General features: G+C 61.9%; 8 protein-coding genes and 1 long non-coding RNA gene across 23 annotated transcripts in view; 3 read left to right on the top strand and 6 right to left on the bottom strand.

The window, feature by feature from the left end:
• The window catches only part of LRRC47 (leucine rich repeat containing 47), a 12934-nt gene extending 3057 nt beyond the window's left edge, over positions 1 to 9877 (top strand). Inside the window, exons 2-8 of one of the 4 annotated variants that reach the window (XM_036859380.1) lie at positions 5241 to 5699; positions 6378 to 6494; positions 7120 to 7235; positions 7685 to 7875; positions 7916 to 7923; positions 8069 to 8158; positions 8311 to 9877. In XM_036859380.1, coding sequence (XP_036715275.1) covers positions 5241 to 5699; positions 6378 to 6494; positions 7120 to 7235; positions 7685 to 7875; positions 7916 to 7923; positions 8069 to 8158; positions 8311 to 8559 — 1230 coding nt within the window. In that variant the 3' untranslated portion in view covers positions 8560 to 9877. Of the gene's footprint in view, positions 1 to 5240; positions 5700 to 6377; positions 6495 to 7013; positions 7236 to 7684; positions 7876 to 7915; positions 7924 to 8068; positions 8159 to 8310 lie in introns of those variants that run through there. The other 3 variants (XR_005020824.1, XM_036859388.1, XM_036859399.1) reach the window with 3 other exon arrangements.
• LOC118898824 lies at positions 8908 to 10937 on the bottom strand. Its single transcript, XR_005020832.1, has 2 exons — positions 9871 to 10937; positions 8908 to 9557 (listed from the first exon to the last, which is right to left on the bottom strand). It is a non-coding gene; the product is annotated as an uncharacterized LOC118898824 (long non-coding RNA).
• Positions 10938 to 11647: 710 nt separating this feature from the next.
• On the bottom strand, positions 11648 to 15792 carry SMIM1 (small integral membrane protein 1 (Vel blood group)). Of its 2 annotated transcripts, none has more exons than XM_036859424.1 (4): positions 15730 to 15792; positions 15386 to 15435; positions 13441 to 13568; positions 11648 to 13130 (listed from the first exon to the last, which is right to left on the bottom strand). In XM_036859424.1, the coding sequence occupies exons 3-4, from the start codon at positions 13548 to 13550 to the stop codon at positions 13004 to 13006; spliced, it is 237 nt and encodes a 78-aa protein (XP_036715319.1). In that variant the 5' UTR covers positions 13551 to 13568; positions 15386 to 15435; positions 15730 to 15792; the 3' UTR covers positions 11648 to 13003. The 2 variants fall into 2 exon arrangements, with proteins under 2 accessions (XP_036715319.1, XP_036715311.1); XM_036859416.1 differs by having other exon boundaries at positions 11649 to 13130; positions 15308 to 15435.
• Positions 15793 to 17044: 1252 nt separating this feature from the next.
• CCDC27 (coiled-coil domain containing 27) lies at positions 17045 to 30948 on the bottom strand. The gene is made up of 13 exons (XM_036872502.1): positions 30763 to 30948; positions 30094 to 30226; positions 29475 to 29618; positions 28978 to 29088; positions 28244 to 28401; positions 25639 to 25791; positions 24814 to 24909; positions 24165 to 24570; positions 23804 to 23934; positions 21294 to 21371; positions 20838 to 21050; positions 18695 to 18799; positions 17045 to 17170 (listed from the first exon to the last, which is right to left on the bottom strand). The coding sequence occupies exons 1-13, from the start codon at positions 30946 to 30948 to the stop codon at positions 17045 to 17047; spliced, it is 2040 nt and encodes a 679-aa protein (XP_036728397.1).
• A 9409-nt stretch (positions 30949 to 40357) lies between these two features.
• Positions 40358 to 100408, bottom strand: TP73 (tumor protein p73). The gene is made up of 15 exons (XM_036830292.1): positions 100315 to 100408; positions 88713 to 88810; positions 88208 to 88328; positions 62096 to 62341; positions 50202 to 50388; positions 49730 to 49845; positions 48091 to 48200; positions 47618 to 47760; positions 47178 to 47266; positions 46187 to 46308; positions 45595 to 45743; positions 45184 to 45322; positions 44734 to 44827; positions 42391 to 43413; positions 40358 to 41310 (listed from the first exon to the last, which is right to left on the bottom strand). The coding sequence occupies exons 2-14, from the start codon at positions 88778 to 88780 to the stop codon at positions 43075 to 43077; spliced, it is 1923 nt and encodes a 640-aa protein (XP_036686187.1). The 5' UTR covers positions 88781 to 88810; positions 100315 to 100408; the 3' UTR covers positions 40358 to 41310; positions 42391 to 43074.
• Positions 100409 to 113706: 13298 nt separating this feature from the next.
• On the top strand, positions 113707 to 131436 carry WRAP73 (WD repeat containing, antisense to TP73). 3 transcript variants are annotated; one of them, XM_036852792.1, is made up of 12 exons: positions 113707 to 113839; positions 117173 to 117325; positions 117839 to 117955; positions 124299 to 124371; positions 125641 to 125744; positions 126456 to 126542; positions 126839 to 126973; positions 127058 to 127135; positions 128214 to 128319; positions 128918 to 129043; positions 129437 to 129628; positions 130841 to 131436. In XM_036852792.1, the coding sequence occupies exons 1-12, from the start codon at positions 113771 to 113773 to the stop codon at positions 130951 to 130953; spliced, it is 1353 nt and encodes a 450-aa protein (XP_036708687.1). In that variant the 5' UTR covers positions 113707 to 113770; the 3' UTR covers positions 130954 to 131436. The 3 variants fall into 3 exon arrangements, with proteins under 3 accessions (XP_036708687.1, XP_036708678.1, XP_036708697.1); XM_036852783.1 differs by lacking the exon at positions 130841 to 131436 and adding an exon at positions 129863 to 130223; XM_036852802.1 differs by lacking the exons at positions 117173 to 117325; positions 130841 to 131436 and adding an exon at positions 129863 to 130223 and having other exon boundaries at positions 113722 to 113839.
• Positions 131437 to 131589: 153 nt separating this feature from the next.
• Positions 131590 to 134938, bottom strand: TPRG1L (tumor protein p63 regulated 1 like). 2 transcript variants are annotated; one of them, XM_036852815.1, is made up of 5 exons: positions 134572 to 134938; positions 134376 to 134470; positions 134123 to 134299; positions 133141 to 133294; positions 131590 to 132135 (listed from the first exon to the last, which is right to left on the bottom strand). In XM_036852815.1, exons 1-5 carry the CDS (start codon positions 134782 to 134784, stop codon positions 131941 to 131943), a joined length of 834 nt encoding a protein of 277 aa, XP_036708710.1. In that variant the 5' UTR covers positions 134785 to 134938; the 3' UTR covers positions 131590 to 131940. The 2 variants fall into 2 exon arrangements, with proteins under 2 accessions (XP_036708710.1, XP_036708721.1); XM_036852826.1 differs by having other exon boundaries at positions 134376 to 134467; positions 134572 to 134930.
• Positions 134939 to 145205: 10267 nt separating this feature from the next.
• MEGF6 (multiple EGF like domains 6) lies at positions 145206 to 243823 on the top strand. 2 transcript variants are annotated; one of them, XM_036852758.1, is made up of 37 exons: positions 145206 to 145531; positions 150566 to 150700; positions 156249 to 156358; positions 167095 to 167199; positions 212003 to 212125; positions 220862 to 220987; positions 221897 to 222019; positions 223538 to 223660; positions 224010 to 224147; positions 225449 to 225568; positions 225892 to 226014; positions 226542 to 226715; positions 227080 to 227211; positions 227964 to 228092; positions 229726 to 229854; positions 230506 to 230640; positions 230717 to 230851; positions 233249 to 233374; positions 234115 to 234246; positions 234380 to 234508; positions 234636 to 234767; positions 235313 to 235441; positions 235531 to 235659; positions 235847 to 235975; positions 236348 to 236476; positions 236781 to 236909; positions 237107 to 237235; positions 237318 to 237446; positions 237837 to 237965; positions 238467 to 238595; positions 239591 to 239719; positions 240000 to 240128; positions 240363 to 240491; positions 240578 to 240706; positions 241314 to 241442; positions 242819 to 242866; positions 243193 to 243823. In XM_036852758.1, exons 1-37 carry the CDS (start codon positions 145413 to 145415, stop codon positions 243249 to 243251), a joined length of 4611 nt encoding a protein of 1536 aa, XP_036708653.1. In that variant the 5' UTR covers positions 145206 to 145412; the 3' UTR covers positions 243252 to 243823. The 2 variants fall into 2 exon arrangements, with proteins under 2 accessions (XP_036708653.1, XP_036708664.1); XM_036852769.1 differs by lacking the exons at positions 145206 to 145531; positions 150566 to 150700; positions 156249 to 156358; positions 167095 to 167199 and adding an exon at positions 204806 to 205050.
• Positions 243824 to 250238: 6415 nt separating this feature from the next.
• Positions 250239 to 271163, bottom strand: ARHGEF16 (Rho guanine nucleotide exchange factor 16). 7 transcript variants are annotated; one of them, XM_036845710.1, is made up of 15 exons: positions 266396 to 266445; positions 263842 to 264445; positions 261988 to 262030; positions 260711 to 260880; positions 259028 to 259084; positions 258411 to 258571; positions 257113 to 257265; positions 256808 to 256937; positions 255924 to 255998; positions 255499 to 255591; positions 253480 to 253631; positions 253110 to 253298; positions 252158 to 252231; positions 251477 to 251578; positions 250239 to 250919 (listed from the first exon to the last, which is right to left on the bottom strand). In XM_036845710.1, the coding sequence occupies exons 1-15, from the start codon at positions 266425 to 266427 to the stop codon at positions 250780 to 250782; spliced, it is 2175 nt and encodes a 724-aa protein (XP_036701605.1). In that variant the 5' UTR covers positions 266428 to 266445; the 3' UTR covers positions 250239 to 250779. The 7 variants fall into 7 exon arrangements, with proteins under 7 accessions (XP_036701605.1, XP_036701700.1, XP_036701761.1 ...); XM_036845805.1 differs by lacking the exon at positions 266396 to 266445 and adding an exon at positions 271083 to 271163 and having other exon boundaries at positions 250243 to 250919; positions 261988 to 262033; XM_036845866.1 differs by lacking the exon at positions 266396 to 266445 and adding an exon at positions 270508 to 270586 and having other exon boundaries at positions 250243 to 250919; positions 261988 to 262033.
• Between the last annotated feature and the right edge of the window lie 732 nt (positions 271164 to 271895).

Genomic DNA, 271895 nt, shown 5'->3' with positions numbered 1-271895 from the left:
CTGAGTACAGGTCTTTTACCTTCTTAGGTAGGTTTATTTCTGGGTGTTTTATTCTTTTTGTTGCAATGGTGAATGGGATTGTTTTCTTAATTTCTCTTTCTGATCTTTCACTGTTAGTGTATAGGAATGCAAGAGATTTCTGTGCATTAATTTTGTATTCTGCAACTTTACCAAATTCATTGATGGGCTCTAGTAGTTTTCTGGTGGCATCTTTAGGATTATCTATGTATAGTATCATGTCATCTGCAACAGTGACAGTTTTACTTCTTCTTTTCCAATTTGTATTCTTTTTATTTCTTTTTCTCCTCTGATTGCCATAGCTAGGACTTCCAAAACTATGTTGAATAATAGTGGCGAGAGTGGACATCCTTGTCTTGTTCCTGATCTTAGAGGAAATACTTTCAGTTGTTCACCATTGAGAATGATGTTTGCTGTGGGTTTGTCATATATGGCCTTTATGATGTTGAGGTAGGTTCCCAATGCAGACTTTTTTAAAACAATAAAACGTGTGTGCAGTTTAGCAACTGACCTATTTGCAGCGGGAATTACTCTTAAGTTGTTGCCAACTCATTTTACAAATGTCTTTATGTCAGGATGTATCTGTGTGCGTGTGTATGTGTGTGTGTTTATAGTTAAGAGAAACAGGAGGCCACCCTGCAGAGTGACACGTGCTAACTGGCATTTCCGGGAAGAAGCTGTGGGGGACGATTCCTGGGATGCTGGTCCCAGGGCTGTAGCTTCCCTTCAGGGCTGTGGTGTGACACATGATATAACCCCTTTCTACTCCATCACCCATCTCATACGTCTCTTGGTTTCCCAGAAGGTAGATGTACCAAATGTGTAGCTTAACATAGCATCGTGTGAGTGTACAGTTTTTATATTTTTCTTCAAATCTATAATGTTTTAGCAGTATTCAAGTTTTGGTTTTGTTTTGTTTTGTTAACGTTCTGTAGTACCTCTGGGTGCCCGCCCAGTAAAGTAGCCTTTATTGTGTCCAGAGCACCCTCATTCAGGTGAAAGAGAACGTCTTGCTTGCTCAACCCCCCCTCGGCCGGTCCATCCTGTTCCCCATTTTAGACTTCCGTCGATCTCTTTCACATGAAGAGACCTGTTTCTTGGAGAGTGTCATGTAAGAGCTACTTGGAATCCCTTTTGGACTTAGATGTCCTTTGGGGGCCTTTTCTAAACCGATGCCTTCACGAGGGATGGCTGCTAGAGCTGGGTGAAGCAGCGTCGCTCCACACCCTGGCGCTCCGAGGACAGAGGTGTTCTCTGTCCTTCCTGTGCAGTGGGGGGACAGCGGAGTCGGACAGCCGCACTCGGAACCAGAAAGTGTGGGTTCAGCTCAGTGTCTTGTGGCGGCGCCCTGGGCTCCTGCCTGTCTCCTCCCCTCTGAGGATGACCACGGTGCCATGAAGAAAGCGCGGTGATGGCACTGGTGCGGGTCCTCTGTGGCCGCATCACCGCGCCAGGGCTGTGGCTTAACACGGCGGTCGTTTTATTTGCTCACGGTCCTCCACTGTGGGCCAACCCAGCTGGACAGTTGCTGCCTTGCCGTTGATCACTTGTGTGGCTGCGGTCAGCTGCCGTGGGCTCAGGGCCAGGCTCAGCGGGCGTGGCTGGCGTGGCTGACTCCTCTCTCCACGTCATCTTGGGACGTCTTCCGCCGCCCCCGGGTAGTCCGACCTCTCACATGGCGGCTCAGGGCTCCTTAGAGCACAAGGGCAGGAGCTGCCAGGCCTTCCTGAGGTGCAGACCTGGACCTAGCAGCCCGCCACCTCCACTGCATCCTGCTGATTCAGTAAGTAGAGCTCAGTCCAGAGTTGTGGGAGATGCCACACAAGGAGGTGAATACTTGGAGGCGTGGTTCTGTAGGGGCCACCAAGGTGACAGCACACAGGCCCCTGCTTGTCCCACTCACCTCCCAGTCGGGAGACAGCAAATGAGAGCTCCTTGGTGCCCACTCCCCTGGGAGCCGTGAAGGTCGGACCCTCATCCCCACTGCAGCTGCCGGGGACGAGGAAGCTGAAGGGAGAGCTGTCCTTTCCCTCCCCACTTAACTCTGCCTGGAGAGCCGGCTTCATCACTGTCCTGACCTCGGACCCACTCAGCTGGGCTTCTCCCCACTGGGGTTCTGATACCCATTGGGCTCAGCCGCAGGGCTGTGGTGCTCCAAGGATGCCCTCATTGTAAGTGACAGTTAGCCAGACCCATGGCACTGCCACCGGGGACTGCTGGAGGGACGGGCAGGCCAGATGTGCCCCCAGATCTATGAACTGTTCCGGGACAGCACGTTCATCAGCTGAAGGGCCACGGCACTCAGGGTTTCTCCCAGCCCTGCCAGGAGTTGTGCCCACTCATGTTGTCTGGTGTCGCTCATTTATGGGACTTCTCCCGTAATCACGTTTCACAGAGAAGTGGAACTTTGACCATGAAACCTTTGTCCAGTGATGAAAAACTGAAGTTAAAAAAAAATCATTCCATCTTTTCATTTTCTCATTTGCTGTTGGAGATGGTGGGTTCAGGTCCCCTCACCTGGAACAGGGGGTCCTTCCACACCCCCAGGGGTAGAGTGTGTGTCTGTAGGGTCTCACAACCAGGGATTCTGGGTCCCTTCCCCGCAGCTCGGCCCAGCAGTCAAGTCACAGTCTAGGGTCAGAGGCTGGCCCTGCCTGGCCGGTGTCACTATTGTGTTACCTACAGGGGGGAGTGCCTGGGTGCCTTCTGGGCAGGCGCCTGGGGGCCCCTCCACGGGCACTCAGTTCACTTCATCTCCCTTCGGCGATTGTGGGTTTCCCGCCCCCGCCCCCTGCCCTGCGCAGTTTTACACCATCCAGACATCACTTCAGCTGCAGGCTCTCCCTCCGGCACGCACGCTCCGGCCGTGAAACCCGTGGACTCCACTCCCCATCGACCTGCGGCTCTGCGTGCCTGGCGCCGGGTGGTGTGTCCTGCTGTGGGGGCCGCTTTGAACTCGTCGGTGGTCTCCCCGCCTCTGCTGGACATGGCACCCCCAGAGCCCTGTCAGCTGCCTGCCCTGCTCCCCGTTTGTCTCCTGCAGGGCCCCAGGGCAGGTCCTGGGCTGCTGTCTGTGGCACTGGCTGCTGCCACTGCCCTTTGCTCCAAAATGCCCAGTGTTTGGTGATTGTTGCCCCTGAAAGACCCGCGCCCCAGTGCCCCTGCCCCTGTCCTCCGTGGAGACCACCTCACCAGGCTGCTGGCCTGACGCTGCTCTGGTCGGGGCTGGGGGCCACCCTCCCCCACGCTTGCCGGCCCTTCCTCTGCTGCTCTTTGTGGGTCTCTTCCTCATGGAGGCACAGACCTTCCACCCGCGGCGGCTGTGTTTTCACGCTGGAGTGAGAGTTGCCAGTGGAGTTCAAGCTGTTGAGACCCCAAGCTGGGTGTGCAGGTCCAAACCTGACCTTGAAATGCCAGCCCTTGTCTGCTGTTCACAGCCTGCCGGTGGGCGGGGACCCGGTTCTTCTGGCCCAGGCCAGGCTGAGTGTGCACACAGGGATACCTGGTCTAGGTGGCCCCGGCCCGTCCTCCCGTCCAGGTGCGTTCTGACACCTGGGCGTGTCCTGGGGGAGCAGCTCCGCAGCCCTGGGCTCGGCACTGGCTGTTGCTGACGCTGCCAGTTAGCAGTGAGTGAGGAGGCCAGCGGACCCCAGGCTGGGGCACAGGGGGCACCGCCGAGTCCTGTGCACGGGTGGGTGTGTGTGTGCGTGAGCATGGGGGGGGCAGGACACAGAGAAGCCTGGAAGGGCCACGTTGCAGCCCATCTACCCGCCTGTCCAGTCTCGCCTGAGAGCAGGGAGAGGCCTGGAGAGGCACCAAACGGTGACGTCCGGTTAACCCACAGCCCGCGTGACCCCTGAGTGCTTGGTCCCCAGTGGTGACTGGAGACCGTGTCAGGCTCACCTTCTCTTTCTCCATTTCTGGGTCAACTGCAGGATCAAAGTCTGCTCTGCAGTTGCTCCCTCCCTCCCGAGCCCCCGGTCCTGCCGTGCGGAGGCTCCTCTGTCACCCTCTGTCGGGCACTCACACCCCTCCTCCACCCTGGTTCTTCCGGCCTCGCAGCAGCCGGAGTTTCCTTCATAACCGGGGTCTGTGAAGCTCCCTGAAAACCACCCTCTGTGCCAGCCACAGCAGACAGCATCTTGTGGATAGTCAGAGCCCCTGCCCCCCTTCCCAGCTGGCGACAAATCCGCCACCCGCTGTGGCCCAGCTGTGGTCATTCGGGGCCGTGGTGTCCCCGTCAGGACCAGGGCTCCTCGCTGGCCACGCTGGTGTGGGCGCTGCTCCCTGGGTGCGAGGAGGGGCCTGCCCGAGCGCTCCCGGATCTGCAGCCCCTTGGGAGGCCCCTGCCGCCCGTCACTGCCTTGCTGTCCAAATGCCAGTCCCCTGTGCTTACTCCCACCAAACCAGGTGATAGGGTTTCTCCCCAGGCCCCGTGTCAGGTCCAAGCGAAGCCGAGCGGGGCCCATCCAGAGCTTCCCACGGGCCCTGGAGGAGAACGAGGAAGAAGCCCTTTACTTACAGGGCTGTGTGCCGCCTGGGCCTCCTGGGAGGGGCCCTGTCCTCCTTACCACCAGCTGAGTCCCTCCCCCGGCACAGGACCCTGCCTTCTGCCCACCACGTGAGGTGGCCACTTGGCCCGTTTCCACCGCGTCAGCGACACTGATGGCAGCCTCAGTAGTAGTCATAGAAGGTTCCTTTTCACGGGCCGCAGGGTTTCACCAACCTCCTTACGGCGCAGAAGCAGTAGCCCCCGCTCCCTCCTCCTGTGTCCCAGCATTGACGCTGAGTCGCTGTCTGTCGCACACGCAGGATAGAGAGCATCGTGCTGTGTTACTCTTGCTCTGTTCTTGCTTTTCGGCTCATTTAATTAAAGACATCTCAGCGCTACTTTGTGGGGAACCTATTTCTCATGTAAAGTCCTTATGTGTTTATAACCAGACATTCCCCGCGTTCCTCGTTGTCTTTTTTCCCCTCTAACCTAACCATCGATGGGAAATTCTGCCGTGGTTGTTACTACGGGCACACGGTGGTCAGGCAGCACAAGCAAGACCAGCACTTCACAGAGGCGACTGGCAGTCCACTGACGCCTCCCCTCCGAGGAGCCCCGGTCACTGCATCCGTGCTGGGCGCTGGGCTGGGGGAGAGGCGTGGGGCTGAGGCGGGGCAGGCGGCAGGAGGGCGGGTCCCGGCGGTCTCATGCGTCCCGGTCTCCCTCGCAGACGCTGGACCTGTCCAACAACCAGCTGAGTGAGATCCCAGCAGAGCTGGCCAACTGCCCCAAGCTCAAGGACATCAACTTCCGGGGGAACAGGTTGCGGGACAAGCGCCTGGAGAAGATGGTCAGCGGCTGCCAGACCAGGTCCATCCTGGAGTACCTGCGCGCCGGGGGCCGCGGGGGCGGCCGGGGCCGGGGCAAGGCCGAGGGCCCCGACAGGGAGGAGGCGCGGAGGAAGCGGCGGGAGCGGAGGAAGAGGGAGTGCGGCGAGGCCGAGGAGGCGTGGGTGGACGAGGCCAGCCGGCTGCTGCTGCGGGTGCTGCACGTGGCCGAGAACCCGGCCCCGCTGACGGTCACGGTGAGCCCCGGGGTCGGGGACGTGCGGCCCTTCATCGTGGGCGCCGTCGTGCGGGGCATGGACCTGCAGCCTGGGAACGCGCTCAAGCGGTTCCTCTCCTCCCAGGTGGGTGCCCGCGGCCGCGATGGGGGCGGGGAGGGCGGGCCGTGGGCGGGGCGACCCGGCCCCCGTGGGGTGGGGAGGGGACCCGGCGCAGTCAGCGTCCCTGAGTCTCTGCTGTGCGCGTGGGTTTCTGACTTCCGCAATAGGTGCCATGTTCAGTCTCATATGAGAGAGTGTTGAAATCGTTAGCTCTTGCCATCGTGTTCTCGGGTGACTTGTTTAGTTTTTGTGAGGTTTCAGCTAGACAGACTTAGAGTTCATTGTTCTTCTGTGAAGTCTGCCCAGCCATTAGAGCAAAAAGCACATCCTTGCACGTGGGCAACCCCGAGCATGGCCTGCGGGGCTGAGGCCGTACGTACGGGGAGGAAGCCGAGCCGGGAACTCAGAACTCGAAGATCAGTGTTTTGGAGGAAAAGCTTGCTGGGGTTGTTTTTAAGTCACACTTCTGTCTATTCACTCATAAATTTTAGCTCGAGATGGGTTCTTTGAAGTCTCAAGCATTGCACCGTAGAGTTAGGGCGAGAAGAAATTCTGCTGATAAGCAGATACCAGCTTTCCAGCGGAGGTTCCACGAAATAAATACTTGGCTGGGGAGGCTGCTCCGGGGGGCCTGGGGTGGCGGGGGGCTTGCCCTCCAGCCTTGGACACTGAGCTCTGCCTGCCCTTGAACTTGTGTTGCAGACAAAGCTGCACGAGGACCTTTGTGAGAAGAGGACGGCGGCCACCATCGCAACCCACGACCTCAGAGCCATCCGGGGGCCCCTGCTGTATGCCGCCCGCCCCCCGCAAGACCTCAGGGTGAGGCCACACATCCCAGTGTTTGCAGTTTGAGTGTTCCTTGTGTGTTTTTCAAAAAATACACGTGCAGGTGGTTGAGTCAGAGCATTTTGGGTAGAATCTGACCCTGTTCTGCTCCCAGCAGGAACATAAAATAAAACAGGTTGTGTTGACAGTTACTTTCAAAAGTAAACACATCAAAGGAGGTGGTGATTTGAAAGTGGTTTCCTTCACCTGCTCACTAACTTTTAACCAGAAATTGTGGTTTATATCCCAGTTGCAAACCCCCTGATCTGGGGTTGACCACAGTGTGAGTTCTGTCAAGGCCCCGCTCCTGGTCTCTCGGGTTCTGCGTGAGGCACCTCGGGCCCCAGGCGGAGGGTTCCCAGGGGACTGGCTCCAGCCGCTGGCCCCATCTCTTCCCTCGGCCTCCTCAGAGCCACAGGCGTGGAACCCCGGCTGTGCACTAGGCGGGTTTCAGATTCAGCCCCCCGGGTGACCTCTGCAGGCACAGTATATCTGCACGTGACGTGGGGGCAGCCTCTGTCCTCAGCCCGATGGACGTCCGCCTGGAGGACTGTCAGCTCTCAGAAGCCTCCCGCTGGGACCCCCAGCGACAGGCCAACGTGCGGTGTCCACCCCGTAGATCGTCCCCTTGGGGCGCCGGGAAGCCAAGGCCAAGGACCTGGTACGGCAGCTGCAGCTGGAGGCCGAGGAGCACAGGAAGCAGAAGAGGAGGCAGAATGTGTCGGGCCTGCACAGGTGGGGCCCCTTCACCAGCCTGTGCCGAGGCGGGCGCTCGCGAAGCTGCCCCAACTCGAGAGGCCGTCCAGGTTTCGTTCACTCTCCTCTCGGGTTCTTACGTGGCGGGGGGGGAAGGATCCACCGTGGCCCCGTGTCGCAGGGCTTCAGAGAAGCAGGTGCCAGGAGTGCAGGCTTTGTGTTGTCTCAGGGGGGCCCTCGGCATGTCCACCAGGTGCCCAGGGAGAGCGCGCCATGGATAAGGGGACAGCCGGGCCTGCTGCGCTTGATCCGGGTCAGGCTCGGCTGGCTCGGGCACCGAGGAGGCCCTGCGAACACCTCCTCTGAATTGGCTCGTGTCACGTGCCCTTGACCTGACACCTACTGTGTCCAGAGAACTGCGATTCGTCCACTCAGCTTTAGGCGTGTTTCCACAGCTGTGCCTGTTACCAGTATTTCTTCCCACCCAGGTACCTTCACCTGCTGGACGGGAAGGAGCATTACCCGTGCCTCGTGGATGCAAACGGCGACGTGATTTCTTTCCCACCCATAACAAACAGCGAGAAGACGAAGGTGGGCGGTGTCTGCCAGCGTCTGGCACCTTTGAGACCGCGTCATGTGTCACGTTCATGCGTGTGGCTGCGTGTGCTCACTCCCGCGTGTGGCTGCGTGTGCTCACTGCCGCGTGTGCCGCGCGTGCCGCGCCCCGGTGTGTGTCCCCCCTCGGGAGGGCGACAGTCCGGATTTGTGTGACACCGTCTTACAGGGTTTTCTGCAGATTAGACCTTGCAGTTGCTGGTCTCTGCTTGTGATACCTTGATTCTTTCCTGAAATCTTTCTGATTTCTGTTTAAGATTAAGAAAACCACTTGTGACCTGTTTCTGGAAGTGACGAGCGCCGCCAGCCTGCAGATCTGCAAGGACATTATGGACGCCCTCATCCTGGTGAGCGTCCTGCCCGCCCATCCTGCCCACCGAGGCTCTGGCCCCGCGGGACAGATGGCACGTCCACTGCCCTTTGCCATATGGGTGACGGCAGCCTGTCTTCCCTGGGTTGCCCCTAATCTCTCGGTTAAAAAGACATTTTTCATTTGCAGAAAATGGCAGAAATCAACAAATACACTTTGGAAAATAAAGACGAAGGTTCCCTCTCCGACCACGAAGTCGATGCCATTCCTGGACAAGTCTCGGATCCCAGGGCGACTACCGGTGCTGAACAGGCTGGGAGCGCCCCGCTGGTGGTGGAGCAGGTCCGGGTGGTGGATGAGGAGGGGCACCTGAAGGTGGTGTATCCGTCCAAGACGGACCTGGACCTCGCCGCCGCCCACGTGACCGTGCTCCGCTGACGGCCGGGCCACTGCCTCAGGCTCCCAGGGAGGCACTGCCCGCCGCACCAGCTCTGCAGGGCTTCCGTGTGGTGATATTAAATTATTCCTTCACCTCGGTAGTTTTTAAGATATGTGCATTCTTTGTTCAGTTTTCCAGTCGGTTCTGTCGTAGGGGGTGCCACGTTGACATGCAGTTAAGTCATTTCACCTTTACAGCACCAAATTGACTCTGCCGGTGCTTTCTATGAAATCACTTGAATATTGGAACTAACTGCTCAAAGGGTTCTGAAATCATGTAGCCACACAGCAACTCACTGTATTCACAGGGGGAAAGGACACTATAGTTGGTGTGAATATTTAGTTCTAAGTTGAGAAGCTGAACAACATGCATTTTACTGAGCTGCACAGTTATTTTTCTACGACACAATAGCTTTTTAAAGTCCTACGATTCCAGCACTGCAGCTTAGAAATGTGGGATGTCATGGTTTCCAGTTGTTGTAAACCGTACTCTTTTTATAAAAACATTTTTTTAACGTGACCTTAGAATTGGCAAAATCATTTTTCTTACTGCTGCGGTAGGATGCTTTGGGGATGGGAGGCAGGGCATCCGGCAGCAACGGCCCAACCCGCCTGCTGCACTGGCCGGACTTGGGGAGGGCGGGGGCGTCAGTCGTCTGTAAAGCAGCACCAGGGCCGTGAGGTGTCACACCTGCGTCTGGAGGTCAGTGCGCAGGTTTCCCACTGCAAAACAGGCTTCCACGCTCAGACAGGACGGTCAGCCGTCGTCACCTTGCTCCAGGACGGGGGTGGCAGTGACTGGAGGAGGCGTGGGGCGCTCGATGCCAGGAGTCACGGAGCATGTGCCGGACGAGGGGGTCTCAGCATCTGGCATTCTAGGTGTTTCCAGCTCTGGGTCGGCAGTTCACCGACCTCACTGCTCCAGGAGCGGCCAGCACAGGAAAAACTGACCCGCCAGCTTTTTCTTGTTGAGTGACGCGTGTTCCGTGGTCTTTGACCTGCAAAGGACAGTTTGTGTTTTGTCACAACGACAGGCGGTTGGCAGGCACGTGCGAGAGCCCCCCCTGGACCCAGGCACGTAGCCGTCAGAACCAGACCCGTGTGAGGCCCAGACCCCACATGCTGGGCCTTCCGTACGGCCACGTGGGTTCCCCAGAGCCCGGCCAGCCCTCCTCGAAGGACATGGCGGGGCTGCCTTGACACGTGACCCAGCTCTCTGGTCACTGCCAGGACTGCCCTTCGTCGGCCCTGGGGCAGCCGTGCTTAACCGCGCTGAAGTGGACACCAGGTGACGGTGTTCCCCAAACCTACCTGACATCTGTGTGCATCGGTGGCTCCGGGTTGTCACTTCATGACCCTCGGGCCATCAAGGCTGCAGACGCTGTGGCTGACGTGGGTGTGGGTGTCACGGCGAAGCCCTGCTGGGAGCTCCGGGTTGGGGCCGCAGCTGAGCTGCCCTCTTGGCATCAGGCTATGGCTTCAGCGGCTGCGTGGCACCAGGTCTGGGGCCTCCTTGATGTTGGGGAAGCCGCCGGCCCTGCTGCTCTTCTCTGGTGCGGTTTGATTCCGTGTGAGGTTTGGAAACGTATTCAACTTACAGCAGAAAACCCCTGACGTTTCTTTTTCTTTGTCAGCCCGACCCTCTAATAAAAACATTTAGAAAGAACATCTCGGCTCCTTGCCCGTGAGTCCTTCCTGGGATTTCTGGAGGTGTGTGTTGGAAGTGTCTGTGGGGAAACTGAGGACCTGGGACCCTCTTGCCAGCAAAGAGCGAGAGGCAGTTATCTAATGTCACTCGGGCCTGGCCCAGAGAAGCTGCTGCCCTTGACCCCTGGGTCCTGGGCACCTGCTCCTGCAGCATCACCAGGTGGACGCCACCCCGGGGCTTTCCCGAAGGAGTCAAGTTCCTGGGACCCGCCTCCAGCAGACCACCCCAATCCTGAACCTCCTGTGGGAGGGGAGGCCAAGGGTCCTGTCCCGTCCTCTCCCAACCCTCCCAGGGCTGTCGGGACGCCACCTCCACCCCGGCCACTCGGGTCCAGCTGGGGCCCCGGGGCACATCTCTCTGAGGTGGGCCGCGTGGAGGAGCGTGCCCCTGCCTGTGGCCCCCCCACCTCCGTGGGCCAGGCATCCAGTGCCAGGAGAGCCCGGGGCAGGGGTGCTGCGCATCCCCCAGGCTCTGGGCCGGTGCGCCCAGCTCTCCATGCTGAGACCTGCTGGGCCGTGGGGCACACAGGACACGGCCAGCCAGACCCAGGCCAGACCCCAGCACCGTCCACGGCCGCCCGTAAGGTTCCCCCCGACCCTGGGGAGCAGGCCTCGTGAGGACCCTGGGCGTCACCCAGCGGTGCTGGACCGAGCCGGACAGGCTCCGAGGTCACTTCCTCTCCCCCGGCTCCCGCTGCTGGCTGCCCCTCCTTGCCCCGTCCCACCTCCCTGCCTTGCCCCAGGCCAGTCACATCTACCTGTCCATCGCAGGCCTGCCCCTGCCCAGGGTCTACTCGGGGAATGCGGCCCTGGAGCCAAAGAGGCCTCAGAGGGAGTGGGGGGCAGGGGCAGCGGGGGCCCCTCCCTCCTGTCCCGCGCCCTCGCCCCGCTCCTGGCCGAGGCTGCACTGGGCCTCGGGGAGGGCCAGCCCTTGCACCTCCAGCGAGGACCGCCGACCGCTGCGAGCCCCCGGAGGCCACGCAGCTGAAACATGCCCGGCCAGAGGCCCCTGCCCACCTCCCCACACCCTCCACCCCAGTGCCCGTCCTGAGATGGCCAGAGGGGACTCCAGCTGGGGTGCTAGGCTGAGGCCAGACAGGTGCGGGCCAGCTGGGGCCCCCTCCCTGACTGTGGCCAAGCAGGTGGGGGCAGAGTCTCTCCGGAGACAGGTGCTGAGGCGCAGAGACCAGGGCGGCTGGGACAGACCCTCCACCGCTGCCCCTTAACCTGCTTCCCCCGCCCCCTGCCCCGCAGCAGGCCCTGCTGAAGCACCGCGGCTGGGAGACCCCAGCCCAGCAGTGGGCTCAGAGCCAGGGATGCAGGTGGTGCAGCCCCACCTCACGCCCGCCCGGCCCGGGCAGACTTGGAGTGGACCCGCTGTGCCCTAGGCCAGCCCCGTGGGGTCTCTGCCCTCCCTGCCAGCTCGGCCTCTGACACTCAGGTTTGCTATGAGCCCATAAGGATCCTGACTGTCCCTCATCTCCTGCCCTCAGTTCTGGGCAGTTGTGGGGTGAGGACCAATTCCCTAAGAAGGTGTTTCTGGCAAGGGGTGTGCAGGGCCTGAGGCGTGAGTTCACAGCAGGCGAGGGCCAAGCGAGCGGGAGCAGAGCCGGTGAGGCGCTGTCCATGGTCAGGAGAGGCAGGAACAGGTCCAGCCACATGCGGGCCCCCAGGCCTGCCCCTGTGCTCCCGTCTCCCGGCAGAGGGCCTGGCCAGGACTGGGCACATCCCAAGGCCCAGAGCCAGCGGGAGGCTCACAGGCCCTTTCCCAGGCCTCCCGGCCGCTGTCCAGACACCCTCCAGCTGGCCTCACATCGGGGGCCGTGAGTCACACCTCGCCGGGGAGACCCACGGGAGACACCGTCATCCGTGTTTTCATTCAGCAGACATTTAATGACGACCTCCGTGTGCAGGGTCTGGGCCTCCTGCAGGGCGCCGGCGGAGGGGCCGGGCTCCTGCAGGCCCCACTCCGTGGGGTGGACAGCCCCGGGGAACGTGTCCACCTTCCTGGAGGGAAGATGCAGTGGGGGGTCTGGGACAAGGGCTAAGGCCCCTCTCCCCACTCTACCCAGGAAATGACTCAGCCCCCGGGGAGGGTGGATGGACAGAGGGACACACATACACCCCCTCAGAGCCATCCTTTCACAACGGGAGTCAGAAGGGCCAGAGAGGGCAGGGGCCTGGTCAGGGCCACACAGCTCTGCACGATGCCCACCCAGGGAGGACCCCACCCTGGGGCTGCCAGGCCTGTGCCCTCGGCCTGGGGGAGAAGGGGAGCTCTCGGGGCCCTGGACTGAGGGCCTAGCCTGGGTGTACCCTGCAGCCCCAGTTCAGGCTGGGCCCGGCCTCCCAGCCACGTGGGCCCCTGGGTAGCTGTGTGTGCCAGGTGTGCACGTGTGTGTCCTTGTGTACCCGTGTCCCTGTTTGGCTGTACGCCTGTGGGTGCCTGTGACAGCTGTGCACAGTGGTGTCCCCGTGAGCTTGAGGCCAGTATGTGTGCCCCGTGTGCCCCGTGCACCCCTGAAGTCTGTGCACTGGTGGGGGAAGAGTGTCTGTGTGCACGGTGAGGGGCTGTGTACACAGAGGGGAGCCTGTGTATAGAGAGGAGGGTCTGTGTACACGGGAAGCTGTGTATACTGAGGTCCGTGTAGACCGGCGGGTCCGTGTACACGGAGGGGTTCTCGCACACGGGGTGTCCCTCCGAGCCCACGCCCCGGGCACATGTTCTGGGCAGCGTTCATTTGCACTTGTGCACGAAGTAGCCGGTGATGTAGCCCAGGATGAACACGACCCAGAAGAGGGCCACTCCACCCAGCACCTTCAAGGAGATGCCCAGCTTGCCCGAGCACAGCTTCCGGGAGACCCTAGAGTGAGAACCGCAGGCACGTGAGCCCCCAGGCGGCCCCCGGTGCGGGGGGGGCAGGGGGGGCGGCTGGGCTGGGGGAGGAGGAGGAGCGGGCCCCGGGCAGGTGGGCTGCAGAGGAGGGCAGCCCGGGCGCTCCGGACTGTAAGACAGGAGGGAGGGGAGTGGCGGAGACACCGGGGAAGGTGTGGGGCCCAGGTCTGCCGAGACCGCCTGGGGTGGGCGCCCAGTGGGCGCAGAGCAGAGGCTGGCAGGAAGGATGGGAGGGGCCTGCGTAGGGCCAGGGGGTCCCCTCCTCCCCAGCCCCTCACCTCTTACAGCCCGAGGCCTCCTCTGCGCCGGGCCCGCTGGCCACGCTGACTTCATCCCGGCTGCTGTCCTCCCACCTACTGTACTGGATGCTGCTCTCCTGGGGCTGCATCCTGGGGGCCACGGGGCTCTGGCGGGAGGGGCAGAAGGTGGGCTGAGCCTCCCAGGACACACTGTTCCAGACCCGGTGAGGCCAGGGGCAGGGCTCCGTGTGGCACTGCTTTTGGGGTGAGGGTCTGCCTGGGGGCCGTAACGGGCCAGGTGGGCTGGCTCTTTGCCCGCATCCTCTCGTCCAGCTTAGGAGGTGACCAGGATGCAGAGGGATTAGGCCACTTGTCCAGGGTCACGTGGGAGGAGGCAAGAGGGAATTCCAACAGGGAGTCTGAAAGTCTGCCAAACCCTGCCCTCAGGAATGTGAGAGGCTGCTTTTCCACCCAGCCTGCTCCCCCAGGGGCGGGGGGGGCCCTCCAGGCACAGCTGCTGCCACCCTGGAGGGCCCCTGGCTGGGGCCAGGTCACCAAGCCTGATAACTAACGGCCTTCCCTCCTCCCATTCCTGCCAGATAAGGCCCCAGAGCCGTCCCTGGAGGCTGGGCAGGAAGGGGACGGGGCAAGCGGGGCAGCCGGACTGGGGGCAGCTGGTACGGCCTGTCCAGTAGGGGGAGGAGGCCTGCCCGGCCTGCGCAGCAGCAGCAGCTGTGTCCTCTGGCCTGTCCGAGTTGCAGCCCCTCCCTCACCCACTGCTGTGCCCTGCTGGGAGTCCAGGGGCTGAGACTTTGCTCAGCTCCCGCCAGCCTGGGAAAACCTGACCTTTCATCCAGGTAATCTGGGACACAGAGGCTTAAAGTCACAGTGAGCCACTTAGCAAGAAGCCAACCCAGAAACTCAGGAAATCAGGCAGTTCTTAAACCCCCAAAATGCTTCCACGTTTGCCCTTTCCCAAATCCCAGGCCCATGGGACAAAGGAAGCGAGCTTGTCTCAAAGCCACAAAGCCTGTCCTTCCTGTGGGATCCTGTGCTCTGGGGCAGCCATGCAGGCCGGGTCTCAGGCCTGGGGAAGGCCAAGCATTTGTTGAGTGTGGGTTCTGCTTTCCCAGGGTGTGTCCAGGAAAGGGGCTAAGGGCCAACTCTGTTAGCTACCTACCTAATGTCCACCCCCTCCCTCCTGTGGCCAGAGTCCCCATCTTGTTCCAGGCAGCAGTGTGCCAGCCCAAAGTGAACAGTCATGGGCTAAGACAAGCTTAATACTCTGACCCCTGCTTTCCCATGTCACCCAGATGTGAGCAAGGTGCTGGGGTGCAGCAGGAGGTAGGAGGCTTTTGCTTTCATGAACAAAAGAACAGCCATTTCCTTCTTCCTGCCTTGAAGTGATGGCTGGAGCTGAGCAGCCACTTTGCAATCTGGATATCCTGCCACACCAGCCCAATGGTGCTGAGTCTCCAAATCCACACCAACTGCCCACCCATGAGCTTCTTGACTTGAGGAGGGTCAAGCTCAATCTGTTCAAGCCTGGGACAGTGGGTTCCTGTTATTTGCAGCAGAACAAGCTCCTGACTGATGTGGATGGTGGCCCTCAAGTAGTCCTGGTTGGAGAAAGCCACCAGAAGCTGGGGAGGTGCTGGAGCTGAGCTTCTGAGGGCTTCATTCACTTGCTTGTAATGGTCTGTCCAACCCACATGTGATGGTCACACAGTGTCACAGGACCCTGGGGCTGTGCTGCCTGGCAGGGACACCTGCTAAGCCCTGGGACCCTCAGGGGTACCACCGCCTCCTGGGAGTGTGTGGGGACAGAGAGTCCTTGGCACACAGGGGCTGCATATACATTAGACCCCTTCACCCCCAATGCAGCTCCAGGGAGCCCACAGCTTACAAGGGGAGAGTCCTGGCGCTGGGGGTCGAAGCCTCTGCGATCCAGGAAGATGGTCAGAGCCCGGCCCGTGGATCTCACCTCCTCCCAGCCTGCAGTTCGGGATCTGAGGAACCTCAGATGCCTCCAACCTTAAAGAAAGACAGAAAATAAAGAAAAGGTGAAGAGGAGCGAGCGGCGCTGCCAGGGGCAGGGAAGGGAAAGGGGCGCTGGGGCGTCCCGGGCGGCCAGCAGGAGCGGCGAAGGCAGTTAGCCTCGGGGTCTGTGGGCCCGGGACAGCCTCAACCCCGCCTGCACCCCAGCAACTCCTCTCTCCCGGGCCGGCCGCTCGCAGAGGCCGCGGCCTAGCGGGGCGGGGGACTGCCGAAACCAAGCCCACCACCTCCTTCTACTCGAGGAAACCGCACCCCGACCCCGTGTCTCACCTGGCTCGACAGCCCCCGGCCGCTCCGCGCGCCGCGGACGTGTCCCGGGCCGGAGGGGGGCGGGGCCTTAGAGGGGGTGGGGCCTGAGCGGGGGCGGAGCAGGGCTGGGGTGGGCGGGGCGAGGCGGTGGGTGATGGGGGCCGGGCAGGTAGGTCGAGGCGGGGCCTGGGCTCGATGGGCGGGGCACAAACGGGGCGGGGCCTGGGGCCGTGGGTGGGCGGCCGCCGGACTCCGGGACCGGGGGTGGGGCCTGGTGGAGGGGTGGAGGGGCGGGGCCGTTCCCGGGGGCGTGGCAGGGGCGGAGCAAGAGGGAGGTCCCCAGGCCTTCCAGGAGGTGCGTGCTGGAGGGGCGAGGGGCAGCAAGGGGCGCCGGGGCCGCAGGAGCCGCAAGGGCCGCAGAGCGCGCCTCTCTCCAGGGCCTAGACCCCTCCCCACTGTTGCAGTTTCCCCGCCGGGAACCGGGCTCGAGCGCAGAAGCGGGCTCGGTGGGGGGAGGGGGGATGGCGAGCGCGCCTGGTTAGAACCGAGACACCGGACTGTTCTCGGAGACGGCCAGTCGTCGGGGCCCCCAGCCGCCAGCCGGCCTTCCTCTCGCTCTGAGCGGCCAGAAGCCTGGGCGGGGCGGCCATGCACTGGACGCACTCAGCGAGCGGGCGCTGCGCGAAGGAAGGGCTGAAAGGATGCGTGGACAGGTGAGGGTGGAGAGCAAAGAGAAGAGGCCGAGGACTGACTAGGTTCAGCACGTGTTTGTGTGCCGGGCACAGGTCTCTGTGAACGACACTGACAAGCGTGCCTGTCCTCGCAGATCTTTCATCTCAGGAGCGATGGATGTGAACAGAAGTGCCGCAGCCCGACCCATCTTCTTCCACGGGGTCGCACCGGCAAAACAGTGCCCCAGCCGGGATCCCCTGCCAGGGGAACCGCTGGAGGTGTGTGCGGCAGAGAAGGACCTCTGTGGGGTCTGAACCGAATGCGGTGGACAGGAGCGCAGTCTCAGGCCTCCTACACCTGGGACCACCAGAGGGCACCCTGCTCAGCGTGGGGTCTTCCCAGGAAGGAGCCAGGGGTGCAGGCTGCTGTGCTGACCCCCAACGAGTGAGTTTTGAAATAGGGGGTGTCCATGTAGCCCAAGCTCCCCTGCGTGTCCTAGTGAAGGAGAAGGTGAGATGGTGGCCAAAAGCAGGTGTAATTCTGAATCTGGGCGCAAGGGTGGGGCCGTGGGGGGCTGACGGAGGGGAAGGGGGGGCACACAGGGCACACCCAGGCTGGGTCCCGGCCTCCGCTGGACTGGCTGCGCCTGGGGTCCTAGTTGGGCCTACTTGGAGGTTATCTTCTTGGACTTGCTGGGCGAGGATAAGATCTCTGACTGCTGCAGGGGGGGCACTTTGACCCCCTTCTGTTTCAACTGGTTGTAGTAGTCAGTTCTCTCTGAGATGATCCACTAGAAAAGACATGCAGCAGCGTGTGTCCAGTCCTTGCAGGCTCCTGGGACACCACCCTTCCCTCCCCGAGAAGAGCCCGCTGCCTCAGTGCTGTGCTGGTGAATATTTACAACCTGTTCTCCAGGGGAAAATAAAAAGCTCTGGTTTGTAGCATTTGTCAATTTCTGTTCTGAAAGCCCTCCCACCACGGCTGATCCAGCCACAGGGGTGAAGCCACAGAACTCGGAGCTGGGGAGAGATGCCCACCATCGGCTCCAGGTCAGCTCACCCCTGGAGTCTGCCCCAAATGCACTTCTTAGTCCTCTGGGAATTGCTGGGAGCCCAGACTCCCAGAGACCTCAGAGGCCGTCAAGTCTTAACCTCAAGTCCATTCTGTCCTGGGCGCAGGGAAGGCTGTCCCGCCCCTCCTCAGCCTCCTTCTCTCTGGCCCATTGCTGGTTTGTGTGGGGCATTGGCAAAGGAAGGGGGTTTTCCCTGGCTACTGGGTGGTGGTGATGACTCCTCCTATCCCCCTCCCCCGCCCTCCCTCCCATCCCCCATCCCTCCCATCTTCTCTCTCCTTCCCCCCTCTCTCCTTCCTCCCTCTTCCCCTCCCACAAACGACAGTAACCAGGCCCCAGGCCCCAAACAACAGAGACCTCTCCCCAGGTCCCCATGCGGAGGTCCCCTCTGCCCCGAGGACTGTGGCCACCCTAGAAGAGCACCATTAACTAGGGGCCCGCCCCACCTCACAGAGGAAAGGCACCAAGCCCCAGAGAAATGTGGGCCGGTGGCAGGTCATGGGTAGCTGCTGGGGTCTAGGGCTGTGTTGTCGAAGGAGGCTTGGGGCCCTGCACGGAGCACCTGTCTTTCAGATGCTTTCCTCCCAGAGCTGTGGGCCCCGTGATGCCTGGAAGGCAGGCACGCTGTCCCGGGTACAGAGGGAAGCTCTACGGCTCAGCGAAGTCAAGTGACCGGCCCACAGCTTTGAAGACAAGGTCCAGGAGGTGGTGACTCACTCCTGCCGCCCCAAAGCTGCACTATTTCCCCTACACCGCCCTGCCCCTCTGAGGCCTCTGCCTGTCAGTGAGGAGCTGGCATGGACTAAGGCCGGGGAGAGGGTCCGTGCCAGACTCCTGGCTCAGCAGGGATTCCAGCGGAGGCCAGGCTGAGGTGCAAAGTAGCATCCTTGGAGGAGGCTGAGCTGGGCAGAGCCTGGGGATGGGCTCCTGCTGCAGGAAAATGCCCAGGACCCAGCAGTTTGGTCCCCTCCCTACCTCACTGGGTGGGTTTGCAGCAGCTGCTGCTGGGCGCTGAATGCTGAGAGCAGCTCGGGGACATTGCTACCCGTTAGGCAGACCTAGTCCCCTCTGCCTAAGCAGAGAGAAAGGACTGTTCTGAGGTCACAGTAAAAGGGTGACACCACCAGGACAAGAATGGGGGTCCCTAGCCTCCCATCCAGGCCTCTCCCCTCTGCCCCCAGCTGCAGACCCTGGAGCTCTGGCGTGGAGACGTGGCCCCGGGGACAAGGAGGCTGGGTATACCTGCAAGGCTTCCAGGATGTCATAGTCAGAGATCTCGGTGGCCAAGGACTTGAATCCTATGGTGTTGAAGGTGGCCTGGATGATCTTGTTCCTTAGTCTTTCGAGCTGTGAGCACAGGGAAAATAACCAAGCTCGCCTTTAGCGGAGGAAGGCAGCACCCTCCACACCTGCCACCTGCTGAGGTTCTAGGGAAGGTAGACCTGGCCTCACTTTTCCTGGCTTTAGGAATTGGAATCAGGGTGGGAGAGGTCAGCGTGGTCGCCTTAGAGCTAGAAGGTGCCAGGTCACGACCTGGACCCAGGAAGCTTAACACCAAAGTGCGAAGACTTTCTACCACACCAAGTGTTTTGTTTGTTTGTTTGTTTTTAATTAAAAAAGCAAAACCTGCATGTGGTCGAAACAAAACAAAAGCTCCAAATGACCCCCAGACCTTCCCCCCTTCCCTGAAGGAGCTTCAGCCATAGTCTCCTGCTGACCCCCAGGAGACTGTCAGTGGCGCAGAAAACGTCCTGCAGACTCCGTCAGCCCCCCTTTGGTCATTGTACTCCCTCCCTTCCTCCTTTTCTAAATGACTGGGAGGCGCTCCATGCTGTGGACATCTGCAGTAACCAGGAGTTAACCAGGCGTTAACCAGGCGTTAACCAGCAGAATGGACACGGAGGCTGTCTAGTCTTTTGCTGCCATCAGCATCCTTGTGGGTGCTCAGGGCCCCAGCCCACCTCCCCAGAGGTGAGCGAATCATGCCTCCCAGTAATTTCAGAATAAACTTCTCCAATCTGCATGCCAGAAGCCCTCAGACAGTGTCCCCCAAGTCACGGTGACAAGCTCAGCCCCAGCTGCTCACCCTCAGTGTCCGGGAGCCCCCCCGATGTAGAAATGCTGAGGGAGAGCCACGCTGAGAGATGTGGCATTGCCTAACACCATGCAAGTCGGTCCACTTTGCCTCTGGGACAGGGATGCCACAAGCCCCTGGACCTTGAGGGGGCAGGGGGCTTCCTTTCCTTCTTTCCAACATGGATTAATGCCAGCTCTGTGCCAGGCACCATGCTAGATACAGGGGTGATGAGGGAAATGGGCACCCTCATCACCCTCTGTACCAGAGGTGGCTCCTGCTGGGTAAGGGATGGTAGTCACCTGGGGCAACCATCCACGGTGCCCCACACCCGGGCCTGTCTCAGGTATCACTCACCGGTCATGGCACTACTTCCTGCCAACCCCAGACTGAGCCTCAGAAACTTTCTCAACACAGTATTCTGGGCTCTGCCAAACCCACTAGAAATGGAACCATCTATACACTGTCACCCATCTAGCGATTTAGCTGGGAATGCTGCTGGATGGGAAACACAGTTTTATAAAAGATAACAGGCAAGGGGGAGGGGCTCAGTGATGCTGTCAGCTGGCCAGCAGGAGGCTGGCCCCAACAGGACGGAGAACACGGCTGGTTACAGGTGGCACTCCTGGTGGGTGGGTGGGGAAAATGTTATTTCAAAAACCTGCACGCTCGGGGCCTTTACCTTTGCTGGTTTTGGATTCTAAATCAAGTCAGATCTTCTCTGACGTGCCCCTCCTAAATCCCCTGCCCCATGCCTTTACTCACATGTAATGGGGAGCTCAGAATGGGGACCCTGCACTTCACACCCTAGCACCACATCCACGCAGCTCTGGGACCTCAGATGGACCATTTACCCTCTCTGCTGCAGGTTCCTATCTATCAGGTGAGGACACTCATGAAAGCCACATCCCAGCTTTGTTAACAGGGTTGAATGCCTTAATAAATGCTCAGAACAGCACCTGACCCACAGCAAGTGCTCTCTAAGTTATACATGGATGGCATTATTATTACTGCTTCTCTCCCACCTCAGAGCCCTTCTCCTTCCTGGCTGGCCACCCACACCCCTGGGTCCCTTTCACAGCACAACCCAAGGGGCTCCTCCATAGACAAAGCCCCGACACCCGGCGCCCTCCGGCTCCTACGTCTAAGGCTGCCACGCCCATTGCACCCTTGCCCCCTCCTCCACCAGCATTCCTGGACACAAGGGGTGGGGGGTGAGCCAGAGCACCCACGCACCGTCCCCGGGGTCGGCACTGGGCGGTGCTGGGCGGGGCCCCGGAGCAGGCCCTCAGGAGGGGGGACCCGGCGTACCCTGGACTGGGTGCTCTCCAGGGCCACGCGGACCTGCTGTTCCGCCTGCTGAATCATCTCGTTCTTGCTCTGCATCTCCTCCTGCAGCTGCTTCCGCCTCTGCAGACGGTCCTGGCTCTGGTTCACCTGGGCCTGCAGCTGGCTGACCTTGGCCTCCAACTCCGAGATGGTCTGTTCCCGCTTGACCAGTTCTTTCTCCAGCTCTGACACTTGCTGGGGGGCGGAGAGACGGAGCAGTAGTCCCACCTGCTCCCCCCTCCTTCCCCTGAAGACGGCCACCTCCCCCTGAGCTCCTCAAGTCAGCCCGGCCCCGGCCGTGGCAGGGACCCCTGCGGGTGTTTGTGCTTCTGGATTTGCTGAATGGGGTGCTGCCCAGCGGTGAGGGATCTTCCAGCTTCCTCTCCCCCCACCGTCACCATCCGGGCCTGCGGCTGCCCCCGACCACCCCGCGGGCACCTGTCGGAGGAAGAGGTTGTCCTTCTCGATCAGTCCCATCATCTCCTCGCGCTTCTTGTCTTCCCGGAGGTTGGAGAACTGCAAGGCAGATGGGGCTTCGCTCAGGGGCTGGGGGGCGAGACACCAGACAGCCCCCTCCCTGAACTCAGTAAGACGAAATCTCCGCGGTTGGTTTCTGCTGGACGGGGCGGGGAGGAGGGGCGGCACCAAACACACTTGGGAGGCTGGTTCCAGAGCCAGCAGTGGGGAGAGCTGTCAGAGCCCCTGGAAATCTCAGAAATTGGTGGTTCTGGGCTGTTCTGGACGTGGAAACCAACACGACGAGGAACGTCGTTTCAGAAACCAGGAGCCGCAGACTCATCCCTGACCGGGAGCTGCCGAGCGCCCGCCCTTTTTCCACCTGGCAGGAGACTTGATGCTGGGGGGCCACGGAGGCTCTCTGGCCTGGGAGATGCCAGGCTCACTTGGTGGAGACCCCCAGCTCCAGGTGCAGGATGTAGGGGCTGAATGTGGAGATTGCAGCCTCTGCCCGACTTGGTCCTAAAACACCGGCAGCTGGGCCTTTACTTTCCGGGAAAGGAATTCTCCCAGTTTCCCAGATTCCAGGAGAATCTGGGCAAACCAAGAGGAGAGACCCAACAACATGACCACTGAACGAACTCTCCGCTGAAACGCCCAAGATCAGCTCTCTGCCGTGAAGCACAAAATTATCACTCAAGGGCTCAGAGCTTCCAGGCAGCTCTGACCTTGGAGCAAGATTCTTGCAGGAATAACAGAAACCAAAAACAGACTTACAAAAGGAGCTTATAGGAGATAGAAATGGCACAAGAAGCCAAAACCCATAATTATCACTTACGCTCTCAGAGAGGTCAGAGACATACTGCAATCGAGAAACAAAACGAGAGTGTGCTTCCAAAAAAGCGGGGGAGGAACATTCAGAGAACGAAAGCAAGATCTTGGGAACCGTAAATGAGCAAAATTAAAGCTCAGGAGGAGGGCTGTTGCCAAAGTTAAGGAAATCTCTTAAAAGTGGGACAGAAAGACAAAGCGATGAAAGGTAGGAGGGAACAGACAGGAAGGGAAAAAGAGACCAGAAGGGGAAGTCCACTGGCCAATTGATGGGGATGCCAGAAGGAGGGTTCAGAGGAAACAGAACGAAATAAAAACTATATAAGCAAAGAAAAATTCTAGAACTGAAGGACACAAGTTTCCAGTTGGCCATTGAGCACCCAGGACAAATGAAAACAGACCCTTAATAAGTCCCAACTATGGAAGCTTCTGCACACGAGGGACAAAGGTGGGATCTTGTAACTTTCCAGAGAGAAACCAAGCACCACCAAAAACTATGTTGTAAGAAAGCACAAGAGTCAGGATGAATTTGGGCTTCCCACCAGGAACCCTGGAAGCTCGGACACGTGGAGCAATGCCTTCACACTGCTGACAGAAAGTGCTTGCCACACCGGAATTCTATTCCAACCAAATTCTATTAATGTGTAGAAGAAGGACATTTGCAGAATGTCCTTACGATGTCCCCCAAATTTTACCTTCACTCATCTTTCTCAAAAAACTACTGAAGGATGTGCTCCAGTAAAAATATGGGAGTAGGTCAAGAAAGAGAAAAGATGTGGATGGCAGCGGCTTTAAAATGTGGTTTACGGATCTTAGTACTGTTTCACAGAACTTGTGTTTCAGTCACGTGCATGTGCACCGGATAACTGTCTCAATGATGTAAATGCAGCGTCCACTCACTGACGCTGTGATGGAATAGTATGGGGAGGGGGAGGAGTTCCCGGGTTGGGGAGGCAAGCGAGGAAAGGGGGAAGCGTTAGATGATGCCAAGATGGAGAAACGTCTAGAATGGGCATTGTAAGCATGCAATTTCGAGATACGAAGAGCCAGCCCTCAAGAATCAGCTAGAAGAGTTGAAAGCGGTTGTCTTGGGGGATGGGCAAATGAGAAAGAGAAGGGTCGGACTCCTGTTTCGCATAATAAGCCTGGGGAACTGTTTGGTTCCTTAAGCTATGTAGCTTTGTGCACGAAAAACTTGCATAAAAATAAAAGCTAAAAATGCTTCAGGGAATTCCCTGGCGGTCCAGTGCCTAGGACTCCACGCATGCTTTCATTGCCGAGGGCCTGGGTTCAATCCTGCAAGCCATTCAGCGTGGCCAAAAAATAAAATAAAATTTAAAAATAAAAATGCTTCAGTGCATTGGCGATCTCCCTCAGGTCACCAATGCACTGGGCTCATTGCAGTGGCGATCTCCCTAAGGTCCGTGGGGCTCTCAACCCTGGGACCCAGGGGCCAGGAGACGCTTGAGAAATGGCCAGGAGCCCAGTGGCCCAGGAGACAGAGATGACTGCTGGGGACAGTCATCTGCTGGGGTGTGAACCCCAGCTCCGCCGCTATCAGCTCCCTAGTCAAGCGCCTCCATCAGGGGGATGGGACGGATGGCACCGGCCCCAGAGCCCCAGAGGGAGGACGCCTGTGGCGTGACAGAGGACCCCGCCACCTTGTCGGACATGGCTTGCAGCTGTTGCTTCCGGTCCCACAGCTCCTTCTGCAGCACCTCGTTCTCCGTGTTGAAGCTCTGCAGTTGCGATTCTTGGATTTCCACTTGTCGTTGTAAAGACATGATGGCTCCTGGGTGAGGCGAGAGCAAGAGGGGAGGAGAGGGGGGCTGGTCACCGCGTCGTCCCGAGGGCTCCAGGCTGAGACTCCAGGCTGAGACTCCAGGCTGAGGGCTGCAGGCTGCCACCCCGGGGCTCCAGCGCTGCCGCCACATGGTCCCAGCTGAGAGGGACACAGGGCAAAGCCGGCAGAGCTGGGTGTGCTCGCCGCTGGCCCCGCCTCATCGCCCTCCAGCATCCCACCTGTTGCCAGGGAGTGTCTGGTCCTGGTGATCTCGAGTTGGAACTGGAACTCCTGGACCAGCTGCTCGTACTCCTCCAGCTGGGCTCTCAGCTCCTCCTCAAAGGCGTCGGCCACGGAGCCAGCCCTCTTCCTGCCCGCGGCCTCCTCCTCCTGCGTCTCCTTCTCCTCATCCAGCTCCATCACACCCTCCGCCTCCTCTTCCTCCCCCTCTGCGGCCACCATCATCCCCGCCTTCTCCTCCTCCTCCTCGCCTCGCTTCTCCTGCAGAGCCCCCTTCCTGCCGGCACTGGAGCTCGGCCCCTCGTCCGCCGCCCGCTCGGCCTCCCCTTCCAGGCCCTCTTCCTCCTCGTAGCTGCCTCCTTCCAGGTCCTTGCCTCCGGCGGCCACGGCGTGCTCTCCCTGCATCTGGGGGAGGGAAGGGGATACTGGGCAGGACTGGGGGCACCCCTGTGGAAGGGGCTCGACCATTCACGGGGGCGGAGGGCACCCCCAGGGGGAGGGGCTGGGGGATTACATCTCCAGGAGCTGCCCCATCACCCCTCCCCTGCTCCCCTCAAGCGCGGCCGAGGGTCTCACCTGGGCGAGGACCACCGGGTCAGGACGGCAGGTGGGAGCCTGTGGCCTGGGCATCGCGTGGGCGGCCCACACCTGCTGCCTGTGCTCCGGCTCCTCCTCGTCTCCGGAGAAGGTTCTGAGGGTGCGCAGTCTCCCCTGCAGCTTCGGCGCGGACCCCGACGGCCACTCCTGCAAGAGGCCCGTGGGAGCCTCAGGGCTGCAACCTGCACCTTCAGCGCCCGCAGGGGCCGCGCCGCCGAGACCTGTCTTCCTGGAAGGGGGACCCACCGTCCTCCTGCCAGGGGCGCCCTGTCGGTGGGAAGGGGGCCACAGTGTGCAGATGGCAGCCCTGGGGGGCCGTATGGTTTCTGGCTCCCCCCCACAGAGCAGCCCTGGTGAGTGGCCTGGCAGTAACCAGCACGCTCGTTTGGAGGAGCTCGGCGGGGGCCGACCTCAGACGTGCCCGCAGGTCACTGCCCTGCACTGCCCGCTCACACCGGTCTGGCAGCCCCCAGGAGGCCGGGGAACGGGGGTCACGGGACGATGCTTCCATGCCTCTCCAGACTCCTGCTGCCCCCGCCCACCAGTCCCCCACCATCGGTGCCTGGGTAGCTTTTTCTGGCGGCGGCCAGAGGGTCCAGTGATGGTCGGAAGCCTCCAGTCCCCACTTCACGCGAGGACCCAGCATAAACACTGGCTGTATCCCCAGACGTGAAAGAAGTCAGCTCTCAGACTCGGCGACCGCTCCCCTGGGCCACGCAGAGCCCTACCCCGACCCGCCTCCTCCAGGGCACCCTCCAGACCTGGGGGAGGGGGGCCCACCCCGACGTTACAGGCAAGGATACGGAACCCCCGCAGCTAGAACAGGTCAGGCTAATGCAAGCCACCGCCGCCCGCGGAGCGCCTGCCTCTGCTCACCCTCATGACCTCGCTCAGCAAGGTCTCCTGGCTTTTGCTCTGCAGGAAGCATTTCAGCTGCTTTCTCAAGGCCTCCCTCTCCTCCTGGAGAGCCAGGATCTCCTCGTCTTTCTTCTGAACCTGCACCTCCAGCTCGGAGAGGTGCTGGACTTCCTTCCCCAGTGCAAACAGGCGCCGGTCCTGGGCAGAAACAGGGCAGCTCCGGGCGCGGTCAAGCCACTCAGACGCGCTTCCAGCACCGCCGGTCCCCAGCAGAGCAGCAGCTCCGGGCCCAGGAGGAGAGGCCTGCTGCCCTGGACCCCACCCGTCCCCAGCCACCTGCTGCCTAAGGGCCACCCTTGCCCGGGGATCTCCTGGCAGCCTCCCCTCCAGGCCTGGCTCCCGGTCAGCCCCCAGGTGTGACCGAGGACACCTAACGAGCACCCCCTCCGAGGGCCACCTCCAAGGGGCTTCTCAGGGCTGTGCCCACTGCCCCTCAACCATCCACTCTCAAAATCTCCATGCCCTCAATTATTCAAAACTGAAGACAAAATAAAGGTGTTTTTGGACAAACAGTAACTGGAAGAATTTGTCGCCAGCAGAGCTGAACAACTGAGAGAAATACTAAAGGGGATTCTCCAGGCAAGAGGGAGGGGGTCAGAGGCAGAATTCTGGAAGGAAAAGATAACTAGGAGTCGTCCAAATGTCTAGGAATTAAGTGATAGGCTTCCACGGAGCCCACGAGTCCAAGAAGAAGTCACAAAGGAAGTTAGAAAATATTTTAAACTGAATGATAACAAACATGTGGACACGTCAAGACGGGCAAATAAAAAGCTGTGATTAAGGACAGATTTATAGCCTTCGAATGCATCGATTAGGGGAAACAATGGAAAATCAATGATCTAAGTATCCATCTCAAGAATTCAGAAAAAGAACTGGAAATTTAACCTAAAGAACATAGCAGGAAGAGAATTTTTAAAAATCAGGGCAAGAATGGATGATATAGGGAGATGGGGTAAGGCGGGGAGAGGTGAACAGGGCAAATCGGCAACATTTTAACATTCGGGGAATCTGGAGGGTATATGGGAATTATTTATAGTATTAAGTTAAAATAGTCACGGAGAAATCCCATTTCTTCACCCAGGCCATGGTGATTTAAACACCACGTGTCCAAACCAGACGTGGTTCCCGGGAAGGGGACGCTCCTTTCCTCTGGAGCTGCAAACTTGGCAACAGCACAACCTTGCTGCTGCAGGTGTGCTACCTACCACAGCGCAGACCAGCACGGAGGTGAGGGAAAGAGGACCCTGAGGACATGTTGTGAGCCCCTGGGGACAGCCCAGCCTGCAGCCCTCCCCCGGGGAATTCCTTTTCCTAGCAGCTCTGCAAAGAGTATCCTTTTACGTATACCTGTGAGACGCTATCTAATTATAGCCTCAGGCTAGTTTCCAAAAGTGGGATTGCTTGTTCCCATGGTATCCATGCTTTTTCAATTGTGAACTCTAAAAAATAAAGAAAATCAAATTATGAAATCTATCATAAAATTAGAGGTACAGTTTCGGGAATAAAGATAAAATGAATACTCATGGGCCCACACTATCAGGGCTCATGAGTCCCCATCGTGTGCCCACCAACTACCCAGCATTTTGTGTGACATTTCCATAATTGTCACTAGAGCTTCACGAGCTTAAAACAAAAACAAAAACGTTAAAAAAAAAGACCTTGAAGCTGATTCTAAGAGAAGACTTTTAACATTGATAAGACTGGCGGAGAGAAAAAGAGAGAAGGCACAAGTTAACGATGTCAGGAACAAAAAAAACAGGCAATCTTCTGCAGAATTCTTCTCCAGACTTCGAAAGAATAATACTAAGAGACACTTGTGCACTGAGTTAGGCTCATAGATTTGAAAATTTACATGAAATGGACACATTCCTAGAAAAACACAGCTTACCAAAACTGAAAGGAGAGAAAAGGAAATCAGAATATCTTAAAAGGAATTGAATTTGTTATTTTAAAAATCAACCCTGTAAGAAATTGCCAGGCACAGGTGGCTTCAATGATGAATTCTTCAGAATTTAACAAAGCAATAACACCAACCTTATGCAAACTGTTCCAGAAAATAGAAAAAGAGGGAAAACTTTCCAACTTTTGTTGTTGTTGTTATGAGGCCAGAAAACTCTGACACCAAAAGCAAACAGGGAATGACAAGGCAGGTAAATTACGGGTCAGTCTCTCTCATAAACATTGATGAAAAAGGGATACCACAATGAATCAACCCGTAGGTAGATCTTTGCCCATCAAGCTGATTATTACTATTTTAAAGAATATATGGATGTTGAAGGTCTTGACTCACGGGGGGAGCTGTGTAAGAGTGGGTGACATCCAGGCGAGCCTAAACTGCCCCCCACAGGGATGAAGATGGGCAGGAGCTAGGCTTGTAAAACATCTGATTCGTAGAAGCCATGGGAGGGGGTCTGGATGTCAGTTCAGGCCATGTCTGGGACGTGCTTACACAGCCAACCAGATACTAGAACAAGAGCCCCCAGGGTCGGGCATCCTCTCGGGCCAGATGTGGAGCTGGGGCCCGAGGACCAGCATCCATGCCCGGGCTCCGCGCTCGGCGTACCTTCTCGTGGATGACAGAGATGTACCAAGGTACCCACTTCCTTGGGTAGCTCTGCCCTAGGACCGGGTTGCTGGGGGCCGGGCTCAACACCTGGGATCCACTCTTCTTCCGAAGGTAATTGAACTCGCAGGCACTCTTACTAAAGGGAAGCCGGCAGCCTGTCAAGAGGCGGGGGCGGGGGTGGGTGTCGGTCAGACTCTCCCCGAGCTGAGTCGCCCCGGATCTTCCGTAACATCCCCCTTTCAGGATTCCCCCTGAAACCTTTCCCTGCCCAGCTGGGCTCCTCCATCCTTGTCCATCCCCTACACCCAGCCCAGTGTGTATGAGAAGCATCAAAGCACCCTTCAAGATTCCCAGAGCCTGGGGGTCAGGACAAGAGGGGACATCCTGACTCTGCCCTGTGCACAGGGGACACTTTTGAGGACTTTCCTTGAATTCAGGCAAAGGAGACGTCTGGGGGTGGATTTCACCTCTGGATAAACAAAAGCGTTTGTCTGTAGGAACAGTGCATGTCTGTCCCTCTAATCAAGGAGGGATGCATCCCAGGGGCCTGTGTAAGGTACATAGGGCCAGGCAGGCGGTCCTAGGAAGGGAGTTCCATGGGGCATGATCGGGGTGGCTCTGCGGGGAGCAGGGGTCCCTGCAGGTGAAGGCAGAGGACCTCAGGGCTGGGGTGCCGAGGAGAGAACCCCATGGGTCACACGTGCCCCAATGCCCAGCAGGCCCGCCCTCACCGTCCACCTTCGTGTCCAAGCTCTCCTGACCAGAGAGCAGGTCCTCAGTCACCTTCCAGGTCTCAGAGCTGACGCACGTGTCCTCGGGCAGAGCGAGAGTCGTGGCTGAACCTGCAGGATGGTAAACGTGCCAACAGATGACGGCTAAGGCCGAGTCTTCCCAAGACCTCCAGGACAGAGACTAGTGTTTCTTTCCCTTTTAAATGTTGGGTAGGGTTCAAAGCGGTTTTCTCAGCGGATGCATAGGATTGGACTATGCGACTGAATCGAAACGCAGTTCTGTCCCCCTACCCACCACTGGTGTGTCCGCCTGAAGCTGACCAGGGGCAACTTAATCTCTGCAGTTTCGTGCATCCCCTCCCCTGGAGGACAGCCCCGTTCCCTCCTGTAACAGTGGCTCCTCCTCAGAGTCCTGGAGTGCTGGCTGCTCTCCGAGGCCCCGGCACTGAGAAAGGGAAGCTTAGAGCCTGGACGGGTGGGCGGGGCCCCGCTTTTGCCTGACCGCCGCCTGAGATCCACGGACAGGACCCCAGTTGCTTGCTGCAGGCACTCGGCCTCGATGTCACCACCACTAAGGAGAATGCCGTGTGTGGGGAAACGGGAGTAGCCTAGGTCCTGGAGCTGGAGGTCTGGGACGACACCTGGCCTGACCGATGCCACTCGGGTGACAGCTGGGCGCCTTAGCTGCCCTCTCGGAGCCTCTTATCCATATCAGAGAAACGTAGGCTTAGACGAGAGGCTTGCTAAGGCTCCTTTCAGGGCTTGGTCCCTAATGAGCTGCCTTTGGCCCTATGGACCTCTTTCCTGAAGCTTCCAGAATCTTCAACCTTCTCCTCCCCTGTCCCAACCCTATTGAATCTTGGTGAGTGAGACAATAGAAAAAGCAAGAGGGCTGGGAGACCAAAAATACAGGCCTTTCCTTCCTTCCCTCCCCGCTCCCACTCTGGCCTCAGCTGAGAGCCAATTTCAGAAGCAGCAGCTGTGGCCATGGCACACGTCCCCTCTGGCCACCCCCGCAGGCTGCTGTATGCCAGGACCCCGTGCGGGTCCCGGACTCCGATGGGTGGGTTGGGTGGGGGGGTGGTGCCCACGTGGGGCCCCACTGGGCACGCTCACCATAGTGGGTCATGGACGTGGACCTGGTGCTGAACTGGGGACAGCCCGGACGTGTGAGAAACTTGTGCCAAAGCTCCTCCATTTCAGACAGGAAGCCGCTGTCCTGGGGGCTGGTGTCCTTGTTGAAATCTCTCTGAGGAGCAGGAAAATGAGACCAGCAGGAGAAGAGGGACCCGGGAAGCCCCTCTCCCATCTGCTGGTGGAGCGCCAGGGCCTGGCCGTGTGTGCCGACCACCGTGGGCTGTCTCCTCCCGGAAAGCTGGCTGCTTGATGAGGGCCGTAGGGACCCTGCTTTAGAAGTTGCAGTCGGCTGAGCCCAGAGCCAAGTCCCCTTAGGAGGCCCCTGGGGAGTGGGGTGGCTCTCCAGTCTCCCCCAGCGCGTGGTACCTGCCTGAACCTTCCCGCCCGCGCTGTCTCTTCCTTATTTTCTCTCCTCCCCATTCCCTCCTTCTCAAGACTTCCCTAAGGAAGACTCAGAGCAGACACTGCATCTTCTCTCCCAGTCTCCATCCACTCCCAGAATCCACCCACTGTAATCCATCAACCAAGCCGATTTGGGATGCTCTTATCAGCCCACCACCCTCAAGGCCTTTCATCCAGTGGGAGAAGCAGGTCATCTCCTGATGACCTGCATGTGGCCAGGCCATCCTTTCTCCCAAGACTCCGTACCGTCTTCCTGTAGTAGCGGTTGATGGCCTGAGCTGACTTGCTGAGGGAGCGCTCTTTTTGGCGAAGTTTCCATTCTGGGGTCTGTTCGTCCCGGCTGGCCGCTTGCCATAGGACGACCAGGCCCTTCTCTATCCAGTTGGGCACCAGACTTTTCTTCTTGGGCGTGCTGGCTCTGATCGGTAACATCGGGAACGTGGAACAGAGGGCCAAGGTTGGCCACCTGAATGATGACGTGGACCTATCCTCCGGGTCTGGAGCAGGGTGTCGAGGGGAACACAGCCCCAGTCATGGATGTGCAGGTCCAAGCACAGGCCGGGAGAAGACCAGCTTCCCAAGCTCCACATCCTAAGGGGTCCTGGGAGCAGTCTATGACATCACAGATGTCTCCATAGAAACAGAGAAACAGCGCCTGTCATCTGTCTTAATTTTCTGCTGGGAAGGGGAACCAGAAGCTGTTTCGCTGTACACACAGAATGTTACAAGCACAGGAGAAGTGCCCCGAGGCATTAGCAGCCCATTCTTCTGTTTTCTTTTTTCCCCATCATTAGTATTTCACCTTATTTAACAATCTGACACTGTGTCAGTGGCTCTGATGTGAAAATTCAACCTTTTCAATTAAAGTCCACACTTTAGACATATTTCTTAACACCTGAATACTGTATGTACTTCTTTTTTAAAAATAGAATTGGGATAGAGGAGAGAGACTTACTGTGATTTTGCTAAATTCCCACCATCCGATTCTCAGACACGCAGGTCTCAGGCTTGCAAAGGACACAAAGAAATGGTGGTGATGTTTCCCTGCATCCAGGAAGCTACTTGAAAACTTTTCTTTTTGGCCACTTCATGTTCCTCAAGCTGCAGTTTGATGTCGAAAACATTCTCTTCAGTGAAAGCAGCCAGACACAAAAGGCCACATAGTGTGTGATTCCATTTATCTGAAATGTCCAGAATGGGCAAATCTACAGAGACAGAACACATTGATTTCCTAGGGCAGGAGGGAGGGAGGAACAGGGAGTGACTACACGTGGGTCCCGGGGTTCCTTCTGTGGGGGGGATGAAAATGTTCTGAAACTGGATAGTGGTGATGGTGGCACATCGCTGCGGATGGACTAAATGCCATTGAATTGTACATTTTAAAATGGTGATTTTTATCTCAATTTAAAATAATAACTGTAGTTTGAGCTCATATTCTTTCAGCCCATCCTTCAGGGGGAATGGAAAATGCCAGCCCCTGCAGGCAGCATGTAGAGCTGTGTTTTTAAGCAGCCTCACTTTCTTTAAGGGAACCAAGGTGCCTTCCCAGAGTCCAGTCCCCTCTGGGTCACCCCGTGGGGCCTCTACAGCTCTGCATGGCCTCCTCTCGCATAACCATTTGCTAGTCTGGCCCAGCTCAGAGTTTCAAGGGAAATCGGAGTATTGCTTTGAGTTGAGGTCTCCCGCCTCTTTCAGTGTCACCTGCTGCGGCTTTTTCTCCATTCCACTCGAGGGATGTTTCCAGGCATGCAGTTCTCAGTTCTGCATCACACAGAAGGTTGAAACTGCCATCTTGGTTTCCACTCCTGACTGTGGTCTTGAGTCTAAAAGGAAAGGGTCCCTCTTAGAATCAGAGGCTATGAGAGCCGGCAGGGGACCGTGTGCCATCCTGGAGGGACCTATATGAACAAATGTGTGAATGAGAGCGAGAGAGAGGCAACACTCCAAAGATTTTGGTGCCTCATATCCCATGTCACCAGAGATAAAGACAGTACAAGGGTAATCCTGCATCACAAAATAAATGTAAGAAAATCAAATATTGATCATTCCCAGATGGTTATATTAATGCTTTCTTTGGGACCTATTAAATTCTTTCCTAATTTCTTCTTCATCTGTTTTGATACCTCTGCAGTACTAGGGTCTCAAGTCTGTCTGTCGAGTGGTTCAGCCCTGAGTCAGAGGCAGCCTCCGATCCCACCCTGCTTCATTTGTTGGATGTAGTGTTGTACATATAGCAATTTGGTAAAGGTGATCGAGGGTCTTGGTCAGATTCTCTTTGTCTTTTTTTTTTTTTTTGGCTGCACCTTGCGGCTAGCGGCTAGCGGGATCTTAGTTCCCAGACCAAGGATCGAACCCGTGCCCCCTGCTGTGAAAGTGCCAAGTCCTAACCACTGGACTGGCAGGGAATTCCTCAGGTCCTCTTTGTCTTACTGATTTTTCCCCCATCATCTGCTGAGAAAGGGGTATTGAAATATTCCAACTATGGTGTGGAACTATTTCCCCCTTCAGTTCTGTAAATTTGTTTTATGTGTTTAAGGGATCTATTATTGGGCACATACACATTTAAGACTGTCATGTCGTCCTCATGAGTCAACTCTTTTATCTTTATGAAAGGTCTCTCTCTTTTATATTTTTGGCCTTAAAGTCTATTTTACTGATATTAACATAGTCACTCTTACCTTATTATGCTCCCATTGTATGGTATTTTTTTCCATCCATTCATTTTCAATCTACTTGTGTCATATTTAAAGTATATCTTTTATAAATAGCATATGGTTGGGTCTTGTCTTATTATTCACTCTGATAATCTCCTTTAATTGGAGTGTTCAGCCCATTAATATTTAATGTAATTATTGATGTGGTTAGATTAGGCCTACCATTTTATTATTTGTTTTCTCTTTGCCCACATGTTTCTTGTTCTCTATCCCTCTTTTTTTATTTTATGTATTTGCTGAATATTTTATAGAATTCCATTTTAATTTATCTGCTGAACATTCAGATATACCTCTTTGCATTATATCTTAGAAGTTGCTCTAGGTTTCACAATATACATCCTTACTTTTCACAATTTAGTAAAGTTAATATTGTACCACTTTATGTAAAAATATAGAAATCTTGCACCCAATTGGATCCTTAACCCTCTCCCACCATATTTTAAACTATAGTTGTCATAAGTCTTACATCTACTTATACTGTATGTCTCATAAGACAATGTTATAAATTTTCCTTCTAACAGTATTTCAAAGAAATTAAGAGGAGAAATAGTCTTTTGTATTTACATATATATTTCCCTTCAGCCTGCAAAACTTCATTGATCATTTCTTGTAACGCAGGTCTAGTGGAAACAAATCCTCTCAGTTTTCCTTCCTGTAGGTATATATTTATTTTGCCTTGATTCTTGAAGGATATTTTTGTGAACATAGAATTCTTGGTTGACAAGTGGCTTTTCTTTCAGCATATAAAGGTGTTCCGGATTCTGGTCCCTATAATTCCTATGAGGGTCCTGTGGTTATGCAAATTGTCATTCCCTTGTAAGTCATGTTTAATTTTTCTCTAGGTGGATTTCAAGATTTTTATTTTTATCTTTGGCTTCAATTTGACTCTGGTGTGTCTAGGCATGATTTTTTGTGTGTGTGTTCATTGTTTTGGATTTTGTTAACCTCTTAAATCTACAAATGTATGTTTTCTAACAAATTGAAAAGTTTTCAGTCATTATTTCTTTAAATAGTTTTTTCAGTCCCTTTCTCTCTTCTTCTTTGGAGACTCCAATTACCCATATCTTAGCTCTTTTAACATTGCCCCACAAGTCCCTGAGGTTCTGTTCACTTTTTAAAATCTTTTTTCTTCTTCTTCAGACTAGGTAATTTCTAATGACCTGTCTTCAACTTCACTTCCTCTTACCTCTCTCATCTTGAGTCTGCTATTAAACTCAGGGATTTTTAAATCCCAGTGATTTAAAAGTTTTTTTTTTTTCAGTTCTAAAGTTTCCATTTGTTTTTTTCAATATTTTCTATTTATCAGCTGAGATCTCCTATTGCCTCATTCATTATGAGAGTACTTGCCTAACCAAGCATAATTATAATAGCTGCTTTAAGTCTTTGTCTGACAATTCCAATGTCAGCGTCATCTTGAGGTTGCCCTCTGTTAATTTTTTCCCTTCAGAGTGGGTCGCATTTTCCTGGTAGAGTAATTTTAGATTGTATCCCAGACGTTGTGAATGTTAGGCTGTGGAGACTCTGAGTTCTGTTATATTCCTCTGAAGAGTGTTGATGGTTTCATTTTAGCGGTGACTCACGTGGCTAAACTAAGACTGCACGTCTGTCTTACCTGCAGTGGACAGCAGCTCCAACCTCAGGACAGATTGTTGTGTCTGTCCCAGGCAGGGGTAGTTTGAAGGGCAGCTAGAGGCTTGGGCAGTGTTTATACACAGGGTTTGAGGGTGCCCTCATCTGGCTCTCTTTCCTGGCATTCTTCCTTTGCTGTCCAATGGCCGTGCTTTCCCTGGCTCTTTCCCCTGGTTACTTCAGCCAGAGGGACCACAGAGGGGGACCTTCCTGTCAGATGTTTCACCACCCCACCCTACACTGCAGCTGTGCTTGTCCTCAGAGAAAAGCAACCAAAAGGCGAACTCACCCATGCCAGTCACTTCCTCCAAATTTTTACCTCCCTCCAAAATATTTCTGTTTTTATCCTCAGGCATGCTCAGTAGTTATATTTTGCATTTTTTACTCTAGTTTGTAGTTGTTTTCTGTGGGAGGCGTAGGAGGGTCCCTCTTACAGGCGCTCCTCCCCCCATTCTGAAACAGAGCCCCCTGGGTCCATTTGGGACATCTCTCCAGGGTCTCATAGATGAACCTCCAGCAAACCTACTGAAGAACGGGTCATGGTGCCCAACAGCAGGGAGGACCTGGTGGAAAGGCCCTCACCTAGTGTGCCCGCCTATGGGCCAGCATGAGCAGGTGCTATGGACTGAATGTCTGTGTCCTCCTAAAATTCATATGTCAAAGTCCTGACCCCCAATATGGTGGTATTGGGGGGCAGGGCCTTTGGGAAGTGATTAGGGTTAGATGAGATCATGAAGTGTGGGGCCCATGATGGGATTAGCGCCCTCAGAAGGAAAGGATGAGAGATCTCTTTCCAGCATACATGCTGAGGAAAGGCCATGTGAGGACACAGCGAGAAGGTGGCATCTTTGAGCCAGAATCCAACCAAGCTGGCACCCTCATCTCAGACTTCCAGCCTCCAGAACTGGGAGGAATAAATGTCTACTGATGAAGCCACCCCGCCAGTGGTATTTTGTTATATCAGCCCGAGCAGGCTAAGACAAGAGGGATTCTGGGAAAGTCACCAGAATGGCCAGAGCTGCTGAGATGGGAGAAGCAAGGGCTCCTGGCAGGAGGGAGAGCCTGTGGGTGTGATAGGGGGGTACCTCCATTTGAACCCAAGCAAAATGCAAGTAAATATTTAACACAACATAGATGGTGATGGAGACTCAGGTTTGCAGGAAGGAACTTTGTTCATCCGTTCAACATTACTGCCTATCAAATGGTCACCAAGCAAACACTGCACTAGGCCATGAATAGGACCCAACCACCCATCCCGCCATCCCAAGCTCACAGGGCTGTGGGGACCCAGGCAGAAACGGTTCATTGGATACAGTTTGGGAAGGACTAGCTGAGCTTTGTCTGAATACTGCTTTTCAAAACCTCATTTCCTCAAGGAAATGAGTGGCATCAAAGCATCTTCTCTTTATTTTCTTTTTTTGGACCAAATACTAGCTAAAAGATAACATTGGTGGCCAATTCTGAGTGGAGACAGATTTTTCATGTGACATCTAGGAAATAGAGTGTGTTGCCTTCATAGATGTAGAGGTAACACATCACCTGCCCAGAGCTCAGCTGGCCAGATGCACTTCTCCGGTAGATGGGCAGCGGGGGCGAGGCTGCTTGGTGTCCTCCTTGTCGTCCAGGCCCTCTGACCCGGCTCTCCAGTTCCTGCACAAGAAGGTCCGAGATGGCCATGCCCCGGGGAGGGTCCATCAGGTCACTGCCGGCAGCAGTCTGTACCCAGCAGCCTCTCCGGGTTTCCTGAGGACGTCAGGTCGGGGACCCACGCTGGGGAGCGCCCATAGCCACGCTCCGGATGCCAGGGTTGGCTCCTCCTTGTGTTCAGGTAGGATTGTTGCCGTGCATGACGTGGACATTGACGTGTCCACGTGGACATTGACGTGGACGTTGTCAGCGCGTTGCCTGGAGAATGCGCTCCAGAGACCACGCTTGCCCTGGGGAGCACCCCCTGCCCGGGTGAGAGTGCGGCTTTCCTCTCAAGGTCCTCCCACCGCCGTCTAGGCTGTAGCCCCAGCTGGCGACCCTGTACAGGATGCCACAGCCCCCGGCCCCTAATTTGAGGGGCAAGTACAGTGATGTGGGACATGATGCATAAAAACGGTTTCGGGGGGTCACGGTTGAGCCAGGCGGCCTCACTGAACCCCTCAGCCGCTCCCCAGAGGCTCTGTGAAGAGGTGTCGTGCTGGAAGCAGTTCACAGCTGTGAACTTAGAGATTCGTTCTTTCAGTAAACGTTCCTCCGGCCCCCGCTGTGAGTCAGGCCGTGTGCAGCCTCTGAGGGGGCACAGGCCCCTGTCCCGAGGGAAAGGGCAGCCGGCGGGGCACGCAGAGGCGCTGTGGGCAGCCTGGGGAGGCGGGGGGGCGGGCCTGGGATGTTCTGAAGCAGTGATAGCGCCGCTCACCCGTGGGCGGGGCCCTTCTGCTGGCCTCCTGGTGGTCACCCCAGCGACCACAGTCAGCTGGCCAGCGGCCTGCCGGCAACGGTCTCGCAATCACGTGGGTTCTCTTCTGTGTGGTCTCAGGGCAGCCCCTCCTCAGGTCTCCCCGGCAGGGTGACCCCACTCCTGACGACATCTCAGGGCCCCCAAGAGCACAAGAGTGGAAGCAGCCGGGCCTCTCAAGGCTTGGGCCCTGAGCTGGCATGGCACCGTTTCTGCAGCGTTCTGTGGGTTGCAGCAGGTCCCAGGGGAGGGGACTGCCCGAGGGTGTGAGTACCAGGAGGTGGGGACATCGGGGCCACCAGTGCAGCGGACGCACACAGTAAGAGCTGGTCAGACGTCGGAGGGAGGGCGGGAAGAAGGGCTGGATCAGGGACTGAGGCAGCGGACAGCAAGGCGCCCTGGGGGGACCGGGGTCAGCTGTGTCACCCTGAGTGGCAGGAGATGGGGCAGGGAGGGGGGCCGGAGGGGCACCTCGTGGTTGTGGTCGGGGGCCTGGCCTCTCCAGGCCCCACTGGAAACGTACGTGGTAGGTGACACCCGCGAGGCTCACCTGTGTGTGTGTTTGGGCCAGGACTGAAGGTGACGCCTTCTCCCCAGCCGGCTGGCTGACCAGGTATGAGGGAGCCGCACGTGTGGGAGACCAGAGGCCGCCTGGGCCAGCACGTCTGGGGCTCTGGCATGGGGGGCTTGTCGTGGTGTGTCGCGCTGCTGGTTCTCAAGAAGAAGTCCTGTTCTGCTTGGCCCTGAGCTATAGCCCGTCTCTCGTCCTGTTGGAGTGAAGCCCCTGAGTCGTCTGGGCTCTCGGCCTTCATCCCCCCTCCATTCTCGTGCCTCTTAGTTGTCCCGCGGCGTGTGAGATCTTAGTTCCCCAACCAGGGATCAAACCCGCATCCCCCGCATTGGAAGGCGGATTCTTTACTGCTGGACCACCAGGGAAGTCCCCAAAGTTGTTTGTTTTAAATAATCATTGGCACTGTATGTATTTTAGGTACCGTCCTATAGGTGTCCCTTTAGGGTTATGTGAATATACCCCGTTGCCTGAAGCGCCATAAAAAATGTTTTAGCTCTGAAGTCTGTAACATGATAGTTACTCCAAATTCCTGGGATTGGGTGAATTTCACGTGTCCTTGAAGAAAGTGGCTGGGGAGGGAGACCAGACGACCCCGGGGGAGGGGTGTGTCAAGTAGAGTCTGTGGGCCTCCCCGGCGCACCGACCCAGGAGGCCCGTGGCCTGATGCTGAGAGAGATGGGACTTTTGGTGACATCACCCTTTGGAGGCCGAGGGTGTTTCGTTACTGGGGTAACGGGATTGCTTAGGGCATGATGTCAGAGCCAGGAGGCAGAGGTTGGCACTGCTGCTCTGTTTGGAGCCCGGGCCTGGTGAGTGAGGGACGCCCTGCTGGCAGGGTCTGCTCCGCAGGGGGCCTGGGAAGAACGCAGGGCAGGAATTGGACCTCGTAAACTGGCGGGAGGCTGCAGCTCCCGCTCTGAGCAGCCCCTCTTCTGCGTGGTGAGCAGAGCAAGGCTGGTTCAGCGTCTGAGACCATGTGCCAGGCACCCGGAGCAGGCTGCAGGTTCCCCTGGGCCCTTGGGGCAGTTGTAGCAGTCTTTAAAAACCAAACAACATTCTTGAAGCATCTGTGAGTGTGTGCACAATATATAATGCAGCACTATTCTTAGGAAATGTGATATTGAAGAATCATTTTTTAGAAATCTTGCCTGAGTATAGCCTTTCTCTTTGGGTGCCCGTGGGGAGAGGCAATGATGCTGTTTCCTCGCGAGGGGCCGTGGCCTCCTCTGCCCCCTGGTGGCTGCTTGGGGGAGTGTTCCCAGAACCCAGTGCCTTGCAAAGTGCCAGATCTGCTCTGAACCCAGGTTATCTTTCAAAAATTACATGTCAGCCTATGGGAGATGTTTTTATATATTTGAACATAAGTGTGTATTTTAAAAGTACCCTACTGTTAAAAAAAAGGGGTTTTTTTCAACAAAGATACTAAAATCGCCTTGTGCTGAACACACTAGCACCACCATGCTCGTTGCTCAGAGGGCTTGTTTCAAGTCCCTGCTGTGATGTCTGTGGCAGTCTCTTTCTAATTAAGCTTCCCGAGCCCTTGTTCCCGTCCAGTCCTGAGGTGCTGGCATCAGGGATGCGGATTCCTGTCACCGCAGTGGGGCGGGGGCACCTCACTGTTACATGAGGTTGACGGCTCTGGGGAGAGAGCTGAGAGGTGCGGGAAGAAGGGGGCACCCAGAGCCCCACCCAGGAAGCTGGGGCCAGGGAGGTGGGCGGGGCTCCATCTCGCCTTGTCCCGCTAGGTTTCAGCCCCACGTCTAGAAAGACCCTGGCCTACCTCGAGGTTGAACGGGTTTTGAGAGCCCTCCTTTTGCTGCGACAAGTCCCCAGTCCCTTATTCACAGGTCTGACATCCAGAAACCTGAGGCCTGGAGGGACGGAAGGAGGCCCGGTGCCCTGGAGCCTGAGCTGGGCTGAACCGAGCTCCTGTTTTGCAGAAGAACATGAACTTCAACTTGAAACAGCTGGAGGACTGTGTACAGGGACGCCCGGAAGATTCCTAAAGTCGGACCCGGCCCCTGCTCTTAGGAGGCCTGAGGTGGCCTGTCCCGTGAGCTTAGCTGGCGGCGCTCGGACAGAACCGGGTGGCGGTCCTCTCGAGTCCCCGCGGGGCACACGGCTCTGAGGCGCAGGGGAGGATGGTGCCTGGGGGTGCATCACACTCACCGAAAACACGGGACAAACCCAGATGGGGCGCCCGCTGGGTGTGTGTGTTGGGGGGTGTTTGTGTCATGTGTGCTCTCGTCTTTGTATCTGATTCAATCATAAGTGTCAGTCATCGGAACGTGTGTTTTATTATGTTACAAAACCAAAAATTCCCACCAAAACAGCTAAAAAAATAACACATTTTCCCAAGATTACATTCCCAAGAGAAGGTAATAATATGGTTGGAATAGATCCAACAATACTGCTTGAAGAAGCATCGCCTTACGTTAATGACAGGGGTGGTGTTTTTTTAAACCTTAAAGCGTTAAAGCGCTTTCACCGATGAAACAGAAGCAGACGTTTGTGTCTGCAAGGCTGGCATGTCCAAGGGGACAGCGACACCGCGTTCTTGGTCCCTGCATGTTGGGGACCAGGGCCACTGAACAAGCCACCCAAACCTGGGCGGGGTGACCGCCCCCAGCAGCCAGGAGGAGCCGGTGGGGACCGGGCAGCTGTGCCCAGCCCGCCGGCGTCCATGAGGCCCGGCCCAGCCCTTTCCCGGCCGCTTCCCTCCTGCCTCTTCACACTTCACAGGTTTATCTTCTCTTGATCTTTAAGTTTTGTGCAGCCCGTCTTCGCTCCTGTTGCTGTGCGTGTTCCTGCGACCACGAGGAAGTCCCCACCGGCTCAGTTCTCACGGCCGCTCCGCCGTCAGCTCCGGGAGCAAAGGCCCAGGAGCCACGGGGGCTCATCACGCGGGCCAAGGGGGCGGGAGCCTGTGCTGGGCCCTCTGAGAGGATGCGCCTCCCCTCCCGCCGGGTTGGGGGTACGCAGCCCCCCCGGACTTAGGAGCACCCTGGGGCCCCCGTGGCCTCCCCACCAGCCGGCAGGATGAGACTGAGGGACAGCCCCGGGAGCCCCGGAGACTCAGCTGCTCCTTGGTCAGGTTCGTGGGCCCCAGGGGAGCTGGGGGAAGGGCCTGCAGCTCCCAACGGGGCACGACTTGGGGGCCCAGCGCGTGCCACTGGAGCGAGAGCCAGACACCACGGCAGCGGCTGGGACCCTGGGCTCAGAGCCAGCCCTCTGTGCTTCACTTTCCTTGTCGGAACCGCAGGAACAGTGTACTTACCCCGGGCCTTGTGCGGGTGTCAAGAGGAAATGGGACGGCCCACCGGCCGGCTCAGCACCGCCAGGGGGTGTGTCCGGGTTGCCAGGCGACCGCAGGCCCTCAGGAGCTGAGCCCCACCCCCCCAGGCGGTTGGTCTGTTCCCCGTGGCTCTCAGGCCTGGCTGCAGGGGGGTCCCCAGGGAGCGCATGGTGGGGGGAGGGGGTGTTACCCTGGACGCAGGCACCTGCCTTCGCACAAATGCTTTTATAAATAAGTAGAGCTGCTGCGCAGTGTTTACACTCGATGTCGAGGAGGAAGCCCTGGTCTGGAGGCCTCCTGCCAGCGGGTCAGGGGCAGAGCTGGCCCTGGGGCTCCGTCCCCTGCTGGCTGGTCTCTGAGCCACTTCGTACAGCTGACACCCCTCTCTCTGCCCAGTGCCCGCCTCTGAAGAGGCTGGGAACCTAACAAGGGAACTGGAACTTGAACACCAGTCTTGAGAGCTCGGCTTCTGAGTGGACCTGCGTGAGGTCCGCTGCTTCCTAACTTCCCCGGGCCGGGGGTTTGGGTGGGGTGGTTATAGCAACAGGAAAACTCCCAAAGGGCGACTAGGGCTCCGTCTGCACCGCCCCCTGGCCTGGGGGCCTTGGACAGGAGGGCCCAGACCGCAGGGCTAACCACAGGGACCCAGGCAGAGTGAGGGACAGAGATGCTACGAAAGTAGAAGGTGGCGTCTCAGCGTACACATCAGTCAGGAGTCCCTTCATCCCACCCGCCTGGGACAAGGGGGGTTGCTTCATCCCCTCTCCCACCACCCTCTGTGGTCTTGTTTCCGGCCCTGAAGTTCTCCGGCTACAGCGGCTCAGAAGGCTTCTTGCAGATGGAAATGGCCCCATCAGCTAGGGTGCTGACGCTGTCTGCCCCCAGCCCGCTGACTCCTTGGGGTGTCCCATAACGGCCTGGACCCCCTCCACCTGCCTCAGTGCTGTCCCCACGAGGACAGGAGGGCCTCTCCAGCACAGAGCCGGCCTCCCAGGGAGCAGAGTGGGGCCGTGGCTGCAGGCGGTGGGTTCTGCCCTCTACGCCTGCCTCCCATCCCGCACGTGGAAGCTAGTGACCTACCCCTGCCTGGTGTGGACCCCGCCTGGTTTGCCCCTGGGCTTCCTTAGCCCATCTTGTTTACACAGGCCTGGGAAGACGGGCATCCCGCTAGGCTGACCCAACGTGACTGTTAAGAACAAAAGTTAATAAAAAAAAGGCTCACCCACCATGTAGAAAAGGGCATCATTTTATCAAATATTGACACTTTCCAGTGGTCTGGGGAGCCTGCTGTCCGTGTCTGTCCTAAGAGGGCCACTGGAGAGAGGGGCTGCCGCCAGCGGTGTTGACACGGGTGCTGGCTGGAGGCCGCCGACCAGAAGCTTCCTTGCCTCCCCGATTCCAGTGAAACTCTGGTTTTTGTTCGGGGCAGGAAGTGGGAGGTGGCTGCAGTGGGCTTTGCACCAGCGGTCAGGTGTGCAAGGGCAGACTGACCCTCAAGACCAGCAGAGGGACGGCCTCAGGCAGAGGCGCAGTCTGGAGCCTTGACCCGAAAACAGGAGTGTTTAGGAACAAGCACCGAGCCGTGTTGCTACCCAGAGCCAGAGACATGGAAAAATACTTTTTGGCAGTCGGTCAGCAGAGCCCCCAGGAAGGCAAGGCAGGGAGGGGGAGGCCCCCAGACCCCTGGAGGATGGGTCCTGGGTGCGCACCCTCAGCGCAGCTCCGGGAGCCCCTCCTGACGGGCACCCCCCTGCCCAAGTCCCTTTCCCGGCACAGCCCAGAGGTCCTGCCTCCCAGGGCAGTTGGTGACAAAAAGGAAGCAGACATTCGGCGCGGCTCCCGGGGCTCTCTGCCCTCTGGGTCGGTAGCACCGGGTTGGGGGGCCCCGGACGTGCCGGCCCCCCCCTCAGTTGGCCTCGCTCTCCGTGAACTCCTCTTTGATGGACTGTTTGCGGGACTTGCAGTCCGGGAGGTCGAAGCCGAAGTCGGCCCACTCATCGGGCCCCGCACCCCCAGCCGGGCCCCCGCGGTTGGGGATGGTGATGGTGTGGCGCACGCGGAAGTGCACGGCCTCCATGACCCGCTGCCGCTGCAGCTCCCCCGAGCCCCCGATGGCGATGGTGGCCGCGTTGCCGCTGGAGCGGATCAGCTGCTGCGCGCCGTAGTCGTGGCTCTGCTTCAGGTCCTGGAGGCCCCTCCAGATGGTCATTCGGTGCTGGTCCGGGATCTTCAGGGCCCCCAGGTCCTGCAAGAGCAGCGCACACGGTCGCCCGTCAGAGGGCCCAGCGGCGGGCACTGCCCTCTCCCCCTCCCGCCAGGGACTTCGCCTGCCCCTGCACAGCCATCGTGGGACCACCAGGAGGGAGGCGAGGGGCCCACACCCCAAGGGCCACCTGTCCGGGCACTGGACGGTGTGGGGGGAGCAGGCAGTGCGGGTCGAAGGAGGGGCAGTGCTGGGCCCGCCCTGTGCCTGGTGGTCTGGCCGCACTGAATTCCGCCCCAGACAGGCGGCAGGAGAGCTAAGAAGTGACGTGTGGGGACAGGGGGCGCTGAGGTCACTCCTGGGCCCTGAGCACAGTCAGAGTGACAGATGGAGCTCCCCGCTCTCCGCACACCGGGACCTGGAGGGCGGGCGGGGCCCCTCCCGAGGGCAGAGCAGATCCTCAGGCTCCTGTCGCCCGTCCCTCCCCCGCCCCGCCCCGGCCAGGCAGAGCATCAGCTGGTGAGGCAGGGTTAACATGCACTGAGCTAGCCCAGTAGGGACCACCAGGGATGGGTCGAGAGGGCATTAGTGGACACACAGCAAGGCAGCCCTCTGAGCCACTGGCCCCAGCTCCCTCTGGCAAACCCGCATCTCTGCCCCGTGGCCTTGGCTGGGCACGAGCCTGGACGGGCCTCTGACCCGGAGCCGGCTGCAGAGCAGGGGCTGCGGAGGCTCCAGCCCGCTGAGCTGGAGCCCCCCCACCCCCAGGATCCGGCCAACACCTGTGTCTCCCGGGCTCTGGCTAACAGTCATTACACTCAAGGCAACACCAGGCTACGAGTGCTCGTTGCTGGGACTCTCGTTTAACCTAAAGACAAGCCCTGGCTGTGAGGTCAGGGGTCAGGATGCCAAGGGTGGGGCACTTCTACCCCGCACATCCTGGACCAGACATTCAGTTGCTGTGTGTGAACGGCAAGTAGTTTGGGCCTCAGTTTCCCCCTGTGTAAATGGCACTGAACTAGAGCAGCCCCAGGACCCTTCTGGCCTTCGCCTTCTGCACTTCTTCGTGCCTTGGAGACAGCCAGTCCCCCAAATCAAAGGCAGCCGGGCCACAGGAGACAAGACTCGAGTCCACGTGAGGGGCCCGGGCGAGTCCCGTCCAGCCGCATGAAGCCAGACGTCAGCACAGAGATGGGGCTGCTGGTGGGAAGGTTCCCCTAATTCTCCAGCCCTCCCTTACACAGGCAGGACAGGACACGGAGGCACTGCCCCAGCAAGGGGAGAGAGCTCCCGGCCCCGCGGACAGGGCCCTGCGCTGGCCTGGGGGTGGACTCCCTGCACCTGCCCTGCCGGGGCCGTTACCTCTATCGTTAGGTTCTGCAGGTGGTAAATGTTCTGTAACCCCTGGGAGGTGAAATACTCGATGCAGTTTGGACACCCCAAGCCTGTTAAAAAACTGCAGAGAGAATTGGGGAAATAAAGCAGCATTAACTTCTAAGAACCTGGCTGTGCGGCCCGTCTGGGTGGGAACTGGCCGCCCCACAGGTCGCCCCTGCCCCCCGGTGGCCACGGTGTCGGGGACGCGCTCACCGGGGCACAGCCTCCAGGGAACCCCTGGCTGTTCTGCTCTCCCTCCGAGCACCTGCTGGATGCCCACTCCCGACATCCCCCTGCCCCTGTCTGTTCTCCAGACGGCAGAGCGTACAGCACAGGCTGCGAGGGGCAGCAGGCAGAGTGCCCCCGGGCTGGGGGCCAGGCGACCACGAGCCCCCAGGGCTGAGGTTAGTGGGTTAGCGGCAGCGGCCCACGTACCTGACCAGGCTGGGGTCGGCGTGGTAGGGGGGTGGCGGGGTACAGTGGGACCCCGAGACCATGGACTGGGAGCTGGGGCCGCCGTTTATCTCGCCGTTGGCCGGCAGGGCGTGGCCGTGGTTGTTGAGTATCCCGGGGCCTGGGCGGGAGGCAGGTGGGACGGTCAGAGGGGGCCGGGCCGGGCGTCCCAGGCTGTGCGGGGGAGGCTCGTAATGCTCGGCCCCCCCCGAGACCGGGAGTGGACAGAGGAGACCGTGCGAGGCCGAGGCCGTGCCTCCTGTTCCTGGGCGGGAGCTGCTGGAGGGAGCAGCCATAGGGAACGCCGCGTGGTCCTGAGCTGGGGGCGTCTGGAGCCAGGCCCGCCCTTTGGGTCTCCCCGCCCATCCCGGCCACCCTGCCCGCGCCACTCACCCATGGGCCCCAGGTTGGGCCCGGCCGCCGAGCCGTGCAGGGGAGGCTGGCCCACCAGCTGGTTGACGGAGGGCAGCTTGTTGACAGCCCCGTGCGCTTTGTTCATGGGCGAGAGGACGGGCCCGTAGGACGGAGGCTGCAGGTGGTTCCTGCTCGGAAGGGACAGCTGGGGTCTGTAAGAAGCACCTCCACATATAAAGCCCCCCTGCTGCAGGGGCCTGGAGCCCCCGCCCCGTGCTGGGGTGTCAGAGCGCCCGCCTCCTCGCCCAGCCTCCCTGCCGGACGGTGGCCACACTCGGCCACAGGCCCGCTGGCCGGCAGGACCCGGGCAATGGGTGGGAGGGGGTGGGGGCCCCTGGAACCGGCCCTGCTCCTGGTGGGTCGGCATCCCTCCCGCCACCGCCCCTCGCCTTCACTCGGGAGACATTTGGGCTGAGAGGTCGCAGTTCAGGGAAGACCTCCCGGGGGAGGAGACGCCAAGCGCTGCCTGGTGCTGCTGGCACCGTCCCTGCTGGGTCGCCCGGCCCCATCCTTCTCCCGCGGGCAGCTGGGCAGGACGGGGCGGCCGGGGGGCGGGAGGGGCTGCGCTCACGGCCTCTGCAGGAGCTGCTGCTGCTGCCGGTACGACTCGACCAGCTGCGGGGGCACCAGCTCCATCAACTCCAGGCTCTCCTTGACCTTCATCAGGATCTCAAAGTTCTCCCGGCCCCGCACCTGAGCACGGAGAGGTGGACCCTCTGCCCAGGTGCATGTGGGCACCGCCCAGCCCCAGCCCCCCAGCACGGTGAAGCGCCTCTCCTTTCTCGGGGCTCCTCACACCGCTGCGGCCCGGGAGTCCCCCGACCCTACTTTCCTCTCCCGAGAAGCAGGTCTGGGGGAGTCTGGTGGGTGGGTCTCCTGTCCGCACAAACCACGCCCACCCCTTCCTACCCTTGAGACTTTGCCACACTGTCCGCCTCCCCCTTTCCAGAGCTCAGCACACTTGGGGTGCTGGGATGCGGGGGCGCTGGACAAATACGGGGCTTTTAGAACAAGGAACTCTTTTTCCCCTTTCCAGAGCTCAGCACACTTGGGGTGCTGGGATGCGGGGGCGCTGGACAAATACGGGGCTTTTAGAACAAGGAACTCATGTTTTTTTTTTTTTTGGATCTCATTCTTGAAAGACTCAAAAAATGATAAGCTCACGTCACGGAGACCAGTCCTAGCAGAGCAGGTGGGGTTTTATCCGAGCTGGAATGGCCGTATCACAGCACAGGCTGTAAACTCACTTTGGTGATGTGGCTGGGGCCTGCCAGGCTGTGGGAGCGTGCGATTCCTGGCGCGTGCCCTCCCCGGTTGTGGGGAGACCTGCACTGCCCCATACGCTGTATCATTGTATCTACAGCGAGACTCCTGCGCTGGGAGCTGCGTCAGGCCAGCTCTCTCTCTCTGAGAGCTGGTTCTCCCTTCTGGGCCCTGCAGCCTGCAGAGCTCGGGGTCTCAGCTCTCAGATGTGCCAGGCTGCACCTGCCACCCTGGGGGCCCCAGGTCCCCCTCCACTCCCCGCTGCCCCAGCCTGGGGTCCGCAGACACGGCACACTCACGTGAATGTAGTAGGTTTCCTCGTCCCCGTGCCGCTTCTTCTTCACGTTGGTGCTCAGGGCGGGGATAGCAGGGGGGCTCTGCTTGAAGGCTGGCAGGGGACGGGGTGGGGCAGCTTCGTGAGCAGGCAGGGAGGAGGGGCCACACGCAGGTTAGCCAAGCCGACCCCGCCACCCGGCGTGAGCCGACCTTCCCAAGGTGCCCCTTGTGGACAGGCCTGGAGACCAGCCGCCCACTCGGATGAGCAAATCGGGCGGTCACCCACACGGGACGGAGGGGATCGGGGGCGGCCACGCAGGCGGGGCTGGCTCTGTCCCCTGGACACCGGCTGGTGCGTTTCCCCCAAGCCCTGAGACAGGTCCAGCTGCGTCCTGGGGGTGGCCTGGCTCTGACGTTCCAGGGTGGCCCTCCACCCCCGCGCGCCCGCCCCGGCCCTGCTCACCGCGCTTGCTGGCAGCCCCGCTCTTGGCAGCGCTCTCGTTCAGGGCCTGCTGTTCGCGGAAGTGGTCTTCATCCGCTTTGCGGTCTCGGCCAGGACAGGCACAGATGCGGCCCTCGAAGGACCGGCGGCCCAGCACCTGTCCGCTGTCCAGGGGCACAGCCGGGACCGTGAGCTTTGGGGCCCACCGCCCCACCCACCTCGCACCCCACAGGACCGGCCTTGATGGGCCGAGGGCTCAGGGCTGAGTGCCCAGCTGCTCTGGGACGCCAGGTCCCCTGCGCCCCTCCCAAGGCAGCTCCTGCCCCAGCAGCCCCTCCCAGCACGTGGCCTGCAGGGCCCCTCCCCAGACTCGCCTCCAGGGCCTGCACCGCCCCTTGCTCATGGCCTCCCTGTCTCTCCAGCAAGCCCCCCAGCAGCACGGGCCCGAGTCCCTGCCCCGATCCCTCCCCGACCCCCGCGTCCGGCAGACTCACTCCCGTGTCTCCAGGGTGATGATGATGAGGATGGGCCGCCGGTTCATGCCCCCGACACAGCTGCTGTTGCACATGAAGTTGTACAGGATGGTGGTGAACTCTGTCCCCACCTGCCACAGGAGGGGCAGGGAGAAGCTGGGCTGTCGGCACGTGGGCCCCAGTCCGCAGGGCTGGGGGCTCCTGGGCTTCCAAGCACCTGTCCCTCGCATCTCTGGGTAGGCAAGGGGGTGCTGGGCCCTGTGGTCCTCTGCCGTCTATCCACCCATCCACCGTCCATCCCCCACCCACCCATCCACCCACCTATCCAGCCAGCCAGCCACACAGTACACTGAGCGCCATGTGCTCTGCTGGCTCTGGAACCAAGAGAGCCATGGTCTGGTTGCTCCCCTGGCACAGGCTGGGGGCTGGCCCCGGAGGCAGGGTGTGAGCAGGCACATGCACAGGCCTCTGTGGCACAGGTGTGTGTTTTGCAAACTGTGGGCTCTTCTGGGAAGTAGGGTGCATGGCACAGCTCTGGGCAGAGGGAGAGACCAGAGCCGTCCGAGTGGGCTCCCAGCACACACACTTGTTCCAGGGAGTGTGTGGAGACAGTGAGATGTGAACCCAGGACTCTTGACCCGTGGGCATCCCAGGACCACAAAACGGGCAGTTGTCACGGTCTCTCTGGGTCAGGATGATGGCTCAGGAAACCTGGCCTTTCACAAAACTGCTGGCACGTGGCAGCCGCCAGGGGGCGGGAGAGACCTGCTTTCCTGGTCCTGGAGGTGCCAGTGAGGCTCGGGGGAGGGAAGGCAGGGTGGCAACCCCTCCCCGGGCCCCGCCAATGCAAGGGCTGTTCCTAGGGAACCACAGGGGGTCCTGGGGGTCCTGAGGGACCAGGTACAGTGATGGGGCCTGGAAGGGGGAGTGCCTGGAGGACTGGGTACAACTCGGGGGGGGGGCGTGTCTCAGACCCAGGTAGAGGAAAGGTGAGGGCTCGCCGTCACCCGCCCACCCTGGGAAGCATGGCCCACAAGGTGCATTGCTGGGTCTCGGTCTCCACCTGCCATCCTGGCACCCCCATCCCACCGTCACTGGTTGGTGCCACCCCTACTTCTCTCCACCCCAGCTTTTTATCCCAGTCCGGCCCGCACATCAGCCCCAGAACCTTCTGCTGCCTTCAGGTCAAAGTCAGACCCCCAGGGTCTCTCCGCCCCCGCCCACCTCTTGCAGCAATCACCCCCAGCCTCCCCCCCACCTCCGGGCCCTGCAGCGCTGTGCCCCCGACCGCAGGTCTCTCCTCTCCCCTGCGGCCCCCCAGCTCTACCCGGGCTAACTCCTCCTGACCTCAGCCCCTCTATCCCCCAGAGCCCAGGCTGGGGCGTGGGAAACGGACGGGCAGGAAGAGGGGACGCAAGGGCCGGGCTGAGGCCCAAGGGTCAGCAGGCCCACCCCCCGCTGTAAAGCCAGGGTTGTGGATGCCTAGAGAGGGCCGGAGGGGACCTCCCCCCAGCTAGGCAGTGTAGGTGGTCAGAGCCCCACCCACAGGCAAGGGAGGGATGGACATGAGGGCGAGGGAGGATCTGCACAGCTCGGGGACACTTGGGAAGTGACCCGAGGGGTCTCTGCCCCGAAGCCCTGCCCCAGCCTGGCCCCCTACCTGCGGGGGCTCGTAGGGCACCATGACGCTCTGCCTGCCGGTGACAGGGTCGTCCACGTACTGTGAAAGGTTGTTGCCCTCCACGCGGATGAGGTGGCTGGCGGGGGCAGACTGTCCTGCCGAGAGGGGACGCCGCTTCAGAGAGGTGCCAGCCGGGGTCTGCACCCCTGTGCCGGGCGCATCGCAGCGGACTCGGGCCTCCCATTGGGACTCAGACCCGCCGGCAGCCCTCGTGCACCCGGGGCACTTGGCCCAGCAGCCCTGCCCCGCGCTCACCTGCGGGCACCGGCACCCAAGGCCCCAGGCAGAGCTGGCAGGACACGGGACTGGGGTGGGGGGGATGCTGAGCCCCCCTGTCAGCCCCTCGCATCGGACCTGCCGCCTCCAGGAAGGAGGCCCCGGGCCAGCCCTCTCCTTCCCGGCTGGGGCGCTGGCCGCTGGGCACAGGAGGGGGTGGGGCAGGGACACTCACCTTCGTTGAAGTCCCGCCCGAGCTCGTGGTTGGGGCAGCGCTTCACGACCTCGGTCACGTGCTCCGCCTTCTTGTAGATGGGCATGGCGCGGATGACAGTGCCCGGAGGCGGCGGGGTGGACACCTTGATCTGGATGGGGCACGTCTTGGCGATTTGGCAGTAAAGCTTCTTTAGCAGAGGAGAGTACTGCAGGGGGGGTGTGGGGACTGGGGTGAGGCTGGCCGTCCCAACTCCACACCCTCGCCCGCTGTGGCTCCCGCCAGGAGTCCCGGCCACCGCATGCCTGACCCTCGGCTGAACACCTCTGGGCTTCCTTCCCTCAAACAGCCTCTCCCCGGCACCCACCCATCAGTGTCTGGCTGGTGTGGGCTCAGTGAGAGCAGCTGCTCTGAGTGCCCCGTGCGGCCAGGCTGAGACGCTTATCCACCTGGATCTCACTGGTTGGAGAAGTAGGTACCATTAGGTCCATTTTATGGATGAGGACAGTAAAGGCCAGGACGGTGAGAAGGAGCTGCTGGAGAGCAGGGCTGGGACGGGGGCTGGGAGCCAGGTCCAGTGCATCAAGCCTGTGAACCTTAAGCCCCCCAGACTGTAGTAGTTTGAAGTGGGGAGGGTACAGCCTCGTGTCTCGGGTTTTAAAAGCCTGGAGTTAGGTTTTCTGTCCTCTGTACAGAGGAAACGTGCACAGGGACTCCCTGGACCATCCTCTGAGGGGCCAGCCCTTTGGCTTACTTCTGGCCACTGCGGGTGGGGGGCTTTGACCTTGAAGCCCCAGGACCCCCAGCCCAAGACCTTGACCCAGGGAGGATCAGATGACTGCCGGGCCACCTGAAGGGACCTCCAGGGCGAGCGCCCAGAGGTCCAGGTGGCCCACCCGAGGACCCAGGCCGGCTCTCACGAGTTCAAAGTGACCCTTGATGGAAGGGTCCCTTGGAAACAGGGGTGCCCACCTGTTTCCAAGCTGGCTGTCCCCCAGTGACTGGCTCCTGGGGATCCAACAGGGCTCCTCGTGGCCCCATCCCCCAGGGACAGTGGGGACATGAGGGTCTCAGAGTCCCAGGACGCTTCCTGTCCCCATGCCACGCCCCTGGGCCCCCCACAAGCCCCCAGGGACTCAGAGTTACTCCAGCCACAGGGTCCTGAAGAGCCCCCCATCGCATCCCACCATGGTTGTCAGGGAAACCGAGGCCGGAGACGGGGCTGCTGCAGACCAGAGGACGAGCAGGTCTGATCCCACCTTTGCCGAGGAAGCTGGGGCCTGACACCCTGACCCTCTGGCCAGCAAGGGACACCATGGACCCTCAGAGCCTCATACTGCCAGCAACTCCAAGTCCGGGAAAAGCAAGGGAGGCGGCGCTCAGCCTGAGCCCAGGAGCAAGGGGTCCCCGCACCTCGGAGCCCTTGGCCCTGAGCAGTGTGAGACGTCCTTCCTCTGATGAGCTGAAACCCAGCTGGAAATGCTGACCTGGGGTGGGGTCTGAGGGGGCTCGGGGACAAGCCCGAGCTGGGGTCTCCCTAGTGGTGTCCTGGGGGATTGGGACCCTGTCCAACTCCCTCAGCGATGACTTCAGGACGAGCCCCCTTAGGCCCCTATCGTGGAAGGGAATTGGATGCCCACAGGGCTTGTCGCCTCCCGGGGGCCCCATCCACCTGTGCCTGCGACCCCACTTCAGCAGGAAGGGACATCCCCCATGGGTGTAGGTGGGCCCTCAGTGGACTTGGGGCCACACAGGGGGGCAGTTCTGCTTCCCAGGGAGGTGACCACTGACCTCTTGGATCCCCACCGGTATAGATGCTGCCCCTTCACTCCCCAGAGCATAAGCTGAGCGTCCTGTCCTGAGGGCCGTGCCTAGGGCAGCAGTAGCCCAGCTCAAAGCAAACACCAGTTGCCAGTTTAGTGCCCAGCTCTCTTGTCCACCATGTGTGAGGCTTCGGGACCTGTCCCTGACCTGAGACAAGTGTGCAGTTAGTTTCCAGAGGAAACTGCCTGGTGAGTGCCATGGAGGAGCTCCAGGGGCCTACTTAGGGGACTTCCTGGAAGCGGAGGGCCCCACAGGGAATGGCGGGCCTCAGTTGGACTTCAGGGACCTGAACACAAGCAGTCATGGAGGAAGAGGCTGGGACCCCGAGAGCCATCCACTCAGCAAGCCTTTGTTGAGCGCCTAGTGTTTGCCAGGCCCTCGGCTCACTAGGGAAAATGGACAGAGCCCCTCAGCCCCCAGAAGAAACTAGACTTATAGGAGGCTCACGCCTGAATGCCACGCAGCCTCACCGGGGCCTCCTGCAGCGTTGGTGGATTCCAGAGGGTGTTTCTTCCCCTGCAGGTGTCCCACCTGCCTGCAGAGGGTCCAGCGAATGAGGTGACCAGGGCTGGGAGGGGCGTGTAGAGGACCCACAGAGAGCTGGCCTGGGCTGGGGGGTGGTCAGCAAGGGGAGAAGGCATCGGAGGCCTGGCCACTGTGTTGCAGTTCTGGCTCTGGGTTTGATAGCTGGGATGCCTTAAACCACTGGACACCTCCCCGCGTCTTGATCGCTGGCCTGTGATGTGCTACATAAAACAGCCCTGAACCTCGCCCACTGTGGAAGCGCCCGCACATGTCCCCGTGCGTCCTCGCCTCCGGTGAGGTGGCTCCTGGCCTCTGGTGTGAGCAGGGGCAGCGGGTCCAAGTCCAAGGCTGTGGGTGGGGAGGGATGGAGCCGAACGGGCCCCCAGGGGCACCAAGGCCCTGCAGTCCCCTCTCCGATGTCGACCAACCACCGCAGGCAGCCCCAAGGAGGGAATGGAGCCAACAGGGAAGGGGCCAGGCTCCAGGCGCAGCCTTGGGAGGTGCAAAGCCGCAGCCCCCGGCCCCCTCCCCAGGCTCCGTGACTGCCGCCACGTGGCTTCAGAGCCCCCGCCCCCACCAGCGCAGCCTTTCCCTCTGGCCTGCCTGCCCCAGTCCCACTGGCCACGGCCTCCGGAGCTGCGGACGCCCCGCCCCCGGGAGGAGCTGCGGGAGCTGTCCCTGGTACCACGGGCAGCGGCCGCCTGACCGCCCGCCCCGCCGAAAGCCGAAAGCCCAAAGCCGCAAGCCGCTGGGCTGGGAGCGCAGAGCTGCCTCGGGTGCCTCACCCCGGCTGGCTGGCGACGAGCGTGGGGAGAGGAGGTTCCTCCCTCTGCGTCCCTGGCCAGGCCCCCGATGGCCTTGGGTGGGCCCACTCCCCGTAGCGGTGTCCCCAGCCCAGTGCTGCCCTCAGCTGGCTGCTCACGCCGCCCTTGGGCACCCACCCGGTCAGGCCCCAGGCCCCCGGCCCGGGTTGGACCCCCGGATGCCCAGCCTGGCCCAAGTCGGGCAGCGTCTGGGGGGGGGGATGCCTGAGGTCTAACCCCACCCTGGTAGCATCAGGTGGTGACACCTGCGGCCGCTGGGCTGCAGGGCAGGAGTGAAGCCTGGGAGGGGGAGGGGGTAGGCCTGGATAGCCAAACCTGGGGTTGAGGGCAGAGTGGGACCTGGAGGGAATGAAGGAGCTCCCCCACCCCCTCCCCTAGCTCCGGGGCCTCAGGCCACCCCGGGCACGGGGCAGGGAGGAGGAGGGCTCCTGGGTCCTCATCAATTTTGTAAAAAAGGTCACGCGGAGATGCTTCTTCTCGCCCTCCCTCCCTCCTGCCTCTCCTTCCCTCCCTCCTGCCTTTCCTTCCCTAGAACCGCTAGATAGATGTGTTTCAACAGATTCCGAGCTGATAAAATCTTATTTATCTTCGGCGGTTGACACAGAGCCGTCAGGACTTGCCTGTTCGGGGATGCGTGAGTTCCTTCGTGTTTGCAGGAAATGGTTTGCCCAGACGCTGGTGTGTGCCCATCCTGCCCCCACCCGGTTCCTCTCCTGCGATCCAACCCCCCCCCCCTCCCACTCCACGATAGGCCCGGCCCAGCCTGGCTGGGAGCCTTGGCCCGGCAGGGCTGGTGCAGGGGGTGGTGGGCAGAGGGTGGCGGGCGCGGCGTGGTGGCGGCTGTTAATTTCCTCGCGCCTGCTCCCCTGCAGCTGGGTGCCCGGCACGGGCAGGTCTGGGCAGAAGGAGAGTGGAGAGGTGATAATAACTTGTCTGTCATTTTCCAGGGACGTGTAGCATCTTGCAAACCGCAAATACCGTTAACCAGCTTGGGTGAATCTGTTACAACAGATTCTGGAAGACGGGGCCTGCAGTGGGGGCTTTATTATTTTTACTGATTTTTTTATGGACCACTTTTATCTGCTTTCTGTGCGTGCGCGTGTGTGTGCATGTGAGGGAGCTCACACCCACATTTCTCTCCTCTTTTGGGTTATGGACCCTTTGAGGACCTCCCCAAGGCCACAGACCCTCACTCACCCTAGAAAAGCCCTTGTGTCTTCACTCAGCGGAAAGTGGCCAGGAGCATGGGGGGCTCTGACAGGTGTCAGGGAGGTGACCGGCCTAGGGGGGTGACCATCACCCCAGCCTGCTTCAGAGCACCCACTCTCAGAAGGCAGCGAGAGCCCACACACAAGGAAACCCACGGCCAGCAGCCCCCTTGGCTGCGGGCCTGGTGGTTGGAGGCTCCGGGGGCCCCCTGGCTCCAGGGTGGGGGCCACAGCCGGTGCCTGGCCAGCAGATAAAGGAGGCTGCTCCAGCCCCCCCTTTTCTGTCAAGATGCTGTGCGATGAGTCTCAGTCCCGACTCCAAACGGCCTTGTCGATCCACTGGCCCCCCCATGAACAGTGCGGGGAGGGGTTCTTGCACACAGGGGGTCCCATTGTTATCACTCTCACTCTGGCCCCAGCCAGAAGCTCCTTCCCAGGGCGGAAGGAGCTGCCCAGAGGCCGGCCCTGCCTTTAGCTTCAGTGACACCCTCACGGGCAGGGTGAGGTGAGCCTGGGCCTCCATCTGGTCCTTGTTCCGTAACCCAGGCACAACATCTGGCCACCCCCGGACCCTGAGGAGGGGGCGAGCAGTACGTATTCTGAGCCCCTGGGACAGGCCAGGCTTGCAGGGAGCCCCAGAACTCCCGCCAGCGGCCACCCCTCCCGCTCCCAGGGCACAAAGAGCGTCGATAGCCCAAGCACCACGCTCAGCCCCAGCCAGGTCCAAACACGGTCCCTCTGCCCACAAGCTTGACTCTGCCAGCTGGGGAGCCTGCCTGTCCTGGCCTCCTTTGAAGACCAGCGTCCCTGCTGCAGGGGCCATCCCCCAGCTGGCCTCATGGAGAGAGCCCTCTGGCAAGAACCCGGCCAGCAGGGCTGCGGGCCGTGCCCGGCACGGGGCGGCGGGGGGAGGCTGCCCACCTGCCCAGCTCTGCCCAGCACCGGGAGGGCCCCCTTGACGGCCAGGGCAAGGAGGTCCCCACTACGCTCACCCCATCCCACCTGCAGCCTTCTGAGCTGGCCTGGCCTTGTGAGCACGGTGACTGCGAGGGTGAGTGGGCACCTTCCGCTCACAGGACAGTCCGGGAGCCGCGGCCTGTGGGCCCACCATTCTGGACACGGCCACTGTCCAGTGTGGGCAATTCCTTCCCCCAGCGCCCTGCAGCTCCCGGATGGCCTGGGGCTGGACCGCCTGGGGCTGGACCAGAGGCAGGAGGCTGGGGGGATGGCGGGAGGGGAGGCCAGGCTGTGGCCGCAGCTGTAGCAGATACTCAAGGTGGCCTCTCCGGAGGGCCGTCATGTCAGCCCCGACGGGAGCCCTGAGGATGGGCCCTCCTGTCTCTGACCTTCCTGCCATGGCAGCTGCAGGTAAGTCCCCAGTTCAGGACCACAGGTAAAGCCACGCCCTCCAGCCAGGAAGCAGTGAGGGCATCGCTTCACTAAGGCAACTCCACTCCCGGCCAGCAGGAGAGGAGCCCCCGGGGACCTGCACGCCCTGGACATGTGGGGTGGTCACTTTTCAGCTTTTAGTACCGTTGGCTGCCATCAAAGTTTTCACTGGAACCTGTAAATATCCAGCGAGGCATCTGGGGCAGGGAGTGCTGGCTTCTACACATCTGACCCCGCAGCACACGGCGGCTCCCATCACATCAGCACCACCTTGGTTCATCCTCCCCGAGGCCCTGGAGGCACTGGCTGCCCGCTCACAACACGAGGACCCACGGAGGAAGGGGGCGCCTCGCCCTGGGCAGGTCTGCGATCCTGGGGGAGCCTGCCTGCAGGCCACTGCGTGTTTCCCCCAACGGCCTCTGACTGTCCACTGAACCCTGTGCATCTTTCATGGGGGCCTTCCTGCCCTAGAATGAGCTGCAGCACTCACAGCCCCGATCGAGGCCGGTGGAATTTCAGGGCCTGGGATCCATGAACTTGAGCTTGGCCTCCAAGGTTGGGATCTGAGAAAACCCCAAAGCAGATTTCCCCGACAACCAACCACAGGGACCCACCCAGCTTGGAAGCCAAGCTCCAACTCGCTCCCCCAGGGCCAAGGTCCAGGGCACTCAGGACCCCATGGCTGCAGCAGTGGTTCTAGGAGAAGCTGGGGCGAGAGCTCCCCTTCGGCCCTCATTTTCCCAGCTAGAGAGGGGGGGCTAAGGGCACCGGAGGGTGGGGCGGGAACAGGGGGCCAGGTTCGGGTGCAGGAAGAGGAGGAGGGGCGGGTCCCAGGCCCTCCTGGCCTGTAGCTACGTTTACCTCTGAGCCTGGTCAGCCCTGGAGCATTGTAATTATAAAGTGTTCTTTACAATAGAGGAATATATATAAAGGAATTTCCATCAGTCAATAAAAATCAGGCTGCGAAGGCGAACTGGGCAGACTCTGCCCGCCCAGGGGCAGCTGTCACTCACTCGCTGACAAACAGTCGTCGCAGGCTTGCTGGGCCCAGGTGCTCCCCGCCAGGGCAGGCCCTGGACCTCTGAGGGGTCAGCCCCCCTCACCACTGGTCCCCTGGGTCCTGGGGGGGGCCCCTGGACCCACCCCTCGGAGCTGAGATAAGGCTGCTCCTTTGACGCGCTCCACAGAGGGGCACAGGCTGTGCCCCCCACAAGCTGCGTGATGAAGGCCAGGGGTCAGGCTGCCGGGGCTCAGACCCCCACTCCACCCTTTGCTGACGGGCGACCTTGAGCAGGGACCTGCCCTCCCGAGCCTCAGTTTCCTTATCCGTAAAGTGAGGAGGACACGAGAGCCTACAACTTGTACCGGGGTGCTCGGGGTGGGGGGGCTACCCACGCAGGGGCCCTGCAAGGGCACTGTCCACGCCCCAACCAGACACCCTAGAATCCACGGAGCTGTGTCCAATTTGGAAACAAGCCCCAGACAAGAGAGGACTCTTGGTAAAACATCTATTGCATCATGCCCGGCCCACAGCCCCACACCTGGGAGATGGAGTCCTGTCCCTGGGGGCTCCCCTCGCCTCTCCTGCAAGAACCTCGGGGCTGGGAGTGGGGACTGCCCTGGGACCCCTCGGCGGTAGGGACTCGGGGCCCCTTTCAGGGCCCCCCAGGCTGAGTTCTGTGACCTCCAGGCGCAGGGCTCCCCCGCTGCTTGAGGGGACCCCCACCTCGGGCCGCGAGCTGGGGCACTGACCCCCCAGGACCAGCCACAGGGAGCACCCCCCCGTGGAGCTCCGCACAGGGCAAGCGTTTGCTGCAGATTCTCCCCGAGTACTCGGAGGTTCATCTCTACAATGAACACTGCTAGGACTCTTCCCTCGGCTTCAAGTACGTATAATTGCTTCTGGTGCCAGTAAAAGGTATTAATTCCACTTATGCATTCCATAAACTTTTAGGATAACGCAATTGATACCACGATCATGTTGGGACACCTCCACTATTATTTTCCTACTTGCAAACCTCCGAGGGGCTGGAAAGTTTTCTCCCGAATCCATCAGCGTTGACTCAGCCACCTTCTACCCAGGAATCCCTCGTAGAGCCTTTGCGTTTCCCAGGCCCCCTCCCACGTGTTCCTGGGGCAGGGGTGGGACGGGAGGGCATTCACATCACGTGGGCCAGCTCGCTCTCAGGACAGACGGATGGACACACACCCCGTCGGATGTGGGGGCAGCTGGAGGTCATCCAGGGGGCTGTGTTCAGGCTGGGGGGCTGGCTGGAGGCCCCCAGGGACAAGCTGTGCCCTCGCACCCGTGCGTACCCGCCCCGTCTCGCCTCACGGCAGCCTGCCCTGTGGGCCATCAGCAGTGTCACCCAGTCTGCCCGAGGCGCCCACAGATGCCCAGCTGGGCCAGGGCTCCGACCACACCAAGCCTGCCTGCTGACCTTGGAGCCCCTCCCCAAACTCCAGAACGTCAAGGACAGCCCCTTCCCTGGAGAGGCTCAGGCTGGGAGCAGGAAGGGGCCGGGCTGGGCTGGGCAGCCTCCGGACACCCTCACATCGGCTGTTCTTCCTCTCTGCTCCCTGGGACTCTTGTCGCCAGCTGTCCCCACACTGCCAACCCACGGGGGTCCCCGGGATGGGAGTGGCCATTGGGCCCAGAGGCCAACCCCGCCATGTCCCGGGGAGGGTGTGGAACAGGGACCTAGGCACCTGGCACTGCCATCCCTGTCCCGGCTCCACCCGCCCACCGGCCCAAAGAACATCAGTGCCCAAGGGTGCCGGGCCTTGCTCACAGCTGTGATCTCTCACGGCATCTGTCTCTCTCCAAAGCCCAGACGGCCCCGAAAGGAACAAGCCTCAGCCAGAACGCTCACGAGCAGAGAACGCTGGCGGGGCGCTACAGAACCTCCTGTGACACAGCGACCCCGCCGGCCAAACTGCCATCTCCTCCCGCCCCTGCTCCTGGCCACTGTCTCAGGTCCCTCCTCTGGCTGCTCAGTTACCTGCTACCCACCTCCTCCTGACTCCTGTGGGAGGGGAGGGGCTGTCAGAACCCTGGGCAGCGACCAGGAGGGGCCTGCGTGCCTGTGTGTGCAAGTACACGTGTACAGGGTCTGCACGTGGGCATGTCTGCACATGTGTCTGCATGTCTGCCTGTGTGGGCATGTCTGCACATGTGTTCGTGTTTGTGCATGCATGTACGAGCGTTGCGTGCACACACACCTGTGAGCTGAGGGCTCCAGGCCCCCCTGCCCCCAAAGAATGCAGGCGTGAGAGCTGAAGTCAAGGGACACAGGTCAAGGCAGATGAAGCACCCGGGGCCGGGGGGACTCCCAGGAGGCCTTGGCCAAGCAGAAGCCAAAGACCCCATTAACAGCTGCGGTCGCTTGCGGGCTGGTGAGGGTGTTTTTCCTGAGCAGGAGGAGGAGAGAAGGCAGCAGTCAATTTGGAACTGCACTTGAGAAAAATACGAATTATCTATCAGTTACCAGCCGGCTGGCGTAGGGGGGCCGCACATGGCACGGCGTGGAGGCCCGGAGGGCAAGCCCAGGCGGCAAGTCTGGGCAGCGCCCGCACAGCCAGGCCCCCAGAGCTGCAAGCAGGCAGGATGCCCGGTGGTCCCCGTCCTCACCATGAGCCGGCCGCCTGTCCCCCACCCCTCCCCGGGCAAGGCAGGGAGCCTGCAGGGGTGGGGTCTGCTCCCAGAGCCGAGGTGCCACGAATCTCATTATGGATGTGTGTCCCACCTCCACCCCCGCACGGAGACGGGCTGGGGAGGGCGTCTGTGGGCACGAGCAGCGGCACCTTCCTCCTCAGCTCAGCTCCAAGAGCCCTCAGCGGGGGTGCAGGTGGAGGTGCCCAGGCTGGGAGGGAGGTGTCCACTGCTCGGGCACGGGGGGAAGCGGGGCTGGGGCTTGGAGACAGAGCTGATCGGACAAATGAGCCTTCCCCTGCCCCCTGGTGTGGCCGCTGGGCTGCCTCCGTCCTGGACAACAGACCACCCCACGGGGCCACTTAGGGCCCGCACAACTGTGACCAAGCCATGAGCCCCTCCAGCCCTGAGGCCACACACCTGGCAGGGGGCGGTGGAGGCAACTGGGAGGGGGCAGCTCCCGTCCCTCCCTGAGGACCAGCTCAGACCATCCCAGGCGCTCAAAGCCCCCCAGATGCTACAGAACCCATCAGCATCCTCAAACAATGCAGAGGAAGGGAGCCAGGAACCCCCCAAGCTGCCTGCCAGGACTCCTACGGGACCAGCAACTCAGGCTCTGATGACAGAATGTCAGTGAAGGAGGGACCGGGACCCTCCCCCTTAGAAGAGAGAGAAAGGGCTTAGGGAGCAAGTCAGACTGTGGAACAGGAGCAGTAGTGAGCCTCCTGTCACTAGAGATGTGCAAGTGGAGGGATGCCTCGAGGGCCAGACCTCAAAGCAGGGGTGTGGGGAGCAGGACCCCACAGGCAATAAAGAAGCCCCCGCAGGTGCAGCTTTGGCTAAACGACCTTGTCCAGGAGGACCAGGCTCCATGGCAGCCCACCCCCACCCCCGTCGTCCAAGGAAATAATGAAGATGCCGGCACCGACTGCGCTAAGCCCATCCTGGTTAAGCCTTATCACCTCCACCAATGGAGCGATGGAGTGAGAATTCCCAGAGGAGGACATCTGGGCACCGACAGGAGCAGGTGCCCCTCTTGGTCCCCGGAAGCCCTGGAGTCAGTCTGAGCCTTGACTCAGCGATGGGTCAGCAGCTGGGGGAGCCCACGGCTCAAGCAAGAACCAGAGATAGCTGCAGGGGGCCGTCCAGGCTGCCTGCCGCTCTGCCCCACCTCTGGCCACCCCAGGAGTGTGGGAAAGCCACAGCCTGGCCAGCAGGGCAGTGGGGACAGTGGGAACCGGTTCTCAAAGCGCAGGACCTCAGTGTCACCAGTTCGGCACTCCCTCGGGGGCAGGAACCATCCACCCTGCATGGACTCCTTTGCTCCAGGGTCCTTTTCCAGGGGCCAGGAGTGAGCACGGAGCTGCTGTTCCCAGAGGAGGTGACGTGGCCCCATGGCCAGGACCGCCAGAGCCAGGCTCACTCTCCCCTCCTGGGGGCGGGCAGCAGACCTGGAGGGTCCCTGGGGCACCCTTTCCTGCCCAATGCCCTAGGCTCCGAGGCAAGCCGGCAGTGTATCCGGGGGTCTTGGTGCCCCTAACCCTTTACTCTGCCCTAGCAGGGACATCAAGCAGCGCCTTCCTCTCCCAGCCGCAGTGTGGACAGTGCAGTTCGGTGGTTGGGAGCACAGCCGCAGGAGCCAGCCACCAGGTCCCCACGCCAGTGCCCCCACTTAGCGCCTGCATAACTCGAGCAGGCGACTTCCCCTCCCCGTGCCTCGGCGTCCTGGACTCTAACACGGGACAACAGTAGACTCTGCCTCGTGGCTGCAGGCAGTTTCAAGGGTTTACACAACCTCAAAGAGCTTAGGGCAATAGCAAGTCACAGCTCTCGGGGAGCAGCCGTGGGTGTGTGGGATGTTATCAAGGTTGGCAAAATCTCGACCATCTCGACGGGGGGGGGTCAGATTGTTCCCAAGGGCACGGTGGCAGGACCTGGGGTCCGCGGCACCGTGGCTCCATCCCTGAGCCCCTGTCTCACACCCACGCTTGGAGATGACAACCCAGAGAGGGAGTGGGCAAAGCCGAAACCCGCCGACAACAGACACCTCTGGCCAGCCCTGCGCTGCCTGGAGGAGGTGGCCTCTGTGGGCCCCGGCGCCAGCCTCAGATGGCTCCAGGTGTCCGAGCTGTGAGCCTGCCGCCCACCCAGCGCAGGACTCAAGCCAGAGCCCCCACTGAGCTCAGGGATGCCGCCGGGCAGTCCTCGTGAGAAGGGTCTGCCTCCGTCTTCGCCGGGGGGAGGGGCATGCCCATCTCCTCTGGGGCCCTGTGGGAGGCTGGCCCACTCTGGCCACGCGTCTGTCCGAGGGGTGGGCACGCCCAGACTGCCCGGCCCCGAGACCCGCCTCCGGCCCGACGCGCCTCCCGGCCAGGTGGGAACCCTGGGCGGACGCGGATGTGCACGGCGGCCATCCCTGGGTGCCAAAGACGCGGGCAGCCCCTCCCCACCGTGCGCCCCACAGGTGACCGCCGGAGCCGGGGCGCCACTCACCGTCCAGGTGGCCGACTTGGCTGTGCTCGACTGCTGGAAGGTCACCTCGAAGTGGTGGGGGCCGGGGTAGTCGGCGTTGGAGGGGATGGCAGGCGCGGGCGACATGGCGTCGAAGGTGGAGCTGGGCTGCGCGTAGGGCGAATGGCTGGGCACGCGAGCGGTGTGCTCCGGGGCGTAGGGGCTGCCGGCCGAGGCCGCGCGGCTGCCCAGCTGGTCCATGGTGCTGCTCAGCAAATGCAACTGGGACTGGCAGGAAGGGGAGGAGGCAAGGGGGAGACACACAGTCAGGCTGGAGAGTGGAAGCCATCCCGTCCGGGAGGTGTCCTGTTACAGGAGCCTTAAAGGGCCAGCAGCTCAGTCATCCCAAATATTTCCTCGGGGCGGGGGGGGGGGGGCCCGGGGGCCCACCCGACAGGTCACTACTTGTGTTGGGATAAACTGACATAGTCACCTCGCCCTCCCCTCTCCATCAGCCTCCCAGTGCCTGGGCTCCTGGGGCTCCACCGAGCACACCTGGAGGGGACCGGCCTGCGGGGGCGGCTCCCAGCCCCGACTGACACCCTGGCCGCCCGGCCGCACTCCCCAGGGGCAGCACCCGGCCCAGAGAGCCACGCCTCCTGCTGTCCCACCGTTACAGCTCAAGCTGGGGAAACCCCACCCCCGGGAGCAGGGCAGAGGGCGGCCCCAGCGCGCAGGGTGGGCACACCCCAGGCTCCGGTGCAGGGGCTGCCTGCCCAAGAGGCTTTGGGAGGCCAGATGTGGCCCCTCGGTCCAGCCCTGTAGGTGGTGGGACAGAGTTGGGGGCTGAAGGACGGTGGCTGAGGCCACTTGCGAAGGGCCTCTGTACGATGACAGGCTGCCTTCATCCATCGGCATCTGAATGCCCCCCCAGTTCCCCCTGCTAGCAGGTCTGCCTGGTCCACACCCTCTGCCCACCCCAGGGCACTGGCAGCCTAGCCCCCTCTGGGGCCACACACAGAAGGAACAGGAACTCTTAGCCTCATGGTGTGGGCGGGTCCCCTGGGTCACCCTCTGTGGGGTCCGGACCAGCAGCCCCTGCCCGGAGCTTAAGGGAGGCCCTAGCGAGGAAGGGAGGGGGACGGGCACCGGCCCACGCTTCAGCGTCTTGAATCCAGGGCAGAGCAGGTCTCCCCTGGAGGGCTGGCAGGGAAGACCCACCTTCCCAGTCAGGAGGCTTCCAACAGGAGGCGGTTCGGAGGGTGACACAGTAGCTGACAGGGGCTAGACCTGCTCTAACCGCAAATGTTTAAACAGCTCCTTCTCTGTGCCAGCCAGGCTCGCAGGGAGGGCGCTACTGCCCCAGATTTGCAGATGAGGAGACTGAGGCTTGCAGTGGGGATGGTAACGCCGGGGCACCGTGAACTGGGGGGACTTGCATCTGGCGGGCAGAGGGCCTGGAGTCCCCCTAGCGGGGCGGGGGGGAGAGGCAGACCGGACAGCGGGAGAGGGGCCCCTTTGCTCTGCACCCCCTTCCGAGAGGCAAGCACTCTGTCCCCTCCTCCAGACTGAAAAACAAACGAGCTAATTCCTTGGATGGTGGGGAGAACGCCCGCCGTGGGGCGACCCCGGTGCTCAGCTCCCCCTGCACATCAAGAGGGTTGAGCTCCATAACCCAGAGCCCCCTGCAGCTCAGCACCCCGGAGGCACACCCGTGTCCAGATCACCGAGCCCCCCGGGCCCCCTCCCGACCTGGGGAGGGAAAGCCTCTCCTGAGGTCTGCCCAGCCTGGAGGAAGCTCAGCACAGGTGATGACCGAGGGGGAGGGAGGTGACGGGTGATGGGTGACAGGCAGCTGATTCTTACCAAAGCCACTGCCCCCCACCCCACCCCCAGCCCCATTCCTCCGCCCCACCGTGCCTCCCAGAGGCCAGGCAGGTGCTTCCCTCGGATGCTCCAGCCCTGACGGCCAACTGCCACCCAGTGCGGATCAGCCGCCACGCCCCACCACATGCCCTCCCCGTTGGGGACAGCCAGACTGGGCGACGCCATCAGGGTGTTGGCACAAGGCCCTGGCCGAAACTGTCATCTGACAGATCCCTTGGGTGGGTCTCAGGCTTTTCTATTTGAACCTCCAGGGCCATTCCCCCCACCCTGTAAACCTACGGCCCCAACACCAGTGGGATGGGGGACCCCTGCTGGGCAGACCCCACTTCCCCGCCCCACTAAGGCCACCTTCCCTGGTCGGCGGTCCCCCCAAAGGCCTTCCTAACTTCCTGTGCCTTCACCTGTAAGACGAAGGGGGTCCAGTGCCCACTGCCTTGCCTACCTTGCAGGTGGATAAACAAACTGCCGAGTCCGTGTGACGGAATGTTATTCCTCCACCATCAGAAAGAAACTACTGACGCTACAACCCAGAGGAAATGCAAAAACATGCCACATGAAGGCGCCGACATGAAAGCTCACACGCCATACGGTTCCCGTTTACATGAAAGTCCAGGGATGGCAAACCCACAGACAGACTGCAGATGGGGGGCGGCCAGGGCTGGGGTGGGGCTTCGGGGTGACAGCTAAGGTGCAGGGTTCCCTTATGAGGCCATGAAAATGCTCTCAAATGGACGGTGGTGATGGGTCCATATACCTGTGAATTTTTTTAACTGGAGTATAGTTGATTTACAATGCTGTGTTAGTGTCTGCTGTACAGCAAAGTGATTCAGTTATACACACACATGCATATTCTTTTTCATATTCTTTTCCATTATGGTTTATCACAGGATATTGAATATAGTTCCCTGCGCTATACAGTAGGACTTTGTTTTTTGTCCATCCTGTAAATAATAGTTTGCATCTGCTCATCCCAAACTCCCAATCCATCCCTACCCTGCACTCCCCACCTTGGCAACTCTAAGTCTGTTCTCTGAGTCTGTTTTGTGAATATGTTTTAAAAATACTGAATTGTATACTTTAAGTCGGTGAATTGTGTGGTATGCCAATTATAACTCAATAAAAACAACTGAGGGACCCGGCCAGTCCTCACCTCTCCTGGCCCGGGCCGTTGTGGGCGTGAGGGGAGCGACAGCCAACACCTCCAGAGGGCCCGGGTGGGGGCCCCACGTGCTCTCACACCCCCTTGCTCCGGGAGGGCACTGCTCTGCGTCCCCCCGGCTTACGCCTCCCCACTGGACTTCAGACCCGACAAGGACAGACCTTGTCCCATGGGTCATCAATGTACCCCCACGTGGGCACAGGAAACGTGGCCAGTGTGAACTAAGCTGCGCTGTGGACATAAGGGCACAGACTCCAAGGACTTAGTGCCAATGAAAAGAATAGAATAAAATATCTCTGGGCTTCCCTGGTGGCGCAGTGATTGAGAATCTGCCTGCCGATGCAGGGGACACGGGTTCGAGCCCTGGTCTGGGAAGATCCCACATGCCGCGGAGCAACTAGGCCCGTGAGCCACAACTACTGAGCCTGCGCGTCTGGAGCCTGTGCTCCGCAACAAGAGAGGTCGCGATAGTGAGAGGCCCGCGCACCGCGATGAAGAGTGGCCCCCGCTTGCCACAACTAGAGAAAGTCCTCGCATAGAAACGAAGACCCAACACAGCCATAAATAAATAAATAAATAAAATTTAAAAAAAAATCTCATTCACAATTTCATATTGCTCACTGCTGAAATGAGCATAGTTTGGGAAAAGCCAAATAAATCCTTGAATTATTTTCACTGTTTCTTTTCACCATTTTTAATGTGGCTACAAGAAAATGCAACGTTATACGTGTGGCTTGCATCCCATTTCTACTGGACGGCCGGCACAGGACAGGGTCCTCAATCAGTGGCCAGTGAGGGACTTGCAACTGTAATTATTGTTATTGCTATTATTATTATTAATTATTAGCACATCCTTTGGGGTTGTAGTGCGTTTCTCATTACAGAGTAGTTACTCAGGAGGGTTGCTGAATGAGAGAGCAAGTGGGCACAGGGATGGAGGGATGGAGGGATGGAGGGGGGGATGGAGGGATGGATGGAGGGAGGGGGGAGGGAGGAATGGATGGATAGACGGATGGATGATGGATGGATGGGTGGATGAATGGATGGATGGATGGAGGGAGGGAGGGAGGGAGGGAGGGGGAGGGAGGAATGGATGGGGAGGGGGAGGGAGGGAGGAATGGATGGGGAGGGGGAGGGAGGGATGGATGGATGAATGGATGGATAGATGGATGGATGATGGATGGATGGGTGGATGAATGGATGGATGGATGGAGGGAGGGCGGAGGGATGGATAGATAGATGGATGGGGCAGCAGGATGCCCCCCACCCCACCGTACAAATGCCCAGGAATGAGGACAGGATGTGAGCCTGCTTCTCCCACTTGCAGGAGGCTGAGAACCTGGTGGGTCCTGGGGGGAGGGGTCCCAGCCTGCCAACCCAAGCCCCAGAGAGCTCCTTTCTCTTCTAGGTGATGAGCATGACCCCTCTGGAGGGTCTTCCCTTTCGCTCCACCAAGGGCGGCAGGGAGACTTCCGCATCCCTAACAAGGACAGCCCAGCCTGGGGTTTCATGTCTGTCCCCCAGGCTCCATCCCCAACAGGAGGGCAGCCCAGGCCAGCGGAGCAAACAGCCCCTGCCTCCCAGTTCAGGGGAAGCAACCGTGTTCAGATTTTAACTTGTCCACATTCTTTACAGATCTGAGGCGAGTGCCAGGGAATTAGTCATTGAACCAAAAGCAGCAGGGCTGATAGGATCTCCACGCCCAGCAGCCACAAAGCAAGAGGGAGCCTGGAGGCTTCCAGCGGGCCCGGCACAGGAGTCCTAATGAGATGTGGGACGGCTGCATCCATCATCCAGCGAGGGTCCCATCTCCTCTCCTCTCGCTCCAGCCCTCCAAGGTGGCAGGCTCAGGGGCCTCCTGTGGTCTGGGGGCCTGGGAAGCCCCCCTTCTCCCCGGGAGCCTGATGACACTAGCCTTGTGCTGGGCAGATGCTGTCGGGGCAGACCGCCAGCGCTGCTCCTTCCCTCCGTCCTGCTTCCCCAGGGACACCCCTGCCCACACCCGGAGAGACAGCAGAGATGTTTGTCCCCCTGGTTTCCCTGAGGCTTTGAGCGCAGCTGGGAACCCGCAGATTAGGAAGTGTTGCATCCTCACCTTGAAAGGCCCTTCCTTCCCTACCCACAGGGAACTTTGCATTTCCTTCCCGGCCAGGCAGGGAGCTTTGCTGGGGCCACCCCCCACCCAGACCCAGCTGCTAAACAGGGGAGCCTGGACCCCAGGGGAGGCCAGCGTGGAGGCCAGTGTCATGCCCAAGGTGGCTGCACCGATGTCGGCAGGGGTAGGGGGTTCTCCAGAACCAGAGGCCCCCCCGAAGCTGAGACGAGACCCACTTGGCAACAGGGAGGAACTCAGGCAAAACCAGGACGCTTTTGGTTTGTCTGGCTTTCGGTAAGAACTCCCAAGAGAGTGGGCTGATTGGGGCACGCCTGGCCCGCGGCGGCCCGCATGTGCCTACACGCGCGTGCAGGGCTCCTGGGCCCGACCCAAGGAGGGCCGCAAGCGAGCGGGAGTCGGGAGCCAGCGGGTGGCCTCTCCCCAGCACCCCCGGAAGCACCAGGCCTGCCTCTGAGCCTCAGAGGCCCCGACGCCCCGTGCGCTGGGCTGGAGCTCTGGGAGGGGGTCTCGAGGCAGAGAGCACTTCCCTCTCAGATCACAGTGCCTCCCGCGGAGCCGGACGATGCCCTGGGGGCCCCTCTCTCCAGCCCCTCCAAGACGGTCCATCCATTTGCTCCACAAACGTGTTCTGATGCTCTCTGTCAACTTAGAGCAAGATGCTGGGCCGGGGGAGGGAGGTCAGACTGCCCTCCAGGTGCGGGCCGTCTGCAAACCCACACCGTGTGCCTGGGTTTATGTCCCAGCCTCCGCAGGGCAGCCAGGCTTGCTCCTGGGGTCAGCGTCTCTCAGGCAGGAATCCAGAGTGGCCTATTTTTGCTCCGTGTCGGGCAAGGGCGCACCTTGGGGCCCTCCAGGGGGGCCATGTGCACACGTGTGCTCACACAGAGGGCCCAGAACACACGCGGAGATGGGGCACGGGGCTTAGACCTCCAGTTGTGGCCACCCATCTGCAGAGGGAGGAGGTTGAATGGGGAGGGGCTGAGGGGGTCCCGCCCCCTGAATGGACATCCCGCTGCCAAAGCCTCCGGAGTCCCAGGGAAAGGAGGAGGCTTCCCGAGGAGCTGCGGGGAGAGGTCCAAAGGGGGCTGCCCCGGGGTCGGGATCCCGGCCCAGTTCCCGCCCACCCCCAGCCCCGCCACCATGTCCCCAGACCCCAGCCTCAGGGGCCTCTTGCCCAGTCGCTGCAGATCTGCTGCGGGCCTTCCCGCACACAGGTTAGCCCCAGACTGGATGCTCAGAAACTCTGGGCTGAATGAACCAGACCCTGGAACTCCCAAGTAGACCCCCCGAATCACACAGGCCCACTGTACCCACTCCTGAGCTGGTGCACGCTGCGGCAAAAGGCAGCTCCAGCCCATGGCAGCCCTTCCAGGAGACCCTCGTGGGAGTGACCACACTGCACCAACCAGCACCCCTCCAGTGCCCAGGGGCTGGCCACCTCCCCATGAGGGCAGGGAGGCGGCCCCCCTGCATCCTCCTCTGACCCCCACAGACTGCCATCCCAACCAGCCTTCTCCAGGACCTGGGCTCTTCCCGCTCCACCAGGTCGACCCTTTCATTGTGAGCTGGATTTTGTGGGTTTATAAGTCTCCCATTTTATGTGATTATCTATTTAGAATTTGTAAACCATCTCAAATGATCTTGGGGGATGTACCTGGGAAATAAACCGTCTTTGACAGTTTGTGTCCCATTCCCTCCTAATCTCTAGCCTCCCTGCGTCCCTGACCACCTTCAGCAAAGCTCCAGGATGCTAAGATTAGACAAGGACAGTACAGACGGGCTGTGACGTTCAGTCAGGGGACCCAGCACAGATTTACATTTAGGTACCACAAGTGCTCTCCGGAGTAAAACTTATTTTTTTTAGTGAACGTGGTAACAGAAAAACTTGTCAGAAAAATTTAAAACGACTCTGGTTATGTCCCCAAAGGTTTCAGGCTGCCTCACCCAGTGGAGGGGACTCGAAGCTAGGCCAAGCGGGGGCAGCTGGGGAACGCGGAGCTCAAACACTGACTCAGGAAGCATCTGTCTGTCCCGGCCGCAAGGACACAAAGATTCGAAAGACAGGACTTGCTCGCCTTTGGGCAGTGATAAGAGCTCCCAGGAAGCCCCAGTTTCCAGCCTCCTTTCGACACTGCAGGTCCATAGCACAGGGTCTTTGCTCGTGCTGGTCCCCCCACCCCCAATATTGTCTCTCCTACCTGTACCACCTCTCAAGGATCACCTCCTCCCTGAAGCCACCCAGGCTCTCTCCACCTGTTCTGGTGTTCGAGCACTTCCTCCACTGCTTCTCTGGGTACAGTAACATGATGACGCACACCCATGTGGGTTCGCATCCGTGCCCACCTTTCACCAACGGCTTCTGTGAGGGCCCAGCAGTTAATACACTAAGAAGCTGAGAATGGCGCCCGACACACGGAATGCACAGACGTGTCTGCTGTTGTTCCTACCGGCTCCCTCTCCCCCTACCTGCCCCCAGGTGGGCATGGATGGCCACGGTCCTGGGAGCTACCACATGGATGGCTATCGCGGAAACATTGGTTCTGGCTCCTTCTTTTCTAAGCCATAGGAAGGCCAGCTCACTCATCCTGCATTCTTCTGCATTTCTGGCAGAAATGGAGGTTTCACGCTTTTAATGTTCTTTCAAGGTGTGGTCAGAAGACCATCACTCAGGGCACCCACCCAAGGCCCTGAGGGCCCGTCTCGGAGAGGGCCCCCTGGGAGGTTTGACCTTTTCTGGCAGCTTGGGCCCATCCCCCCCCCACCCCCAGTGCTACTTAAGTTCAGCAGAGAATGATCCAGTAGGTCATAGCGCACCCTTCCCTCCACGCCCAGAAAGGATCAGGAGGGACTCAGCAAGGGACAGAAATAACAGGACAACTCGAAAGTGCAAAGGAGGCTGCCCGGCGGCGAGGGCAGGCTGGCAACCAGCGTAAACAGGGACCCAGGATGAGACACGTAATTACAGAATCCCCACCGTCCAGGGAGCAGGGTCAGGAGACAGAAACTTCTCCTCAGCACGGAAGCCCCGACCTCAGAGATGAGAGGCTCCTACTAAGCTAATTTCTCTCCATCAGAGTGTACAACCCATCCAGACACCTTCCTCCTATTCTAGCTCCTATTTCTGCATTAAGAGCCTGCTGAGTTTCCAGGACACCTGCAGCTCACACGGGCAGCTGTCCCGCAGTCCAGTCCATGGTGCCCAAAGTGTGCACCACGGCACGACTGCAGACCTTATCAGAGCCTTGAGGACAGCCGGCGTGTGAGGCGAATCTTGGAGAGAGAAGTGGCACGGAGCGCTTGCTAACCAGGAGCTCCTGTCCCCACAGGAGCCAAGCTAGCTGGCAGTGGGGGGTGAGGGGAGAGGACCTGCCTCTGGCTCTTTAAAATGGCCCCCCTTCTGGCAGAGGGCAGGCTGGAGGGGGACAGTCTGACAAAGACCTGTCCCTTCCCTGTCAGGCAGGGATGAAGTTCCGCCCTGTGGGACAGCGCCCTGGTCCTGCCTCCAGGGAGTGCTGGGGTCCCCGCCCATCCCAGGGCACCCAGCCACCACTGGCCTGTCCCAGCCCTGCCTTTTCCAAGTGGCCTGGCTGCATGGCTTGGCCACTGCCTACTCTGTTCTCGAGAGGAGGCCGGGGGACCTGGAGACAGTGGCCGAGCAGCAGAATGCTTGCCAGCTGGGTCCCAGGGCGCCCGTGCTGCCGCTGGTTTGCCCGTGGGACTGGGTTGGGGCTGAATTGCCGGATTCTAGAGAAGCCAGGAGTGTCCCTGGGGGGCACTTCCCAGGACTGCACCTGTGTCCCTGCTCCTTCCAGGAGGGGCCTGTGTGTATTTTTATTTTAATAGATGAAAGTTGGATCTTTTTTATCCCATAAAGGGTTGGGCCTTTTTATCCCTTTCTTATGAAAGGGTTGGAGAAGTTATTTTTTTGGTTTTTGCTTTTGTTTTTTTTTTGGTTGCGTTGGGTCCTTGTTGCCGCGTGCGGGCTTTCTCTAGTTGCAGCAAGCAGGGGCTGCTCTTTGTTGCGGTGCGCGGGCTTCTCATTGTGGTGGCTTCTCTTGTTGCAGAGCACGGGGCTCTAGGTGCGCGGGGTTCAGTAGTTGTGGCACACTGGCTCAGTAGTTGTGGCTCGCAGGCTCTAGAGCGCAGGCTCAGTAGCTGGGGTGCACGGGCTTAGTTGCTCCGCGGCATGTGGGATCTTCCCAGACCAGGGCTCGAACCCGTGTCCCCTGCATTGGCAGGCGGATTCTTAACCACTGTGCCACCAGGGAAGTCCCAGCCTGTGCGTTTTTAACAGAGGAGGGTCCTGTGAGCAGCAGCATTTAAGGTCCCACCAGACTGAAAGGAACTAAAGGATCAAGGTTTGTCTTTTTTAATTGGGGGGAGGGAGGCATCCCTTTTCCTCTGGCCGTAAGCCTCCAAAATAACTGTCCACGCCTTTGTGAAGCCACAGCAAATGCTCCACGGCCACCCTGGCTAAGCGCGTGCAGTATCTCACACCCTTGACCCTCAGCTCTTTCTAGAAGCTGAAGCAGGTCTCCCTGGCTGCTCTGTGCGGAGCCAGCAAGCTGGCGGCAGCTGGGCTGGGCTCCCCGCTAAGGCTCCTCTCACTCTGTGACCTCAGCCAGGCTCACAGGGATCAGGCAGGGGACCCTCGAGACCCCAGAAGGGGAGGCCCGGCCGCCGAGCTGGCCCCATCGGTGTCCTCCACGCCTTCCCTGAGACTCCTGACAACGGGGAGTGAGGATGTTTCCCAAGAAAACCCCAAGAAGCCCAAATGCAGCTCCAAGCAAAATCTACCTGTGACCTTCCCAGATGTGCAAGGTGGTGACCCACCAGCCTGAGGCTTCGCAGTTCCTCCGAACTCCCTCCCTCCCTCCTTCCCTCCAAAGCTTGCTGGGTCCCAGCAGACATGCCCACGCTGCCTACCCCTGCGCTGTCTGTTGCGCCCCACTCCCCCTGCGGCCTCAGCACCCACCCTGCATCTAGCGCTGCACCAGGGCCTGCAGAGCGCCCTCACAGCCCTGAGGGAACAGGCTCCAGGCTGCTCCCAAGGTCAGCCTCTGGGCACCGGCATTCAAGCTGCCCAAGGCCCAGTGCAAGGCCTGGCTGTGTGGTCCAGCGGGGGACCTCTTTGCAAAAATTGGAAATCTGGTAAATACAGTAAGTCCCCTACATAACGAACGAGTTCCGTTCCAAGGGCGCGTTCGTAAGTCCAATTTGTTCGTTAAGTCCAACAAAGTTAGCCTAGGTACCCAACTAACACAATGGGCTATATAGCACTGTCCTGTAATAGGTTTATAATACTTTTCACACAAATAATACATAAAAAACAAACACAAGGGACTTCCCTGGTGGCGCAGTGGATAAAACTCCACGCTCGATCCCTGGTCAGGGAACTAGATCCCACACGCATGCCGCAACGACGAGTTCACATGCCACAACTAAGGAGCTGGCAAGCCGCAACTAAGGAGCCTGCCCGCCACAACTAAGACCCGGTGCAACCAAATAAATTAATTAATTTTAAAAAATAAAAAGTTAAAAAAAAACAAACACAAAAAAATAAAGAAAACATTTTTAATCTTACAGTACAGTCCCTTGAAAAGTACAGTAGTACAGTACAACAGCTGGCATACAGGGGCTGGCGTCAAGTGAACAGGCAAGAAGAGCTACTAACTGGAGGAGAGAGAGGAGGTGGGAGATGGTAGAGGTGAAGGATCGTCAGCAATAGGAGACGGAGGGCAAGCTGCAATTTCACTCACGCCTGACGCTGATGGCACAGCTTCTGGTTCCTTGCTGGATTCAATTCCATCTACCCTCTTGAAAAAACGATCCAGTGATGTCTGGGTAGTAGCTCTTTTTTTTCTCATCCTAGATGACACGGTAGCACTGGATTGCATTCTGAACGGCTGCTGCAACCTCCACGTACTGTTCTACATTTGCATCCTGTGCCTCAAAACCTAACAGCGCCTCCTCAAATAGAGAAAATCCCCTTGCCATTTCCTGCGTCGTGAATCTCTTCGGTTCTTCAGTTACTTCTTCCTCTTGTCTCTCTTGGCGCTTCTCAACAGTACCAGCTACATCACTGCTGCTGTTACGCTTGCTTCCGGACATCCTGGGCTTGAAATAAAGATACTGTACTACTGTACTCTATTCAGTCCTGTACAGTAAAGTACACAAAAGCACAACCACTTGTAGAGGATGCACGCATGTGACAATGTACGCCAGACACATGCACTAACTTATGTGATTGGACGCAAGAACGCACGTTCACGTCTTTGAAAGTTCGCAGCTTGAAGGTTCATATGTAAGGGGACTTGCTGTAGTGTTATCTGCGTCTTCGTCACAGGACCAGTGTGGATCCAAATAGGAGGGGGTCTGGGTGCAAAGGTCACCAGGTGGAGCCCCCCTACTCCCCGCGCTCTGCCGGGCCCTCTGCCCTGTGGCCCCTCCCCATTCCCCTCCTGCTCAGCTGTCACATCCTGCAGTGAGGCCCCCAGCCCATCACTCCCACTCCAGGTACAGCGCCTCCTAACCCAACCTTCTACCCTGCGTGACCCAGTTCATCCTGTTCCCACGCTGGGGAAGGGTTAGGGTTAGGGTTAGAGTGGGGCACACGTGTGTCTGTTTGTCACCACCGTCACCCCAGGCTTGAGGCCCTGGGGTCTGATCTCAGAGGCTCTACCTGGGGAGGGTCAGCCAGGTGCCCCCTCCTCTGGCGTTCTCTGTCTGCTCTGACCCCCAGTGTCCCCGTGCTCCCCGGAGGATACCAAAACCAGACTTTCAAAAAATAGAGAATGAAACTTCCAACTCCGTGATCTTCGCTGGCAGGCGTGTCTGGGCTTGGGTGCAGCCTCGCCCAGAGGTAAGTCACTGACAGGCCGTCTGGGCTCCGGCTGGGAGATAACCCGTCCCACTCGGAGCGGGACCTCCATCCCGCTGGTATTTCCCACAGCATCTCCAGGAGTCTGTGATTAAACGGATGGAAATGCCAACAAGATTCGACTTGTGCCTGGGGGGAAAGGCTCCTTCTCCTCCTGAAAATATGCACACACGCTCTCTCCTCTCACGGGGCCTTGCCCAATCCCAGCCAGGGCCATGTGGAACTTTCCACACCTTGCACTGGGCTGCCAGGGAGGCGTGTGTCTGCAGGACCTGCAGCCGGAGCCTCCGCCTGCAGGCGGCGCTGCTGAGACAGTGAGGGCACAGCCTGGACCCCAGAGCCTCCACAGGGTCCCGCAGCGGGTCTGGGGTCTCAGGCTGCGCCCCTGCCCGGCTCTGCAGAGCTGCCCGGGAACAGGCAGGTGACCCATGGGACGCAGAGATTTTTTTTAACCACCAGGAAACGATCCCAGTCCATGCCCCGCCTCCCAGGGCGCTGAGAGCCTGGAAGGAAAGTGGGGAGCTTGGTGATCTGTCACAGGCCCAGCTTGAGGGGTACGGCAGGGGTATGGGCTCCCCTATCCTCCCTGAGCACCACTGGGGGGCGGTCTGCCCTCTCACCTCCTGCCTGCACCCCCAGAGCCTGATCCACGTGTCCCCTGACATCCTTTCATCCATCCATCACTCTGTCCCTCTGTCTGTCCATCCTGCAGATGCTAAGCACGCCCCGCCGGCACCAGACACTGAGGACACCGAGGGGGCCGTCATGGGGCGGCGGCCCTCCTCAGTGGGGACGATCGTGACAAGTGCAATGGAGGCGCAGGGACGGTGCTGCGGGATGGCACAGAGGGGAGGAGGGACCGCCTGGACTTACTCAGTGAGTCCTGAGGGCCGACCCCAGCCCCTCCCTCCAGCTCTGAAGCCAGGACCAGCTTCCCGGCAGGGGGTGCAGCTCGGCCCTTCAACACACATCTCCCGGGCACCCCCCAGGCCCTGGGAGGCAGCGGTGGGCACAGAGACGCAGCCCGTACCCTGCACCCTCCAGAGCTTAACTCCCATGAGGAGAGGACAGCAGAGAACCAGCGAGTGAGCGCCAGGGGCTTCAGAACAGGCTAGAGACAAAGGAAGAAGACAAAAGCGACCCAGTTGGGGGCGGCCAGGCCAGTGGGGCTTCTCGAGGCAGACGCCACTGGCGGCCCAGGTACTGGGGAGGTCTAGACCCAGATGTGTGAGAGGGGGAAGCCTTTGGGCCAGAGAGCCGCAGGGCCGAGGGCAGGGCACTGCTCAGAGGAGCAGAACCCTCCCTCCGGGGGCCCATGGGGGACCGAACGCAGGAGGGACCCTCTAGCTCCGGAGTCGAGCGGGAGCTGCATGGGCCCAGCGCGGTCCAGGTCAGGCTGACAGGCTCCTAATGAGCGGGATGCTGGGCGCCGCAGGAGGGGCCCAGGAACAGCTCCCAGGTGTTGGCCAAGTGAAAGAAGGACGGGAGGGTGGATTTTCCACCAGCTGAGACGGGACAGTCACCCATTGGGGGGCGGAGGGGGATGTATGTACGTGGAAGTGGGGATGCCAGAGGGCTGGCGCTGCGGGGATAGACCTAGAACCTGGCGAAGGGGCAGGAGGCTGGGCCGGCGAGCCCGGCTGATGGGGTGACCCCTCTGTCCCCCTGAATCAGGCTCTGGCATCTCCTTCCGGAAAGGTCAGTCCCTCCCCCAGCCCCGAGAGCCTTGCACCCTCTCAGCACACGGTAGCTCCGTCCCCAGCCCAGGGCCCCCCTGCTCCCAGTTCAGCTCTGTCCTCTCCCAGCCACGGAACGTGACTGCCTCCTGCCCAGGTCCCCAGAGGCCCGTCCCTTTTCCGTCCTCTCCGCCTCCCACCTCTCAGCATCGTGCCGCCCCCTCCCCCCAGCTTCCCAGGCCGCCCCTCTCGTCTGCTTGGTGGCGTCTCTCCCTGTGCTCAGCTCCGATCTGGGAAGCCCGGAGCTCCTCTCCCTGCGTGGGGCCCCACCCCGCCCTGACTGTGAACCCTACCTGTGCCAGACTCCCCAGTGGTCACCTCCACCCACACCCTCCAGCACGCAGGACACCTGCCCCGAAGGGTCCAAGCCGCTGCTCCAGCCAGTGCGGCCCGGGCTCCGCACCGCCCTCCCGTCCACGAGGCTCCAGAACCCTGGGCATTCCCCTCGGTCCTCTCCTGCCCTTATTCCAGAGATCAAACAGCCTCCCTCACCTGACCACTTCCCACCACCACCCCGATGCCTCCAGTCCCCTGGGCGGCCCTTGTTGGGCTCGACCTGCTTTGCCCTCAGCCCCACCGGACATCCCCTCCCTCCCTCCCTCCCGTGGCGTCAGGAACTCCACGCTCTCCTTCCATCCCACCTCCCACCGTCCTCCGTCTGTCCGCTGCTTGCGTCTCACACACAGCACAGTCAAAGCAGAACGCTTACTTTTCACCCCAAATCCCACTTCTTCAGTTTCCCAGCTGAATAAGTGATCACTCCCTTCACCCAGTCACTTGGGTCCAAATCCCCAGCCCATCAGCAGATCCCTTCCGTCTGGAACCCCAGGGCTCTCAGCCCCTCCCCTGCTCCCACCTGGTCCAAGGTGCCTACATCCCTCTCCATCCCGGGCCTCCAGCCGGCTCCCAGCCTTGCCCTGCCCTCCTGTGGTCTGCTCTCAGCACTGCAGCCCAGGCAGCTTCTAGAACTCACGAGGGATCACGTCCTCCTCCTGTGTGCCCTCATATGCAGTAGCAAGCACTCAGCAAATACTTCTTAAAGCACTGATTGACTTTTCCCTCCTGGGGTCCTCCTGTCCGAGGCTGTCCCGTCCGTAGGGACGGGTGGGACCCTGCTCCAGGTTGCACGTGAGATCCAAGCGCTGTGCCCTCCCGTGCTGCCCCAGCTCAGGGCACACACCTACGACATCCCCCATGGGCCTGGCCCATGGGACGGTGGCGTGGGGCCAGGCCCAGTCACCCGAGACCAAGCCTTCGATGACCCTGCAGCCCAGACGGACCTGGGCCCGTCAACAGAGGCAGGCATGGGGGAGCCAGTGCTGTCCAGCACTGCCCGTCTCATCTCTTGCGAGTCTAAACGGACACACGTGAAACAGGAGCCTGGGAGGCGGCTGGGTGGGGTCCCTGGACGCCCCCCCGAAAGAGGAGTGGACGGGGAAAGCTGGAGGGTCTGGGTGCTCTCTGCGCTCATCCCATCTGCGAAGCGGCCCATGGGGCGTGCCCTTGGCTCCCTCCTGCCCCGTGAGCTGCCCGTCTGTGTAGGTGGGAGAAGATGCTTGGACCAGCAGCAAGCCCACCCTGGCACCAGCTGAAGGACCCCAGTAAGTGGGCCACGGCAGGGGGTTGTCCAGCTCCGACCAGGCAGCTGTGGGCCGTCGGCACAGCACGGGCTACGGGGCTCAGAATGGTGGGTCCCTGGGAGCTTCCCTGGTGGTCCAGCAGTTAAGACTCTGTGCTTCCCCATGCAGGGGGCCCGGGTTCGATCCCTGGTCAGGGAACTAGATCCCACATGCCGCAACTAAAGGTCCCGGTGCAGCCAAATAAATAAATAAACATTTTTTTAAAAAAAGAAGTAAAGAAAAAAAAGAAAGGTGGGTCCCCCAGGAGACCCAGCCGGGGGTCCCGACAGCATCCTGCAGCTCCACGCCTCCTTCCCTGCCCAGTGGGCTCCCAATAACCACAGAGGCGACCGCATGACCTCAAGTTCAACCCTATTTGTTCATACCACTTCCCCTCTGCATGCAGTGGTAAGATCACAAATACTCTCCCTCTGGGACGGAAACGGAGACACTTTCACAAATCAGTACGACCCAGCCCAGCCCACCTGGCCCGGAAGGGGCTCCGGCAGCCTCTACCTACCATCAGAGCTGCTCTAGGCACTTGTTGACCAAACGAATGAACAGGCCACAGGCATCCTGGGTCTACAGGAAGCCGGGTGATGATGGGGTCGGCCATTGCTGGTCCCCAGGGTGGGGTGGCGGCGGCAGCAGGGTGGACGCCAGCGGCCCCCTCCTGCCCACAGCTCCTGCAGGAAGGCGACGCTCCAAGACCCAGAGCCGGGGGTCCCGTGCCTCCCATTACCGACCCCGACCCCTCCCTGAAAGGCGATGAGCTGCAGCCTCGGCTGACTTACACTGCGACACCCATTTCATTCGAGAGAAAAGATTATACCAGAGTCCTCCATGTCCGCGGGGCTTCTCAGCTGGCCGGGCAGGGACACTGGTCTCCAGGTCCCCGGGCCTCTGGCTCTGCCTTGGGTTCCGTGTGTGACTACAGACCCCCAGGCGGCAGGGAGACAGTCCCTCCCGGCTCACGCACCGTCTTCATGGAGAGTCTGGGGGTACAAGGCTGCTCCCCGGGGAGCCCCGGGCCTCCGTATGAGCCCAGTGACAGGTGCTAGTGGGTAAATGAATCAGTAACAGAATAAGTGACAGAAGGGAGCCATGAGAACTCTAGCTGTGGCCCGCACGGGGCTGCACCCTTTTCCAGGGCTGGGTTTCAGATAAAAAGCTCATGCCGTGGGTGGGAGAGGCCATGGAGCTTCCAGATGTGAGTGAACGGAGCCAGTGCCTGGGTCAGCCCGTGTAGACGGGCCGTACACCCCTCACCCCTCCTGGGTCCCACACATACGGCATCACTCTTCCCATGACCTTGCCTGGGGACACCCACCTGCAGGCACAAACACACGTACCTGTTCCAACACACAATGCGAACAGCAGCACACACACCCACTGTCACTCACACGCTCAGACACACACACACAAACACACCTTTGGGCGCGCACAGGGCCAAGAGACCGCAGCTCTTTGTGGCTCTGCGTTCACGGCTCCTGTCCTCCGCCCACAGAGCTTGGGGACACCTGGACTCTGTCCAACTGTCCATCCCAACCCTCTGCCCACTGCTGGGTCTCCCGCAGGGCAGGTGGTACCCATGGCCCCCACGCCATCCACCTCCCTGGCAGGAATAAGGTCCGGTGGGGAGCAGCTGAGCCCCACCTCAACCTGCTCAACTAGCAGCCTGGTGCCTGCTGGCCCCAGGGACTGGGAACACCTGGAAATGAGCCCAGGTTCCCGGGGCTCAGGCCACGGGGGCCAGGCACAAGCTGCGGTCCCTTCCTTCCCTCTGCCCGGCCCACTGCCATCGTGAGGGGCAACAGGACACCTCGAAGTCAGTTTTCTGCGAGCCCCTGACCTGCAGCTTGGCCGGCAGGAAACACTCCTGCCCCCGCAGCCAAATGAGCAGCTTCCCAGGAAAGGATGCTCTTGTCCTGGGAGCAGGTGGCGGCAGACTAACAGGCAGCCAGAGCCCAGGGAGCAAAGACAACCCCCAGGGTACGCTGAGCTCCTGCGGCCGGGGGCAGGGCCGGGCAGCTGGGGTGGCCCACCCTGAGCCTCGGACAGCCCAAAGCCAGGGAGGGAGGGAAACCCGCACGTCTCCGGGGAGGGCCACCAGCTGACCAGACTCCCACCCACCCTCCTCCCCCTGGCTGTTGGTCCTGCCCAGTCAGTGGGCACTGGTCCCCAGAGCTTCTCCAGGATGGGCAGGCACCTGCCTCCGTGCCCGGGGTCGGCCCCAGCCCCTCGGCGACTCCTGCCTGCCTCTGCTCACCCTGGATGGCGGCATCCCATCCGGCCAGGTGCCGAGCAGGGCGACAGACAAGAGGATGCCCTGTGAACCCTCCACCACGGCGAAAGCCCCACCAAGGCCCCCTGAGAAGGATGCACGAAGCGCACCTACCGAGGCGAAGTGCTGCACGGGGTCACTGACGTACAGCATGGTGGGCGCCCGGGGGTCTGCACACGCCGCGGAGCTGGCGTGCTGCGGGGCGAGGCATGGGGATGGGTGGCCGGCGAGCCAGGGGCAGGGGTGCAGCCCCCCGGCAGGGTGGACCCAGGCAGAGAGGCTCCGTGGCTAGGCGGGCAGAAGCACAGGACGCTCCAGAACATGTGGGCTGGCCGTGGGCACTTTGGCCCTCTCCATCTGCCTTGGTGCTGTCAACTAGCTGCATCTAACAACAAAACGGGCGGCCCACCCCTTTATTCCTCAGGACTATTCATCAAAGTCCAGGGCAGGCCTCAGCTTGCCCACTGCTGGGTCGGACCGCACCAAGGCTGCGGCGCAGGGAGGGGGCGGCCGCGGTGCCGCGGGCCGCCTCCACAGTGAGGCTGCGCCTGGCTCCTTCTGAGATGCTGCCCACGGGAGGCCCTGGGGGCCACAGGCCTCCACCCCAGAGCATCAGGGGGCCAGCCCGGGCCCTCAAGAGCTCGGGAGGCAGAGCCAGGCCACCCCGCAGGGAACAGATGGAGCCTCCGGCCCTGCGCCCAGGGTGGAGCGAATCTCACTCCTGCCTGGGGAATGCGGTGGTCCTCCGGGGCTGCCCCAAAGGGCTGAGCAGAGACGAGACGCACTCGGGGAGACTTGCTCCCCGCGGGACCCCACAGGGAGCCTGGCAACGGATTGAGCAGCTGGGTGTGGCCCATGCAGCCCAGAGCCCGCGCCCCAGATGCTGCCCGGCCTGCCGCTGGCCGTGTCCCCACTGCTGCCGAGCCCCGGAATGAGAGGGAGGTGGTCCAGAAGGAGGACCGCTGGGGCCCCGCCCATCGCAGTGCATGGACGGCACTGCCAGGGGCTCAGAGATGGGGGCCCGCCTCCCCGGCGGCTTCGCGGTGGTCACCACCACTCCCTTTCTGGAGGAACCATCCACTCTAACTTAACCATCTTTGACAGAAAGTTGGCATAGGGGCCGGGATCATCCCTGGAAGATCAACCGGGCCCAGATCACGTGAAAGTGGATGTGAAGTTTCCAAGCCCCCAGAGCCCAGCTGCTTCCACCCCCCAAGGAGAGCTGAAAAACTCGCAAGGTGCTGAGAAGACGACACGGAGACCCCGTCTCTCTCCCGGCCTGTTCTCGGCACATCCCAGGGAGCTGGGAGCAGTGGGGTTACGCAGAGGGAGGCCAGCCCGAGGAGCCCGCGATGTGTCCAGCCCCCCAGCTCCTCTGGCTGAGGGAAAGGGGGATCCCAGGCAGGGGACGTGCAGCCAGGCGCTGCCCCCAAGGGGCTGGGCCGGGAGCCCCCGGCTCAGGCTCTGGGGGCCTTGGCGGCTGCAGCCAAAAGCACAACTCAGCACACGCGGCCTGAACCCCCGTGACTGCGTGTGGCCATGGCTGTTACTCCCAATGCACAGGTGTCCCTCACTCACAATGAGACATCAAGGTTTGTGGGGCAGACCGATGTTCAGGAAGGGGGTCTGCAGCGGGGCCCAGCCTGCAAGTTCTGGCCAGAGGCAGTGGCCGAGAGCCTTCCTGCCCAGGATGCCCGCAGGCGGGAAGGCCAGGGCCGGGGGTGGGGGGGGGGGGACTGTCGGTCAGTGAGATTCCTGTGGGTGTTGCCAGGGCTTCTCCCAAGAGGGCCGGGGGGCTTGGCAGGTGGCTGGATGGAGGGACACACAGGTAGGTAGGAGAGGAGGGGGAGGGCCTGGGGTCAAGCACAGGGCGTTGTGCAACATTGGGCAAAATTCGAGTTGATCAAAAGGGACGCTATCTGGCTGGGCCTGACCTAGTCAGGGCGACTTCCTCCTGATGGCCTCAGGAGCGAACTGCCAGGCTGTGGAGGGACCACGTGGCAGGGTGCGGCGGGCGGCCTCTAGAAGCTGAGAACAGTGGCCCCGGGGCAATAACCAGCAAGAACCTGAAACTGAACTCTGCCGACCACCAGAGCCTGGAAGGGGTCCCAGGCCTCAGACAAGACGGTAGTCCTGGCTGATACTTTGAGTACAGCCTGGTGAGACCCTGAGCAGGGGGTCCAGTGGGGACATGCAGGACTCCCGACCCACAGAAGCCATGAGACAATAAACGGGTGCTGCTTTAAGCCCCCCCGTTGGTGGTGATTTGTCACGCAGCACAGCTGAGTAATACAGCAGGAGTGTGAGCGTGCAGGCAAAGACCTTGGGCAGAAGGCCAGGGCTCCGAGGGACCTTGGACGGCTGGCACGGCCGAAGGGCAGCCTTGGCCTTGGTCTGCGCTCTGGGGCTCAGGCCTGCAGGGCACAAGGCAGGGCCCAGGAGGGCTGGCCACACGTGTGCCCAGACCGGAGGCTGCCCACAGGGAGGCGGGGTCAGGTCGGGAAGACCTCCTCTCTTGAGCCCTGCTGGAAGCACTGAAGGCACAGGCGCCACGCCCCACCCACACTGCGGGGGCACCTGCGGCCTGAGAACCAGCACGGTCCCCACAGCGTGAGCCTGGGCCAGACTGGGATTCCCAGCACGAATGAGAGCACGTTTCCAGCTCTCAAAGTGCCGGAGCTCCGGCATCTGCCCCAGAGCGTCACCCGCTTCCTGTGCATTTATCCAAAATCCTGGCCATCCGGGGACAGGGACGGGGGAGCCGGGGCCTCTGTCCCCAGGAACTCCTCCTGTTAGTCCTCAGCTGCCAGCGCTGCCCTCCCAAGTCACCCCACCGGGCCCTCGGCACCTGCTCTTCTGAATTTAACTCACCGGGGCTCCACCTCACTGACCACTTCCGCAGGACTCGCGGCAGCAGGGCAGGGGGGCTATTTTCTGGCACGGCCCACCTGCGCAGGAAGGGGTGAGTCACCAGAAGGGCACCAGAGATGTGTCAGCTCCAGGTCAAACTCCTTACATCACCTCCGGACACCCACAGGCAGGTGGCTCTGTGATCTGGTGGCTGGCGGGGCTCTCTGCCCCTGAGCTCCACCCCCGCTTCCTGGGGGCAGCAGGCCCTCCTTCGGCCCACCTGACCCCTCTGGGGGCTGGCTCTGTTCCCTGACAATTCCTGCTCCAGGGAGTGTACATACCGGCCTGTGCCCTCCTTGCTCCCAGGCCTGGGGAGAAACGCCCCCTCCCCAGGCCAGGAAGGCCTGTCCTGGGTGACCGCTGGGGTCTCAAGCCCCCGAGTGGCTGCAGGTTCTAACCCTGGTGTCTGTCCCCTGGGTAGCTCACTGGGCACCTGAGGAGGGGCCGGCGGGGCTCCAGGGTGGATCAGCCCCCAGACACAGCCCCCTCTACGGCCCAGGCGCCCACAACAGCTGTCACCAGAGAAAGGCACCAGGAGAGGCGGGAAGGGATGCAGGGAGGGGGCGGGCATGGGCAGCCAGGGTGGCAGGAGGCACTCAGACTCCGGGAGGATGGGCGGGGGAGACAGGGAAGGGATGGTCAGGGAGGAGAGCCCGCCAGCCCCATCCTCAACCGAGCTCCCCTTTCCTCCATCTCCACCTTTTGTGCATCGTCACAGCTGGCCAGAGCCCTGCCCCCTTCCGTTTTTTTGGAGGCTTTTGGGAGCCCAGTGCCCCCGTCAGGGATTGAACCCAGGACCCTCGGCGGTGAAAGCGCCAAGTCCTAACCACTGGACCGGCAAGGAAGTCCCCCTGCCCCCGTTTTGTCCTGAGGGACACTGAGAACCAGACAGCCAGGATGGCCCAAAGCCCAGGCCCAGACCCAGCACGGGGTGCATATGGCTGCTGCCTGCTCGGGACCCCATGAGCGCTCACCATGGGGGGCTTTATCCTGTCCATGCTCCTCTCAGACTGTGAGGGCCTCCAGGGCCAGGGGCGACCCTACAAGCTTCCCCTTGTCACGGCACCCGCCGGGGGCCCAGGAGTCACCTCCCACCTCATGTCCTCTGGGCAGCCCTCCTTTCGAGCCCACAGGAGGCCAGGTGTTCCCCTCTCTCCTCTTGCAGGAGGTGGGGGCCTATTTTATAGGTGCTTGTCGTGGGTGAGCCGCCCGGGGTCTACAGGGACAGCTAGAACTGGAGGCCACCACACAGGGCAGGAGCTCCACCAAAGGGCCCCAAGGTGGGCCTGGGGCGCCGGGTCCTTCCCTGGCACAGCGGGCTCTGGGGCTGGAAGCAGCTGCTCCCGGGCCCTCCTTGGCTCCACTGTTCTGGGTTCCAGGGGGAACAGCTCTCTTAAACTCAGCCCTTGTCCCTGGTCTCACCATCACGTCTAGTGTTTGTCACGCGTTCCTACAGGTCAGGCACCATCAGTCATCCTCGCAACCCTGGCTTAGAGCCTCACTGGCCCATTCTACAGACAAGAAAACTGAGGCCCAGAGGGTCAAATAACTCTCCAAGCAAAGAAGAGGCAGGGGTGGGATCTGACCTCCGAGCCCCCGACGCCCTTTGCACCATCTCAGCCCTGTGGTGCGGTGGACCCTGGCTGCAGCGACCTCAGGGAGCTCAGCGTCCCCACCAAGAATCTGCTCTGGGCCTCCTCCAAGGCCGGGGGGCCAAGTGCTCCCATAGGGGCCCTTCTCCTTCTCCTTTAACTGCCCGACTCGGCTTCCTCAGCTGCCCAGCATGGGAGGAGGGTGGTCCGAGGCCCCACAGGGCTGGCGGAGCCTCTGCTGGGACCCCACACGGCCTGTCACCCCAGCTCCCCAAGTGAGGGCACCGAGGCTCAGAGACATGGGGACTCGAACCCGGGACAGACTGGCTCCTTGGGCGTGGCCCCTCCCACTCTGCCTGTTCCCTCCGGCCACTGAAGCAGCGGTTAAGGGCATCCCGGGGGTCCCCAATGGTCTGTTTCCTGACAGGGCCGGGGGTGCTGCTCAGGAAACTGCAGGTCCGACAGGAAGTAATCTGCTTGGTCACCAAGGCAACCGAGCAGGGTGGAGACCCAAGGCCCCCAGACCACAGTGTGTGCCACCCCCAAGGACCAGCGTCCCCCGACGCGAGGACTGTGCCTGCCTTAGCCTCAGCCTTTTGCTGGATAAGCCCCACGACCCAGCGAGGGGGGGTGGCCCCAGAGCCTGGGGCTGGGGTACGGGCACCCATCATCTCAGAGGACCGCGGCCAGAGGGAGCGGCATGGGGGCCCGTGTGTGTGTGTGTGTGTGTGCGAGTGTGCGCACGCGTTTACATGGGCTTGAATCATGACTACAGGGCGGGTGGAGAGTGAGAACTTTTGACTCTGCAGCTGCTGCTTTCTTGACCTGGGGCCTGGCCTGGGGAGCACTTGACCTGTTACTAGCCTGGAGGAGGGGCTACCCCCCTCCCCGCTGAGCCCCAGGCTTTCCCTGACGAGGGACCTGCTGGTGGGTGGGATGGAGCCACGGGGGTGGGGGTGAGGCGCTCAGGAGTCCCCACCCGCACCCCGGCATCACCAGGTCACCCTCAGCAGCACAGCGTCCGCCGGGGCTGTGTTCTGGCCAGAAGGACAGGCCTTCTCGGCCGCCAGTCTGGACTTTAAGACACCACCACCCAGTTCAGCTCTGCGGGGCCTCCTGCCTGCACCCTGGACTCCGTGGGCCCCTGCTCCAGCCCTCTGGACGCATCAGGCAGAGGCCCTTCTGCGCGGCAGCTCGGCAGTGGGCTCTGCAGCCGGCTGCCCAGCTGTCCAGCTGTGTCTCTGAGCCTCACCTTTCCCTCTGGGCTGCGCTGGGCTACATGAGGGTGAGGCCTGGGCTACACGCCAGGCCCCAGACCAGTCCCTGCTCTCACGATGTCAGGCAGGCGTCAGGATGAGGCATTCGGAGGGGGCCTGGCTCCCCCCACCTACGCCTGCCCCCAGCCAGGGCCAGCGTGGTTCTGGGAAGCCCCACCTCTGGGAACCTGCAGGACTTTTACCAAGAGGCGTGTCGCTACCTGATAGACTCGGCCCTCTTGTTGGCGGAGGTGAGAGGCCCCATCCTGGTTACCCCACGGCTGGTGAGAGGGGTGTCCTGCCCTCCCTGGCCCAGACCTGCTCAGCATCAGGCATCCTCCCTGGAGGGGGGCGTCCCGCCCCACGGGAACCCAGAGCTGGTCCGCTCCTGACACTGGGTCATCGGGGTCTCCTGGGCCTACTGTCCTCCAGGGGGTGAGCCGGGCAGCTGGGAGGAGGGGAGGTGGGGGCTTCTGGAACTACAGAGACAGGCCTCTTAGGAGACCGCATTCAGGGGCCCTCCCTCCCTGGAGCCTGGGGGCAGCTCCTGTCTGTCCCCAGAGTGGATGTAGGGTGAGTGTCTGACAACTTGCTTTTTGATTGTAATGTAAGTGCCTGACATTATGCTTTGGATGGGTGAGGCACCCGCTTCAAAGACATGCACCTCGACAGCTACACAACTAGGTCAAGAGCCCAGCTGCCTCATCCCTGAAGGCTCCCTTTCAGAAAGCCCTGGGTGACCAGATAATGGACCTTGGAGTGACCCCACTTCCCCCTTTCACGGTTTAATTCCACTGTTACGTTTTAAATTCACCAGTAACGAATCAACCCCCCAAACCCTAGGCACCCCATCCTCAGCCCCAATAAAGGCAGAGCCCTGGGTCTTCTCTCCCTCTCTCTCTCTCTCTTTCTCTTCCCCCCCACTCCACCCCGCAGTGCAGGTAGTAGGGCTCAGGTGAACAGGCATCCTTGCCCAGAGCATCGCTATCGACAGGCTGAGACCCACCCAAGACAGTGGCGCCAGGACACTGATGTCTAGGAGGGGCGACCGGGACCGTGAGAGGTCAGGACCCTGGCCCCTGGGGAGATGTTGGCAGACAGGAAATGGTCCGAAGGGACAGGGCGGCACTACCTGGCCCCGCGTCTGCCTCGGTTTCCTCACCTGTAAAATGGGACTGTAACAGGTGGATGTTTCTGCTCTGATGGTGTCCTGACCAGAGGCGGGAGGCCTGGGCTGGGCAGGCAGATCCCTCAGGTCCGCTCTGAGGGGCTCCTCAGAAGCAAGGACGTCACAGGGGGCTCGCTGCCCCCCAGACCCCCACCCGCCCCGGTTGCGACTGCCCGAGCAGGTGCCTTCTCCTCGCCCCATGCGGGCCAGAGGGCCCTGGGCCAGCCCAGCATCCGAGACGGACACTGACGTAGGGCGTGGGGACCCTTCCTCGTCCCCCACCCCCTTGACCCTGGCTCATTCTCACGACCGGAGCCCCCATGGTCCCCACTGTTCACCAGATGCCTTGGACGGGTGCGTGTTGGGGTGAGAGCTCCGATCTGGAAGGGGGCTTTAGGGAGATGGGGCCAGACTCTGAGCCCCCTCCCCGCCTCCAGAGTTCCCAGCTCCGTCTCCCTCCTGCACGCTGGTCCTGGCCTGGTGTGGTGCCCCGAGGCCACTGTGCTGGGCTGTGGGGGCCAGAGGCCATCCAGGGAGCCGCCATCCGGGGAGCTGCAAGCGGCAGACCCAGGTGCTTCCCTCACGCACTTAGCCAAGGGCCCACGACAAGTCCCCATCTGAGGGAGCTGCACAGCAAGCCTGTGGGCAGGACAGAGCAGCCCCGGGTCCGGCAGAGGCTGTCCCAAGGAGGTGACCACAGGAGGCGCTGGGGAAGGCAGGAGTCGCTGGGCCTCCCCGGGGCCAGGGGTCCTTATACACCCTTCTTGTGTCTCTCCTGCCCCCCACCTCCTGGCCCACCAGCGCCTGGCAGTGGGCGGCCAGGGAGAGAGACAGGAGTATGGCCACCACCCGGTTATCACAACCCTCCTCCAGCGTGGCAAGGCCTGAGACACTGCAGGGCTGGCGGCTGTCAGGGCCTCAGGTGCCCCTGCATCCCCCATCCAGCCTCCCTCCTCTGGAAACAGCAGCTCAAGCTTCCTTCAGGGCGCTCTTCCCCAGAAGTCAGTGCCTGTGGTGGGCAGGGCCCACACCACTCCACTCCATCCTGACCCTGTTTCAGGGGACCCAGGCCATCAGAGGCACAGGGATGGCTCAGCGATAGGCATTCAGAGATAGGCATGCTGGACTCTGGGCAAAGAGGGGTCCTTCCCCACAGGGAGGGGGATGCTGATGGAGCCTTTACCATGAGAGGAGAAGCTGCCTAAGAACAAAGCCACCACGGGGGAAGCAGAGCAAGAGACAGAGAGGCAGCTGTTTGAACACCTGGATCCAGCCACGCCTGAATTCATTCATACACCTAGATCCAGCCATGCCTGAAAGGCTTCCTACACCTGGATCCAGCCATGCCTGAAGGCCTTCCTACGCCTGGACTGACAGTTACATGAGCTGATAGATTTTCCACTTTGCCATCTGAAATGTGCTGACAAACCCAGAGAGGAAGCCGTACACCTGAGAGCCTGTTTCCTGGTTCTGCAGGCTCCCAGGACAGGACAGTCCACATTTACTGCCCCCTACCCCGAGTCCTCCGCAGAGGGCAGCCCACTCACCATGACAGAAGTGGTCATGCCCTGCAGGTGGAAGACGTCCATGCTGGCCTCCGCACCACCCACCACCTCATCATTCCCCTGGCCCGACTGGGGAAGGTCAAAGTAGGTGCTGTCCGGCTCCCTAGACAGAGGAGGGAAACAGAACAGGGAAGCACAGCCATCAGCCCCGATGGCCCAGGCCTGGAGCTCAAGGCCAGCCCGCAGGTCCTGGGGGCCTCCCCCTCCCACCTCCACGGATTCCTTCAGCCCCTTGTCTCCTCTGCTCCTTCCCTGACCCTCAGCCCCTGCGGCCTCCGGCCCCCTTACCCTACCAGCCTCTCCAGGGCTGGTGTGAGTGCCAGGGTGGCGTGGCCACATACAGGCTTTGTCCCCTGGACCCAACCCCTCTGGAGGGCTGGTCAGAGGAAGAAGCCCAGACATTGGACCCTGCGTCCCCAGGAGAAAGCCTAAGGCAGCAGCTCCCCGCCCAGCCCCCGAGTCCAGCGGGCTCAGTAGAGGTACTCACAGAGAGCTCCAGAGGTGCTGGAACGTGGCCCCCTCGTCGGCGGCGGTGGGCTGGGTGGACTGCGACATCTTCCCACTCCCGGCCGAGGGCAGCTCGCTCTGCCAGGAGGAAAGGACAAGAGTGCGGGTTGGGAGGGCATCCTCTGGGCTCCGCAGCCAGCATCCTCGGGCGCAGGTGGTAGGCGGGGCCGACGATGACCCCTCAAGGACGCCCGGGCGCGCTAACCGGGCACACGCCCTTCACCCAGCCCCTCACTTCATCCTGCCCTTTCTCAGGGCGGGAACCGAGGCCTGGGCGTGGGCAGCCTGGCTTCAGACCCGGCTGGGGGCCTGGGCAGCAGGAGCTTCTCAAAGCCGCCACCCGTGAAATGGGGGTGAAAGCAGCATCCCCTCATGGGGCTGCTGCAGGGCCCCTTGGGAGCACGAATTTCAAGTCGCTACTAGATAAGTCAGAAAGAGAAAGACACATACCATAGGAAATCACTTACATGTGGACTCTTACGTACAAAACAGAAACAAACTCACATAGAGAACAGACTTGTGGTTGCCAAGGGGGAGGGGGGTGGGGGAGGGATGGAGGGGGAGTTTAGAGTTAGCAGATACAAACTATTATATATAGAATAGATAAACAACAAGGTCCTACTGTACAGCACAGGGAATTATACTCAATATCCTGTGATAAACTGTAATGGAAAAGAATATGAAAAAGAATGCATATATGTGTATAACTGAGTCACTTTGCTGTACAGCAGAAATTAACACTACTTTGTAGATCAACTATACTTCAATAGAAAATAAATTTTAAAAAATAAAAATAAAAATAAATACAAAACAGGGCTTCCCTGGTGGCGCAGTGGTTGAGAATCTGCCTGCCAATGCAGGGGACACGGGTTCGAGCCCTGGTCTGGGAAGATCCCACATGCCGCGGAGCAACTAGGCCCGTGAGCCACAATTACTGAGCCTGCACGTCTGGAGCTTGTGCTCCGCAACAAGAGAGGCCACGACAGTGAGAGGCCCGCGCACCGCGATGAAGAGTGGCCCCCGCTTGCCGCAACTAGAGAAAGCCCTCGCACAGAAACGAAGACCCAACACAGCCAAAAATAAATATAAATAAATAAAAATTTTTAAAAAAAAAGCTTTAAAAAATAAATAAATAAATAAATAAATAAATAAATAAATAAAAAACAAAAAAATAAAGTCTCTGCTGTGCCTGGGTCATAATTATACTGGAACACGCATGGTCATTATTATTATGAACTGCATCTCTAGGTTTGGCCTGGGGGGTGGCTCTAGCCAGGTTTGGGGGCTCCTGAGGCCCCAGCAGCTGGCGACAGCTTAGATCCCGGGTGCCCCGTGGGAAGGGCATGTGCAGGGCCCACCGGAGGCTGGAGCCGAGGCCCTGGTACAAGCCTGGCTGTGCCCGATTGCTGCAGGCTGGGCGGCCTTTCACCTCTGATGTGGGATCCTTGCGTGTGGCCTGGACACAAAAGCAGTGTCAATTCCACGAGGCAGCCGCCAAGGCCGAGGCCGAGAAGCTTCTCTGTCACTGGAGGGGGTCACTGCACGAGTGGCCCCCCTTCAAGGAGATGCCCAGGGCTTGGGGTGCCCCGACTCAGTGCCTGCTGGCCTTTGTCCCCACTGTCACCCCTCCTGAGGGCCTCCATGCCCACCCGAAGCAGCCACCCAGGAGGAGGTGGCGGTGACCACACCGGGCACATCTTGAACACTTGTCCTACTGTAGGGGGGAGGGGCAGGGAAACCAGAGCCCACCCTGCTCACTGCTCCCACCCAGGCCAAGGCAATGTCTCCCCAGGGCCAGCCTCCAAGCTCTTGGCAAGGGGCCACGGGAATCAGCTTTGCCACCACCTGGCAGGGCCCAAGCGGGCAGGCCTGGACCTGCCCACGGCCGTCGGGGGAGGGAGGGCGCGGCCTGCAATCTGTCACTTTGTCTGTCCCCAGGCGGTGGGCCCTGAGAGAGGCCGGTGGCCTGCTCCCAGGGCTGCCACGTGCCAGGCCACCGTCCCTGGAGCAGTGGCATGAGCTGGGAGGGGCCGGGGCCGAGCAAGGATGGCCGGGACAAGGAGCTTGGAAAGTGCTGGCCACAAACCAACTCTCCAGCAGGCTCGGAGACCACTCCACCCTCTCTCAGGAGACCAGGGCTCAGAGAGGTTATGTGACATGCCGAGGTCACACAGCACAGCTGTAAGTGCAGGGACAACCAAGTGGTTTTCTCAGAATTGGAAATTAACTTAGTCATGCCTCCTCCCCCCTTTCACCTCAAACCCTCAGCACACAATCCACAGGGTTTTAACAAGGGGCTGGTCAGCGCTCATTTGCATGCCTCCTGTGCTGCGGAGATCACTCCCATCCTGGGCTGAGCTATCCAAAACCCAGCAGAGCTGAGTGAGGCGTGGAGCTGGCCATGTGGTAACACAGAACAGGGTGGACTTGGTAGGAAGCAGAACACGCCGGCCGGAGCAGGCGTGGAGCAGGCCACCGCGCCGAAGCTGGACGGAAACCCACCCTCACCCACTCTCCGTGGCTGGTCCTTTTTGGGTGAGCAGAGATTAGTCAGAGTGGCCTCTTGGTGTGGGCAGGGTGTACCAACACGAGGCTCAACTGGCCCAGGCCATTTGGTCCCATTCCCTTCATTTTGCTAATGGACCATCTAAGCCCAGAGACAGACAACGCCTTGACTAACATCACACAGCAAGTGGACGGCAAGATCCTGTCTCTGGTCACGGCAGCACCATTCACAACAGTGGAAAGGCGGAAACGGCCCAAAGGTGCATCAACGGATGAACAAATGAACAAGTCCTGGTCGGTCCACACGCTGGAACATTACGCCATCGTAAAAAGGAATGATCACTCACACCGGCTACGTCGCTATGAACCTCAGAACATCATGCTGAGCGAAAAAGGCCCGTGCTATATGAGTCCATTTATGAGATGTCCGGAACAGGCGAGTCCACAGAGGCGGAGGGCAGACTGGCGGTTGCAGGGGCTGGGGGCGGCGCATGGGGGGAGACTGCTGGAGTAAGATAAGGGCGATGGTTGCACAACACCGTGAATGAGCTAAACGCCACTGGGGGGGTTGCTGTAAAGGGGTTAGCTTTATGTTATGTGAATTTCACCTCAATAAAGCTGCACGGAAGTTAAAGACAGTTTCTCCCTGAAAGCCCAGCCCCAGTTCTCAGCAGCTCCTGCTGCCCAACATCTGGGGAAGCAAGTCAGCACTGGGAATCTCCCCAAGGCCCCCTCCCTTCCCTGGCTCCCACACCTCCCTCCCCCCAGAACAGCCGGGAGGGGGGACAGAGAGCCCCCACTCCGGGGGACACAACCAGCATTTTCACCCCACCCCCTGCTTCACCCCAAGCTGCCGGGGTCAGAGGCGCCTGTACCACACAGGCCGGCTCTGGCTCGGGGACAGACCTGCAGGTGCCTGGCCCTCTGGGGAAGCAGGAGTGGGGGGGCGGGGGTCCTACACCCACCCCACCAGCCCTCACCACCAGGACTGCAGATGGAGACTGCTCAGCCTTACTGATGCGAGGGGTGGTCCAGGGTCACCAAACTCCACTGCCCTCAGCAGATCCTGCTGCTTCTGCCCCAGTACATCCTCAAACCGAGGACTCCATGTCTGCTTTTAGCCAACACCCCGGGGACTCACAGTGACTCTAGGACAGACTCCCCTCCCCCGCCGGGGGGGAGAGCATCACACAGGTTCACCTCACCCACTGAGGGGGCCCCTTTGGCTGTCCACCTGAGGATGGCACCAGCCTCTGACGGTGACTTCCACGCAGGTTCTCCATCGGCAAAACGGGTCCAGAAACCTGCCCTGCCTTACTCAGAGGACCCGGGGGACTTGACCCAGGAAGCCATGCCGCGCGCATACCTCCAACTTCCCTGGAAAACTCTGAAGAGCAGGATGCACTGGGCTACGAGTGACAGAGCCGCAGACCCAGTCCCTGCAGGCGCCACGGAGCACCCGCCGCCTGGGCCGGAACTGGGCGTGAGGAAGAGGCACGGCTGAGGTCTGGCCTCAGGCTGCCCCCCACAACTGGAACCCCTCCCAGAGCTCCATGGGCCCAGCCCTCTCCCCCCTAGGGCAGGGACAGTATATTCCCTTTACTCACTAGCAGCATTTCAGCCAAGGTGGCCAAGGTTTGCAGAGGTGAGAAAAAGAAAGCAATTCTAAAATCACTTCCTGCAAATTAAATCCAGTTTTCCCGACATGCACTTCAAATTTGGAAATGTGCTCACAATGGAAACTGCTTTTGCAAACGACGCAAATCATTTAAAAAATCGCGTGTATGGGGGGGAGAGACCGACTTTCGATGACACCTCTTCAGGTGGCATTAATGATGCCACGAAGTGCACATGCACGGTGGACAGCTTTGATTTTCCATGAAGATGAAGTTGCTCTGGGAAAAAAAAAATGCATCCTGTTGCACCGAGAGGGGTCCAGTCCTGGTCAGGGCCAGTCTCCAAGGGAGACGTGGGTGTGAGAAGGTGGGGTACGGTGCTGGTGGGGGCTGGATTCAAGGAATCCCTGAGCCCCTGCCCCCCGGGAACTGCCAAGTCAGAGGCAGCCCGAGAAGGGCAACGTGTGGCCCCTTCTCACAGTAGCTGAGCCGGGGCTCAGGCACCTCCGACCTGCCCCAGCTCCCCGTGGGCTGGGGCCACTGAAACCAGTTCACCTCAAGGAATTTCCAGCAAAAATTTGTGACCCTGGAGAGGCGGGGCAGGGGCTGTGTGGCCCAGAGCCCTCAACTCAAGCTGGAGTGGAGACACAGCTCCACACCCCACTGACTTTGGGTGGCTCGGGGACGCCCCGAGGTCTCTGAGAGCCGCCCGGGGAGATGATACGGCCCTACATCCTGCAGCGCACCACGGCAGAGAAGGTTCCAGCCCAGAGGTCCGGTGCCGCGGGGGAGAAGCGGGCCAGGTGCTGCCAGGGCCCCAGGCCCTCACACTGCCCTGTTGGGCAGGAACCGCCACCCCGGGGCAGGAGCTCAGAGGCCCAAGCTACCAAGGGTCCCAGCTGGGACTCGAGCTGCAGCCCAGACAGCTGGGGGCCTTGCCCCACAAGCAAGCGCAGCCCTTCTGCCCCAGGCTGGTGGGAGCTGGAGGCCCCGGGGGGCAGCAGCTGTTCCTTGGCCGGCTCTGCTCGACCCTCTGAGCTCGTCCTCCACGAATCCCGGTGAGAGCTACAGCCTGCCGTGGGCTCCTGGCCCTGTTCCCACAGGTCCCCTTCTGCCCCCGGCCCTGTCCCCACGCACCCCAGCCCGGGCGGCCTCCACGCTCAGCCTTGGTCCACCGTCCACTCCCCACCCCATCCTTGTCCTGCCAGGCCAGGCTTCCTCCAGGAAGCCACTGTCCTCCCCCGACTCCAGGTCAGGATGCCCCTTGTCCTGCCCCCCCATCACCTGGCAGGTGGCAGAGCACAGAGAGCCCTTCAGCTATGTGGCCCCCACGGGCAGCCTCATTGGTCGGGCAGGACTTTGAGGCCTCTGGTTTCCCTGTCCCCTGGGCCCACCCCTGCCCAAGGCCCCAAAACCAGCCCCCGTAAACTGGGGTCCTTGTGACCCTCCCAGAAGGGACACCCCATCCATAGAGGGGGGCCCCCACCCACCTGCAAGAGCCCTGGTCCAGAGTGTGGACGCTTGGCCTACGTGCAGAGAAGGACAACTTGGGTCACATGCCCCTCCTCCACGGCCATCTGGATGCCAGCTCTGGGGGAGGGTGTGCGGCCCCATTCAGTTTAGTGGGGAAAGACCCAAAGAACTCCACCCTGCCACCCACCCCAAAACAATCCATCTTGATTGGCCTCAGTCACATGCTGGTTATTCAGGTGGGTCTGTCCCCGGTTATTTCAGTGGTTATTTCAGTAAACGAAGGCAGATTGAAATCTAAGGGGCAGGTAAACCTACACCATCTCAGGAGGGACCCCAGGGGCCTTCCTGGGCCCCTTCCCATACCCTGTGGCCTTGTCTTGAGGGGACAGCAGAACGTCCCAGCGTCCAAAAGTCCCCCTACCTGGGCAGAGGGGTCAGGCGGCCATCACACAGGGACACAGGAGGCAGGAGGCCCTGCTGTGACATGGCGCTGTCCCCGGGCGGCGGCCCAGATGAATTCCAGCAGGACACCCGGCGCCCAGCCTCCTGGGCCCTTGGAGCTGAGGGGCCTCTGTGACCCCAGCCAATCCCGGGAACGGGAGGCCCTCGCCCAGTGGGGCCGGGGCAGGAGTCCCACCTGGAATGGTGGCCAGGAGCGTGTCACCCTCAGGGAGCAAAGGGCAGTGGCCATCTTCACCTGCCCCTCCCGCCCGCGCCCAGCCACGTGGCCACGGAAGACTGCGCAGCCTCTGTCCTTGCTGGCCCTGCAGGCGGTGGGGTGGGGTTAGGACAGGACCCTCGGCCAGGGCGGCACCTGGGTCTCCTGCGGAGAGACTGGGCCTGCAGGGCCTGGGAGGAGGGCACGGCTGAGGCCTCCATCACCCTGTGGGGGCTCCCTGCTCCCCCTCTGCCCGCTCTGGGGAAGCCCAGCACTGATGGTGAGAGACAAATTTAGCCTCCCCACCCTGGGGCAGGGTGCGCTTGTGAAATATGAAAACAGCTGGAGGTGCCCGATTAAGCCGCCCTCTCTCCCTCCTGGGCTGGGGCCCGTGGGGAGGCGGGGGATGCAGAGCCTGGGAGCGGCCCCAGGAATCCCCCAGCCCCGCTGCCTCTTACCCGGCCGCCAGCCTCAGTCTCGGTCCCACAGCCAGGCCAGGGGCGGGGACGGCCTCCCTCCGGCACCTGGGCCCAGCTGGGAGCACCGTGGGGTTGCCCGGCAGTTTCTGTTTGAATCTGACGGTTGGCCTAGCACCCACGTGAGGCAGGGAGCTGGGTGGCGGCACTCTGACCACGTGGGCCTCACGTACTTCTGGAAGGAAATGGCTGACCAAATCCCCCAGGGCTGCCAGGCTCCAGGGTCACCCAGACCTTTGCTGGGAGAGGTTCTCGGCCGAGCTAAGGGTTGGGGACCCAGTGGCACATGCCCCCACCCCCACCCCCCCACTGCTGCGACCAGCTTCCTGGTGGAGGAACTCATGCGGCCAAACCAAACAAAGAAACGCTGGAGCACGGCTGAGCCCCACCATGTCCTAGCAGGGCAGTGCACCGCGCAGCTCATTTCACTGGCCGACGTGGAAACATGCACAGAGAGGTTAGGTCACCCACCCAAGGGCACACAGCTGGTCAGAGCAGGGAGTCCAACCCGCCAGCTAGCTCTAACGTCCTTGTTCTTGACCTTGCCCTCTACCTGGCCTCTCTAGGAGGTGAGCAAAGGAGGCCTAACCCCTCCCCAGCCTGCATTCTCACCCACACGCTGCTGGGAAGTCCCTGGTCCACCCCTCCTTCTTCACCCGCACATTGAGGCCCTACCCACATCCGGTCCCGCCCCCCCCCCCCCCCCCCCCCCCCACCGCCCCGTCCTCTGCTGACCTGCCCATGGCTTTCCTCCCATCCCGGCCTCCACCCTCAACGTGTGCAGGTCAGACCTGGACACAGGGCTCCTGTCCCTTGGTTTTCTGCTGTGCAGCTCTGCCCTGCCTGCCACACTCCCAGCCAACGCCCCTCTCCCCCTCCGTCCACGTAGCCCACCTCTGCCACTCTGCTCTGTAGCTGTGTGACCCTGGACTGGTGTCTTGCCCATTCTGAGTCTGTTTCCTGTGGAAAAAGCCAAAGCACTCAGCAGGGCGCTGATACAGGCACAGACTAGGAGCTCGAGATACGGGAGTGAGTTGCAATTGACCAGCGGTTACTGAGGATCAGGGTAGCAGTGGAGGAAGAAGAATAAACCTGCCCTGGTCCCAGGGGCAGCAGAGGGCAGAGGCCAGGTCTGTCCCTGGTTCAGTTGCAGGGACCTCCCCATTAGTGGGTTCTCGAAGACCGAGGCACCTGCAGAAGAATGAGTGGGACCCAGCACTCCATGGCAGCATAAACCCAGGGGGAAGAGACAACCCACCCGCTAGAGGCAAAATAATGGATTCCTACTTGGGCTGGTAGCTGGCACGGTGCCCCTGAGCTTGGAGATGCCGCGATCCCACCTGCGCCACAGTGTGGGGAGGCTTCCACGGCAGCACCCAGCCACCTGTTGGGGGGGGCCTGGCTGGAGGAGTGGGAGCAGAAGTGAGGGTGTCGGTGAGGGAGGTTCAGACCAGCATGGGGCACAGGAAGGGGACCCAGGAGGCGGGAAGCTGCAGGGCTGGGAGCCTCACGAGGCTGGAGAGGAAGAGACGCTTGACGGTAGAGCGGGTGTCTGAGCTTTCAGCCGTGGCGCGCTCCAAGTGAGAGCCAAGGGTGGCCAGGAGTGGACAGAGGAGTGGCTGGGCACATCCTGGACTCCTCCGTCTCACTGCCCACCTCCAACCCCGCCTCCACAGGGATCTGGAATTCGGCACTCCCACCCACAAGACCACCCTAGTCCCAGATCCCCTCAGCCCCCACCCCCGCCCCCGTAAGTACAGCAGTCTCTTAGCCAAGCTCCCCGCTTCTGCCTCAGCGAATGGCCCAACAGTGGCCAGATGTAGGTGAGGTCATACGCCCCACCCCTGTACCCCTCCACCAGGTGGAAGAAGTCAACTGCACGATGACAGACTGTAGCTATGACATCAGGTGTCATAATTCTGAGAACCGGCCTCAGGGAACTCCCTGGCGGTCCAGTGGTTAAGACTCCATGATTCCACTACAGGGGGCACAGGTTCGATCCCTGTTTGGGGAGCTAAGATCCCGCATGCTGTGCAGTGTGGCCGAGACAAAAACACAAACAAACAGAACTGGCCTCAAAGAAATGGGAATGAACTGACCCTGGAACTAAAGACTAACTGTACTTAAAACAATCAGGATGATGCTGGTCAGACCACCGCATGACCAATTTCAAGATGATGGTCAGAGCTGCCTGTGCTGTTTCTGCATGGAGCCTCTCCTTCCGTCTACAAAAGCTCTCGCCCCCTGGTTGTCAGTTGGGGGCGGTGGGTGGGAATCAGCCCTTGGGGGATTCGGAGGACACGGAGCCCTTGCTCCGAAATAAAGCAACCTTTCCTTTCCACCAGCCTGGCCTCTTTTTGGCTTTTGAGCCACGAGCAGCCGGACCCCACTTTCGGTAACACTCTCAGCCACCCGGCTGCCAGGCACCCCTGCTCTTTCCGTCTGTCTCCTCCAAGGCTCCCCTCCTCCCCTCTTGAGGGTCCCACCTCTACATGCCAGTGTGCCATGCTCTGTCCTCCAGAATCTTCTCTTCCCCGGACAAGCATCTGTGCTCCTTCAACCATGCCCTGCACGGTCATTCCCAAACCATCGGCCCCGCCTGGCCACCCTCCTCCGGACTCCTCCACATTCCTTGAAGGGAACCCACTCAGCTGTGTCCCCACCCTGTGTAGACTCCTTGCCTCCTACCCTGGGCTCCTCACTATGGGCCCAGGATGCACTAATTTCCTGAACTCTCTACCCATCCCCACTCAGCTCCCCGCCCACGCCCCAGCCATCGGGGCTGTGATTGTTTTTCGAGAGCTCGATCTGACTCATGAATTCCGTTCCTTGCTGGCTCTGAAGTCAGCTGACCTCTGACGTGACTTCATCCAAGTTGCCACGGCATTGGTCCATCCATCCCTCACTCACTCCAGGAACATCTGTCCCAGAGAGCCACCACTGTGCCGCCTGCCTCCCTGCCTCCCAGCCTCCCACGTGCCCCCATCCCATCCCCTGGGCCTGGGGCTCTTTCCGATAACGACACCCAGCATCTACCGTGTGCTCACGCAGTGCCAGCCCCAGCCTGGAGTCCTCTGTATTCCTTGATCTCAGTCTTCAAAGTAACCCCGAGACAAAGGCACTGCTGCACCCCCACGTTCCAGATGTTCTCACAGAAGCACGGAGAGAGGGCACCGCTTGCCCAGGGCCACTCAGCTCAGAAGCGCCAAGGCTGGATTTGAGCCCAACTCCGGTTAGGGACCACCTAACCCCTTCCCACCAGGCAGCCCCGCCCTCCGGGGGCCTCTCTCGGGGGGCAGAAAGGAGAACCAGCCTTTCCCCCCACAGTGTGAAGGGCACCCTGAGGGGTGTGGACAGGCCCAGGGTCAGCCCAAGGGTAAATGAAGGTCCACATGAGTTGTCATTTTCGGTTTCACAAGCTGACGGAGAAGGGGCACCAGTGCGGCAGAGCTCAGCCAAGGACAGGCCCTGACGGCCCTTCAGGTCAGGGGGAGGCAGGAATAGCCAGGTGGGCTGGAGAGGGGACAGGATGCCCAGAGGCCTTGGCCACAGGAAGGGCGCTGGACCTGCAGCTGTGGGCCTCGGGGAGCGATGAGGGGGGTTCGGCTCCCAGAGGGATGCGGTGGGATTTGGGTGAGGAAGGTCACCCGGGGGGCACATCGTGGGCTTGGCGAACTCAGAGGCTGGTGGTCAGCGAGGCAGGCCTCGGCTGGGTCCAGGTGAGGCGGTGGGGGGCATGGGCCGCAGGGATGCAAGAGGGGGCAGGAAGGGATGAGGACCCCCCTTCCAAGCCAATCCACGTCAGGTTAATGCACTTTCGAGCTCAGCCCTCAACCAGCTGCAGACTCAGGCGCCTTCAGCCACCCACCAGCTGTGTGCACGTTCAGGCCTCCGTCTTCTCATCCGTAGAATAGGGAAGTCACAGCCACCATGCAGGGCTGACCTACACAGAAGCATCTAGCAGGATTCCCGGGGTGTCTTGAGGTGCAAAGGCGGCTCCTGTCTGACCTCTGGGGCCGTTTGGAAAGCTGCTATCGGTTGTCTGTCAGTCAAACCCTCATCCCCCTTTCCACTCAAGCTCCAGAGGCTGCTTCCTGAGCCAGCCACTGGTGCCCAACCCCCTGCCAGCACCATCAACGCGCACGCACACGTGCAGGCACACACATGTATAACACCTGCACACGCACACTCTGCCTTCATCACGGTGAACCCCCACCCCAGCCCCTCTGCTCAAGTACGTGGCCCCGGAGGCTCCCCGGGCGTCCAGCCGCGTAGGTGGGACTGCAGTGGCCGGCGGGCAGCACAGAGAGCCGTCTCCTGCTGCCCAGGTCTCATTGATGCCTGGGAGGCAGCCGGGTGAGGGCCAGGGTGGCCAGGGCGGGCTCCGGGGCCCCCGGTGGGTGAAAGCCGTTCGGGGAAAGCCGTTCTGGGCTGGCCCCGCGGGGCTGAGGAATGGTGGCCCCCAGCCGGGACAAGCCTGGCCATGCGGCCAGGGCAGGGCCTCTTTGGCAGGAAGTGGAGAGAGTTCCGATGGGTCCAAGGGGCGGCGGCACCAGATTGACTTCTGTTCCACCCCCCACCCCCCACCCCCGGGCCATGCAAATTGCCCCGCACCCCCCTGGGGGCAGATGGCAGTGCCACACAGCAGTGGCTTCTCCAGCTTGCCCGAGTCCCATCAGGGGACCCACAGGCATGGCCCCCCCGCACTGGCCCGTCTGCCACCGCTGCCCCCAGGACACCCTGTGTCCAAGCGCCGGGTGGGAGCCAGTAGGGAGGGGCCTCTGCACCCCTGGGTGGCCCCAGGGAGCCCCAACTGGCGCCTGAAAGAGGAGGGCCAGCCCGAGCCAAGCCTACCTTGGCGGAGCCTGGGCCCTGGAGGGTCTGTGAGGAGGGGGACAGCCGGGAGGCCCTCGGCTCGTGGCTGGCTAGGCAGGCGGTGGCGGCAGCGTCCCGGTCGCCTAGGTGATGACTTTGGAGCCCTGGAAGCAGCGTGGCCGGCCTGGAGCCTCGGGGCAGACGGGGGCGGAGCGTGGCCAGGAGCCCTGGGGCCAGCGGCCGGCCTGTGTCCCCTGCTCCGGATGGATGCCACGCCCTTTGCACAGTGACCCAGAGGCAGCCCCGCCCAGAGGGGAGTAGAGCTGGAGGCGTGGGAGGGGAGCCGCTGACTCCACTTGTGTCTGTGTGCTTTTCTTCTCCTCCTCTTTGTCGAAATTCAGAAACACACTCAGAAGTAGAGAGACTGGTGCAGTGAATCCACTGATATGTCCCCTGGCCCCAACATCAGTCTGTCCTCCAGCCAAAGCCAATTCTACAAATTATATCATTTCACCTGTGGTACGTCAGTAGATGCTTCAAACAGACAAGGACCCATCTATGTCAATATCAGGTCCAACCATGAAATTGCTGATATTCAGCTCTTTTTCTCCTACCAACACACACACACACACACACACACAGACAGAGTAAATTCAGATAATTCAACGTAACACACAGCCACAATACCACATTCTGAATTTCCAGGACCAATTTTTAACTGCTGGTCAGAAGGACTTTGAGGAGGACGCAGATTGGGGAGACTAATCTACGTCATACACACTGTCCCTTCCCTCCCCCACGGTGGGCAGCAGCACAGAAAGCTCAGCCCAGCTCTGGGTGGACACGGCAAGGGGGACATTGCAGGTGGGATTAAGGACCTGGAGATGGCAGCCCCTAGGTTATCTGGGTGGGCCCAGTGTCACCAGCAAGGGTCCTCACAGAGGCAGGCAAGACGTTGGGGAGGAGAGAAGGTGCTGGGCTGTGGCTTTGCAGAGGGAGAACGGGGCCGCGAGCCAAGGAACGTGGGCACCTCTAGAAGCCAGAAAAGGCAAGAAACAGATTCTCCCCTGGAGCCTCCGGAAGGAAACAGCCCTGCCAGCACCCAGACTTCAGTCCATTGAGACTGATCTCAGCCATCTGGCCTCCAGAACAGTAAGTAGGAAAACAAGTCCATGGTGTTGTAAGCCACTGAGTTGTGGCAATTTGTTACAGCAGCCGTAGGAAACTGATACAGTCTCACATAACACAAATTTGGGAAGCATCATTTGCAGTGATCTCCCCATTTCCCGGGGCCCCTGGAACGGGCATTAGGGCCACATTAAGTCCGAGGAGAAACCTCTGGGGTGTAAGACGCCTTGCAGAATAGCAGCCCTGGGTTGGACAGAAAGGCGGTGACTGAAGACACGGCCAGCACGGGAGCCAAAGCCCTCGCCCTTCCGGGACGTCACACACACACATGCAGGCGTGAGGCGTTATGACCACACAGCGAGAGTGAGCGCTGGGGGGAGGCAGGTGTTTCCTGGTTCTGGCAAAAGAGGCAGAGAAGCCAGAGGGATGCCAAGGCTCCCCCTGCCCCCACCCTGGGCTCTGCCAGGCCACCCTCAGCCAGCTGATGGCCACAGTGGGCAGGTCTTCACTGAAGCCCATTCTCAAGCTGAGACGGATGCATCTCACCATCCTGAGCTCCTGTGGGGTGACCTCCCGGCCCACCCCTCCCTCTCCCCTCCCCCTCCTCCTCCCCCTCCCCCATGGAGACAGGAAAGTCCTGAGTTCCGCGAGGCTGGGGCCCCACCCTCAGGACTGGGACTGGTGACAAACTCTGCTCTTCCTCAGCAGAAACAAGGATGTCAGAGACCAAAGATGGGTGGGTGACCCTTGAGTGATGGTCACAGCTGGACCTCTGGCCATCAGTTCTGGGTGGGGCAGTCAACAAGGAGTTCAACCAGTATTTCGTACCCCTTCTCCCAACATGAGGCACGATTAGAGAGCTCCTCCTTGCCGTGGCCGGAACCCAGTGTCAGCCCAGGTGTGAGCCTCAGGGCAAGGCCTCTGCTCATCACCATGGAGAGGAGAGGAGAGCGCGGGAGCCTTGCAGCTATCAGCTTGTTTCACTTCCCTACTGCAGCCAGAACAGATGACCACACGGCATCTGTTTATTCTCGCACAGTTCTGTGGCTCAGGAGCCCAAACGGAGAGAGTCTTATGAGACTGAAGTCAAGGGGCTGGCAGGGTTGTCCCCTCTGGAGACTCCAGGACAACGGCTACGTCCTTGCTTCTTCAGCTTCTGGAAGTCGCCTGCACTCCTCGGCTCCGGGCCCCTCCCCCATCTTGAATTGCATCTCTCCACCCTCTGCCTCCATCGCATCTTCTCTCTGGCTCCAGCCCTCCGGCCTCCCTCTTAGAGGGGCTTTGTGATGACACTGGGCCACCCAGATTCCCCAGGGTCGTCATCCCCCATCTCCAGTCCTGGATTTAATCATGTCCCTTTTCCTGTGAAGTAAGTCACAGGTTCTGGGGATCAGGATGTGGTTGCCTTTGGGGGGCCATTCTTCTGCCTTCCATAAATGTCCTTCATTCCAAGACACATCTTGGGGGCCCGCTGTGCGGGGTTAGCTAAAACTGCTCTGCGCCTTTAAGCAGAAACCCCTGCTCCCTGCAGGGTGGCGGCTGTGTGGTTGGGGAGGGGGCAGCAGAGGGCGTTCAAGGCCGCCCCACACCCCTCCCACCTCCCTCCAGCTCTTAACCTTTCCCAGCAGCCCCTCCCCGTACAAGGATAAGTTCCCAAAAATGTGTCTGAAAGTCGACAGTAGCCGGATCTCCGTGAATCCTCGCTGCCCCACCTGACACGTGACTCCCTGCGCACGGAGCACTGGAAATGGCACTTTACAAACACGACCATTTAGCCATCACGTCAACCCAGGAGAAACACTGCCATCTCCGTTTTACAGATGAGGACACTGATGCACAGAGAGGCTGAGGAACCTATCCAACGTCACACAGCACAGCCGGGCCTAAAAACCATTAGGAAATGAACATCTGACTAAACTACCCATTTCAGATGCGTCCCGGGCAACGCACTTCCCGTGTTTCCTGGGATGCGCTTGTTTTTCAGGACTGAACCACCATCGCAGACTCAGGAGACCCCAGGAGCAGTTTGACCAAACTTCTGACCCACCTGCTGTGTGTCCCGCAACCTTCTCCCCAACGCCCATGTTAAGTTTCCAAATGCTGGCAGGACGGGTTTGGAGAAGCTGGTGCCCCAAAGCTGCCCAGAGGCCCTGCCATCTCAGCTCCGGGCACAGCCCATCCTGCTCCCAGTGGTCAAGACCCATCCCCGCCTGTGGCCGTGAACAAAGGACGCTCTGGGCCACCGCTTGCTCCCAGGGGCCCTCGGCAGGGGGAGGCTTGGGCTCCAGCAAGCCCCCTGCGTATTTGCACAGTCAGTACCCTGCTTCCCCCTTTCGCTGTCTGGCCTCCAAGGAGCAGGCATCTTGGTTTTAAGCTGATAGCACTGAGGGTCAAGGCTGTGGGCTCTTAGCCCCCAGAACAGAGCCTGGTAAACCGTGGGTGCTCAGGAATGAATGACAACTGATGGAAGGATGGATGGATGGATGGATGAAGAGTTAAAGCCCCTGCAGAATACTGCTTCCATCTGCTCCACATCTCTTTTCTGAACCTTAGAAATCCAAAAAGCTCAGAAAACCCGAAGCCTTTCCTTAGGTCTGGGGCCGACGCCACTGGGCAGACGGACACAAGGCTCTTCATGGTCTTTGTTGTCATTTAGGGTAAACATCCGTGTGTGTCGTTGCAGAAACACGGGTGAGCTCGATTGTGGAGCGCTTCTATCAGATCCCTTTGTAGTGTTATGAAACAAACAATTCAGATGCTATGTTACTTTTCTAAAATGGAAAAAAATTAATCTGAATTCTGAAATATCAGGTGCTCAGGGTTAATTTGGACCATAAGGTAGGGCGGCCACATCAATTCTTTATAAGCCCCAGGGCCCGGCTACACTCCGAGATGCCCAGATAAGCGTCCCTCCCTGGGACCACCGAGTGCTGAGCTGGCCACATCCTCTCCTTATGGGGAAGGTATTTTCCACTCATCGACCAAAGCCAACTTTTGACAGGTCACATGGCAGATCTGGGCTGGCTGATGCCAAAGTCGGCCATGCTCGCCGTGACTTTTGTCACTTTTTACCTCTGTGGATTTTTTTGTCAACGAAATGCTGTTGAGTAGCACAAATTTCAAAAGGTCCAGGCAGGGCCAATCTAGTCTCTCCCACTCCGTCCGTCCCAGACCCAGTTCCCGTGCCTGGAGGCACAGCTGCCATCACTTCGAGGGAGAGTGGAGTCGTCAGGAGGAGAGAAACGGAATGGAAAGAGGTTTAATGACAGCAGAGGAAAGAGAGAGGAAGTCGGCAACCTGAGGTTCTGTTGGCCACTGCAAATGACCCTGGCCAGAGAGTCCCCAAAACTCTGAAAAGACAGCCTGCCAGGAGCACAGGCGCTACCCACACTCTACTCACATGGGGTCTTTCTTACACTTTCTTTAACCTGCACGTTCCACCTCTTCCTATTATTCTCATTCTTTCAAACATCACATGGACCAGACGACGATTAGGCAGTGTTCTTGGAATTACGCTGACTTCAACCTTCCAATTGTCTCTTTGGCTATTTTTATCAGAATTCATTATTTTCACATTAATCCAGTTAGCGTCCTGTTTACCAATACCTCGTTTTTAATTTGCAGCTTCATTCTAAAGGCTCGGGGAGACTTTCACAGCCCGCGTTCTCCTCCTTCATTATCGCCAAGTAATTAGGCAAGGAGCATCCCTGATCAGAAACTAAGAAGCCAGGAGCAAGTTGCAGCTTGCCTGACTCCGAAAGAAAAAAAAGAAGATGGAGTCTCTCCTAATTACGGGGGTTTTGTTGGTTGTCATTGAGCGGGAGAAGCAGAGGAGGTGAGAGTAAAAGGAGAAGGGCCTTTAATTACAGGGCCTTGCAAATCACAGCGCAGTAAATACCTAGGGGTTCCTCCTCTGATCTGCATACTAATGACTAGCGGCCCTCCTTCTGTCCTGTGGGGAATTGTGCTAAATTTGCATTGCGCATAATGCAAATGACCGAGGACTCTAAGCGCTGGGCAGCCTGGTGCAGAGAGGGTGATTTGATTTGTTTATTTGTGTCCTGCCTGGGAAGCACAGGCTTCTAAAACGGGGAGCACAGCTTTCCTTCCTGTAGTCCCAAAGGCTCTGCAGAGACCCTCTCCGTGGCCGACAGACACTCTTCAAGCCACCCGCCCCTACATCAACACACTGGGCCCCGGGCTGCCCTCCTGGTCCCCATGCTGGCCTGTCCCCCACACATGCAGAAGCGGCCTCCGTCTGGCAAATGGGCACTGCCCAGGTGAGTCCGGAGGCCGGGAGGCTGCCAATGAGAAGCCTTAGGGTCTTTCTCACGCATCTCAGCCCTGACGGAGAAAACAGCCCAGGAAGCCACGTCTAAAATCGCAGGAAATCAGGCAGGAGGGGTGAGAGGGATCTTCTCTGCCCACCCCGAAGGACCTATCACAACCCAGGCATCCCTGCCCCCAGGAGAAGCCACCTGCCCAATTAGCCAGAGGCTTCCCCAGATGCCCGCCCCACAGGGCCTGGCACCTCGGAGCAGCAGGTGAGCAATTAGAGCCCCCGCCCCCTCCCCACAGGCACCCAGGGCCTCAGGGAGTGACCTGCTGGCTGGCGCTGGGCGGGGACACACCACGGACAGGTCCCTCCCTCGTGCAGCCACCCCGAGCAGGACCACAAAGGAGGGACCCCTGGGCACCCAGCCCAGCCCTGCCGCCCAGGGCCCTGCACCCAGGCTGATGAGAGGCAGGATGGGTGATGCCCAGGTGCTCTGTGCCTGACTGTTGGGGACAGAGAGGCTGGACCAGCCTTCCCTGGGCACCTTGTGCCTGCCCTCCGGGGCTATCAGGTGTGTTCCCACGGGCCACTCAGGGGAGCCCCGGCTCGGGCTCCTACAGCGAGGAGGCAGGTGTGTGCCCCACCGCGCTGGGTGAAGAGGCTGGGGACTTGACCAAGGCGTGGAGGAGCCAGGCCTGCCCTGGACTGCTATCTGGACGACCAGCCCAGGGTCCTGCCCGCTGCGCCCTCTGTCCTCGGTGTGCCGGGGATGGGCGGCCAGACCAACCCCTGCATCCAATTTAGTCACTTGATCCGAGCTTTTCAGCTTCACATCTGCAAGTGGGGTGAACGCCCAGATGCATGTATATCAGAGGGGGCACGTATGAATGTCTACTGTCATGGTTATAACTCGTCCTCGGACCCAAAACACGGACGGGAGAACAGAAGAGGCGGGCGGGGCTGAAGCACGGTTCTCCCTCCGGGGGCCCCGCCCCTCCGGCTCCCAGGTCCGTTCCGGGGCTCACTCTCTGGGGGACCTGATTCCAAGTCCAAGGTCCACAGCGTGTCCCAGCCACCGACCCTCTGGTGCCGCCCGAAACGTCCACTCCACGGCCCTGAGACCTGCCCTCGGGGCCCCCATCTCCTCTCTCCGAGCCTAGCAGAGCCTCCCTGCCGCTTCACCTCTCTCCTGGGTCCGGTTCCCTCCGAGGCGCCTCCCCCACTCCCCGCAGGCTGAACTTCCCGCCCGCCCACCTCTAAGCGCTTCTCTGGTACCGATGGCCCAAAGCCGCTGTGTGTGTGTCTGTTCTCCCTCCCTACTCTGGGGGCTGTGGTGACCCACGCAGTCCCCGGGGAGAGGGGGTGCTGGGGTTTGAAGCCTGCTTTCCAGGGTGCAGGGGCTGTAGATGTGTGGGGAGGGGTAGGATGGGGAAGAGCCCGTAAGCTCGGGGAGCGGCCCCTGCACCCTTGGCTGTGCCTGGAACAGACTGGGGTGTCTCTTGTGCCTCTTTGAGCAAAGAGGGACGTGGCTTAGAACAAGTTTCCCCTCCTTTTGTGTCCTGGCCCCTGGGCAGCCTGAAGGCTGAGGACCGCTTCTCAGAAGAATATTTCAGGGAGTTCCCTGGTGGCCTAGTGGGTGGCCCAGGTTCGATCCCTGGCCAGGGAACTGAGATGCCACAAGCCACGTGGCGCAGGCCAAAAAAAAAAAAAAATTACAAAGGAAACCAATTACATTGAATTATGGTTATTCTAGTGGGTTGAATGGCACCCCCCTGCCAAAAGATATGTCTACCCAGAGCCTTAGAAATTAGGGCCTTTGCAGATGTATAAGATAAAGATCCCAAGATGGGATCACCCTGGATTAGCGTGGGCCCTAAATCCAATGACAAATGTCCTTATAAGAGACAGAAAAGGGGAGACACAGACACAGAGAGGAGGCCATGTGAACACGGAGGCAGGGATTGGGGTCTACAAGTCCAGGAAGCTGGGAGTGAGACGCAGACGGATTCCCCCTCAGAGCCTCCAGAGGGAACTAGCCCTGCCCACACCTGGATTTGGGGCTTCTGGACTCCAGACCCTGAGAGAATGTTTTTTTTAATTGTTTTAAGCCCCTTAGTTCGTGGTCATCTGCTATGGCAGCCCCAGGAAACTAACACAGTTATGACGATATTTAAAAGCAAATTTGGGGGAATTCCCTGGCGGTCCAGTGGTTAGGACTCCGTGCTTTCACTGCCGAGAGCACAGGATCAATCCCTGGTCGGGGAACTAAGATTCCACAAGCCGTGTGGCTCAGCCAAAATAAAAATAAAAATAAAATAAAAGCACATTTGTGAAATGGTGATGATGGGGCTTCAGGTGGCACGTCTGGCGACTCGTTTCAACTCAGTGACAAGCACAAACGAAATTTTGAGATGTCCGTAGCAGCTGCCACGCACACTGAAAATATCAGTGATTCCGTTGGGAAGAAGTTTTGTTCTCTTTGGGTCTCTGATTTGGGGGAGCATCTCCAGGAAAAAAAGCACTTTTGAGGAGCAAATGTCTGGTCTGCAAAGGAATACCCCAGCCAGAGATCGGACACAAAGGGTGGGGACAGATGGAAAGTTTATGCCCACTGGTGCAGACTCTCAGAGCCGGCTTCGGTGAAAGCTGTCTTTAACTTGAACCCCGACGAGCAGAGGGAGATTTTCTTGTACAGAATCAATTTTCCTCTGCGTTACACACAGAGAAACGATTGTCCAGGCGTCCTATGTTCTACTTAAGAAGGCAAATTTAAAAAAGAAAAGACATTGTATGTTCTGGCTACACACAAATGGATGCTGCTAGTTCCAGATGTGTTTTCCATGTTCTAGAAATCTGGGCAGGACATGGAATCACCTGACAGCAATTTGCAGGGGTAAACTGTCACACAGTGTTCTGGGGACACAATCCCTATCGTAGTTAGGCTTTTACCATCCAGACAGAAGCACGGTCAGGGTGACAAGGGACCACTCCTCTCAGTTTCTTTTTTCCTTTTTGCTGTGTGAAGCTAAATCATCAGAAAATGACTAGTTTTAAAACATTGACTCAGCACTCCCCCAGAAACGCCCAAATTGGAAAATAAAGACGTGCCCTTCCCTTTTATGGGGGCTGGATAGAAGAAACGCACAATTGAAGAATGTTTCTGGGTTTTGTTTTTTTGTTTTTTGGGTTTTTTTGCAAACCCAAAGTTCAACCTTGTGTGATATCTTTTATACAAGTCTCTGGAGGATAAATTCCCCTTGAATTTGGTGACCGGAAACTGTCTCCCAGTTAGATGAACATGCAGCTTCCTTTCAGCCACCAACGAAATGATTTCCCTTTTGGGTGTCAGAATCTCAGGGTGAATGCCGTCCTTGGCTACAGGCAGGACCTCCGCCAGGTCCTGCCCCCAAATTCTCAGTCTCTCCTTTTCCTCGCCATCTTGGCTGTGTCGTTTGCGTCCCACTTGTGGATGTGGGTAGGGCATACCCTATAAATAACTACTAAAGGAGCCATCCTTGCTGCAGTACCCCTGACAGAGGCCATCAGCCTCCACCCAAACCACAGGCAGATTCCTGCCTCACTGCCAGCCATTCCGTTCCCCCCCTCCCGCTCCCAGGGGAGACCTGTTGGCTACTAGGGAACTATGCCCTCCACCTCGCCAAGGACTTCTGGTTCGCCAGTCTCTGAAGCAGCACCAACAGCCGGCACTATGGGGCCCACCTGTGAGTGCCAGGCATCATTTTAAGCACTTTAGATATGGCATCTTGGTTACTGTTCTCCCAATCCTCTGGGGCAGGGGCTATTACTGCCCTTTTTTACAAATGGGTAAACTGAGGCTTGGAGTAGTTAGGTAACTTGCTCAAGGTCCCTGACTTGTAAGTGGCGAAGAGGGGATTTGAACCCTAACAACATTCTGACCTCCACACCTACATGATTAACCACTGCACCATACTGGCCCTTCCATGGGGCTGCCCTGCGGAATTTGGAGACAGCTACCCTGTTCTCCAGAACCTTCACCAGGACTTCGAGACAGGGCTGAGCTTCCTGTGGCCATTCCTCTGGTAGCCTCCTGCTGACACCCTGGCAGCTACTGGTACCCGCCCAACTTTGTATCTTATTTTTAAAATCACATGCATAATCCATACATTCATATGTTGCAAGTTTTTAAATACTGTCTTTTTGTTCTCAGTACAATTCTTTTTTAACTTTTATTGAGTAAGTCGAAAGACGGGTGCTGGATTTTCGGTATACAATGCATTTTCCCCCAAAGCTAATTATTAAGGTTAAAACAAATAAACAGCAACAACGTCAGCAAACAAAACAAAAGAAAACCATTGAGCTAATGGCTCCCAAATGTCCAGTATTTAATAAACAGGCCACAGTATACTTGGACCAAATGACCTCTGGTCAGAGGCGAACAGCGCACTTCCCCCGACCGTCCCCCGCCCCCAGCCCCTTACTGATTGACAATGGTCTACCTGTCACCCATGTATTCATGCACACACGTGCATGCTTCGTGCAAATCCACTTAGGGACCAGACAAAAATACAAGCTGAGTAAGAAGGCAATAATAGCTACCCCCCCGCACGCCGCAGTCCAAGGCCTTAAAGGAGGGTGAGTGCGACGCAAGGAGGACCAGGAGAGAAGGGATCCAGGAAAGAGGTGTCGTCTCTGGCCAGGCCGGCCGGCCCAGGGACCACATTCTGACCCATCCTTTCCCCAGTTGAAACAGACTCAGGAGACAGACAGGTGGGGCACCCGGGCCAACTCAGGGCCACCAAGAGATGCCGCTCTGGAACCTGGCTCCTTGGTAACCCACTCCCTGGGACCAGCTTAGGGGTCATGCCCAGTTCTCCGGGTCCAGGGGAAGACCTGGGTTTCACTCAGCCTTGTGAGGAGTGGGGCGGCTAATGCCTCCGGATCGATAACAGCCCTCGCGGGTGCAGAGGGAGTGGGGGCCGGCAGGGAGGGCCTCGTCAGCAACAGGCGCCTGCACCCCCGAACGAGCCTCTCCCCGGGGTCACATTCTCCACGTCCCCTTGAAGCGGAGGTGGAGAGGGGTTAACCCCAGGCAGGCCCTCCGGGAATCCCAGGGAGGCTGCTCCGGGCCCCAAAGGCCGCCGCACTGCTGGCAGGACGCCACATCTCCTGGCCGGCTGGACTCCGACCCGGGCTCCCCGCCGCCCCACGTGCCCCGCCCCAGGAGCTGGTCGGACTCGGGGTAGCTCCCATGTCACCCTCTCTCGAGTTCGTGCACACAGTCTCCTCTCACCGACTCCCAGCTTCGGAGCCGCGAGCCCGTGCGCCGGCTGCCCAGAGCTCAGGCCCCGCCGGCGGAGCCCAACCGCGCCCAAGCCCCTCGCGCCAGGTCCCCGCGCTGCCTACCTGGTGCCGTCGGAGCCCCAGGAATCTATGCCTTAGCCGGCCCCGGCTTCGCCGCGTAACCCCTTCGGGGGCGCAGGCAGGCGCGGGCCGAGAGGCGGGTGCAGCTGGGCGGGCGCGGGCGCGGGCGCGGGCGGGGAGGCAGGGCGGGCGCGGGCCGCCGAGGCGGGTTATATGGGCGCGGGGAGGGGAGGCGCCGCGGGGAGGGGTGGCCGCGGGCGTTAGCGCCTTCCGTAGCCGGCCGGCGGGAAGGCAGCGCGGGCCGCTCAGCCGTTGGCAGGAGGAGCGCGGGGCGGCGGGGCCAGGCTGGGGCCAAGGTTGCCGCCCGGCGCTCCGCCCCCCCAGCTGGCCGCGTCCGAGTCGGGGTCCCGGGGCACGCTCCGCCCCGCCTCCTTCCCGCCGCCTTTTGGCGCGCGTCGCCCCTGTCGGCCCCGGCGGGGCCTGCCTCGGGCTGATCGCGGGCTGGGCGCCGGGGTCCTGCTGCTGCGGAGATGGGACGGCGACCCTCGACCGGCTTGGGAGCGAGGGCAAGGGCGCGCGGGAGCCGGGGTGGGGGGCAGAGATGCAGACTCCGCGTCCCGACGCCTTCCTTTCCCCGAGACATAGCATCTTCCGGGTCTCCCTCCTCCTCCCCCACCGGCGCGGGACCTCTGCGCGCCGGGCGCTGGGAATCCAAGGGGAGGGGGAAGGGCCGCGCATCGTAGGGGCGCCGCCACCCAGGTCTGCGGAGTGTCCGCACTGGCTGTGACCTGCTAGGGACAGGGGTGAAGGTCGCGACCCCAGGATCCGGGGTTAAATGTAGCCGCTTGCTTCCGGGTGGTACTAGCCGGGCTCCTTCGCCCCAGAGGGCGCGCCACCTACACCGCTCACGCAGCGGAGGTCACGGCCTCGCTTCGGCCCCGGCCCGCATTACGGATCCGCGGGGACACTCTGGACGCGACTCTCTCGGCCCCAGCCTGCTTTCTTCCTGGGCGGAGGATGTGCCCACGGCCCCCAGGGAATAATCTGTACGCAAACACTCCCGGGTCGCCGCCGCCCCCCACCCCGCCCCTGGCCCCCGGGGCCGGATTCCGTTGCGCAGGTACGCACGGGTGTCCACGGCGACACGTGGGTCGTGCACTGGGGATGGCTTTCTACGCGCAGAGACCGCCTCAGGCGAAGACTTCCCTTGGGCCCCGACACCTGTGGCTCCATGGCCCGGGTCCCCCGCAGGGCAGACGGGGTCTTCAGGGCTCTCACCTAGTCCTAGGGCCTCGGCTGGAGAACCCGACACGCTGGCGAATTTTGAAGGCTCTAGGCGGCGGGCACGTGCTGTACGTTGCCTTCTGCTGCTCAAGGGACCCGTTATCTCCCTCCGACCGATGCTCCCAGGCCAGGGGAACCCACGCGGCAATGTTGCCGTGGAACTGTGCGCAGCCCCGGACTGGTGCACGGCGTCCGCACCTCACCTGGCCCGTCTGGCTGACTGCCACACACCTTTATGGCTCACCTACTGTTTGCAAGGTGCGGGGTAAGGGGGGGGGGCCCAAAGACGAATCACAGACAGGGTTTGATCTGGCCGGGGACAAAAAAAGGCCGGCACGGCCGAGGAGGACGCCTGCACGCATCCCCTACCCGTTCGTTCTGGGAAGTCGGTGGGCTTCCGCAGGGCGAAGACGCGGGCCCGGCTCGCGGAGGTGCGAGGAGGACCCGGGCCGGGTCTCGGTTCTCAGAACGCAGGGGCGGGGTTGGGTGTCAGGGTCCGTGCGATCTTGGGGCGGCAGAGGCGCCGGCAGGGCCTGGCGGGGGTGTGGGGGGAGGCTGCTGTTGGGTGAAGAGGACCCGGAGTCCCTAGTGGGCGAGGGGACAAGGCGCTCGCGGGGCAGCCAACAAGGTCGGCAGAGCCAGCGCCGACGCAGCTGCTCGCTCCCGTCCGTGCGGAGGGCGGGTGCGGCGAGGCCCCGGGTCCGGGCCCGGGTGTCCTTCTCCTCCTCGCGGGTCCGAGCGCAGGTGCGCGCGTGAGATGGACAAGCGGGTGCGCGCGATCCACGCGCTCTCCGTGCGGAGCAAGCGTCAAATTCGTTCTCTCCTGGATCAGAGCAGCTCCTGAGCCTGAAGTGAGGGCCTTGCTGCAGGCATGGTTGCCGGATTTAGCCAAAAGACGAACAAAGAAAAACGAATACTTATTCATACTCCATGTATAAAATATACGTATTATGCACTGTATTATATATTCTACACACAAGCGCATGTTTATGTTTGAATACATTTACATATAAATATGTCTTTACATTAAATATAAATACATGAATATAAATAGACACACAGGACGCCAGTTAAATTTGAATTTCAGATAAGGGGTAATTGTTTAGCATAAATACGTGCAATGTAGTATTTGGGAACATATTTATCCTAGAAAATGATTCGTTGTTTATATGAAATTCAGTTTAAGTGCAGTTTCTGCATTTTATCTGGCAACCCTAGCTGGAGGGGACCTCCCCACACCTGAGCACCGGCGGGAATCCCGGGTGGGACGAAACGCCGCGTCTCCTTTAAGGCGCGGCGGCGCGCGGGGCGCCGGGTGGAGAACTACAAGCCCCACAATGCCGCGCGTCCGCCCGGAGCCCTGACTGGCTGCGGCGCCCGCCCTCCGTCACTTCCGGCCGCGGAGGGGCGGTTGCGGCGGGCCGGGCGGGCTGAGTTTCGCGGGCGTGGGGTACAGCGGCTGCCATGAACTTCTCCGAGGTGTTCAAGCTCTCCAGCCTGCTCTGCAAGTTCTCCCCGGACGGCAAGTACCTGGTGAGCGGCCGCGGGGCCTGGGCCGAGGGTGGGCCCTCCGCGGGGAGGTGCCTGTCCTTACCGGGAGGCGGGGACCCAGGGAGCGGAGAGCGGGGCGGCCGCTGGGCCCGGATGGAGGGAGCTCGAGGGTCTGCAGGTGTGGGCCCCGGGCAGGTGCTGCAGACAGGTGACCCTGGGACGGGGACCTGGGAAGATGCTGCAGCCTGGGAACCCAGGAAGCCGCCTGCTGCCTGCACCTGGGTTTCCATCTGTTAAAGGCAGGTAAAAGCAATGCTGCCTTCACAAATTTGAGGACACAGGAGATATCGGATCGTTGTTGTTAGTTTGTCACAAAAGGCAGGTATATAGTCCTGTTGGCTGTAAACTGGTGCAGTGGTGCAGCTGCTTGTCCCCTTTCCCAGCCGTCTTCACCTGTCTCTACTACATGCCAGATGAATGATTTTGATAACTAGCATTCTATGCCGAGATAAAGAGAGTTGTCCGCACTCCTGAGATTTGAGCTGCTGATTCCATGGGTGGCAGAATGCTTCTGACATCACTGAGCTGTCTTGTACATGAAAGTTAAGTTTTGAAATATACCAGCGTGACCCGTGTATATCCTCAGAATCTTAGGGTGAGGGCATGTGGTGGGTGAGGGATAATTGGCATTGGAAAGACATTAAGAAGAAAAATTATGCTTTATAAAAAGTGTACTTAGTTTCATTAATTAGTAACTCATGCTTCCTGATTCTTTTCTCAGTTCGAGCTTTGTTAACATTCCTTTCATCCTTATCTAGTTCTTTGAGGATGGATGTACATGTTTGCCTTCTTTATGGAGGTTTTATTCTAAATCACATAATATGGCATTCATCTCCAAAGTACAAAATGTCTTTAGCTTAAATGGCACGCCAAAAACCTTGGTATATTCAAAATAGTCCCTCATATGTTAGGGTTCCCCCCCACTTTGGCCATTTATGAAAATTCTAGTGAATTATAAAGAGAGAGATTATATTTTCTCATTTAATTTTGGTACTTTTTTGGTTTTTACACCAAAATAATCAGATATTTCTGATATAAATATCGTGAGCAGTAGGCAGTAATGTTACTGGAACCATGTTCTTCAAAGCTCTATCCTAGGTGCTGGAAAAAGTAGGGCCATGTTGCCATTTTTAATATCTTGCAACAGATTTGATATGGTTTTTCCAAGTGTTGCTACAAACATTCCATTTTGTAAGGAGTTTATTGTAACTGATCACAGCTTTCAAAGCTACAATATGAAAAAATAGGCACGGGACACATAGTATTTCTAATCTACAATCCCTCCCCCACTCTCCTTTTCCCATGCAGAACTCATGTGGCTTTTTTTTTTTTTTTTTTTTTTTGGCTGTGTTGGGTCTTCGTTCCTATGTGCGGGCTTTTCTCTAGTTGCAGCGAGCGAGTGGGGGCTACTCTTCATTGCGGTGCACAGGCTTCTCATTGCAGCAGCTTCTCTTGTTGCGGAGCACGGGCTCTAGCCGTGCGGGCTTCAGTAGTTGTGGCACACGGGCTTCAGTAGTTGTGGCTCGCGGTCTCTAGAGCGCAGGCTCAGTATTTGTGGCACACGGGCTTAGTTGCTCTGTGGCATGTGGGAATCTTCCCAGACCAGGGCTCGAACCCGTGTCCCCTGCATCGGCAGACGGATTCTTAACCACTGCACCACCAGGGAAGTCCCTCTTGTGGCTTTTTTTAATGGAAGTTTAGAAAACAAAAATCCAATAATCCAGTTTGACCTTGATAAATACAAAAATGAAGCAATTAACATTTAAAAGTCAGTTCTTGATTTTTGAACTGTGAGGTACTCCTCTATTAGCAGATACGTTTACTCAATCATAGAAATTATTTGCTTGGATTTGGATATTATTAACAAATATGGACATAAAGTAACTGTATTTTTAAGAAAACCGTATTAACACTTAAACTTTTCAGAGTCAGGATTAAGAATAAGTTAATGTGGGTGTGTAAGAAACCCCCCCAGCCCTTCTTCCTATGAGTCCCACACGACTGCCACACTCAACACTTCTGACACATCTGGTCACCCACTGTGTGGCGTTTTTTCCCCACACCAGGCAGTTCTCCACCAGGCCAGCTGGGTGTCCTACAGTTTGACTGAATTCTGACACTGTCTACCTGGAGAGAGCGCCAGGTCCCACAGGTTAGGGGCTCAGTCCCACGAGACTGCTTCCTCCCCCTTCAGACGCCAGTTGCAAGTCCAGGTTGTCACCTGTGCTTCTGACCAACTGGCTATAGGTCAGAGGTTCCATGATGTCCTCTTCGGGTTCCGTTAATTTGCTAGAGTGACTCCCAGCACTCAGAGAAACACGTTTGCCAGTTTACTAAAGGACACGGGAAGGGCACAGATGAGCAGCCAGATGAAGAGATGCCCAGGGCGAGGTCCGGGGGGTCCTGCGTGCAGGGGCTTCTGTCCCTGTGAGTTTGGGGGGCGTCACCCTCCGTGTCTGCTTGTGCTCACCCCCCCGGAAGCTCTGAACCCCGTATTATCGGGATTTTACGGAGCCTTCATCACGTGGGCCTGAGCCATCATTAACTCCATTTTTAGCCCTTTTTGCTGAAGAGAAAGGGGGCTGGGGCTGAAAATTCCAAGCTTCTAATCTTGGCTTGGTCTTCCGGGTGACAGCCCCATCCAGGAGCCCACCCAGAGTTGCCTCTCTAGAACAAATGACGCTCCTGTCACCCAGGAAATTGCAAGGGTTTCATTCAGGAGCCCTGTGTCAGGACCTGGGGGCAGAGACCAATAATGTCTTTTCTGTTCTCTCATCACAGGTAAATGAGCATTCATGAAGCGTCCTTACACTTGCAGAATTTCAAGCCTGTATATTGACTCTCTGTTGCTTAGGCTCCAAGTCAGACATTGAACAGAAGGGAACTGCGTTTCTGGGGTCGTTCTCACCAGCAGCCCTGAGCCTCCCTGCTCACTCCTTAGAGATTGTCTGCAGGTGATAAAAGCGGAGAGGATTTGGTTGTTTACAGATGAGCCTTTCCCCAGTGCTGTTTCCTGCTTCAGTGTTAGTCGGACAGTGAAGAAAGTAGAAAATGACTCCAGTAGAGAGTTTTAAAATAATACTTTCTCCGGGGATTTAACAGTTTGGGCACCTGGTTTGTACCTTTCAGTTTTATCTTCCGTTAACTCATCTTTGTTGAGAACGGGCTGTCCACGGGATGAGCACGAGGCCATCTAGGCCGAAAGCGTGTGTGGAGGGAGCGGAGGAGGCAGCCCCTGGCTGGAGCGCCGCGCTGCCGCCCCGAGAGGACCCTCCTCCAGAGCCCACACTGCCCGCCTCTCTCCTCCCTTTCCAGGCTTCCTGCGTCCAGTACCGGTTAGTGGTCCGGGATGCGAACACCCTCCAGATCTGCCAGCTGTACACGTGCCTGGACCAGATCCAGCACGTCGAGTGGTCGGCCGACTCGCTCTTCATCCTGTGCGCCCTCTACAAGCGGGGGCTGGTGCAGGTTTGCGGCCCGAGGCTCGGACGCCCCCTGTACCGGAGCGTAGCCCCCGCGAAGGGCCTCGTCCTGTGCCCTGCCGGTCTGGAAGAAGAGGCAGCACAGCTCAAAGGCCATTTTCTTTTAAAATTGTAATAGTTCGCTCATAGTTTAAGTACTTTTAAGATAAGAAGACACTTAAGTGTCCTTGATCTGTAACCAAGTTAATTCAGTAACAGGCAGTGTTCAGAGGGCAGCCCAGCAACTCGCTCGTCCTGTGTGGGAGCACTGAGATGTGTTTTGTTGTAGACCCCAAACCTAACTAAGTGAGGTCTCAGGGACAGCAGAGGGGTGAACCCTTCGAAGCACGACAACACGCTGTCACCGAGAAGCGTGGCTTACCTCTGTGGTGCAACCCAGGCCCAGCCCTTCATGCTGGAAGGTTCCGAGGGCTCGCCCATGTTTGCCTCCACACAGTTCTTGGCCGGTTGTCTTCAAGCCTACGTAGCGCACTGACTCGTCTCTCTCTTGTGACTGTAGGTGTGGTCTTTGGAGCAGCCAGAGTGGCACTGCAAAATAGACGAGGGTTCGGCAGGGCTGGTGGCTTCCTGCTGGAGCCCCGATGGGCGCCACATCCTCAACACGACGGAATTCCACGTGAGTGCGACGCCCCGAATGCCCCCTCCTCCTGAATCGCTTGGGAGCGTTAGAGTGGGTGGTTTGGGGGGAAGGGTATACGTCGTAAGTGGTCAGAGCATTATAAGCCCATGAGTGTTGTTATGTAATCTTTTTGCCCAGTTTTAATGAAAAGATTTTTTTAAAAGAACAGCTTAAATTATATTTTTAAGGATTTAAACAGGTTCTTTTTTTTTTTATTTTACTTTTGGCTGTGTTGGGTCTTCGTTTCTGTGCGAGGGCTTTCTCCAGTTGCGGCAAGCGGGGGCCACTCTTCATCACGGTGCGCAGGCCTCTCACTATCGTGGCCTCTCTTGTTGCGGGGCACAGGCTCCAGACGCGCAGGCTCAGTAGTTGTGGCTCACGGGCCTAGTTGCTCCGCGGCATGTGGGATCTTCCCAGACCAGGGCTCGAACCCATGTCCGCTGCATTAGCAGGCGGATTGTCAACCACTGCGCCACCAGGGAAGCCCCTAAACAGGTTCTTTGATTCAACAATTGAAAATGAACTTCAGTATGAACAAATTTACATCTTCCCCTCAAGACATCTGATCTGTGTGTTTCTAACCTCGTCATTCATTTCCTCTTCAAGCCTTGGGCTTACTTGGGACATGGGGCCCTGGGCAGGAGCTCTGAGTGCGAAGAACATTTGAAATCTGACGGTAAATCAGAGATAGCTCGGGTGGTGTGAACGCATCTCGTCAGTGTGTCACATTAGGGGATCAGGGAAGGCTGGGGTGGTGTGAACACATCTCGTCATTATATTGAATTTGATGTCTGCCAGTTTAGGCCACTGGGGAGGGAGACAGCAAGTGAAGGGGGCTGGTTTCTCCGCGTTACACACGTTGACATTTTACAGGGCTGTTGGAGAGAACTTGAGCTGTTCATACAGCCTCATCTAAAAGGCTTCATGCTTATAATTCTTCGGGCCTAAATCCAGCCCCCAGACGGGCACCTGTCAGTGTGAAAGAGAAACCGTGCTCCTTGGACAAGGTTCACTGACAGGCAGCCTGTGCGCTGCCGTGAGGCCTGAGGACGGAGCACTCAGGACTGCAGGGTGTCTGTGGGCCCCACCTCAGCCCGCGGGGCCCCTCGCTCTGCATTGTGCATTAAGCATGTCCTTACTTACCGTAAGGTCTTATCTGTGTGTGCGCGTGTGTGTGTGTGCAGACACCATACACTGTGGTGTGCGTTTGTCTAAAGTTTGCTTAAATGAAGTCATACTCTGTGCTCTGTTGTGGTTCTTTCTTCCCCCGCGATAGCGTTTTTGAGATTCATCCACGTCGAGGGTTTGACTGCTTCTTTCAGTCCTTGTAGGAAAAGTCATGCCCCGGTTTAAGCAGCCAGCCTGCCGGTGCTGGGCACTGGGGCTGTCGCGGTCCGTGCTGCAGGCAATGGATGGTGGGCGTCTGCTCGACCCGTACCCAGGCGTTCTCTCGCGGACGTTTGGGCAGGGGAGGTCGCCTGGTTGTAGGAGATGCGGTTTGATCAGGATGTTAAGTGGATGCCAGTCCAGCAGAACCGCAGCGGTACTGCACTGTGGCTTGCATTTTCATTTCTCTAAGCATTGGTGACGTCGAGTTTCCATATCTTATTTTATACACACCCATGCACACACTTCATTTAAATATGTGTTTCAGGTTCACGTGGAGTTTATAATGGTGGTGTCAGGAGTGAATCCGTTTTTATCTGTTCCCAACAGGATTTGTTAAGAAGTCCGTCTTTACCACCTGTGCCGAGAACTGAATTTCTTTACACTGACGCGATCGGTTCCGGTTTTCCCTCCTGTGCCATCGTCGGCCCGTTTCACTCCTGTGTTACAGGATGTTAACATGTGACGGGGCTGGGCTCTCCTCGCTGCCTCTGCTCTGCCAGGTTTTCGAGGCTCTGTTACTAGAACTGTTACAAGTTTCATGGTGAATTGAGCCTTTTATTATAATAAACTGTTCTTCGCGTCTCGTAGATTTTTCTGTTCTGCAGTGTGTTTTGTCAGATGTTGGCATCAAATGCCATCCTTCCTTGGTTAGGGGTTTCGGGGTATATCTTTTTCATCCTTTTACTTTCAGCCTTTCCGTATCCTTAAATTTTAGTATGTATGTTTAAATAGCCTGTAGTTGGCTTAAAAAAATAAACGCAGACCAGAAAACTTTTTCTTCTATCTCAATAAAGCCCATTGGAACTATTATGCACGGCAACACTGACCCACTTTAAGCGTGTGGACCGTGAGCTGGGACACGCAGCCGCCGCCCCGGCGGGGATGGAGCATGCTTACACCACCCAGTGGGCACCTCCCGCCCACCTCTGGCCTGCTTCCTGTCGCTCCTGGTTTATGGTTCAGATTCCACGTGAGAGGGGCCACGTGGCTCGCAGAGTTTTGTGTTTGGCTTCCATCACTCGGCCTCGTGCTCTTCTTGAAATTCGTCCGCGTCTATGGGCATCAGGTCCGGTTTCTCGGAGCTGAGTGGTGTCCCCGTGCGGATTCCCCACCCTGTGTGTGTATCACCCACTGGCCGCTGGAGCTGTCGTGAATATCCTCACACGGGCTGTCTGTGGATGCGGGTTTTTCTTTCTCTTGGGTAAAAACCTGGAGAGCGGGGTGCCGGGAGGTGTATGTTCACAGCTTAAGAAACCGCGGACTCTTTTCTGCGGTAGCCGTGCCGTGTAGCCTCCCTCAGCAGTGCAGGAGGTCGTTCCATGGCCTCACTAATGCCGCTCACCCCAGCCTCTTCTGCCAGGCAGTCTGGTGTGTGCTGGTGTCTCGTTGTGGGTTTTCTTGGTGATTTCCGTATGACTAATGATGTTAAGCATCTTTTGTGTGCCCATCATCCTGTAACTCTTGTCTGTTCATATCGTCTGCCCGTTTCTTTATTAGGCCGTGTGTCCTTTTGTTGAGCTGTAAGGTTCTGGTTACAAGTTCTTTGTCAGATACATGTTTAGTAAATATTCTCTCCTGGTCTCTGGCTTGCTTTTTCATTTTGTTAACGGTTTCTTTTGAAGAGCAGTCTTTCATTTTGACAGGGTCTAATGGATCAATTTTTTCTATTATCATTCGTGCACTTTGTGTCTAAAGAAATCCCTGCCCAACCCAAGATCACAGAGTTTCTTCTGTTTTCTTTTAGAAGTTTTATGATGTTAGCTCCTAAGTTTAGATGTGTGATTTGTCTTGAATTTCTGTCCTTTCCCCACTTTGCACCTTTGTCAGAAATCAGTTGCCTGTAGGTATGTGGGTCTGTTTCTGGACTCTGTCTTGTTCCATTGATCTCTTAGTCTGTCTCTGTGCCAATACCACACGCTCCGGATCACGAAAGCTGAATAGTAGGTCTGGAAACCCAAATCAGTGTGTTTTCCAATTTTGTCCTTTTTCAAAGTCGTTTTGGCCATTCTGGGTCTTTAGTATTTCCGTATCAATTTTGGAATAAATTAATCAATTTCTAAAAAAAAAAATTGTGCTAGGATTTTAAAATTGAGATTGCATTGAATCTGTAGATCAATTTGGGGATAATTGCCATCTTAACAATACTGAGTCTTTGGATCCATGAACATAGGATACTTTTCGTTTTTTTAAGTCTTTAAAATTTTTTTCTAAGCAATATTTTCATTGTACAGATCTTGTACATATTTTACAAAATTTATTCCAAAGTTTTAAATTTTGTTGTATCAGCTCTTGACTCTGCTTCAGCCCAGGGGAAGAGCCGAGGGTGCTCAGGCAGGTGTACGTGTGTAAACCTGGAGGGGTTCGACCTCTGAACGCAGTCCCACTTCTCACAGGAGAGGGGAGCCACACATCCACACTGATAAAGAACTCGGTGCGCTGCTGTCAGCTTGCTGTGTTTCTTGAGTTAATTTTCCAAACAATCTCTGAGTTGGAAAAGGTCATTTTAAGTATTTTTGCTTAAGTACTGGAATTTTCCCGGTCACCAGCAGCAGCGATCAAGTAATAAAGATGTACTTATTTTATACGTCAAGACAACTAGAAAGTGTTGTGGAAAAGGAGATGAGCTAAGGAACTCTTTCTCCAAAGTGACTGTTCTCTGGCGAGATGAGCGTTTCAGTTCACCCTTAAATGTGGCAACGCCTGACAGCACAGCCCAGCCCAGAGGGGGGTCCTGCTGAAGGGCCGACACCTTGGAAGGACCCTTGGTGGTGACGATGATGCCATGGGACCAGACCTGAAATCCCAGGTCAAGGCCCCCTGGCCTCTGCTTTCCCGCAGCAGGATGTGTGGGTGGGCACAGAAGCGGGCCTGCTCGGCCGGCCCTCAGGGAGCCTGCCCTTCAGCCGCCTCTGACCTGTCCCCCTGCGCTCTCCCCTCCTGCGGTGCTGCCACCTTCCTCGAGCTTACGGAGGGGAGGTGGGTGTTTATCTGCCTCTTTCTTTCTCACTGGATTTGTTAAGGTTACACACAGTTGGGTTTCTTTTAACGGTTTTCGATGGGGGATGGCGGGGGATGGCGGGTAAAAATCAGGCTTAAGTGCTTTGTGTCTTTTCTGCCTTTAACAGAGAAGTGTGGATGGGGCAGGGGATGGGGGGCTCCCAGCCAGGAGCGCCCTGGGCCTTCCCTCCTCTCCCTCGCTCACCTGGAGGACAGGTGTTCCAGGCCAGATGGCGCCGGCTGTGCGTGTCCAGGTGGATTTAACACCCAGACCTGCTGGGCTGGGAAGGGTGTGCCTTTCCACCCTCCTTGGCCTCTGAGAGCAGGAGGTTTTACAGGGAACAAGCCTGTCCTCAGGGTGAGCCTCGCTCCTGGGCCATGCCTCGTCTGCACGCCCTGGTACCTTTTCCTTAGACGGACAAGCGCTTTACCTTGAGTACAGCCCAGAGGTGCCGCCAACCCTGCAGCTTGTCTGCATCCCTTGTCTCCCCTAAATGCCGCGTGAGCTTTTCACAGAGGCAGTTCAGGACATCAGATTCTTTTCTTTCCTAAGAGACAACGTGAAGAAAATGCAGTTAATTCATTTTTTAAACCTCCTAAGCTAAAAAAGAAAAAGGGCCTAGCTTGCAGGAATCACACTGGTACAGAAACGCGGGGCCCTGCGTTTTACTTCATGTGAAGTCCTACAGTTTTTAAAGCTATGCTTATTTGATGAAAGCAGTTTTCCAGCCCGTGTTCCTTACCTCACAGCCACGCCTGGTAAACACAGCCTCGTCCGTGTCCACTGGCCTGGGGGCTGCGGGAGCTGGAGGTGGCAGGGCGCCCATTTACCCTCCCTGACGGCCGATGGGAAGGGTGTGGACGTGCTTTTCCGAAACAAACATTTGGAAACTCCGGTCAAGGGTGATTGTTCACGTTGAGGCTCTGAGGGAGTCTGGGGCGGCTCCGGCAGCCCTCCACGTGCCTGGGTGCAGGGGGGCCTCGCCTGCTCACAGGGCCGGGGTGACAGTGCGGAGGCTCTGGGTCCCCCCCCCCATGACCCCGAGTGCAGCTTCCCGAGCCCAGGCGTCCATCCCTGGCGCACTCGCTGGTCCCTCACTGACACGTCTGCTTCCGGCCGTTTTGCAACAGCCCGGGCAGCTGTCGCTACCCGCGCGATGTGCCCGCGGTGGGTCCCCCAGAAATCCTCCGCAGAGGCCTCCGTGCGGGCAGTCGGGCCACTTACCGTCCCTGCCGGCCCGGGGCTGCCCGGTGAGGCAGAGCCGCTCGCCCCTTCATCTGCTTCAGGAGACCGAGGAGCGTCCTGTGTGGCTTCCCTCCTAAACGTGTTCCTCTAAGTAGCATTTTTAGGTTTATTATTATGTGAAAACTGTGACTGTAGCATCCCCCCACCCTTATCCGCAGGGGATGCCTTCCAGGACCCCATGGATACCTGAAACCCCCTACAGCACTGAACCCTCTATATGCTGCTGTTTCCTATACGGATGTGCCTGTGATAAAACTTACAAATTAGGCCGAAAAGGAGGGATGACTGCACTTTGAACTAAAACGCACTTATATTTAACTTTGTGTCACTCAGATAATATTGTCACAAAATGAAAGCCAAGCACAAGGAGCATTAAGTTGAACAAACATGGGACTTCCCTGGTGGTCCAGTGGTGGTTAGGACGCGGCGCTTTCACTGCCGTGGCCCGGGTTCCATCCCTGGTCGGGGAACTGAGATCCCACAAGCCGCGCGGCGCGGCCAAAAAAAATTTAAATTTAACAATTGTAAAATGTGAGTTTGACACACTTCTTCAGACAGAAAACACCACAGGACTGCTGATGCGGGTACTTCTGCGGGGAATCTCTTGCTTGGGTGCTGACGATCTGGTTTAAGACTTGGAATGGTCTCTCCAAAGACACTAACTACATGCTGTTCCCTTTCTCTTTTCCCTCCCCTTGCCGCTGGCAGCTGCGGATAACCGTCTGGTCCTTGTGCACAAAGTCCGTGTCCTACATCAAATACCCTAAGGCTTGTCAGCAGGGTGAGTCGGCCAGAGGTGCTCAGAAGCCATTTCTCTGTCGCAGTTTGGGGTTTGGGGACCTTTTTTCCCTGGAAAATTTCAAACACAGGCAAGAGCCGCCTCAGCCGTGTGTCAGCTCGTAGCCAGTCTTTTTTCTCTATACCCGCCCCCCCCCGCCCCCAGATTATTTTAAAAGTACATCCCAGACCTCCTAGTGAGTCCTTCATCTGTGACTATTCCCACCTGTGTCTCCAGGGCTTCTCCTTTACGTGATGTCAGCGACTAACCAGGGTACTGTCCTTTAGGGCGTCAAAGAAGAAGGACTTACACGTAAACCCTTTACATCTGCTGCCGGACCGGGCGCTCAGGTCCCTCCAGTTCATGTCAGCCTGGCACCCCCACCTCACACGCCAGATTCTGAACAGAATCCTCCACTGACTTAACTCTGTGAGGCCTGGAGTGGGGAAATGGTGGCTGTCACGCCTGGGCATCACCGAGGAGGGCCAGGGGCACGTGTCCTCTGTGCTGGCAGGGATTCCACCCCCGAGGGTTTAGCTGGACCCGAGAGCCAGTCAGGCGCCCCACTCTCTTGAGTCCTGAAGTTACATGACGGTCTTTCAGTTAAGAAACAGAAGGAAGCGGTACATAATTTGAATGATTTTTCCATTTTTTCTCTTGCTGTCAGCTGTTTGAACCTCACATGTGAATGGTGTGCAATTGTACACTTATTTTTTATTTTTATAGTTTGGATATTAGTGTCTCTCCAGATGACACACACACTTCTTGGTGGAAATGACAGCTCTGTCATTTAGGTGTTCTTTTGACCCATGAGGTATGAAATGTGGCTGCAGGCTCAGTTCGCTAATACGGACCCAGAAAGTACAGTCTAGTTGCAGCCAGATTCTTACCTTGAATTGACTTCTTCCAAATTGAAATTCAAAAGTAAAAATAGGAAATGTCATGACAAGCCTGCTCTGAACCAGCTGAGTTTCCTGCAGTTAATTTTCTAAGAACACAACACTCCGTCGGGCACCGCACTTCCCAGTAATGTTCTGGGGCTCACTGGGGCTCAGGTCACTGTGTGTCTCTCGCAGGTTCTCTGCAGGTCAGAAGTCTGAGCAGGGGTGTGGAGACCCTGCCCTGTGCAGACACGCACTCCCCGCCGCGGACGCCGCGCTCTGTGTGCCACGTCCCCCTCGTCACACCTCTGCTTTCTCTTTCTCATTCTAACTTGAAAACCACTGCTGCGATCCGCTTCTCGATCCCGGGACCTTTCACTCTTCTCGGCAGGAATAACCTTTACCAGGGACGGCCGCTACCTGGCGCTGGCCGAGAGGCGGGACTGCAAAGACTACGTGAGCATCTTGGTCTGCAGCGACTGGCAGCTGCTGCGGGTGAGTCGTGTCCCCACCTGGGAGTGGAGCGACCCTGGTGGGGCGGGGAGGGGAGAAGCGCGTTGTCTGAGGTTCCAGGGCGTCTTCCGCGTGGTATGGAGCAGTGTGATTCCACATTCCCAAAGGCCGGGCGCTGCCTGTAACCACGTGGCGCGCACACCGGCAGGCGTTCGTAGCACGTGGTGAGACGGCGCGTGCTCGCGGTGTGTTCACGGTTAACAGGCCGCCAGGTTGGTGCCACCTCCCTTCCTGTTGGTTCCGTGGTATTTGCATGCGTGTGGCTGCCTCAGGCGGAGGAGTGAGCTGTAACACTGACCACGTGCCTGCGCGGGGCAGGAGGCCACGGACACAGACGCACAGGGCCGGGCAGGACCCCCGATGCCGTCAGACGGAGGCCTCCTCGACGGGGCAGGGGGCTCTTGCCTGGGCTGGTCCTAAAGGCACAAGACTCAGCCAGGCAAGAAGGGGTACAGGCGCGGGGCGGACGGAGGCCTGAGCCACATCGCAGCCACGTGTGCCTGGCCTGGAACCTCCCCAGCGCTCAGGCCGGACGTCACAGCAGGAGGACACGGTTGTACACGTTTCTGTCCGTGGCTAGATGAGGAAGTTAAATGCTGAATGTGTTAACACATCAGTTATAAAATAAACGTTCGTGTATCTGTTGAAGAAAACATTTTCAATTTCATCTCTCCCCCCGCCTGCCTCGGCAAGCACTTTGACACGGACACGCAGGACCTGGCCGGGATCGAGTGGGCCCCCAACGGCTGCGTGCTGGCCGCCTGGGACTCCTGCCTGGAGGTAGACAGCCCCTTCGGGGCCCTTTCTGCTCTAAGCGCCGTCGCCAGTATTTCTCTCATGGGCTCCGAACTCCAAGAGCCTTAACTGCCTCTTTTAGACGTCGAGCTGAGGAGCTTCTGTTGGCTCCCGGTTTCCCCTTTCCCGCAGTGTTATCACTTTGCTCCTCTAGTTATGGTCCCGTGTCCCCATTTCCCGCCGCCGTCGGGGAGGGCAGTGTCCCTGCCCCGAGTCTCACTCCCTCCTGAGTGGCTGCCTTACCCGCTCCGGGTTCAGTAACAATTTCAATGTCTCGGCAGTACAAGATCTTGCTCTACTCCCTGGACGGCCGGCTGCTGTCTACGTTCTGTGCTTACGAGTGGTCCCTGGGCATCAAGTCCGTGGCCTGGAGCCCCAGCAGTCAGTTCCTGGCAGTCGGGAGCTACGACGGAAAGGTGGGAGGTCGTCCTCAGGGTGAAGCCCACGGCTAGTGCCCCAGCAGTGGCTCTGACCACATGGTTTCCACCCCCCCGCCACAGGTGCGGATTCTTAACCACGTGACTTGGAAAATGATCACAGAATTCGGGCATCCCGCAACCATTAATAATCCCAAAATAGTAAGTCTGGAAGCACATTTCTGTTTGAGCAATATTTGGGGAAGGGGGGTCGAAAACTGCTTTTTCACTTTCCGTTATTTATGGCGATACAGGTACTTACATCCCCATAACCTTCTGATACTGTAACATTTCAAACGTCAGACTTGCCCAGAGGCCTTTGTTTCTCCTGCCACGTTCCCAGAGGGTCCAAAGCGGTGTCCTTCCCCTCCGCAGCCCCCAGCCCCCAGCCCCCACCCCCACCCCCACCCCCACCCCCGCGGCTCGCTCTGGGACCAGCTCCTGCTCTGCGCTGTGAACAGGGTCCCCTGCCTGCAGGTGCCAAGCATCTGCTGGGCCACCCACTGTGCTCTGGGCCAGTCGGAGAAGAGCAGGCAGACCCTTGCCCCATGGAGTCTGGGCCGGGGCTGGGAGGGCTGGTGTCTTCCCCGGGTGGGTAGGAAGGCTGCCTGCCAAGGGGTCCTGGGGCAGACACAGGGAGGAGGTGATGCAGGGTTTGGGGAGGAGCAATTCGGGCAGTAGGAACAGGCACAGGAGTGCAAAGGTCTTGAGGTGGGAACAAGCATCCATTTATTCAGCAGGCGCCAGTCTGGGTGCTGGGAGACCTTAGGGACCCGGAGAGACACCCCGCCTCGGGGGGGACAGCAGGGACGGGGGCAGACACCCTAGTGAGTTGTCTGCTGGTGAGGGACCTAAGATGGGTGAGTGGTGAGGAGAGAAGCAGCCGTGGGGCTGCCGTACAGCCGCGAGCCGGTGGCGGTCCTGACGCCGGCAGGAACTGGAGGACCTGCTGGGGCTGCAGGAACAGGACTGGAAGGCGGCCGGGTCGGGTGGGGCTGCCCCGGGCCTCGCAGGGTTCGCTGGGGGTCCTTCCACCCCACGGCCGGTGTGGTCTGAGGTGTCGGGCCGCTCGCCCTTCCCGTCAGGCCTCCGGTGACGCACGCCGCCTCGCTCCTGGCCCGTGTGTCACCTGTCCCCACTGAAGTGCTGGCCCGCGGGTGAGACCTCGTGGAGGGTGCCCAGGAGGGCGCGGTGAGCGGGGCCGCGGCTACACATCCTGCCCGGGCCGTCTGTCTTCCAGGTGGTGTACAAGGAGGCCGAGAAGAGCCCGCCACTGGTGCTGGGCCGCCTGGCCTTCCCTCCGCCCAGAGCAGCGGCTGGGCCGCTGTCCTCCACGGAGAGCAAATGTGAGCAGCTGGGCCCGGGGTGGGGGCCTTTCTCTTCCTCCCCTTTCCTTTCCTTTTACTATGAAATAAAAGAGTCCTCTGGGTCCAGGGAGATTCCAGATGTTCCTTGTTTTTTCTCAAATCCTCTCCTGTGATGCCTGGTAGCCAGCGTCTGTCTTAGCTGTGAGCCAGCAGGCCGCCTGGCCACTGGCTCTGTTGACTGAATACAAGGGGAATCCTAATTTGACGGCTGGTCCTCTGAGGGCGACTTTTTAATGAACAGTGACTTCCTTGGGTGAGCAGGGCCCTCAGGGGGCTCAGGGAGATGCCGCGGCTGTGTCGGGGACCTGGGACGTTACTCGTCTGTAAAATGGCGTAATTAGGGCATCAGAGGAGCCACTGGGATGGCCACCAGGCCCTGCAGTGGCGACAGGCCCGTCACAGCTCCGGAAACACGGCCTCGCAGGGGAGGGCACGAGGACAGGCCTTGTGCGCCGCGGCCAGGTTCCCCCCGAGCCCCGTTCTTGCTCCTCGCCCCGCGGGGGGTCGTGGGCAGGACCGCAGACCGCAGGCCTCGCCCCGCGGGGAGGCTCAGGGTGCTCTCTCTTCTGACGCCCAGACGAGGTCGCCTCGGTGCCGGTCTCCTTACAGACTCTGAAGCCTGCCCCCGACAGAGCCAACCCCAGGATCGGCATTGGGGCGATGGCCTTCAGTCCTGACAGCTGCTTCCTGGCGACGAGGAGTGGTCAGTGGCCCGTCCACGTGTGTGTGCTGTCCCCTCCCCGCTCCCTCGGGGCCGGGCAGTCGAATGGCTTGAAAGGAGAGTTGGGGCGCGGGTCTCCCGCACGTGCTTCCTCCCGTCCTGCTGCGGAAGCGTCTCGGGTCACTGGGCCCATCGGAGCAGCAGCCGCCCAGCCGCTGCACCTCAGGCCCTGGCCTCTGCTCCCTCTGTGTCCGTTTGGGAAAGAGCGGGGCGCAGGCCGACAGGACTCCCGTGTGCGCCAAGCAGCCTCGGGGAGGGCCCTCCCGTCCCCCACCGAGGCCCCAGGCAGCATCCGTCCTCAGGCGTGAGCGGCACGGGGGCTCGAGCAGGGGAGCAAGGGGTGACCGCGGGCCTGTTCACGTCTTCCTTCCCCAGACAGCGTCCCCACCGCCGTCTGGATCTGGGACATCCAGAAGCTGAGGCTGCTCGCGGCGCTGGAGCAGCTGTCCGCCGTGCGCTGCTTCCAGTGGGACCCGCGGCAGGCCCGGCTGGCCATCTGCACGGGGGGCAGCAAGGTGTACCTGTGGTCGCCGGCGGGCTGCGTGTCGGTGCAGGTGCCCGGGGAAGGTGAGCGTGAGCAGGGACGCGAGCAAACGCGGCCTCGAGCAGAAGGTGAAAGCCCTTCTCGGGAGGCACCTTCCCATAAACCTCAGGGCTGCCGGGTGTGCGCACTTGACTTGGGCCCGCGGCTTTTAGCATCCCAGGCCAGGGGGAGCCTTCCCACCCGCTGAACTCTGGGGCTCCAGCTGGGTCACCCTGGAACGCTGGCCTCTCCTGCTCTAACCTCCTGGCTTCCTCCAGGTGACTTCCAGGTGCTCTCCCTGTGCTGGCACCTGAGTGGGGACTCCCTGGCCCTCCTCAGCAAGGACCACTTCTGCCTGTGCTTCCTGGAGACGGAGCAGGGGGTCGGCACAGCCTTCGGGCAGAGGGGTGACCACACGTAGGACCCGTGCACAATCAGGCCCACGTGGCTCAAGGTGGGAGACCTCGGCTTGTGTTGGCCGCGGGAAAGGAGCAGAGCTTCTTGGTGCAGGGTCTCCTACTGGGGTGGCCCGGAGGAAATGCTTGGCTTCCATTTTTCTATAGCAAGGCATTTTTGTTAATATGTATGGTGTAGAACTGATTTTTGTTATTTAAAATAAATATTTGCTAATTCATAAAATGTCTCGTGCTTACTTTCTTCAAAGGTTTAGGTCACGGGAAAGTTTTCTAGGTCAGTTTTAAGTTTGGGGCTCACTGTCTTAGGGAAAGTGTGCCCCAAGCGGCCAGTCCCCCTCACACAAGACCCACCCTGCTCAGTCTCCATTCTGTCACCGAACGCTTTGGAGAGCGGCCTGCGGGTCCCGTGGGGCCTGTTCTGGAGCAGGAGGGGAGCCCCGAGCACCCGGGGTGGGGTTGTACCTCCAAGGGAGGCTGGCGCTGCAGGTCCTGGGGCGGCTGGGTCAAGGTCGGCTCCCCGCAGGGACCGTCCGCTCTGGCTGTCCACCTGGAACAATCCGGGTGCTTCGGGAAGGCGGCCAGGGCTGAGAAGGCTGGTGGGGGAACGAGGGTTTGTCACCCTAGGTAGAGGCTGGACAGTGCACACCGCTCCCTGGGGGCCGTGAGGGGAGCGAGGGGTACAGAACCCTCACTGCGCACAGCGAGGGGCTCAAAACCAGCGCAGAGAGCAGCTCACGCTCTAAGACTCTCTCACTGCACAGGACGCTTTCTGGATGGCTGCGCCTATCTTAGTAACTTTAAGAAAGGAATGACACCCACTGTTTTAATGTTTTAACTCAGATTTTAAGTGTCTTTACTACAAGACCGAAAGCAAAGGCTCAGGACCCAGGCGGAGTTGTGAGGCAGCCTTTCGATGTGGACAGGCCCCCGCATCCGAATCACGGCCATGCTGACCACAGCCACGCCAGAGTCAGAAAGGAGGAGGAGGAACCGGCGGGCCAGCAGTTAAATCATCAACAGACGCTCCCAGGCAGACCGCTCAGCCGTGGACGGGAACGACGACTTCCCCCGGGCTGGTGTCCAGGGGTGAGCTGTGTCAGGAGACTCTGACGGGGTTCCTTTTCAAAAGTGCATTCTTTACGAGCAAACTAAGCAATTCCCTTTTTAAATATGAATATGACAATACAAACTTAACAGAGTTGATAAAATTGTGTGCAAAGAACTTATCAATGTGACTTTCTCAGACTAATGACCTGTCTTAAAATGATTTTCTGTAAACCTTTTTGGGCCTGGGAAAGATGCCATAAGTATTATTAACACAATATAGATGAATTTTAGAAAAAGTGTGACTTTAGGCCGAACACATATTTCCACAAAAGCCAGTGTCTGCTCAGGAGCTGACAAGGCAGACCTTCTCTTGATGAGCTCGTGCCTGCTGGCTTCTTTCAAATTAGCTTTAAGAAAGTGGATTAAATCTCCAAATACAAATTTGGACACCCACTGTAAACAACCACAGGCACTGAGTCTCGGGTACCTCCCTGGATGTAGCAATCTATGTAGCTGCGGTGCTGACAGGGCTATTCCACTGGAATCACGCAACGTTTATTATTAACACGCTCCAGGGCTGGGGTGGGAGGGACCACGGGAAGCCGGATGGAGACCCCAGCGGGGGGACACGGAAACTGAGGTTCTAGGAAGCAGATACTGGCCAGGACGGTGACAGCAAGATTCATTCTGCTTTGTCTGGAGCTCACGTGACCAGATGCCCAGTATCCAGCTAAAGTATACGGTCCATCTGACTATGCTAATCGTGCCCAGACCCCTACAGGTAAGGGGCTCGGACCCTGCCAGCGGCAGTGGAGCTGGCCAGAGACCTACCGCCCCCAGGGTCCCTTCGGCCTGGCTCTCCCAGGGAAGAGACCCGCGTGCACGTGCGGCGTCTAGAAGCCGATTTTGCCTCTGGTCATGGAATAGCCCAGCTTAGCCTCATTGTTGATGAAGGACATCAGCCCCACATAGGTCTCGATGAGGAGGGGGCACTCCAAGACCAGCACGCCGCCAGCCTGGCCCGGCAGAGGACTCTCCTTCTGGGCTTTTTTGACAGCTTGGATTAACAGAGCTTTGAAGCCATCCAACTGTAAAGAGAGAAGACAGGGAGCTTGATCAGATGATCCCCCGTGCGTCTGTGTCAGCCCGTCCCCACCCTGGAGAGATGCCCGCCCAGACGCATCCGGCGGCCCTTGGGCTCATCTCCGCGTCACTCTACAAGCGTCACACCTCACCTCTGCGCTCACCTGTGACTGACCACAGCCAGTCCTCACGGGCCTCGCTCTGCCGGTCGACGTGGCTTTGCCGTAGTGACCCACCTACTCCTCCCCACCACCCACCAGGCGGTGAGCAGGCCAAGGTGCACAGCTGGCAAGTGGGGGGGCCTGTCGCCAGTCCTGGACCCGGCTCTCACCACCCCAAGGCCTCCTCTCCTGCTGAGCACGCAGACTGCCCAGCTCTACCTGCCACACCCTGAAGCCCTTCTGGACCCTTCTCCAAGACGATCGCAGCCACAGAGGACCCCATCATAGAGCTACGCTGACCAGCAGCTGCTAACTACACAGCGCTATTCAGACGTAAGTTAACAAACTTTTAAAAACCAAGTTTATTTGGGGCTTCCTCAGTGGCGCAGTGGTTAAGAATCCGCCTGCTAATGCAGGGGACACGGGTTCGAGCCCTGGTCCGGGAAGATCCCACATGCCGTGGAGCAACTAAGCCCTTGCGCCACAACTACTGAGCCTGTGCTCTAGAGCCTGCGAACCACAACTACTGAGCCCACATGCCACAACTACTGAAGCCTGCACGCCTAGAGCCTGTGCTCCGCAACAAAAGAAGCCACCGCGATGAGAAGCTCGCGCACCACAGTAAAGAGTAGCCCCAGCTCGTGGCAACTAGAGAAAGCCCACGCGCACCAATACAGCCAAAAGAAGAAAAAAATAATAAATAAATGTATGGGAAAAAAAAGTTTATTTTCTCTGTTTAGCCATTGTTCAAGTGCTCAGCAGCCCCAAGTGGCCACCGTACTGGGCAGCACAGGCCTGGAACATTCCCGTCCCACTGGGCAGCGCTGCTGTTGCTGTCTGTGTTCTTACTTGGCACAGAGAGGCCGTCTTCTCGTCCACGCCAGCCATCGGGTGCTCTATGAATGTGGTGTACGGCACATTGGTGGACCAGGGATTCCATCTGCTTATGAAGGACGGGCGGCTCTGCTTGTCCCACTGGATGCGAATCCCAAAACCTTCTCGCCTACCGAGTGGGAAGAAAGGGACCAGACCTCACACAGCAGGCCACGGCGCCCCCGAGTACCTGCTCAGTCGTGAGTGTGAGATTAAAAAGCTGTTCCACCGGTAAAGATGAGACTGATGACATTTCACAACAGTGAAGGACCCGTGGGGTTGGACAGGAATGGCGTGTCTAATAACGACAGCTTTCAGCACTTTAAAATATGACAAACTGAAAGCACTGTCTTAGTTGTGCTAACTAAACGAGTAATATTTTTGCAAGTTTAAATCCTTTTCCCTGAGCATCTTATTGTTGGTTAAAATTTTGAGCTTATCTTAGCTTCCTGAATTCCCTACCCAAATCTCTACATCAAAACTCTAAAATATACCGTTTAATTCAACTGAGTATACTGATGTCCAGGTTTCTCATATTTCAGAAACCTCCCTAACAAATGAAGATCAGCTCTTGAAAACTGGCCATTAAACGTTTCCAAATTTAACCTTCAGTAATATCTGCAAATCAAAGCAACACACTACCTTTTTCTTTTAAAAATTAACCACAACAGAGCTTGACATGATAGATGTAATCCTTTCTTGGCGGGAATAAAATGCTGAGTTTGGCTCTTATCTGAAGAATACCCACGTCGGGCCTATTTTAACATACCCTGAGTTCATTTTACTACAAGACTAATAACTGTCTCTTATGCCAGAATTCCTTCTAACGCACCCTGCTGGGCACAAGTCACCTGTCTCTACACTCTGTTGCTGCTGAAGCAAGACATTCACTGGAGGCTGGTTTCGGAAGGGCTGACTGGGAGGCCCTGGTGCCGGGCTCTCTGTTCAACACACTTACTTGTTGAGCGATTTCGGGGGAAACTGGAATTCTCCGTAGGAGATGGTGTCCACCGCGTTTAAGGCTACCCTGACCACCTGCTGGCACTGCAGACTGATGAAGTCGTATTTGCAGATGAGCAGCGCCTGGTCGGTGATGAGCACCAGCCGCTCCTTTTCGTTGTTCCAGTGATCGACCCTGAGGGCGGCAGCGGTCACTTCGGCGCCCGGGGCGCACAGGTGCCCGGGCCCCTCCCCAGCGCGCACCCCCTTACTCGGTCAGCAGCCACACCCCCTGGATGTCGCCGTCCTCCACGGGCCGGACCACCACGCGGATCTCCTCCACCGCCTGCTCGATGGTGCCGGGCTGCTGGGAGCGTGCGGGGCGAGCCGGGGGCGGAAGTCACAGGTCACGCCCGCTCGCCCGCCCCGCCCACCCACGCCCTCTCCCGCCCCCGCTCCCAGCCTCACCCGGAACACGAAATACTCCTTGACGCGGGCGCGGCGCGTGGGGTCATGGACATTGAGCGGCCACAGCGTCTGTCGCAGCGGAGTGCCAATTCCCGGCCGCCCCCCGCCGCAGCCGCCACCGACGCTGCCGCCCGGCCCGACTTCCTCGCCAGCCGCCAGCAGCGCCGTGGGGCTTGTGCCCGCCGAGTCCACCGAGTCCCGCAGCTGCAGCATCGCCGCGCCCGCCACCGAGCAACCCCGGACCGGACCCGACTCAGCCGCCACCGCCGCTACCGCCGCCTACGCCGGGCCCTCGGCCCCGCCCCCGGGCCCGCTCCGCAATGAGGCCCGCCGCGATTGGCTCCGCCTCGCCAGCCCCGCCTCAGGCTCCGCCCCTCCCTCCCCCTCCGGCCCTCGCTATTGGATCGTCCCCAGCTGTCTTCCGCGATTGGTCCTGCCCGCCGCCGTTCACAATCGCTCCCGCCCTTCGCTGCGCCGGAAAAGCACGCCGCGCGCACGCCCACTTCCTATTTACACGTCCGGGAAGGGCGGGGCCCAGGCAGGTTGCCAAGGCGATGAGGAGGGCCCACGGGAGAGGGGAGTCAGGTGCCGAGCGCTCCTCCCCCGGTAAATCGGGTGCTCGCCCCACCCCCCGGGGTGCGGCGGGAGGCCGGGGACGTCCTGGATCCCCGACCTCCGGCACGACGTCCACGCCCATGTATTCAGCTTCGGCTGAAGTGTAGCGGACCTCCGGGATGGGACCCCGGCTCCTGCCCAGAGTGATCGCCCCCTGGACTGGGACTCCGCCCGGCCAGGGTGACCGCCCCCTGGATGCGGAACCCTGCCAGGGGAGACCACTTCCCTGGACGCACCTCCTGCTGCCCGGTGTGACCACGCCCCGGGCTAGCTCTCCCCGAAGAGTGTCAACATTGCACAGCAGGGGCAGCGCGGGCTTCGGGGACTGGAGGAGCGGCGGCCCGCGGAGCAGAGCTCTTTCCTGAGCGCCTCCGCCTTTCTGACCGCGGGTTCATGGATGGAGCGACGGAGACATGGGCCCAGGGCTGTGCTAAATGCAGACGTGCTCCCCGCGCCTAGGGAGCAGAGCTCCCAACCCTGCTCCACGGAAGGGGACACCGAGGCACGGGGCCTCGTCACTCCATCAAGGGCCGAACCAGAATTCCTTGTTGCTGCCTCTGCTCTTGTCCTCCCGGTACTAGAATTGGATCTTTTCTTGCTCTGAGTGATCTTGCCTGCAGCTAGCGGCACCCTGGGCAGCTGCAGGCCCTGCCAGGGACCTCGGCTCCCTGGTCTTGGCACCCACAGACTCCAGAGCAACCTCATCTCCATCCACCTTGACCCGTTGTCTTGGAGACCCAAGGGCTGTATCCATGACAGTTTACAAATGTCAGCACCTGTGATCCTCACCCAGTTGGTCACTTTGGCCTCCCACTGCCTCTAGTCACACCCCAGATTACTCCCCCCACCAGAAAGTCTTCTCGACTCACCCCTACTGTGTCCATCCTCCAATACTCAGTTTAGAGCCCCCTCCCCAGGAGACACTGCCATTAACTACCCTCACTGCTAGTTCTTTGCTGTTTCATATAATCGTCGGCTCCACGCGTGCCGGTCAACCTGTTCTGTGTGTGTGTGTGTGTGTGTGTTTCTGTGCCCTATTAGCTAGGCAATTTCGAGAAGCCAGCTCCTGGCGTATGACTGTGCTTTGGGGTTTATAAACCCTTTCTTAATTCTTTGAATTTCACAAGAGCCCAGAGCTGTAAATGCTCTCTTGTATACATGCTGCAGTTGCAGAAACAGGTCTGGAGAGTTCTGCCCAGGTGCTCGAGGCCGCCAGCTGGTGCGGCCATGCCGATTAGCCAAAGCCCTCCTGGCTTGTGCAGACTTGGATGTCCTCCCGGTCTGTGAACAACTGCAGGGTGGCTGGCCTTCCTTCCCAGGATGTCCCTCGAGGGAGGGCGCTGAGCTCTGCACACAGCAAGTCCTCAGCCGCCCTCTCGCCCCTCCACCTGGACCTCAGCAGCCACAGAAACAGGAGGGACAAAAGTACCACAGATACCGAAATAGCTTTGGTACTTTGCTCCCTGGAAAGACTAAGGTCTCAAAGAGGGCTGGGTGTGCAAAAAGAGGCAGCAACGTGCTTCTAGCCCCGCTGGCCTGCTGAGGCGAGGTGGGGACAGCTGCTGCCTCCCCCTGGGGACCAGGGGCCAGGTCACACCCTCTTGGGGCCCTGCCCCATGGGGAGAGGGAGCCCCCTTCTCTGGCAGCCACATCCCCTGGCTGAGTCTGCTCTGCTGGTCCCCGCGGGGTGGGCCCGAGTTGGGCCCCTGAAGGGCAGTCTGAGCCATTTGGGCTTGGGGTGCCCGCTGACCCCTCTCCTGAGCCCCCTCATTATAGGGGCTCAGCGATGGCAGCTGGGCCTGTGGACTCAGGGAGGGGGCTTGAATCCAGGCTCCCCTACTTCTGTCCACTGGACTTGGACACTCATGCTCTGTCTGCCTCAGTTTCCTTTTTTTACTGAGTGGGGATGATAATAGTTCCTGCTTCCCATGGCTGTCGGGAGGAGTCGGTGAGTTAAGACCTGGGACGTGCACAGCGCCCTGCCCAGCCCGGGCCACCTCAGTGTCAGTTGCTAACTGTGGTCATGCTGTTCACTGAGGCTCTGCTGAGGGCCAGGTATATTGCAAATACTGCCTGTGCTCGTGCATGGGGCGCCGTATTACCCCCTTCAACCGAAGAGAAAGCAGTCCTAGAGAGCTTGTCACTTTGCGAAGGTCACACATCTACAGAGAGCGGGGGCCCTGGATTCCAGAGCCTGTGCCCCAGCGCCCACCCCCGCCCCTGTGCCAGTGGCTCCTGGGGGCAGACAGAGGAGAGCCGTCCTCCACTGGATTTGCTGGGAGCCCACGTGGTGCTCACGCATGCTCAGACGCAATGACAGCACGACTTCACAGCGACCTTGATCAGGGTCATCTCAGCGGAGATGAGAAGGGGGCCACAGTTCAGGGGGTGAGGCTGAAGGCTGGGAGTGGGGAGGGTACAAAGGGCACAGCAGTGATGCTGGCAGGTGGCAGCGGTGTGGGGATGGAAGAAGCCTGGTCATTTTGGCGGGATGGCCAGACCCCGAGGGCCCTGAACCCGGTACTTAACCTTCCTCCTTCTCTTTCCTCATCTGGAGGGCGGGGATGATGAAACCTGGCTCCCAGGCTGTCATGAGCCTCTGACCAGCTCACACGTGCCGAGAGGCCCCTCGTGCCCTGTGCAGCCCTGGCTCCAGGTGCCCCGTGGGTGTCCGTGAAGTCAAGGACGGGAGTGAAGAACGGGACAAGGGCCCATGAATGGACCCGGCTCCTGGCAGAAGCTGAGGGGCTGGAACCTGGAGCCCAAGGGTCGGGGCTCGCTTAGGGCAGGAGGACCCCATCTGCTTAGGGACAGATGGTGAGAGCTGAGGACGGTTATGGACAGGTGGGGGGTGGGACGCGGATGCAGTGGGGGAGGAGGGGGCCCTGAGAGGTTCTGGGACATCTGCTTTCTTCGGGGGGGGGGGGGTTGGGAAGATGGAGCCGGGAATTTGGGTGAAGACGCTTGGTTCAGAGTAGCAGTGATGAGCAGGGAAGCTGATTAGGGCAGGTGTGGGGACCACTGGGCTGCAGGGAGACCTCAGGCAGGTTCGCAGTGGAGCCTTCCACCTGGCAGCTGGTGGGAGTGGGAGGAACCAGTAGCTAGACTGGTCAAGACTGGGGGTTTGCCGGGTAGCTGTGGTCAAAGGCAAGGGGGAAAGGGGAGGCCAAGATCCTACAAGGGAGTATTCACAGGGGTCACGGATGTCGCCCCACTTGGGAGCTAACGGGCTGGCCCGCCACGGTTTCAGGGATGCTGCGGAAGGCGCACGAGCCTGGGTCAGAGGCAGAGGACTGTTGTTCACAGGGAAGCAACGTCCAGAGTGTCAGCGGGTGTCTGGAGGATGCTGCCCATGGTGGCCGCATCACAAGAGGGGAACCGGGGGCCTGTGAACAAGCTTGGTGTCGCCCCTCAAGGTCGCTCTCTGACCAACGGCCCCGGGAAAGGCGGTCAGGGTCTGGTGCCTGCTCCTGGCATGCCCAGCAGGACGTGCAGGAGTGTCTCCCAGCAAGGTCAACGGGGTGGGCCCTGAGTCCAGTTTCTGGTCTGGCAGAGGCGGCAGTGGATCCGACGGGGTCTGGTGACCGGGAGAAGGTCATCAAGAGGATGTGACTGCCGTTGCCCCTCGAGGCAATTAGAGTGTTGATGAAAATAATCAGTAAACAATCTAATATAGGGATCGACACAGAAAGACAAGTATCATATGATATCGCTTATATGTGGAATCTAAAAAGAATGGTACAGATGAACTTACTTAACAAAACAAAAGTAGAGTCACGGATGTATTAGAAAACAAATTTATAGTTACCAGGGGGGAAAGCCAGGGAGGGGGATAAAGTGGGAGACTGGGACTGACAAATACACACTACTATATATTAAATAGATAACTAATAAAACCTACTGTACAGCACAGGGAACTCTACTCAATACTCTGTAATGACATATATGGGAAAAGAATCTAAAAGAGTGGATATGTGTAGATGTAAAACTGATTCACTTTGCTGTACCCCTGAAACTAGCACAACATTGTAAATCAACTATACTCCAGTAAAAAATTTTTTTAAATCTAATATAGGAATAGAAAAGAGTTTTATCTGAGCCAAGCTGAGGACTGTAGCCCAGAAGCCAGCCTCTCAGGTAACTCTGAGGATCTGCTCTGGAGAAGCAGGGTTTCAGCACGGTTTTATATCTTGTCAGAACAAAGAACATCAAACACGTCAGGGATACATTCCTTCAGGGTTTCAAAAAACCAGATCAGCCTGTTCACAGCGAGTCCGGATGGTCTTGGCACCTGGGAAGGGATGCTGCCGGGTGCCTGAGCCTTTAGTGGGTGTGGAGGGGGCGGGGCAGGTAAACTGAAGGCCCACAGACTCAAGAGATAACCAGGCAGAGAACTGAGCATCTGCTCGCTGACGCACGGCGCTGGGTGTTGTGCTCGTTTCCTGGGGCTGCGTCCCAAAGTGCCACAGACCGGGAGCCTTCAACAGCAGAAATTTGTCCTCTCACAGTCTGGAGGCCAGAAGTCCAAGGTCAAGGTGTCTGCAGGGCCGCACTCCCCCTGAAACCTGTAGGGGAAACTCTCCTGCCTCTTCCAGCCTCTGGCGGTTGCCGGCAGTCCTGGGCATTCCTGGGCTTGTGGCCACGTCACCCCAATCCCTGCCCCTGTCTCCACGTGGCTGTCTTCTCCCTGTGACTCTGTCTCCTCTTCATGTTGGACTCAGGCCCGCCCTGCTATCCTCATCTTTTTTTTTTTTTAAATATTTATTTATTTGGTTGCGCTGGGTCTTAGTTATGGCAGGCGGGCTGCTTAGTTGTGCCACACCGGCTCCTCAGTTGGGGCATGTGAACTTTTAGTTGCAGCATGCATGTGGGATCTAGTTCCCTGACCAGGGATCGAACCTAGGCCCCCTGCATTGGGAGCATGGAGTCTTCACCACTGGACCACCAGGGAAGTCCCTGATGTCCTCACCTTAACCCAGTGACACCTGCAAAGACCCCACCTCCAAATAAGACCACGTCCACGCATATGGAATGATGGTGGTTAGGACTTGAGTGTGCCTTGGGAGGGGACACAATTCTCCCTGTGAGAGAGGGGTATACACGTGCAAACAACGAGGGGCCTCAAATGGTACTCGGCGCTGCCCACAGGCGCGCCTTGGTCGTGGGGGAGGACGGGGGCTCCTGCCGGGTCTGGCTGTGGCTTCCCCTGACCTGGGTCCCCCCTGAGTTTGCGATGCTTCTTTCTTGGGGCTTTTGAAAGGTTGTTCCCACTCCCACCGGCAGGTGGCAGAATCGTCCACACGGGGCCTTCAAACCAGAGCCCGGAGCCGGGTGGGGCGTCTGTAAGCAGGAGATGAAGATCATCTTCCCGTCCCGTGGGGCGGGCGGAAGGCTTCAAAGTCTCAGCTGGGAGGTGTGGATTCTTATGTTATCTAAACTTCCAGATGTTGTGCTTAGCGTTTTACCAAATCCATGGGTCCCATCTCTGCCATCTGCCTCTGATGGAAATGGGGGTCGGGGGGCCTCAGGGCCAGGCACAGCCCACGGGAACCGCACGGGTGGGACCTCAGAGCTGCCGGGGCTCTGGGTGCACCAGGCTGGAGGTTAAGGCAGAGCCTGGGGAATATTCCGTGGGCCAGACTCACCTCGCAGAGACAGCTGCCTTCTGGGCGAGGCCTCTCCCTCCCGCAGGGAAGCAGCCTGCAGACTCAGCCGGTCCCAGGGCTGCGCCTGAGGCTGGACAGTGCTTGGTGGCTGTCCCGGCCCCAGGGACCCGTGTAGGAGCTGCCGTGTGGTGTAGTGTAGAGGCTGCCCTTGATCTTTGACTTTGGCGGGTCTCCTTCAACAGAGAAACACCCCTCCCAGCAGACGGGATGGGGGGCGGCTGTGACCTTGCGGGGAAGAGGGTGGGCTTCCAAACCTCCTGGCTTTAAGGCACAAGAGCTGGATGTGGGGAGACAGGACGGACACGGTGCTCCTGCAGTTTCTAAAGGCTGAGTTGTTTCCATGGTAACTTTCATCACATCCTGCACTCGAACAGGTGGACAGTCTTGCTCTGCCCCAACCCTGCTGCCCACCTTGCTGGGCCCAGGTGCCCTGAGTGCTCTGTCCCCACCTGGCGGGAGCTGCAGCCGCGCTGCGATGGTGGGACCTGGCAGAAGGTCTGGCTGCACGGATGTGCTTCCCGGGTTCAGGGGGGTCACTGGGGGGCACCAGGGTAGGATAGGGGACAGGAGATCTTGGAACGGACATTGCCTAGGACTGGGGCATCTGTCCTGGTCCTGGTTGACATGGCAGCGGAGGGAGGACAGGAAGGGGGACACGTATTGTCTTGTTCCTGAGAAATGCATGGACTGCACCATGGAAAATGTGTCCAGCAACAAAGTCCCGCGTCTCCCAGACTCGGCTTCCAGAGAAGCCTCTGTCTGCCCCGAGGACTGGTGCTGCTGAGACGGCTGGGCTGGGGCGGGGGGGGCCCTCCGGCATCCCTAGTGCGTGGCCACCTCCTCTGTGGGCCTCTGGCATCGGCGCTGGCTTGCCCTGTAGCTGCTGTGAGAAATGACCACAGTCTGGGTGGTTAAAACAACAGAAACCTACTGTCTCACAGTCCGGAGGCCAGAAGCCTGAGATGAAGAGTGGCAGGGCTGGTCCCCTCTGTTCTGTGCTCCTCCCTCAGCTTCTCGTGGTGGCTGGCTGTGTCCTGCGTCCCTTGGCTTGTGGGTGCATCCCTCTCATCCTGTATCCGTGTGGCCACGTGGCCTCCCCTGTGTCCCCCTGTGTCTCAAATCTCCTTCTCCTTCTCTCATGAGGACACCTGTCATTGGGTTGAGGGTTAAGTCCAGGATGATTTCAGCCCAACATCCTTAGCTTAATTACACCAGGGAAGCCCCAAACTGTCACTTTATAATGAAAATGGACAAAGATAGAGAATTCTCAGGGAATGTTTACTGCATTGGGTTACTAGAAAAGTTGTCTGAGTTAAATCCACTTATGAAAGTGTATTAAGGGACTTCCCTGGTGGCGCAGTGGTTGAGAGTCTGCCTGCCAATGCAGGGGACACGGGTTCGAGCCCTGGTCTGGGAAGATACCACATGCCACGGAGCAGCTAAGCCCGTGCGCCACAACTACTGAGCCTGCGCTTCTAGAGCCCGCAAGCCACAACTACTGAAGCCCTCGTGCCACAACTACTGAAGCCCATGCGCCTAGAGCCCGTGCTCCGCAACAAGAGAAGCCACCGCAATGAGAAGCCCGCGCACCACAACGAAGAGTAGCCCCCGCTCACTGCAACTAGAGAAAGCCCACACGCAGCAACGAAGACCCAAAGCAGCCAAAAATAAATAAATAAATAAACAAATAAATTAAAAAAAAAAAAAAAAAAAGAGTGGCCCCCGCTTGCTGCAACTAGAGAAAGCCCTCACACAGAAACAAAGACCCAACACAGCCAAAAATAAATAAATAAATTAAAAAAAAAAAAAAGAAAGTGTATTAAATGGGCTTCCCTGTGGCGCAGTGGTTAGGAATCCGCCTGACAGGGCAGGGGACACGGGTTTGAGCCCTGGTCCAGGAAGATCCCACGTGCCACGGAGCAACTAAGCCCATGTGCCACAACAACTGAGCCCACAAGCCACAACTACTGAGCCCGCGTGCCACAACTACTGAAGCCCGCGCACCTAGAGCCCCTGCTCTGCAACAAGAGAAGCTGCTGCAATGAGAAGCCCGCGCACCACAATGAAGAGTAGCCCCCGCTTGTGCAACTAGAGAAAAGCCTGCGCGCAGCAATGAAGACCCAACGCAGCCAAAAATAATAAATAAATAAAATAGATAAATTTATTTTAAAAAAGTGTATTAAACACATGTGTACTGTTTGATTACTTGTTTCAAATATAAAATCTAAGCACCCCCTCATGGCATGTTGGTGGCCTGGGCAGCAACACACCCTGGAAGTTAAACGGTCGGTCGGATGCTTGATGGTTCCCATGCCCTCAGGGTTCAGACTGGGGAGGAGATGGGCAGGGGTGCCGGGGGAGCATCAGGGGTGCCAGACAGTCTGCGCGGGTGGGGCTTTGTTTGGGGAGATGACCTCTGTGCTGTGGGTTCACGCATCCACACCTGAGCCTGAGCCCTCCCGAGTGTGTGGGGTGTAGTAGGTGTCCTAGGAATAGGGATGCCCAGCAGGAAGTGCCCACCCTCTTCCCACCTGCCTGCCCACCTGGCACCTGCCTTAGGACGATTCACCTGACAGCTGAACTTGGTGCCGGGTGGGTAGAGGTGGATTACGGTGGTGCCAAAAACGTTTATGCTTCAGGGGCCCTTCCAAGTTAGGGCCAGGAGGGGGGATGGAATGCGCACACAGGTCATGCATTTTTGTCAAGTTAGCAAGATAACTTCTTACATAGCTGTTCTTCAAGAGGGCCCCCGTTTTACGTTTCAGGCCCCACCAAACCTTGAATCCTCCCTGCCAGCAGCCTCCATTTTAACCCACAGGACCCATCTGAATCCTTTCCTTTTTCCCTCCAAGAAGCAGAAGAATGTTCCTAAAGAATGGGGCCCCCTCGGCCCACGTTGGGGGACCGGGTGGGGGTCCCGGAGAAGGTGGTGAACATTTTAAGCTGCTCACTCACTCATCCAGTGCACGTGTACCCAGCACCCGTTTCGTGCCAAGCGCAGCTCTGGAGGGGAAGGGGTCAGGTCTTTAAAGATGGGCAGCAGGTGGACCTCTGGGAAGCTCTCAGGGTTGGGGGGGACTTGCACCCCAGGGCAGGGCCCCGCACTCACACAGGCACTCTTGGGCTCTCTTAGGGCAGGCCCTTGGGAGACCAGGAGGAGCATGGACCAACCCTGCTTTTGGGAGCCCAGCGGGGTCTGAGGGGTGAGGTTGAGAGGGTGGGCACACTGGATCATGTCAGGGCATCACTGAGCAGGGGAGTCAACCTGTGTTTGGAGTTTCAGAAGATGGTGAAATCACCCTGCTGTGGACAGAATTGTGTCTCCCACCAAATTCATACGTTGACGCCCGTACCCCCAGCGTGACTGTATTTGGAGATGGACCTTTAAGGAGATGGCTAAGGTTACATGAGGTCATAAGGGTGGGGCCCTGATCCTATAGGTCTGGTGCCGTATGAGACGAGTAAGAGACACCAGTGCTGCAGTCTCTGTCCATCTCCCAGGCCCACCAGGCGAGCACACACCAGGAGGCAGCGTCTGCAGGCCAGTCAGCGTCTTGACCTTGGGCGTCCAGTCTCCAGAACGTGAAAAACCAAACGTCTGGATGTGTTGACTGGGACACCCCCGAGGGGCCATCGGACTTGCGGACCTCCGTCTGCTCTCCGCGCGTGATCCAGCGGTTTTCTTAGATTGACAGATTGAGTCAAGTTCCGCAGAGCCAGCCCGCCTTGTTCAGTTCCGGGATCTGCAGTTTACAAGGGGTGACTAGGGGTGCTGCTCCCACCCGGACCTCAGTTTCCCCATTTGTACAGCAGGGTGGCAGCAGGGCTGGCCTGACAGAGACCCCCGCCACCCCCCCCCGTAGGATGACGGGGGTGTGGGGTCTGGCGTCACGGAGGACTGCCTTAGCAGGGGGTGAGGGGCGCGATCTCTGGTGCCCCGCCCCTTGGTCACTCCTGTCGCACGGGACCTGGGACTTTCAGCCGGAGAGGAGCCGGGAGCGCAAATGGGCAGCCGTGGGTGGGTGGGTGGGGCGCGGGGGCTGAGGACCCAAGCGGGGGTGTGGGCGGGGCTGTGGGCGGGGCTGGCAGCCGGGGAGGGGCAGGGCCGGGAGTGGAGCGTCTGCGCGGGGACGGGCTGTGGGCCGGGGTCCGGGCCCGGGGGCGAGCCGGGGGCGGGGCGAGGTCGGGGTGGGCGGGGTCCGGTCGGGCCGGGCTGTGGGCGGAGTCGGGGCCGGGGTCGGGGCAGGGGGCGTGGTGACGGCGGGCCGGCCTCTCCCGCGCGGGGCTCGGCGCACACTGGGCTTTCCGCGCCGGGGCGGGTGTCTGGCGGGGCTCACCCAGGCGCGCAGCACTCTGAGCTGCCCTCGAGCGCGGGCAGGAAGCCGGACCCTCGCCACCTGAGGCGACCTCACGCTCGGCGGGACCCGGCGCGGCACCTGTGGCTGCGCCCCGTGCGCCCCCCGGGCCGTGGCGCACGTGGAGACGGCGGCTCCGAGCGCCCGCCTGGGCCGCCTGTGAGCCGGGGACCGGAGGAGGGACCGGCGCGGCGCGGCGGGCACGATGCCTTTCCTTCCGGAGGCGGGGGCGGCGGGGCGCGCGGTGGCCCTGGCCCTGGTGCTGCTGCTTCTCCCCGTCGTGTCAGCGGGCGCCGGCGCCCTGTTCCGCCTGCAGCCCGGCATGTGAGGAGCGGGAGCGGGAGCGGGAGGGCTGGCGGGACGTCCGGAGCCCCGGAGCCCTGAGAACACGGGGCTCTTTGCCTTAACTGGGGAGGGGGAGGTTAAGAGACAAGGGTCAGGGGTTGGGTCTGGGGGCGCTTCCGTGGCAGGACCACCCGGCCTCTCGCCTTCCCCTTCCTCCTCTGTCTTAACTCTGCATCGTGGGTTTGCAGGCTGGGTGGAACCTGCATCCCGCCGAGGTGAGGGAATCTGGGCAGGGTCCGGCCAGGGAGCTTGGAGAAGGCCGAGAGGAAGCAGCCTGTGCCCACTTCCTTCCAAAGCCTGTCTCCTGGGGCCTGGGGGCTGTGCCCGACAGGGGGCTGCTTGGGCTTGGTTTATGTGTGAAACACGTGGGCTTTGGGCCTGGGAGACAGGAGAAGGCATTCAGTACCAGAACGGGCAGGAAGAGAGGGTCAGGGAGCCAGCCAAGATGAATTTAATTTTGAAAGATGATTCCCCAGTGGGCTGTTTAGCGGTCTCTTTTAAACAGCAAATCGATCCTTGTGTTGGCCTCAAAGGAAAACTGGTGCGAAGTGAGCCGGTCTGGAGGAGAAGGGGTGGGGGAGAGCCTGCTGGCAGCCCCCATCCCCGCGCTCCCGCAGGGTGCTGGGCCTGGGGCCCGCAGAGCTTGGAAAGGCTGCTGAGGGGCTGCAGAGGGGCAGCGAGGGGCCCAGGCGGGGGTTGGGGCTTCCTGTGCAGGGCTCGCCCCAAGGGCCCCGTGCACCTGGCCATACAGGAGGAAAGGACAGACTTCCAGGCAGAGCTGCAGAAGGGACAAGTCCACGCCCCCTGGGCCCTGGGTCTTGCTTTGCTCCAAGAAGAAAGAGCTCCTCGTGGCCTTTTCAGAGGAGCGTGGTCTGGGGCCCCGAGGCCCGCCTCTCCGTGTGACTTCTGCCCAACATCGCTCCTTGCTGTGATCCCAGTGAGTTTAGTTTGTCCAAGGGAAGCTGTGGCCTCAGGAGGGATTCTCACAGGGCATTTAGCCGCTCAGGCTGCCTGCTCCTCACACGGTTGGCCGGGGATGTCCAGAGGCCCAGGCTCCCGGGAATCCCAGGGTGCTGGTCCGGGTGGACAGCTGCTCAGCCAGTGAGGACGTTGGGGATGGAGGGCTCTGCCCCTAAGAGGGGCTTCTGCCCCAGTGCGCTTGTGGGGACCACAGATCGCCCTTCCTGGCCCCCGGGAGTGAGCCTGTCCCCTGAGGTCTGCCCGCTCACCCAGGGCTCTGGGAGGCCAGTAGCCAGGCTGGGGAGGGCTTTCCACCAGCCGCTGGAGGATCGCAGGAGAAGTCAGCCTTCCTGCTGCTTGCTTTCTCCAAAGCCTCCTCCCCCCCGCTTTTCAGATCCTTCAAGGCTCCTGCTCCTCCTCCTGGGGTGCCTCCCACCTGCCCTCTGGGGGCCTGTGGCCCTATTTCTCGTCCTGGGGTGTCGTCCCTCCACTTTCTGATGCCCTCCTCGTGTTGAGTTCCGTGCCGCCTGTGAGCACACCTTCCTATTCCTGTCTGTAAGCACCTGCCACCCGCCTGGACCTGTGGTGGGACCGCAGTGGGCACTGCTGGCTGGCTGAACAAGTGGGGGGCTGCTAGCTCTAGCTGCTAGACCCCCGAAAAACCTTGTGAACGGGCCCATTCCGCAGCTTGTTCTGTGCAGAAAGGAGACGGGAGCCGGCGGACTCCTGGAGGTGCCAGAGTTGCCTCTTTGCTTCCCGCACCCCAGAGGGACAGGGGAGGGGCCCGGAGAGCAGTGAGGGTCCCAGGAAGTCCTTTTCCTCGAAGGTCCCGTCCCCTGTGCCGCCCTTCCCTTCACAGGCAGCCCCACCCTCTCTGGCTGGCTTAAAACCTCCATGGTGGGCCTGTGGGGAGGCAAAGGGGGAGGGTGCTGTACGGGGGCTCCCGCTGCCTGGCAGCCCCAGGGGCTCTGGGGTCCTGGCAGCTGGGACGCGGGAGTGATGTGGCTGGTCCTTTGGCTCCTGCTGGCCCACGTGTCCAGATTCCAAACCAGCCAACGCTTACTTATTTATTTACCTACATCTCTGAAATGAGTCTCTGCTGCCGTGGAAGGGTGCTGGCCTTTCTCCCTGGGGCCTGGACTGACTGCTGACTGTGTGTGGGGCTGGTCAACGCAGGGCTGTGGGAGCAGCGTGTGGGCACAGGGAGCTCTGACCAACCTGAGTCTGAGGCTGCAGAGCTCGGAGGAGACATCTGCTCACAGCACGGCTTCCCCCTGGGCCGGAGTCCTCTGGGCAGCTGTGCTAGGAAAATGGCCAGTGCTTTGCAATTAGTTCATTACAGTGGCCCCTCCCATCCAGAGAGGTACAGGCCCTCCAAGCTCAAGTCCCTGCTTGCAAGTAACCCTTGGACCCACTGGCCCTGAGAGTTGGAATGGCCCCCATTCGCTGAGGCTGAGGCTGAGGTTTCCTCTGGCCATTCAAAGGCCCCTGCTCACCTGTCAGGGAGTTTGAAAGCTGAACTGTACGTTTCAGTGGCCTGTGGGCAACTCCCAGTATCTGGGTCCTGCTTCCCCGTCTCTCCTGGGGCTGAGGCTGTGATGGATGGAGGGAAAGGGCAGGGAAGGAACACACCTACGGCCAGCTGCCTCATGCCAGGCCTTGCGTTTGCTGCTGGGCACGTGCTTGACACTGTGATCAATTGTCCATTTGTCTGGTGGGGAGACCCGGGTGTCCAAGAGTGATCTGCCTGGGTCACGGCATCCCTGGGACCCCGGGGCTGGACCTGGGCTCACCCAACCCCAGAGCCCCGAGCTTCTCCACATGCTCCCTGCACCCAGACCAGGGAAACGTGTGTTCGGAGGCCATCCGTGGGGGTAAAAACGGAGGCTGTAAAAACAGACGTGGCGGAGACGCTGCTCAGTAACGCAGCCCCTTTCCTGGACCAGACGGTGTGTGCAGCCAGGCGTCCCCAGCCGCGCAAGGCAAGCTGCCCCGCTTCCCTGCCCTGGTGTTCCCCATCCTCACCCTGGTGCCTTGTGGGCCCAGGAACCGCCCACCCTGGAGGGACGCATCTCATGCCCACCCTCACCTCCAGCTCCAGGCGAAGGCCACCAGCCTCCAGGAGCCCCGCTCTGCCCCGGGGAGTAGGTGGCCCGACAGCTGGGATGAGTACCCCCTCCGCCCAAGCTGTGTTCACTTTGTAGCTGGGGAATTGCCTTCCCTCCCCACAGATGGGCAGCAGGATCCAAGTTCAGGAACAGAGGGGCCCGAGCAGTGACTCCTGCTCCACGTCAGGGGTCTTTTCTGTGCCCTCGTCCGACTGGCCTCTTTGTTTCCTCCTCACCTCTCACTCCCCCATCCCACTTCCTCCCTCCTTCCAAATGGAAAAGCCAGCTACGCCTGTGCTTCTGAGGTGCCTCTGAGGTGCCAGAAACTTCCCAGAGGAGAAAATCATTCCAGCGCTTGCCCCTCCTCCCTTTAACCGTTTTCAGGGATGTGGAGAGCGAGGTGCAACCAGAGGGAAAACCTGCCATCCTGGAAGCCAGGCAGCCCTGCAGGCCTGGGGGACCAGAGTCACGCAGGTGCCTTGGGGGGGGCGGGGACAGGGAGGGCAGCGGACGGGAGAGTGACCAGAGCACATGTACCAGGAAGGCTGCCGTGTGGCCTCGCCGTGGTCATCTCGCTGGTTAGCGGCGGCCCACGTGGCTGAGGTCTGAGGGGTCCGGGAAGGAGGGGGCCCTTCAGAGGAGAGCACCTGCCCCCGCTCTGGGGTTTTCTGCCAGGCGCCAACTTCCCAAGCTCCGTGCGGGGCGGTTCTCCTCCTGCTGACCCAGTGGCCAGACCGGCTCCTCCCGCAGCCCCCCTGAGATGAGGGACCCCTGTGAGCCATGGCATCCCCTCCCCAAGGCCCTGACAAGGCATCCGGTGTGCTGAGCTGGGTCAGCATATGTACGCGAATGGTGACATCCCAGGGGATGTGGGGCCTTGTGACCCAGAGACACAGGGACTTTCTCTGAGCCAGGGATGTGCCAGATTCCAGACACGCGTGATCTTGTGTCAGGAGCCCTTGAGGCACCTGCTGCCCCCTTTATAGATGCTGAGGCCGAGGTGCAGAGAGGGTCAGTAACCTTCCTCAGGCTGCGTAGGGGCTCCAGGCCTGGGCTGTCGGCTCCAGAGCCTGTGTTTGTAACTGTCCTCGGAATGTGTCGCCTCCATCCTCACAGGCCACCCACGGCTCGGGGGGCTATTTCAGGGTGCAGGCCAGGCCCTGCAGCCGGGAGGCTCAGAGGCCATCGGGCCTAAGCCCTCCCCTCCCTTCATCCTCTCCTCCCTGCCCCCGCGGGAAGGGAGCGGAGACTTGATGTCTGCGTGCTGGGCAGAGGGGTGGGTGAGAGTTTGGAGCAGACATGATGCTTCACCTGCAGCAGTTCACCTGGGCCTGATCTCGGTTTGCAAATGGCAGTTCCTCCTGGGCCTGTCTCTCCCGGAGGCACCTACGAGGTCACCTGCCCTGGCCGATAGGAGCCTTTTCCGTGCCGGCTCTGAACCCTCACGACCACCTGCGAGGGCAGTGCCGTGAGTCCTCACCTTCCAGGGGGGCACCCGAGGCTCAGAGAGGTCCCCTGGCTTGTGTGTCTCATGCTTGTGCCCCAGCTTGGGGCGTCTCGGAAGCAGGGAGAGTCGGGGCTAGAGAACGCCAGGGTCGGAGTCAGACGGACTCAGGGTCAAGTCGTCACTGTTCCCAGGACCTCCACTTCCCCTATTTGCAGGGCAGTGGCCTCTACGCTTTGGGGTCTTGGGAGGGTTGGAGGGATGCTCTGGGCGGCGTGGCCCATATGAGGGGGAGGGTCAGACGTGGCCCTGTGAGCCCTTCCTTTTTCCCCGAGCATCCGCGCCCTCGAGGCCAGGCCAGTGCAGGCCTGGGGCGGGCACCGGGCTGGGTGCCCTGCCATGGGGCCTGGCCTCGGGTCTGGACGGCTGGGTACCCGAGGGTGAGCACGCAGGGGCGTTGGTGTTGGTGACAAGGGTGCTGACCGTCTGTCTGTGTCCCAGGCCCAACGTGTGTGCGGAGCTGGAGCTGACCCTGGTGGGCCGTCGCCAGCCCTGCGTGCAGGCCTTCAGCCGAACGGTGCCCGTGTGGAGGCCGGGCTGCGGGCGGCAGGCCTGGTGTGTCGGCCACAAACGCAGGTGCGTGCAGGGGTCCCCGGGTCCCACGGGGGGGGGGCTGCTCACACGCAGAGCAGCGTGGACCACTCAGGCAAAGGGGTGGCCGGGCCGTCCGGTCTCAGGGCACAGGCACCGCCCCGCCCCACCCCGCCACGGAAGCCCCGCATCTGAGGTCAAGGCCTCTGGCACCGCCCCCGGGGTGTGGCCGCCAGGGAGGCTATTCCCAGACCATACGTCCCTGCTCAGCGGCCACCTGGGGCCCTTGCGGGTGGGGGAGGACCCCGTGGGGAGGGGCCTCTGAAGGGAAGGGGAGACTACGGGAGAGGAGGGGACCCTGCAGGGAGAGGTACTGACCACGCAAGAGGGTGAGAAGCGGGGCGCCCAGCCTGCCGAGGTCCTGGCTGGAGGCTGCTGCTATCTGACCCCAAGCCCGTGTGAAACCTTTACTGCTCAAGATTTTATTTCACAATCAAACGGGGGAGTGCCTTTGCCTACCTCTCTTCTTTTTATAGACTCGGGTTCTGGCATCTGCCTGGTGGCAAAGCTGGGTGTGTGTGGGGGGGTGATTAGGGGCTTCCGTCGTTGGGGAGGAGGGCCGAGGCCCCCGATGGGAGTGTGCCGTCCAGCCTCTCGGCCAGGGCTTCGGGACGTGAACCTGCTGGGCCTGCCTCCGGGAGTGGGGGTGGGCGGCGGCCTTGGTTTTAAACGTTTGCGGTACGATTCGTACGCGTGCAGAACGGAGAGAGACGGGGCAGTTACGTCTCAGCGTGCTTCTCAGCTGGTGGCAGTCCGTCTCCCTGCTGGCAACCTTGGCGGTGTCTGGAGAGTTTGGGTTGTGAGAGGTGGGCTGGAAGGATGGGGCAGGTGGAGGCAAGGATGGCCCTTCTACCACGAAGGTCCCGCCCCAGGGTCAGGAGGGCCGAGGCTGGGCCACGACTGACAAGAAGAAGAAATCACCACCATCGTTTCCCCAGAGACGTGCATCTTGCAGTCTGTCCTTCCCAGCTTCCACACTCGCGTGGATGTAGGTGGATTTGCTAAACGGGAATCAGGTCACATCAGCTGCCACCCCCCTCCCGCACCCCTCCCCCCAACTTGTGGTGAAAGGGCGCTCTTTTGGAAGCAACCAGAAGCCCTGTGGTCCCTGGGCTGGAGAGTGGGCTGGGTGGCGGTGCTGCGGAGGCCCCTGTGACTGGCTGTCAGACCGTTTCTCCAGGCCGGCCTGGGCAGGGCGGGGGACAGCGTTTCCAAGGTGACTGGCACCTCAGCTTCCTGGTGGGGAGTCTGGGCGCTGGGGAGGCCGTGTGCAGCCCGGGGCAGGGGTGCGTGTTCTGGGTCGTGGTTTCCTGGGAAGGCTCGGGAGGGCCTCTGGGGTCCTGTCCTTGCACTGCCCAGTTTGGGCGTCAGAGACCCTCCCTCCCGAAACCCAGCAGGGCCGCCGCAGTTCCGCAGGAGCAGTGCGGGCCCCTGGCTCCGCGGCGGCCACCGTCCAGTCCGCCTGGCTCTGGGCTGGAGCCGGGCTCCGCCTTCCTCTGCTGGGCTGTCCTCGCTCCAGGTGAGCGAGGTTGCCTCCCCGCCTCGGTGCTCACGGCGGTCAGCGTCCTGCAGCGTTTCCTGGGGTCAGTGCCAAGTGTTTGCGGGGGTCCCGGCCTCATTCCCCTTCCAGAGGGCCCCCGGCCTCGTTAGCGTGTTGTGTGCCCCCCATGACGCCTGTGGCCGAGCCCACCGTTCCAGCTGTGCAAGGTTTCCCAAATGCCTCGTCCAGCTGGCCCTCCAGTGGCCGTCAAGGCTGTGGGCTCCGTCGCCGGCCCGCTCCTCTCCGTCCTTCAGTAACCCACAGAGGCTCCGGCTTCCCCGTGAAGCCCGCCCTGAGCCCCAGCCCTCCCTCCTCCTCGGCCAGACCAGCGTCCAGCCCTCCTTGGTCCGTGTCACTTCTCCTCGCCTATCAGCAGTGTGTCCGCAGAGGCCCCAGCATCCCACGCGCTCTGGGAAACACAGGGCACGCTGGTGCCTGCCGAGCCACCCTCCTGCTTCTGCCGGCACCTCCCCTCGGCCCAGGCCCGCAGCCGGGGCGTGGATGGGGGAGGGGCCAGGCTGCATCTCAGCCGCGAGGGCGGGAGGCCGGCCCCTCCGCCCGCCCACACCCACCGGTGTCGGTGCGACAGCTGAGGGCCCTGCGGTCTGGGGAGCTGCATTTGGAGGCAGCACGCTCTGTACCCCACGATTTGACCGCACCCCAACTTTCACCAGCTCAGGGTCGCCCTCCCTCCCCTGGACAGACAGGAGGCCCCTCCTGTCTGGAGCTCCCAGGGGGCGGCCAGCAAGCGAGGGCTCACGGTGGGCCAAACCTCGCTCTGGGGTCAGACCCTGTCTGAGCCTCTGTCCCCCGACTGCAGAGCGGGGGCACCAGGCCTGGATTGCAGCTGGGGGAGGATTATGTAACCAGCCACGGGCCAGGCCACACACGTGGCTGCTCCGTGGCAGCCGCCGTTTCTCCTGCAGCCACGGTGACTCCCATTTCTGATTTCTGGGCTGGCGGGCCTGCTGCGTGGCCCTGGCAGGGCCACGTGGGGTGACACGGGGCTCTCTCCTGGCCCAGAGCAGGCGAGGTGATACCTGACAGACCGGACGAGGACGTCAGGGGGCTTGCTGCCCCTCTCCCCATAGCGGGCATCTCCCCAACAAACCCGCCAGTACAGGCTGCCCCAGGGTGGAGGAGCTTGGGCCACGTGCCCCCTGGGGGGCAGGAAGGAAGGGGGGGAGGGAGAGGATGGTTGGAGCACGGCTCCCACCAGGCCCCTCCCCCCTGATCCCACTGCGCCGGGGCCTGGGCTTTGTGGAGGCTGCATAAGGCGGAGGAATGGACACCAGCCTGGTAGCCACGCCTCCCGTCCACCTGGCCCTGCAGGAAGCAGCTCCTGGCCGTGGCCGGAGCCCCTGTGGCTCTCCCATGTGAGGTGTCCCATATGAGCTGCAGGGGGCAAGGGCTGGCTCTCAGGCCCAGTGGGGGCTGCAGGCCGACCCGCTGTCTCCAAGGGTCACTAACTTTAGGGGAAGCTGGGGAGGGCGGCAGATGGGCCCAGTTGGCCCGTCTTGCCGGTGGCGGGGAGGAGCAGCACGTAGCCCGGGGAAAGGGTAAATATTTACGACGGAAGGGCCCAGACACCCTCTGCTCTGCCAGATATTGTCCACCACTGTGGTCGGTCTCTCTCCAGGCAACTGGTTTCATGTCCTGCCAGAGTGGCGTTGTGCAGAGTCCCCCGAGCTGCCTGTACGCAGTGACGTGCACGCGTTCACGGTTCCGGGAAGCGCCCTGGTTGGTTGGTGGGGTCCAGGTCCCCCGGCGGCCACGGGCTTCATGCCACTCCCGAGGGCTGGGAAGAGCAAGCTGGGAGCAGGGGTGTCCGTGTCTCCATGACCTGGAGACGGCAGCCCAGCCCCTCCCGCTGCTCCTGGGGCCTCCAGGGCCCTCGACCCAACCGCTGTGGGCCAGGCCCCAGGTCGCCAGTCTACAGATGGCAGTGGGCGCGGGGGTGCTGTGCCTGGGGGGTGGGCCCCGGGTTGTCCCCTCCCCTCCTCCTCTTCCTCCACTCTCTGTCCCTCCCCCTCCCTCCTGCCCCCAACATCCCCTTGACCAGGCTTGTCACTGTAAACAGAGGGACCTCACGGCTGTGGACCCCAGGGCCTGTGCTGAGCCCTGGGTCCTGTATGAGTTTCCTGTTGCTGCTGTAACAAATTATGACAAACTGGGGGCTTAAAACAACAGGGATTTACGCTCTCACAGTCTGGAGGTTAGAAGTCTGAGGTCAAGGTGTGGGCAAGGGTGGTCCCTTCTGGAGGCTCGGTGGGAGGGTCTGCTCCAGGCCTGTCCGTGCTCCTGTGATGACCGGCCATCCTTGGCGCTCCTGGGCTGGTGGCGGCATCACCCCAGTCTCTGCCTCTGTGGTCGCCTGGCCTTCTTCCTCTGTCTGTGTCCACAGTTCCCTCTTCTTATGAGGACACCGGTCATTGGACTAGGGCCCACCCTAAGCCAGTACGCTGGCCTCGTCTTAACTTGAGGACATCTGTCAAGACCCTATTTCCAAATAAGGCCACCCTCACAGGTTCCGGGTGGGCATGGATTTGGGGGACACTGCTTGGTGTCGGGGCAAGCGGGGCAGTTAGCCGTCCGTCTTCCTGACCATCACCAGATGGGGGTGGAGGTTGTCTGGGCTGGGGGGTGTAAGGAGGGGGAGCCAGGGTGGCTTCCCCGGGAGGTTGGCAGGGGTGTCGGGCAGATCCTTGCGTTGTTTAACCCACTCTCTGAAGAAGCAGAAGCAGAGGTTTCCAGGAGGGACCCAGGAGCCCTGGCGTTGGGGTGCAGCTGGAGGGAGGTGGGTGGGGGGCAGGGGGTCAGTTTGATGGGGCTGAGTAGGAGCGGGGCACCCTCTACCCCCCACCCTGGCTTCTGCTCCAGGTTCATGGTTGCAGGCGAGTCCGGGGCTGGGGGAGGCGGCCCCTCGCCGACTGCTGCACCAAGACTGCCTGCCATGGGGGCTGGCGATGCCAGGAGAAGCAGGGCGGAGGCCGGGGCTGGACTGGCAGAGGTGGCCCTGAATGGCTGGGCTTACGGGGGCCTCGAGGCGCAGGCGGCCAGGGGCAATCTGTGGATCTGGGGAGGGGATAGTCAGGAGGCCCTCACCCCTCTGGGTGGTGAGGCCGGTCTCTCTGGTGCGTGGGCCCCACCTTCCTGCGGCCACTCCCCATGCCAGGCCCCAGGCTGGCTGGGTCAGCTGCCTACTTCCAGCTCCTGGGTGGGGCTCTGCCTGCCTCTGCTCAACCTTTGTGAGGCCGTACCTCTGCCGTCAGAGCAGGAACCAGCCTTGGACCCGGGCCACCCTCCTCCAGGAAGCCCTCCTGCCTGCTCCCTTCTGACCTCAGGGCCGTGTGCTCACACACTCGGGTCCTCCTGCTGCTGCCCACCGTTGCTTCACCCCCATCAGCCTGTCTCCCTGGGGCAGCCCTTGGTGGGGGAAGGGATCCCTCCTCGGGGACGCCCCAGGACAGGCCCGCCGCCTGCCTCCTTGGTGCACGGGTGGGCCAAGAGCCTGGGGCACGGTCCGCCCAGCACTGGGCACCTCGGCCCACTGGGCTCATTCCAGGAGCCACTCTTGCTCCCAGGCTGGACACTCTGAGTCTGACCCCCAGGCCCTCTGTCCGTGTCCAAGCAGACTGGCTTGGCGATGAGGGCCACGTGTGCGGCACGATGCCTGTCCTGAGGCCGGCTCAGAGCCGCGACCACCCTGGGGTGGAGGGGGAAGGGGCGGCGTGTCGCCCTGTTGCTGGTTCCAGGGTGGCTGTCCACCCCCCCACCCCCCCGCTGCCCCCAGGGGCCCCTCGTTCACCTGGTGCGGCCTTGGGATGCAGACCTTCCGCCCACCTCTGTGCCTTGACCTGCTCGGCTGTGAAATGGGGACAGTGGGAGAATCGGTCTGGGGGACTGGGTACGGTGAGAGCCGAACGCATCGGGCAGAAGTGCCTCGAGCCCGGTCCCTCGACGGTAACGCCCCCCTTCTCCCTTCTCTCCTAGAACCGTCTACTACACGGGCTACAGGCAGGTGTACGCCACGGAGGCCCAGACCGTGTTGCGGTGCTGCCCGGGGTGGAACCAGCAGCCCGGAGACCAGGGCTGCCTCTCCCGTGAGTGCCCGCCGGCCCCGCCCCGGCCCCCTCCTGCCGCAGATGCCGCAGCTTCCCGTCCAGTCTAACGGGAGTGCGCGGCGTGGGAAACCTCAGGGCCTCTCTCTCGGCCACTCTGCTCGCCAGAGGCTGCTTGCGTGACATAACGAAGGAGAAGGCCCAGTGAGTCCTCCAGCCCCGACGCCGGCTGGAGCCGCGGAAGGAGAGGCTGGCGGGGGCGCCGAGCTGGAGGGTGGGGGGCCGTCTGCTGGTGCCCAAGTGCCCGGCACCGGGGAGGGGTCCGAGGGCAGCCCCGGGGCCGTGGGTTGGCGCCAGTGGCCTCAGACGCCCCTGAGCTTGGTGTGGCGTCGGTGTTATGGAGCGTGAGCCCCTGGCCCGCCTGCCCCGCCTGCCCCGCCTGCCCTGCCTGCCCCGCCTGCCCACGTCCCGTGCTGCGGGAAAGTCCTTCCCCCTCGCCGGCGTCCTGGGCCTCAGCCTCCTCGTCTGCTGCCTCCTTCAAAGAGGGAGGTCCTGACAGATGCGGGGGGTGGTGGTGCGGGGGCAGCCCCTGAGCACCTGCACGTGACCGTGGGCAGCCTCTGCTGCAGACACGGGGACCGGGGACTGAGAGGGGCCGGAATCGGGTTCTGATCTTAGCGGCTGCCTGTGAAGCCTCTGCTTCGTAAAAGGAACGGGCATGGCTTGGAGTCCAGCTGTAGGGTGTTGGGAAGGGCTCCCGGCCTGTGGGTGTGGGCACAGGTGGGCCAGCAGGGGGGGCTGACTGGGTGCGAGGAGGCAGTGTCCCTCCCCTGGAGAGGTCGGCCCACCCAGGCGTCAGGTCTCCCCTGAGACGGCGCCGCGGCATCTGGACAGGGTGAGGCCGGGCTGCATCGTGAGGGGTGGCGGGTCGCGGTTCCCCCCGGAGCGGGTTAACCACGGGTGGGCCGTTCTGTGCCTGGGGCGGGAACTGGACTTCAGGGGTCACGTCCCCGCATGTTCTGTGGCCCCCAGGGGCCCATAGACGGGGGCCACAGACACCCTTTGTGAACTCCAGCGGGAAAGGGGGGAAAGTAAAGGGTGTGGCGATGTTTGTCCAGGAGAGGAAATGAGTAATTCTCCCCAGGAAGGGAGGCGGGGGAGAGGACCAGGACGCGCCACAGGAGGGACGGCGGGGGACCGGGTGGACGCCGGCCAGCGGCCCCTGGGTGGGAGCGTCCAGCTCTGATGGCGGCCTTTCTCTCTGTGGCTCTCATCTCTACAGCGATGACCTGTGGAGGAGAGGAGGTGGGGTCTAGGCCTGCGTCCCGCCGGGTTTGTGAGGGAGAGTGTGGCCTCTCGCGCCCAGGGAGGGATGTGGGTGCACCTGCGCGTGGCTGGCCTGGGGTGGGGACCCTCTGGGCTTGGCTTCCTGGGCAGGGGGAGGGGCAGGTGCAGGTCCAGGTTCGCCTGGCAGTTTTCCCATGATTATCGTCTGCTGCGCACCCCTGAACTGGGGTTTGATGACCCTTGGGGTCACCTGTGTCTTGGAGTGACCATCCCAGGGTTGGGTGAGGGGAGTGGGAGGGCCAAGGGCCGTCCAGACCCCAGGAGGCCCACTGCGGAGACGGTCCAAGTGCTGGCTTTTCAGGAACGGAGGCAAGCATGGGGTCAGGTCCGTAGTGCCAGGGGTCACGACAGTCTCACCCGTAGCCTGGCGGGCCTGTCCTCTGGTTCCGCCTGTGCCCCTGGCCAGAATGGTCGAGCTGGCTCTGCCCTGGCCTGGCTGGCCGGCAGGAGGGGGGATGCGGCCACACCGCTTGGCGGGTGGGTCCTGAACCAGCCCAGGACTGGCCTTTGGGGTTTCTCAGGCGTGGGGAGGGGTCTCGGCCGGGACCCTCTCAGGGCAGCCTGGGCCTTGCGGCTGGCTGGGGGCAGGGCTGGGGTGGTGGGGAAATGGGGGGATCTCGGCTGCTGGGTCAGGCCCTGGGGGTCCAGGTTGTCACATCAGCCAGGAGACACAGGACAGGGTCCCCACGTGTATTCTGAACTTGAGGCTTTGGCTTTCTTGGTTGTTTGTTTTTAAAAATTCATTTTTAGGGCAGGATTTATTTATTTATGTATCTGACTTTTATCTGTTTTTTGTAAAATTATTATTTTTTAAAAATTAATTAATTAATTTTTGGCTGTGTTGGGTCTTCGTTTCTGTGCGAGGGCTTTCTCTAGTTGCGGCGAGCGGGGGCCACTCTTCATCGCGGTGCGTGGGCCTCTCACTGTCGCGGCCTCTCTTGTTGCGGAGCACAGGCTCCAGACGCGCAGGCTCAGTAGTTGTGGCTCACGGGCCTAGTTGCTCCGCGGCATGTGGGATCTTCCCAGACCAGGGCTCGAACCCGTGTCCCCTGCATTGGCAGGCAGACTCTCAACCACTGCACCACCAGGGAAGCCCTGTTTTTTTTGAATTATCCAGGAAAAGCCCTGTGATCTGGCCTCTCGGGGCACTCACTTGTCCCCCAAGAGTCTGGGTGGCCAGCGTGTGAGGGTAGGTGGCGGTTCACACGGGGCAGGGCAAGAGCCCAGGATCCCACCCTCAGCCCCGGCTCATGGGTTCATTCGTTCATGTTTTCACTCCTTCATTCGTTTGGCTTTTGCTCCGCTGCCCCCGAGCGCTGGGGATTCAGGGGAACCGGGTGGGTCAGTACCTGCGCATGGGGAGCTCAGGTCCGTCAGGAGGCCGGCTGCTGCTGGCGGACACTGAAATGACACTGACGCGTGAGGATGGGCAGACCAGGCCAGCCAGATGGGCGCTGGGGTGTGAGGGGAGCCGGCTGGAGCCGAGGAAGAGGAAGCGGAGGCAGGGGAAGGAGGAAGGAGAGGTGGGCGGCCAGGGGCCCTTCCTCAGCCTCCCCACATCGTAGCTGAGCCCTTGGGGTCACTCTGCCTGTAGCCCCTCAGGGCTAGTTCCCAGCTGGGTGGAGCTGGAGCCTTCTGGAAGCCTGGCTCCAAGCCCTTTGTGCATTTCGCACCGGGGGCTCTCACAGGGGACACTGGGGGCAGGTGCAGGGTCGCATCAGGCACCTGTCTTGGGGTGGGGGTCTTGGGGTCCCAATAGGTGCCGGAGCCCCCAGTCCCTGGAAAGCCCTGCCTCGGGGGGGTCAGGTGTGAGTCCAGGGTGGCTGCCTTTGGTCCCCTCCCGGCTGCGTGCCGACAAGCGTCAGGCCTGCAGACGGGGTCAGGGTCCTCCGAGACCCTGAGAGCGAGCAGAGGGGCTGGTGATGAGGCAAAGGGCTCCCGCCCTCCCTCTTTCTCTCTGTCTGTTTGCCCCTTTCCTCATTTCCCCACTGCCCCCCCCTCGCCAGCCTCTCTAGCCCCTTCCCTTGTCCCCTGGTCCAGGCTCTCTGCAGCCAGGGGACCCGGAGAGGTAGGCAGGCGGGGGCAGGGCCCTGGGATGCTGACCCCTGCTGGCCCCGCCCCTCTCCACCAGCCACAGTGAAATGTCCTCCCTGGGATGTGACCTGGAAACTGGGCTGCGTGCGGGCCAGTGTCAGGCCCCCGTGGTATTTGTGCAGGAAGCTTCTAATGGTGTTGGGATTCCTCCGAGACCCACTTAGCAGCATGTGTGACCGGGAGGTGACCGAAAAGAAAAAGTGCCAGCTGGGTGGGGTGCCTGGTGACCAGGGCCTTCCCCAGGACCTGTGGGTCCAGAGCACGTGTGCCCTGGGGGGCCCCTCCTGCTGTTGGGGTGCCAGGCCTCCTGCTCAGTGGCTCTCTGAATTCCACCTCTATCCCAGTCAGGTGGCAGATTTTGCCTGGACCCTCCCAGTGTTTCAGCCATGGTCACCCTGGGTCCTGGCTCCCCCTTATCGAAGCAGGGACCCAAATGCACAGATGAGGTACCTGGCCTGGAGGGGCTCAACCCCCCAGACGCCCTGCATGTGGAGCCTGAGATGGAGTGGGTGCCGGGAAGACTGTCTGTAGCTCCATCTTGAACTCTCTCCATGTGGGCTGGGCTCAGTCCATCGGAGGAGGCCACAGGTTGGAGAGGCAGTGCCCGAGGAGGGGCCAGGGGCTGCACCAGCTCCGTGGGATGTGAAGAGAGCCCTGGGAAAGGGAAGCTCCGTGTAGAGCACGTTAAGCAGGTTCTGTTTTTGCAGGACTTCTCAGAGGCTTTGATATGCTAATATGCACTGCAGGCTTCTGACACAGACTGTGTAGTGTTTTCCAAACTAATTCTTTCTTAAAAAAGGAAAAAAGAAAAAGAAGCAAAAAGGCAAAACGATAAAACGGTGTCCCTAAAGCATGTACTGGGAAGTGTGTAGGTGATCCATTCGACCAGTGTCTGGGGAGGGCCGACGGGGTGCCGGGCGCTGCGCTTGGGCATGGGAGGGGCCTGAGCAGAGGCTGGTACCTGCCCTGTTCTCATGGAACAGAGGGGGAGAAAGGAAGGAAGGAAGGAAGGAAGGAGGGAGGGAGGAAGGAAGGAAGGAAGGAAGGAAGGAGGGAGGGAGGGAGGGAGGAAGGAAGGAAGGAAGGAAGGAAGGGACAGATTACATGCCGGTGAGTGGGGAAGCTACAGAGAAAAGTGAGGTGGGAAGGGGCTGACCGATGGGTGGTGCCGGCTTAAGTGGGGTCTGGGAGGCCTCTCTGTCCAGGGCGTTGGTGGCCTGTGTGATGTGAGTGGTGGGCCTTGCTCGTGCCCAAGGAAGAGCCCCACCGCAGAGGGAAGGGAAGGTTCCAGGCCACAGGAACAGGGAAGGGCTGAGCCGTCCGTTGTCCCCACGCCGGGAGCCCAGACCCCCGGATGCAGCCCTGGATCTGGGTACCAGTGCCTACAATCAGGGCCCCGGGGTGAGGCCTGGGCTCGGCGCCCCTGCGTCCCACTGTCGGACCGCCAGGCAGGCCTCCCTTCCCTCCCACCTCCTCTGCGGGCCTTCGGTGCTGGGCCTGGCGCTGGGCCTGGCTGGTGGGGGCCTGCGGGGAAGGAGCTGCAGGAAGGCGGCCGTGAACCCCCGGGGAGGGCCGCCCTCGGCTTTCTGGCCTCTGCCCTTCTCTTTTCCTTTTCCGTTCTGGATGCAACACGGCAGCCCTGCGCCCAGCGTGGGAATTTGCAGAGCTGGCATCCTGGCTCTCCTGTCCTCGGCGTGGACGTGAATGTCCCCCAGGTTGCCGGGGGAGGGCGTGTTGTCCTGCTGTGTCCCGCACACCCCAGGTCTCTCCAAACCGTGAGTCACTGGCCCAGCTCTGTGCCCAGCACACGATTACACACCCACTCACACCCAGAGGGGCTCACCACACACAGCCTCACATACACATGCGTGCACACACGTATGCCTGGATTTACTCACACGTATGTGACCTACTCACATGCGTTCACTCACGTGTACACACATGCTCATGATTGTACACCTACATGTACACTCACATGTGCACGATCGCTCACACGTGTGCACGAGCTCCCACTCCCATGGGTGCGCAGACGCCCACACACGTGCTCTCACTGGGGCTGCGACGCGGTGGGGAGCACAGGCAATGAGACGTGGAGGTGCCACCATCACCCGGAGCCCAGAACGATCCGAGTGCCAGGCGGAGCAGGGGCCAGGTCCAGCCCTTCTGGTAGGTTCTGGGTGCACAGCGCCCACCCCCCGCCGACTGCCTTCGGGAAGTGGACGTGATGGGGGCAAGGAGGGATGCTGCCCTGTCCAGGTCTGCTCTCCAGGGGTTCTGCAGCCCAGGATGGGCCTGGAGGGGGCAGCGGGCTTCCACAGTCATCAGGGTCCGTGGCCCCTCGGCCTCCCACTTCTCCTGTTGACCGGACACGGTCTCCCAAAGCCGGTGTGGCTCGTCTGTGCCTGGACTTGCCACCATGCAGGGACTCTGGGAGCCGGGCCCGACTCTGGGCAGTGGGGGTCTGTCTGCCCACCTGTCTCCTGGGGCCCCCCGTGTGGTGGGTGCTGGTCTAGGCACAGGGCACCGGGCAGCCGGCCTGGAGGGCTTGGCCCTTCCTCAAGCACTTGGAGCCTGAGTGCCCAGCATGGAACTAAGGTGACTCCCTTCCTGCCGCAGGGGTCCTAGCAGGGGAGGTTGGAGTGGGGCATGTGATCCGGGCCCCTGGCCCTCGGCCAGCGCGGGGTGGAAGGCCGGCAGGAACAGGGTCAGAGGGAGAAGACAGGAGGGCTCAGGGCCTGCTCTGTCCCCTGGGCTCCCAGGGAAGTGACCTCCCTTCCTTAGCCACTGTCAGCTTGAGCTGGACACCCACGCCCGCCTGTGCAACGGCAGCTCTTATCAGCGACTTGGATGAGGCTTAGGAAACGGCGATACGATACGGAGGGAACCACCCCTGTGTCCCCATGACCTTGCGCTGAGTCATCCCGCCCTGCGGGGGCCTCTGGGCGGCTTGGGGGAAGTGCCTGGGGACACAGAGGAGCACTCGCTTGCAGGCTGGCTCCCGGAAACACATTCGGTGACCTCGGTGTGTGTCCGCAGCCTGTGGGTGGGTGCGTGGCTTGGCAGGCTGGACAAAGGTGTCAGCCTGGGTCACCCTCTCCCGCCTGTGGTCACTCAGCTTTCCACTAGCCCCTTGGGGGGTGGAGAGAAGGAGCCGTGGTCTCAGCCTAGCCCAGGTCCAGGGAAGTGGTCCAGGGGCTGAACTTGCAGAAACTGAGCCCTTGGAGAGCAGTCGAGTCCCATTTCCACGGTCAGTCCGTCCTGGGAGAGCGCGGCTGCAGCCGCCACGGCCAGTGGGCTTGATCAAGGTCCGGCCGGGCACAGGTGTCTCCTGCCTTTCGCCGTGAGAGGAAGTGGCTGGCATCAGGATGCCACTGGCGATGCCTGGACATGGTGTCCTCGCTCTGGGGGCTGTGCTGCCTAAATCTGCCGTCACGCACCCAGGCCCGGCCAGGAGCACCCTCGGGACTGGACACCCCTAAGGACCCTCCCAGCCTTTGGTTCTAGGAATGTGGGCAGATGCGCCTAGCTTCACCCCAAGGCGAAGGCCTGGTCAGCGTGCCCGCACCTCGGCTCCGGATCTGTAACGTGAGGAGATCGTGGTCCCTGGACGTGGGCTGCTGGGGGGCTGTGTGAGTCTTCAGCTCCAGGAGACAGTGTGGAGGCAACACTCTGAGAGCGTGAAGGGTCCGTGAGAATATTGCGTTTGACATGTATAAGGGAGTTAAGCCCAAATTTCCAACTGACTGATAAGTATTAGGGCTGGGACTTGAACACGGATCTACAGAACCTGAGCTGCCTTGCCCTGCGAAGGCTTCTGGGCGGCGGGAACCAGCGGGGTCTGGGGAGGGCGAGAGCATCCTGTAGCCTCGGAGGACGTGGCCACCTGGCAGCCATAGGCCTTGTGGGCACCGTGCCCCCACCCCCGGGCTTACCTCCACCTGTTCTTGCATTTCTCATACTCGTGGGTTTGCACAGTTCCTTCCAGGGCCCCTGAGGGTCCTGTGGGTTCAGTCCCAGCCAAGGGCCACGAGGGTGGGTCCCCAAACCAGCCCCCTGCTGTCCCCGTGGCATACAGTAGGCGCTCATAAAATTCATTAAAAACGTAGCTGATGTTAAGTATAAAACACGTCTGTTACTTAGCAATCTGTAAATTGTTTTCAAAGCATCCAACCTTCATTTAACACCTGTATGTGGAGTTTTCATGTTTTTCATTTCCACGCATCCCGCTGGGTCCATTTTCCTACCTGCCAACTCTTTTCTCACACACGGCCCCTCCCTTTTCTCTTCGAGGAAAACAAACATCCTTATACGAAGCCACGGTCTGCTGCTCCTGAGCTCCATTTCCAGGTTTTGGCTGTCTTGTGACTGTTGCCTGTGGCCCTTCCTCAGCTGCGGTGGGGTCTTTTGGGGGGTGCTTGTCCCTGAGGTGGCTTGAGTGACAGCGGGAGGGGTGGCTGGGTTGCCGGGGGCGTCGCTGACTCCCGCCTGGCCTGGGGGAGGGATCACACAGGGCTGGACCCACGGGTGCTCTGCAGTGATGCCCCGTCCCTGTGCCCTGGTTGCCCGTCCTGCCACGAGGCGTGTGTGCCCGGTGCCACCCCGTGCCACTGGTCTCAGGCTTCCCGCCACGGTAACCCCATCTTTCCCGCGTCCCACGAGCCTTGGGACCACTGGGAGCAATCCTTCTTGGTTTGGGGCATAGCTTTGTGCATCTTTGTTGTGAAACCTTTTCTTTTTTCCATCTAAGGATGTGCTGCCCTGTGCATCCCTCTTGGATCCTGAGTGCCTGCCTTTCCCCCCGAAGGCTTCCTGACGAATAACTCTCTCACGTCCCGCTTGGCCTGACTTTTAATTATCTCTTTACTCATTCATTCAACAAAGTTTATGGAGCCCCTTCTAAGTGTCGGCGTGTCGGTGGCTCCAAGGAACGTGATGGTGATGGAGGCGGGGTAGTTGCCTGCCCCTAGGGAGCCCAGGCCCGGGGTGGGAGCTGAGCTGTCGCCCCTGTTAAGGGCTGGCTACACTCAAAGGTGCTGCGGTGGGAAACCGCAGGGCGCTGTGAGCGCTGATTTGGCCGGGGGCTTGGAAAGGCTCCCTGAGGAAGTGACGACTTGTCCAGGTGGACAGCCGCTGGGTGTGACGGGTGGCCGGGGGCTCTGTGCCAGGTCCATGGAAAGCCACCGAAGGGCTCTCAACCAGGCGCCCACGATCCGCTTCCTGTTGTGAAGGATCACGGTGGCTGCAGCGTAGAGAAAGGACGCGGGTGAGTGGGACCGGCTAAGAGGCGTCCGCGGGGATGCTGGTGGCGGTTTTGTCCAGCCTTGAAGCGGAGAGAAGGGTGGGCTCGAGGGGCATGGGAGGTAGAACCGATGGGCTGGCTTTGGATTGGATACGGGCCGAGTGTGAGGACGGCTCCCGGGTTTCTGGCCTGAGCCTCTCTGTGGATGTGACACCATGTACCAAGTTGGGGAAGGGGCATGGGAGCAGGCAGTGGGTTGCTACCTCCCCCTGAGCTCTGGAGCTGACCGCAGAGGTGGATGCAGACAGGGTGCTGTCCGCGGGGACCCCCAGGCTGGGCGTGAACCTGGCGGGGCCTGCAGAGGCTCCTGGGGGGCAGAGTCCCGGGGTGGACTCCAGCCTGGGCATCTGATTCCCCCCGGAGGCATGGTCCGTTGTGGTGGTTTGGGGCTGAAGGTCTTCAGGATGGTGCAAACCTCTTTAAGATGTGAAAACTAAACACAGCTGGCTTCTCTTCCTCCACAAAATTGCACAAGTCAACAGGTTTCAGGCCCTCAGCAGTGGGGACACTGGTGCACAGCCCGGGTTGGCCCCAGGCCCGGAATCACCTGTGCGGGTTCCAGGGTCACTGTGCGTTTCCTCTTGGCTCCCCTGCGGCACCCGCTTTGTCCCCCAGCCCCCCACTCCCCCTGCATTTCAGAAACATCCTCAGGGAGTTTTCCAGGTGTGAGTGAGTGCCAGCTGGGACCCCGGCAGGGTGGCCCGAGAGGAGGGATCCCTCCAAGGCTGGGACAGCAGCCTGGTTATGGGACAGAAGAGGAGGAAGCAGCTCCCTGCAAAGATCCCCCGTGTCTCCCCCGGCAGGGTCCTCCTGACTCTAAGTCAGAAAGCCCTGGGCCTGGTCCCTCCTCAGCGGCTGTGTGACCCCGGGCCATGTGCTGCGTGTCTCTGAGCCCTGGTTTCCTCATCGGGGCAGTGCCTGGTCCAGGGGGCTGCTTGGACCCGTGCGCCTGGCCGGCATCCCTCCCCTTGGGCTCTTCCACCATCCAGCTTCTCTCCCTGCTCCTGGCAGGAATGCTGCCAGCGATACACAAGCTTGCTGAACCTGTGGGTCACGCCGGGCTCTGGGTTGCCTGGCGGGCGTCCAGGCCACTGTTCAGAGTGTCCACTCGCCCAGCAAGCACCCCTGAAGCCCTTGGACTCAGGGCCCGGCTGTTGGGGTCACGGGGATGGGGGCACAGCCCACCTGCCCTGGCCTTGCCCGCACTGTGTAGGTGTAGGGGTCATGGCGGGGGGCCGAGAAAATTGGTGCTGAAGCCCCCCCGGGGGCACCCAGTCCAGCGTGGGTCGGGGCCCCTGCTGTGACGGGGCTGGGACTGCACCTGCGCTTCCCATCCAGGGCCCCTGCCTCCCGGGCCGGCTGAGGCCGCCTCCACGCTGTGGCCTGGAGCTGGAGGGGGCTCAGTAGCCCTAGGGCACCACGAGGCAGTGGGTTCAGGGTGCCTCGTTGGGCCCAGCTGGGGGTGGGGTGTGGGGAGAGGGTCTGGGAGCAGGGAGTCCCCTCTGGAGAAGGTGGGGAGGCCAGCCGCTCGCAGCCCTGACCCTCCCTTCCTCCCCTCCCGGGGGGCCTGGGCTGTCACCGCCCCTCCTCGAGGGTGGGACCAGTCTGGTCATTTCCACCGTTGGGGTCTTGGGGGGAGGGGGCCTTGGCCAAGCTCTCAGCCCCCTTTAGCTGTGGGCTGTTCCCCTGCACCCCCTACTCTCCACCCTCCTCCCCCGGCCTCCCCCAGAAAATGCCCTGGAGCTCCTTTATGTCCCATTGAAGGGAGTGGGGTTTTTGCCTCGCCCAGGGGGGCTTCACTGAACCCAGACCCTGGGGTGGCGGTCGGGCCGTGTGTGACCCACCCGCCTGGGGTGCCCTCCCTGGGGGCGGTGCTTTCCTGTCTCTTGAGAGTCCAGGTTCTGTCCAGGCCTGAGGCCTCACCTTGGGGGGAGACTTATGGGGCGAGGCGTCTCCGGGGACCTTGTGTCCTGGCGGTGGGCTGGGGGTGCCCCCAAGCCCCTGCCCCTCCTCATGCGTCTTCTCCCTCCCTCCACAGCCCAGTGCAGCCCCGGCCTCTGCTTTAACGGCGGCCACTGCGTGCCCGACTCAGCCCAGCTGTGCCACTGTCCCCGCGGCTTCCACGGTCCCCGCTGTCAGTACGGTGAGTGGCGTGGCGTCCCCTGCAGGCACCGAGGCCCTGGCGGTCCGCGCGGGCGGGCCGGGCAGAGGTGGGGGTAGGAGGTAACCCTCTCTCACGGGACGCCTCTGCACCTTGCCGTCTCCGAGCGCTCCCTGTCCGATCGCGCCCTCTGTGGGCAGGGATTGGCCGGGGTCCCTGGGCCGGCAGGGAAGCAGCACGTCCCAGGGGTCCCTGAGCTGCACCCCTGCCCCGTGTCCTTCATGTTGAAAGCTGGGGGACACCTGGGGTCCTACCCAAGGGGACCGATTGAGTAAACGTCACACACCTGCAGACTGGAGCCTGACACGCTGAGGATCCAGCCTCGGATGCCGGGGGCGCCGCGGGTGTAGATGGGCTAAAGCAGGTGCTGGTGGGGGTGGTGCAGACGAATGCCGGAAAAGTCCCCCAAAGAACCCCTGCAGACATTCCTCCTGACTTCTTGGCGTGAGGGGAAGGCGTGAGTATCCCCGGTGGTTTTCTGCTTTGTCCAGAATTTCTTTGCTGACCGTGTAGCTCGCAGGTCCTGCCGGAACAGGGCATAGAGCCACGGCCGCCATTGAAATGAAACACTCTGGACAGTTTCCGGTGCTTTGAACTTGCTTCTGGTGAGCAGCTGGGGTCTCTTCCAGGGGAACGCGGGGCGTACATCCTGCGACGTGCTCTTTAAGGCTCTGGACGCCCAGTAAACAACAGGAGGGAAACCAGGAAATTGTGGGGAATTGAGGCCCCCGTTTGTAGAGGGGACCCCTGCGCTCTTGCCGTTCCCTGTGCATTCACAAGTGTGCCCCCCCCGAAGCGTGGCTGAAGACAGGGGTCCTGGGGAGGGGCTGGGTCCCACAGTTCTGAGCCGGGCGCTGGTACCCAGGGGTGCTGACTGTTGTCGGAAAGGCTCTGTGCTCCCTGGGCTCTGGGCGGCCAGGGGCGGGGGCTGCTGCCCGGGCCACGGAGTGAGGACTGCTGTCACCTCCAGGTGCTGGGTGTAGGGGGTCCCTGCCCTGTGCCCTGTACTCTCCAGGCTCCAAGCCTCAGCCAGGCCTCCTCGTGGTTTTAGATCCCGAGCCCCTCTGTGGGCTGGACAGAGGTGACCCCACCCCACACCGTCGCAGACTGGGGTCCAGGCTGGGATGCAGGGGCCCAGCTGCCACGCTCCGCCTCTTCTCGGGGTCTTTCATGGTGGCCGCAGATGGGTGTGGAGAGATGCTGGACTGTGCGGGGTCGGGGTGGGAGGGGCGTCCTGGCCTCCAGCTGCCTTTGGGGATGTTGCTGGGACTGGGTTGTGGCCTGATGGGCAGGGCAGCGAGGAGGTGACTCTGCAGTGTGGCCTGTCCTTGGTCTCGTCCTCGGGAAGCAGCCGGGACCCCCCACTAGGGCCAGTCTTTCTCTAGCCCCTCCCCTTCCACCCTGCTCCCTGTGGCCACCAGCCCCCACTCTCCGCCTGGCGCTCTTTCAGGCGCCCAGCTTGGGGCATCACTGGCGGACGCTCCCTTCGTACTGAGCAGCGCCCCTCCCATGAGACCCTGACCCTCGGCCTCCTGGGCACCAGAGGGTACACGGGCTGGCAGGGGCGCAGTGGGGAGGGCTAGGCACCCAGCGGGGCACTTTGCACGCAGCTGGATGGGCGCCTGGGGCAGCTGCTGGGCTTGGAGGCCCACCCTCGGTGCTGCGGTGGGGGTGGGGCCGGGTGGGAGCCGCGATCTTGCCAGCCTCTTGGGGCCTGGGCTCCAGGCCTGGCTTTGCCTCCAGAGCAGCCCTGCTCCCCACGGTCACTGTGGGGACAGCCTCTCGGGCGGGCGCACCCGCCTGGCCCTTACCGCGCTCTGCCTGCGTCGCCCCTGAATCCTCACTTCGTCTGCTTCGTGGAAGAGGAATCTAGGGTCAGGGAGGCCCGGCAGCTGCTGACTGCTCAGCAGAGCTGGGGCTGGAAGCACAGTCCGACCCAGTGAGCGCCTGGAACCTTCCGGCCATGCCGTCTCCGGACGTGGTGCCAGGCCTTGTTGGGGGTGGAGCACGGTTGCGATCTGCTTCGGAGGAGAGAGGGGTGGATCCCCAGGTCCCCACCCTGCCCACCTCCCAGGCAGGAGCATCTGTACTGGGGGGGGGGACTGGGCTCGTGACCAGTCTGTGGCCCTCCAGGGTCGGGGACTTCCTGGAATGGCCAGTTGGGTGGCAGATGTGGCCTTCAGGGAGCAGTAGACAAAGCTGGAGGGTGGCCCCTGGGCCTCGTCCTAGGGCACCGTCTCCTGGAAGAAAGGCCTGGTGTGCAGGGCTGGTGTGCAGAGCTGGCGTGCAGGGCTGGGTGTGCAGGGCTGGTGTGCAGGGTTGGGTGTGCAGGGCTGGCGTGCAGGGCTGGTGTGCAGAGCTGGCGTGCAGGGCTGGGTGTGCAGGGTTGGGTGTGCAGGGCTGGGTGTGCCGGGCTGGGTGTGCAGAGCTGGGTGTGCAGGGCTGGTGTGCGGGGCTGGGTGTGCGGGGTTGGGTGTGCAGGGCTGGGTGTGCCGGGCTGGGAGTGCGGGGCTGGGTGTGCATATCTGGGTGTGCGGGGCTGGGTGTGCAGAGCTGGTGTGCAGAGCTGGGTGTGCAGGGCTGGTGTGCAGGGCTGGGTGTGCAGGGTTGGGTGTGCAGGGCTGGGTGTGCAGAGCTGGGTGTGCGGGGCTGGGTGTGCAGAGCTGGTGTGCAGGGTTGGGTGTGCAGGGCTGGTGTGAGGACTGTGCCACCTGCAGAGGCCGCCCCTGTTCCCTTCCGGTCCCTCCACGCTGGGTTTGGGGCCGCCAGATCTGAGACCTGGCACAGTTGGGCATATGTAACTCACCCCCCAATTATAACTGATTCCAGTTTTGAAAATAAAAGCCATATTTTTTCTGGTTCCCCCAAATTCCGGTGCTGTCTGTCCAGGGCGGCTGTCTATCCAGGGCGGGCATCGTGTCATCCAGACGCGCCTGTGGGCCTCAGGGTAACGTGCTGGACCCCACTCCCCGTGCTGTTTGGTGGGGATAAAGTATGGGGGATGTTTGTGCAGGTCACAGGTGTCAGTGCAGGTGAGGCTCAGGGCGCCCTGGGGGGTGGTGGCGACCTTCTCTCCCCAGAGGCCTGGCCCGCTGAGGGATGTGAAGGATGACGGGGGTGGGGGGAGGATGGCCCCATGTTCCTGGGGTCCCTGCGTTTCTGGGGTTCCCGCACGCACAGCGTGCCCAAGCTCCCGTGGGGGGTAGTGCCCACGCTGCCTCTCCCTTGGGGTGACCTGGGGTTGGGATGCCCCCCAGGACCGCCGGCCTCCCTACCCTGTGGACTGGCACCTTTGGGGAGCCCCTGACCCTTGGTGGGCTCCTGCCCGGAGTGAGAGACGGCAGAGGCCTCCCCCCACCCCCTGCCCCCCGCCCCCCCAAGATCTGCTGGGGACAAGTGCTTCTCATGGCCGGCTGCCCTTGAATCTTACAGGCAAGAAAAACATATGCTTCAGAACATACTACGTCTTAATTTATCTTCCTTTTGTATCATAAATGGTGACACAACGGACGCTGGTCGTTTCTCGTGACCTGGTCTCTGCTGACCTCGGGGAACGAGAGCAGACTCTGAGGTCTGAGGCCCGGGTCACCTTAGGTACTTCTTGCTCCAAGAAGCTTTGGCCCTGGTTCCCTCTGGGCCTCAGTTTCCTCACCTATAAAATGGGCAGGTTGGGTCCATCTCAGGCAGTTCTGGGACTCACTCCCGGGTCCACAGAGCTCTCAGGGCGTCACTACTGACGCCCAGGAGAGGGCCAGGTGGTCCGGAGGGCTTCCTGGAGGAGGGCTTGTGGGCTGAGGAAGGCTTGGAGAAGTGCAGGTGGGGCAGGGTGGGCTTTTCTAGGTGGGAGAAAGGTGGGGGCAGAGGAGCAGAGTGGAGGGAGTGAGTCAGTTTGGCCCAGAGGGGCTGGTGGGGATGGACGGCAGGGAAGGTTCAGCCTGGAATCTGAGGAGACTTAGCGGCCCCCTCTGAGCTGGTTGGAATGACCTGGAACCTGTGCGGCCTGCCCGTCCAGCCCCACCCCACTCTGCGGGGAGGGAGCTCAGTGGTCCCGCCTGGAGCCTCCACGCCCAGGCCTGCCCCTTGGAAGGAGCCTCTTTCCCCACCGGAGCAGGGCGTCGGCGGGTGGGGTCCCGGGAGTGGGCAGGCAGGGCTGCGGGGCTGTGGGGGCCCCGGGCTCTGCCAGGAGGCAGCGGGAGCAGGCGGCCGCCCCTGAGGGCGTGCGGGCGGGAAGCAGGCCCCCGGCGGGTCCGGCGCTCCGGGCCTTGGCTCAAGGATGACTTTGTTTCTGAGCTGGGATAACTGATTAACGGAGAGGAAGCAGGCCGCCCAGGCTGCCCTTCAGGGCTGCCCGCTGCGTCGGAGGGCGGGAGTCTGACCCCGGCCCGAGGTCCGGACGCCACCGAGGGCTGCTCCTGGCTACCGGCCGCGACCAGGCTGGGACCCGGCCCTCCTCTCCCTGAGGGGTGCGCAGAGCTGCCCCGCCCCGCCAGGCCTCTTCCTCCACTGTGCTCTGCTCCGCCCCGCTGCCCCTGCCCTGGCGGACAGTGTGGCCTTTGGCTTCTCCACACACGCCCGACTTAGCTGCACTAAACCCCTCCTTTGAGGACAGTTCCCGAAATCTCCAGCGAGCCCCACGCCCTGCAGCAGCTGGCACTGGTGTCTTCTGCTGCCTGGGGTGGGGGCCGTCTCTGGCCGGGGGTGGGGAGGGCCTGCTGGGTTGAATGGAGGTGGTGGGTGGCTTTGATCCTGCCCTCTGCCCTGGCCCTGCTGGCCGTGACAGTCGGCTGGGACAGGTGTGGCCCGCTGCCCTGTACTCGGTGGTCCGCGTCCCTTCAGGGCAGCGGGTCTGCAGACCGCCTGCTCCAGGACAGCCCGGGGGCTGCCCGCACACAGAATCCCAGCCCTTACAAAGCGGCCGACTCTGGGAAGGGCATTCATGTTCGCTCTGTGAATCGTTTAATTACCAGGTTTGTCCCCCAGACCCCACCACCCACAAAGGCGCCTCTGTCTTTCGAGATGACTGTGTCCTCCAGGCCTGCTCGTGCACAATGGGCTTCTCCCAGGGCTGGCCTTCTAATGACGTAATTACAGCAGGATCCACCAAGAGGCAGACCCTCCGGGTCTGGGGGTCTGTGAGCTCGCCCCACCTGCCCCCATGCTTCCCAGCTGGGTTTTTGGTGAATAGGTGGCTCCAGTGCCCCTGCCCACGAGGGGCCTGCTTTCCGGGCAGGATCGAGGCTGGGTCTGCGGAGAAGGACAAGGCCTCCCAGCCTCCCCTCCCCAGGGCTGCCCCAGGCTGGAGTCCCGCCCATCCTCCTGGGTGGTTTCCTGAAAGGACCCTGTGCATCTGCCCTCTGCCCTTCCCTTGCCTCGGCCCTGGTGCCCTGTCCACACCCCCGGAAGCCAGTCCAGACTCTTCTGGTGAATTGCCCTTCGCTGGGCTGCAAGGGCAGTCCTGGGCGTGCCCTGGGGTGGGCTGGGTGCGTGTCCCATTATACAGATGAGACCACTGAGCCCCGGCAGTTTCTGATTTGCTGGGGTCAGTAATGTGCTCAGTGCTGGCACACGGCCTCTTGGGCCCAGCAGGGCAGGGCGGGGCGCACGTGGAGGCCCCGCTGGGGTGGGCGAGCCTGGACGGTGTCTGGGGAATCTGTGCAGCCCACGTGCCCTGTGTGGGTCCCTGGACCGTCGCCGCCTTGGGACTGACAAGAGTTGGGGTGCGGGAGTTCCCCGGGTGTGTTGGGGCCGAGGGGCCAGTGCCCGGCCCTCTGACTGACCTTTTCCTGGCAGTGCGCTGGGCTGGTGAAGCCAGGCACCTGCCCAGTCGCCAAGGGGCTGCGGTGCCCCATTTTCCAGCCCCTGGGCAGCTGCGGTGGGCAGCTTGGCGCTTCCTATTCTGGACGCAGGAACGGCTGGGCCCAGACGGGCAGGGCAGTGCTGCTGGCCCTGAGACCCCGCTCTGCTGGGAGGCCTCTCGCCTTTCTCTGCAGGGGAGGGGAGCAGGGGAGCCCAGCCCGGTGAAGGGGGGGCTCGATAAGACAAGTGCCTGCCCCCCGAGTGCTCGCAGCCCTGCGTAGTGGGGCGTCGGGGGCGGGGCACAGGGCAGCGGAGGGGGCTGGGGAGGGAGGTGCGGCATGTGCGGGTCCCTGCACGTGGGCGGCTCGGCCTGGGCACAGGGGAGAGGTCCTCACAGGCCGGCCGGGGCCCCTGCCCCCGAGAATGGCGTGTGGAAGGGAACTTGCGCACGAAGCCACCTGAGCCTGCCCTCCAGCCCCGTGTGGACACGCCGTCCTGCTCGGGCCGAAGGGGCCGCCTTCTGAGGACCCGTGGGGTGTCCGTGACCGCTGCTGACGCCACCCCCGCCGTGTCGGGCCCCCTTCCCATCACCCCAGGAGTCTGCTGCTTCCCGCACGGCGGAGTCTCCGTGGCTGGCGCTCACCTCTTACCCCAGGGCCCTGGCACCTAAATGAGTCAATAAAATGTAGCAGCTGCCGAGAGGAGCCGTGAGTCAGAATTCCTGCCTGTGGCCATCTGCACACAGAAGCCGTTTCTAGGGCTGATCCTGCCCCTGGGCTTAGGTGGCCACGACCCTGTACCCCAGCGTGGCAGTGCCCTGAGACTTTGTGGAGGGGGCCTGGGGCAGTGGGCCCTGGTGAGCCGAGAGCCCTGGCTCTTCCTGGGCTCCTGAACGGGCATCTCAGCCCTGTGTCCGCTCTGCCCGCTGTGCCTGCCGCCAGAGCTGTCGCTGTTTGGGGGCAAATCCCAGGAGAGGCCCCGATTGCCCACTTTCAGTTCCTGGGGCTGTGCCTGCCTCTCTGTCCAGGCAGGGTAATTCGTGAGGGATCTGCAAGCGAGGGACTGGCATTGGCATCCCGGAGCCTGCCCTCGGGTCCCGGCGGCTCCCAGCATCCCAGAGCAGGGCCTGGCCTCTGCGCCCCGGTCGGATGGCAGCCTGGACAGCAGAACGCGCAGAGCCAGGCCAGCTGACTGCGGCAGTTACCGCCGGGGGAGGAGGTGGTGGCCGGCCGAGGGTGCTGACAGCCTGTGGAACTGGTCTCCAGCTGGCGCTGGCTGAGGGGGAGCTGCCACCCAGCCAGTCTCGCAGCCATCTGTTCTGCTGGGGACCAGGAGCAGCAGGGCGGGTCACCCCACCATTCAGGGTCAGGGCAAGATGAACCTGCGGTTAGCCCTCCAGCAGCTCCCCTGGGGTCAGAGGGCTCGGGGAGGACGCCCCAAGCTGCTGCCTCTCCTGCTGTGCATCGAGGTTCCACAGGGCCGGCCTCGAGGCCAGAAGGGGGTGCAGGCCATTCCCGGAGCAGGACCGAGCCCAGGTGTCCCACGTGTCCGTGTGCATCCGTGCTCTCCCCAGGGGTTGTGGCCACCCCGACCTGGGGACCCCTTGACCCTCCCTAGGAAACCACAGTGCACGTTGGCGTGTGCAGGCCCGTGAATCCTTGGGACAGAGAAACCGGACGGTTTGGTTCCACGGGTCAGTTCGAAATGTTCTTGGGCAGCGGGCACCTCTGTGTGGAGCACGGATTCCTACCTGTGGAGCCCGGATTCCTACCTGTGGAGCCCATCCCCCTCCCCAGCCTGGGCTCAGACAGACGGGGCGCCCTGCACTCCTCCCAACTCCCTGGGCAGCCTGACGCTGCCTAGTGTGGCCTGGGCTCTGTGAGGGCAGACGGCTCTGCCGAGGCTGGCTGGGCCTCGGAGGGACCCTCGAGTCCACTGGGCCTTTCTGCCATCCCTGGGGACTCTGGCTCCGGTGTCCCCGGCCTTGGATCTGCCCTCCTGGAGGTCAGGGCAGCAGGTCTGGGAGCTGATGCCTCCCGAGGGCGTCTGTCACTGCGTGGGCTGAGGGGTCGGGGAGGGGGCCCTGCTCTGGCCCATCCAGCCCCAGCCCACGCCGCTGGATCCGCCCCTCCCAAGGGCTGTCCTCCAGGCCGAGGGCAGGGCAGTCTGGGCACAGATAGGTTCAGGGCGGCTCTGGGCTGGATCCAGGACAGACCACTGCCTCCCGGGGTGGTCGAGCTGCTCTTCCCCGGGTGGGCCTCTCTGGGTGCCCCCAGGGTGGGGAGGTTCCTGGGGACACGGTGGCACAGACAAGGTGGCCAGTACCCACATGGCACTCAGTGCCCAGCGCAGGCACCCAGCCCATGCCAGGGCCTTCCTCTCACAGCCCTGCTGGGAGGGCGGCCAGGCATCCTGGGCTCACACCGCCTGTCCCCGGGTGGAGCTGTGTGCGTGGTCTCTGCCCTCCAGAACCCCCGCGAGAGCTCCAAGACTGGGGGCTCCGGGTGCACGTGGGCTCGGGGGCACTCACACTTTCCTGGGAAAACTCCAGCTTGACCAGCTCCCTGCCCTGCTTTGCCGATGGGGATGCTGAGGTTTCTGAGGGGCCGTCCCCCCGCCCGCCCTGCCTCTGCGGGACTGGGTGCAGGGCTGAGCCGGGCGGCCTGCTTGTTGCTTGGCTGAGCTGCTGGGGCAGCGGTGGGCACAGCGGGTGCTGCAGGCCGTGCCGGCCGCTCTGCTCCCAGCCCCCCGGCCCTCTTGTCTCCCAGGAGCGCACACAGTGTTGGCTGCGTCGTCTGGATTCCCATGTGAGGGGGAAGGTGTCAGGGTTTCTGGCTCCTTCTGTAACTCGAGGCCAGAGGACACTCTACCTTGGCTCAGTCAGCCCCGGGATCTACCTGTTGGATCCACAAATGCAGAGCCGTCAGGAAGAGCCCTGAGCGCCTTGGGCCTTCAGGATAGACCCCAGCCCATCACTCTCCCCCTGCCCCGGCCTTCCTGGGTGGGCTGCGAGGTCTCTGAGAGCGGTGCATATGGCTCAAAGGGCCAGCTGGCTTCAGGATGAGACCCGGGGCTTGGTGGTGGGGTGAGTGGTCTTGACTGTGTCCCTCTGTCCCTGTGGCCAGGGCCTGGGCGTGATGACATCTCCAGGGACTAAGAGGGCTGTCCTGGGAGGGCTGGGAAATGCTGGCCATCGTGTGGCCAAGCTCCTGCCGTCACGCGCAGGAGGCAGGAGGGCTCTTTCCTGGACACTGCGTCCTTCTGGGAGCCTCTAGGGACCGTGCTGGGAGGGTCCTGGGAGCCCGGCACTGTTGGAGCGCCTGGAGGTTGTCCGCCTCCCCTGACCCTGGGAGGCCGCAGACACACCTGCGCTCCCGGTGGGAGTGGGCGGAGGGCAGATGGACAGCACTGGGGAGGGGGGCGGCATGGGTACCGCTCATCCTCATTTCAGAGCCTCAGCCAGATGGGGACACGGGGAGGGCAAGGGTGGGGCTGCAGCTCAGAGACCAAGTCATGCCACCCAGCTCCTGGTGGCAGGTATGGAGGGGCCCGACTCCTGCCCATTTCCAAGGCCAGGGCTCCGGGAGGGGACAGACAGCTGGGCCCCATGCCTCAGACAGCTGCCCGGCCCCACTCTTCTGAGCAAGGGCATCTCCCCAGGTGAGTGGGGACTTGGTTTCCCCGATGCTGTGGGATGCTGCTTCTGCCGGGCGGCTGCCCCAACCTGAGAACCCAGGCTCCAGGGTCAGAGACAGCGGACGGACATTGTCTGGTCCAAGCCCTTCCTTTTACAGACTGAAGTGTGGCCTAGAGAGGGGCTGCATCTGCCCAGGTCGCCTCCATGTGTGCTCTGTGAGGGCAAGCAGTCCCTGCTGGGCCCTCCGCAATGTTTGGATGGATGGGTGGATGGATGGGTGGATGGATGGATGGATGGATGGATGGATGGGTGGATGGATGGATGGGTGGGTGGATGGATGGGTGGATGGATGGATGGATGGATGGGTGGATGGATGGATGGATGAATGGGTAGATGGGTGGATGGGTGGATGGGTGGATGGATGGGTGGATGGATGGTTAGGTGGATGGATAGATGGTTGAATGGATGGATGGATGGATGGATGGGTGGATGGATGGATGGGTGGATGGATGGATGGATGGATGAATGGGTGGATGGGTGGATGGATGGATGGATGGGTGGATGGGTGGATGGGTGGATGGATGAATGGGTGGATGGGTGGATGGGTGGATGGGTGGGTGGATGGATGGATGGGTGGATGGATGGATGGATGGGTGGATGGATGGATGGTTGAATGGATGGATGGATGGATGGGTGGATGGATGGATGAATGGGTAGATGGATGGATGGGTGGATGGGTGGATGGATGGATGGATGGGTGGATGGATGGATGGGTGGGTGGATGAATAAACGACATGGGGATCCATGGCCAGGCCCACCGCACACCTGCTGACACCCTGTTCTGTTCCTCAGGACCTGCTGGGTCAGACAGCTCCCCCAAGGGCCTGGAAGGTAGTGGAGGCCCCAAGGCGGGTGGGTGAGGTCTGACTCCGGCCAGGAACCTGCTACCCACGTGCCAGGGGCACAGGCCCAGTGGGATGGGAGGGCGGCAGCTGGCCCTGTGCACTGAGTGGTGTCCACCCAGGCTTCACCCCGTGAGAGGCAGACGTCGTGCACACAGGACCAGGCTGTGTGTCCCCTGCCCTTCTCTGTGTTGGCAACTGGCCTTGGCCCCCAGCTGGCGCTGGCTTCTGAGGGTGGTCCTGGCTCTTGGAGCTCCTGGAGGGGTTGGAGTCCCAGAGGCCAGCACGGAACGTGGGGCCCGGGAGCCTCCCCTCCCCAAGCGGTGGGCCCCACCCCCAGCCTCTCAGCCCGGGCCCCGCCCCCAGGGGCTCCCAGCCCTGCCTGCCCTCCCAGAGCCTCTGAGGGCTGCAGGGAGATGCCGAGAGAACAGCCACGGGGCGTGTGGGACCCCAGACCTCTCCTGGCAGGGGCTCCTGCCCTCCCCTCCTGAGCGCTCAGGGCGGGGCACTGGCGCCCCCTGGTGGCAGCGAGAGGCCAGCGCAGGAGCAGAGGGCTGCCTGGGATCTGTGGTCAACAGTGTGGGCGCCGCTGGGGACAGAGGGCCAGCTTCACGCATTTCCTCCTCCACTCCCTTCGCCAGCCTCACCGGGGATGTCCGATGTCACCTGTGACGGCTGCCGAGGCCTGAGGGACACAAGTGGGAAAGGGAGGGTGAGATCCCGGCGAGGGGTCCGGGGGCGTGAATGGGGAAGGGGCGGCCTATGTGCACTGCCCGCGTTCATTCACTCACTTGATCATTCATTCATCTGCCCGCGCATCACTGAACCCCATGTGTCCAGACCCCGTGCCAGGGAGTCGGCTGCCTGCCAGAGGCCTGCATCCTAGTGGGGAGATGACAGGAAGTAAAGAGAACGGTTTCAAGAGTGGTGGCCACGGGGATGGACATCGAGAGGAGGGGAGAGAGAATGATGGGGGCGGCGTGGCCTCTGAGGACCTCAGTACCTTCAGCGGACACAGTGTGAAAACCTGGGGCGGGTCCAGGTGGGGTCACGTCCGGCACGGGGAGCCCTGTGGGACAAGCCCGGGGGCCAGCGAGGCCAGCGGCCCCGTCACCAAGGCTGTGGTGGGGCGCGGCTGGGGGGTTATTCAGTGACCTTGCTTATTGCACGTTTGTGGAGCGTGCACTTACGTCAGGCTGCCAAGAACTTTAAGTTGGGACTGGGGAGCAGGCTCCCGAGTGCCGAGTCTGGAAGCCAGGCAGCCGTGGTGGTTCGTGCCAGGGCCAGACTGGTGGCTGGGGTGACGCCAGGCCAGGGCAGAGAGAGCGAGCCAGCGCGGGGGGAGAGGAGGCTGACTGTGGGTCCAGGCGAGGGGAGGCTCCGAGTGAGGGAAAGAGGTGGCTCCCAGGGTCTGGGCCAGGAGATGCGGTGGGTAGCGGGGGTTCCTGAAACCAGGAAGACCAGGGCGGGAGCAGCCGGCAGGAATGTGGGGCTTCTGTTTAGGCCTCTGTGCCAGGAGGGGCAGGTGTGGCAGGGAGGTGCCCTCTGCCCTGGGGGGTGGTGGGCATCTGGGTGGGTGCCTGCATGAGGCCACAGCCGTGCCTTCTTAGAAGTGTAGGCACCACAGGGCCCGGGCCTCCGGATGCTCGGGGTGGCGGCACCAGCCTCCCTCTGGTCTGTGCCCCCATCTGTTGGAATGAGGCTGGACTTGCCAGCCTGCTCGGGCCTCTTGGATTCAAACACTGGGAGTATCAGCCTCGTTTCTCCTCCTCGGGGCTGCCTGCAGGCTGGAGGAGGGCTCTTTGCAGAAAACATAGAACTTACACTCAAATCCAGATTTCAAATGAAGTAATCATCACTGTTGAATGTTCCTTCTTTCAGCAAGCATTCTTCCAAAATTTATTTGCGGACCTTTACCGTGCGCCAGGCACAGCTGGGGGCTTGCCACGCCGTGGCTGCTGAGCCGACGTGGCCTGATCTCAGCGACTTTCAGTCCAGGGGGAGTGAGGGGTCCCACCGCCAGGGGTGTGATGGGGCCAGGAAGGGGGACGTGTGAGCTGACCTGGCCCGAGCTGGGGTGGGGCAGCTGCCCTGTGGGGTGACTCTGTGCTCCTCTGTGCTTACCCAAACCCATTAGTCTGTCCGTCTGTCTGAGCCCATAGTTCTGGGATCCTGTTGGCACCGAGCGTGGGGCTCAACACCGGGGCCTGCAGGGACGCTTCTATGGAGAGCCTCCCCGGTCAAGCCCCTGGAGCTCTTGGGGAGAGCGAGCTGCCCGCCTGAGGGTGAGGCCTGGGAGGGGCCAGCTCCCCGATCAGGGGCAGGTCTGGCGGAGGGGCTCCCAGCAGGGCAGGTGCTTGGCTGGCCAGAGGCTTAAGAGCGTCCAGTCCCCCGCTTTCACACCAGGGTGTTGGAGCCTGGACGAGCACTCTCACCCCAGGGTGACGGGGCTCCCACCGAGGCCCAGCCCCATGCCTGGTAGGGTTCTGAGCTCTGCTTCAGGAAATAATAGAGAAGAGCTAGTTCCCACCCCCCTCCCCCTCCCCCTCCCCCTCCCCCTCCCCGTTCTTCCTGATCTTGGCTTAGAAACAGAGAAAGAGGCAAAGAGAGGGCATCATGCCGTCGTCCAGAGCAGAGGGTGGTGCCCGGTATCGAGGCCATCCATGGTCAGGATTGCACTGTGTGGGCCTCGACAGTGCATGGGATTAGAGTGACTCTGGGGGACCCCACGTGAGCTCAGGAATCAGAGTTCTTGGTACAGAGAGAGAGAGAGAGAGACGCACCACGTGCATGCACACACACGCTCCTGCGCACACACACGCGCACACACACAGAGGAGATGAGCTGAGAGAGTGCTTGGCTCGGCCCACACCAGTGCTCCCCGAGCCTCACCCCTGCCGTGGGGGCAGCTCAGAAGAAGAGGCGGGCGCCCGGCTGCAGGCCTGTCTCTCCGCCAAAGCGTGAAACGTCCCAGGAACTCAGCCTCGGAGTGGGGAGTGGAGACCTGGACATTCGGGGAACCAAGGAATGTTCTTGGCTCCCTTCTGGGCCTTTTGCATTTTGTCTTGTTTTCTGGGAAACAAATGGAAAAAAAAGCCCCATTCCCACATTTTTGGAGGCTGATTTGTATAAACAGACCAAACCCGATAACTTTCAGAGTAAACAGAGAAACAGTCCGAAGTCAGGCAGTGGGTCCTGGGCCGAGGGCAGAAGGTGATGGAGCCCTTCTGGTCCTGTCTGGGCCGCTCCACTTCCTTCAGCGCCTTTAATAGTAACTTCATGCCAATGGCCTGCTGGGGTCCTGCTTGGGAACCTTCATGGCCCCCATCAGCAACTTTGCCTGACCTCCCTTGATGCCTGCCCCTCACCCCATCCTGGGCCTCAGGGAGGGCCTGGCTGGACTGGCAGTGGGAGTCCCCCCTTAGCCCTTGCGCCCCCTCCCTTCACTGGTTCCCCAAAGCTCCTGAAGCCTGAATCCCGTTCTTTGTGCACGGAGCCAGTGGCAGGACGTGCGGCCTCCTATTCTGAAAGCTGTCTCTCCTGCCCGGTGGGGTCTTCTCTGCGTGCCCCCTGCCTGCTTGAGGCAAGCGCTTTGTGAAAACTCACAGCATCACCTGACCCTGGGCCACCTCTGTGCCTGGCCCTGAGGGTACTGAGGGGCTAAGAGCTGACTCCTGCCCTGCAGAGCCTCTGGGCTCCGAGAAAGTGTGGGCTCTGGTACAGGAGAGGCCTGGGGGAGGGAGAGCCCAGCAGTGGGTGACCTGAGCCCACCACCCCACCCTTGGCCTGCCCCTGTGACCTTCTCCCGGAGGGGACCACCTGGTGACCCTGGAAATCCAGAGCGGGTGAGGCCTGTCTGACTATTTCTAGGTGACCCACTCTTGGTTTCCATGGTTGCCCTGGAAACCACAGATGGGGAGGGGGTTGACAGGGCCCAGCCTCTCTTGGCCCCGGGAAGGAATCCCCGAACCTGGAGAGCTTTCCTCTAGGAAAACCGTGTGAGCAGCTCTGTGCCCTTAAAAGCATGTTCCTAAGTGAAGGAAGCCCGTCTGAAAAGGCTACACGCTGTATGATTCCAACTAGTGACATTCTGGAAAAGGCAAAACTATGGAGATGGCACAAAGATGGTGGTTGCCAGGACCTGGGGGAGGGGGGGGTGAGTAGGGGGAGCACAGGGCCCGTCTAGGGCAGTGAAACTCCTCCGTACGATGCTGTCGTGATGGATACACCCACAGGACAGCGAGAGTGGTCCTCGCGTAAACCGCGGGCTTCAGTGAATAATGACGTCTCGGTACTTGTCCGTTTATTGTAATAAATGTAGACACGAACGAAGGATGTTAATAATAGAGAAGGTCATGTGTGTTGGGGAGATGGGAGTGCAAGGAACTCTCTGTACTCTCTGCTCAATTTTTCCGTAAACCTAAAACTGCTCTACGAAATAATATCTATGAATTCCAAACAAAAGATGAAACAAACCCAGCCTTCTGAGCCTTCGGGACTGGCCCTGCCTGAGCTGGTCCCGAGAGTGTCTCCCCACTCCCAGGGTTGGGTCGTCTCCTCGCTTTCTTTCTCTGCTTTATTTGGGTTATCTTGGCATATTGCTTAGTGCACCTTCAGAAGCCTCTCTGTCCTTTGTCCCCTGAGGACGGGCTCCGTGGGTCCTTTCTACCTGCCTGGTCCCCTCACTCCTCATGAGCCATTTGGTTTCTCATCGTCATCGTTACAAATGTTTGGAAGTTGATCTGAAGGGTCAAGCATCCAGGTTCCCCGTGCCATCCATGCAAAGCTTCTGAGCAAGAGGGACCCCTTCTGTGGCAAGGCCAGTTTCTCCACCAAACCAGGAGAAACCATCCCCTGGAATGCAGCGGCCTTAAAATGATGGTCAAGACTGAGGTCCCATCAGGGTGCAAGTAGCTGGGCCTGATGACCGGCCCCATCACGCTCCAAGCCCGCAGGGTTCCTTCTTCACCCGCTGGGTCCCAGGCACTGGCCTTGGACGGAGCTGCGTTCATTCCAGACCTTCCAGGTGCGGCAGTCTTGGCAGAGAGGCAGAGAGAGGTCTCCTAAGGTATTCAGTTTTAGAAGGAAACGAGAAAGGAGGCCGAGGAGTCACATGTGTATTTATGAGCCAATGCCAGGGCGGCAATGTCCAGAGAGAGAGACAGAGACAGAGAGAGAGGAGAGGAGATTGCAGGAGGGCCGCCCCCCGAGGCTGAGCTGCCACCAGGGAGGGGCACTGAACCAGGTTGTTTGCTGTTCAGGTGAGGGTGGGCAGGAAATGTGTGTCCTTCAGACAGGTCCAGACGAGAAAGCCTCGTTTTAGCCAAGACAGATGATAAATCCCAAACTTTCAGAGCCAGCAAAGCAGGGTGGTGGTGGTGGGGATGGCCGCCTTGCAGAGTATCTGTCCTGTGCAGGAGGACCCATGGGACTCCTTTAGAGGACAAACTCTCCACGAACTCAAAGACAGGGCTTGGCGCTCAGCGATTATCCTTGCAGCAGTGGGACGCGCGGCCACCGCGTCTCCTGCACCTGCCCCAGCAGCACCCCTTGGAGAGACCAATGGATTCCTTGGAGCCTGAGTAGCGTCGGCCCTGGGGACGCTGCTTCCAGGAGGCCTCCCGGGTTTTCCTTTCTGGGCTTCTCCCTTCGGGTTGCTCTCTCGGGCTCCCTCTCCCCACATCCTGGAAGTCTTCCCTCCCTCCCTGGCTGGTGGGGCCCTGCGAGCAGAGACAGTATGTCCTCACAGGGGTGTTGGACGCTGGTGGATGCTTGTTGTGGGTGTGGATGAGTGATGTGTGGGCCCCTCATCCCTCTGGCCTGTGCTGAGCTGGGGTGGGGTATGATGGGAATTGCATTGGAATGTTCTGGCTGCCCTGGCTGGCGGACTTCTGAGCTGCAGGAGAGAGATAACCACCCAGCCAGGTGGCAGCAGGCTTACAGAGCAACTCCCTTCCCAGTGTTGGGGGGGCGCCTCCCCGGGCCGGCCCAGCTGGGCGGGATGCCCTCTGGCCAAGGGCAAGTTGCAGCCCTGGAGCAGTGTGAAGAATTCTTCTCTAAAGAAGTAGTTTTCGTTCTTTCCAGTTTTAAAGGTGATACATGCCCGATGACTGTATTAGTTTTCTTTTGCTGCAGTGACAGATTGCCCAGACTTAGGGGATTAAGACACACATTTATTATCTCACTGTTCTGAGGTCACAAGTCCAACATGGGTCTCACCGGGCTCAAGTCCAGCTGGGGGCAGGGCGGGCTCGTCCTGGAGGCTCCGAGCGAGAGGCTGCCCCTGGCCTTTGCCAGCTTTAGGGGTGCCTGAGGTTCTTGGCTCGCGGCCCGTTCCTCCACGTTCAAAGCCAGCAGCGAGGTGCCTCTCACGCCCTCACCTCTCTACTCTGACTCTCTGACCCTGTGATGACACTGGACCCGCCCACATCGTCCAGGACATGCCCCTATTGCAAGGTCAGCCCATTGGCAACTGTAATTCCACTTTGCCCTGTTAGGATCTGGGGATGAGGACTTGAACATCTTTGGGGGCCCTTAATCTGCCTGCTCCAGTAACTAAGTATTGGGAAACAGAAAAAAATGATTGCAGCCCCACCACCTGCACCCAGCAGGCCGGCGGCGTTCTGGAATGTTCTTGTAGCTGTGAGCATCTGCATGCTTTATGCTATTTTCCTGGGTCATTTTTGCTGGGGCCTCGTCTACTCTCCGGAGCGTCCCATTTTGGACGACAGGTCATGTGCTGCCCGCCCCGGGCCGCGTGGGTCTTGCGTGTTCCCTGAGCAGTGGGTGGGCCTCTTGGTCGTCCTCTGTAGGGCTGCAGGCTGTCCCGGTGGGGGGACGTCCCCAAGCTGCAGAGGGGGCAGCGCCGGGAGGCCTGGTGTGTGTGCTGGATGGAAGCTGCAGGCGTCTTGTCTTTACAGGAGTTTCTCCTACCCCGGCTCGCTCCTGCTCCGAGAGGGGGTAACTGCGAATTTTATTCCCTCCGTCAAACAGCTTTGGACCTTCCCGTTTCCCCGGCAACCTCGTAAAGCGTGTGTGACATTTTCTGCCCCAGGTTGCTCCTTGGGGGCTCTCTGGACCAGGGTGGCGGAGATCAATCTGGAAACGGGTGCTTCACACAGGGCTCCAGGTTACATGGGGGCTGACAGGCCCCACTCCCCGTCCTGGGAACTCCTGGCGGGGTTGGGGGCTGAACACTGACCCACAGGGCGGCCCACCAACATGGCCAAAATCAGCGCCCAGACCAGGGAGGCCGCCCCCTCTGTGACAGGCTGAGCTGAGCCGTCTCCGCTGGCCGCGGCCCTGCTCCGGCCGCTTCCCGCGCCGCTGGGACCCTGTCGTCCTGTGCGGGAGGGTGGGCTGTGGTGGGACAGCTTTTGGAGCTGGGGGCTTGTTTCAGACCATTTGCACCTTGATGGACGTCAGAAGGATGCTGGGCAGGTCTCCACGGTAACTGTTTCCTCAGCCGGGGGCAGGGGTGGGTCTGCCTTTGGCCGTGGGCCCTGGTCCCCGCCCCACCTGGCAGACTCTTCCCTGGGAGCCAGGGAGCCGGGAGGGAATGTGGTCCGGGAGCTTCTGGGACAAGCTGAGGCGGGTCCTGGCCTGGCCGCACGGCGAGGCGGGGAGGCGCGAGGAGGGGCTTCTGCGCCGCCCTCTGGGGCCTCTGCGTTTTTGTAATGGGCCCAGGTGGCCACGAGAGTGAGCTGGAGTCTGGCTTCGGCTGCTGTGGACCTGGGTCCTAGGCCGGGCCGGGGGGCTGTGCTGCTTTGGGCTTTCATTTCTGACTTGAATGGAATTAAGTACCGACGAGGGATCCGTCCTCTCCGAGGGGTCCCTCGGATCCCCTAGTCGTCCTTCTCTGCATGCATTCCTCTGCCCGTTTTCGGGATGAGGACACCGAGGCCCGGAGGGGTTTTGCGATGGGCCGTGTTCACCCAGCGGCCAAGAGGCCGAGCCAGCCCAGACCCTAGGCCGTGCCCTCGGGACCCCAGCCCTGCTTTGGGCGCTGCCCCACCCAGCTTCTGGCTGAGGGGAGCGCAGGGCGGAGGCCACTGCTGTCCAGGCCTGGATGCGGGGGTGGGAGGCATGCGGCCACGAGGCCAGGAGCCCCGGCTCGTGGACGAGGCAAGGGGAGGCTCGCCCCTCGGGCCTCAGGACGGAGCTTGGCCATGCTGACGCTTGGTTTCAGCCCAGGGACATTGATTCTGTTCTCGTGATCCCCAGAACAAAGGAGGATACATTTCTGTTGTTTAAGCCACCAGATCTGTGATCCTTTGTCACTGCAGCCCAGGACACTATACCAGCACCTCTGACTGTGGCCCGGACACCCTGGGGCCGCTTGCCTGACTCCAGGTGAATTTCCAGCTCCCCTGGGTCAGAGCTAAGGCCCCTCCTGCAGCTCTGCCCCCAGCCCAGCCTGCTGCAGAGCCCTCCTCCTCTGCCTGCCTGGTCTTCCCGACGCCCCTGCCTTCCCAGCCTGGTCCTCGCTGGGAGCCACCTTGTCTCCCACAGGCTGATGGCAAGGGCCCAGCCCAGTCCCGGGTTTTGTCGCTGCTTTGTGGCCCCCACGGCATCTGTCCCCCCGAGGCTGGCTCAGAGCCCCTGCAGGGTCCTTGCCTCACTTGTCTCGGAGGCCGAACCCCTGCCTGCGACATGCAGTCGGTGCCCGGGAAGGGGGTCTCTGGGGTGGGGCGGGTGCACACGCTCCGAGGCAGGCCCCGACCTGCACTGGCCGGGGTGCCGAGCAGGCGTGTCGGCCTGCAGAGCAAGCTCACTCAGGGAGCCCCACTTGTCCAGCCTCCCCCCGGGGGCACGGGGGGCGGTGGGGGGACCATTCCTGGGGAGATGGACTCTGCAGGCCAGGGAGGGGGCTCCCCGTGCCGGTCCATCTGTGCTGGCCGCAGGGATGCTCGGGACGCCCCTCTCCCCAGGCGCTGCACCTCCTGCCCTTCAGTGGGGCCGGGAGGGTGAGGGGCTGCCCACGCTTCCCCAGGGAGTTGCCTCTCCAGGCCCCCTGCAGCTCAGGGCCCTTTGTGAAGCTGCACCCCCCGCTCCCCGCATACATCGAGCTCCTCTGTCTCTGTCTCTGGAGCCCCGCACGGCTGACTCGGGTCCAGCTGGTTTTCGTCAGCCCTCCCGGCTGAGATTTTGGAAGCAGCCCTGACCTGTCTGGGTGACACCTGGCTGCAGGAAGAGAGGATTCTTGGCCTCCTTGGCAGGCAGGGCCTTGTAAATCCTGGCTCCCGACAGGTAGCCTGAAGCCTAGGTGGGCGGACGGGGATAAGGGCTGACTGTCCCCAGAGCCAAGGCCTGGCCACGTCCCGGCCTGGTGGGCTGGGCGGCCTCCCTTTGGGTGGTCTCAGCTTCCGTCCTCGGGGTGAGACTTCCTCATCCTCACAGGTGGCGCGGGGGTCCCTCGGCCTGCCCTGTGCCCTCCCCTGGAGCCATGTGCCTTTTCTCAGCCGCTTCACACCTGGGCGACTCAGAGGCACACCACTGGCCGTCCAGACCGGGCCGGGCTGGGCTCGGATTCCAGCCTCGTGTGTACCTCGCAGTCACCCTCAGAGCCCCACTGTCACACCCAGGCTGCTGCGGACGGGCAGGGGGGTGTGGAGACCACCTCTCTCAGGGGGGCCCTCATGTTCCCCGGGGGTCGGGAAAGCACGCTACTCACTCTGCAGCCCCTGGTGGCCGCGTCAGCTGGAAGGTCAAGGCCTCCGGCGCCCTCGCCCAGGCTGGGTGGCCGCTGGCTACTTAGGGCCTTTGTAGCCCGAGGCAGGGCCCTGTGCCGGGGCCAGAGCTGTCCAGGAGCCGAGGCCCAGGCACCCGCTTCCTGCTGCACCGAATCCCTGGACATCGGCCGTGTGGGGCCCGGTCTGAGGAGCGCTTTTTAAAAATTGAGGTGGAATTCATGTGACATAAAATCGACCCCTCTGAAGCGTGCAGTTCAGTGACATCAAGCACGTTCACAGTGTGGTATAACCACCTCCCCCACGTACTTCATCCCGACGGAGGCCCCGGACCCATCAGTCAGCCGCTCTCCACCCCCAGCCCCTGGCTTCCACTCATCCACTGTCTCTGTGGATTTGCCTGTTCTGGACGTTTCCTCTAAACAGAATCACGCAGTATGAGGCTTCCGTGTCTGGCTTCTCACCGAGCATCGTGTTTCTGAGGTTCACCTCGCTGCCGCGCTGTGCTCTCTTCTGTGGCCGAACGCTGTCCGGCGGCAGGGCTGGACCACGTGGGCCTATCCCCTCGTCTGTCGATGGACACGAGCTGTGTCCACCTGCGCTGCTGTGGCCGCGCCTGCACAGGCGTGCGTCTAAGTCCCTGTTTCGGTTCTTTCAGGCAGATGCCTGCAGTGGGCTTGCCGGGTCCTGCGGGGACTCTTGGCTTCGTCGAGGGAGGTGTTACGTTCTTCTGGCGGACGTCCCCCCCAGAGAGCGGGCTGGGGCAGCCGCCTCCCCCCTCAGGGCCCTTCAGGCTGGCCTTTCGCTCTGTGTGGCGAGGGGGTGGGTGAGAAGGATGGAGGGCCATCTCTGGGGGTCAGCGTCCACACTCCACGCGCACGCTCAGAGGCCTGGCTTGAGGCCCAGAGGCCACTCCGCCCTGCAGCCTCGTCGCAGAAATGGGAGGAATGCACCCCGGAGGCACCCTGGAACCCCCGGAAACACCGCCTTCCCTCGGGTTGCGGTGTTCCTGGGCTGGTTGCCCAAGAGGCCAGGGTTTCGGGGCGCCTGCCTCCTGAGTGCTTGCTGGAGCAGCGCCCTCCGTCACCGGCCAGACAGGCCCCAGCGGCAGCTCCAGGCAAGGACTTGTCTCAGGGCAGGCCAGGACCTGGCCTTCGACCTCCTGACCTCGCCTGGGCTCAGGCCACCCCTGCGACAAGCTGGAGCGTTGGGCCCGTCAGGCGACCAGGCCACTGGGCTCCCGGTCACCCCCCGCCCCCCCGCCCCAGACTGGCTTCATGAGCAAGAAAGGCAGTCAGACCCCGGGTGGTTTCCTGGGCTGTGTCATTGCCCCCGTAAAATTCTGGTCCACACGTGATGGGCCAGAGCTGGAATGGGGTCCCTGAGGGCCGGCCAGCTGGGTCCCCTGCGGGGAAGGTGGGGCTGCCGGGAGTAGCCGTTGGAATTTGGCTCAGGGTATCCCACGCTGGGGTCCCTGGTGAACTGATGGATCATTCTAGAAGCAGGAGATTTGTGTTGCACGCCACCCTGGGCCAGGACTTCCCAGGATCTGCTCCCAGAAGCCCCCAGGTAGCCCTGGTCTCCCCACCCAGACCTGGAGCCCCAAACACCCGGCCTTGGGGCAGGAAGGAAAGGGGGATGTCTCTCTGTCTCTCCTTCCCGGGCCTGTGCAGGGAGCTCCGGGCCCCTCTGCCACTGGCCTCCCCGGGGGTTCCAGCCCAGGCCTGGCTGCTGGGCTGCGGCAGTCCCCTGTCCCCCACCCTGAGGCTGGCCGGGGAGGGGTCATTGCTGGCCCTGCCCTTGGCAGGGCTGCCCATCGTCCTGGGGTACCCACAGGGCGCACAGCTGCCCCCCAACCCTGAGCTGCCCCCAGCCTGAAAGATCTGCTGTTTACTTTGGTTTTTGAATCAGCCATACGGATTCAGAAAGGATTTAGGGAGTCCCTTACACCCTTCCCCAGGCACCCACGAGGCACCCGCGGGCACCTACTCTTACAGCTTCATTCCACAGCCGTGTGCGGGCTTGTTCTCGGTGCTGGAGTTAACAGCAAGGAGGCGACGAGGTCAAGGCCCCGTGCCCACGAGGCTTGGGTTCTGGAGGGGCTGCGGGTACAGTGGTGCTGGTCCAGAGGTGCTATGCATGAAAAGCGCAGCCTCTAGCTACGGGGGGTGGGGAGTTAAACAGGTGATCAATCCCCCCCCCGCCCCCGCCCTAGCAGGTGACTTGAACCTGATGTGCAGAATCTGGGCCCTCCCCCGAGCTCTGCTCCTGCCCAGGATAGCGGGTTCTTTACGACTGTATCCCTCACCCCGTAGCTGTGTACACAGCAGGTGGTCAGCAGAGGGGAGCCTGCTGAATCTGCCCAGCTCCTCCCTGGCCCTGGGCAGGGTCACCTCCTTCTCAGTCTGGGCTGCCACTGCCTGGGGAGGGGTCACGGTGAGGGCCAGCCCCCTGCCCGCTCTGCTTCTCTCCGGGAGGCCCTGGGTGTGATGTTTGTGCAGTGGCAACTGAGGGCATCCTGTGGCCCCCTGCCTGTCTGGCCTGGCCTGGGCCCCGGGACCCTGAGACTAATGGGGCCCAGTTTCCACGCTGAGGCTGGCACGGTCCAGCTGTGAGCAGATACAGGTGCTGAGCAGCCCCGAGTGCAGAGACACAAGGGGCTCAGCTCAGCCAGGGGGTGGAGGGGGCTGCCAGGGTGCTGAGCCTCGGTACCCAGCATGCAGAAACCGGGGGGCAGGGGCAGTGAGGGCCAGGCAGACATGGCGCCCCCAGGATGCCGTCCAGACTGCGGGTGGAGGGACGCATCAGGTGCCATTGTGAGTTCCAGGCCCTGCAGCCCCCGGTGCCCCGTCAGCCAGCAGGGCCTTTCTGCGGGCGTAGGAGTCCCTGAGGCTCCGGGCCACAGTGGCCCCCTGTCACCGGCATCCACGGGGTCAGGGCAGGGCGCGGCGCTGTGAGGCAGCTGTGAGGCTGACCCTGCCCTGGCGGTGGTGCGGGGGCCCTGGGGACCCTGCCGTGTCAGCAGCTGTGGGAGGGCACCCTCGGCCTGCGGCCCCGCTGCCTGGCCGCCTGCCATCCCTGCTGCCTGGGGCACAGCCCAAAGATCAGGACCGGCCCTGGGGCTTCGGGGGGCTCGCACCTGGCTGCTCCCCTCTGGAGGGCTGGTGTGGAAACCCTGGGCACCCCGGCTCTGACCCCCGGGCTGGGCTGAGCACGGTCTCGCCCTGTGTAACTCTAGGAATTCCCAGAAAATTCCCGATGTTAACCTTGTGGGCCGGGGCTGACAGCTGCATTCCAGCACCGCCTTTCCCGTGGGACCGTGGCCTCCCCTGCAGCCTAAGCCAGGCTCGGGGTCTCCCAGGGACCCTCCCGAGGAAGTACCAGCAGAGATGAGTGCCGAAGCGGGGGGCGGGGGGCTTGGCCTTGGGTGGGGCTGCAGCCCCTGTTTGTCTGGGCCGCGAGCCTCCAGGCGAGGGTGGCGCTTCCAGCAGCTGCACCCGGAGAGCTGTGCTGGCACCTGGCCATCCATGGCCTGTGGCTCACTGGGGTCTCCGCTTGGTTCCAGGTCATATTCCCCATGAGACCAGGAGAGCCGCTGCCTTTGGCCTTGAAAGGCTGGGAGGACAGAGCAGAGCCCCTCAGACCTCGTGCCGGCAGCACAGTGTGGGGCTGGGGGCGGGCAGAGGTGCCTGGTCCCCTTGTCACCCCACACCCGTGAGGTGTTCTGGGAAACGAGGCACCTGGGTCCTCCAGGCCCCGGCTGGTAGGCTCGGGTATGTGAGGCCATGATGCCACCAGCCCCAGGCGGGTGTCTGGCACTCCAGCTGGCCGCATGCCCCGTCCCAGGGGAAGCACCATGATCCTGCACCCGCACAGGCTGAGCAGGGGCTGGGGGAGCCGTGGGTTCAGCAAGGTGGCCTCGTGGTTGGGGTCTCCTGCCCGCTCAGCCCCGCACGCCAGAGCCCAGCGTCCTGTCCAGGCCTGGCTCACGTGCCACACGACCCCAACAGACCAGAGAGTGGGGGGAGATCTGGGCCCGGGGGTGAGGGGTGGGGCTCTACCAGGTCTGGGGACAGCTGTGAGGGTGGCAGTGGGGACTCCTCTGGCCTCAGTGCTGGGGGAGGCCTGGTTTCCCCAGCAAACCGGCAGCTGGATGGGAACACACGCAGAGGCCGTTCTCGCGGGGACTCGGCTCCTTGGGGAGCAGGGCCCGCTCCTGTGCCGAGCTGTACCCGCGTGGCATTCTTGCCAAACCGCACTGGAATGTCTTAGGGCGGGCTGCTGGTCCTGGGTGCGGGAAGGACCTGGCTGGCAGCACAGCCCCCTGCTGTGGGCAGGCCGATGGACAGGTTCCCGCTCTCGTGGGGCCTGTCTGGGGGGTGAGGTTGGCCCGTCTCTGCCAGGCCGTGTCATGCTGTGCCATGGGAGTCCTGAGCTTCGCCTGGCCCCGCGCCGGGCTCACTCGTGTCTCCCCCCTCGCAGACGTGGACGAGTGTGCCACTGGCAACGGGGGCTGTGAGGGCCAGTGTCGCAACGCCCTGGGTGGCTTCTACTGCCGCTGCCCCCCCGGCCACCAGCTGCAGGGAGATGGCAAGACCTGCCAAGGTAGGTCTCTGGCCCGGCCCCCAGCCAGCCCGCTGCCACTGCCTGGCCTTGGTCTCAGTGCCCCTGCCCTGGCCGATCCCTGGGGCCGCCTGCTCCCCACTCCGGGCTGCTCGAGGAGGGCCACTCGGGGTCCTGGGTGGTGATGGCCAGCTCCTCGGGGTCCTCCCTGCCCGACCTCTCCCCACACCTTTGGGGAGTCCACACGTTGCTCCTGAAAGTAGCCTTGGGGGAGTCAGAGAGCCTGATGTGGGTGGGGAGCCCCTGGGGGCCGTGCAGGGAGAGGGAGGTTGCTCTGCTCGGGGAAGATGCAGCTGGCGGCGGGCGGTGGGGTTGGGGTGGGGGGGCGGCCAGCTGACTTGCGTGCAGCTGCAGGGCCCCCCGTGAGGGACGGAGGGCGGGCTGTGTGGCCGGGCTGCACGGGGACACCGGGGGGCACCCTGCCCTGCCAAGGGCTGGCTGAGGTCCTCAGCTCTGGGCGTGTACCACTGCTGGCAGGCTGTCAGCTAAATCAAGAACAGACAGAGGAAAATTCCTGGAGAGGAGAGAGGGGAACAGGTTAGCACTGAGGCCGGGAGGGGGCAGGGGAGGGGGTGCGGGGGCCCACGCCGCTCCCCCCATCTCCCCCACCCTCCTGCACCTGCGCCGCCCCTGCCTGGCCCCCGAGCCCAGGACTGGGTGGGCAGCTTGCCCTCCTGAGAGCACGGGGGCTGTGAGCCGGCGGGCATCTGCGCTCCCTCCCCAGAATAGCATCAGACAGCTGCGGTCATCTCAGAACACTGTCTCCCGCTTTGCCAGAGGCCAGCTGTGAGCCGTTGCTCAGGCTGGGGGCAGCGGCGGGGGGACAGCCACTGGACTGGGGGTCTGGGCGCCGGGGGAGCCTGCCCTGGCCGAGATGGTCTGCGAACGGGGCTCACTTCCGGCGTGTTTTCGTCAGCGGCGAGGCTAGGGGAGGGGGCGAGCGCAGTGGAGAGGCGGCAGTGACCTGTGGCTCACAGCCCGGGACCTGGGGACCCTGTGCCTCTGGGGAGGGGGGCGAGCAGGAGCCAGACGACGACGTCACCCACCCTCGTCCTGCTGTTGGCCTTGGTTTCCCCTTCCATGAAGTGAGCTCCTGGGAAGTGGGTGACAGAACTCACCCAGGCCCGCAGCCCTGCCCCAGGGCACGCCGAGTGCAGGTGCAGCTGGGGGGAGGAGTACCCCGCCCCAGACCTGTGTCCGCTCTCCTGTCGGCGCCCCCTGAAGTGGGGGTGGCTGCACTGGTGTCGGGAAGGAATCAGCGGCCTTGAACTTGCCGGGCCCAGGGCAGGCCCCGCATGTGCCTCAGGCCCCCTCACCTGCCCCCAGCCTCCCCGCCTCTGCGAGCCCCAGGGATGCCCGCACGCAAGACACGTGCTCCTGCATGGAGGTCTCCTGGCCTTCGACCCACCGGAGGTGCCCGTGGAGGATCCCGTTCCCCACCCACGTCTGCCGCTGGCACACTGCTGCCCTCGCGGCCTCTCTGAGCCTCTTCTTCTGCATCCGGCGTCCCTGCCGTGAGGCGTCCCCAGCCCAGTGGCCTCCAGATTGGGGCTGGGTCTCGGGTTTCCCGTTCCCTGCCCCTTCTGGTCCTTAGCCCCCAGAACCCGCGGCTGGGCAACCCAGCCCCTTGTTGGTGCCTGGGAGGCCCTGGGTCTCCCAGGTCCAGGGCTCAGGCCAGGCCCTGGGGGGGCATGCTGGGGCTGCCCCGGGGCTGGGCGTCTTCTGACTTGTGCTCTGGGCTCCCAGTCCTGACCTGGGGCCCAGTGGCCAGATGCGGTCCTGGAACACAAGTCCACAACTTGGCTACAGCGGAGGGTCAGCAGGCCTGGCCCTGACGGCGTTCCTTGGGGGGCTTTGGAATCCCTTAATCCAGAGGGTCCTGAGGACAGGCACCTGTCTGTTGCCTGAAGTTGCCACCTGGCTATTGGCTGAAGGCAGGGGTACCAGCGATACGACCAGGGAGGGGGCCAGGCAGGAGGGATTGTCCTCAGACCCTGCACCCTGCCGCGCCTGCCCTTTCCTCCCTCTCGGCCCCTCCCCGGCCCCGGCCCCCCGGGAGCTTGCTGACCCTGGCTCTGCGTGTTTGGGATGGCTGGGGCTCTGAGTCACCGCGTGGCCGAGAGGGCTCTGCTGAGAGCCAAGCGCCTGCTGTTTTCTCTGTCCCCCTGCCAGCCCTGCCGCCCCTGAAATCGCAGCTCCGGCGAGTGAGTGGGGCTCTGGCGGTGGCCAGCTGGCCTAGTGCAAGCAGAGCCGACAGGAAATCAAGATGTTACCACAGACAGGATGGCTCTGCCGCTCACACGTGGGGCCGCGCGCCGAGTCGCCGGTGGGGTGAGCCCAGAAACCGCTCCAGTGATAATCGACGCGATAAGACTGAGCGCTGGCATGGGGGCCTGGCCGGAGGGCGCCTTGGCCCCCGACCCGGGGAGAGTCGCCAGGCTGTGTGTCTGTCATGTTCTGGGGGGCCGTGCTGGGCAGGAGCCGTGCTCCCCTCTGCTGGGGGGGCAGGTGCCTGGGGCTGGGCACATCACCCAGGTGAGGCCGCATGCTTATTGCTGCTCCCCCGGCCACCCCGGTAGGGCGTGGCCTCTGACAGGTGCCGGCCCTCTGCCCCAGACCCGAGGGCCGGTGGGCTCAGACCTGCGGTTTAGGGAGGTGGCAGGCCCTGGGGAGAAACGTGGGCTCCGCTGTAGCGCTCCCGTCCCAGCTGCGGGGGTCCTGAGCTCCTGCCCAGGACCAGCCAGCTGTCCGTGTCAGCTGCTCCGGGGAGGCCACGCCAGGGTCTGACTCTGGTGTCCGCGAGGCCAGGATGGGCCTCAGCTTGGCGCCTTGGGCACCCCTGCACCTCAGCCTCTTCCTCTGCAAAGTGGTGCTTGTAATGCCCGGGCCTCTTAGGGCACCTGAGCGGACGCAGGGGAAATGCCTTGAGGCCCGTGGCCCAGCGCCCGTGGCAGGCTCCCCACTCCCCAGGCTGCCTTCAGGGGGGAGCCAGGGATGGAGAGAAGAGGGGGCCCAGCCTGAGCTGAACCCCTCCCCACCCTGGCCTCGGGCCACGTGCCCTCCTCCCCAGCCTCCCTGCCTTCTCTTGACCAAGGTCTGCAGGGATGAGCCTGGAGATCTGGGGGGACCAGGACCCCCTTCAGGCCTGGGGGCTGGACCCTGGCAGGTCTCCGCCCACCCCAAGGCCCTCCCAGTTCCCTCGCTCCCTCCTCCCAGTGCTGGCTAGGTGGATGCTTAGTCCATCTGTGAGGTGGGTCCAGTCCTTCCATCGGGCCGGATGGTGTGGCCTGAAGACCACAGTGACACTGGAATGGGGAGGACATTTTGGTCCCGTTCTGAGGGGGAAATGAATCCTGCCGGTTGGAGAAAATCAGGGCGTCTCTGTAGGGGAGACTCGAGGCTTGGAGTGGGGCCTCCTGGGTCCAGGCCTGAGGGCCGGCCTTCCCATGGTGCTGGGGGTGGAATTATGCCTGAGGCGGTTCCACTGTTCCCACCCCTGTTGCCCGCCCCCCGCTGCAGGAGAAAATGAGGGGCCTGGAAAGCGGGGCGGGGGGTTGCTGGGCGGGGAGCAGCCTTTGTCGGGTGGGCATCCTCAGCCCAGCATGAAAACGGCTGGCTCCTGCCTGGGGGCCCGGCGTGTCCCCCCCTGACGCCCAGCTGCTCCCTGGCTGGGGGGCATCAAGGACAGAGCTGGGGTCCTTAACGGGGGTCTGTGAGAAGCCCATGGGGGATCGAGGCTTTGAGACAGCGGGGGTGTCCCTGCCCCCCAGCCCCTGGGGGCCCGGCATTGACGTCTGCGCGGCCCCCGCCGTGGGACTGACCCTTCTCAAGGGTGAAAGGGGCTGCTGTAAGGCCCCTGTGCTCAGGATGGCACAGGCCGTGCCCCCCACCCCGCCTGACTCGGCCGTTGCTGTGGAGCTTGTCCCGTCAGGGTCCGGGTGGGAAAGCAGCGGAGCAACGTCCCGACCCGATGAGGGTTCTCTCTCACCCCTACCCGGCCCGGCTGCTGCCAGGTTCTCACCGTCCCAAGGGAGAGGCAGGAACGTGGGAAGTGATGGTCGCTGATTAGGAAGCCCCTGGGGCTCCAGCCCTGGGCTGGGAGGGCCGTGGGCTGACCCGGGCCAGCTGTGTTGTCCTGTGGCCATGGGGGAGGAGGGCAAGGGGAGCTGCTAGGGACCATCATCCTGGCGCCCTGGACGGGTGGGTCCCGTCGGCACTTCCCTCGGCCCTTCGTAGTGGGCTTTCTCTGACCCCCCTGCTGTGGCAACACTTGGTCCCCGCCCCTGATGGCAAGACCCCCTAAATGGGGAGCTTCGGGAGCCTTTAGTGCCAGGAGGACTCTTGCACTTCCCGGGTAACCCAGCTTCCCCAAGTCAGGAGAGCGGGAAGGGTGGCAGGACTCTCGTGCGGAGGTAAAGAAGGCCGCCCGGCCTGCTCCAGCCCGCACTCCGCGCCAGGCTCCGCTGCAGCCGCCATGCGTGTATTGGGCTGCTCAGCGCTCACACTGCCCCGTAGCCCCCGTCTTATAAAGAGGAGCGGGAGGCCCAGAGAGGGGCAGGAGTGCGTTCAGGGTCACACAGCTAGGGGTTGGCACGGGGGAGGGATGAAGCCCAGAGCGAGGTCGTGGGCCCCCGTGGCCCCAGGTCCCACCGAGGCGAGCGCTCAGGCCCCGTCTAGGGGTCGCCTGCCAGCATTCGGGAGCTGGAGCAGGCTACTTGCTCGCTGAGCACGGCCGGCACTAGCGGTTCCCGGCACAGAGGGGGCATCCAGCAAATATCTACTGAGCGACCCGCCCTTGCAGATGCAGAGACTGAGGCCGGAGATGCGGCCTGGTGGGCTTGTCGTGCACCTGTGGGCCGTGGATCCCAGCGTGAGTGAACTTGGGCCTTCAAAGCCCTGGCCTCATTCCTGTGAGGGCTGGAATCTGGGCCTTCCCTGGGCCGGATCCTCTGGCTGGCTGTGCTCCGGACACGAGTGAGGAAGCCTGGCCCCGGGCTGCGATCCCTCCAGGCAGGACGGCACCATTTCCGACGAGGTGTCTGTCAGAGGTGCTGAGTTAAAAGCTTTTATTTCCCGACTGGCTAGTTCATCCCCCTAGTGAGCAGATTCTGGCAGGTTCACTTTTGGTTAAGGCCAAGGCAGGAAAGGCAATAGCCCACAAAGTCAGCAGTGAGAGCCAGCCACTGACGGAGAGGCAGGAGGCCTGCCCCGCGAGGGCCTGCCTGGACCGCGGCCCTGGACAGCCTCCTGGGAGGAGACCCCAGGGTGTGCAGCCTGCAGGCATCTGAGTGGCTGCCATCTGGACGCCCGTGGGGCCTGCAGGACTGGACGCAGGGCCGCCGAGGCCAGGTTCTCATTCCTGAGCCCTGACCTAGTTCAGGTGTGACCCTCGGAGGCCACAGTCCTCAGACCTGGGGCTCGGTGAGAGGAAGCAGACACATCCTAATGGTGAACGTCAACACACCGGGAACCCTGTGGCCGGGGCAGCAGCCGTGGGGAGGACGAGCCCTAGGCAGAGAAGACAGAGGGGACCCAGCAGAGGAGTCAGGCTGGATCTTGCCCCCATCCAGAGGCCAGGGCTCCTGGGCCAGGGCAACGGAGGCTCCAGGCAGCCACTTTCCTCCTGAATCACAGGGGTCCCAGCTTTGCTTCCCAGTGGTCCAGGGGCTGCAGCTGAGCGGCGGGGGCCGTAAGGGTGACTCGGAGCTCGCCGGGGCCCGTGGCCTCAGGAAGGCAGACCCTTCCGCTGTCTGTGTGGCTCCCGAGGGTAGAAGCGGCCCCTCCTTGGCCGGGCTGGAGAGGGGCTCGCAGGCTGGCAGGGTGGGTCGGGCCCCTCGCCGCCTGCCCTGCCTCTCCGCCTGGCGGGTGAGAGAGTTCTCGTCCATCACCCCTGGTCCCCGCAGGCCTCTTCCATCCTAATTGGATTCTCCTGCTGCCTGTGTCTCTCGCGGCCTCTTATCTCTGTCCCTCCCAACGGTAATGAGGCTGCACCTTCCCCACCATGCCCAGCATCTTCTCCAGCCTCCCACCCCCATCCTCTCATCCCCTCGCTGCTCCCGACCCCGATGGGCGGCTGGGCTCCTGACCCCACGGAGCCCTCAGCCAACCCCCCAGATCCCATGGTCAAATCCCATGGCGCCCCGTTCGCTGGGGTCTGGCCGGAGCAGCTCTTGGGTGGGGTGGGAGCCGCACCAGAATGCAGAGGGGAGAGTTTTCCTTCTGCCTGGAGAGGAAACAGTTGAAAAGATCCCACGAGATGCCTGTACGATGAGACCTGTGTAAAGGCCTTGGGGGAGGCGGGGGAGCTCACGGCGGGGACGGGAGGTCCCGTGGCTTAGAAACCGCTCCTGCACTTTGTGTGCACGGTGGCCATGTCGGAGCTCCGTCTGTGTGGCAGGTGGCCTTGAGGACTTACGGGCGCCATCAGGGCCTCAGAGGCAGGAGAGGCCACAGGAGCCCTGCCAGCTGCAGCCTGGGCACCTTGGGAGGCGGCGTGAGTGCTGTCTGGCCCCGGGTACCCAGCCGGACCTGGCTGCCGCCTCCATGACCCCAGTGTTGTGTGAACAGGTTTGGCCTTTGGGTGAGAAGAGGGCAGCAGGAGGAGTGGCCGAGGGGGCCCAGCAGGCTGTGTGGGTGGCTGGAAGTGGGCCGTCGATGTGCTGCTTCGTTCAGGCCGGCTGGGCGTCTGCTGTGGGCCAGGCCCCGGCACACGGCTTTGGCCAAACTCCTCGCCTGGCACTTACCCCTCTTGGGCCTCTCCTGCCTCTGCACCAGCAACCCTGCACCTGCCCCCAAAATCCTCCAAGTCCGTCTTCACACCACGCCCCACCCCCACCTGTCCGAAGGCCGGCTCAGGCTCACCTCCTCCAGGAAGCCTCCCCGTCACTCTGCCTTCACCATCTCCCCTCCACTGAGTACAGCACGAGCTCTGGGCTGTCCTTGTGCCCCTTCTGCGCTCACTGCTCCCAGGAAGCTCGGATGTCCCCAGGGAGAGCCAGGCCTCGGGGGCCTTGCCCGTGGCGGGGGTGTGTCAGCATTCCAGGGCTCAGGCACCCCCCGGGGCTGGACCCGGCCTCACCCTGGCCTTCACACGGCCCAGGGGAGTGAGCGGAGGCTGCAGAGAGGGGCTCGTCACGCGCGCACACACGTGCACACGTGTGCAGGGGGCCTCCGGTGCGGTTCCGCGTCCTCCCCGGGGGTAGCCCAGGCCTTGGGTTCCCTGGCGCAGGGCGGGGTCTGGACGCCCCCCCAGCCGTCTGGTCTCTGGAGGAGAGCATGTGTGACGGCGGCTGCTCTATCCTGGGCTCTCCGGGGGCCCGTGTGTGTGAGAGGAGGTGGGGCCCCGGCCCGGGGCAGCTGCAGGCAGGAATGGCAGCTGGGCTCTTGGAAACAACCGTGGTTTTCATTTTCCTTCCCTCGGCTCAGGTGAGGGCCAAGGCGGGTAATGGGTTCGCTATGAGGCTGATGCTGGGACGGCTCGAGACCAGGACTGGCCTCTGCTCCTGAAATAGCGCTGCGGCGGCGGCCCTGGGACAGGGTGGGAGGGACATTTGGGGGCAGTTCTCCTGGGCCTGCGTGGGGGCAGGGTGGACCCCAGGCTGAAAACTGACCTCCTGGTCTGGGCTGGGCTCTGGACGTCAAGGGTGGAAGCAGCCAGGTGGGCCGTTTGTCCCCGGGGGGCGGGGTGGGAGATGGCGAGGAGGGCTTTTGGGCTGAGAGGCAGATTGAAGAGAAGCCTGAAAAAGAGGCCTCCTTCCAGCACCTTCCTGGCCCTGCAGCTGGGGCCCGGTGGGGGCCGTCCGATCGCCGGCCGGTCCTGCTCACGGCCCCCGTGCCCCTCGCAGCCACCTGCTGGCTCCCACACTGCTTTCTCGGCCGTCAGGGTCCTCGAACCAGCCTCTGCCCCCCAGGCCTGAAGCAGTCACGTGACACCCGACTTCAGGTGGAGGCCGAGCCCAGGCCTGCGGCCCCCCCGCCCGTCCGCCTGTGAGCGGGCCCGGTCCGGCCCCAGCCCCGGGGAGTGCCTGGCACAGAGGCTGCTGCGGGTGGTCAGCAGGTGGCCAGCAACTGCTACCCCACCCGGCGTCTGTTGTGCCCGTAGACCATCACCCTCGACACCAGGGCACGGGGGGTCACGGCGGTGACCTCTGGGGACTTCTCTGAGAGTCACTCCTCTCTCTCTCGCACCCCCGCCTGACTTCAGAAGCCTTAGTTCCTCCTAAGAAGCTGGGACCCGGGAGTGCCCCGTCCCCTGGCCACACAGGAAGGGCCAGGGTTCCCCCCTCGGGCTGGGCAGGGCAGCTCCTGTCCCGCTGGAGGGCCTCCTTGTCCCACGCCTTGACCCCTAGGAACCTGGGGGGAGACATGAGGCAGCCCCCGGCCCCTGCAGGCATCTCGTGCTCCCAGGCCCAGCCAAGCTCCCCCAGCGCCCGCTCTGCATCCAGAGGCCGAGGCAGCCTGCATGGGCACCACCTCCTTCTCAGCAGACTGGCAGCATGCGGTCAGGTTCCCTAACTGTGTGGCAGGGTGAGGCGGGGCCTCGAGAGGCCTCACGGAGGGCTTCACGGAGGAAGTGTCCGTGAGCACCAAGGGACAGATATCACATGGATGGGGGAGGGGAGGAAGCTTGGTCTTGCCCTGCTTCCTGCCAGCCCCAGGAACATGGCAGTTCTGCCCCTAAAGCCCCAGGGTCACGGGCCTCTGGTGGGATGGGCCCAGCACTGAGGAGCCGTGGCATTGCAGCTGGGGGGCAGCAGGGGGCCCTCGCCCCAGCCAGGGCCCTGGCAAAGGAGCTCGGTGGCCGCCCAGCTTGGAGAGGAAAGCTGGAGCCGGCCCGGCGGGTGGAGGGTCAGCTCCTGCTGACACACAGACATTCCACTGGGCAGAGACACCCAGCCCGAGTCGCCACATCGGGAAAGCATTTCCCAAACAGCTTCCAGACCACAGCCGCGTGCCTGGAAGTGCTCGGTGGCACCGAGGAGGCTCTGTCTGAGCTGCTGGTGGCATTCTGCGCTTGGTGGCCTGCTGCCATCACGGCTGTGCCAGAGTCCCCACGCCTAGCCTAGTGGGGATGGAGGCCCAAAGCCATCTCCCCCACACCCCTGGTCCTTAAGGGAGGTACCGCCCAAGTTCATCCATATCACGAGCTGTCTCGGGCTCTGGAGACCTGAACGTAGCCCTCAGCTGGGTGGGGAGACATCACTGTTTCTCAGAACCATGTCCTGCCCAGAGTGGGCACAGAGGTCCTCGTGGAATGAAGGGAGTGAGTGAGTGAGTGAGTGAGGGCTGAAGTGTGAAGGAGGGATGGGCCGGCAGCAGGGGGAGCACAGAGGCGGCAGAGGCTGGCTCTGGGAGTGAGTGGGCTGGGGAGCTTTGCAGAGAAGGGCACCTCTGGGTTGGCCCTCGACAGATGCATAGGAGTTCACCGTTCGCAGGCGGGAGGAAGGCTGGGCATCTCGGCTGCTGTGGAAGCTGGGGCTCTGGGTGGGCCAGGCCACCAAGAGACAGGTGGAAGAGCTGGGATCTGGAGCCAGTACCTCCTAGAAACGCTTTGCCCAGGGTCCAGCTCTGATGCTGAGAGCCCTTTGGTGGCCTGGCCTGGAGGAGCCCGGCACTGGGTTCTGGCCGACAGTCCGGGGCCCCCATGGCGATGGGCAGTGGAAGAGCAGGGGAAACCCCATGGTGGACCGATGACTCAGGTACACCTCCTGCTCGGCCTCTGCCCCCCGCCACTCAGAACCCACTGGCTGCCTCCCAACAGGGAGCCACTGGGCACCTGCTGAGGCCATGTCTCCAGGAGCCTGGAGGAGGGTGCACAATGCGGACAGGATTTAGGTCAGACCTGGCCCCCGTCGGTGGCCCCCTGTCCTGCGTGACCTTGGGCAGGTCATTTCTCCTCTGGGAAAGGACTGTACGAGAACGTCCGGGCCCCCATGTGCAAAGGGCAGGGCCCAGGGCTGCCAGAGGAGGATGCCTGGCAGGTGGGTTCCCTTCTGGGCAGAAAGAGGGTTTAATTACAGGCGTGTCTGGGAGGGACACAAAGGAGAGGTGGGCGGGGCGTGCCCCCGGGAGAGGAGGAAGGAGGTGGGAGGGGCCCACGGCAGCCCCTGCTGGCCAGTCGGTGCGTGAGGAGGGATGCTGGGGGTGGCCTGGGGGCACGCCCCAGGCCTCACGTAGCTCTTGACGGCTTCTAGGGCAGAAAAGTCGGTGTTTTCTTTACCCAGAATTGAGGTGGCGAAGCATCTGAGAAGCCTCCTTGTGCTTCAGGAGCTGCCCCTGGACACTCAAGTGGCTTTTTGTTTTTGGCTGCGCTGCACGACATGTGGGATCTTAGTTCCCCGACCAGGGATTGAACCCGTGCCCCCTGCAGTGGAAGCGCGGAGTCTTAACCGCTGGACTGCCAGGGAAGTCCCTCAACTGGCTTTTTTACTGGCCGATTTCCTCCTTCCTGGCCCCTGTGGACACACGGCAGGGGACATACCTGGCCCCGTTTCTCCTCCCCATGTCATGTGTATTGCACAGCTGCAGGCCCACGGGCCCCTGAGCTGGTCTCCTCCGGCCCCCTGCCCACTGTACAGATGAGGATACTGAGATCCAGTGGGGGCCTGGGACTTGTCTGTGTCATCCAGCTCTTCGGTGGGCTGGGACCCACGTCTGCTGCCCCGAGACCGCTCTGCTCTTCTCCAGCCCGTGCCCCCTTGCCGCGTGCTGGAGACGGGGTCTGAAGCAGCCCATCCCTGCCCCAGGAAGGCTGAGGCAGTGCATGACCCCCGTTGCCCCCCCAGCTCAGGCCAGGATGTGAGTTGGAGTCCAGGTGGGTATAACAGGGTGGTGGCATCCCTGGGCTCGGACGAGAGGCCTGAGGAGTGATCCCCGGCCGGCATGTGGGTGCTAGGGTTGGGGAGGGTCGAGGGGTACCAGGGTGGCGGCTCTTGGGGGATCAGGACAGTCCTTGGGTCCCTTGACCCTTCCCGGGCCAGCCGGGCTGCATCCACCACGGAGCAGGGTTCCAGCACACTGGCCCTGCGACACTCTGCTCTGGACATTGCCGGGGGTCCCGCTGCTCGGCCTGGGGGAGTCTGCCTGGGCGTAGGGCCTGGCAGGGGGTCCGGCATGCAGACCGGGCTGCCGACTCTTAGTGACTCCCAGTGAAGCGCTTTCCTCACTGTCTCACAGTCCCATATAAAGCCGGTCTGTGGTGACCACCCTGCGTTACAGACTTAGGCACAGAGAGGTTCCTGGCTCCGTCGAGGCCACACAGCACCACCCCTTACTAGCAGAGCTGGGGCTGGGCAAGGGTTGACCTGCCTTGTCCCATAGAGAAAAAAGTGGAGCTACACACGAGAGCCATAAAAATGATTAGGGAGCTAGTTCACCTTTTCATATTCATACCAAGAAAGCAGTGTTCTACTCTCAGCCCACACCTCAAGGGGCCACTTCAGGGAGGCTTTCCCCCAGGGCGGGTGCTGACGTGGGAGCCCAGGCCCTGTTGTCCGGTGGTGAGGGTGATCTCTGAGTCAGTGTTTCCCTCCGGTGTCCCTCTGCACTTCCCTGAGGGACAGGGCTTGTCTCCACGCCCCCTGCCCCCTGCAGCCTGGCTGGTGGTTGCACAGGCATGTTTCTGTTAGCGTCGTTGGCAAGCGACTGAGATGCACGTTGCAGTGTAAACAGTGCTGGCCCGCGTGAAGGCACAGCTCAAACGGCCACCCAGCAGTGTGTCTATCAGGGATTTATGGAGGCTCCCCTGGGTGACAGTCTGGGGTCCACGGGCTGCGGTGCTGCCCAGAGGGAGGGCAGGAGAGAAGCTCACCCCAGAGGCCTGGGCAGGCCGGCAGGCAGGCCCATTTCTGCACTGCCGGGCATCTGGTGGGTGGGGGATGAGCTGGATTCTGGGCCGCAGACAGGACCCGACAAGGAGAGATGGGGCCTCTCTCCCGTGAGCTCGAGGTCGCCACCGTGAACCCTGCCCACAGGTGGGCTGCGCAGAATGAAAGCTAACACCTTCCGGGGAGATGGAGGGCTGGGTTAGGCGGGGTGCCATGCGTGAGCCATCGGGGGTCCGCACAGGGCTGCCCGAGATGAGGAGCTGGGGCCAAGCTCCCATCAGGCCTGAAGGCACAGGTCGCTCGGATGCACAGCTGCTGTGACCCCACCAAACTTGGGCAGGGCTGCTTCAGACACATCTGGGACCTCAGGCTGTGCCCCTGAGCAAAGAGGGGTCCAGGGCTCTGGTGCAGCCTGACACCTGGGGCTCAGGCCCTCCCCTATCTGCCGTAGGGGTGCAGTGGTCCCCTTGCCCAGGCTCCCTCTGGTACCGGCCCTGGTCCAGTGGAGGGCATGGCAGTGCCGGGTGCTGGACATTGGGCTTGGGGGCTGCAGGAGTCTTCAGCCCCAGGATTTCCACTATGGTTGTGTGGCCTCGAAGTGCTTCTGTGCCCCACTCCCCCCAAACTTTGCAGAGCTCAACCCCATCAAGGTGCCTCTGCAGAGCCCCGGGCCTTGCCAGGGTGGCCTCCATCTGTGCTTTGGGTTCTTTCACGTGTTGTTGCAGGGACCCGGTCCGTGCCAGCGCCTGTGTGCATGTATGTGCTTGTGCACGTCTGTGCAGGCTTCTGTGTGTCTTGTGTGCATGTTGTGCACATGGGTCTGCCAGTGCCCGTGTCTGCGTGTCCGCGTGGGGCTGCGTGCGCTTGTGGATGGGTCAGGGTGTGTGTCCGGGTGCGTGAGTGAGTGAGCGCGTAGGAATGCGCGGGGCGGGTGGGCGGCGCGCGGGGGGGGACCGGCGAGGCCAGTGGGGCGGGAGCGGGGCGGGGCCTGGCGGCGGCGGGGATTTGGCCTTTACCTGCGAGGGGCGGGGGGCGGAGGGAAAGCGGGGAACAGAAAGGCGAGGGGCGGGGCGCGCCGGCCCACAGCGGCTCCAGCGGCACCAGAGGCGCCCGCGGAGCGAAGCGGGGAGCAGAGAACGGGGTGGGGCGGGGGGGCGCGTGCCGTCCGGAGCCGCGAGGGAGCGGACTGGCCATGGAGGCGCCCCGGGGCCGCGGTGGGCTGGCGGCGCTCTGGTGCCTCGGGCTGCTGGGGGGCCTGGCGCGCGTCGCGGGCACGCACTACCGCTACCTGTGGAGGGGCTGCTACCCGTGCCACCTGGGCCGGGCCGGCTACCCCGTGAGCGCAGCTGATCGGAGGCCAGGTGGGCGCGGCGGGCTCTGCGCGGGAGGGCGGGCGGGACCGGCTCTGATCCGAGGGCGCTGCTTTTGTTTCCTCTTTAAAGTTTGCGCCCCGGGGCGGCTGACAGCGCGGCTGGAGGGAACGGGGCTGGGACAGGGCCCCCTGTGTCCTGAGTCTTCAGACATTCCTGTCCCCTCTCTGGCCTGGCTGCGGGGGCAGCTGACAGCAGATCGGTCTCTTGACCAGAGGGAGGAGAAATATCACCCCGCCTTTGCTGGTGGGCACAGGGGCTGCACTCCCCCATGGCACTGGCAGCTCTGGGGGTTAAGCAGGAGAGTAGGGTAGGCTCAAGAGAGAGGCCCTCGGGTTTCCCTTTCCAGGGTCCCCAGAGCCTAGGCCCCTTGGGGGAGTGTGTGTGGGTGTGACAGGTGACGTTCTGTCACCTCACCCCAAGGCTTGGGAGCATGGTCAGCCCAGTGGGCTGCAGGGTCAGCTGGGAGGACCCCAGCAGCCCACGGGTAGCGGCTGCACCCCTGTCCTGGGTCCATCTTGCCTCTCCCTACAGTTCAGATCTGGTACCCGTGCTGGGCCAGCCTCCTGCAGGGAGCTCCTATGCGTGTCCACGGGGTCCATGGAGTTTGGCGTCTGGCAACCTCAGATGCGAGGTGGGGTGTAGTGTGCAGTGAGCTGTCACTTGGGACACTCTGGAGGACACCCGGCTTGGGGCAAGGCTGCGTCTCCCTGTGTAGCCTGAGGCCTGGCCACCACACCTGCCGCCTGCGCCGGGGCTCTGAAGCCTCAGGACTGTACCTGGGCCACAGCCATCTGGCCAGCAGGAGCAGGCAGGTCCAGAGCGGGGCTCTTTTAAAGAAAAGCGGGGCCAGGATTGGGCTCCCCTCCAGACCCTCACTGGCCCCTGAGTGTGGCTCTGTCCGGGGCATCTGGTCTCCTTGGAGATGTCAGCCCCGCTCAGCCGTCCTCTGGGCCGGTCTGGGCTGCTCTCTGCCAGAGGACACACAGGTCACTGAGCTGCAGGGCTGGACCATGACAAAGACCCCTGCTTCCCCTAGCTTTGTCACTTGGCCAGCGGGGGCCCAGGCCCCATCCCCACAGGGGAAGCAGTCCTCCCACTGGGTGGCTCAGGCAAAGCGACACTGTCACTCCACCACTGGTGGCACTAAATGCTGTGAAACTGTGTGACATCCAAGGGCCTGGTGCTGAATGGGGCTGGGCAGGGCTGGGCTTTGGTAGCCGGGAGCCCCCACTCTGTTCTGAGAACTGCTTGGGCTTGTGGAGGGACCAGGAGAAGGGCCCGCGGATAATGGGATGTGCTCTCCGGGGTGAGGACCCTGCGGCATGTTTGGGGGGAAGCAGGACTCCGAACTTGGTAACCACCGAGTGGCGCTTTCTGGCAGGATCCCAGGGGGCTTAGGTTTTCCTGTAAGTGTGGCTGAGATTTCAGAAGGGACTTACTTGGGGTGGTCTCCGCAGGGACTGCATGCTCCTGGGTTCCCAGCAGCATCTTGATGGGCTCCCTGAGGCACTGTCACCATCGCCCAGCTCAGCAGACACCACAAGTCCAGCGGGCTCCCAGGGGAACTGGCCCCGTGTCTGTGCAGTGATGTGTCCCTGCGTGCCAGTGTGTGACACAATCCTCATCAGCAGGCTGCCAAATCCCCAGTCACACATCTTAGCTGAGGGTGGCAGTGAGACCCCAGGGACTGTCCTGGTGAACCCTGGCCTGGCTGTTCCTGAAAATAGCCCTGCTCGTGGCCTGCCTGCTCCCACCGGCCAGAGCGCTGTAGCCCAGAGGTAGTCTCAAGGCTTCAGAGCCCTGGGCTTTCAGACAGTGCCCCGGTGCCGGTGGGAGCTGCACGGGGCGGAGCGTCTTTACCCCAGGCTGGGTATCGTCCCCTGACTCTCTGGAGACAGCCTCCAAGCTCCCTTTCAGCTGGGGGTGCCCACGCCGCCTTGGGGACCAGCCCCCCTCCGTCCTGTCCGGGAGAGCCGTCCGTGTGCCCTCTGGCATGGAAAATGGCACAGACTGGCCCAGAGGATGGCTGAGCAGGGCCAATGTCTCCAAGGAGACCAGATGACCGTACGTCTTCTGCTGTAGTTTCAGAGTCCAAGGGGCCAATGCTCGGCCGGGGTCTCAGGGCAGCGGTCCCACTGCCAGGGTCACCAGGTAGAGGCAGGGCGGCATGGTGGTGAGGGCAGGCCTGCATCACGGGACCCAGGGGACTGCCGCCAGCCCCTCAGAGAGCACAGTGGCCCTCACTGCGGGCGTCAGGAGGCCAGGCTGGGCAGAGCGGACTTTTGGGAACCTGGATTTCCAGCTTGGGTGGTCTGAGCCTCCGTGACTCTGGAGAGAGTGCTAAGATAGTTATTCACTCTGTGTTCATTTCCCATGGCTGGTGGGACACATTACCCCAACCTGGTGGCTTAAAACCACCCAGGTCTGGTACCTTATAGTTCTGGAGGTCAGAAGTCTGAAAAGGGTGAATGTGAAGGTGCTGGCAGAGCTGGTCCCTCCTGGAGGCTCCGGGGAGCATCTGTTCCCTGCCTCTTCCAGCTTCTAGAGGCGCCTGCATCCCTGGCTGTGGCCCCGCCCTCCATCTTCAAAGCCAGCAGCGCAGCATCTTTTTCTTTTTCATGGTTTTAGATATTTATTTATTATTGAAGTATAGTTGATTTACGATGTTTCAGGTGTACAGCAAAGTGATTCAGTTGTACATATATATATATTATTTTTCAGATTCTTTTCCATTGTAGGTTATTACTAGGTAGTGAATGTAGTTCCCTGTGCTATTACAGTAGGTCCTTGTTGTTTATCTGTTTTCTATATGGGAGCGGGTATCTGCTAATCCCAAACTCCTAATTTATCCCTCCCCCCCTGCCCCTTTGGTAACCATAAGTTTGTTTTCTGTGTCTGTGAGTCTGTTTCTGTCTTGTAACAGAACATATGAGTTCTGTTACATATAAGTGACATATAAGTGATATCATATGGTATTTGTCTTTCTCTGACTTACTTCACTTAGTATGATAATCTCTAGGTCCATCCATGTTGCTGTAAATGGCATTATTTTTTTTTATGGCTGAGTAGTATTCCATTGCATTGGGCCCTCCTTCCTTCCTGTCTTTTATTTGTAAGGCTCGTGTGGTGACGTTGGACCCACCTGGATACTCCATGATAATCTCCCATCTCACCTGCAAAGTCCCTTTTGTTGTGTAAGGTTCCAGGGATTAGAACGTGGTCCTCTTTGAAGGGCCATTATTCAGCTACCCACACCCTCAAAGAACTGAGCCTGTGCTCCTCAGCATGACCACAGTCACGGTCACAGGGTCAGCGGCTGTGGGTCATTGGAGGTGGCCGAGAACAGCTCTGTTCTGCCACCACGTGGCCCGCCTTGGGAGTGGGGCCGGCAGGGTTTCGGTAACTCCGTCCTGCCTTGCTTTCTGAGTGTACGTCGTTTCTATGAAGGGGCCTCGATCTCAGAGCTGGAGGGACCCCAGCAGGAGGGCGTCTGCCCGAATGCCCTGCCCGCCCATGAGCAGGGAGGTGCAGGGGGAGGCCTCAGATCCTTCAGCCTTGAGCTGCCCCTCTGGGCCCAGATATTCAGACAGGCTGACAGCAGGCCGTGGCCAGGGGGAGCCTGGCTGGGCCGCATGGCCTCCCGCCTGGCTGCTGGTCACGGTCTCTGTCACTGGCGGTGCACCTTTGGGGGAGGGGAGGGCTCCTGGGGTGCCGAGGGGCTGGCCCGTGTGATTTAGGCAGAGCCTGGGAGCACCTCTCGGGTCTAAATGTCCCGTCCTCGCAGCAGGAGGACGGTAAGCACGTGGTCACATGGGTGGGATTGTGGAGAGGGCCCAGCGGTCAGGGCCGTTGCTGGAGGGGCCCTGCCGATGGCGGCCTGCCCCTGCCCAACCCCCCACCTGCTTTCCCAGACTGTCCATCAGTTTGGTGTCTTTGTGGCCCCTAGGCTGCTGGGCTCCCCACGTGTCCTGCTCAAGGACACAGCCCCCGGGGCGGGCTCGCCCCCCGCCCAGGTGCCCGAGGGCTTGGGGATGCAGTGCCTCTGCGGTCACCTGCTTTCAGAGGCCAGTGTCTGGGGTGACCAGTGAGAGCCGGTTTGAAAGCCAGCGTCCCCACTGGTGTGCCCGCTCCGTGCCTGCCTCGGGGGCCACATCTGGGAACGACGGCCCCTCTGTCCTTCTCTCGCGGCTTTACCTGCCTGCCCGGCGAGGCCGCTCGAGACACACCGCGACTCAGTCCGTCCACCCGCCCCCTCGGACGGCACACGTGGCGCCTCTTTCCCCGAGCCTCGCTAAGCCCCTACTGTATGCCCAGTGCTGTGCTCCATGCTGTCACTTTACTTTTCAAGGACCCTTGAAGGGGTCGCAGAGAGAGGGATCTGAGCTCAGAGGGGATGGGGTCTCCTTTCTGAGCACCCTCGGATGGCCCGTCCTGCTGTGCCCAGCGGGTGTGGGTCTGCCTACTGTCCCCCACATCACCCAGCTGGCTCTCCCACAGGAGGGCCCTGGGTCCTGCGACCTCCCCCCATGCCCTGGGTCCCTGTGTCCCCCAAGACTCTTTGGGGCTCTGTTGAGGGCCGTTAACACTTTGCCTTCAAACTTCCTCCCGCTAATCATCCTGGTGTCGTTCCGAGGAAGCCCCCCCCAGGTCACCGTCGTTCCAAGGAGGGGCTCTCTCGGTCTCATCTCCTCTCTGAGGCAGCCTCGGGGCTTGGGGGGCACTCTGGGGGTCTCCCCAGGGTGGATGTGGCTTGTGCATGGAGCAGAGGCCCTGGCCTCCTGGGCTCGTCTCGGGTCATTCCTGGAGGGCCAGGCACGTGCTCAGGCCATGGACTGGGGTCAGGATTTCTGTCCGTGGGAAGCACAGCCCGGCAGGCAGGCCCTGGGGACCCTCCAGGAGGAGCCTGGCCACCGTGCCGCCTTCGCTACCCTTCACAGGTGTGCTCGGATGGCTGGGGCTTTAGGATGGGAGCCTCGAAGGCGGGCGGTTTCGTGGGGACGGCGGGTGAGAGCTGGACGGTGGAGTTGCAGCAAATAGCGTGGACCCTCAGGATTATTAAGCAGAATTAGAGGAACCTCAGCCCCGCGCAGCCCCTGGGAACAAGCCAGGTTTCCACACAGCTGCAGACCTGCCCCTGAAGTCACTAAACTTTCTCCCAGTGGAGCCCCGCAGAGTGGAATCTTCCCCCCGCACTTTGAGCTGACCGTGGTCTCCCCTGCGAGGCTCGGCCAGCAGTCAGGGCCTCTGTTGCCAGGGCAGGGGTGCCCCAGATGCTCGGCTCTTAGACGCTCGGGAGCGGAGCACGTCTGTGTGTCTGTCTCCCCTTTTCCTGGTCTGGGAAGCCTACTGCCCTGTTGGCGAGGCTGGCGTCTGAGAGTTGTGGACCCGCTGAGGACCGGGCGTGGGCTTCTGTCCCCATGCCAGGGCCGCTCGGTTCTGTGCTGCCCGAGCAGCGGCCTCTTCCCTCCGTCTCTCCGTGTCTCCTGGGCAGTTGGGTCCCTCCTGACGTCAACCTCGCACACAGGTATCTGAGGCAGCCTGTTGCCTCCTGCCTTCCTGCCTGGCCTCCCCTGAGGTCCAGGGTGGTGGACGTGGGCCTGGAGGGAGGGCGGAGGGGGGAGGGGCAGCCTGAAGCGTCTTGGCATCTCTGCATCCCTGCAGAGGTGACCCAGGCCAGGCCATAGGGCCTGGTGCTTTGGGGTGCAGCCCCTGGGCCTCCACTCCTGGGAGGGTCTTTCTCACCCTCCAGCTTCCAGCTCAGCTAGTGGGGTGGCCCCCGGGCCTTTGGGCCAGCCCTGTCTGCTTCCGGTCAGCGCTTTCCTGTGGCCTGAGGCACAGTGCCGTCAGAAGGGGCAGGCGGGCACAGGCCTCCTGTGCAGTGGTGGGTGGTCTCAGGTGTGAGGTGTCCTGGAAGGGGAGTGCCCGGGACCTCCACTCAGTCCTGCCCTGGGGATGTCCGCTGTGCTGGCCTCCTGAGTCGCTGGCGCAGGGACCCCAGGCTGACCACCTGCACTGGTTTCCTGGAGCTGCCGAAACAGATACCACAGACCAGGTGGTTTTAGCAACAGACATTTATCTCTCATGCTCTGGAAGCTGGAAGTCAGAGATCAAAGTGTCGGCAGGGCCGTGCTCCCTATGAAACCCGGGGGAGGGTCCCTCCTGCCTCGTCCAGCTCCTGGGGGCTCCTGGCTTCCTAGGCTGTGGCCGCCTCCCTCAAATCTCTGTCTCCCTGTGTGTCTCCAGGACCCCTGTGTGTCCCCTGTGTGTGCCCACCCTTCTCCAGTATGACCTCGTCTCAGTCCTTAACCAATTACGTCTCAGAGACCCTGCTTGCAGATAAGGTCACACCCTGAGGCTGTGGATGGACATGAACTTGGGGGACACTGTCCAACACAGGGCACACCCCCCATCCTGCCCTCACTCAGGCTCCCCCACCCCGAGGCTGGGGCAGGGGCATCTCCTGAGTTACCAGTTTCTTCTTCTGGGCTCGTGGGCCCCCTGAGGAGCAGCTAGCCCTGCCCTGAGAGCGTTTCTGGATTTGGAGTTTGGAAAAGAGCATGTGCTCTGGGTTCAGTCTTGAAAGGCGCTAGGCTCTGCCTCCCCGACCTGAGCTTGTTGCCCGAGATCTGGCCGACCCCGCTGCTCCCCACAGCTGGCCCCAGAGGGGGTGGCTCTTCCTCCCAGGGGGCCGTCAGGCGTTGGAGACAGGCCTGCCTTCTCTCCACTCTGCTCCGGCAAGCCGGTGAGGGGCTCGGCACTGTTGCAGGCAGCGTGGCCTGAGAAGGAGGGTCCCAGGTCTGGGCCCCAGCACCTGGGCGGGGGCAGTGTCCTGAGAGAGGGGGGCCAGGCTGGACTCCCTGGGGCTAGTGCAGAGCGGGGGGGAGGGGGGCGGCCTGGGTGGGTTCTGGCTGTTGACCCCCGGCCCCGTGTCCCCATGCAGATGTGGACGAGTGCCAGGTGCACAACGGCGGCTGCCAGCACAGGTGTGTGAACACGCCAGGCTCCTACCTCTGTGAATGCAAGCCCGGCTTCCGGCTCCACGCGGACGGCAGGACCTGCCTGGGTAAGCACCCCTGCAGCCTCCTGGGCCCGGTGCCACCTCCCTGCCGGGGCTCCTGGCCTCAGCCGTCTCCTGGCCTCAGCCGTCCCCTGGCCCTTCTGGGTGTGCCCAGGTCTGGGAGGGGCCCAGGGCCCCTGCATTCCTGGGCTGAGAGGCCTGTCTGCTCAGTGCAGCCGCCGTTACAGTGGCTCCGTCCTGCTGAGGGTGAGATGCCGAGGGACCCTTGCCACCCGTTGTGGGCCCTGGCCAGCACCACTCACGTCAGGTTGCTGGGGCCCAGGCGGTGAAAAGGCGTGTCCTGGGCCCGGTGCTCTCCACGGAGGCTGGACCCTGGGACCCTGAGCCCTGTGACCTGGGCTGCACCCTCTCTGTAGCACAGCTGAATCTGGCCACTTCCCCGGGGGACTTCCGTGACGGGCAGGAGCCCCTGGGCCACCATCCCCTCCAGGGCCCTATGCAGCAGGAGTTGTGGTCGTCCGTCGGCAGGGACACAGGTCCGGCCGTGCTGCCCCAAACTGGGGAGACTGGGTGCCTGCTGGGTGGTGGGGAAGGCCCGGCCTGGGGCGGGGGCAGCATGGGACTGCTTTTGGCCTGCAGAGTTGGGCTTCCCAGGCCCAGGTCCCCCACCCCAGTCTCGGGGAGCCTGGGGGTGGGGCTGAGGCTGGGGGGAAAGGGGTAACCGAGAAGCGGGGTGTTAGCCCTCAGTTCCTCTATGGGGCCTTTTTGCCGTGCAGGACGTGATCGATGGGGGCCCCTGGCGGCACGGGAGGCTCCAGGGAGAGAAGGGGAAGGCTGGCGCCCACTGGATGGAGGGTGGAGGGTGGAGGCCGGGCGTCTGGCTGTGGGCCGTCCCCCGCCCCTCTCCTGGCTGCTCTGGACACAGGTGCCACGGGCACAGGGCTCACCCTCCCTGCTGGCCGCTCTGTCTGGGAGGCCACGTGGGGGTCATTCTCTGGGGGCTGGGCCAGTGGTCACCCTCACGGGCCAGTGCTCTCTCCCCGGCTATGGGGGGCTGCCCCTTCTTTCCACCCTGTAGGCCCCGAGCAGGCCTGGGAGGGCTCCGAGCGGCATCCCTCCTGCAGGCCCTGCTGCTATGTGGCAGGGCGGCCCGCCAGCCCTGGGGGGCCCTCCCCGGCACAGGCACTCTCATATGTCTGGGCCGCCGCTCAGGGAGCGAGGCAGCTGCCCTGTAAAGTTTCTGTGGGCTGGAAAGTGGAAACAGATGCAGGAATGTTGTGATCTTCTTCAGGACAGATGCAACAGGGTGCAGCCCAGGTCCCCAAGTGTCCTTCATTCTCCCTTCCTCTGGGGCAGGTTCTCCTTGGAGAAGGGCGTCCCTGGAGGCTGATCCAGGGTGGGCTGGGTGGTACCCACTGCCCCCTCCCCTGCTGGCTCCTTGATGAGGGGCCTGGGCTGAGACACCTTCCTGTCTCCCTAGACCCCCCGCCAGTTCCCCCGATGGTGGCCTTCACTGAGCTGCCAGAATGGGTAAACAGCACGCAAAGGGGAGGGTGCCCTTCAGGGCTTTGGGAGGGATTATGGTGGCCTCTAAGAGTGGCCTTGAGCTGCTGGCTTCCGGAAGCCCAGGAGGGGTGCTCCCCAGCCTTGCCCTTGGCCCCCAACCCAGCCCACCCCTTCGCTACGCTGGAGCCCCTCCCTGGAGCCTTTCCTGGGAGATGCCTGTGCTCGGGGCCCCAGAAGTCTTGATTTGTGGCACTTGCTTATTTTGAAGGGTCTTTTCAAGGTCTGATGCCAGGGCCCCCGGCGTGGCCTGCACAGCCTTTCAAGAGGCTGCTGGGACCTCACCGCACTCCCCGCCTGCCACCCCCAACTCTGCACACCCAGACCGCGTGGTGTGCCCCAGGGTCCCAGGAGGTCTGCAGCTCTCTTGGGTGCTGTCGCCCACCTCCTGGTCGCTCCCGCCAGAGGGCGCAGTTGAGACCCACCTTGGGCACCAGCCTCTTACCTGCGTCCCATGGCTGGAAGTGCTGGTGTTTGGTCTGGGTCTGTCACTTTCTTTTGACTGCAACTCCCAGCGGGAAATGTACACCGCATCCCCTGCACCCACACACAGTCACGCACACTTGTTGGTGAATTCCGCATATCTGGAATTCCTGGGAGCTGACATGTGCAGGGCGGTCCCCAGGTCTCTTGGGAGTGGTGTGGGTTTGTCAGCTTGGGTCTGTTGGGGGCTGCCTTCCCTGTCGGGGCCTGGGCTTTACTGAAAAGCTTCCAGAGCGGACAGGGGTCTCCTGGTGGCTTCTTCCCAGGCAGAGCAGGAAGCGTTTGCTCTAAGGGCCCCCGGCCCTTCTCCTAATGTGCCCCTTTTGGTTGCCGAGGGACCCACCCCGGCTGCAGTGCACGTGACCTACTGGTCTGGGGTGGGTAGGGCGGCCGAGCCCCTCAGATCCCGGATGAGGGGCTCCAGGTGGGGGCCCGTGGAGGGCACTGCATGGCCCCTGCCAGGCTGCTGGACTTCCTGCCTCTGGGAGGTGTGGCCTTCTCCACTTCTGCAGGACTCCCAGGGTGCATGGGAGGAGCTGGTGGCCTTGTCCGTGGTTCACAGTGGCACCCTCTGAGCCCAGACTATCCTAGGGTCTCAGCAGACATTTACGGGAAGGTCAGTGTAGGAGCTGTGCCCCTCCCCAGCCCTCCCTTCCCCCACACAGGCCAGCTTGCAGGGCAGACTGAATGGCTGGAGCACAGCTGCTCTGGACCCCTACCCGGGGCCTACTGGGATCCTCTGGGCAAGGGGAGTGGTGCTGTGAGCTCTCTCGGGACTTTGCAGGCAGGCAGGGAACAGGCCCAGGCACCCCCGCCTTCAGAGCTTGGAGTGAGGATTATAGAGATGCTGGAGGGTAGGAGTAGAGAAGGTGCCCACAGGGATGTGACAGTCCTTCCTCGGTACAGGGTGGGAAGGTCCTCTGTGCTGGGAGCTCTCAGGTTGGTGCCACATCATGGGGCCCCAGGGATCTGGGAAGTCCTTAGAGGTGATAGTGGTTGGGGGTGGTGTTGAAACAGATAAGGGGAGCCTTGAAACACTCTTCGAAGTTGCCTCAGAGGCAGGAAGAGGACAGGAAGTGCACAGTCTGCTTGCATCCCTCCCTTGCAAAACATCTTATGGAAATAAAACACAGAAAGGTTCAATTCTTTTTTTTCTAATTTGTTTTTTGTTGTTTTTGACTGCTTTGGGTCTTTGTTGCTGTGCACGGGCCCTCTCCAGCTGTGGCGTGCGGGCCCTCTCCAGCTGTGGCGAGCGGGGACCACTCCTAGTTGCAGTGCGCAGGCTTCTCATTGTGGTGGCTTCTCTTGTTTTGGAGCACGGGCTCTAGGCACATGGGCCTCAGTAGTTGTGGCTCGTGGGCTCAGTAGTTGTGGCTCACGGGCTTAGTTGCTCCGTGGCATGTGGGATCTTCCTGGACCAGGGCTCGAACCCGTGTCCCCTGCATTGGCAGGTGGATTCTCAACCACGTCCCCACCAGGGACGTCCCAAAAGTTCAATTCGTAAAGTGGGAATTTGCAGGAAGGACTTTACCATCAGCCCCAAGGCCCCTGAGTGGCTCACGTCCCACCCTGTGGCCCCAAGAGAAAGAAGCGGAGGCAGCCAGGCATGCTGGGGCGCTCCGTCGCCAGGGTGCCCTCCTGGGTTTGCCCCCCCCCTCCCCCCGCAGGCTCTGGGGTGGGAAGGGCAGGGCCGAGCGAGGCCCTGGGCGGGGCCAGCCTGCTTCTCACCCTGGCCCCTTTCCTTCCCCAAATTGTGGGAAATGGGGCTGCCGAGAGCAGTGCTGGGCGGGTGTCTGGGAGTGACGTTTTGGCTTTTCTGCGCCATCTTGCAGAGCGCCCCAGGCAAACCCACAGAGACCTGCCCCCGGTCCTTTAACACTTGGTGCCAGGAAACCCGCCTCTTCTGGCCCAGAGTGACTCCGGCCCCGGGGTCCCTTCTGGACCCTGGCCTTGGACGTGGCTGCTTCCCCACATCCCTCGTGGTGGTGGGCAGCACGCCCGGGCCAGTCTGAGGGAGCAGGGCGTCACTGGCTCAGCGAGCAGCAGGTCCTGCGAGATGGCCCGCGCTGGCCACTTGGAAGAGGTGGGCTCTCCGTCCACCTCCTCCTCCCCTCGGCCGCAGGCCTGTTGGGCCTTTTGGATGGACGCTGGGGGAAGGATTCTGCTGTCGGCATGCACCCCCTGGTGGCCTGGGTGCCCCCGCCAGAGTGCCCTGCCACCTGGAGTTAGGTGGGCCCTACGGGTCCACAGCACGGGGAGGGCCTCTGCGCCGCTGCCCTCCCGTGGGGTTTTGCCACAGGTGCGCCATGTGGCCTCGGGGCAGGCGCTCCCCCAGGCCTGGGTCTTCCCAGTGAGGGGACAGCGAGGGGCTGCACAGGGCCTTGCAGGCCGTCGTTCCCCGGCTCCTCGGAGGGGAGGCCGCCTGGGTCCCTGGAGGCTTTGCTGACGGCATGCGGCGTGGTGCCAAAGCCGCAGGCAGCAGAGGGGCGGAGATTGCCAGGCTTGTCTGCAAAGCTCATCCGTGCAAACCACAGATGCAGTTCTGGGAATGTTTTCCAGTCCCCTCCAGACCCGGAACAGGCCGCAGCTTCTAAAAGGGAGTGTGTCTTCCCCGCCCCCAAGGGGCCGCTAAGTCCGAACACGGAGTGGGGAGGGCAGCCCTGCCTGAGAACCACCCTGGGAGGTCACGGCTGTGCCTGAGACCAGGCCCCCGGAAGTGCAGGTTGCCAGCGCCCATGGGTGATGGGAGGGTCACACCCCAACCTGGGGAAGCCAGGGGCAGCGGCCCAGGCCCCAGCTGGATGCAGAGACCCAGCGGGGAAGCGAGGGCAAAGTGGAGCCGTGGCAGACGGCCGGGCACGGGCTGGGGGTGAGTTTAGAGTCAGTGAGCTTGGCAGAACCAAGCGGGAAGCAGGATTCGAGCAGCGGCGTGGGGCGGGGGAGGTGTGGGAGGCGTGCATGACATCGGGTTGGGCGCCGGGGACCGCAGAGCCTGGGTTCTCGCCTGCGAGTGCTTCATCCGAGGTGGGCGGGCACTGGGCACGGCAGCCGCGGGGCCTGGGTCCAGGCTGGGCCTGGGGAGCAGGGGCGGTTGGCGGGGTGCAGTCTGCGATGTTGGGACGGTGCCAGCCCCTGGCTCGTGGGCAGGGCAGGTGCATCCACGCCGCAGGTGAACCGTGTCCCCGTGCAGCGTGGAGGCCCCAGCCCGAGGGTGGGCGCGGGGGGCAGGACGCACAAGGCAGAGTAGGCAAACCGTGAGCTGCTGGGGGGGTCAGGAGCGGGCAGAGCCCAGGGGAGTTTCCCCTCCTGGCCAAGCCATGGGGGCCACCTGCTTCCTGTCGCGCCGTCCTGGCCCTGTCGCCAGCAGAGGGCTTCCTACAAGGAAGGGCTGAGGCTCTCGGGACCTAGAAGCCAAGCCAGTCGAGGGCGGTAATTACAAAACCCTCGAAGCCACCCTCGAGCCTGCTGCAAAACCGCTGGCTGGGGTTGGAGGCTGGAGCAGAGGGCGCTGGTGGGCTCGGCACGCTGCTGACATACTTGTCCTCACCCCACCGGCCTGCCAGGCACAGCCCCTTGGCTGACCAGCTCGGGCAGACTGGCGTGCCGGGCGCTGAGACCAGGGCCTTGCCAGCGAAGCCGCCTTGGAGGTCAGCTCTCCAAGCCCCCACCTGCCACTTCCTCCACGGCACTCATACGCACCTGTTGCTGGGCTCCAACCCTGAATCCGTGCCCAGGTCCCAGGTGCTGCCACCTGCACCTCCAGGAGTGGAGAACCGCTGGCATGGATGGAGCAGGCCCTCCACCCTGTAGGACAGTTGATTTCTAGAATGTCCAGTTTCCCGCTCAAGTAAAGGCCCCACTCCCCTTGAAGAGCTTGATGCCTCACAGCTGGCTCCTGGCTAGACCAACTCCTGCTTGTCGAAGGTGGAGTTGTAGCCCAGCTCCGTTAGAACCCACGAGTCCCCTGGCCTTGGCATTCGCAAACTGGGAAGTGAAGGTGCAATAGTCAGCTCAGGCTGCCGTAACAAGTACCACAGACTGGGCAGCTTCTACAACAGCAGTTTATTTTCTCACAGTTCTGGAGGCTGGCAGTTCTGGATCATGGTGCCAGCCAGTTCGGTTCCTGGTAAGAGCTTTCTTCCTGGTTGCCCTTCCTGCCATCTCCTCATATGGCCATGGGGACAGAGACAGAGACAGAGAGAGATCTTATGTCTCTTCTTACAAGGACACAAATGCTGTTTGATCAGGGCCCCACCCTGATGACTTAATTTCACCTTAATTACCCTACCCCCAAATACAGCCACGTCGGTGGTTGAATTTTAGGAGTACACATATGAATTTTAGGGGGACACAAACATTAATTCCCTTCGGGGCTACGGAAACCCCTTGTCTTCCATTTTCTGATGGGCTGTCAGCTTTGCTTCAGGTCTGAGCCTGGTTCTGATTTGCAGGACCACCCGGGCCTGGGTCAGTGGTATGTGGGTTCCATGGCCAGGTCTCACAGTGACCCGAGGGGCCTGGAAGCTTCACCCCCAGCTTTGGGCACTGGTCACGCAGAGGCTGGCTCTCTCCTGAGCTGCACAGCCCGACGCCCGAGAAAAACTGCCTTGTTCAGCTTTCTGGCAATCCAGGGCACAGGATGCTCAAGGTGGTGACACGGGGCTTGGCTCCCTCGTGTGCACAGCTTGGGAGCATGTGGAACGTTGGGACTTGTGCAGCAGAGCAGTGAGAGACGGGCTTGGGAGGGTGGGAGGCTGCATGGGGAGCCGGACCCCTCCATAGCCCCCACCTGCCTGGGATTTCTCCCCCGGTGGGCTCCTGTGGGCCCAGAGCTGGGTTGCCCTGGGCCCGTCTTGGGGGCTCTGCCGTCTGGAAGGGCTGCTTTCCAGCCGTGCCACAGCTCTGTGGGTCGTCCTTGCTGCCGTGGTGTCTGCCCAGCCGGCTGCCCTGCCCCGGCCTCCGAGCCCCTCTCTCTGTGTGCCTGCCCGGCGCTGCCAGGAAGGGCTTCTGATTCCTATTATGAGCTCTGAGCGGGGATGCAGTTGGTGTGAACACAAACGGGGCCCCAGGAATGGGCCGGCTCAGGCCACGCTTGGAAGCCTCTCTCTGGAGTTGATGGCGGTGCCTTAAGCAGAGCTGTCTCAGGAGAGGCAGGCGGGGCCGCGGGGGTCAGCACAGAGTCGGGGGTGGGTGGCTGGACAGGCGGTCCAGAGGCTGAGCGGGATGTGAGACGGTGGTGCCCTGTTTGCCTCCGTTCCACCTGGGACTCGTGTCTCTGCTGCTCCTCCCCGACACGTGACAGGGCCAGGTGCAGCCAGGAGACAGGCCCCACCACCCCGGGTGTCCTCCGCACCCCAGCAGGGCTGGCTTGGCCCCGGAAGGGGACCCGGGCACGGGCTCCTCGCCCACTCGCCGCATGTGGGGAACCGGCAGGATCGTGAGCGCTGTGTTCTGACTTTGGGGGAACGTACTTGCTTTGAAGGAAGCTCTGCTTTTGGCGGACAGCGTGGCCCTGGCCTGCTCCGAGCCCTGAGGCCGCTCACGTGCTCTGCGTATTCTCCGGCTGCTCCCGGACCCACTGGCGTCGGTGGTGCGGGGCGTGCCACTCCTGGCCCCCAGAACCAATGACAGTAAACGGTCTCCCCAAACTCGGGCCCTGAGGCCAGCGGCGCCCTGGAGTCTGTGATGACAGCACAGGTGGCATCTGGGGGCGAAGCCCTGCCCCCCGGCGGTCGCGGTGTTTTAGTACCAGGCCTCAGGTTTGCTCTGGTCCAGGCCCGCTGGGCAGTGGCCCGCGCCTCCCCGGGGCACAGACAATAACACATTCTCGAAGCTTGGCTCCAGAGCACGGGGCCTGTCCCTCCCTGACCACGAGGTCGCTACCAGTGACTTGAAGGAGGCACCAGAGTCCAGGTGCCCTCTCTGGGTGCCCAGCCACCCCCCCCCCCCGCCAGGCACAGCCCCAGCCCATCCACCCAGTACCTGGGCACCCACTCGGCCAGCCTGACCCGGAAGAACCTTGCCCTGTGCGGGCCTGAGCGTGAACACCTGGACCCCTGGCATCCTGGGAGCGGGATGTAGGTCCCTGGCTCTGTGGCCTTACCAAGTGCTGTCCCCACAGCTGCTGGGAGGAGCGGGGACTGTGTGAGGTCAGGTGGGGGTGAGGCCTGGCCTGGGTTGGGCAGGAGCTGCACTGGTCCGTCAGGAGCTGGGGACCAGGCCTGCAGGTCATGGTGGCCGTCCACGGACGCCCACGCCTGCCCCTCTGGCCTGGCCTGATGACCTAGATAGTGGAATGTCGGGGTCTTCGCCAGCCCTTGCTGGCCTGCCACCTCCTCCAGGGAGCCTCCCAGCCTGCTCGGACTCTGAGCCCTGGACGCCTTGGCTCTTAGGGGACCCCGGTGTTTTGCATTCTGTGCTGGGTGGGGCTGGGCTTCCATCGGGGTGGGCGGCCTGCTCTGTGGTGCCTCCCTACACCCAGTCCTGGGGCAGCCTGGGCCAGAGGACCCAGATTCGGACCACGGCCCTGCGTATCCTGTGTGTGGGCCGAGAAGCAAAGCCAGGCCCACGACCTGGACAGGAACAGTCCCGCCCTCTCAAAACCCCTGCTTCTGGGATGTGGACAGAAAGGAGGAGGGGCTTGGAGGGCCCGGAGTCTTCCTGCAGGAGGTGCTCTGTGCCTGCCCGGGGCCAGGCCGTTGTCCTGGGCTGACCTGTCTCCTCTCGGGTCCCCAGCCATCAACTCCTGCGCCGTGGGCAATGGCGGCTGCCAACACAACTGTATTCAGCTCACGGTGACCCAGCACCGCTGCCAGTGCCGGCCCGAGTTCCAGCTCCAGGAGGATGGCAAGCGCTGCACCCGTGAGTGTGCCACCAGCCGGCGGGAGGGGCAGGACCAGGGCTGGGACTCGCACTGGGTCCCCCGTTCTCCGCGCACCCACAGACCTGCCCGGGAGCCCCACAGCCTGAGCCCCGCCCTGCTTGGCTGCTGGTGCTGGAGGGGGGCCTCAGAGGCAGCAGGGGCCCCTTTGGCTGCCGAGAGGCTGTGGGGCATCGCCCAGCCCCTGCGGGCACCAGGGAGGAAGCCTGTCAGGCTCTGGGGTCACACATCTTCGGGGGGCAGGAAGCTCAGGACGGGGGTACGGGGATCCTGCATGTCCCCCAGTTCTGAGGCCCACCTTGGGCTTGGCGTGGGCACGTGGGACCCCAGCCCTGGCCCTTGGGCGGAGGGGGCTGCCCAGGCCCCGTCTGACACCTTGCCCTGGGGTCTCAGGACTGCCTGTCATGGAAGGGGGTGCTCTGCTGATGGAGAAGGTGGAGCAGGTCCGGGAGACCCCTGAGAAATGGCAATGGGGGCTGGGGCGGGGCAGGTGCTGAGGGAGTGCTCCTGACCCTGCCCGGCCTCTTGGCTCCCGGGTCAGGAGTGTGGGTCTGAGGGTCTGAGGGGCCGAGGCCCGCAATGAGGGCGGAGTGGCACAGGGTCACGGGGCTGGGGGTTCCGGCAGGAGAAGAGGCACTGGGGGAGCTGGCCGTGAGCCCGCTGCCTGACCAGGGCTGGCCTGGCTGGTGCCCTGCTGTCTTCTCTGGAGTTGTTTGGGGATGCCCGGGGCTAATCTTACCCCTAGTCCACTGCCCAGCCCGTCAGGCCAGAGCAGGAGGGGTGAGAGCTCCAGGTGGGGGCCTCACGAGAGGCCCCGGAGAAGGTACCCCGAACTGCCGGAGCCCCCCATCTCTTCCCTTTGCCTCCGTGCCTCCTGGCTGTGACCGTAGGGAGAAACCCGTGTACGGACCGGAACGGCGGCTGCATGCACACGTGCCGGGCGCTCCGGGGCCTTGCCCACTGCGAGTGCCATGCAGGATACTGGCTGGCAGCGGACCGCAAGGCCTGCGAAGGTAAGACGCCCTCCCTGCCCTTGGGCCGGTCCAGGTCAGCTGTGCGGGGCTCGCCTCCTTGCCTCCCCCCGCACCGGCCTATAGGCGTGGGACGGCCCCTGTTGTCACCCTTGGATGACCTGGAATGACGCAGGTTTATCTCCGGGGCTGGGGGGCAGGGTAGGGGTGGAGGGTAGAGAGGAGGGGCCGGAACCCAAGGAGCTGCTCCCAGCGAGAGTCTCATGTCGGCAGGAAGGCAGATCTCAGGTTGCCTTGTTATTTTTATATGTTTCTCGTGTTACCTAAGTAGTACCTGCTCGTTAGGGAAACAGGAAAGGGTGAGGGAGGAGAGAGGAGGAAGCATCACCGTGACCCGGGTGGCATCCTCGTGTCGGCTTCCAGGTGTCTCTACGGCTTGTTTGTTAGTGGGCACATTTAGCATCACCCCAGAGCCCAGTCGGGCGCAGCTTTCTGGAACACGCTCCGACCTCCTGGCTGCATGGGTGTCCGCTATGCGGTGTTGGTTAGTTACCCAGTCACAGGACTCCGGTGTCCCTGCTCCTCCCTCTTACAGGCGGCTCTGGACGAGCAGCCTTGGGGAGGGGTCTGTGCGCACCCCCCGTAACTCTGAAGCGATACGGTGTGTCCAGGGCAGGCAGCAGTCATTTTCCCAGGCATCCTGCCAGATGGCCATCAGAGAGACGGGGCCTGCAGGTGTGGAAGCTTGTGGTTCCATGTCACCACCAGGAAAGCGTTTTAGGCATTGTTGCCAATGTGACGGGCACGTCCTGGCACTCTGGATGCAGGTGGCTTCAGAGGGTGCAATGGGAGACGGGGCTGAAGGTCAGCTTCGTCCCATGGACTCTTAGGGGTGGGACCAAAGCAGTTGTCGGGGACACTGGGATTTGGGTCCTAAGGCCAGTGCCACGTGGCTGCGGGGAAGAAGCTGGTAGCCTCTCCCTGGATGTCAGCGTGTGCTTTCTCCGGCTGGCCCCCCGGAGGCTGGTGGTAAAAGGCCCCTCCTGTGCCCGGCCCTGGATGGGGGGAGGCTTGGCGAGAGCGGGACATGCACACCTCAGAGACCGCGGGCTCAGAGAGGCAGAGCCCCTCGCCTGATGCTGTTGGTGGGGCCTGAGCACAGACTTCCAGCCATGCCTTCCTCGCCCTGGGAGGGAGCTCGGCTCTGCACCTGGAGTGTGATGGTGAAAACACAGGCGCTCAGAGGGAAGGCGGGAGAGGACCCTGGGGCCCTGGGCCCTGAGCCCTCGGCAGAGACCACCCCTGGGGCCCTGGGCCCTGAGCCCTCGGCAGAGACCACCCCTGGGGCCCTGGGCCCTGAGCCCTCGGCAGAGACCACCCCCGGGGCCCTGGGCCCTGAGCCCTCGGCAGAGACCACCCCTGGGGCCCTGGGCCCTGAGCCCTCGGCAGAGACCACCCCTGGGGCCCTGGGCCCTGAGCCCTCGGCAGAGACCACCCCTGGGGGCCGAGTCTCTCAGGCCAGTGGCCCAGAGCCCCCAACCCCCCATGTCTCCCACCCAGATGTGGATGAATGTGCCACAGGCCTGGCCCAGTGTGCCCACGGCTGCGTCAACACTCACGGATCCTTTAAGTGTGTATGCAACGCAGGCTACGAGCTGGGTGCCGATGGCCGGCAGTGCTACCGTGAGTGGACAGTGGGCGATAGCACCACGGGGCGTGGAGGTGCCTGGGGGGCAACACGGCTCCCCAGTCCCAGCCCGCCACGGCTGCCGGCTCGCTTTGGCCGAGGGGCAGAGATTCCTTGTCAATCAAGGGCAGTGCTGGGCTTGGGGGCTGCGTGTGGGCCCCGGGAGGGTGGGAGGAGGACGGGAGACCCCAGGAGGACAGAGGGTTCCAGAGCCCGCCTGGCCCAGGAGCTCTGTGCTGCCTGTTTCCCAGCAGAGTGGCAGCGGCTGGGGCCGGGAGGACCATGCCGGCTCGGGGCGTCACCCCAGCCCCTGTCCCACGTCCCTGGTGGCGGGTGTCGCCGCAGGGATCGAGATGGAGATAGTGAACAGCTGTGAGGCGGACAACGGCGGCTGCTCCCACGGCTGCAGCCACAGCAGCGCAGGGCCCGTCTGCACCTGCCCCCGCGGCTACGAGCTGGACGAGGACCAGAGGACGTGCATTGGTGCGAGCCACCTCCTTCCCGAGCGCCCCACCCCCGAGCCAGGGGCTTGCTGCTGCCCTGGGTCTGCGCCTGGGTTTGATGCCATGACGAGGACGCTCCCTCCCATCACCCCCAGTCCTGCCCCGGGTGGAGGCGGGAGCGGTACGAGGGGGCCTAGTGCGAGGCAGCATCGCGACCCACGCTGCCAAGCGCCCGCCACACCTCCACCTCTGCTCAGCCACTTGGTCAAATGCCCACGTGCCGGGAGTAGCACCCGAAACACTGTGGTGTGCGAGCGCCCCCTCTGCACGGGGAGCCCTGCTTCCGAGATGGCTCCCACTACCCTCCAGCCCCCAGGCTGCCCCCACAGCAGGCGGGCGGCCCCGGGGCCGTGACCTGTGTCTTGCGTGTGTCTGTGTGTGCAGGACCAGGACATGTGTGCATGTGTGATTGTGTGCGAGGACATGCAACTCACATGCAGGTGTGTGTGTGGTTGTGTGCATGGGGTTGTGTGCATGGGGTTGCATGAAGGTGTGTGTGGGTGCCTGCCGGTGTGCATGTGGTTGTGTGCAGCTATGCGTGTGGTTCTGTGCAGGTGTACGTGTGGTTGCAGCTGTGCGTGTGGTTGTGTGCAGGTGTGCGTGTGGTGTGTGCAGCTGTGCATGTGGTGTGTGCAGGTGTGCGTGTGGTTGTGCGCAGGTGTGCGTGTGGGTGTGTGGTTGTGTGCAGGTGTGCATGTGGTTTGTGCAGCTCTGCGTGTGGTGTGCAGGTGTGCGTGTGGTGTGCAGGTGTGTGTGATTGCAGCTGTGCGTGTAGTTGTGTGCAGGTGTGCATGTGGTTTGTGCAGCTCTGCGTGTGGTGTGTGCAGGTGTGCGTGTGGTGTATGCAGGTGTGCGTGTGGTGTGTGCAATGGTGCATGTGTGTGCAGGTGTGCATGTGGTTGTGTGCAGCTCTGCGTGTGGTGTGTGCAGGTGTGCGTGTGGTGTATGCAGGTGTGCGTGTGGTGTGTGCAATGGTGCATGTGGTGTGTGCAGGTGTGCATGTGGTTGTGTGCAGCTCTGCGTGTGGTGTGTGCAGGTGTGCGTGTGGTGTATGCAGGTGTGCGTGTGGTGTGTTCAGGTGTGCATGTGGTTGCAGCTGTGCGTGTGGGTGTGTGCAGCTGTGTGTGTGTGCAGCTGTGCGTGTGGTTGTGTGCAGGTGAGCATGTGGTGTGCAGCTGTGCGTGTGGTTGTGTGCAGGTGTGCACACACTGGTGTGCTGTGGAAGGGTGCACATGTGGCGGGCGCCTGGGTGCCAGCCGGGCTGTGGTGTGTGCCCCGCAGATGTCGATGACTGTGTCGATTCCCCGTGCTGCCAGCAGGTTTGCACCAATAGCCCTGGCGGCTACGAGTGTAGCTGCTATGCCGGCTACCAGCTTGGCGCCGACGGCTGCGGCTGTGAGGGTGAGCGCTAGGCAGCCGGGTTGGCTGGGGAGTGGGTGCTGGTTGAGCACCTGCCATAGGCAGGACTGTGGGGACCTGCCCACTCCCTCCCCCGCCTGAGGTCACTGTCTTTTCCTCGGGCTGGGCCTGCACCCCTGGCTGCTCCCAGCCTGGCCTCCCTCGGGTGGTGCACCCCGTCCCTCTGACCCTGGGGACAGGAGGATGGCTGTGGCGTGCGTATCACCCAGCAGGCCCCTGTGCCGTGGGCAGGGCTGGGGCAGGAGGGGCCCCCGAGGCCCCGACCCCCGGAGGACAGGCGCCAGCGGCCCCGGATTTGCCCACAGACGTGGACGAGTGCACCTCTGGCCGTGGCGGCTGCGAGCACCGCTGCACGAACCTGGCCGGCTCGTTCCGGTGTTCCTGCGAGGACGGCCACCTGCTGGACGAGGACCGCCGGGGCTGCAGCCGTGAGTCTGCGGGGCGCCACGGGGACCCCACCTTCCTGGCTGGACAGAGCCCACTTCAGTCCTGCCTCTCGCTGTGGGACAGGCCGGGGGCAGCAGGGTTGGGGGGAGGGGCCGGACAGACAGGCGACCCCAGGCAGGGTGTTACTCAGGGGCCCTGGAGTCGGCTCCTGCCCCGCCCAGGTGAGAGGAGGGACATCGTTCCCGGGACTGAGGACAGCATCCAGAGGGACAGAGAGCTGTTCCTGTCCCCACACCCACTCCTTGCTCAGGGTCCCTAGGGCCAGCAGGGGGGCCGCGATAGCCGGGGTAGATGTGGCATGGGTCAGGGCCTCAGAGCCCGGAGTCTCCTCTGTCCTGAGAAGTAGGGTCAGGAGTGCAGCGGGCATGTCCCGGGTGGCTGGGGTGAGGAGGGGCCCTGGGGTGGAGCTCAGGCCCGGAGCTGCCTCTGGGCACCGAGGGGCAGGGAGTCCAACCCCAGGGCGGCTGGGTGGGCGGCAGGGGCTCAGGGCCCTCTGTGCTCCGCCCAGCCCTGGAGGTGCCCGAGGTGGGCCTGGACGGCCACCTGCCCCTCGTGCAGCCCCTCCCGCACGTGGCAGTGCTCCAGGACGAGCTGTCCCACCTCTTCCAAGATGACCACGTCGGGGCCGAGGCGGAGGAGGAGGAGGAGTTGCGGGGCGAGCACACGTTGGAGGAGAAGTTTGGTGAGAGGTGGGCCCGTCCCCAGGGCTTTGGTACCAGTGCCCCCTCAGGCCTGGCTGCCGCCCACCCTGCGGTCTTGGGTGTGAGAAAGGGCTCCCGTGAGGGCCTCGCTGGACCACGGCGCAGAGAGGCCAAGCTGCTTGGTCAGTTTGCCCAGCGCGCCCGGGGCTGAGCCTGGGATGGGGCCACTAGCTCTCTGCTTAGGGCGCTTCCCAGCCCCCCATCTGGGTCCCACGTCTCCGCTCGCCCACGTGGGGCCTTCACAGCCTGAGGACGTCCCTTGTGCCCCCTTCTCTGGCCTGCTGCTGGGCGGAGTCCAGGGCCAGGGGTCAGGCTCTGAGGCCCCTCTCCCGCTGTGTCCCCCAGTCTGCCTGGACGACTCCTTTGGCCCAGATTGCAGCTTGACCTGCGCTGACTGCAGGAAGGGGGGGACCTGCCTCCCCAGCCTGCGTGGCTGTGACTGCCCCGACGGCTGGACCGGGCTCGTCTGCAATGAGGGTGAGGCTGCTGTGAGGGGCAGGGTGTGGGTGGGGCCCCTGAGCCCCAGGACCTGTGCAGCACACACAGTTTACGCCTCCCCGCCGGCCCTGGGCAGGGGCTCCGCAGGTCCATCCGTTCACTCGTTCACTCGTTCATTCAGGGTCTCTTGGCTTCCTGCTCCGTGCCAGGCCCTGTTCTAGGTGCTGGGAGACCCCAGGGGCTAGCAGGGCCTGGTGTCTGCCCCTCACAGATGTCATGGTGGACAGGGGTCCGGCGACAAGCCAACAACTAAGACATAAAGGGGTCTGATGAAGAGCAGCGAGCGGGTGGGCCAGTCATGCCCAAGTCCCAGTGGGGAGAGGTCACCTCCCCAGGCCACGCACCAAGTTGGTAGCCGAAGCACATTTGAAAGCTGCTTTCCCAGGCTCTGTTCAGAGCCTGTCCACTCCCTGCCCAGCGACCCCAGTAGTCTCAAGGGCCGTAGTGACTGTCTCTGAGGGTCTGCCAGTGACTGACTCTGAAAGTGCTGGTCGAGAAGGTGGACGTGTCAGAGTTCAGAGAGAGAGGGTGTGGCGATTGATTGGAGATGTCTGCCATGCCCGTGGGCAGGGGCAGGGAGCACGAGTGCCGACGGGTGCTGCTCTGGGAAGTTGCTTTTGAACTGGGTGGCTCGACCCCCAGGAGGGTGTCTCGGTGTCTCTGGAGGGGCTTCTGGGCCCCGAGTCCCCCTGCAGGCCAGTGACCCTTGTGCTTCTCTGTGTCCCCTGCAGCTTGTCCCCCAGACACCTTCGGGAAGAACTGCAGCTTCTCCTGCAGCTGTCAGAACGGCGGGACCTGTGACCCTGTGACGGGGGCCTGCCGCTGCCCTCCGGGTGTTAGTGGAGCCCACTGTGAGGACGGTGGGTGCAACCCTCCAGGGTTGTCCTCTGGGTGGAGGGGAGGGGTGGGCACTACCTCTCAGCTCCTAGTCCCCTTCCTTCTGGGGGAAGGATGAGGCCCTTTAGTGGAAGAGGCATTGAGTTTTCTACATCTGATGATTCTCCCGGGGCCTGACTATAGCAGGTGGTGAGGACTTGTTGGAAGTATAGCACTTTTGTAACAGGGTCCCCGGGAAGGTAGTGAGCTCCCTGTTCCTGGAAGCATTCAAGGAAAGCTATATGATGGCTGGGTGGGATTTGCAGAAGGGAGCATGCCTGGGCTGCGGCTGCATGGGACGACATTACCATCCTTTATAACTTGGAAGTTGCAACACTTCTGGAGGAACTAGAGTCCACATAAGTTTCCCAGGTGCTTGATGCTTCATCTTAAAGTCTTCAGAACTTTAAGTTTCTGCTTCTTTTGCTGGCGAATGCAGCTAACATATCAAGGACTTCCCGCCTTAGCATCGGATGGCAGCAATTGGTGGACCTGTCCCCAGTGCCTGGGTGGCCCGCGGGAGCTCTGTGGGGCAGGTTTCTAAGTCCCGGGGCGGCCAGGCAGGGCTTTCCACCCCCTCCCTCTGGTCACCTTCTCGGCTTGGTTAACGTCCCTGCCTATCTTCCCCTGCGATCTGCCATCCCTGTTCTGCTGAGGCTGAAAGCCCACTGCCTGTTGGGCGCTGTATGTGTGATGGGCCCTGGACGGACCCCAGGGACTCCCGGCAGATAAAGCGTCTGCATTTTAGTGCTTCCGCTCATGACGTGGTGTGGCTTCCTGGGGACCGGGTCTCAGTCAGGGTCCTGGGGGTAAAGTGTGCCCGTGCAGGTGAGCTTGAGGAGACTTGTCCCAGTTCTCAGGGGCCCCGTACTAGTCTCCTAGACTCCAGGTGCTCCGGGCTCGTGGCTGCTTCCCCGCAGTCCGTGCCTCTGTCTCCCCGTGGCCTCCTCTTCTTGTCTCCGGCCTCCCTCTCCTTTCTCTTCTAAGGACACTGGTTGGGTGAGGCCTGCTCCGTCAGTGCAGGATGGCCCCACCTGGTGATCCTGGTGGTTAGGATGTGGACGTACCTTGGGGTCACCATCCAGCTCCCTGAGGCCCTTCAATAGGCAGGACGGGGGCAGGACAGAGCTGGAGGGGAGCGTTTTGGGAAGGAATGCCAGAGCCCTGTCCTGGCCCTGGGCCCCCTGAGCTTAGGCCCGTGTCCTTCCCTCTGTGAGGTCCAGAGGTCAGGCCAGGTGACCACTGAGGGACAGACGTCAGGACGCTGCAGGTGCCGGTCAGACGAGGAGGGTGGGCTTTCTTTGAGCGTCTCCCATGTGTGTGCTGGGGACGTGCTTGGTGTCCCGCTCTGGCCGCCATCCAGCCCACAGACCCTAGGGGCACGGGCCAGCCAGGGCAGATGGCCGCATCCATGGGGTGCACCTCGTGGCTGCTCTGCCCTCGTGATGCCCTCGCCCCCCACCCCCCGGGACCCTCCCTGTCTGGGGTGCAGCGCCCTCAGGCTGCTGGTGGCCCAGGCCTCTCCTGACTCCTGTGCTGGTCCTGGGGCCCCTTGGAGCATCTCCTCGGGGGGCGGCCATGTCCGGGTGGGCAGTCAAGAGGCTCCCCTTCCCCCAGGCTGCCCCAGAGGCTTCTACGGCAAGCACTGCGGTAAGAAGTGCCACTGTGCCAACCGGGGCCGGTGCCACCGCCTCTACGGGGCCTGCCTCTGCGACCCGGGGCTCTATGGCCGCTTCTGCCACCTGGGTGAGTCCCACTGCCCGCTGGCTGCCCGTGTCCGGGGGGCGGGGCCACAGCGTGGGCCGGGCGCTTCCTGCCCGCGGTCCAGCTTGTGTTGGACCGTCACCGTTTACAGGTGAGGATGCGGGGGCTCAGCAAGTGCCCCGGCTGGGATGTGGGGTCTGTGGGCTCAAAGCCACGTCCTCGGGACTGCACTGGCCGCCCGGGCGTCTGTCTGGGTGGGCGGTGCCAGCCCCAGCCAGGCTGGTGGGTGGGCTGAGCGTGGGCAGGGGCAGGCCTCCCTCGGAAGCTCCAGGGCACAGAGCTCCAGGACATTCCTGGCAGCAAGTCCTGAGCCCCCGGTGGGGTCACCCCTCTCTGCGTCCATAGACACCTGGGATGCGAGAGGCGGTGGGATGCTGGCGAAAAGCAAGCAGGCTTCATCCTAGCAGCTCTTTGTAAAAGGATTGTATAGAGGGAGGCAGTGAGGATCCCGAGCGTTTCCTGGCTGGGAAGTGCCTCTCTGAGACCCTGTTTCTCATCTGTGGAATGCGCACAAACCAGCGGCTCTGCGTGGGGTCCCGGACGCAGCTCGGTGGATGGGGCCGGAGACCCTGGGCTGGGGAGGGTGGGCGCTCGCAGTGGGCAGGCCCCCTCACGGTTGGTTCTGGGGTGCAGCCTGCCCACCGTGGGCCTTCGGGCCGGGCTGCTCGGAGGAGTGCCAGTGTGAGCAGCGGAACACGCGCGCGTGTGACAGGAGGGACGGCAGCTGTGCCTGCAAGGCGGGCTTCGGGGGCGAGCGGTGCCAGGATGGTGAGTGCAGGGCTGTGGAGGGAGGGCCTCAGGGCCGGCGGAACCCTGCAGACCCCTCTCCCCTCTCCCCCTGCAGAGTGCCAGCCGGGCTTCTTTGGGCCAGGCTGCCGGCAGGCGTGCACCTGCCCCCCGGGGGTGGCCTGTGACCCCATCAGCGGCCAGTGTGGGAAGCAGTGTCCAGCCGGCTACCAGGGGGAGGACTGCAGCCAAGGTGAGCGGCCAGCCCTGGTGTGCGGGTGGGGTGCAGGTTGTCTGGCCCGTGCCGGGTGCCGGGCACCAGAAGTGCTGGTCCTGGCGGCACCTTGACCTGCCATGTCCCCACCCTGGTCATGCGGCGGTGACTCAGCCACAGGTCTGCCTGTCTCTGTGCACCCGAGAGGGCAGGAACTCGTGTGTGTGTGTGTGTGTGTGCATGTGCACGCACGTGCAGGGCGGCCTGGAGAAGGGCCAGTGCCTCTCCAGGATCGTCCCCTCCCTCCCTCACTTGCTCACTCATTCTATCACAGAACGCACTAAGTGAGCTTTGTGCTGGAAGCTGGGCCGGGGGCTCCTTCCTGGTGGGTCTGAGCAAGCGGGACAGAGGCCGCTGCTCCCGAGGGTGGTGGCTCGGAGCGAAGTCTGGGCCGGAGGTGCCGGCATGGGGCGCGGGTGGTGACCAAAGGCCCTCCACGTGGATGCCCGGGCTGGGGGGCGGCATGAGTGGGCACCAAGCACAGGTGAGGCTGGAGGCTGGGGGCCCCTCGTTTACATGGGGAGCCCTCGCTCTGAGCAGTGGGGCTGCCGTGGCCGCCGACGGGGCACAGGCAGGTTGGGACCTCCCTTGGCACACTGTCCTCACCCGTCAGCCGGGGGGCAGGTGGGAGCCGAGGGGGCCTGCGGTGTGACTGGTGTGACCCCGACCGGGGCAGCGGCTCGAGTCCCCCTCAGTCAGAGCTGCCCGCCCAGCTGCCCCTAAGTGGCCTGGGGGCCACCGCCCAACCCCAGCTGAGGGGTGGGTCTCCCCCTGCACTCCAGCCTGGCCCCTCCCACTGAGTGTTGCTCCTGGAGATCCCCGGGGTGATCCCACTGAGGGCTCTCGGGTCCCCTCGGTACAGGAGGGGAGTGTGTAGGGCTCGGAACCCAGCCTGGAAACCACCCTGCCGCCCACAAGCCTGACCTCGGCTCTGAGGGGCTCTGTGGTCCCAGGGGCCTCCAGTAGCCCCGAGCATGTGTCTCATCCATGAAACACCCCAGGAGCTGGTGGGCTCAGGCCCCCTGACTCCGCCCGACTCCCCGTCCCCCCAGATGCTCACGTCCCCTGCACTCCAGCACACGGCAGGCCTGCCTGCACCTGCCCTCTTTGGCGGCCTGTGTGCTGAGACGCGGAAGGGCCTTCACCCCCAGCCCTTCCCTGCTGGTTTTCTTTGTCTTTCTTTTCCTTTTTTCTTTAAAAGCCTCCAGGGCCCCAAGGATGAGCCACAGGAAATGACACACATATTTTTACAGCAATAATGGGCTCCCCGCTGCTGTTAGGTCTGGAAAGTATTAACCCCCAAACACGCGTCTGCCCCCAGTCAGTGGAGCGGGGTCTCCCCTAGGTGGCGGGACAGCTCCATCCAGCCCCGCTGGGCCTCCCTGCCCGCCCCGGTCCGCACTGCGTGGGTGCCTGTGTGCGTGTGCTGCCTCTGGCCACCTGGTGCGTGCCCTGCGCTGCACCTGCGGTCCAGTGGGCGGGCCTGTGCCCGTGGTGGGACGTGGGTGGATGCCCGCACGGCATGGGCCCTCACGGCGACAGTTCACCAGGGTGTGTCCTTTGTCTGGAGCCCATCTCGGGGCCCAGGGAGACCCCAGGCCTGGCGCCCCCCCACCCCCTGACACCTCATGCCCCTCAGGCAGGGAGCGTCCTCAATTCTCAGCCCCACTGGGTGTTTGGGTGCAGGGCGGGCTCTGATTCTTTGGTGTGGAGGGTGCCTCAGCCCGCCCTCTCCAGGTGCCGTGCTGGCCTTCCTGCGCTGGGAGCTTTCCCTCCAGCAGCACTGGGGCGGCCGCACGGTGCTGGGGCTGGCAGGGCCCTCCCTCCACCGCGTTGCCTCCCCAGCCAGGGCAGGTGTGAGGTCTGGCGTGGTGCCCTGCAAGCCCACCAGAGCAGCCACTGCAGCCCTCACGGGTGGGGCGAGGCGCCGTGGCCCCTGCATTCTTTCCCGAAGCCCTGCTGTGGGCCCAGAGCCGCCTGGCCGCTCTCATTCCTGAACATGGGGGTGACCAGCAGGGGGTCCCCAGGGTGGACCAAAGTGGGAGGAAGGCAGAGCCAGCCCTGCCCCCCGCTCTCCAGGGTCCTGGCTGCCCGCCTCCCAAGCCCTGCTGGCCTGTGGTCTCCAGGCCGCCCCTCACCACCGCTCCCCAACGCAGGTCAGCCCAAGCAGGCCCCTCCTTGTCCTGCCCCGTGTCCCCCGTCTCCTGCCCACTCCCATGACCGCCCTCGTCACGCAGGGGACCCCGGCTGTGTCCAGCAGCGCTGCTGGGGCAGGGGGCAGGTGCCGGGGGCAGGTGCCCGGGGCAGGGTGGGGCCTCCAGGGGAGGCGGGCAGCTCCCCGTGGTGGAGGCTGAGGCCCTCCGCTCCCTCCCGCAGAGTGCCCGGCCGGGACGTTCGGCAGGAACTGCTCAGGCTCCTGCTTCTGTGAGGGGGCCCCCTGCGACCGGGTCACGGGGCAGTGCCTGTGCCCTCCTGGGAGGACCGGGGCTGACTGTGGGGCAGGTGAGTGGCAGCCATGTCCCGGGGTCTCCTAACCTCCCTGCGCTGCATGACTCCTGGCCGTGTTTGGGGAGCCCAGCCTGGATCCCACCTGGGGACCCCAGCTCCGGGCTGTGTTTGGGGAGCCCAACCTGGATCCCATTTGGGGACCCCAGCCCCGGGCTGTGTTTGGGGAGCCCAGCCTGGATAACATTTGGGGACCCCAACTCTGGGCTGTGTTTGGGGACCCCAGCCCCGGGCTGTGTTTGGGGAGCCCAGCCTGGATAACATTTGGGGACCCCAGCCCCGGGCTGTGTTTGGGGAGCCATGGCCTCAGCCCTGGAGCCCTGCAGACCCCAGGCCAGTCCACAGCAACTGCGAGCGCTCACAGCAACCAGCCTTGGGTCTGCACGTGGGCGTCTGCGGCTGCCCTGTGGCCGTGCCCACGGAGGGTGCACGCACTGGCAACTGTCAGCCGTGGAGACAGGTTGACCAGCGGCCCCCAGCCCTCCCCGGGCCTGTGGCTTGTCCTCTAGGCACCTGTTCACTCTGGGTGCCCCCCTTTTGCCTGTTGAGCCATTCTAGGGCAGGGGCTCCCTTTCTGGGGGTGGACGCCCTGTAGCCTCCAGCCCATGAGGAGGCTGGGGTTCCCGTGACCTGTGCCTCTCCCTCCTCCGGGACAGCTCAGGTGGGAACAGAAGTTCCTGCTCCCCAATGGGCCCAGCAAGGCCCCAGGGGAGACTGACTGGCTGTGGTGGGGCTAGATTGTCCTGAGGGTCGCTGGGGGCTCGGCTGCCAGGAGATCTGCCCGGAGTGCGAGCACGGTGCCTCCTGTGAGCCTGAGACCGGAGCCTGCCTGTGCCGCCCCGGCTTCATGGGCAGCCGCTGCCAGGACAGTGAGTGCCCGCCGCCCCGACCTCTGCCCCGCCTGCGATCCCTGTGTCCCATCCCTGTGTCCCGTACCCATGTCCCCCTGCCCCCGGCCCCGAGTCCCCTGTCCCCAGCACGCTCATCCTGCCCTCCCTGCAGCTTGCCCAGCAGGCTGGTTTGGGCCCAGCTGCCAGATGCGATGCTCCTGCATCAACGACGGGCTCTGCCACCCGGTGACTGGCCGCTGCAGCTGCGCCCCGGGGTGGACCGGCCTCAGCTGCCAGAGAGGTAGGCGGCCTGATGTGCAAGCGTCCCTGCCCTGCCCTGGGGAAGCCTCCGCCCAGGCCCCGGGGAGGGCCCTGGACCCCAACGTGGCTGTGGTCACCTGCACAGGGTGACCCGGCCCCTGTCGCAGCCTGTGACAGCGGCCACTGGGGACCCGACTGCAGCCACACCTGCAACTGCAGCGCAGGCCACGGGAGCTGCGACGCCGTCAGCGGCCTGTGTCTGTGTGAGGCCGGCTATGTGGGCCCGTGGTGCGAGCAGCGTGAGTCCCAGCCCAGCCCGCACGCGCACACACATGCACACCGGCACGTGCACACACATGTGCACGTGCACACACATGCATACGCACACGTGCACATGCCCAAGTGTCGGGGACCTAGTCCTGCCCTCCTGTCCCCGGACAAACAGGGAGTCTCCTTGCCTGAGCCCACCCCCCTCCCTCCCCGGCCTGGACCAGGCTCCACCCTCCCACCTGCCTGGGCCCAGCAGAAGGCCCACCTGGAACAGCAGGGAGAGGTGGGGCAGTTGCACCCCACAGGACACCTGGCACCTGGAGGAGGGGAGGAAGATGTCTGCTAAGGACCGAGGGCCTTGCCCTGGCCGGGTTGGTGGGTCTGGGTGGGCCTGGGGCTCCCTCCTCCCCAGGGCTCGGGGCTCGGTTCCTAGCTGGGGGACGGTTGCAGAGGCCTTGGGTATGGAGGGGCTTCTCCCGCCCCACAGTCCCGGGCCCTGGCCTGATGGTGGTGGACGCCTGGGGAGGATTGGGTCAGGCCCACCGTCCCCCCAGCTGATGGTCTGGTGTCTCAGGGTGTCCCCAGGGCTACTTCGGGCCGGGCTGTGGGCGGCAGTGCCAGTGTGAGCACGGGGCAGCCTGTGACCATGTCAGCGGGGCCTGCACCTGCCCGGCCGGCTGGAGGGGAACCTTCTGTGAGCGCGGTGAGCCAGGGTGCAGGCCGAGGTGGCCGGGCGTGTGGGTGGGGACCCATGACCCCTGGCCATCTCCCATCACCGCGCCCTGCCTGCAGCCTGCCCGGCCGGCTTCTTTGGAGTGGACTGCCACCGCGCCTGTGACTGCAGCACCGGGGTGCCCTGCGACGCCGCGAACGGCTCCTGCCTCTGCCCTGCTGGCCGCCGGGGCCCCCGCTGTGCCCAGAGTGCGTGAGGCCCCCATCAGCCCTGGGTGCTGCCCGCTAGGGTTAGGGTCAGCCCTTATCTGTGGCCACCCGGACTGGTGCCCAGGCCAGAGGGAGGGGCAGATGGACCACAGCAGCCTGGGACCATCTGCTGCAGCGCCCCCCGGGGTCCGTCCCCCCGGCCCATGACCGCCCCTCTCTCCTGCAGCTTGCCCAGCCCACACGTACGGCCACAACTGCAGCCAGGCCTGCTCCTGCTTTAATGGGGCCTCCTGTGATCCTGTCCACGGGCGGTGCCGCTGTGGCCCTGGCTGGATGGGGCCCACCTGCCTACAGGGTAAGCCCTGCCCAGGAGTCTGGGGCCAGGCAACGTGCTTGCCCCTCCCTGGGCCGTGCAAGGTCACATGGTGTGGGGCGCGAGGTGGGCATACAGCTCGCTGGGAATGGAGGGCAGGGAGGGGGGGGGCCCATGCCCCCGCCATGGGGCACCTGGGGAGGGGAGGAAGGCTTAGGACCACACCCTTCAGCCCTGAGCCCCCCGAGGCTGGGCAGGTGGGCCCGGGGAACCGTGGATCAGGTCGTCCTAGAGGCAGCCCTAGGTCCCTGCCCTTTGGGGCGGGCCTGCAGATCCAGTGGGCTGGCCCTCCGAGGGCTCAGGCCCCCGGCCTGGCTGGCGGGGGTGCTGCAAGTCACTTCTCTCCGTCCCCAGCCTGTCCCGCGGGCCTCTATGGCGAGGACTGTCAGCGTTCCTGCCTCTGCCAGAACCAGGGCACCTGTGACCCTGTCTCAGGCCACTGCACCTGCCCAGAGGGCTGGGCTGGGCTGGCCTGTGAGAAGGGTGAGCGCTGGGTGGGCGGAGGAGGAAGGAGGGACCCTGGGGGTCTGGAGCCCAGGGCCAGCGCCCCAGTGTGCCTCGGTGCAGCCCCTCCCCCTGTGGCTGCCTGGTGTTGGGGGTCAGGGTCCTGGGGTGTGGCCTGCAGTGTGACCAGCCCACTGGGCACCCCTCATTCCCAAGGACACAGGATCCGAGGCTCTGGGTGCAGGAAGCAGGGGCAGGGCGGGGGTGTCCTGGGTCCCAGGGGCATCGCCCTGCTCCAGGGCTGGACCCTCACCGGTCTCCTCACATGTCCCCGCCTCTGCAGAGTGCCTCCCGGGGTTCTTCGGAGCCGGCTGCCAGCACGTCTGCGGGTGCCTCCACGGCGGCCTCTGTGACCGGCACACAGGTCACTGCCTCTGCCCGGCCGGCTGGACCGGGGACAAGTGCCAGAGCCGTGAGTGGAGCGGGTTAGGGCCCCCTCCAGTGTGGCCTCAGCTCACGCCAGGGTGTGGAGGCGTCCCCGGGGTGGGCAGTTGCCAGGCAGGGGGCAGGGCTGTGGGCTGAGCTCCCGGGGCCGCCCCGCCTCTGTCCAGGGGGCTGCCCCGAGCAGGACTCAGCCACCTGCCCGCCCACCCGCCTCGTTCCCCGCAGCCTGTCCCAAGGGCGCGTTTGGGGTTCGCTGTGAGGGGCACTGTGCCTGCCGGCGGGGGGCCACCTGCCACCACGTCACCGGGGCATGCCTCTGCCCGCCGGGATTGAGGGGCTTGCGGTGTGAGAATGGTGAGCCCCCAGCTCTGCTGGTGCTCCGGGTGGGGTTGGGCCCTTCACACGGTGATCCCTCCGGGCCCACGCCCCCCTGCAGCCTGCCCGCCTGGCTGGTTTGGAGAGGCCTGTGCCCAGCTCTGCCAGTGCCCACCTGGCATTGCCTGCCACCACGTCACCGGGGCGTGTCACTGTCCCCCAGGCTTCACTGGACCCGGCTGTGAGCAGGGTAGGTGACCAACCTGGGCGGGCCCTGGGACAGGGGGTGGCTCAGGCCACACGTGCCCCTGTGCTGGGCCCCAAACCTCTACCCACAGGAGGGGCTCCGGGAGGTGACTCCCGGGAGGACGCTTGCTCCAGGCAGGGCCGGCACCGACCCCCTGCCTCCTCACCCCAGCCTGCCCGCCCGGCGCCTTTGGGGAGAGCTGTGGGCAGAAGTGCCAGTGCCCCGGCGAGAACCAGGCCTGCCACCCTGCCTCGGGGGCCTGCGCGTGTGCCGCTGGCTACCACGTTGCTGCCCATGCCGCCCGCTGGGCCCCCGGGAAGGATGACATGGGAGGTGGGAGGTCAGGGCCTTTGGAGCCCCCCGGCCCCTGGCAGCTGGCCCCTCCCCCTGCAGGGTGCCCGCCTGGGCGGTTCGGGCCCGGCTGTGAGCAGCTGTGTGGGTGTCTCAACGGGGGCTCCTGTGACGCGGCCACAGGGGCCTGCCACTGCCCCTCTGGGTTCCTCGGAAGCGACTGCAGCCTCGGTGAGTGGCCAGCCTGCGGGCAGGACAGCCCCTGACCACCCCCCTTCTTGGGCCCGCCCCCCGGGGCCTGGCCGCAGGCTGGGCTAAGCTGGGGGTTCCGTGTGACCAAAGCATCCCTGCCGGCCAGCTCTGCCTGGCTGTGTGCTGTGCCCCCGGCTCAGGCCGTGTCCACCAGGGGCCATGCAGAGGCCAGCCGGGCATCCTGCCGAGAGAAGGGCCTTTCCCTGAGCCAGGTGGGGCCTTTCCAATCATCTGGAATCCTGGCTGGGCTGGCGGGGTGGGTGGGGGCCGCCGTGAGTCACTGGCGGCAGCGCAGGCCGGCCCCCAGCAGAGCCAGAGGGCAGGGGGCGTGGCAGCAGGCAGCCCCGCCCCATCTGGGCAGACACGGGAGTCTCCCCACCCCGCCCCATCCCCCGGCCCATCCCACCCCATCCCGGGTTGACACGGCGGAGAGAGGGGGAACCAGCCTGGAGTGGCCACCCTCCCATTTCCTCCTGGCAGCCTGTCCACACGGCCGCTTCGGCCCTGGCTGTGCCCACGTGTGCGGGTGTGGGCAGGGGGCGGCCTGTGACCCCGTGACCGGCACCTGCTCCTGCCCCCCCGGGAGGACCGGCGTCCACTGTGAGCACGGTGAGAGCCTGCTCCCCCTGCTGCCTTGGGTACTTCACGGTGTCACTCCGTCAGCCTCGGGGCGAGGGTGATGGGGTGAAGCCCTGGGGTCACTGGGGGAGAACTGGGTCCCCACCGTTAATCCCCCAAGTGCCCTGAGGATAAGAAGTGAGGGTCTAGCTTGTGTTGACAGCAGCGCCCACTCGGGTCATCGGGTCATCCAATAGCACCCCATGCCTTGCCTTGACCTGTGACCCCAAGGCCCAGGCCATCAAGTGACCTGTGGCCAGTGGGGGATGAACACATTCTGACCCAGAGCCACCCCCCAGCAGGAGGGGTCAGGCGGCTGTTTCGTCTGAGGACGGAGCCAGCCTTCTGGCTGATGTCCTTTTGGGATGGGGTCCCTCTGGCCTTTCTACCGGGCCCAGTGGCCAGGGACCCCACCTAGAGGGAGGCCTGGAGCACAGCCCATGGTGGGGAGACGGGGCGGTCCCTGGGGACAGTGGTGGGGGCTCATGCTTACGGTGGCATGCATGGTCCTCAAGGCCCTGCTTGGCCTGGCCCCGCACTCTGGTGGGTCTGAGCCCCCTGCCGCCCTCTGGTCCTCATCAAGGGGCCGGTCACACTCCCCTAGGCCCGCAGGGAAGGACGGTAGCCATGGGTCAATCAGCGTGTGAACAGGGGCCACCTGGAGTGCAGGGTTGCCCAGCCTCCTCTGTGCTACCACCTCCAGGAAGACTTCCCTAACCCCCTCCCGCCAGCTGGGCAGGCACTCACAGCCCCTGGAGGGCCCTGGTCCCTTTCGTCCTGTGTTATCCTCAGCGCCGATCAGGCCCGGCATCTGCGGAGGGTAGATGAATGGGCAGGACGTTGTTGGTGTTGTTTCCTGGCGCGTGTGTGCCCAGGGGACAGGGACTGGTTCTGCGAGGCCCGGGGAGTGTTTGTTGAATGACTGTCAGATCGGGGGGGTGCGTCCCTGGGCCAGAGCGCTGAGCAGCGCCTGACTCTGTCCCTAGGTTGCCCCCAGAACCGGTTTGGTGCGAACTGTGAGCACGTGTGCTCCTGCAGAAACGGGGGCCTGTGTCACGCCGCCAACGGCAGCTGCTCCTGCGGCCTGGGCTGGACGGGGCTGCACTGCGAGCTGGGTGAGGGTCCGTCTGGGACAGCCTGGGGGCCACATCGCCGCGTGAGCTGGAGGGGTGGCGCCTGCAGGGGAGCGAGGCCGTACCCGGTGTGGTGGTGGTGGGGTGGGGGGCCCTAGGCTCCCGAGGAGGCCCGTAGCTCGAGGGCGTTTGCGGGGGCCGCAGGCTGCCGTAGGGCCGGGCGAGGCTGCCGGGCTCGCGCGCATCAGGCTGGTGCCCAGGGGCCAGCGCCGTGCCCCCGCTCTCCCGTGGCGGGAGGCTGACCCGCCGGGCCTCTCCCCAGCCTGCCCCGCTGGGCGCTACGGTGCCGCCTGCCGCCTGCGGTGCTCCTGCCGCAACCACGGCGCCTGTGAGCCCTCGTCGGGCGCCTGCCACTGCGGCCCCGGCTTCTACGGCCAGGCCTGCGAGCACCGTGAGTCGTGGGGTCGGCCCCTGTCCCGGCGTCCGCTCCTCCGCTTTCCGTGTCACTCCCCGCGGGGGGCCCGATGAGATGAGGCCTGACCCCAGCTTCGGTGGGGCTCCCGGGGCAGAGGTCCCGGCTCAGGGCCGGGCCTGGGTGGGAGGAAGGGGGAGCTGGGCCCCTGACCCGGTCCTTGGCTCACTCTGGGCAAACTGAGTCAGGAGCTCCAACCCGGGTCTCCCTCAGCCTGTCCCCCTGGCTTCCACGGGGCTGGCTGCCGGGGGACGTGCGAGTGTCAGCACGGCGCCCCCTGCGACCCCGTCAGTGGCAGGTGTCTCTGCCCTGCCGGCTTCCGCGGCCAGTTCTGCGAGAAGGGTGAGTGCTCCGTGCGCCCACGTGCTGCATCCGGCCCCTCACCCTGGGTGCGGGACAGGTGATGCTAAGCCCGCTGCCCCCACCAGGGTGTGAGCCGGGCTCGTTTGGAGAAGGCTGCAGCCGGCAGTGTGACTGCGAGGACGGGGTGCCCTGTGACCCCGTCACCGGCCACTGCCTATGCCCCCCGGGGCTCACGGGGGCCACCTGTGACCTGGGTGAGTCTGGGGTCCCGCTTGGTGGGGGGCATGGGTGCAGGTCTCTGTCAGTGGTATCGACCGTGTTGATGGAGCCCCATCTGTGCCATGGTGTGGCCTGGGCACCGTGCCCAACCCGTCCCTCTGCAGGGGCCCCAGCACGGAGCTCCTGCTCGGGGCTGTCAAGGCCAGTCCTGCCCTCTGGCCCCCACCTGAGCCCCTGGATAGCCTCTCCCTTGGGTGTGGGCTGCAGTCCTAGAGAGAGGCCCCAGTTAGGTGGGAAGGAAACGCGCCAGCCTCCCAGACATGCCAGGGGAGGAGGCGCCGGCCCTGGGGGCTCCACACACGTCCTCGTGGCTCTTGGCCGTCTTGCCCTGGAGGGAGCATCGCTGACCGCCAGCTCCCCTTTGCCGGCCGGGGGCTGGGCGGGAAGGCGGGGCAGTGATTCTGGGCCGGTGCCTGGTGCCTGGCGCTTTCCCATGTGAGAGCTCCTGCAGGACAGGGAAGCTAAGGCCCCAGGTCCTTGCTCCTGCACATACCCCACGGGGTGGCCCGAAGCCTGGGGTCCCGGCCCCAGGCAGACAGGAGTGGCACTCAGGCCCATCTCTCCCGCGTCTTGTGCCCTCAGGCTGCAGCAGGGGCTTCTTCGGGCCAGGCTGTGCCTTGCGCTGCTCCTGCGGGGGTGGGGCTGACTGCGACGCTGTCAGTGGGCAGTGCCACTGCATGGACGGCTACATGGGGCCCATGTGCCAGCAGGGTGAGTCAGGCTTGGGGGAGCAGAGGGAGGACCCTGTGCTGGCTGGGCCAAAGGTCACCAGCCCGGCGCGGTGCCCATGGCATCTGCAGGCCTCTGACGGGCCAAGTGTGAACCTCCAGCCCTTGGACCATGGGGCTGGACTCGGCCGTGGGCCAGCCTGACGTGCCCTGCTGACTCCAGGCCCAGACAGCGGCTGGGGTGGGCTCAAACTGCAGAGGGTGGAGACCCCACGGGCAGGGCTGGGTGATCCAGCGTGGGTGGGCGCAGACACAGCCCACCGCCCCACCCCTTCCTCGCCCTGCGTGTGTGTGAACCAGGGCACGACGGTGCGCCGTGCACGCGTGTGCAGTAGCACAGGCGTGTGCTCCGGTCTGTGCACGCTAGCACCTGCGTGTCCCAGTGTGTGCGTGCCAGTGCCTGTGTGTGCTCCCATGTGCACGTGTGCTTCCCGGCATGCCTCTGCTCCAGTGCATACGCGTGCCTGTGGGCACCCGCGGGCAGGGTCGGGGAAGGTGCCGTGATGGCACCGTGGCCTCTCAGCCCCCGAGGCTCTGGGGGAATGTGCTGTCTGCAGGCAGAGCTCGGGGTGCCCTGCCCCTCCGGCCAGCTGTGCCCCTCTGGTGTCCCCTGGTCACCTCCCCCAGGCCCAGCCTGCTCCTGGGAAGAGGCAGCGCCAAGAGGTCGTGTCTGCCAAGGGAGACCAGAGGCTGGCCTGGGGCCTGTGCTGGGCAGGCGCTGAGATGGGGCGAACGGGGAGCCAGGCTGTGAGCGGGGATTCCAGTCTGGGCTCCTTGGCTTGGGGACCCCAGACGTGGTCTTCACGTTGTGTGTGCATCTTTTTGAGCCTCGTCAAGGCAGCCCTGGCCCCAGACTGTTAAGCACCTTTAGGGGAGGGATCCCACCTCCCGCAGAGGTGGGGGGTGGGGCAGGTGGAGGCAGAACCTGGGGGGCTGGTGCTGGGATGAACGCTGTCCACGGCGGCACCTGGTGGTCAGGTGTGGTACTGCGCCGCATGCGTCCTGGGCGGCCTTGACCTTTAGCGAGGGTCAGGAGCTGGGGGTTCACCTGCCTGAAGCCCCGTCTGCTTGAGCAGAGCCCTGCTAGGAAGGAGGACAGGCAGGGCCTCACTGCCCCCTGTCCTGGAGTGGACCCTGCTTGGTTCTTCCCCATCCAGCCCGAAGTCCCACCTCCCGGCCCCTCTTCCGGCAGGCAAGGCTGGGGACTTTCATTTGGGGAGGGGGAGAGCCCCATCATTTGCATAGGAGTGAGGCGGGGAGAGGCCATGCAGGGTGGGAGTGGGGGTCCCTGCAGGCCTCGCTGCCCCGTTTCTGTTGCCCACCAAAGGGTGGGGCAGTAGCGTGTCTGTCTGCCTTCAGGTGGGCCCTCCCAGTTCCCCGAGACCGCATCCCCAGCCCTGGGCCCAGGTAAGGGGGCCGGGGACATCCCCGCATTGCCAGGAGGGTGGCATTTGGTGGCATCGCGTGTTCGTGACCAGCAGACTAAGGCCAGAGGAGGGACGAGGATTGGGCACTTGCGTGGGATCTGGGCCCCACTGGGTGGCGGGCATTCCAGAACCTGGACCTCAGAGGTGAGGCGTGGGGGGCAGCTGGGGAGCAGCGGCTGGGCTGTCTCCCCCCTCTGTCGGGCTGGAGCTGGAAGGACAGGAGGGGAGTCCTGAGCCCAGAGCTCTGAAAACTTGGAGAGTTTGCACCTGCCCTGGGGCTGACCTGCTCTTCTCCTGCCCCTTCAGTGGCTTCACAATCAGCCTCTCACCGCCCCGGCCTCAGCAGCAGCGCAGAGAAGCACTAGCTCAGGGGCAGCCCCCGCCGAGGCCCGTCTCCCAGGGGCCGCTGAGAGGACCCAGGGGCCTTGGTGACCACTGAGGAGGGACGCCGGGGGCCGGGACTCTGGCCCCGCCCTTGTCTCCGAGGCCTGGGGACAGTCGTGCAGCTGCAAGGATCGTCTGGCCACGAGGAGGGAGGCCCTGCCCGGCCGGGCTCTGCAGCACCGGGGCACCGGCGCGGGGACCACAGTGTGGAGGGAGCCCCCCGACCGGCGCCCTGGGGTGGGACTGCGGGCAGGTGTGGGTGCAGGTGCGGGCGTGAGGCCCCTGACCTCGGAGCAGGTTCTTCCGGTGCTAGGCCCGGGGACTGCTGCAGCTCAGCCTGTTTTCCTGGAAACAGCTGGGCCGTATTTATGGAAAGGTATTTATGGGCAACCAGACGTGCCCACTGCACCCCTGGGCGCTGGAGGGCTGCCCGCCTCCTGCCCAGCCCGGGAAGCCCTGACTCGGGACTGCGGGGCCCTGAGGGGCCTCTGGGTGGGCGCTTCGGTACCATGTGAAACCCAGGAAGTTAAGAAAGGAGCAGCCACTTCCTCAAGGCCTGTGTGTTCACTGCTTCGTGTGGGCCCCGCGGGGTGGCCTCCTGGGCCTGCCGGCATGAATGCGCCTGACCAGAGAGGCCCGTTTGGCCCCTGTGCCCCTCTGGGGACAGGGGTGCCACACAAGCAAAGTTGGGGTCTATCCCAGTTCCCGGTGCTCTGGAGGGGCATGGTGCCCCGAGACCGAGGAAGCCCTGAGTCCTAGAGCCTGCGTGGGGGAAGCATGGCCCCGAGGGGAGGAGGGCAGGGGTGCTGTCGGGGGCAGCCTGGGCGCCCCCCTACTCCTACCCCTGCCCTGTCTTCAGGGTAGAGCCAATGGGGAGGGCTGGACCCAGATTGTCACGCCGGACACTTAGGTCTGGGCTGTAGCCCCCTCTCCCCTCCCCTCCAGCACCTGCCCAGGTAGCTGATGCCTCCAAGGGCAAAGGATCTCATGGGGCAAAATAGGGTGGGTTCTAGAAAGCCCTGTCCCCTTAGACAACTAGTGAACAGCCAGTAGCAGAGGAAACCGAATTAATGGGCCACCGTGTTAAGACTCGGAGGTACATAAATATCATCCATACCCTGGAAGGGGTTGGGGATGGTGGTGGTAACGTGATGCAGGAAGAAGCAGGCCGAGAAGGACCAGCGTCAGGACTGAGCGGGAGGTGTGGGAGCTCGAGTCGGAGGGAGGGCGGCAGGAATCAGGCTGAATAATGGGTTTTCCAGCTCAGGACACTCCCAGGAGGCAGCGTGGAGGCTGAGAGAGAGAAGATACAAAGGAAAGATCGGTAGAAATGGACAAGGGAAGTGTTAACACCCGTGTGTCTGAAGTCCTAGAAGAAGAAGGCAAAAACCATTGACACAAAACAGCAAGTTCTCAGGTCCAAAGCTGGATGATCTCAGATAGAAAGCACTCAAGGTGCAAATAAAATAAAATAAAAAAGCCCTAGTCCAAAGAACTTACAGAATACTAGTGGCAAGGAGAAATTCTACAATGCCCAGAAAAAACAAACAGGAGTCAAGAGTGACATATCTGACTCCACAGCAGAAACACTGAAAGCGAGAAGATGGTGATGTTGATTTCAAAATGTTGAAGAAAAGATGTTGAAATTTGAATTTCATGGCCTTGAATCATGTGTCCTGCTAAACTGTCATTGAGAAGCAAAGTGGATGTTTATTCTCAGGTGTCCAGGGCCTCGGTGGGCACCGCGCTAGAACCAGATGTGAAAATACACTCAGAGAAGTTTCCCAGCAAGAAGGGAAAGTGTGAGATAGTCACTGCATTTCCCATATGACCTAGTGCTTAAGAGAATCAAAACAATCACAGCAGAAGCCAGGTGAGGTGGGAGCTGAGGCAGGTGGGGAAGAGAAAGACACTGATAAAAGGAAACCAAACCCTAGTGCAGCTGGAGCTGAATAAGAAACTGTGACCTCCGCAAAAATGCTGGCAGGATGTTTAACTTTCAAGTGGGAGGGAATTTCACCTCTCCAGTGGAAGGCAGGAAGGAAGGAAACGTCAAGCAGAATAAGAAAGTAGATTAAAGCCTGATTGAAGTTGTTACAGATGATCAAAAATCAGATCCCTAGACTGCATTAAACATTCTTCAACAGCATTTTATTTACAAAAGACATACCTGGAAGGACAGAAGTATAAGCGTACAAAGTAAACAGAAAGAAAGCCGGGCCGTGAGCTTTGCTGTTTCAGGGTGAAAAGCATCGTATGTGACTGTATGTAAATATACACACATACGTGCACCAACAGTCGAGGCTCAGATTCGTAAAGCAGTGGTGGGTGTAACAGGCGGAAATGATTAAACTGGTGATTTTAATATGCTATTTACAAAAGCCAATACAAAAGCAAGACAGCAATGATAACGTTTTAATCATCTTTACACACATGCTGTGTATACCTATGCTTATATTCATTTATTTATATTCATATATATACACATCTATGTTTAAGTCTATGAACTTCACACTCAACGAATGGAGAATAATGGAACACTTAACAAACCTAAAATTCCATCTTTAAAGAGTAATAAAGAAGAATATTCTAACAAGATTGATGATTTTTTTAAACATGAAGAAAAAAAATACAGAAGATGGGAGGGTTAACTACAGACACAGAGAATAAGACATAAAATATAACATAAAAGACATAAAAGAGAATATTATGAACAACTACATACCAGTAACTTTGAACACTTAGAAAAATGGGTATGTTTTGGGAAAGTATAAAATGCCAGGATCAGTGTAAGTAGAAATTAAAAACTTGAATAAACTAGTAACTTAAGTAAATGCAAATGGTAGTCACAGCTCCACCTCCCCCTCTGTCACCAGGAACGCCTGGGACAGGTGTCGGTAAAGGGGGCTGGGCCAGACTTCTGAGACACAGGAACTTGTCTGATGTGAGATGTTCCAGAAACATTAAATAGAGGAAATGCGACTCATTTCAGGAGGCCAGTCCCAACTCGGTTCTACAACCAGGTGAGGGCAGTACGAGAAAAGAAAATTACAGACTCACAACATGTATGCAGAAAGCCTGAGTAAAATATGTCAGCTTCTCAAAACTATTTAGAAAAACCCACTTGATCCAATGGGACTTGGACCTGATTAAAATGAGAGGACAGTTTAACATCAGAAAATGTGTCCATGTGTTTGGGTGACACGAAAAATCACGATGGTCTTGCTAGAAGTAGAAACAGCATTTGATAAAGTTCAGCTCTCTTTCGGATGTAAGTTCTTGGAAAACTGGGTACAGAAAGGCGCTTTCTTGGCAATGGTCATGTGCTAAGAATATACTAGTTGAGCAGGGAAAGTGATGGATTCCAGCAAGTGGCCCAGGCCTCCTCGCCCCCAACCTGGGCTCCTGCCTCCCCTCCCCCGCATTGCTGGTCTCCTCAGCCCTGATGTGACAGCCTGTATTTCTGGCTGTCCTTCCACATTAGAACTGGGGGCATGGACTCGGCTTGCATCATGCTGGGCCACCTGGACAGGACCTGGGTTGGGCCATGTAAACCTCGTGGGAAGAATGAACAAATTCCCTTAAAGATGGAGAATCAGATCGTCACTCACTCCTCCTGACCCCAGCAGAGCTTGGAGGACCTCAGGCCATACCATCAGGTGAGCAAAAGAAGTAAGAGGTGTTCAGACCTGCGGGGAAGGGACAAACCAGCCTGTCGCTATAGGAAAGCTGAGAGGGCCAGAGACAGATTAGCACGATTATAAGAATTTGGCAAAGTGGGCCATAAAATCATATAGTTGATAGGAAACGTATAAAACCTATAAAAATCTGTAGTTCTAAAATACCGCCAATGACCCACTAGAAAACAGAATACAAAATAAGATCCTGTTCAACGTGGCAACAAACCCCGGAAATACCGGAATTTATCTGGCGAGAAGATGGGTGAAGCCCTTCACAGTTTCAGATCTTAAGGGCCAGAAAGTGAGGATGCCGGCCCCGGCCAGCCCTCAGATGGACTTGGTTCCAGTGACGGGGTAGATGGGTGACAACTGGGGGGGAGCGGTTTGGGGTCCAATGTCAGGAATGCTGACAAATAACAGAGAGCCGGGAGGAGGTGAGTGGGGTTCACCGAAACCCAAGGGCTCGCAGGGGTGTGGGTGGAGAAGCAGGATCTGCACATCCAAACACTGGTGCACAGCGTTGCTCCCAAGGGGCAGAAACGGCGGTCCAAGGGCTCTAAGGGAGGCCTGGGGATTGGGGTCCCCCAGGCACCGTTGGGTCCCAGGGGCCTGGGGGCCTTTGGATGCAGTGTAGGCTGAGGGCTGGGCTGCAGTGCCTGTGCCGGCCACCAGGGGCGATAGAGGGCAGCGGGGTGGGGTGGGCTGGGGTCTCCCAGCAGGAGGGACCCGTCAGGGATGTTCCCTAGTGGTTGGGAGCAGCCACATGTGCAGAGAGATCCTAAAGCTCATGTTGAGTGCGGTGAGAACGAGGTCACAGGAACATACACCCTTTATGTAAATTATGTCCCCCTCTCCATAGAGGGGAAACTGATTTACAAGGACATGCGGCACATGGGAGGGTGGCCTCCAGGCCCTGGGGTGATGAGCTCAACTCAGCCCCTGATGCTCCCCCCAACAGAGGGCTGGGGGCCATCCAGCTGTGTGACCGCCCACCCCTGGCCTCGGCGCTCCCGCGAACCACACCCCTTGTGCTCCCGCCTCTCCAGGGAGGGTGGAGGGTGCCCACTGCCCCTCGGGGCTGGGCACTGAGGTGCCCAGGGCAGCTCTGGGGAAGGGGCGCTAGCCCCCGCTCCTCACTGCTCCACAGTCACATCCACCATGGTGGCCCGAGGCGAGAGGCCTCTGTGGAAGGGCTGGGACACCACAGTGTCGTTCCCACTGGACCCCATCTGGACATAGGCTTTGCTGGAGTTGGCTGGGGTCCTAGGAAGCCTCAGTGGCCCCCTACAAACCCGCTGACCCCACCAGTAGGCAGAGGGCCCTTGGGCCCCTATCTCCCCACTTTGTAACAGGAGGGGCCGGGCTGGGTCCATTCCTGGTGTCGCCCCCTCCCCAGTGGAGCAGGTGTGACAGGCTCCTGCATGGGGCTCCCTGTTATCTGGAGGGGGGAGTGTCACTAGGCACCAACACCGAGGACGTCTGTGGTCCTGAGAGGAGCAGCTTGGCAAGAAGGCAGGTCCGAGCTCCCTCCAGCTGGGGGTGGGGAGGGTCCCAGCTGGCCCTGCCCTGGGAGGGGGTCATGATGATGGGGTCATGACACCAGGGCCCGCAGGGCTGGACCCCAAGCTGAGCAGAGAGGCCCCTCGGAGGGGCCCCAGCAGCCACAGGTGCTGGGGGGAGCCTGGGCTTTCCTCTCACTGCCCACAACCCACCCTTCTAGGCCCCTCCAGGCCTCACCGCAGCTGGGGCTCTGTGCTTTCCGATTCTGCTGGGAGGGTTTTTGTCCCGAGCTGGCCTGGTCTGGCCTGGTCTGGCCCTCCCCAGGTGGACCCAGCCACCAGCAGCCCCAGCCCCTCCCCAGGGTCCTGGGATGTCCCTCCTCCAGGCTAAGCATTCTTAACCTCTGCCTCCGAGGTAGAGGGCCTGCATCCACTTTGCAGAAGGAAACTGTGCTGAGGTCACTGACCCCAGGTCACTAAAGCAAGGACATGGCCCAGGGCTTTTCCAATTAACTGAAAATGTACCTGGCAACCGATGGGCGGTGGGCTGGCCTGCCCTCCCCGGGAGTCAGGGGTCAGCGGTGAGAAGGAATAGGCAGGCTGCAGGCAGCTGGGCTTACACACCGATGCTGCCCACCTGCTCCTGCCCAGGGCACGCGCGCACACACACACACACAAACACACACACACACACACACCTGCACCTCACCCTGGTCACTAGCTTGCCCCACGGCAGCTCCAGGAAAAGCGCAGGAGTTGGCTCACAGGTGGGAAAATGCGGGCCCCAGGTTTCCACCTGTCCAGGAAGTAGGAGCTGGGCCTGATCTCTGCTGACCCCGCCCCCCAGGTCATGCCTCTTTCACCGAGCCTGGCCCTGCGCCACCCCCCACCCTGCAGCCACCCCCCCCACCCTGCAGAGCCCCCGCGCAGGATGTTCCTTCCGGCTGCCCCAGGCCATGGAGGTCACCTTGGAGGTTAAAGGGAGGAGCTGCCCCTCCCTTCTGGTGCTGAACCCCTCCGCCACCTGGTTCAGTGGGCGGGGCTGGGATAAGCTCCACCCCCACCCAGTCCCCTCCCCCTGGCCCAGCGCACTCCTCCACTTCCTCCTGCAGCCAGCCCCAGGGATGGAAGTGACAGAGAGCTGGCCTCCCTGAGTCACCCAATTCTGGTCAGCGGGTGGGGATCCACACCCCAACTTTCAAAGGAAGACAGGGCCCCAGCAGATCGTCAGGAGAACGCTGGGAGCCCCACCCCAAGGACAGCACTGCCTGAGCGAGAAGGGCAACGGGCATGGGTGTGGGAATTGGGAGGGCTAGCAGGGGGCTTCCCGGGGGAGCAGACCCCTCCTCCTCGCACCTGGCCCAGCAGCGCCCTGCCACCCAGGTGGCCATCACCCTCTCGTGGGAAGCAGGACCCTTCTTCCCCAGCCCAGAGGCCAGGCCAGCCTGCCCCTCCCCACCTGCGTGTCCCAGGGGATCCTCGGGGAGCAGACCAGCTGGCAGGTGAGGGATGAGAGGACACCCCAGAGGGGTTTCCACAGCCTATGCCGTGTCCCCGAGTCCCCCAGACCCACCGGCCAGGCTCAGCCTCAAGGGGCTTCACGGGGATGGCCTTGCCCATGATGCTCCAGGTGGACAGATGGGGCAGGGCCAAGGACTAACACAGGGTGACCATGAATGGGGGCCCAGCACAGGTGACCACACAGAGGGGGACCAGTCCCGCCCACAGCACGTTGGGAATTTCTCAGGGACTGGTATGGCCCTTGCTGGGGCTCACAAATGTGCAAATCCAGGTGTTAAAGAAATACTTTAATGTCTCAAGTCACAATTCCAGTGCTGGCACTGCAGGGTCACCTGCCGGCAGCTGGGCCTCCTCTGGGAACATGGGGCAGCCCTGGGTACTCAAGGCTGGGGCAGGAGGGAGAGCTCTCCAGGTCATCCCCGCTCTTCTCAGGGCCAACCGCCTCGATCACACGCCCACGGCATAACTGCCCCGTGGGTGCACAGGGGGCAGGGCGGGGCAGCCAGGAGCTGGGAGAGGGCGTAGCCAGTGAGCAGGCCTGGCTGGGCTCCTCCCAGGGACGCAGCCTGGGGTCAGGGCTGGCACGGCTCCTGAGCTTGTCAGGAGGATGCTCCCCCGAGGGCGTGTGACCTTCGTCCTTGGAAGTGTCCGGAGCCTGCGCCGCAGCCCATGGGGCCTTGGGAGGCCGGGGACCTTTCAGGCCCTGGGGGCAAGCCCACTGCGCTCCCAGGGGACAGACTCCACTTGCTGGAGTGCGGACCAAAGCTGCACGGCTGCAGCCTGGCCTGGCGAGGTGCCAGCAGATCCGGCTACACGTCCGTCTCCACCCGCAGCCGCTCCATCCTGCGCATGTTGCCCTCCACGGCCACGCGGCTGGTGATGCTCCGGGCTAAGTCCTCAGGGAACCAGCCCGTCTCTCCATCCCGCAGCCTCTCGCCATAGAACCATCCTGGACCCAGACACGGGGCAGGTGAGAGCAGGGTCCTGGGCACCAGGCAGGGGCCCCTGTGTCGGCTCCCCCTCGGAGCTGCTGTTCCAGAAGACGCCAGGGCCAGGCATCCCTTGGAGCAGACCCCCCTCCCCGTCTTGCTCAAGGTCACGTGGGCACCTGGTCTTCCATCAGGTGCTCGGCCCCAACACTGGACTCAGGGGCTGAGCTCACTCCAACCAGCTTGGTCTGTCCTGTGCAGGTACTTGCAGGGGCCACCCTCCCACTTAGGATACAGAGTGACCAAGAACCCACTTTTGATCCTGCAACTCGGGGACATTTGAGACGTCCTTGAGGGAGGGTACTGATGGGGGCCCTGGAATTAGGCCCACTGTGAGTACATGCAGTGCCTACTTCGGGGGTAGGGGCACTCAGGGCAGCTGCCCATGCCAGTGTGCTCTGGACCCTTGCTGCGGCCCCCAGACTCTCACTCAGCACCAGCCTGCCCGGCCCCTCTCCCACCTGCCCCACGTGCATCCCCCAGGCCCATCCCCCCAGGCCCCTTCCCCTGTGCTCACCATCCTCTTGCTCCAGGATCAGGACCACATCTGCCTGCTGCAGTGTGATCTCGTCCACCTGCTTGGCCAGGTAGGCCTTGGTGATCTCCACCTGGAGCAGGTCTGGCGGGGAAGGCAGGCATCAGAAGCAGGACTATTCCAGGGAGGGGGTGGGCTGGGAGCCCTGCAGCCCCGAGAGGGCAGGGCTCCAGTCCCAACACACCCCCTGTGGCTTGGTCTCGGTGGGGCCCAGGGGCCCCCAGGTGTCCCAGCACACGGTCACGTGGCAGCTTCCCTCCGGCTAAAGCTGGGACCCCTCCAGAGGCTGCAGGACTTGCTGCTCCCACTTTCAGGGCCCAAACGCCCAGCACCGGCAGAGGGTGAGCCCAGCTTCTAAGGGGCCAGGCAGGGCCCGAGCGGGGTGACAGCTCTACGGGCCAGCCCACTCCAGCTCCTTGGCCTCAGTTTCCCCAGCTACTGAGCAGCAGGGAGGACGGGGCCCTGAGACAGCGCTGGGCCTGTGTGTGCAGATGGACACACACGTACCTGGGGCTGGGGCCCCTCACCTGGCAGGTCACCCTGGGGCCAGGCTGTGGGGTGGACAGAGGGCTGGACGGCACCTCTCCCCTCCAGGCCCACCACCCCCCCCATCAGGGCCGGGAAGGGGTTGTGAGCCCTGCTGGGTTCGGGGCAGGCGCTCACCTCCTTTGTTAGTGGGGCCCGGCCGCTGCCTCTCCCGGTGTGTGAGTGCTGTGATCCACCGCGCGCGGTCACTCCTGGGGGCAGAGTGCGCGTGAGCGAGGCCTGAGGCCGATCCACCAGCTGGCGACCTCTGCTTCACACTCCCCACCCAGTGCGGCACGGTGGGAGGGTCGGGGTGTCCCTGAGCCCCCCACAGCCTTCGAGGTGGGAAGGCAGTGGGGTGAAGGCTTCCGCTGCCCGGGTGCACTTTGGTGAGCTGGCCGGGAGCTGGAGGTGTAAGTGGGCGGCCCCTCTGGTCTCCCTGACCCACTGCACTGGGGGCCGAGGCGCAGGAAGTCACAGGCTCGGGAAGGAGCGGCAGGCAGGCTGCACCCAGGCAGGCTGACCCCGAGTCACATCTGGCCAGGGACACGGAGTCGGGCAGCGGCTGCACCCACAGGACCCAGGCTGCCCTGTTTCCCGGCGCTGGACCCTAAGCGCCCTGCCCCGTCAGTTTGCTGTTAAGAAACACTCAGCCTCAGCTTCCCACCTGGAAAGGGGGCCGTGCTGGAGGTAGCGTGGAAACCCAGCCAGCACCTTTCTGTGCGCTGGTCCCCCCACCGCCTGACCTCACTGCCCTGCATGACCCCCACCCTGTGCTCCAGCCCTGTGTCCTCCTGGCAGGGGCCTCCTGCCTCAGGGCCTTTGCACTGCCGTGCCTCTGCCGCAGGCCCCTCCCCAGGGCCCCCAGCCAGTGCTCCCTCCCCTGCCTTGTTTCTCCTTAGTCCTCTCCCCTTGGACACACAGGACAGTTCAGCCGCGCATTTTGCAGCTGGAGTGTCCCCTTCCCGGGAGTGTGAACTGCTTGAGGACTAGGCCGTCCCTGGCACAGTGCAGTGCCCGGAACCCTGGATCAGGCATCCCGTCTCCACGGAGCTCTCAGGACCGCCCCCGCGGAGCCCTCCCATCTTACGCGGAGTCGGAGGATAGCAGCATCTTCCCCTGGCGGCCCTCGCTGTTGTGCAGCAGGGTCAGCTGGAAGGTGTACGGCACGAAGGAGCTGCGGTTGCCGCCCCCCGGCAGAGAGGCCTCCGAGGGCTCCATCTTCTGGACCTGGATGTGGTCCAGCTGGGCGTAGTCCTGGACCACGAAGCTGTCCTCGCTGCAGGGAGACAGGCGGTTGGCCAGATGCTGCAGAGGTCTGTGGGCAGCCTGAGGGCCAGCCAGCCGGAAGGATGCTCCCGAGAGCCGGCCCCAGCCCTCCTCCCCGGCCCCAAGGCCACGGCTGCTGCCTGCTCCCCATCGCAAGGCCGTGCAGCCTGGCGACCACGGGCGGGGCCCACCTCTTCTTCTTGGTGACCACGAGGACGTCGTTGAACAGGAACAGGTAGCATGTCGGCCGGCTGGCGAGTTTTCGGAAAAGCCCGGTTTCTTCCACCACGAAGAGCTCCCCGCGCTTCAGCAGCCAGCGGGAAGCAGAGATCAGTGGGAGGGACTGGGGCAGAGCGGGGACACGGGTGAGTCCCGGGAGGGTGGCCGGGCTGTGCAGCCACGGGGATGAGCCCTGCCTCTGCGAACGGGGTGCCCAGGCCTCCCTGGGCTGCACCGAGGAAGGGAGCGTGACTGCCCAGCCCGCAGACAAAGGGCTGTTCAGGCCGTGGACAGGAGATCGGGGGCGGCTGCTCTGTGCCTGGCCCGGGCCCAGACCCTGCGCAGCGACCCAGGACAGGCCTGTCCTGCTTCCAGCCAGGCCCAGGGGCCCACAGGGCACCTACCGAGGGCTCCCCTCAAACCAGGGGGCGAAGGCTGCTCTGGGAAGCCTCCTGGCCCACCTCACACCAAGCAGGGGGCTCGGCTCGGCTGCTTCTACGCAGACTGCGAGGAGCCCCCTGATCTGCGGGGCCACATCTGGCATCCAGGGGCCTTTGCTGCAAACGGAGCTCCCTCCCCTTCCGTGGCCTAGAGAACGGGCCCGGCTAAGGCAGAACAGGCCCGGCTAAGGACGTGGGTCCCGTGTCGCCATGGCCGGTGCTCAGACAGCCTCCCGCCAGCGAGGCTGGCGCTCTGGCGTGTCCAGCTGGAAGGGGAGGGGCAGGCAGGGCAGGCTTGGTGCGGAGGGAGCCAGGAGGCGCTGCCCACCAGCCTCTGCTCCCCTGACACGCCCCACCGGACACCCCACCCCTCCTGGGGCTCTGAGCCCCCGCCCCCCGACCTGGGCCAGCTGCTCTCCTGCCCTCATGCCCTCCAGTCTTGAGACATGGGGGTAGAGGGGTGAGAGGCCGGCTCAGGGGTCAGCCAGGCCCAGGGTTGGGTCTTTGCTCTGGTCGGGGGCGTATTTCACCCCAAACGTGACATCTGCTGCCCAGCCGAGGAGAGGCTCAAGACCCCGGCCAAGGGTGTGGGCTCAGTGGGGCCGAGGCCGTCATCACCCAAACGCCTCCTCTGTGAAGCCACCCTGACTCACCCCAAGGAGCCTGCTGCCCTTGTCCGAGCCTCTGTGCTCTCCCTGCACTGCCCTCTGGCCCCGCCCAAGGCACCGGTTCCCATCGGCTCCAGCCTGCCGGGCCGCCTCTGGGGGCTGGAGGTCAGCAGCTCAGCCTGATTGATGATAAGCTGAGGCCGGGCCCACAGAGCTGCCCCAGGGACCCTCCGAGTCTCCTGCCCACCCGCCCGCCCACAGGGCTCTGCTGCAGCCAGGCCAGTGGGGGGAGGGGAGAGCAGGGCAGTGGGCGGGGCAGAGGCTGCCTCCAGGCCCGATTCCGGAGCAGCTCCCACTTTGCCGGACGGGCCGAGTTGCTGCTGGGGCAGCCCCAGGACAGCACAAGGATGGGCTCGTCTGTGGGATGGTGGGGGAGCCCTGTGGGCAGAGGTCTGAGCTCTGCCTGCTTGGGAGGAGCTGTAGGCGGCCTAGAGCCCCGCCCCCAGGACCGACAGGCCCATCCTGGCCCCAGCGGGAAGCCTGAGCTGGCCCTGAGGTCATCCAGCCCCTGCTCCCAGCCCGGCTGACAAGGAGCCTGGGCCCAGGCTGAGCCCTGCGACGGGGCCTGCCGCTGGCTCCCCGTCACCCGGCCCCGGGGTCTGCCCTCTGCCCCTGCGGCTCTGGGGGTGGGGGCAGCGGCCAGAGAGACCCACCGCAGGCAAGGGGGCGGCGGAGCTGAGACCTGAGGCCAAGGGGCAACGCCCTCAGGTGGGAAGAGGCCTGGGGAGGTCGAGGCGGAGGCCCGGCCCCGGGCTTCACCGGCGGGGCGGGGGGTGGCACCCCCAGAGGCCTCTCTCCAGCCCGCACGCCGGGGGGCCGTGACCCCTGACCGCATACAGAGCCGGGCCTGGGGACAGGTCAGGGGCCGGTGGGGACCGCCTACCTTGACCTTACTGAAGTCCAGCTGTGTGTGCAGCGTGTACATCTGCTCCGTGCGCTCCATCTTGTGGGCCCCCTCGTTGCACTGCTTCACCAGCTACAGGGCACGCACACGAGAGCAGGTGCTGAGGGCCCGCCCACAGCCTGGCGCCAGACCCCAGCCCCGCCCCGTCCAGCCCCGCCTGGCCACCCGCGGCACCGGCCCTCACGGCTCTCCTGGTCCCTGCCCTGCCCCGGGCTCACCGACTGTGTGAGCGGCTCTCTCTCTGAGCCTCAGTTTCCCCACCGGCACCGTGAGGAGCTGGGGAGGGACCGTCTGGAAACCCTCTCTGCCCCGCCCTCAGGGTCTCTGCCGACGGGTGGGCGTGGGGACAGAGCTCGGGGCTGGGCTGGGGCTGGGCGCCGCCTCCCCTACCCTGGACCCCTCACCTTGCTGATGGCCTTGAACGCACGGCTGGCGGCCTTGTATCTCTCGGGGTGGCCCTGAGTCTTGAGGCAGAGTGTCTGCAGGAAGAGACCAGACGTGAGAAGCCACAAGTAGCCTTCTGCACCCCAGCTCAGGGGCCTGCCTGGGGCAGGGGCTCCCCTACCAACGCCAGCCCCCGGGGGGGCACCCAGGCCCCACCCCTTCAGTCCTTGGCTGTGGTGCTCCAGCCTGGGAGGCCCCTGAAGCCTCTATTTCTCCACTTCCCAGAGGGCCCCGGAGGGTCTGATATCCTGTCTGCCTGGGATGTTGACCCACTGAGCACGGGCCACATGCTGCCTCTCAGAGCTCAGCTGGGCTCCTGCCATGTGCGGGCTCTTGTGTGCATGTGTGTGTACGTGTACCTTTCACCCCACAAGGCCCTCTGCCCCGTGAGCTGGCATCTCAGAGCACGAGCCACTCCAGGAAGCCCCTTGGAGCCCCTCTGTCCACAAAACGGGGACGGTGACGGTGCCTGGGTCACCCCAGGCCCACGCCCAGGACAACCGGCCGAGGGTAGGAGGAAGCAACAGCCCTGACTGATGCTCGGCAGGGGTCTGGGCGACACCGGATCAGACTCAGGACATGAATGAACCCCGTAACCATCAAGTAAGTGAACAAAAGTCCACCAAGCGCTGGATAGAGCTCCCAGCAGAGAGAGTTCTGCAGGCAGTGCTGCTGCTGAAAGTGGGCACACCGGTCACTGTGGCGATCAAAGCCGTCTTGTAAGTGTCCTCATAACCATACGTAACACAGACGGAGCGGGGGGAGAAGGTCAGGAGGGAGCAGTGCTCTGTCGCAGATGGGCCCCGGGCCCCCTGCCTGCCCGCGGCCGCGGCCGGGCACTCACGTCCGTCAGGAGGGGCAGCCGGGTCACCCTCTGCATGGGCAGGATCAGGAAGGAGATCATGGGCAGGCCCCCGCACGCGGGCCGCTGCTCGATCTCCCCCAGGGCCTCTCGGAAGGCGGCGCTGCTGCTTCTGCGACAGAGAAAGGGGTTCTCAGCTGTGGCGGGCGGCGCGGCCAGTCCATCAAGAGAAATCGGGCGGAAGCTGCGGAAGCCGGGCCGCGAGCAGCAACGTGCCCCGCGACAAGGGGCCGGAGCCTCCCGAGGCCACCCCGCCGGCCCCGTCCCGGGCCCCGGGGCCGGCTCACGTCAGCCGCTGCAGGGCGCGCTGCTGGTAGACCTCGTTGGAGCAGTAGGAGACGTAGGGGTGGAAGTGCCGCTCGGCGTGCTCCTCCAGGATGTCACTGATGTCCTCCACGCACACCTGAGCCTTGTGCCGCTGCTCCAGGTCCTCGAAGAACCTGTGGGGGCGCGGGTGAGGCCCCAGGGCTGCTGGCCTGCCCACGGCCCTGCACGTGTGAGCGCGCACATGCGCACACACACGCGCGCACGCACACATGCGCACACACATGCACACGCGCGCGAGCACACGCACACGCGCATACACACACGCATATGCACACATGCACACACACACAGCAAGGCTCCCAGATGCACCCACACCAGGGACTGGGTGGGTCAGCTGCCAGGGCCCTCCCGGGAGAACCCCAGGACAGATTAGCTCCTTAAACCCGAAATAACTGGGCACACGCCCATGGCCAAATCCAAGGCCACTTCCTGCTAGAGTCTTGCAGATTCTAGCCGGCATCATGGGGAGCAGACAGGTAGGACAAAAAATTTGCCACTTTGACTGGATTCCCTGGGACTTGGGTCAGAATTGCCAGGAGCCACCTGGAGCCCCGGCCCCCTCTGCCCAGCACAAGGCAGGGGCAGGGGTTCTGCTCCTTGCAGGTGATTGGGGTCTGACACCTGATCATCTCCCATGCCTCACCCCAGTCTGCAAGGGGGCAGGTATGGGACCCACACCCTCAGGTTAGGGAGGGGACGCTGAGGCTCAGGGCGACGCCAGAGGGTGTTATGGGGTCGCCTAGGGTGCAGGGCAGTGAGGAGGTGGACCCACACAGGTGCTACCTGGACCTCGCCCTCCATGGGAGTAAACACACACACACACACACACTTGCTGCCACACACGCATGCACATGAACACACACACACACACACACGCACACACACAGGCCCTGGCAGGCCTGCAGCTACACACCCGGCCCCTCCTCCACCTCCTGGCTCTGCAACCAGAGCCCTGGGCCAGGCACCAAACACCTCGGCGCGGAACACGACCCGGGGCTGCAACTCAAGGCCGCCTCCTGCCTGCTCCGTCCCGCGGGCACCTCACGCCTCGTCATTGGCCCTCTGCGCTTGCACGTCCCCAGGGCCAGATCTTGGTGGCCGCGGGGCCCGTGAGGTTCTCACGCTCCCCGCCCCCCAAGGGCTGCTCCAGACCGTCTGTCCGCACTCGCAGACCAGGGTCACCCAGAGCCCCAGCCTTCCCACCCTCGAGAGCCTGCGCCGTCGGGTGCCGGGCCGACGGGCTGGGCCCGGGCCTGACCTCCTGCTGGCGCTCAGGACGTCCGTGATGTTGGAGAAGAGGTGGTGGTGCTCTGTCTGGGTCATGGTCGCCCGCAGCTCCGGGGACTGCAGGAACTCGGCCACCAGGATGCCGAGGCTGTGCTGGTACGAGTACTCGGACGTGAGGATCTCGAAGATGGCCTGGGGCGAGAGCAGAGCGGACGTGGGGGCAGCCGTGCTTGCCAGGCCCTGCCCGGAGCGGCCCTGCCACACAAGGGGCCTGGCCCAGGGTGCGCGGGTGACAAGTGCTCAGGCCACAGGGATATGATCGGGGGGCAGGGGGCAGGTCGGGACTCGGGCCCCCTGGACAGGACGCTGGCTGGGGCTGTCCGCACGGCCGTGGGGACATGAGCCCGAGTCCTGGGCTTGCACTCTGGCTCGGCCACTGATGATCTGTGGCGCCAGCAAGGACTCCCACCCTCGCCCGGAAAGTGGGTAAGGGTAGCCTCCCTAGGCCACACCCCGGCCAGGGCATCAGCCATCGCTGGGTACCAGGAGGCAGCTAATGGGTGAGTGGGCGACGTCACCATGGCTGGGGTCCCCCCGCCCCCCACCGGCGTGTCAGCAGCAGGGCCACGCCCCCAGCCCACCCCTCACCTCCTGCCTCTTGTGCTCCTCGGCGGGCAGCTTGTCCAGGATGCCCGACTCCACCACCTGAGGATGGCACGGGCTCGAGTCACGGGAAGCTCATCCTCCCACCGGACCAGAGCCAGCACGGAGCCAGACGCCAGGCTGGCCGGGCAGAGCCGCCCCTCGTGGGACACCTGGGACCGCCGAGCTGGCCTGTCCCTGCTCGGTCCCCTCACCCAGGTCTCTCTTCTCCATGGACACCTTCCCTCTCAGAGGGGCCCTGGGGCAGCCAAGGAAGGGCATGGGCGTCCGGAGGGAAAGGCCTCTCCAGGGATGGGAAGGGGGCTCTGTCCCACAGAGCTGCCCGGGGCTGGGAGGTGGTGGAGAGACTCAGAACCACCCGGGAAAGCGGAGGGGCGTGCCGAGCACGGGGCCACGACGCGGGCACACCTGGGCCAGGTGAGTGCCCGGAGGTAGGGGTGACACTGTTCCAGCATGGCGCACCGCCCCGCTCTCCGCCCCCCAGGCCCCCTGGCCCCGGCTGCCCCGGCGGGAGCGGGGCTCACTCGGCCACAGTATGCCCGCCGAGTGCCTGCAGAGCCTGCCGGGGGCGACCCTCTGCAGGACCAGGGCCACCCGATTCGTGCTCCCCCCCCACCGGGCTGGGCGGAGGCTGCCAGCAGGGCTTGAGCTGGGAAGGTAAATCCTACGCCTCCTCGGACCCAGAGGCTTGGCCGAGAAACCTAAGCTCAGGTGACCGGGAGCAGAACCTCTGGCAGCGTTTCTAGGATAAACTGTCCTAGATCCCACCCCCGACCCAGGAGATCGCGCACACGCACCTCCGGGCACGCAGCTGGCACCTGGCAGGTGGGAACACACGTGCACTTCCGGAACTTTTCATCTGCCTGCCCTAACCCCCGCCCCGTCTTGGGCCCTCCCTGGGCGGCGGCCCCATGGCATGCAGTGTCCTGGAGCTCAGTGGGCAGTCACGGCGCCTCAGTCCCTCTCCTGCCCCACGGGATGCAAATGAGGAGGCCTGTTGTACCGCAGACAGAAGGAACGGCCAGATGCCCCTCCCTGCTGCCCACCGCGCCCACAGCCCGCACTGCAGCTCCATCCCTCGGCTCCCAGGGGACGGAGTCAGGAGTCTGTCTGCGCCACGGCCAGCTGCGCCCTCCTGGGGTAGCGAGAGCTGCCTCCCTGGGTACCTGCTTGGAGCACCGGCGCCTCTGTCCCAGCCATGCTCTCCACTGAGAACCCACAGCCCTGCGGGGCAGGGACCAGCCCCCTTTTCAGACATGGAAGGTGAGGGGGCGCCTGGCAGTGGCACGCAGCTCCGGCCGGGCCTCTCCCCTCCCCTCTGGCCTCCTCACTTGGACCCTCCTGGCACTTTCTGGGCACAGCGCTCTGGGAGGAGGTCCCCTGTGCCCCCAGCTCCCTACAGGTCAGCCTGAGCAGGGAGCTCAGGGAGGGTGAGGGGCTCACCCGTGGGATGACCGTCACACACACACAGATGACACAGGCCCCTAACCCCTCTCCCCCCCAGCGATCACCCCCACGGGGCCCCGCAGGGCAGGGCAGCTCTGAGGCACCAGGAAGATCTGCCTGCCAGCTGGGCGCAGACGGGGCGTTTCCAGGAGGCCCCTCCCCTCACCGGGAGGACCACCCACGGGCTCGGGAGAAGGGCCTCTCCCGCCATCCCGGCCCCACCTCTGGGAGCTGGCTCCAGGTGATCTGCGGGGGCCGGTAGCTCTTGACCACAACGTGGACATCCACCTTCTGGGTTCCTTCAGGGCTGGAGGACTCATCGAGCAAGTCATCGTCGGACTCGTGGCTGGTGTTCAGGCCTCGCTCCTGGATCTCCTGGTAGAACCGGGGATCTGGGGACAGGGGGTGTGCGTCACCTGCAGGCCTGGGGGCTCTGAGCAGTCCTGGCCCCCCGGGAACCCACCCGCTGAGTCCTCCCAAGGAGGCCCTGAGAGCGTCAGGTAGCACAGGGCCCCCCAGAGCAGGCTCCCCTCGGGCCAGCCGGCTCCCACGGCTGAGCTGGCCGAGCCCAGGGCAGGGGTGGCGTCCCCGTGCAGAAGGTGGCACCTTCAGACCAGGGCTGAGCCAACACATCAGAGAGTGGCACGGGCCAAACTGCATGGCCTTGGGGAGGCGGACTGGGCAGGGGCCGTCCCCAGGTCGGCCGAGGGCGCTCGAGGCTGGCTCCTGAGAGCCCCCCCACCCGAGGTGAGGTGTCCCGCTCTCCGGCTCTGCAGTGGCTACGCGCTCAGCAGCCCCGCTGGGCGGGTGCATGGCTCGGGGCGGCTCTGAGGGATCCCCTCTTTGCCGCTCCTTCCCGCCCTGGCTCCGAGACCTGGGACATCCCTGCTGCTGTCCTGGGGGACGAGGCCCGATCCTGAGGCCTCCCCACGCCTGGACCTGTGGCTGTCCACGGAGGTTGGGGCTGGCAGGGAGGGGGCCCTTTCTGGCTGGGGCCCCTTACACCCACTGGCTGCTCCATCCAGGCTGGGCGGGCACCTACCCTCCAACTCCCATGGGGCCCTGCTGGCATCCCACCCCTCGGCAGGCTGAAGGCACTGCTCCGGGCCCTGCCACGGCCCAGGTGTCACCCATGGCCCCTGAGACTTTAACACTGGGTCCCTGTGGCCTGTGTCTGCACCCCAGGCCCAGGGCCCTCTGCCTGGCCTTGGTCCCACCGGCAGGGCCTGGAGCACACAGTGTGCTTGACAAACATCTGCTGAGGGTGAGTGGGGAGGCTCTGTCTGCCCGCTGCCCCTGGGACAGCACAGAGTCCAAGGGAACTTTCTAGGCCCATCAGAGCTGCAGGGTCAGACGGGCCACCAGGCCCTCCATTCCCCAGAGGGAACCCATCCAGCACGTAGTTCTCTGTCTCCCCCAGGATGCCCAAGTGAGACCAGCCTCCCCAGGGCCCAGCCCGGCCGCAGTGCCGCCCGACGGCGCCCCTTGGCCACACTCACCGTCCTTGAAGGAGCCCTTGTGTGCGCGTTTCCGCCCCAGCGTCTTCTGTGCAGAGAGACCCAGAGACACGGGCAGTCAGCAGGGAGGAGGGGCAGCGGGCAGCAGTCCCTGCACCTGGGCCCAGAGACCAGACCCTCCACATGTGACGCCACGCCCAACACGAGGGGCCTCTGCTGGGCATGCAGAAGGTGCTTAATAAACGTCGGCTCCACGAGGGAGGCGGGGCCGCCAAGCAGAGGCCAGGGCAGGTAGGACGGGGTGGGATGGGGCTCAGAGCAGGCAGGGCAGGTGACCCAGGGCTGGGCAGGCCCAGGAGGGCTGCCGAGAGGGGATGCTCAGGAAGGTGGGCCTGGAGGGAAGCCGAGGCAGCACAGGTGTGGCTGGGAGATGGCCTAGAAGGGACACTGGGGTGGGAGCCGGGGCCGCACGAGGGCCCCACGAGTCCGGGACCTGGGGGGGCAGGAAGAGCAGAGCCTGGTGGGTTGGCGTCCAGCCCCAGCACAGGCCCGGGGTCCCAGCAACTGCTGGTGGGGCTGCAGGGGTGAATTGAGGGCAGGCAGGGCTCTCAGGGCCCCATAGCCTGGTCCTTCCAGTTGCCACTAAGAGCCCGCTTCCTTGGCTGGGACGCCATTTCCCCTGACCTACAGGTGCACGGGTTCCAGGAAAGCGGGAGCTGGTTTCCTGAAACAAGTTGGAGCCTGAAACTCCCTGCGCTGGTCTGGAATGTGTGGTGCCCCCAGCCGTACCCGGCTGCTCTCCCTGCTGCCCGGCACCCCCCAGCGTCCCCACCCCTTCCACCTCCAGGCCCGGGCACCTGCTGTCTCCGCAGCCCCTCCTCCACCTGGTTCCCATCCTGTGTCCACGCCTCTACTTTAACCCTCTCTTTTCCAGGACCCCTGCCCCCCCCCCAGGCCCTGGGCTCCTGGGGAGCCCCACCTCTGTGCTCTCTCAGCACCCTGAGCACCCCCAGCCCAGCCCATGGGGCCCCACCACCCTGGGAGCTCTCCTGGGGCCTGCTCACTGGGTGCGTGAGGCCTCAGGAAACGTTGGCTGGCTGCATGAATCAAGCATGAATGAACATCGGACCCTGCAGGCCTGGCCCTGGGTGGGCGTGGAGGTGCCGGGGTCCAGGCTCTCCGGCGTGCACGGCAGGGGCTGTGCCCTGCCTCGCAGGCCAGGGGTGTCTCTAGCCCAAGGACAGTGGTCCTCCCCGCCCTGCCCCTCTGCACGCTGGGCCACCAGCATTCTGACAGGTGGTCTGGGCTTCTCCCCAGATCAGGGCCAGGGCTCACGGTCTGGGCAGAAGCCCGTGGTGGAGGAGGCCACCGGGATGGCACCTGTGGGCACAGAGAGCCCTGAGCCGGCGGTCAGGCAGGGCAGGGAGGGAGAGCGTGCAGGGGAGCATCCGACTTCCGAGCTGCCACAAGCCCTCCTGAGTCCCCGATGGGAGCCCCTCGGGCAGACAGATCCCAGGCCAGTCGATGCTGCAAAGCCATGATTGAAATCTGTCCCTCAGATGGGCTGGCTCCCCCTCGGTGCTCAGAGGGACTTGGAGAGAAGGGCTGGTTCCTCCCCGGGCTCCGCTCCCCGCGGTGGCTGAGAGCCGGGGTCCTGGGTAAAACCTTCAATCTTCCTGAGCCTCAGCTGCCTCATCTATAAAATGGGGACATTCACACTCTGCTCACGGCCTGGCTGTAGAGCTTAACTGGAATAAACCCTCCCAGGAGCCTGCACAAGGTGGGCGGCTGCATGATGATGTGAAGGTGTGTTCGGGCCCCTTCCCTGCCCACAAGCTCCCGAGGCCCCTTGAGGCACGGCCCCCGCCCCGTTGCCCAGGCACACGAGCCCCCTACCTTATTTTTGGCCGCGGACCGAGCAGGAGGCTGGCTGGGCTCCTCGGCCAGAGCCGGGATCTTGGGGCTGAGCTGGATGGGGCCGCCCTCGCCGCCAGGGGTCCCCAGCCCCTTCATGGCCGCCCGGTAGGATTGGTTCCTCAGATTTCGTCTCAGCATCCCCCCAGGACCCGTGTCCACGTCCATGTCGTCCAGGGAGAAGCTGGGGGCCGAGAGGAGCCGGGGGTCCCGCCGGGCAGCCTCTTTGCTGAGCATGGCCGCCCCAAAGCTCTGATGGCGGGCCGGGGTCTTAGCCTTGCTGGACACAGCCAGGCTCCGGGGGATCAGCTGCTGAGTGCCCATCTTGAGGGCTGCCGGGCTCTGCGTGCTCAGGACGATGGTCCTCAGCTCCTGGGCCTCAGGGGACGACGACGGGGGCACCGGGCTGTCGGGCTGGAAGGCGGCATTGCTCCTGCTTTGCAGGGAGCCCCGGACCATCGGGAGCCCGGATGCTGGGTTTCCCTCGGTGTCGAGTTTTAGCTCCGAGTGGAAGCGGTATTCCAGGAGCTTCTCCTCCAAGGAGCTGTCCGAGTGCTGCTGGGACATGCTGAGTGGCCGCGGGGACCTGCGGGAAAGGACAGAGGTGAGGGCAGCCCTGCTGCAGCCGGAGCCTGAGGTACGGCTGCCAGGATGCGGTGCTCAAAGGCTGGCTTCGCAGCCAGGAGCTGAGCTGCTACGCCCTGTGCCTCACTTTAAAAATCTGTAAAATGGGTACAGTAATAAGCACCCAGCTTCCTGAGGATGCTGGGAAAGGTGGGGAGCTCATACATGTAGCGCTTGAACAGGGACCTGGCCGCCGAGGGGCTGTGGTGTCACCGGTGCCGAATAGAAGGTTATCTGTGAGCCTCAAGAGGAGTGGCTGAAGGTTTAGAACTTCATACGATCAAAACGTCACATGGAGAGAACTCACTCCTTTAATTCTTTCCCATTTACTTTTAATAAGAACAAGGATAGCCACCACTCTTACACTTCCTATAAATGCAGAACTTCTGAATGTTAAAATTACAAGGGCCGGGTAAGGGTGGAAGCCTTTTTCAGATGGAGAACTAAGATTCTAAGTCACCCGCCCAGATGGCCCTGCTGGGAGGGAACCTCATCTCAGAGCTTCACCGCGGCATCCCCTGCCACTTCCCCTGCGGACCTGGGGAGGACCGCTGACGCAGGAGTTTATCCAGCAGCTCTGTGGGGGGGAGGGCACGCCCTGCTCTCTCCCACCTGGGCGCACGCAGCCGGAGGGGGCCAGGCCTGGGATGGTGGGCGCCACCAGGGACCCACCGTCCGTCCCTGGACCCACCCGGCGGGTTCCAGCCCGAGCGCACCTCACACACACAGCCTTGGGTCCGGGTGCTTCCCCTGGAGCTTCTGAGCTTCAGCCCAGGAATCCCTCTGACAGGAGGCCGGGAAGGCCTGGCCACATGGGGTGGCCTAAATCACGGCACAGTGGGAGTGACTGAGGGGCCCCCAGAGGCCCGCCTCTCCGCCCTGCTCTGCTGCCCCAGCTCCCAGATTCTCGGCTAAAACCATCCCAGGAAGGTGTGTGCAGCTGGGCCTCCCGGGCCGCAGGGAGGGGCTGCCGCTGGAGCCCTGGCCACGCCCACAGCGGGAGGATGGCCCACGCATTCCTGGGACATTCTGAGTCCCCAGGCTGAGGATGGCAGTAGCGGCCACCCCAGGCCTCCCCGGACGCTGGCAGCCGTGGGTGGGTCCGCACCTTCCTGGGTCACCCTCCCCGTGTTAACTTGGCTGCACCGTACCCAGGCCTGGCCGAGAAATGGGTTTCTTACAGGTTTCCATCTATGCAGGCCAAGCAAATGCACCCCAGTGGGCATCCAGGAGACGTCCAGCTCCTGAGTCCTTTTTTCCAGCCACCGTGTATTTCCCATGGGGGTGGTTTACATTGTATAACACGCAGGTGGCACTTAGAGGCCCACACGGAGACTGTGGTGCCCGTGACCCCTGCCCGCCCCATCCCCTCATCCTTCCTCCTTTCTCTCCCTCCTCCCCGTCTCAGGCCCCAGGCCTGAGTCCCCTCCTCTGACCCCAGGCCCCAGACCCAGCCTGTGGCACACGTCCTCTCCCAGGAGAGGGCAAAGGCTCTTCCGGAGCCGGAAGGTGCCGGACAGAGCCTGTCAGGCCAGCCCTTGCTGGGTGTGATCTCGGTTCCAAACAAGGCAGCCGCACCCACAGGCCTGGGGCGCCACCAGCCCGGGACCCAGGCCTGAAGGAGAGGGGCACTGTGCCAGGGGCGTGGGCCACTGCCCTGCTCTTGCACGGGCTCCAGGACCCGGACCCGGCTGGAGCCGACTCCTGGGGTTGCAGCTGTCGTAGGACCCCTGTCTTCTTCCTCCCACTGCTTAGTTGATCACAGAGCTACCTGGGCATAGGTTCAAAGGTCAAACAGCACGGAGAGGCTTATCATCCAAGATAGGCGTCCCCTCCTCCGCACCACCCTGTCTGTCACAAACCACCACTCCTGGCTTTTCAGCTTTCCCCAAATTTCTAAACAAGGCCCCACCTGCTCTTTTGAGATCTCTTAGCTGCAATCATCACTCACTCTCCCCTGGCCGTGTGAACGAGGCTCCGGCCCGGCTCGGCCGTGCCCCGTGGGTGTTTGTGTTAGCCTGGCCCGCCTGGCCACCCTCTCGTTAATAATTCTCTCTTGTTTACTGGCTGGCTTTCTTCCTGTTAATTTCCCCCCGTGCATTCCAGCGTCCCTGCCCTGGGCATCTGGATCGTGTGCTCCAGAGTCCAAGAATCAGTCCTCTCTCCCCAGGCCCCCCCTTCCCAGCTCTCAGGGCAGAAGCTCGGGCCCCTGACCCCCACCCCGCATCCTGGTCCTCCCCTTTCCTTCCTCCCTCCCCACTGAGCTGGGGCCCACCCCCTGGCACCTTCCCAAGGCAGCGTCATGGGAGGGAGACCTCTGAAAATGTCTTCTTTATGCCTTTAGAGTTCCACTGGAGATTATTTTCTTCCAGAATGGAGAAGCCTTCTTCCCTTGCCTTCCAGCTTTCACTGCCAACGAGACATCCGACGCCAGTCTGACTTCACCTCCTTGGTCATGACAGGAGGCTCTCTTTCCCCCTGCTCCGCTTTACCACCTACGGGGACAGGCATGGCGACGGAGCCACGTTCACTCCCTGAGCCACGGGCTTGAGCATCCTTCACACCTGTTTTAGGTCCACGTGTTTTCCAGTGCTATTTCTTTGATAATTTCTCCCACCTCCATTTGCTCTGGTCTCTTTCTGGAACAGCCTTTAGTGAGAACCCCTCGTTTCCGACCTCTTCTCTCCTTCTCCTTCATCTCTTGTTCTCCTTTGTGGGAGATTCCCACCTTTCCACCAAACGATTGTTGTTTTCATGGTCCCACCAAGAGCTCTCTCCTGCTCTTCATGCAGAGCAGCCTGTTCTTGTTTCACGGATGCCACATCCTCTTTCAATGTCCCAGTCAGCTGTCGGCTCCTATTTAGGAGACAGGCATGTTCTGGTGGGAGACCCGTGTGCCCTGTGAGCACACACACGTGAGCACACACACGTGAGCACATGCTCTGCCTGGCAGGCTCTTTGGGACTCCCCACGGGGTCCATGTCTGGAGGCTTCTCCTCCAGCCAACTGGCTCTAAGAGCATCTCTTTCAGCGTCCTCACCGGATGCTGGCCCTTGCCTGGTGTCCTGCAGCCAGTGCAGGGGAGGGCCGAGAGCACAGACTCAATGGCGGCCATGTTCTGTGGGCAGCAATGCCACTGAGAGAGAGACCAGACACCCTGCAGTGACCACTCGAGCCACAGAGGCAGGTCTGCTCCCCAGCAAAGGCAGCCCTGGGAAGCTCCCCCACCAATGCCCACGGCAGCAAGGGCTGCGTGCTGTCCGAATGTCCCTCTGTCTCCCCGACGAGCCTGCGCGTCCTTCAGGGGCAGGGATGATTTCCTGTTTACGTCCCGGCAAACAGTTGGGCTCAGTTTGCAAACTGATGTGTGAACGCTGATATCGTGGGCACCTGCCGGGCTCTGCTCTCCCTGGAACCGTGTCTTCCTGAAGAGGCCTGGGTGTTCCATGTGGAGAACTAGCCCACTTGGTACTTTGCTTCAGGTGAGCCGAATCCACCAGGGCAGCTCCACAGGAGCTTCTAGACCCATCTCTGCCCCCTCCTGGGTGACACCCTGCTGTTTCTGCTCAGGGTGGGCTGGGGAGGGCCCCCTACGGCTGAGCCCTGGGAACCACAGCTTCTCCCTTTGCCACTAAGCAGCCCTTCCCGGTGTCCCCAGCACATGTGCAGGGGTGGGTAAGGGACACGCGGGGCTTGGGTGGGAGGAGCAGGGGCTGGGAGTCCACAGGTGGAGGTGGGGGAGGTCTCTGGCAGCCTCAGGTGACCCGACCCAGCCTGTCTGGTCCTACGTTGCACTTGGCCCTGCCCTGGCTCTGCATTTCACACTGGCCTGGCCCAGAGGGCCCCTTGCAGCCCAGCACCCCTGGAGCCCTCGTTCTTCCTGACAGATGGGCTTCCCAGGACCCCGGCAGGCTCAGCGCCGTCCCTCCTGGCCTGGGCCTGGGGCTCTGGTCACAGCAGCTCTCACAGCCACCAGGACCCAAACCGCACCGAGTATGGGACCTGCCACCCCTTGGGTGATGTCACCACAACACCTCCATCCGTGGGACGTCTGTCCCTCTAGGTCCAGCTGACGGGACCCTGCCTGGTGGGGCTCGGCCTCCCTGGCACCATGCACACGACGCCATCTTTTCTGAGACAAACTTGACCCACAATGATGGCCTTGTGCTTGGGTAATTCTGCCCGGCCAGGTTCCAGACTTGGAGTCACATGGAATTTGGGGCAGGATTTGGCTTTGTAAACCATGCAGCACGTAGCAAACAGTTCTGTCTGCAGGGTGGCCAGGGGCAGCTGGGGGCTCTCAACCAGAGCAGCTTGGCCCCCCAGGGGACACTTTGCCGTGTCCGGAGACATTCTTGGTGGTCACAGCTGGGGCTGAGCTACCAGCCTCTTGTGGGCAGAGCCCAGGGATACTGCTCAATACCCTACAGGGCCCAGGACCGCCCACGACAAGGAATCATCTGGAACAAATGTCTGCAGTGCTGAGGTAGAGAAACCTCGGTTCAGCTAACTGGAGATTCACCCGCCTCCCTGGGGGTCGGGAAGACCCACCTGGCCGCCCTCAGCCCCGGACACAGCCTGGCAGTGGGAGGGGCAGTGGCAGGCCTTGTGCTCCTCCCACCCTGAGCAAAAGCCTCCTGCTGTCTCCTTCCTATGACGCCTCCGGGCACCGGCAGTGCCCACCCAGACAGGCCCCCCCGTGGCTCCCACTCCCGGCTCTGAATCCAGCCGCCCCATAAACCCAGTCCCCGTGCCAGGCTTGGCTGGCACACACAGTGTTTCCCCAAAGGAGCTCCGGATAAGAAATCAGAGCCCTGACTCCGACAGGTAGCCTAGACAGGTGACGCACGGGTGTCCTCTAAACACCTTCTCTCCCCGTGTGTCTAGCCCCTCAGGGATCTTCTGGAAGGCAGGCATTTCCCTGCTCTGCTAGGTGAGGAAACCAGGGACAGAGGGAATGTGACCTGCTGAGGTCAGGCTGCCGGTCAGCGGAGAGCTGGGCAAGGAGCCAGGCCCTGTCCTGACCCAGATCACTGCCCCAGTGGGCCAGCTGGGTGAGTGGCGACTCTCACTGGAAATAAAGATGCTGGTACAGGCGGCTGGTCGCCCGAGCGCGGCAACTGCCACAGGCGAAAGAGAGGGGCAGCTGAGATCCATTCAGAAACTGAAACTAGAATTCCAGGACCCAGCCGCGGGGAGTGGCTGTGCCCACTGGGTCACACAGAGACTGGCATCTCAGGAGCCCCGCTGGCAAGCCACGTCACGCCACCTCACTCTGCACCTGGTTTCCTCTCGTACAGGTGAAAAGCGTCTCCCGTGTAGGGTGAGAGACACCCCCCTGCCCCGAGCCCCTGGGGAACCAGAGCCCTTGTGGAACAGAGATGCCCCTGCCCTGCACAGATTCCTCCCCTGCAGGTGCCCAGGTAGGAGGGGGAGGGGCCTCCGCCAGCTCACTGCCCCCTGCCGGGAGAGCTTCGGAAAGCCCTGGGCAGTGCCCGTGATGTGATGCCGGCTTCTGTGGCCCATGGGCATCGTCAGGGCGGTAACCAGAAGAGGATCCAGCTGCAGCTGAGTCAGCACCCTCTAACTGCTCCCATTTCACGGAGCAGGAAACTGAGCCCCAGAGGGCTTAAGTAACAGGTTACACAGAGCCGGGATTTGGACCTGGGGTCCCCGCCCTTAAGCACTAGGCAGCAGGGGTGCAGGGTAGACTGCTGGTCGGCCTGACAAGCACCTACTGAGCCGCCACACCATGAGGTGCAGACTGTTCACCTCCAGGTCGGATGCAGAGCTCCCGGACGCCCCCCCACCCCGTGCCCGCTGCTGGGCTGAGGTCCACCCAAATCTCAAAAAGGATCCTTGCTTCCCGGATGCAGAAATGGAGGGTGGGCCGTTAAGCCAGGTGTCCTGGCAGTAAGCAGGACCCACAGCTTTGGGAGCCTAGCCCCGCCCTCCTCCCTTCCCCCTCCTTCTTAGTGGGACGCACGCACACCAGGACCCCTCCCTGCCGCCGGGTCTGCCTACCAGAGTGGGGGAGGAGTTTGCTCCCAGTTTGATGTGGGGAGGGGGTCCTCATTCTTGGGGCTGCTACTCCTGGTGCCAAAGCAGGTTTGGGCACCAGATTCTCCGGAGTTGCTGGGAGGGTCGTTCCGTGCGCACCCTGCCCCGCCTTTTCAAAGGTCCTGGGGCTCCCTAGGGTCTCTCAGCGCTGATGCCCCAGTGGGAGCTCTGGCTGCGAGTCCCGTCCAGGGCGAGAGAGCGTCCTCTAGGGCTCAAAGGAGGGGAGGGGGCAGGGAGCTGGGACGCCCGAAGCCCAGGGGAGCGGGTGGGGGGGTCAGAGGTCAGGGGCTCTAGGTCCAGCCAGGCTCTGTCCCCTCCCACAGCCCCCGCTGGGCAGCCGCCGCGGAGGCAGGTAACCGCAGAGTGACGTGGCCCCCGGGGCAGGGCTTGCGGGAAAAACGAAGGGGAGGAAGGGCGCCCTCGGCCTTGCCAGCCCCCTCCCCAAGGCTCGCCTCCATCACCTCGCTCACCCGTCCCTTCCCAGGCCCACCTGTCTCCCAGGCTCACCTGTTCCCCCCTCACCTGTCCCCCAGGCTTACCTGCACCGCGGGGCGGAGGACACGGAGCTATGAGCTCGGCGGCCGACGTGGGGCCGGTCCACCTCCAGGCTCTGCAGGCCCCGCGCTCTGTCCCGGCCGCTCGGTCCCTCCCTGTCCCCGCCCCCCCACTTCCTGTGCGGCCCTGCAGGAGGCGGCAGCGCTCCGGCCCCGCCAGGTGGGCGGCCAGGTGGGCAGGGCGCGCGCCAGGCGGCTCCGGCTCTGAGTGCAGGGCGGGAGGGGCCGGCGGGGCGCGCCCCAGGTACCTGGCTGCGCAGCCTGCGTCACTGTCCCCACCTGGCCAGCCGGCGCCCACGTGACCTGCAGCCGAGCTGGCTCGCGCCTCCAAGTCCCGGTCGGAGTCGCCCTTCTGGGACCGCCCTGCGCCCTCCACGCCCACCGCCTCGGGCCTGGCGTTGCCTGCCAGGGTGACTCCAGGGCTACCCGGCTTCACCCCGCTGTGACCCTGCATTTCTCCTTACAGGCCCGGCTCTGCTGCCCCCTCCTCCAGGAAGCCCTCCTAGAAGCCGACCAGCCCAGGGGGGAATTGGAGGTTTGCAAGGACTCCACTGCTGCAGAAATGGCCCCACCTTCTGGATTCTTTGCAGAATGGCAGCCAGAGGGCAGCCCAGGAGCTCTTGGAGAACTCTGGCTGCCTTCAAGGTGTTTGGTTTGTTTCCATCACCCCCATTTTACAGATGAGGTTCCTGAGGCCTGGAAAGTAAGGCGCTTGCCAGCCGGCACAAAGCTGAGTCTGGACTCCAAGCCTGCCCTTTCCAGGCCTTGTTCAGGGTGGGTCCCCTGGGCTTAGGCTGC

The sequence above is a fragment of the Balaenoptera musculus genome, chromosome 1 (assembly GCF_009873245.2).
Source record: "Balaenoptera musculus isolate JJ_BM4_2016_0621 chromosome 1, mBalMus1.pri.v3, whole genome shotgun sequence".
In the NCBI taxonomy this organism is placed as follows: domain Eukaryota; kingdom Metazoa; phylum Chordata; class Mammalia; order Artiodactyla; family Balaenopteridae; genus Balaenoptera; species Balaenoptera musculus.
Note: the sequence above shows the minus strand (reverse complement) of the source record. Positions and strands in the feature narration are given on the sequence as shown.

Excerpts from the sequence above, each read along its gene's own strand:
- SMIM1 (XM_036859424.1), bottom strand. The coding sequence starts at position 13,550 with ATGCAGCCCCAGGAGAGCAGCATCCAGTACAGTAGGTGGGAGGACAGC. Across the intron at positions 13,131-13,440 it reads GAGGCCTCGGGCTGTAAGAG|GGTCTCCCGGAAGCTGTGCT; the intron begins GTGAGGGGCTGG and ends TTCTCACTCTAG.
- CCDC27 (XM_036872502.1), bottom strand. The coding sequence starts at position 30,948 with ATGTTACCGATCAGAGCCAGCACGCCCAAGAAGAAAAGTCTGGTGCCC. Across the intron at positions 29,619-30,093 it reads CACGTCCATGACCCACTATG|GTGTCGTCCCAGACCTCCAG; the intron begins GTGAGCGTGCCC and ends CGGTCAGGCCAG. Across the intron at positions 21,051-21,293 it reads ACAACCTCTTCCTCCGACAG|CAAGTGTCAGAGCTGGAGAA; the intron begins GTGCCCGCGGGG and ends TCCGCCCCCCAG.
- TP73 (XM_036830292.1), bottom strand. The coding sequence starts at position 88,780 with ATGTCGCAGTCCACCCAGCCCACCGCCGCCGACGAGGGGGCCACGTTC. Across the intron at positions 46,309-47,177 it reads AGGAAACCTACTACATTCAC|GTGCGGGGCCGGGAGAACTT; the intron begins GTGAGTGTGCCG and ends CTCCGTGCTCAG. Across the intron at positions 44,828-45,183 it reads GCCGACCCCAGCCTGGTCAG|TTTTTTAACAGGCTTGGGGT; the intron begins GTACGTGGGCCG and ends TTCTCTCTGCAG.
- WRAP73 (XM_036852783.1), top strand. The coding sequence starts at position 113,771 with ATGAACTTCTCCGAGGTGTTCAAGCTCTCCAGCCTGCTCTGCAAGTTC. Across the intron at positions 124,372-125,640 it reads CCCTAAGGCTTGTCAGCAGG|GAATAACCTTTACCAGGGAC; the intron begins GTGAGTCGGCCA and ends TCTTCTCGGCAG. Across the intron at positions 129,044-129,436 it reads CTTCCTGGCGACGAGGAGTG|ACAGCGTCCCCACCGCCGTC; the intron begins GTCAGTGGCCCG and ends TTCCTTCCCCAG.
- TPRG1L (XM_036852815.1), bottom strand. The coding sequence starts at position 134,784 with ATGCTGCAGCTGCGGGACTCGGTGGACTCGGCGGGCACAAGCCCCACG. Across the intron at positions 134,471-134,571 it reads AGGAGTATTTCGTGTTCCGG|CAGCCCGGCACCATCGAGCA; the intron begins GTGAGGCTGGGA and ends GCACGCTCCCAG. Across the intron at positions 133,295-134,122 it reads CCCCCGAAATCGCTCAACAA|GCGAGAAGGTTTTGGGATTC; the intron begins GTAAGTGTGTTG and ends CCCACTCGGTAG.
- MEGF6 (XM_036852758.1), top strand. The coding sequence starts at position 145,413 with ATGCCTTTCCTTCCGGAGGCGGGGGCGGCGGGGCGCGCGGTGGCCCTG. Across the intron at positions 167,200-212,002 it reads CGGTCCCCGCTGTCAGTACG|ATGTGGACGAGTGCCAGGTG; the intron begins GTGAGTGGCGTG and ends GTCCCCATGCAG. Across the intron at positions 226,015-226,541 it reads GGACCGCCGGGGCTGCAGCC|CCCTGGAGGTGCCCGAGGTG; the intron begins GTGAGTCTGCGG and ends TGCTCCGCCCAG.
- ARHGEF16 (XM_036845627.1), bottom strand. The coding sequence starts at position 266,427 with ATGATTGCAGCTAAGAGATCTCAAAAGAGCAG. Across the intron at positions 262,034-263,841 it reads GGTCCGCGGCCAAAAATAAG|AAGACGCTGGGGCGGAAACG; the intron begins GTAGGGGGCTCG and ends CTCTCTGCACAG. Across the intron at positions 256,938-257,112 it reads CGCGCCCTGCAGCGGCTGAC|AAGCAGCAGCGCCGCCTTCC; the intron begins GTGAGCCGGCCC and ends TCTCTGTCGCAG.